The sequence below is a fragment of the Nannobrachium achirus genome (genome assembly GCF_963921795.1).
Source record: "Nannobrachium achirus genome assembly, chromosome: 23".
In the NCBI taxonomy this organism is placed as follows: domain Eukaryota; kingdom Metazoa; phylum Chordata; class Actinopteri; order Myctophiformes; family Myctophidae; genus Nannobrachium; species Nannobrachium achirus.
This window is the reverse complement of record NC_137830.1, coordinates 24,296,303-24,521,915: the sequence shown is the minus strand read 5'-3', so window position 1 is coordinate 24,521,915 and position 225,613 is coordinate 24,296,303. Positions and strand designations below refer to the sequence as shown.

Below are 225,613 nucleotides of genomic sequence, written 5' to 3'. Positions count from 1 at the left end.
CCATAGACATAAAATAGCATTTTGTCAAAAGAACATGCAATTCCCATGCAAAATACCTCCAGGTATTTAGTTTTAATGAGCAAGTTCTGCAAACAGGCACAGAACTGGAGTTGACATTCCTTCGAAGGCCTCAGTCAGACGAACTAAAGCACGTTACAATGAATGGACAAATCCGTGACGGCTTTTTGGTTGGGGGGGAAAGGTAAGGCTTCTCATGACATCATTCGAGTATAAATAGCTACCAACCAAGCCTTTTCCAACACAACCAAAAAGCCTTTAAGAGTGGGGGAATAAACAATACAAGAGGTGCCTCCACTACGGTATCCCCATTGCTACGTCGGAAATGTACGTTGTATCATTGACGCCACCTTCCAAGGATTTACTCATTTTAGCTTATATAATGGTCCATTGAGTTAACGGTTACATCCTCCCTGAATCGTTGTTTGTGCTTCCTACGTGCACTGTGATTTTTGTGTATTTTTTTTTACAGTGATTCAAAGTGTTTTTATCTCGTCTCATAATTTCTAACTAAGTTGGTGGCCATTGTGCCTTTACAATAATCACAGTAGCTGTGTGAGACGTAACCACCTCACCCCTCCCAAAATGTACATAGCCATGGATTGTCAAACAAAAACTAAACAAAAAATAAGAAATGCATTAACTACCTCATTCCATGCATCAGAGACAAGTAGAATAACATACAGTGAAAGAGTAGAACAAAAATGGAAGGCTGTTCATCATTATGCAGCTCTAGGTTATGGCTCTATCCCAGCAGTAAAGGGTCATTATGAGAGGTCTCCTGGTTTTTTCTTCTTCAATCCAGCATTTTAGACAAGAAACAAAGAGCAGAACAAAAGTATTTACAAAATATAGAATCACGTAGCACAGGGGAAAGAGCAAAGCAGAGGTTAGCACTGTAGCCTGGATGATAACAGATAAATAACAAAACAAAGAACACTCAGCTCTTCAAAGGGATGGGATGAAGGGGCCAGTACCCCAACATGATGACAGAGAAAAGGAGTTCCAGCAGCGTGTTGGGGAGAGGGGCATTCCGGGGCGAGGCTGGGGTGTGTCCATTTTCTGTTAAAGTGCCATGTTTTATAGTGTTTTGTCAGTATGTCCGTCCGCCCATGGAAGACAATACAAAACCCTGTAAAGTCAACACCATTCCTCTCTGCTAGGCTTTTCTTCTTTTGCCTCCATATCGCCTGCTTTCCCCTCTTGCTGTGGAATGTCTTCTGGCATCACCTCGGGGGACTGGGATCCACTCAGCAGCAGTGGAGGACTTTTCGGGTTCCCTCCATTGGCTTGCTGGTGCTCCCCCATCTCCTCCTCCTCTCCTTGCTGTTGCTTCCTCTGGCAGCAGGGTTTGTACAGGTGGGGGTCAATGATGACTTCTCCGTAGCGTCCCTTGTAGATGATCCCACAGCACACCTTCTGTCTGAAAAACAGCAAATCAGACACTCAGTATGTAGGCATGTGGCAAACGAAACGCCATGGAAAACATTGGCAGAACAATTTAAGTAAACTAGAAGCTTCTAGTTTAGGCCATGGCTACACGGAGCTGGATATTTCTGAAGCTAGACATTTTTGTGTGCTGTTGGGGCTTGCAGCCACATGAAGCTGGATATTTTTTAAACCGGATAAATAAGTGTAGAGATTGAAAAATATCCGATTCACTGGATCCGTGTAGACATGGAACCCGGATATCTCTGAAGACTTTACTGTGTGTGTGCTTGTTAGACCTAGATATCTTTGTCGTGTGGACCTAGATATTTTTCTATGTGGATATCTGAAAAACCTGGATATATGAAATATCCAGCTCTGTGTAGCCATGGCCTTAGTCTGGCCAACTCGGGAACGATGTAAATAGGGAATGAATGCCCCGCCCTTTAATGCAATCCCCATTATACCTGTTGTCATAGGACCCGTTTTGACCATCTGTGTCCATGTATGCCCATATATGGAGATATCTGTCTGACTGCGTCCATGTTATGCCCATATATGGAGATCTCTGTATCTGCCTGACAGTCGGCCGAGCTTCTAGTTGAGGACCGGTCAACTCAGGAACGATGTAAATAGGGAATGAATGCCCAACCCTTTAATGCAAACTCCATTATACCTGTTGTCATAACCTGTTTTGACCATCTGTTTGCCTGTGTCCATTTATGCCCATATATGGAGATATCTGTATCTGTCTGCGTCCATTAATGCCCATATGGGGATCTCTGCAGACACAGTGCCGGTTCTGGAAAACACTTACGCGCTGGGTTACGAAAAATCGCGTGTCGGGTCGAGGCCAGGCACTGCACTACCTGCTGCGGCGGGGAACACGCGTGCTGAATTTGAAGCTGGTGGGACGAACGGTTATCGAGATACGCGGATTACATACATACATACACACTCACAGAGATTTTTTGTTGACTCATGTGGCATACGTGATGTCAGAGCCTTTTATGAAGTGATGTCACAATGAGTCAGCGCTTGCTCCGGTCCCTCCGGAACGGTCCGATGTCAGACATCATCTCTGCATACGGAGATTCAGAACATTTCACACCGGTTGTGGAAAACCGCATATCGGGTCGGGTCGAGGCCTAGCTAAAAACGTAGGCAAAGATCTGAGCTATCTGCGTGTGAAATTTGGAGTCTGTAGAACCAACCATGTGCTGTCAGGGCTCTTTCATGCGATTCGGGCCAATTCGCCACAGCTTCAATTGGCTTCAATAGTAGCCAGGACTCCGCATATGGAGATTCCGAACCTTTTGCACCGGTTCCGGAAAACCGCATATCGGGCCGGGTCGAGGCCTAGCTATGAACGTAGGCAAAGATCTGAGCTATCTGCGTGCGAAATTTGGAGTCTGTAGAACCAAACATGTGCTGTCAGGGCTCAATTCGGCCTCGGCTTCAATTAGTAGTCAGGATTTTAGTCTCTTGACCGACTGCTTGACCATTGGTCTGAGCCGTTACCTTTTCCAATAGGTGAGGTCCAGGAAGGAGAAGGCCGGGGAGTGGTCCATGCTGGATGGGAGCTCGCAGTCCGACCCCTCATCAGACTGGTAGCTGTAGGTGAGTGACTGTGCAGGGGAGGCACTTGAGGTGGTGCTGTTGGCGTCCGAGTCTGTGGAAGTGACATGGCCACGATAAAATTACAGACTGACGTTGGTGATCGCCAAAACTGACCAAATAACCACCAGGATGTACATAGTCTAGCCTAGAGGATGACACACTAGCATTGTGCCCTGATTGGCTCACAGACATGTTTACCCAGCCTCATGGCAGCACATTATGTATACACCTGCATAGGATGACACATTTTTCTAAAATGGCATGTACACACTTGTATATCATTCAAATTCTCTAAACATAATGTATATACCTGCTATCATCTGTAATATATACTGTATGTAAATAGCTTTATTTGTTTTTATTTAAATCATTTCTAGCTCTTTCCCTTTTACTCGCACAATGGAAGCCACATGGAAGGAACTCCTGCTCACCAGGTCATTGGTTTCTTGAGATCCAAACAAGAGATCGTCAGATAATGGCTTTTTTTTAAACACTAACGCAGTGTGTAGTAGGGATTGGTGTAACAAGACTGTACACAGACCATAACATATCAGCCAGTATCTCTAAGCATTATTATTATATAGTTGCTGTCGGGAAGAAACCTCTTATCTAAATGAATGATTTATTTAGAATAATCGTATTAGTTATTAGACTTAAGTTTACAGATTGATTTTAAGGACACTTGTTCAGTCATAACCTCATGTGCAAAACCTTCTCGCAAGTCGCAAACATAAAATAAGTGAACACAAAGCATTCAATTCTTGTTAAATTGAACACAGAGTGTGAATTTAAGTTACTATTTCATCAAGCTGGGGTTGCCGAAGTGTGGGGAATTTCCCAAAGATTAATAAATGCATGTCAACACAACAGCAGTAACATGGCACTTTAAATATTGTGAGCCGGGTCCATTGATGTGCTGCTGGTCATTTGCCTTAACTGTATCAATATAGTCAACCAGTGGGTGTCCTCATGCCTGCCTGTGATCCCGAAACAGAAGCCAAAACATGGCACATGCACTTCTAATTTCCAATAAGGATGGAAAATACAATAAGATAAACAAACCAGCAGCATTCAATAATGTCCACAATTTCATTTTCCTCACGAGACCCAACAACGGAATAAAACAGTGTTATTGGTGTACTGTGTGTGTGCCCGCACACCGTACAACACCGATAACGGTGCATACCACAGCAAGCCTAATATACAGATGTTTCCTTACTGCTCCTTGTCAGTCCCTTCTGCACCCGACTCTTCTTCTTCTTCTTTGTCTTCAGGCTTGAACCGCCTTTTGCATCCACCACCTTGGTTAACAATGCAGGAAGAAATGTCAGTGATGTCACAATTAGACCACACACACATTACATTTGGAAATGTTTTCCGGAGACGGTTCATCACACTGTCGGAGCTTGTAAGTGAAAGTCTTCTCTTACATGATTCCAATTCTTTTTGGATCCCGCCGGAAGTTTTTTCCATCTCTTGACCAAGAGCACGCAGGCGTTACAGATCTCCCCAAAGCGCATCTCAGACAGCCTGCAGCAACAGCGGAGGAGCACAATTCCATTCAATTGACAAGATTAACACTAAATCATGAGGATGGCACACAAAGGGCCATAAAATGCCATGGATGGCACAAAAAGGGCCATAAAATGCATTTCAATATTAATGAAACATTATAATACAAAAAAAAAAAAAAAAAGATAGTATAAATAGATGATCTACAAGCTAAGAATGCATCGTGATACGACTTGTGAGATTGTAGATCTGATATTTTCAAAATGTTTGTACACCATTGTTCAAAAAAGTATAATTCGGGTTAATCATTAATTTGAGTAGATTCCTACATACAGTATATAAAAAGGAGTGGAAAAAAAAAGATTCCTCTTGATAACTCAATTAACCTTGATTCGGTTATTGATTGTAAAATATTGTTGTCTATATAGTTTCAGTTAATTGCCAAGCCCTAGTGCCAAACCACAGACAGGCAGTGTGTGTGTGTGTGTGTGTGTGTGTGTGTGTGTGTGTGTGTGTGTGTGTGTGTCGTGTCGTGTCGTGTCGTGTGTGTGTATTAATAGTTTCATCCCAGGACAGAGTATTTCTTTATTTGACCACACTCCATTTCACACCGACTGGCATCACCCGTAACCATAGCAATGAATCTTGGCAACCAAGCTGAGCCAGTAGCAGGGAGTAAACTAGAGTAACAAGGAGGCTCACTTTTTATAGTTTATGAAGTGAAGAGTTATGTGTGAATACAAATTATATAGAGCTGAGTCATAGTGATGACTGATTAACAGGACAACACTGATGTTTTTATTTTTGTTTCAATTCTGATTAGTTTTAATTCGTTTTTAGCAGATCTGCAACTCAGCTATTTTCACTATTTTTGAAGAAATATTTTGGATATTGACTAAAGACCGAAACTAAGCACACTGTCTCTATAATTTGGTCGTTTTAGTTAGTTGATAAATAATACAGTTTCAGTTCGGGGTTTCTTTAAGCCTATTTTTTGGGTTATTTTTAACAAAACTAAAATGTTTTTTTGTTGTTTGAGTGTGAGGACCGTTCAATGTCTCACCCGAAGCAGCTTTTGAAGTCCCTCTCATAGCGGTTGCTGTCAGTAAAGCGGGAGCTGGAAGACTTGGCCTTGCAGATACAGCAGCCATCTACACTCCGGTACATCTTCGGCTTATGGAAGCCAAACATCTGCAACATGACAGGGAAATATATATATATATATATATATACACACACACACACACACACACACACACACACACACACACACACACACACACACACAGTCGGACAGAACTCCATATTTCAACTTTTTAATGTTTTTTCCTTTTACATCTTTATTAATGGCTTTAGCCTACTTTGTCATAAAAGTGTGATCACACAAAAGTATTGAAATTAGCAGCAATTTTTTCTAGAGATGTTACCGATCAATCGGCAATGGATCGGATCGGGCCGATCAAAGCGTGATCGGAGATAATCGGTGGTTTAGATCAAAAGGTAAATCCACCGATCCGATCGGATCGGTGCATCCGATCAACCAGCCGTTCAGTATGCCCACTTGAGGCCATTTTGGGGTATTGATTTCCACAGTGCTGAAGGAATAATTAGTTACTGCTATGATAATAAATACATAGTAATGCTGGTAAATAACTATAAGGCAAATATATAAATGAATTCATGAGTGAATTAATGAATTAAAGTTAAAACATTAACATTTAGAAAATATAAATAACTTGATCGGATCGGTGATTGATCGGGTGATCAAACTTTTGTGATCGGTGCTCGCTGATCGGTTCCAAAAAACCTGATCGGACCATCCCTAATTTTTTCCCCAGCTATTTTCACTATATTAATTCAAAAGACTTCTTTCCACCCAACACCAACGAAAAACATATCATATGGCAAGAATTGAAACAGCACCTATTGATTGACTGAATACCTTATTAGCAGATTGCAGGGAAAAAAGTACAGCAAAGTACAGTTCAATACAAGGTCTGTTAAAAGGATTTATAATAATAATAATAGCTCATATTTATTACCAAAGAAAGCACTACGGCTTGTTTCTATAGGGGTCGTTTGTACTCAAGTGGCACAAATAGGTGATGGAATTTCAGGGTGGGTGTGTGTCACTTGTGCGTTTATGACGCATCATTTGCGTCATGTAATGGCATGCGCTCAGGCCAGGGACGTGCAGAGAATGTCTGAGAGGCAGGGGCTGAAATCTCTAAGGCGCGCCACACACATTTGCGACAGCTATCGTGTCAGAATGAGGGGGTCCAATGCATTGTCAATGGAAGGTTGTTTGGTGTTTTGTCGTTGCCGTGCCTCAAGCTAGCCTAGCTAGCTTGAGACACTGCAACGACAAAAAACCAAACAACCTTGCATTGACAATGCATTAGTACGGCGCCCCCAGTGGCCATTCTCAGACGATGTTTCACGCATATGTGTGAGTCCAGCCTAAAAGGGACTTTGGTGAAAATATTGAAAATAGCAGACCTCAAAGCTCACAACGCATTGTGAGCTTGGAGGTCGGCTATTTTCGGTTAGTTTTAATAGCAGACCTCAAAGCTCACAACGCATTGTGAGCTTGGAGGTCGGCGATTCTCGATGCTTGATACCACACTGAACTACTGTATAAGCGGGGACTGCCCATAAGTCCGAAGGTTCATTAGTCCGAATTCAGTTAGGGTTACTGAGGTTAGGGTTAGGGTTAGAGTTAGGCATAGTATTCTTAACAAATTCTGAATAATGAACTTAACCTTCGGACTAATGAACCTTCAGCCAATGCCGGCACCGTAATTATCAAGTCAATACTGGAGATTTGGCATAAGGCACGGATTTCTACACTGAGACTGAGAGGGCAATTATTTCAACATAAGATGATGCATTCAAGTTCAGGAGAGTTTGGACAAGACAATTCTCTTGAATGCTGCCTTCAGGTAGCATTCCATGGTGAAAGACATTTGCATTTCTTTCACCATGGTAAAAACTGCATTCATGGTCTGGAGAGGGCACTTTTTACAGACGGATATAAAAGGGCAGGGGCTCAAGCCCCCTTTGATGGCTATGTGTGCACATGCCCGCATGCGCTATTTGCTGAGCCCCCTAGGCTAGCTGCCGGCTGGAGCCATCATCCAGGTGTGTAAAGTAACTAAGTAAGTTACTTTGTAGATTTTGATCATTATTACAAAAAACATACATTAACAACCTCAGCCCTATGTACATTTCAGCCATTTGAAAATAGCCGATCTAAAAGCTCACAAATGTGTCGCGATGCAAGGCATTGTGAACTTGAAGATCTGCTATTTTCAAAAGGTTTTTATGCATTTGAAAACTTGAAACAGGACATTCTGCATGAGTACTTTTACTTTTGGTACTTTGAGTACATGTTGATACCAATATGTTTGTTCTTTTACTCGAGTGAACTTTGAATTCCAGACTTCTATTTGTGACAGTAGTATTTCAACCTTGCAGTAGTGATACTTTTACATAAGTAAAGAATGTGGGTACTTTTTTCCAACACAGAGCAGCCAGCCATCATCACACAGACAGTCAGGGGCGTCACAAGGGGGGGGAGTGGGACTGAGTTACTAGGGCCCAATGTGGAGGGGCCTTAACTATTTTATACTTTAGCTATTGAAAAATAACAGATATACAAGATATACAAGCTTGTAGATCTGCTATTTTTGAAAAGTCGTGAAAATGTGTGCAAATCTTTGAATATATGTATGGCTCTATTTTTTAAGTGAACATTTGTAACTCAAATGTTGCTTCTGGCCTGGGGGGTCCCTGGAACTAAATATTTTGAGATGGGGGCCCGTGGCCAAATACATAGGTCTATCATTCTGGGGGTCCTTCACATGAAAATGTTTGAGCCCCAATGACATAGAAGGATTTGAAATATTCAAAGACTTGCACACATTTTCAAGATTTTTCAAAAATATATCTGCTATATTTCAATAGTTAACGCATAAAATAACAGTGAATCCTTGTACCCAGGGCCCAGGATTTGGTGCGACACCCCTGCAGACAGCAGTGAGCCAGACGGGAACAGAACAGCACGGCCCCGGCTGTCACTGTGCGACACTGTTATGCAACCGTGGTGCTGATGCAAGTGGCGGAGCGCCATGTGCTCACCATGGCTGACAGACAGAGAGACATGCGGCAGGCAGCATCCGAGTGAAGTGATGCTCGACTCGACCATATTATATGCTAATAAACAGTCGCAAACACCTGTCACCAATGATTAATCTGGACATTTGTAACCACATAGCCCCAATAATCTACTTCGAAGAGGTGATGCTCGTTTAGCTACTATATCGACAATATATTGCATAACGGGATGCCGGGATCATGATGGCCATACTACTAGAGCACATGGCATGGGGAAGGCTGCCTACGTCTGATGGGAGACATCATTCAGTAAAGGCCGTCAGAGGCTGGGGAAGAAAAATATATCCTACGTGAATTGATTTTAAGAAAAACTCCCAGTAAGTTCCCTAAAAGCACGGACGCATGAATGAACACTACATTGGATACAAGTTGTTTCTAGCCGGACAACACCAGCACCGGGCAGTCGTCGATCAAGACCGATATCGGTCCTCCCAATAACAGCCTATTATGCATTTAAGGCCTGCTGTTCCACTGATACAACCTTGCAGTAGTAGGGTAAAACAACGCTGTCCCATCACAAGTGACATTAACACGCGTCCATTGTTTGCATGAAGTCTTTGTGTCCACAGAACGTCACTGAGAAGTGTAAACAGTCAGCACGCCGCCTGCTGCAGTAGACCCGGCCCACTCCACTTCCACACCAAAACTATTCACTAGTTCTGGTGCGTTTCATTAAGTTAAAACCAAATAAAAAAAAAAGCTGTTAGGCAGGAACTAGGAAGCCCATGCCTCTGTCAAACTCATTTTCGACGACATTTTTCATAAATAAATGTTTCAGACGCAGGAACACACACGCGTACACCAACAAACGCCCCCAAACAAAACGCGAAGCCGGTAATAAGCAACACTTTGAAGTCGCTGTATGCCAGGTTTTACTTAAAAAAAAAACACACACACATCCAACATAAATTATGTTTTCTTGACGTTTCTCGTCGCTGATGGCGTTAAGATTGAATTAAACGGTGTTTTATTTTATTATGTGTGTGATGTTTCTGGACGATCGAGGGGATGGGCTCGCAGGCAAGTGAGGCAACACCCCCAAACACAATCCACCCGTCCGTCCACATGATCCAGTTACTAGCATGGTGTTGGAACCACGTTTCATCTGAATGACTGAATCGGAATATAGGTCTATAATTTGATAAAAAACAAGTTGATGTCTGTTGTATTAATACAAGGACGTAAACGTAAAGAATGAGGCCATTGTCACTGTCAGTCAGACCCCACATGTCCACACTGTAACCAAACGGTTCCACTAACACAAGAGAACAGTCCCATCTGCACATGATGAACGCGACATATGAAACTCATGACTGGAACTACGATACAAACGCATCCTAAAACTGTCGCTGAAAAAAACCCTCGCTTGAAGGATTCGATTGTTGTTAATGTTGTATCTCGCTTACATTTGTTGCGATTATTAATTAAAGCAGACAACATCATCTTCCTCCTCCTCTGACAACTTCAGTCAGCGGTTGTTAAACCTCAACACGCCGACACAGACCGCAACACTTTGTGAGAGACACGCACAATTTCTTTGAATGCCAGATGGAAACTTACCTTTTTTATCTTTGCTTTTTCCAAAACAAAACCTTTATAAAGTCGTCCGGTGTCCCGTATGGTCAAAAAAGCTGTATTTTATTTTATTTAAGTGACTCTCATTGAAGTATTGGCTTTCACCAGCGTCCGTAGTAGAAACGTCTGCGCATGCGCGATGTGCAGCCCACCGCTCCACCATTTTCTGTTTTTTTCCCCCCCAATCAAAGACATTTGCATACATCTGTGACGTCTGTCTGCGTCAGGGCGTCAGCCCACCCCTATGCCCATGTAAGGACGGAAATTACGCGGGAAATAAGGAGGGGGGAGGGTCCGGGCCGGCGGTCCTGTTGCCGTGGAGAGGTTGCAGGACACACAAGCCACTACTAGACCGGAGGTGTACAATGTGGAGGTTTTGCTGCTACTGTTGTCAAAAAGCAGCTAGAACAAAGTCAAATGTGTACTTGAGTTAAAGTTATACCATGTAACTTTTTTTATAAAACAAATCTTAAAATTGTCCTAACTGTTAAATCGCTAAAGTTTTAGAACCCCCACTCCGTTATTTTCAGCTTCTGAAGCCTTCTCTTTATATGTTTTCTACTTAGCCGTGACAGGGGCGGGATTTCCCGGCAAAATTACGTCATCACACTACCGGCCAATCACAGCGAGGGTTATACACTGCCGGCCAATCACAGCGCATCTTGAAGTGGGGTCGCCATATTTGTAGTCGCCCGTGTGTCTCTATACTCAAAAGGTAATCTCGCCTACTAGGCAGGGTGAAGGAGTCCGTTTCTCCGGAATGCCTGAACGCACAGGAACCAGGGACCCCTCTAAAGATAGCTCTCGGCGAGGTGGAGGCAGACGCGGGGGTGTGAAGGTACGAAAAACAGCAGAAAGACGCGGACGCGACCGCGGTTTGCTATAGGGCTAATGACCACTAGTTGAGCATCTTACACAGTATAGCTTTAAAAGTACTGGAGTATTTGCATTAAACAATACAAAAAATAATAATAAAAAAAAAAAACAAGTTATGTAAAAGAAAAAGGAAGAAAATAAATAAATACATTGAGAAATGATTACTTATGACCTACTAGAAGACTATTTATACACGTGCCAGTGGATTATTTTTAAACATTTTTCAATAATGTTTCTAATAGCATACAAAAACAGAAATAAACCAAAGCGATCATTATAAATATCGGGAGACTAATTGCTAAACGTTGATTGACCTTAAATACATATCGGTTGAATTAATTACATTTGCACAATTAAGGTTATAAATATGACTATGACTCTGCACAACAGTACTGAGAATAAAATACGTGTATTTGAAGTATTAAACTGAGGTCAAGTTCACATGACCCCAAGGAATGTGTTGATACCGGCAAGACATGCATGCACCCCCCACACACACACACACACACACACACACACACACACACACACACACACACACACACACACACACACACACACACACACACACACACACACACACACACACACACACACACACACACACACACACACACACACAAAAATCAAACATGTCTGTATTGGGTGTTTTAATGAAATATGCATAATAAATATCAGAACAGAACAATAGACAAGTCTACAGAGTCAGACACATGTCAAATAGTTTGGTAGCTTATGTCTCATATAGGACTTTATATGGAAAAGCTGTTACTTTTCCCCAGATAGTTGGGACAGATCTTCTGCTTCCACTTTTTAAATTTGTCACACAGAAAAAAATATGTAACAAGGAACCAGTTGAGCACAGTGTAAAACAAGGGGCCCAGAGACGCTTTGATTTCCACAATATGTCCTCAAAGATGGAAGTGTGATGAGGAGGACTTGTCTCGTCTATCGAGATGCAAGCCACTGTAAATAGTGGACTCGTCCAGTTGATATGGTGGAACTTCAGTAGCGCTATATTTAAAGAGACTATACAGCAGAAAAGGGGAGTAAGAAAGCATGCAGGTAGCAGTTTGGCAGAACCAACACAGCTCACCACTCCTTCATACTTCAACCCCCAGACAAGTATTCATGAGTTCTAGACACAATTCTAAAACAATTAAGCCGAATTCAGACTTAAGTCGAACGTCCGCATCCCTCACAGAAAACTCGAGTGTGCGATCCATTTGTACACTCTCAGAGTTAAATCAACACCGAGGATATTACCGTGTATGTTTTAAGGACCACTTGACCCATTTTTCAACCTATCTTCATATAATTGGTCCTCACTAATGGTCATAATGCTTTATAACACCAATGTTATAAGATGGCACAATTTCTGTCTACTTGCTCTTTTTCAGAAGAGGGCTGTGGACAGTTTAGAAACATGCCTAGTGCCTGCAAGTGACATTATTTTTGCAAGAGCAATGTCTTATGCTAATGCTCTTGCATTAATACAACAAAAATAATTATACTAAAAACCTGCTTACTGATGATGTACTGCAACTGGTAGGCAGGTTTCTAAACTGCCCACAGCCCTTCTTTTGATACCCAGACCAAATAGAGTCAAAGACCCGAAACCGTGGCATCTTATAATGAGCATTAGTGAGGACCCATTAAATAAAGGCAGGCTGAAAATGGGTGAAGAGCTCCTTTTAAGTATAAATTAAGCTCAAGTCTTCAAGAGCATAGCAGCAGGACCAAAGTGGTACAATGTGATGATGTAAAGGGGAGACAGAGCGGTCATCAGGTAGAAGACATATTTCCCTGTTTATTCTACAGGTTTCTTTTTTGTAAACCCGGAATGCCAGCGATATACCGGCACAGACAACCACATTTAAGGCTCTCGGCTTACCACAGATCAAAATGAAAACATTAAATACATAAACTCATCATCGTTGTCGGGTAGACACCTTGTATGTCCAAAACCGTTTGTTTTGTATTTACCATTTTAAAAATGATTTAAACTAGTGAAAACTACCGATCTACAAGCACACGCCTCGCGGCGCGAGGCATTGTGTGCTTGTAGATCTGCTATTTTCACAAGTTGTGCGTGGCAGTCTTGTATGGTGAAGCAGGGCTTTACTTTAGGCTACGAGAAAAGAAAAAAAAAACATACAGATTTGAAACTTGAAGATACAAGGCTTCTGCCCGACAGCGCTGGTGGGCTGTATCTGTCACAGATCTAAATACTAGGGGGAAAGAACCTCTTCAATACTGCAGATTAACTACTATAGACGTTCTATACTTGGTAAAAAACGGATCCGAGTTGCTCTGTTCTTGGTGTGCTTTTCCCCCCTCCAATCAACATCAAATCTCTTTGCCGAAAATGGCCTATCTACAAGCTTATAACGTGCCACAACGCTTGTAGAGCTGCACATTTTTGGGCTCTCCAGAATATGAATGGTAGGGTTCAAATGGTTAAAACGGAGGGAAAGAAGGAAATCGCCTGTCGGGTGGAAACCTCATATGTCCAAAACGTCTAGTTTTCAGGATTCAAAGTTCAAAATAGCAAAAGTAGCAGATCTACAAGCTCAAAATGCGTTGCTTCACACCGTGTTTCGAGATTGTGGATCTGCTACTTTTGAGACGTTTGTGTGACACTGTAGTAGGGCTGACCTCAATTAGTCGAATAGTCGACTAATCGATCGAAAGGGGTCTTAGATGACTACCAATCTCTCAGTCTTGTTTTCTTTTTTTTGCATGATTCAACTGAGATTGGCCTAATTTGTTAGGGAAAAAAATAGGAAAAGATAGGATATATATCATGATTTCTATTCTATTACCCTAATACACACTTTTCGTGTAAAAGTGCTGCAACAGTAAACATGCTTTCTTGTTTAGAACCTAGGCTAGCTAAATCACACTAGTGAAGGCCAACCACTTGGCTTTGATTCTATCTTAATAGATGTTGACCTATTTGACAGTGCAGACATATAATAGCCTTCTCTGATGCATTAATGATATGTCAACGAGCAACACCTGGTCACAGTAGCGCAGACCTCCACTCTGCAGTGCTCTAAACTGGACTGGAGTCTCATTTCTCTCCAAAATGATGGAATATGATTAAGGATTACTGTGATTATGGTAAGCTCACATTTCATAGCACAAACCATAATTGTAACTTTCACTAGCCCCCAAAAAATAAAAAAATAAAGTCGACAGCAAGTCGACTATAGGCAATATTCGGCCAATCAGATTCGACTATACAGATCTTTAGTCGGGGAGAGCCCTACACTGTAGTATGATCAAGTAGGGCATTAGTTTACAAAAATTAAAAAGGTTAAAATACGAAGAGGTTTCTGCCCGACAGCAACGAAATACAGAATACAGATGAGTCTGGTTGCTCCTTTTCCCTCATTTTTTTGTCTTTCACCTCAGGAGAACGTGACAATAAATACATTTCGGTCTAAATCTGGTCATCTTTCATGGACATGCAGTACTAATCCAAATATTTACAGGGGATTGCATCAGGGATTCATTAACTGGAAAATGGCAAACATGGCAAAAAATCTCCTAGAGTAAAGGATTATATTTCAAACCAAAGCCAAAACACACACCTTTTTTTTTTCACCAAGATTCAATTCGCTTTGACAAAGAAGGATTAGAGTTTGAGGGGGACCGAATCACTCTCAAGTTACTATTGTCAGGGTGTTAGATGACAATGTACTTTGCAGCTTTAACAGTTATTCGTTTAAATCCAGTGAAAAAAAATAATACATGAAAAACATTTAATAGTTGCTATTAGACCCAAGATAGCATTGGCAAAGTGGTCCAGAATCTCTTATTGTTGAACAGCCATGCAGTTGTACCAGTGCTGAATGTATGAGGCATACACAGGTTCAAGTAAACACACAAACATACACACGTGAATGCGTGCACGCGCACGCACACACACACACACACACACACACACACACACACACACACTCCAGTAATGTACTATTTTGTGCTATTGTCCTTCTTCAGAAACCTGTGGATCATTCCAAATACTAAAAAGTTGGAACATATAAAAATAAAAGTAGAAGCATAAATGCTCACATACCTATACACCCATCCGTGAAATTACCTTTGTTCCCCCCCCCACCCCACCCACACACACACACACACACGCATACAGTTTTCAACAGCCAGGTCTACGCCTGACATTTTGGTAGGAATGGTCCATGCAGCTTCAGCTAAGCTCCCGCCCTCAGACCGCATCTCGTCCCCGTGCCTGTCCCATCAACATCGGCAAGCCAATCGTAATTCAGAGGGGAGGGAAGGGTCCAATGCGAGCCAAACATGGCAGGGGGAAAACAGAGCCGTTAGTTCATCGCCACACCGCACCGTACATGGCTCAGCTTCTTGCAGAATCTACCTTGTGGGCCATTGTCCTTCGCTATGCATTCGGCGAAGTCCACATCTTAAGTCCTTCCAGTGTGGCGACTACAGAGAATCAGCAGGGTCAAAACAAGTCTTATACTGTGGTAGATTCTGGTTTCTATGGCCCATGGGCATGCTTGCTAAATACGATCGCTAAACCGGGAGACGGCATCATTAGAGCCAGCAGTCGTAGATAGAACGCAGGCGACGCGAGAAAGAGTGTCCCTACTGTACCGTACCCAAAAGAGGCTAGGCTACACACCCGCATCACATAGTGGTTCTGAAACCACATTTAATTTCAAGGACCCCCCGTAACTCTGAGAGTGTAAAACATGTTGTACACTCTCAAGAGTTACAGACCCGTAAGGGTCCAGTTACAGTACCGCCCCAAGGAACCCTGGCGGCTTTAAGAACCACTGACATTTCTTTCATTGTTTTTTGTATAAAACGCCCTTGGTAAAAGTTAAAACGGGTCTTTTTTAATAATACTGCATCCAAACTCGTGCAGGGCGAGCCTCTTGTGTCGAGAGCTTTGGTCATCAAGGTGCTCCATTTCTGTACTTTGTCGTACGACAGACAGCCCCCATGACCCATCTTCATTATTTTTTGAGAATGTTGAAAAGTCTTAAAAATTATTAAGAAAATTGTGAACACCAGGTTGACAAGTATTTAACAGAAAGAAGAACAGCCTCTCGTCTTTCATTCCCCCACGACGCGTCTAAGATCCTGGGAGCCAGTGTGCTGATGGGTGGGTGGGGTGGAATGTAGTCCTGGGCTGGTAGTCCAGCAGAGGTTAGAGGTCTACGCCTTTGACCAGCGAGGAATCCAGTGTGACGGGGAAGTCGTGGAGCGTCTCCAGGACGCTGATGAGGGCGTTGACGGTGGTGCGGTCTCGCAGCAGAGCCGACTCCTCGTACATCCTCTGGATCACCGGGCACTCCACCAATAGGGGGAGCCACTGAGGAAGCAGACGGTCCCTGCAAAAAAAAAAGAAAAAAAGAAAGAAAAAGAGGTGGATAGAAAATAATCAGTCATACTGTACTACTGTAGTGGTTATCAACCTTTTCAGGCCGCAACCCCCAAAATAATCATATTTTAATTGGGGACCCCCCCCCCCACCCTACAAGCACCACAAGAGTTGAGACATTACATTTTGTATAACACGGTTCTATTGTGAAAATAGCTGATCTACATGCCGATCTACATAGCCAATCTACATGCTCACAACGCCTCGCAACGCCAGGCTCTAAAATTTTACAATTTGGCCAATGTTTAATTTGTCATTTTAGAGGTATTAAAACGTCCTTAAATTGTCACTTTAGAAATCCTGTGATATATTAACAAATTGAGCCCCAGTGTCCATACTCCAAATTCTGAGAACTATAGACAAAAAAGTACAGATCTACAAACTCACAACACCTCGCGCAGTGAGCTTGTAGATCGGCTATTTTCGGCAAAGAGGTGAAAAAAAGAGCACACTAAGTACAGAGTGAAAGGTGAAAGTTTATTAGGTGATGACGGCTCAAGTGGTTAAATATATGAAAACACAAATTGACATGAATCCAAAATACACTGATGATTGTGCTGTCAAACATTGAAACTACAGTATATGGAATCTATGAAAAGGTTGTGGGGGGGTCCCTGCTTCATCTCTCTCTCAACTAAGGGGCCCTTGCCTTGGCCTGAAAACCCCTGCTCAAACGTATAATACACTGTCTATCTACTGCTATTGAGCCTACCTCGCGCCCAGGCAAACCAACAGCTGGAACTTTCCGTCCTTGCCAATGCTCCTGGGGGTGGAGTTAATGGCGTTGACATAGCGGCAGAGTGATTGGCAGGTCATCCCCAGGGGCTCCGAGGTCTCCTGAAGGTCTCCCATCTGGTCTGCTGTCTCCATGTAGGCAACGGCCTTCTCTGTAGACAGAGAGAGGGGGGAGGACACAGGTTGACAGGTTTTTACCAGTGGTGGAAAGGGCAGGACCACTTTGGTAGAGGTTTCGGTTGTCTATTTACCTTGACATGATGTAACTCCAAAGTTGGGCAAGAAATCTAAAATGTCCCCATTGACTCGAAATAGATTATTCAAAATATGCTCCTCATTGATGGCATTGTACGGCAAAAGCGCTCTCATGCGGGCTCTTTTAGCCCGTAAACAAACGCAAACCCAGCTGATTCTGACAATATAGAACACTGTTTCCCTATTTGAAAATAGCTGATCTACAAGCTTGTAGATTTACTAATTGTATAAATATTGAACTTGTGAAATGGCACATTCTACATGAGTACTTTTACTTTTGGTACTTTAAGTATATTTTGAAACCAAACACGTCACCACCACAAGGTCTGCCACAAAAAGCGTTTAGATTGGATTGTTTTTTCCCTTTCCTTTGTTTATCTCTTTTCTAACTAATAGGTTTAACAACAGAAATCTAGGTGATTGTAATCTCTAGTTGAGCAAATCATTTTAAAGACTACAAATGTGCTGTTCCCAATTTAGGCCAGCAGAGGGAAATGTAGCTCCACACATAACTCACCCACAAAGTCCCAGACAAAGACGGTCTTCTGGAAGAGCCGGGCGGACTTGAAGCCGTGGTGGAAGAACTGCTCCAGAGCTCCGACCAGGCCGCTCTCTCCACACAGCAGGATGGTCAGACTCCCCCTCTGTTACCAGAAAGGAGATTATTACCATGGTTGAAACACCAAACCTCTAAAGAAAAGATTTTCAACCTTTTTCATACCAAGGTGGTCCGTTATTTATACGGGCATTTGAGCCACGGACCACCATTTGATGAGATTTAGCCTCTCAGACCCAAAACTTTGTAAATTTAGTTGTCGTTGGATGAAGATTTTGTCCACAACTTCATGCTGTATTGATGTCGTACCATAGGAGAGATGTGTGTTAATAATTTAATTCTTGAGAGTAAAATTAAACCAAATAAGGGTCCATTTGGTTTCATTTTACACTCTCAAGAGTTAAAGATCTATAAGGGTCCATTTGGTTACCAACTCTCCATCGTTTAGCTGGGGACCACTTGAAACCCCCTCAAGGACACCTGGTTGAAACACCAAATCTTTGAAGGCTGCCGAGTTGTCAAGTATTGGCGTTAACGAAAACCGTACACCGATTTAGGACAGATTAGATGGTCCCCTGCGTTCTAACAGAGTTACACAACATTCCAGAGGTCAGTTCACTGAGTGAAGTGTTCATCATGGCAACAAAGAGACATCTCCCCCTCCAGAGCAAAGTGCATTAGATTTGGAGACTGGATCAACTCCATTGTGTCTGTGCGGTTAATGGACTCCTCCTGGGCTCCGTAGCGCTCTCTGTTTGTCTCTCTTCCTCTCTCTTCCTCTCCTTTCACATCTGTCTCTTTCTACGTTCACTTTCTCCCTGACAGTTAGGCATTTAAACCATGCTGGATGGAGGCTGGCCTGGGCGGTCAATACATAATGGCGTTACCCAGGAGCGTGCAGTTATAAGACAGAAACAGATAATGGCCACACACAGCCACCGGGGAGAGAGGGGCAGACAGAAGAGATGTTGAGACAGAGAGTGAGATTCAATCTTAAGCGTCAGAGTTTACTCATAGCGGGCGATAATGATTAAAGCGGCGTCTAATAGACGGGTTTCTGGTCCACGTTACACTGATAAAACTAGATGCGTGCGCACTGCGCAGGGTCCGTACCAAAATTAGCCAATGAAACCAGCGCTCCCCAAAAACAACAGGTTTGGGGATTGGACGGAATTGATTACATGATACAGTCAGCTGTGCATTTAGTCTCAATGTTTGTAAACAAGAAACCCGTCTATATCCTGTCTCTTCATAATTCTACCAGATTCTCTCCTACAGCCAGTCACTGACTCTGGTTGTACAAATGTGTTTAACAAGACATGAATACAATTCGTACCCCCAGCCCACTAACCCAAACACTTGCTTCAACACGCATGAACGCACGCACGAACGCACACACACACACACACACACACACACACACACACACACACACACACACACACGCATGCATGCACACACACACACACACACCTCTTTCTCAGGTTTGTGGAAGTGTTTGATGATGTTGTTCACTGCCTCCCCAATGGCTTCCTGGATCTGGGCTGAGGTGGGCTCTGAAATCAGGAAAACCACCACGTGAACACACGGATTCATTTCAGATGTTGTTTTTGTACATTCACGACTCCACAGTGCACTACATTTCTACGCGGGGAAAATGAGAGAGACTACTCATTTTAGCATAAAAAGCTAAAACTGTTAATAAGTAGGCATGATGACGATTTTGGATTTTAAAGCCTGACTAGGTAACTTTTGTTTGTCTCCCTGCGCTTCTATTGAAACATTTAGATCTAGTCCAAGGTCCTATCTCGGCCTAGACACAGGATCTGACATGAATGCTGACCTGATGGTCAAGCTTCAGTTCATCCCTGAGCAAGCAGGGCTCAATGGTAAACATTTCAGCACTTGAGCAGGAAACCGGGTTCAAATCGGGGTAGAAGAGGACAGTTACATAGTGCTGCTTTAACCCATTTACTGTAGACCGAGTACACATTATTGCATATTATTATTTTATGCTTTAACTATTAAAAAATTGCAGATCTACAAGCTCACAGCACGGCACCAAGTGCACTGAGTGCCGCACTGCGAGCTTGAAGACCTGCTATTTTGGAAAAATCGTGAACACTTGAATTTTGACCAAATTCTTACCCAATTCTAAAAGTTTGCTATTTTTCAAAAGTTAAAGAATTAAAGGACAACTTTGTTTTTTTACAACAAGGGTTCATATTTTAGATAGTCTTTCGAGAAAAGAAAAGAAAAGATGAGTGTTAAAATGTTTTCATTTACTTCTATCGTTTTAGTGATTTTAACAATTTTGATTTGCATGCATGCCCCCAGGTTGGGGAATGCATGCAACTAACTAAATATCTTTCATGGGCAGATGTGACTTATGGGGGCTGTTGTAAATAGTAACAAAGAAATTGACCGCTTATTGTGTCTAAAAAGACAGATTTAGTCACTTGCACGCATGCCCGCATGAAATCAAAATACAAAAATCTCTAAAACAACAGAAAGCAGTAAATGACAACATTTTAACACTCATCTTTTCTTTTCTCTAATTACAATCTAAAATATGAACCCTTCTTGTAAGAAAACAAAGTTGTCCTTTAATCTGAACCGTTTTTTTACTGTGTATTGTTTATAGAGAACACTGACTGTATCCGCGGCCGGACATCGACGTGATGCTGGCGCGTCGGGTCTGGGACGGCGAACGCTGGAGCTCCGGCGTGCGGCAGCCCCTCCCGGAATCCTCCTCGGTGCTGGGCACCACCAGCTCACCAATCAGAACTCGCTCCAGGCTGCCGTCGTCCACCCCTTTACCCAGCCACCGCCCGCACGGGAACCTGCAGGGGACAGGCCAATGGGAGTTAGGAACGGTAAGACACACCAAGGGTTTGGTGAGGTCAGGGGTGTCGCAACAAATTCTGGGCCCTGGGTACAAGGATTCACTGCGGGCCCCCCCCCAAGAATGTTCTTCATAGGGGGAGGGGGTTTAACCCATTTAGACTGAGAACGCATTATTTTGTGCGTTAACTATTGAAAAATAGCAGATATACAAGCTTGTATATTCGAGCTTGTAGATCTGCTATTTTTGGAAAAATCGTGAAAAGTCAAACTTTTTCATGTGAAGGACCCCCAAAATGATATTTATTTGGCCACGGACCCCCATCTAAAAATATTTAGTTCCAGGGACCCCCCAGAAGCAAAATTTGAGTTACAAACAAGCTCACAGCGCAGCAATCGGTGCCGCGCTGTGAGCTTGTAGATCTGCTATTAGTACAAAATAATTAAGGCCCCTCCCTCCACCTTGGGCCCTAGTAACTCAGTCCCACTTTTCACCCCATTGTGACGCCCCTGGGTGAGGTTTTTGAGCTTCGGGAACAATCTTGAAAAGGAGGAGAAAAAGTCACACATTCTGGCACCATATGCAGTGATTTATTTGATTGATGTTTTCGGACCTTAGGCCTTACTCAGAATCAAAAAATGGGTTGATTGCTGGAAAGGCAATCACTGCCCCTGCATACAGCACCACTCTCTTGAAACCAAAACATATATAAAGGAAATGGACAAAAACATGGCACTTTGTGAGTGTGGCAGCATAGGCTATTCAGACAAAATTTGACCAACATATATTTTCAACATTTAATTCTTTTTTAAATAACTGTTTCCACACTACACTGCCAAAGGCAATCTTGGTCATCTTCTCAGATTTAATTGAAAATGCTGTCTAACACATCTTCGTAAAAGCTCCCTATGGCAGAGGGTCTGTAAAAAGCTCCAGCAGAGAACATTAAAAGAAAGCCTTTAAGATCTGGGTTCCATCTGTGTGGTATCGCCCTCGCTGGGGATTGACGTCAGTGGGCTCTACTCTCTCATAAAACGTTGAATTCAAATGTAAAAAAGTATTCACCCCAGTGTGAAGAAAGCGGTGCCTTTGTTGAGTTTATTTCATTGAGCTACATTATGAACTAGTGGTTCTCAAACCTTTTGATTTCAAGGACACCCATAACTCTGAGAGTGTTCAAATGGACATGTTTGTACACCCTCAGAGTTACAGACCTGTAAGGGTACATTTGGAACCCCCTCAACATTTGGAACCCTGAGGCGTCACTGGACCCCACTTGAAGAACCATTGAACCAGAGGAACAATGTTAAATCCCTGTTCATTCATTTCAATAGGCTTCTCACCAGCACCACTTGAAGCAAACCACAAAAACAGCAGGCTGCTGCCAGTGTGCGTCCTGCGTGCATGTTTGCTTTCTTGTGTGTGTGTGTGTGTGTGTGTGTGTGTGTGTGTGTGTGTGTGTGTGTGTGTGTGTGTGTGCGTGCGGTGTGTGTGCGTGCGTTTGGAAGTGGCCTGCATATGTTCTTTCACATAATTAATTATACAAACACACAAAGTTTGTTTGTTAGCACCGCTTAAAAAAAGACACCAAAGAAACAAACAGAGGGGGACTGAACGGGCTCACCTGTAGGTGTGTCCTGAGATCTCGTTGCGCACCATGACACAGTCCACCAGCCATTTAGCCAGGAGACCAGAGTTGTCATGACCCAGCTGGACTGTGGTCAGCTTCCCCAGGTTCTGACACTGCACAAACACACAGATGGAGCAACAACAGAATGAGACTCAAGGTGATTCTAACCCACCCCCTGAAAATAGTGCCGAGTGCTTCCCTAAGAGTCAATTTAACTCTGATAGTGTACAAATGTAACCAAATGGACCCTCACAGGTTACAGATGGATAAATCAATAATATGGCACTAAACACACACACACACACACACACACACACACACACACACACACACACACACACACACACACACACACACACACACACACACACACACACACACACACACACACACACACACACACACACACACAATAGCATTCCTAATGACCAAAAGAAATGCCACCATCAAAATACACTTAAGTGTAATCGATTCAATGATCAACTCAATGAATATCGCTGCATATATATGTTCATCATCATCATATCATATGCAAAGCCATATATACATAATGGCTTATGAAGGAATTAACCTTTTAAACCTGGCAAAGAATGATGACAATATGACACCACATACAGTAGATAAATAAATTCAAATCTTCTGTAAAAAAGTTAAATTAAAAATGTAAAACAAAATAAAAATCCATTCCGGGTGGGCAACATATTTGGGCACAAGCCCATCAAGATCACCCTTTAGATCTTTGTCTTTGGTTGTCCAGCCCCTGACTAGAACAACCTGCAGTGGTACAGCAGAACCTAATAATGTAAGACATTGGTCTACAACAACACTGGACAGTGTCCCACCAGAACCAGCCCAGTTCCAGGGCCAGAGAGAGAGAGAGAGAGAGAGAGAGAGGGAGATTTAGAACAGATGGGGGTGGGATCTGTTTGAGATATGGTGAGGATGAGAGAGAGAGAGAGAGAGAGAGGGATGGAGGGAGGACTCTAACCTTGAACACGGCGGCGATGTGCGTGTGAGGCCTGAAAGCAGACTGAGGGAGATGGAGACATATTGTTAGGACATGGTGCATGCAGTGTTAATTTTGCAGACTAAAACTATGACGAAAAATGCTGGTCGACTACCTTTTTTCACCGACGATAAAAACTCAGCTATGATGACTAAAACTAGGACAATTTCATCAACAAATAAAATCTAGACTAAAATGTTAGGGAGAGACTAGTGGAGTACAAACAGAGACATGTTTGGTTGTGCTCTGGTGTTGCGCCCTGAAAATAGCCGATCTACAAGCTCACAGCGGCTGCACAACGGCTCAGATCGTCTATTTTCGGCTTGTAAAATCAGCCATTACGATGGCATACATATTTTTTGTTCTCTCGCTTGAGTAGACTAAAATTGTACGATATTTAGTAGACTAAAACTAAAATATTACTAACTAAATTACATTTTATTCAAAAGACTATGAATAAAGTAAACTAAATCAAATTAAAACTGGGTGCATGATGGGTAGACAGCATAAAACGTGGTCTTGCGGCAGAGTTGATGAGACATTAAAAGCAACACGCGTGCCAAAAACATACATAATATGTCATCATATCATGAGACCACAAGTAGAGGACTCCCGGACATTATCAGCCGCATTGAAAGGCCCTGGCACCATTATTGCGGCACACACACAAAAACACACACGTGCGTTTTGATGAGCCCGTACACCAGACCGTGTGAGAGTGACTGCACACAGAACACCAGAACAGCCATGCATGTAACCTTCATGTATGCTTCGCCCTACGACAGTGTCACACGCAGAAAACAGAAAACAGCAGACCCACAGAGTTTGTAGGTCTGCTATTTTTGGAGCGTGGCACCATTGTACGACAGGCTAGAAATTAAGCGTTAAAAAGAAAGTAATGCGAGTTCAGGAAGGAGGTAGAGCTTTATAGCAGCTGTTGTCTTCGCTAAACTGCATTCAACTCACATTTGACCTACATTGGTGTTTCACACACCCACTGTTAACTTTTCACGCAATAGTTCACTGGCTTGTCAATACAAAAATAAAAGTGACTTAACGCTGTGAATAAGTGATAATTGTGTCTTTTTTACCTTGTATTTTTGTTACGTTCTGTGGTGGTGAGGTGGTGTTTGTTTCATTGTGTGTCAGGGACTGGGGATGAAAATGTGCATTCTTGCTAACTCCTTGTATATTTTACACTGCTATCTTAACCACACTGTATTGTGCTGTTTTTCTTCATTAGTATACATTGTCCCTCTCAAATCTACAAATAAAATACAAATAAGTGATGCTCATGCATGTCGAACTGCCCTAATCAATCGTTATGATGTTTCCTGACGGCGCCACGCTGTAGTTAACCGTTTACTGCGCTGCAATGGACGGAGTGAATGAAACAACAGAGAGAAGAGATGAACAGAGATGAGGAAGTGAAGTAAAGATCCCGACAAACTCTTTCCCCACACACAAACCACACACCTCACTCCTGTTGGCAACCAACATTTAACAACAGCCCAGAGAAACGTTTGGTGCAGTGCCCCTGCCTGCTAAAGGCCAAGGGATGTGTTAACCCTGATTCCTACTTATGTAGCGCGCCAGCAGCGAGCACAAAAATAGCCGATCTACAAGCTCACAGCGCGTCGCAATTTGACGTGTTGCGAGCCAGGAAGATCGGCTACTTTCAGTGACGTTGGCACGCAAATAGGGATGGGACGATAATCGTTATAATTGTTTATCTTGATAAAAAAACACTCACAATAATTGTAATTGTATCGTGGAGATTTAATTTATCGTGAAATTATCCTCTGTCATGCACTGGGATCAATTCACTTTTATTTGCCGAGCTGCATATCTGGTACCTGATACAGATACTTGATACAGTCTTTTTTTCACTCTCTACCAAATCTCTTTGCCAAAAAAATAGCTGAGCTACAAGCTCACAACGCGTCGCTATTTTTTGGCAAATGTTCCGCCCCAGGACAATGGATGTTGGGGATATTTTGATTATTGCTATAATATCGTAAATCGCAATTTCTTTGGTCACAAAGATCGTGACATGAAATGTCCATGTCGTCCCATCCCTACACGCAAATAAGTATAAATCAGGCTTTGGGTCAAAGGTGGAGAGAGGTCACACTCACGTCGAAGGCCATCTCCAGGACGTTCTTGGGGATCTGCATGACCCCAGAGTCTCCCAGCTCGCCGGACACACACACCCACGGGTTGGACGTGGTCATGGTGTTACTCAGCTTCTTGATGGGAATGATGACCGCGCGGTACGGGATCACTGCAGGGACAAACACAACAACGTTATAGTGTGGTATGCTATGTCCAAAATACAGCTCCTGTAGGATTTTTGTGCCAAAATTGATTTTTCTGCAGATTTTGGTTCTATAGGGTCCAAACTATCAGAAAATGACGGGGGTCAAATTTTCCGACCCCTCCCTCATTTCCTGGGGACAGGTCACTTCAGTTTTGGCCCTATTCGGCTATGTATTCCCAATTTACCATAGTATTTTTAGCTAAAATTGATTTGTTTGCTGTTTTGGCTTCTATAGGGTCCAAACTATCAGAAAATGACGGGGGTCAAATTTTCCGACCCCTCCCTCATTTCCTGGGGGCGGGTCACTTCAGTTTTGGCCGTATTCGGCTATGTATTCCCAATTTCCCATAGTATTTTTAGCTAAAATTGATTTGTTTGCTGTTTTGGCTTCTATAGGGACCAAACTATCAGAAAATTACGGGGGTCACATTTTCAGACCCCTCCCTCATTTCCTGGGGGCGGGTCACTTCAGTTTTGGCCCTATTCGGCTATGTATTCCCAATTTCCCATTGTATTTTTTGCTAAAATTGATTTGTTTGCTGTTTTGGCTTCTATAGGGACCAAACTATCAGAAAATTACGGGGGTCACATTTTCAGACCCCTCCCTCATTTCCTGGGGCCGGGTCACTTCAGTTTTGGCCCTATTCAGCTATGCATTCCCAATTTCCCATAGGATTTTTTTGCAAAAATTGTTTTGTTTGCTGTTTTGGCTTCCATAGGGAACAAACTATCAGAAAATAACAGGGTTGAAATGTTCAGACCCCGCCCTCATTTCCTGGTGGTGGGTCACAGTTTTGGCCCTATTGAGCTATGCATTCCAATTCCCCATAGGATTTTTTTTTGCTAAAATTGTTTTGTTTGCTGTTTAGGCTTCTATGGGGACCAAACTATCAGAAAATGACAGGGTTCAAATTTTCATACCCCTCCCCCATTTCCTGAGGCGGGGAGGGGGGGTTTCAGTTTTGGCCCTATTCGGCTCTATATTCCCATAGATTTATTTTTTCTTCTTTTCTGTTTTGGCTTCTTTAGGGACCAAACTGTCAGAAAATGAGGGGGTTCACATTTTGCATGCAATTGAAGATGCCAGGGCAGAGCCCCTGTAGGAAGATCTTCCATGTGTCCCATAGCATGATCTGACGGAGGACAATTATTCTATCAAAGTTCTTATTGTTGATGCCATGGGTTTGCTTCAGAACATGAGAAAGACAAAAAGCTGTCAGATCTTCAGTATGCATTCAACAAACGCATCATAACGATGATGGCTGGCTATGTTGAGGGTCAAGTTGTCTTTGATAGGTAATATTAGGTATATGGATCAGTCGAAAAACACAAAGTCTTCATCCAGAGATGAAGCTCACTATGTCCATCAAGGAACTCCTGACTGTGTGATCAACCAAGGAGAAGTTGACATGTGTTAGGCCAGGGACTGCTTGAGTATTTCTCAAGGGACAGTTCTTTCAAGCTTGTTGTCATATGATACCTTCATCAAGGGACATGATTTTGAGGAGGTGCACACATTGAAGAGGCTGCTGACACCAATCTCCAATTGCCCTGAGCCCTGAGCTTCCACCAATTGAAGAGATTTGGTGGAATTCAGAGAGTGGAGGGTATGTTCCAGTCAGGTGTCTTGCCCTCCCTGCTCCAAAGGCAATACTTGAGCTCATCACATGTGGGTGCAAAGCAGGTTGCAAGGGACAGTCAGTCTCTGCAAGTGCTATGGCACTGGACTGGAGACTTTGCCAACAGTATAAAGGCCCATTCTCACTGGGCCAGATTAACAGATAAAGAAATATCTTTCTCCATTCAAGTGGATGGTAAGACACATATAAAAAAATATCTGTGACAGATATTTTCTTTAATCTGTCCAGTGGGAATAAGCCTTAAGGGAGGACATAGATAACAGTGATCATAAATAGATCCTGTATTTGACTAGAATAATAACAGGTCAGAAGTATAAATGCTACCCCATCCTCCTCACTTGAACTGTTCCTACCTAAACTATTGAATATCCTCAGAATATACTGTGAAGTTGTGTATAAAGTACTGTAAAGTACTCCCCCCAGGATATGAGGGAGGGGTCTGAAAATTGGAACCCTGTCATTTTGTGATAGTTTGGTCCCTATAGAAGCCAAAACGGCAAAGAAATCAATTTTTAGCAAAATACTCCTATGGGAATACATAGATGAATAGGGCCAAAACTGAAGTGACCCCCCCCCCCCCCAGGAAATGAGGGAGGGGTCTGAAAATGTCTACCCCGTCATTTTCTGATCGCTTGGTCCCTATAGAAGCCAAAACAACAAAAGATAAAATATATTTTAGCAAAACAATCCTATGGGAGATTGGGAAAACATAGCCGAATAGGGCCAAAACTGAAGTGACCCGCCCCCAGGAAATGAGGGAGGGGTCTGAAAATTTGACCCCCATTATTTTCTGATAGTTTGGTCCCTATAGAAGCCAAAACAGCAAACAAATCATTTTTTTGCAGAAAACTCCTCTGGAAAATTGGGAAAACATAGCTGAATAGGGCCAAAACTGAAGTGACCCTCCTCCAGGAAATGAGGGAGGGGTCTGAAAATGTAACCTCCATCATTTTCTGATAGTTTGGTCCCTATAGAAGCCAAAACAGCAAAAAAAATCTATTTGGGCAAAAAAAATCCTATGGGAAATTGGGAAAACAAGGCCGAAAAGGGCCAAAACTGAAGTGACCCGCCCCCAGGAAATGAGGGAGGGGTCTGAAAATTTGACCCCCGTCATTTTCTGATAATTTGGTCCCTATAGAAGCCAAAACAGCAAAAAAATCAATTTTGGCAAAAAATTCCTACAGGAATACATAGCATACCGCACTATTAGGGTATTAACACTAGTTAAGTTAGAAAAAGAGGTTGCGCTTGCCTTAGACAGTGAGATTTAGGGTTGGAGTGTTTAAACCAAAATCCAGTATACAGTACACTAGTAAGACGCCTCAGGGCGACAAGCGACCTCGCCCTAAAGGTTGATGTCGCGCCATGTCTTGGCCGTCTGGCCAGTGATGTATATCGGACCAGTTACCCATATATGGAGACTCCTGGTACCCATATATGGAGATCCATGTACTGTATATGGAGATATGCTGTGAGACCCCAAACATCTTTACTCAGTTATTCGTTATGTGAAAATACTATGACGTCTATCACATCTGACATCATACTTACAATCCCTTTTATGCCCATACATGGAGATCCCTTTCTGAACCAGCCACACAGATATGACTACCGGTATTATTCAACTATTTGTTTTATAGCTTGCGGATTACTTTTGACCGATGCATTAGTCTTACTATTATTATCATTTTTTAAATTACAATAGTAAGAGTATTAAAAATGTCTCAAAAGATCTTTAATTTTCACTTTAGAAATGTGCAGATACCCCGTACACACTTATATACTATATATTGGTCCGTTTACTGTTGAGTAAGAAAACAATGTTGTACATTAAGTTTAAATTTGCCCCCCTCCCTCTCTCTATTTTTATACAAGAAGAGGATAACATAATAGTGACTCATGTATTATAATATAGAACAGTGGTTTTCAGCCTTTTTCACATCAAGGTTCATTATTTATTTGAGCCACGGACCATCATTTGATGAGATTTAGCCTCTCAGACCCATAACTTTGAATGGATACGATTCTGACCACAATTCCATAGAGACAAGCAAACGATAAATTCTTCTACCACTTTTTCGAGTCACGTGTTCAAATACTGGATTCTGGACCAAGGTCCGCTGGCCTTCGCGCCACTTGTAATGTCGTGGACAATAACTTAATGTCGTGGACAATAACTGTGACATCTAACCATAAAACGAGCGCTCCCTTCGTGTATGCCGTACTAATGCCGTTACCTTTAGATATCACGCGTCCGAGATCAATGCGCCTCAGTGTACATCCGGGGACTTCAGGAGGTAGTCGGAACACCTTTCCCCCAACCAACAAATGAAGGTCGCAGCGGTCCTATGTTTACTAACGTGCGTACTATCGTCGCCGATTTATTTGGATCCAATGCAATCCGCCAACTTTAAAGCCCCTTTTCTCTGAACCTATGCCTTTCTGGAAGCGAACAGCCTCTATTTACGGCCGGAACGGTGCTTTTAACTGACGTTAGCTTAGCTGTAAGCTAGACGCATGGATTAGTATGGAGTTGGCGCCATCTGTTGGTGAGTAGAAGATGTTGTTGGTGGAACTATCTGCTGTCTCGCGGAAGTTTTATAGGCAATAATGATTGTAACTTAAGATCCTTGCAAGTTACAACTATGTGTTTTCTTTCATGTATAAGGGAAAAAGTGGTAGAAAAGCTATTTACCACTCGGGGTCGGACATTATGCTCTGATAATGTCCTGTGTTAGGGTGTTATCGGACTCGGCTTCGCCTCGTCCGATAACACCCTAACACAGGACATTATCAGAGCATAATGTCCTCTCACTCGGGGTAAATTGCTTACTTCTACATCAGGGGTTCCCAAACTGTTTTGTCTCAGGGCACCCCATGAATATTTGTTTTAATCCGAGGCACCCATACATTATAATTTTCACTCCCAGCACCTTATATTTATAGCATATTGTCGTTGTCGGGTGGAAACCTTCTATGTCCAAAACCGTTCGTTTTGTATTTATCATCTATAAAATTAACTAAACTAGTGAAAACAGCAGATCTACACGAGGTTTCTGCCCGACAGTGACGATATTTTAGTGATTATGTTGCGAGGAAAACGTTGAGATAATAGCCATTTTGGTTAGAACTGACTGAAAATAACTTTGTACTTCAAGTTTAAAATGATACTGAATATTTTTTCAAGTGTCCAAATAGATTCCAAATATTATGAAATTATCTCGCGGCAGCCCTGGACTGCCGTCACGGCACCCCAGGGTGCCCCGTCACCCACTTTGAAAACCACTGTTCTACATTCTCTAATTGTGTAGACTTCCAGATGTTGAACAATAATCAAACTCTTTGAGAGCGTGGTTACCAACTCTCCATCATTTAGTTGGGAACAACCTGGAAACCCCTCAAGGACCACTGATGGTCCCCGGACCACTGGTTTAGAACCACCGATTATAGAAGCTCAATGCATAATGCATCACGCTTTAAATCTTTGATTAAACTGTACATGTATCCTCATGGTTTATTCATGCTAATAGCTGAGGCAGCCATTGATCCCTAATACTGCATTAAACATGCATCCTACAGCTGAGATTAAACCAGCTAAGGCAGAAACAAGAGCGGGGAAGAGGCCTTTCCCCGTCAGTATGAAGCCGTCTTCAGAGCTTTCGCTGTGGATTCTGCTGCAGTTATTGGAGGTTAATGTATAGCACTCCAAGGTTATTATATATATATATATATATATTTTTTTTTTTTTTCTTTTCTTTTTTTTGAGTTGTACCCCTTTTTCTCCACAATTTAGTCGTTATGCCAATTGATTCCTCCCCACACACATTTCTCAGTAGTTGTCACTACTGACGTATCCTATTGACTAAGCTGCCAGTGAGGAGCTCTCACCAGGAGGATGTTGTAGGGCCTTCGTCCTACTCCTCCCGCCCAACACTCCCCACTGACAGGTGCCGCCCCAGCCCGTAGGAGTACGTACAATGAATGACCAATATCAATCTCCCCACCCTTCCCTCCCCCGAGCACGGGCCAATTGTGTTTGTGTAGACCAGTGGTTCACAAAGCTTTTAGCTCAAGACCCAAAAGAGACATTAGACGTTTGCCCGGGACCTAAACTAGTGAAAACAGCAGATCTACAAGCCCACAACGAGGAGCGAAGATCGGCTATTTTCACTACTTCTTAAACATTTGTTTTCTAATTCATGGAATTTCTTAGATTTTTCTTTGATTTCTTCATGAAATTATTGAAAAAAATAATGCATGAAAATGTTAGCTTTTTGGGGAACGTTTTCTTTTTTTTGAATTATTATTATTGTTTTGAAATAATAATTAAAAACAAAACGTAGGGGGGGAAAAAAATTAAGGGACCCACAAAAATGTGTCCGCAACCCACAAATGGTTCCCGACCCAGTGTTTGGGAAACAGTGGAGGTTATCAACTTATCATAATTCTTTTTTCTTTTTCTTTTTTTTTTATTCATTAATTTGGGGATTTTTATGTCACTGCCACAGATGAGAGTAGGAAGGAATATTGGGATGCCAGGGTTAACAGCGCAGTGAGTCAGTAAGTGGAGTTGGGTGGTGCAGAAGACTCACTGATGGTGGTGAAGACACTGGTGAAGCAGAAGTAGTCCACGGCGTTGAGGGAGAGGAGGTGGAAGAGGAACTGCTCCTTCTCCTCCTCACAGCGCAGGAAGGCGTAGCGCTTGTACAGCTTCCTGCGGGATCACACACACAGCACGCCAAGGTTCACATCCGTTTATGACAGGGGTCTTCAACAGGGGATCCGGGACCCCTAGGTAGTCCTCAGAGTTACTACAGGGGGTCCTCCAAATCTTTGTGTGATAGCAACCATTTCTATATTTTTTTTATATTAACCACTTGAACCCTAGCGTCCATATTCTGAGAACTTGAGCGAAAAATAGCTCACAACGCCTCACGATGCGAGGCGTTGTGAGCTTGAAGATCTGCTATTTTCGGCAAAGAGGTTTGGTGTAGAGGGGAAAAAGAGTAAGTACAGAGTGAAAGGCCAAGTTTATTAAGTATTGACAGTTAAATATCTGAAAACACAACACTGATTGTGCTGTCAAACAATGAAATTTAACTATATGGAATCTTATGAACAGGTTGTGGGTGTCCCTGCCTCATCTCTCTCTCAACTAAGGGGTCCTTGGCCTGAAAACGTTGAAGAGCCCTGGTTTATGATTTATTTACACGCTGAGAGTTAAATCAACACTGAGGATTTTACTGTGTGGGGGGTTGGCTGTTGTGTTTGTGTTGGTACGCATATGCGTGTGTGCGTGCGTGCGTGCGTGCGTGTCTCACTTGGTTAAGGCTTGTCGAGACAGCAGCTCTTTGAGGTGCTGGGAAAGCAGCTTCTTCTCCAGTGACAGACGGATCCACGCTCTGGCCCTCCCCACCTCCGTTTTAATCTCTGACATGTTCTGGATATGTCTGTGTGTGAGAGAGAGAGACAGAGACACAGAGAGACAGAGAGAGAGAGAGTTTAGTATGCTAGACAGTTTGTGTGATGGAGAAACGAAGACAATTTAAAAACACAGCATCCCTGTTACTGGGCATGTCAACATCCGGTGAAAATAAGCAAACATTTGGCCAAAAAACTGGCAAACATTCGTTGAGAAGAGCCAATCTACAAGCTCACAACGCATCGTGGTGTGAACTTGTAGACTAGGTACCAAGGAGCTCCATCCTTCTAAATGAGACAGAGATGATACAGAGAGTATGTGCGTGCGTACGTGTGAGAGATGGCTGCTAGAGAAAGGGCCATAACCAGGGCCAACATAACAGGACATGGGGTAGCAGACACTAGTGGTTTTTAAAGATGAAAACACAGTGAATATCAAGTGTTTAATGCTTTCCAATAATTAGATAGAGGGGGAGTGGAATTATGACGGGTGTTGCAGTCATAAAGTCAGTCCCATGGTAAACTCATGGTGTGTTTGAGTTACTGTACCTCATATCCTGTACAACAGAAATACGCAGACATGGCATTCCTATTGTTGGTTCTGACTTCCTTCTCTCCGGGCCGCTCGATACTGCATGGAGGAAATGAAAAGCACTGAGAGTTCATGTGTGTGCAATGGGCAGTGATGGAAAAAGTACTCACATATTTTACTTAGGTAAAAGTATCAATACTGTAATGTAGAAAATACTATGTTAGTTTTTCAAAATTCAAAAAAGATTATAAGTACAAAAGTATTGGTAAGTAACAAAAGTAGAAAGTACTCATTATGTACAATGTCAAAAGTATAAAATGTAGAAAAATCCTTGGCAGATATACAAGCTCTATCGTTGTCTATTTTTAAATGGCCGAAATGTATATTGGGCTGAAGTAGTTAATGAATGTTTTGTAATAATAATCTAAATCTACAAAGTAACTAGTAACTAAAGTTTTCAAATAAATGTAGTGGAGTAAAAAATTAAATATTTCACTCCGACATGTAGTGGAGCAAAATTAAAAGTACTGATACTTGGAAATACGCCAATGCGTGCGTGCGTGCGTGTGTTACCTGGAGACTCTGCTTGCTGCTGCTGTAGCTTCTCCTCTCTGGCCTGGTAGTGCAGAAGGTGGGACCACAGGGCAGACTTCCCCTACAGGATCAAAGGTCAAAGGTCACAACACCTCCAACACACTCACTGCCAATTCCAATTCCAGAGAGATACAGGGAGTATTTACTATTTACTGGTCCCCACGTCAGGGGAAACAGCCTCTCCCCACGCACTCAGCTACAGCTGCCCAGTGACCATTCATCAGGCAATGACCTCTTTAGCGGTTAGCTGTGCATGTACTTTAGCTTCGTAGATGCATGTTTGTGTGAGTGTGTAGAATAGGTAATCGATTTGTTTGTTTGTATTCCAATGTGCTCTGACCGCCTGGTGCGTTGTCCTATCTGACATTAAAGAGGAAAGAAAGAGGGTCACATTCAGAAAAAAGGACCCATTTACTTGTTTTGTGAATCACCTCAATCAAGACGTTCTTTAGTTTACAGTAGGTTCTGTACCACAAAACATCTTCTCAGGTGTAAATCATCACTATTAGCATGTGATCATTTGAGCCTAAAAGCTCACAACGCGGCGGAATGTGACGCATTGTGTTGTGGATCGTCTAGTTTTGACAAAGATATCTGATGTAGAGGGAACAGGAGCTCACCAAGGCAACTCATGTCCAGTTCAGTATACCTGTAGAGGATTTAGGTGGTAGCAAAGGGCACAAACGCAGTCATTTCACACACACTGATAAAGGCTAGATGACTGAAAACATTCTCTGATTAAGAATATGTAAACAGATCCTTTTTTAAGAGAGTTCTCCTTCTCTTTCTGAGAGTGTGTGTGTGTGTGTGTGTGTGTGTGTGTGTGTGTGTGTGTGTGTGTGTGTGTGTGTGCTGACCTGTTTGACCTGCAGGCCGTGGCTCCAGATCCTCTCCAGCAGGTCACAGAGGGAGGCGATGAGCGTGTTCTCCTCCAGACCCGTGATGTTGGCCTCCCCATGGCCCAGCTCCACTGCCTCCCTACCCATCTTCTCCACCAGCATGCGCTTGGTCTGGATGGACACACACACACGCACAGACGCACGCACACGCACACGCACACGCACACACACACACACACACACACACACACACACACACACACACACACACACACACACACACACACAAGTTTGGATTACTTTACTTTTGAGGACATCATGGACCGCCCTTTAAGAACTGAGGTCGATTCTACAAACACCTTCGTAGTCCTCACACTTTCAAGATTTTTCAAAACATGTTCAATAATAGCAGATGCAGAAGCTCACAGCGCGGCACGTGATCTTGTAGATATGCTATTTTTGAACAGCCAACACAAAAATCTCAAATTACGCCTTTTTTTCTCTCGGTTTTAATGACTTAATATGGTGTGCAGCCATTTTTAGGTTCTGGATTTTAAAGTATATTATAGTACAGTACAGTGGTTTACACCTTTTCTGGATCAGGGCCCACTTGAAAATGTCATAAGGGTCCATGGCCCACCCATCTGACCACCTAGAATGACCTGTGGCTTAAAGGAATTATGACATGCTGTTTTTGAAGCGGTGAAAGCCGCTTCCAATGAGTGGCTTTGTGTGTCCCACGCCCATATATGGTCATCCCAGTCCAGAATGAACAGGTTTTATCAAAAACAAAATGTCTGTCACCTCATGTCTATATATGGTCATTCCAGTCCAGAATGAACAGGTTTTATCTGTCCCGTACGTCCAGAATATCAGTCCAGAATGAATAGGATTTTTCAAAAACAAAATGTGTGTCCCATGTCCATATATGGTCATATCAGTCCAGAATGAACAGGTTTTATCTGTCGTCCGTCCGTCCGTCCGTCCGTCCGTCCGTCCGTCCGTCCGTCCGTCCGTCCATCCGTCCGTCCATACGTATGTGTGTAGTGTCCGTCCCGGTCTGATGATTGGATACTTTGAGGATTGGTCAAGCTTCACATGACAATTCGGCCCTCCAGATAAAATCATTAATTCATTCAGAATATAAAGAATGTATAGATCACAGAGTTCATAACTCTAGAACACATAGAATAAAAGTTCACCGCTTCACTTCGAACCGAGGTTTGATTTTTACCACTGTGCACAGGAATGCTACGCACACCAGGTCCTTGTGGTGGTGCCGGCTCACGGCAGTATAATCTCAGAAAGTGTCTTAAAAAGACAGAAAAGTAGCCGCACACACCGTAGCCAAAGTGCCAAAGTTTTATTGTTGGACACAGAGATTAATTACCAACGTTTCGGCAGTACAACTGCCTTCTTCAGGTAGTGTTTTTACCAATCATAAAAGTCTTTGTCCTGGTCCTTAAAACGTGTATTAAAATGTTAAAACTGACCTTTAAATCAGCTGCCACGTTACGGTCAGATGGGCAGACCGTGTGCATTTTCTGAGCATGTTTATTTTAACGATCGATCAAACGATTGTGTTCCACCCTGGATCAATGGAACTAACGTAGTATACTTTAATTATTGGTATCACTTTTTAATATTTAATGTTATGTTATCATTAAAATCGCAGGGTTTTGACAATTATTTGGGGGCCCACAGGTTGAGGACCAATGGTATATAGCAGTGGTTCTCAACCTGTGGGTCGGGGTCCCCAAAATTATTTTGGGGGGTCCCCAGATGATTAATGATGGCCTGAAAAGGTTAAGAACCACTAGCATGTGGTCTGTGGTGTGGTTTCTCACCTTCATGCGACATTCCTTCAGCAGGCCTTCCACAAACTTCCAGTTGGTCTGTGCGATGACGGCGGGCGACAGGTCCGACAGCTTGGGCTGACGCAGGTTCTTTCCCAGGCTGCGCGCCTCCTGCATGAACCTCTGATGGGGAGCAGACGCAAAACATTATTAGCTCTGCTCTTCATTCTGGGGTGTGTGTGTGTGTGTGTGTGTGTGTGTGTGTGTGGGGGGGGGGGGGGGGGGGGCATGCGTGTATGCGTCCCAGGAAAATGGAATTTCATATTTGCACAGATGTCAGTCAATTCGCAGAGGTCCCAGGCGCTGAATGACAGCGCGGAAATGAGAAACATAAATGTGTCTCCGCGGGTCTCCCTCCCCACACAGTAAAATCCTCTGTTTGAATTCGTCCACGTGTACAACGATGTACCATGACGGGTCAATTTGCCTACACGTGTGCACTCTCTCAGAGTTAAATTAACACTCAGGAACTCCATCTTTCTGCCACACTCCACTGGCTAGTAGGTTACACCCTGGCGTTACACAGTGCTAAACTCGCGTGTAAAACATACACCCCTAGGTTCACTGTTGCTCTTTTCTTGTCTACCCTGCTGAGATCCACGCAGTGAAGTTAATACAGCGGGAAAACATCGCTTTAACCGCTTAAACGGTAGTGTAAGTGATATTTGTTTGTTAAGCGTTAAATAGCTCTAAACACAACTGTTTATAAGGAAAACTAATTTCACACACGCCTTTACTCTTCTAAACCTGTGAAGTGACAATAATAAAGCCGATTCTGTATAGTACACATTGCTATAGAGTGTTTGTTCAGTAACAGGGGTTTCCCCGTCTCCCGAAAGAAAATGCATTTTCAGGGGTACCGATTTGATCCAATCCAGAGAGAGAACAGGATACAGGATAAACCAGTGAAATTGGAAGTGATCACACAGAGATATGAGCAAGACAACATGTGAAACTGGAACAGATAAGTACTCTCACCCTGGTTGGATGGAATTGGTAACCCAGCTGAAAATGTATTTTCTGTTCATTAAAGATGATACACCATGAAATTTCACTTTTCCTATTTTAAAACCTTTTTTTGGGGTCCCACTAGCTCCTTCTATCCTCACAAAGTCCCATTTCTGACCGTTGTGTCTTTCTCTGGTTTTGAGAAGGCGAAGGTTAAAAGTATCCCACGGGTTCTCAAAACAGGCTGTCCAGATTTGCTGCCGATTGTGACATCATCTGCCGATTGTGACGTCATCACAAAAAAAAAAAAAAAAGTCTAAAACATTTTTTTTTTTCAAAAAAACTTTTTTTCAAAAAAAATTTTTTTTCAAAAGGATTTTGGGGGGGGGGGGGGGTGGCGCAGTTCAGGCCAAAGGTGGTACTGCAGCTGAAATGCTCTGAGAGCCATTCAAAAATGAGAGAGGCTCTCTATTCAGGAGTGGTAATTTAGCCTCAAACCTTTTGAAAAACGTTTTTGGGACATAAACAATATGACATAAATACTTTTTAAATTCATGGTGTATCACCTTTAAAGATCTATTAAAGTTTTATTAAAGTTACTGAACAAACCTTTCCTTATTTATTTTTTAAAATATGTTTGGGCCTTTTTCTGCCTTTATTGATAGATGTACAGTAGACTGTCAGGAAATGGGGAGGGAGATGGGGGGGGGGGGTGACACAGAGCAAAGGTCTATAATATTTGATGTAGAGCGAAATCAGAAAAGATACTAGTATAGAGCAGTGAGGGACTCAACAACATACAGGTATGTGTTTTTTAAGTGGTTACCCCATTTAGGCCTATAATTATTGAATGCTTTAACCAGTGAAAAATAGCAGATATACAAGCTCACAGTGCGGCACCGAGTGCCGCGCTGCGAGCTTGTAGATCTGCTATTTTTGAAAAAGTCGTGAAAATGTGTGCAAATCTTTGAATATATGTATTTTCAAAGCGAACGTTTGTAACTCAAATGTTGCTCCTGGGTGGTCCCTGGAACTAGATATTTTGAAATGGGGGTCCGTGGCCAAATAAATATCATTTGGGGGGTCCTTCACATGAAAAGGTTTTAGCACCACTGACATAGTAGTCTCTAAAGAACAGACTAACTGAGCTCCATTTAAGTGAAAAGGACCTTTTCTTTGACGATGGCTGGCCAGATTGCTGACATAGAAACATCGGGTTTTCAAAAAACCTTAGAAGGATTCAAAAGACACTTATAGAATCGGGTCAAAATTCTAATTTTCACGATTTAAAAAAAATAGCAGATCTACAAGCTCGCAGCGCGGCACTCGGATAGTTAAAGCATAAAATAATGAAACACAAAATGTATACCCCTTCTAAATGGGTTAAACGACAGTGATGCTGTGGCAAAAGGTCTCTCAACACAACACAAGACACAGTCACAGAACTATTGTGAACCAAGCAGGTGAAGGTGCGACACAAGGGGAGGGGTGAAAGCAGCGTGCACGCTCCGGGCAGGGTGAGTGTGTGGCAAAGGTTACTGCAGTTAACCCAGGCTGGCTAACTCCGCGCTGTGAGCTTGAAGAATGCGCTATTTTTGAAATGGGGCTTTTAAGCCGTGACATCATTTTGTAGTCAGACCTCCAAGCAGATTTATTATCAATATCTGTCCCTCGCTATTTCAACAGATCCGAGACAAAAATAACGACTAAAGTAATAATTCTACCACTTTCCTTTCAACAACAAAGAGAAGAAAAATTTGTAAATAGTAAAAATAGTCAAAAGATTCACGGGCGCTGGGGCCTTTTGGCCCCAAAAGTTCTCCTCTGCCTACAAAATGATGTCAGACTTAATAGCCCCATAGGGCGTTAAGTGGTTAACTAAAACTAAACTAAAAGCTAAAACTAGGTGTGAAAAAAGCTAAACTTTTTTATAAAACACAAAGTGCTGCGAATTATAATATCTGCAATTTTTTCATCTTAACGACACCGACATATACCTCCATTCCCCATTCTGCCAAATTGCCAATGTATTTCAATGTGAATGGAGCGGTTTCATACCAGTAAAGGATCTTTGCAAAAAAACGCTCCATTTTCATTGAAATGCATTGGCGGAATGGGGAATCCACTCTCATGGGTACTTTGGTGTGACCGCAGCCTTGAGAGGAAGCTGATCAATATCTGATCTATTTATCATTGTTTTCACAGAGGCAAGAAGCGCCTCTGTGAGCGTGGTGTTATCTTATTTCCATTGCAGTCACTTTCTTCTCTCTAGTTTGAAAGATTTCCGAACGGGGAGGCGGGGGAGCGGGGACGATCTACTAGGGATGGGACGAAATGAAAATTTCATGTCACGATTATTGTGACAAAAGAAATCGCGATTTACGATAATTTACGATATTATCGCGATAATCAAAATCCATTATCCTGGGGCAGAACATTTACCAAAAAATAGCCGATCTACAAGCTCACAACGCGTCGCAATGCGACGCGTTGTGAGCTTGTAGATCGGCTATTTTTTGACAAAGACATTTGATAGAGAGTGAAAAAAGACTATCAAGTACGTATATCAGGTACCTTTTACCAATAGAGGGTTTAAATGATACCAGATATGCAGCTCGGCAAAAAAAGGTGAATTTATCCCAGTGCATGATGGAGGACGATATCACGATATATTAAATCTCCACGATACGATTATCGTGAGTGTTTTTTATCACGATAAACGATAATATCGCTTATCGTCCCATCCCTACGATCTACTTGAAGCGACGTGTGAAAGATAGGCAAGCAGGACGGAGGGGGTGGCGGGAGGAACTGCTGGAACTGCAGGAGGGGAGGGGGTTTTGTGAGAGAGGGCACAGATCCATGACAACCACCACACTGCACCAACGTACCAGGCAGGACGTTGAGGACGATTTTTTGGGCGGTTTGAGGGGCGGGGGGGACGCTTTGTCCCACTCCCAAAATGCCATGGAGTTCTGCAGAATCAGACACCCCTCTGCCTGCTGCAAGGGGAAGTGAAGTGGCACGGCCCAAAACCAACCAACCGGCCCAGCACAGACGGGACACGAGAAGAAAAGAAACGAGAGGGGAACAAAACAGAAGAACGGGGGGCGAATAAAAGAAAGGGAGAGGGAGAAAAGAGAGCAGCATGCACAACATGACAAGAGAGACGGGTGCAGTTACAGCGAATGGCAAACTGAACGGAAAACACGAGCACAAAAGATGAACATGGCAAACTGAAGAGGACATAAAAGCATGCTTCTAAAGCACGATGAAGAAGAATATTATGTTGGAGAGCAGGTGGTCTACTCCTGTACCTCTTTGAGGTCGTTGTCCAAGGTCAGATGCTCCGTTTGCTGCCTGTGGCGGTCTTTCCTGCGCTGAGCTGTGGCCGTCCGATGGGACCATCTGCCAACACACACCACACAGTTACAATATTACACACCACACAGTTACTATAAAAGAACTGACACTGATGTTTTGTTGGCCCACATCAGGGGTCTTAAACGTAGGCCAAGGACCCCTTAGCCGAGAGAGAGAGAGATGAGGCAGGGACAGCATCATGGGGACCCCCCAGGGGTCCTTGAGGGTGTTCCAGGAGGTCCCAGTAAAAATAAAAGCATATTTTAAAACTGCCTTGAGAGCTTGCAGGTTGGCTATTTTTGAAATATTTTGAAAACTCTTAACAACAAAAATCGTCTCCTATCGAATCGTCTCCCTGGGTCCCTTGCACAACTCATTTTCTAATGGGGGTCCACGGCTAAATTACATAATGAATTTGGAAGTCCTTGACTAGAAGCAGTGCATTTGCACACTCTCTGGTCTTTCTAGCTATCGGCGAAGGCATGCGTGGGGTACAGTTGACTAACTTGTTATTGGTGGGTCCGGCGGTGAGCACGTGGGCCTGCAGCTTGGGGAAGAAGCCCTGCTGGTATTTGCCCTGGCCTATCTTCATGTCCAGCAGGTGGGGGTGGATGGCTGTGTGGTCCATCTTCATCAGGCGCTGTTCTATGGCCTGGGCTGCAGGGACACCACATGCAAACAGAGGGGGGTTAGCACCACACGCATGCATGCAGGGCAGACATACTGTATCATCGCTGTCAAGTGCAAAACTGTTACTTTTATGGAAATGGGAGAAGAAAAAACCTGTGTTCCAATGGATCCAGTGTAGTTATTATTTAGTCACTTGTTCTTGTTAATACCCACAGAAACACTTTCAAAAAGTTGCAGAAATAGCAAAAATAGCCTAAAGAAAAGAGCTATATTTTTGTGACTTTCTTGCAAAACTCTTGTATGGCAAAGTAAAGCATTACCGTAATTGACGTGAGAAAAAAAGAACATACATTGTGTGTGTGTGTATTGTGTGTATATGTGTGTGTGTGTGTGTGTGTGTGTGTGTGTGTGTGTGTGTGTGTGTGTGTGTGTAGCCGTTGACCTTATATCCATTTGTGTGTGTGTGTGTAGACGTTGACCTTATATCCATTGTAATGGATATAAGGTGACAGCTACGTTATACAAGTAATACCAGTAAGACGCCTAAGGGCGAATGTCTTGGCCATCTGGCCATGGCGCCATGTCTTGGCCATCAGGGATCACAGCGATTATATATATTGGCATTCACAGATATGGGCTTAATTGATGACATCAGGGATCTCCATATATGAGCATAAAGGGATTTGGTTCCCCTGGCATCACAGGGATCTCTATATCTCCATATATGAGCATAAAGTGGATTTGGTTCCCCTGGCATCACAGGGATCTCTATATCTCCATATATGAGCATAAAGTGGATTTGGTTCCCCTGGCATCACAGGGATCTCCATATATGGTAATACAAGGGATTTGGTTCCCATGACATCACAGTGATGCCCATACATGGAGATCCCTGTCCCAATGTCATCAATATTAAGGACATATCTGGGAATGCCAATATTTGGTAATGCCCATATATGGGCATGTTTTGACATAACATTGTTGACTATCATGCAGGGGTCTCCATATATGGGTAACTGGTCCGATATATTACATTACTGGCCAGATGGCCAAAAGGGCGAGGTCGCATGTCACCCTGAGGCGTTCTACTAGTAGTAAACTGTGACCTATGGTCGCAATCTTGCCTTTCTCTCCATCCATCTTCCCTGTTGAACCATTTCATTGCGGTTTGTCCTTCAACTCTTTTACCGTGACACACACACACAAACGCACACTCACACATGCGCGTAGCCCGACACCATCTTCTCTCCATTCTGTTTGCTAAGGTCTTTTTTCTTTTCCTTAATTAGTGCTCGTTTACGGCTCCACTTCGTTAAGTGTGGTTAATTGCTGCTGATTGTGCAGCAGGGAGAGGCAAAGCACACAGATTGACTGAGAGAGGGTCAGAGGCCAATAGAAGATCTATGGCCAGACCCCTCGCAAAATGGAATTATAAAAGGGAGCTAATGGCTGCTCACTTGTCCTCTAAAGTGTATTTACAACAGAGTGAACTTGTGTGTGTGTGTGTGTGTGTGTGTGTGTGTGTGTGTGTGTGTGTGTGTGTGTGTGTGTGTGTGTGTGTGTGCTCATGCGTGTACTTGTATTACTATAGAATTTCAGAAATAAACGTTGTGAGGACCATTTGTTTTATGCTTAAAAAAAAAAAATATATATATATATATATATATATATATATATATATATATATATATATATATATTATTTGGCGATTTTTATATAGAGAAAAATATTCAGGTTAGGGAATAGACATTTAGGTTTAGGATTTAGGGGTTAGAGTCAAACCAGATTCATCCATTGTGCACTGGTGTTGTGCACCGAAAATAATAGCAGATCTAAAAGTTCACAACCTCGTCATGCTTTTCGGCTTTAGGCTTTTAAGATGCAAAAATAAAAAATGAAAATAAAAGAAACTGGCGTCCAAAAAAATGTCAATACAAGTCCTCAGAAGAATAGTAAAACAAACACAAGCGTGTGTGTGTGTGTGTGTGTGTGTGTGTGTGTGTGTGTGTGTGTGTGTGTGCGTGCCCGCTAGTGTGCGCTCGTGCGTGACAGTCTGCCCCGTCCTGTCGACCGCCTGTGACCTGCGCTGCTCGGGCCAAGCGATGTAAAACCTTAATTGCAGAGTGTGAGCTCATTGAGGGGGCGATGGTGCTTGCAGGTACCCAATTACTCAGACAAAAGACTGTCTTTTCTACAGCGTAATAATAGCCCCCCCCCCCGACCCACCCCCATCCCCACCCCATCCAGTGCTGTCAAAGGCATCACACTCGGCCATTTTCTAAAGTTTGCCCAAAATAGGGACGTCAGCATTGTGTGTGGTTAAGCAACTGTTTAACATCAGTACAAGCACGGTTGCTTGGAGCAGCGCTGCAAGGAGAAGTGTGTGTGTGTGTGTGTGTGTGTGTGTGTGTGTGTGTGTGTGTGTGTGTGTGTGTGTGTGTATGTGTGTGTGTGTGTGTGTGTGTGTGTGTGTGTGTGTGTGTGTGTGTGTGTGTGTGTGTGTGTGTGTGTGTTCTGTCTTGTTCTTGTATTACTGTACTTGTGAGGACCAATGTCCCCCACAAGTGTAGTAGAATATGAGAAATACATTGTGATACTTTTCCTTGTGCTCATAAGAAGAAGAAGAATAAGAAAAAAAAGAATATATATATATATATATATATATATATATATATATATATATATATCCCGTTTTATACTTTTTCTATTGATTACTCAATAAAAATGAAATATTGTTGTCACATTCCTAAGCCAATACTTTTATTACAATACATTTACCCCCATTGATAACGGATGGAGACATAAATGCATTTGTGTCTTCTTCCGGAATCAATGGGGGTACATTTGTTATAATCAAATGATTGTCTAGTGCGACAAAAAATAAAATAATATTATTTAACTCAAGCCTCCATGGGGTGAGTAATAAATGAATGAATGATTTTTGAGGGTGAACTACTCCTTTAAATTGTGCGGTGATGTGAAAAAGAAAATAGGATATTTTCAATGCTGCCCTAAAACGTTGAAGTCCTCACAAGTATCATAATACAAACCCATGTTGTGTAGAATAGAGAGAGTGAGAGAGAGTGAGAGATGGAGGAGGACAGGGCAATAAAGTGCATGCCAGGTGAAAATGAAGAGAAATGGGAACTGTGGATTTCTGCGCAGACAGAGCGGAGCTCAGCTGCTTCCAGGGGATCAGCCAAAGGACCGGGGAGTAGAGGAGGGGTTAGGAAAGGAAGGAAGGAAGGAAGGAAGGGAAGGAGGAGACGAGGCGGAGAGATAAAACAGGAGACAAAGGGAGATGAACAACACGGTGCTTTAAGCTATTTAGACCGGGAACGTACAGTATATCTGTTTTGTTTTCATGGCCTAAATGGGTTAATGTGTCTGCGTCTGTGTGGTTCAACCGTCGTCGCTGTCCAGCAGAAACCTCATATCTCCATTATTTTCAACAAATCGCATACATCATACCACAAGCTCCCAACTCGTCGCATCTGCAATTTTGGCCAATTTTGAAAAACCAATGAAACGCACTAACACGATCTTTTGACTAAATACATCATAATAACATTGGATCCATAGGAACGCAGGTTATTTTTTTTCCCCTATGTGCTGAAAAGGTAACATTTTGGACATACAAGGTTTCCACCCGACAGTGACGACATCTAAAAAGGAGCACCGTCCAACCTCTGGCTAATGGATGCTCGGTACATCTCACTCACTCACTCACTCACACTCACACACACACACACACACACACACACACACACACACACACACACACACACACACACACACAGAGTTTACGTTGCAGGGACACTTTATGTTGCAGGGCTCTGGATCCTGCCCGCATTTCGAGTGGCCAATTAAACTCACCCCGCCCACCCTGCCTGTCAGACCCTCAGACGACGTCTATTCAGCCGTCAATCATAATTCTAGACCACGTCTGGCTCTCAACCTGGGGTCCGGGGACCCTGGAGGGGGCTCCAGTGGGCTCCCCAGCTAAATGATTGACAGTTAGGGACCGAAAGGGACCCTTACAGATCTGTAACTCAGAGAGTGTTACATGTATTTTATTGTATTAATTGACAGTGTTACTCGAGTGTCTCCACACTCTCAGGTCTGTAACTCTGATGCCCCATTCACACTGAAAAAGCCAAGCTATTAATCGGCTTTGTGATTCAATGTCATCTCTATGCAAACCAGCTTTTAACTCATACAGTGCCCCGGGCCACAAGTGGCCGCTAGAGTGCCAGAAATCTCTCTATAGACCTTCGCTCTAGCTTCCGTCGACACTGTCCCAAGTGCCTTGGGATTTCACTCCAGCCAATGCTATGTGGGACGAGAGGAGGAAGCTAGCTGACACGTAGCCAAAATGCTAACCCCTTTAGAAGACTGATCTAAAGCTATTTCAGTCACAAAAAACGTTCTCTTTGGGTCTGGGAACACAATCCGGAGAAAATCCTGTCTAAAGATGTGATTTATTATTGGAGTGGGCGGCGCGATGCGGCCATTAGCGCGACTACGGCCCGTGTATGGCCGAGTGTTGGCCCGGACCATGGATGGACGTTTAGACCGGGGCTTCGTTGAGGCCTCCGATTAAATAATTCATTTTATTAAATATCCCGGACTACTTCGGGATAGGCACCCCGGAATACGTCGCGCCGCCGACAGTATAGATTGAGTTTTTTTTGGGGGGCTCTAAACTTTATTTTAAAACATTTTCAATGGAATAAATCATCGGACCATCTAGCGTCTCTCGTTGGTAAGCGCTGGACGAGCAAGGACCACCCACGTTGCTCCAAGCAGCTCGGGGTAAGTAAAATAGCAAATAAAATATTGTATTGGATTGAAATAAAGCCGAACTTGTTCGGGATAGGCACAAAAAGGGTTAAAATGTTGAAGCTTGAAAAAAAGCTTGAAAATGTTAAAAGATGGTTTGCATAGAGATTACAATGAATTACAAACCTGATTAATAGCTTGGCTTTTCGGTTTGAATGGGGCATAAGAGTGTGCAAATGTACAATGTACTCTCTCAAGAGTTATGGTGGTGCTTGAAATTCAGTAGTGCAATGAAGTTCAAACATCAGCTCTGACGGGAGAGTGTTTGGTCGGACCAATTTAACATTCACCAGGTTAGCATTCACCAGCGTCAGCAAGTTAGCATTTCACCAGGTTAGCATTCACTAGCGTTAATTACTGAGGTTAGGGTTAAGGTTAGGTGTATCTCCATCCCCATGACTTTCGACACCTCTGCACAGCCAATCACAAGCCTCCACTGCCTTAACCCAGTTGCCTTTTTGATGTCACTCGGACTGAAAGACCTGCAAAAAACACTCTCCCCAGCTCTGACAGTGTGATAAAACTGATTCCCGGGATCAGTTCCAAATGTGATGGAACCGATTCAGGACCGTTTCCTGGTAACCCCCCCACCCACTTCCGCCTGGCACCCTTCCCCGGCCCTCCTGGACTCACCGGCCTCCTTGAGCACGGTGCACCTCTGGTAGTTGGAGGAGCGCAGGCTGGGCGCGCGCACGTTGTAGAGGCGCGCCTTGTCGATGCGGCCGTCGAAGACGCGCAGCAGCGGCTCCTTCTCCTCCCACTGGGACATGATCTTGTTGTCCACGAAGGTGGCGAACATCTGCGTCTCGATGAAGTGGGACAGGAAGGGCAGGTAGGGCTCCGGCTGGTCCGACAGGAATGAGGCCTGGAACAGTGGTAGTGGGGGGGGGGGGGGCAGTGGTGGAAAAAAGTTGGGGTTATTGGTGCGAACTGGACATAAGGCTGGGCGGTACGTCAATATATTGACGTCTGTAACCCTATACTATATATACTGTACACTATGCCAGGGGGGATGTGCCTTTAAGTATGCCTTGAAGTAGTTGGCGGGCTGCAGAGGGGTATTATGGGATATGCTTGGTGCGGTGTTTACTTTGTGTTCAGTGAGAGAAGAGTGGTCACGCATTCGTACAAGCAGTGATTTCTTTTTATTTGTTTACGAGTGATACAGAAGATAGAACCCTGGCTGTCACGTGTTTATTTGGAATATTTTTTTTAATTAAATCACCAGTTCTCCAGCACGGACTCCTTACTTATTTTAGCATAGAACAAGTTAAGGATTACTCTGCAACGAAGAGGAGGAGGGTGGTTATATGATATGAGGCACGTAGACATCATCTGGGATGTTGGATATCGTAATATTATAATATGCATAAGTGTTTTCAACTACTTCAATCACTTCAATATCGAAGCATTTAGGGTAAAAATATGGTAATATATATCTGATTTTGTTCATATCGCCCTGCCCTAACTTTATGAGACATGTATTGATATAACCATGCACCCTGCAGACCTCCCCCTGCTGTGTAATGGGAACACATACACATATTCACCTACCCACGATAGCAAAAACAATGCTTCATATAGTATAGATGGTATTTTGCATTGACTCACAAGGGAAATAAAGCACAGTGCCGTTTGCAAACAATGTCATTTACAATCTCTCTCCACTGTTCTGAAGGCTGGTCACACTTATTTGCTTGGTAGACAAATTACATTTCACATTGAAATGGTTTTTCGGCATTGGGGGCCACATAATGCATTGTCTTCAGACTTCCATACAACAATGCAGGTACAAATCTCAGTGGTTGATTCTAACAATGGCTTTCGAAGTGGCGTCCGGGGACCCCCAGGGGACCTTTAGGGGCTTCCAGGGGGTCGCACTCGCTAGCAAAATAAGGAACAGTTTTAAACACTTACAGTAAGCCCTGTTCTATATTTTGACTGTTCAAAAACGTGTTGTGAGCTTGTAAACTGGAAGTTTTTCAAAGCTTTTGAAAGCTCTTGAAAGGTCTTCTCTTATGTGTGGGTCACTGGCAAGAAAATCAGTTAAAATGGACGTATCAATTCATGGGGGCATCACAAGAAAACGTTTGAGAACCACAGTTTATGATAAGATCTAGAATGCAGCGAGAATCCAGGGTTACATAAGTGTACGTGTTCCCCGGGGATCGGTCTACCTTGTCAAAGTTGTGCATCTGCTCTCGGTTGGTGAGCCAGGACTCCAGGTCCGGCGAGCCCTGGATGACGAAGGCCTCGTAGTCGGCGAACATGGTGGCGAAGCGGCTGGCGAACACCTCGCGCAGCTGCACGTTGAGCTTGGCGTTCCGAAGCTCCTCCTCCTCAGCGGCCGTGCGTCCGACGGCGCCTCCTCCTCCCCCCGCCGGGCCCTCGGTGCTCCCCTGACCTTTGACCCCGGCCCGCAGCTCGTCCACGCGAGCCACCGTCACGCCGGTGCGCTTGGCCAGCGCCTGCAGTCTCTCCAGGGTGGCGTTGCCCTGCGGGTCACAGGGATGGGTTCAATTATCCTTTAGGTTCAAGGTTGTGCTTTGTTGTTACATCTCGGGAACTTATTTTGGTTTGGCTTCCTTCAGACAATGCAGCAGCATATATAATAACGTCAGCAGAATAAAAATAACGCAGATAGGTTTAAGGGAAAGAAACAGTGCAAAAAAAGAGCAAATACAACAACAACAAAATATTCAACGTTTTGGGTCTGAGAGGCTAGATCGCATCAAATGGTGGTCCATGGCTCAGACGGCGAATAAATAACAGGTTGAAAACCACTGACGTAGGGCATTAATTAAATTAACTTAATTTATGAAAAAAAAATCACAAAAAGTTCAGTTACGGGATAAGAGGTTTCTTTCCCGACTGCAACGATACCGGTCTCATCATCATCATCATCCATACCTAGTCTGGGATCACTTAACTTTTCGAGGTTTGATCCGGTCGGGAGAGGAAACCACTTTACGTCATGTTGTAGTACTCAAAGGACTACAATTTGCCGGAACTATCAAACCGGATTCAGTTTTAACCCAAAATATTCCCCTGCGCTCAAGGACATACTTTTAAGGCCTACCAGATAAACTCCATGATGCGGCGTAGTTTTGCTTTCGAAAAATTTGTTTGGTATGTGCATCTTTTAGTCCAACTCGTAGCGACTGGCAAGACTACACTAGGCTTCTCGAGCATTTTAATAGGGATTGGGGAAACAAACGGAGGGAACTAACTCAAAGCGATGCCGCTTCTTCTAGTGGTTTCCGCGCTTTAGGCGGAAACCAAACGGTCTGTTGTGAACGAACACCAGGCTTTCTCTCAGAAAGCCTGGTGGGCGAGGTTAATCCATACCTGCAGCAGCTCCAGCACGGCCAGCTCCTCCCCGGCCAGGTTTCCGTTGCGGCCGTCGTCCTCCAGCTGCCGCAGGGCCACGGCGGCCTTGCGCACCCTGCCCGGCGTGGAGGTGGCGGTGGAGGTGGTGGTGGTGGTGGGAGGAGCTCCTCCCCCTTCCCCGCCGCCGCTGGGAGCCAGGCCGAAGCTCAGCAGCACCTCGCTGATCTCCTGGATGAACTCCGTCCTGTTGGGGAGCTGAGGGAAGTCCTCGGGCAGCTCGATGCAGTGGTTGTCGATGTCCACAAAGCACAGGTTGGCCTGGCGGGGAGGGGAGATGACATTCATGATGCTTAGAATGATCATACTAAGACAGGGTTCTTCAACGTTTTCAGGCCAAGGACCCCTTAGTTGAGAGAGAGAGACGAAGCAGGGACCCCCACAACCTTATCATAGATTCAATATAGTTTCATCGCTTGACAGCACAATCATCGAGTATTTTGGATTCTTGTCAATTTGTGTTTTCAGATATTTAACCACTTGAGCCGTCATTGCCTAATACACTTGACCTTTCACTCTGTACTTGGTCTGCTCTTTTTTCCCTTTACACCAAACCTTTTTGCCAAAAAATAGCCGATCTACAAGCTCACAACGCCTCACAGCGCGAGGCGTTGTGAGCTTGTAGATCTGCAATTTTTGGCTACAGTTTTCAGAATATGGACACTAGGATTCAAGTTGTTAATATAAAAAGGATTATAAGATTTGGAGGACCCCCTGTAGTAACTCTGAGGACCCCCTAGGGGTACCGGACCCCCTGTTGAAGACCCCTGTACTAAGATATTAATTCATTTTCAGATTTGTTTCCAGTTTTCGCAAGAGAAATAAGCAACCAGATCTATGACATAAAGCTCAAAAGAAGCGACTAGGCCACATCATAGACATAGAAAGGTAGACGCCTCCTCCGGCTCTGGGGCGTCTGTATCGCGAGGCGAGAGCCATACCTCCATGGGCAGGAGGCAGGTGGTGTCGGGTCTTTCCGTACGCAGCCTCTAAGAACAGCTGAGCCGCGCAACATGAGCAACTGGATGGAACACGCCAATAAAGCTCTGTTGAATTGCATTGAGAAGTCCCGGAAAAGACACGCGGTGATTGGCCAGTAGTCACTTTGAGTGGCAGCGTACCTTTTTACAGGTCGCTCCAGTGAACTGCAGCAGCGAATGAGGTATCTAACTTTTTATATCTATCTATCTATGGGCCACATGAGCACTTTAGACTTTTGAAAATAGCCAATTTTCTTTAATCTAAAAGCTCTGTGAGCAACGCGTCGCAACAAATATACATTTGGGTGTCCTTGACATTAAAATGTTTGAGAACCACTTGGACTACAAATGTAGTCCTTGGGCTACGTGAGACCCAGCAGGGACTTCCCTGCCACCTTTTCCATCACAAGGTCCCATTTCCTCCTCTCAAGTTTTCCGCACCTCAACAGAGAGGTTATTATGTGAAAAGAGCACTCCAAAGGGCTGAAGCACTCAAATCTCAACTTGCTTGACACAGAGTTTTCTAACTCACAGATTTATTTATTTATTTGCAGCACAAGGCCACGGACAACTCAGGCGGGCTTGTACACACAGGCTGAGCCACCATAATGGCAGTTCAAAATAGGAAAGCGGCCTTTCTGCCTTCTCTTCCCAAAGCCCCCGGAGTGATCTATCAACATGACTGCTCTGCTAAGGTCCCTCCTTCCATCAGAGTCCAAGGACACAGATAATCTAACACAGTGCTTCCCGACCTGGGGACCGGGCCCCTTTGGGATGGGGGGAGGGGGGACACAAGGCCATGTCTGTTTGGTGGTGGTCCGGAATTTCAACTACTGTATGTTTCACAAACTCAAAACTTGCTTTCATCCAGTCAATGTGATATCATCAGTCCAAATTTTCATACACAAAACATTAATCTGGCCTGGGCCGCTGGCACACGGGTCCAGGCACCTAGGCTCTGTATAGACTGGCAGCCTGTCGCGGGTTCGGGCCCCGATCCCAACGGCCTTTGCTCCACGTCACGCCCCATCTCCCTCCCCCATTTCTGTCAGCCCACTATCAATAAAAGGCATAAAAGCCAATAAATAAAAACATTAAATAGCATTAATCAGATTTTCGAAAATTGATCTCATAGTTTGTAGGCCTGGTATTTTCAATATTCGTCTTACGAGAAGTATATAGGGCTTAAGTTGGGGGGGCTCAACATGTGTCCGATAGTGGGATCCACTCTCAGTGTAGATGCACCGGCGATCAGCGCCCGCTACGATACACCTGAACCCATTGCACTTGACATGGCCGTCTGCTTGGCTTTCTCAGGGCCTGGGTTTGGTTTGTGTGTGTTAATGTCTGAGAGACAGAGAGGAGTTGGTTCAGGTCAGGTCTAAATGCAGCTTGTTTAGCCAGTGCAGGCCAGGGGAGCAGTACAGGAGGCCAATCCACGGATTTAGGAGACGTAAAGCTGCCCACGGGGCGAGACTGACTGAGACCACAGGATAATACGTGCAAAAGGGGGCATCTTTGTTTCCTAGAAAAGGTTTGCTGAAAGGGATGATCAAAGTCTGGGACAAAGTTAAAATTGTGTAAGCAGGTTATTTGGATGCTGTTCATTGTTTACCTGGTATCTATAGTTTCAATGAATGCACAGGTTATTATTTTGATAGTATATTGTTGGACTGATGCTAGGTTCTTGGTTTACTCGTTATCCTAGTTTACTGAGGTACTACACTGTCTCTCTGCATTTGAAGTAGGTGATTACCTTGCTTACTGTAAGCTCTGGATAAGAGAGTCTGCTAAATTGTAGATTGATGATAAATCCTCATATATGCCTATGTTTGCTTTGCAAACATTTTATCGTGTTATTGTTTAATGCATATCTGTTGTGTTCTGAGCAGGGAAGACAGACACTAATAAACAGAAAACATACTCGGTCTGGAACTAACTCAATTAAATGCTCTGATCCTCTCTCCTCATCCTCTCATCTCCTCTCCTTATTTGCTCCCAGATAATCTTTCACTGTCGACTCAAATTCAAGGTCATTTCAAAGGAACAGAGAGATGCGCAGAAAATATTAGCAATGGAGTCAGGGACCAGTGTTGCCATGTCCGCTTATTACAAGCGACCGGGCTTGTTTTTCTGCAAAGTCGCTTGCAAATATTGGTAGTTGCGGGCCCGTTTTTGGGTTGTTGCTTAAATGGGCTTTCTTCTCAAACATTTTCATGTCAAGGACCCCCAAATGAATATGTATTTTGCTGCGGACCTCCATCTGAAAATATTTAATGTCAGGGAGTGGGACCCCCATACACGACTTGTGTTGTTAAAGGGGCCCCACCATGATTTTCAAAATATATATTTTATATAAATATTGGTCCATAATACGGTTTTATGCAGTTTTTAGCCTAAACAACCACTCAGATATTTACATTTCATGTTCTGTCTGTCTCTAATTCCAAGCCATTTCAGATGCAATACCAAAATGCCCATTGTTGGCAACGGGCGCAGTCTTTGGGCTAAAATTGGAACGATGCAGAGAAGTAGTGGTGCGCGGGCTGACCCGGTGCCCCCACCCGCCCGCCAACCCGCCCGCAAGCGGGTGGGTGGGTCAAGGTTTCAGACCTTTTCAGGCGGGCGGCGGGCGGGTGGGTTATCACCACTCTCACGTGCAAAAAATAAATAAGAATAATCACCTGTTCTTATTTGCCTTTTATTCTGAGTGCCAATCACGAGATATCTCGGGATATATCATCGCATCCCATAGTGCCAATCACGAGATATCTCGTGATTAAAAAGAAAAAAAAAAAAAAAAATTGAATTTTTTTTTTGGACCCCATCAAATCTAGTGAACATGATTTCAATCGCGATTTTGCATGTTCCACCCCCATACAACCCCATCTAACATACAGGGCGGCCATGTTTGTTTACATAACATGTAAAACATAATGGCTATTATCTCAAGAATGCCTGAACGGATTTCCAATCGGATTTTTTTGTTTGAAAGCTGTGAACAAACTGCACAAATCCACTCCAATGCAATCCAGGATTGCATTGGATTTTTTAGAGCTCATTCTTTTTTTTGCTCATTCTTTTTTTTTCCCATGCATGAGGTGTGCAAGGTTTAATCATGGCTAAGTTGACGAAAATAAGGCTTTTAAAATGCTTGGTAGCCAATAGCTAACTTCAAGCTAACTTCATCCTCTTCCTGTACATGCACAAAGAAAAGTGTTCAGGCAAGTCATGGCTGCAGGGCTTCTGCATATACCAGCATATCTCTATGGGATTGTCTATGGCACTCTGGGCACCCTCTAGTGGTGAAAGGGTGGCATTAAATGAGTTAACACATTCCCCGCCATTTAACGATACCTTTGTACTCTCCCCTGCCTCTGTCTCCATAGACTTCCATGTAATTCATATTGCACGGATCATGCACACCCATGCCTAGATAATGCACCACGTGTCTGCACATTGCTCACAGCTTTCAAACAAAAAAAATCAGAATGGAAATCCGTTCAGGCATTCATGAGATAGCAGCCATTATGTTTTCCTAAAATGTAAACAAAGATGGCTGCCATGTTTGAAAGATGGGGTTGCTATGGGGGTTAAACATGCAATTTCGCGATTGCTATCATGCCTACTAAAGTTTTTGGGGTCCAAACATTTTTTTGAAAAAAGAAAATTTTTGATTTTTTTTTTTTTTTTTTCTCAGGATTATCGGGCCTGGCGGGGAAAGACATTGAAATAATCTCGGGACTATCGGGCCTGGCATGCAATGAGTTAATAAGAGTAGGCCTATAAGAATAAGAATACAACGTTTGAATACGAGCACGAGCGAGTGAGTTTTAAAATGCGCCAGAGAGGAGCGAGGTTTCTCCTCCGCTCGGACCGTCCCAATTCCGCTCCTGTTGGGGCCGCGAACCACATCTTGCCAACATTTGACACAACGTGAGCACAGCAGAGAAGATGCACAAACAATTCAGCGCGTGTCACTGATCAGGATTTCACTTAGGTCTATATGTCTCTGACTCTCTGTCATCCACACAAGTCCGTTTATAGCTAAATACTTTGTGTCGGTTAAGTTATATAACCAGCCAGTCAACGGATACGATTTGAAACACAACTTTCGCAAGTGAGGCGGATTTTTTGACTGAATGAACCAACCAACCACGCTTACCTCGAGTCGCTCCCATCTCTCCAATCTGGTGATTAATCAATAACCAACAGGATTTAATATTGTCCGTCTTTTGCTGTCTGTTTAAAGTGCGAGGCGCTGTATAAATATGATTGACATAAAACCGCCATTCTTACCCCGACGATGCCCGGCGATTAGAGAGAATGAACGTCTTTGAATGAATGTCTTTTAGGCTAAACCCCAATTTGAACAACACGTTTGTTTATTTAGCCCATGACAATATTGTGCTACTGTAAACCTATCTGTAAAGCGACTTTGGGTACTTAGAAGAGCCGTATATAAAGATGAGCTATTGTGGAGATGATATACCATCTTTTTTTTAAATGCGGGTTGCGGGGCGGGCGGATTCGTCGATTTGTATATTGTTCTGCGGCGCGGGCGCGGGCGGGTTACGTTCCGTGCGGGCTGTGGGTCGTGCGGGTTATGAAAAAAACGTCACCCGCGCATCACTACAGAGAAGATTAGCATGGTACCACAATGAGAAGCCTGTAGAGTCAATCCAGTCCAGCCAATTTTAGTACCACTTTACCTCATGGTTCCACCTCATACAGTATATATGTCACGGTTAGATAGAGAAACGGTTAGATAGAGAAACGGAGCGCTCGCCGTGCTGCACGGGGCGGAACAAGCGGTCGCCACAACAACGTCCTCCAGGCGGAGCCGCTCGATTGTCCACGACATTGCAAGCGGCGCGAAGGCCAGCAGACCTTGGTCCTGCTCTTCGCCCCCGAGCGCCGCAGGCGCGAGTGGCCGCGAAGAGCGGGCCAGGGCCACGCGGCCGGCGGAGCGCCACGCGAGTTACGAAGCCGTGGTGAATGCAATCGTTATATTTATGCCCAGGCCGTAAGGCCTGGGCAAGCTAGGCTAGGCTAGGCTAGGCTAGGCTAGGCTAGGCTAGTAAATAAAGAAAGAGTCGCAAACGAGTGACGTCAGCGCCTTCACTAGTGAATGGCTGTCATCGCCATCTGGTGGTGATTGGTGTGTGGTGAACGACAAAACAAGCGCTCTTACCACAGTCTAACCGAGTTACCCAAACTAACCGTAACATATATACTAACTCTCAATAGAATATAGCCTCACAAAAAGTACCACCCCCTTCTCTAGGGGACCCAATAGGAAATGAGCCCCTTTGTGACATAAATAAGGGCCTGTGACATAAACAAGGGCCCGGTTTCAAAAGAGTACCGTTCAGACACACCCATTCAGAAAATCACTGAAATGAAAGGCAAGGCTTAGAGGTAATTAATGTTTTTTGGGGGGGCTGGAAGAGACACTGGGAAGACCAAAAACAAGAAAGAAATGAAAAATGTGAAATTCATGGTGGTGCCCTTTTAAAATGTTTCATAAAACATTTTTTCTCATTTTATTTTTTTATCGACTATTTTCAAATAGCCAATGTACTGTAGATATGGCCTTGTTGCTTCTCTTGGACTCGTCTTCCTGGACCTGACCGCTTGTTTCTCTTGCTGAATCTGGCAACACTGCCAGGGGGCAGAATGGGAGGAGAGGCAGCGGGAGAGAGGGAGGGATGGAGGGGCTCCTGGGAGAGCCGCGGTGTCCAGTCAGTCCCGGCAAGGATAATTACAATGGATACAGATTAGGATGCAGCCGGATTAACAGGCGCCGGGGGAACCCGGGGGATGGGAGTGAAGCTTTCTGCTATGTTAGGGTTCTGTGATGGTAGAACTCTGTTAGGTCTCTGCTTTGTTAGGGTTATTATAGTAAATCAGGGGTCTTCAACGTTTCAGGCCAGGGACCCCTTAGCTGAGAGAGAGATGAAGCAGGGACCCTACATACCTACATATTGTATAAATGTGTGATGCAGATTTTCATCGATTTCATACAGTAGATAGATTCATAGACTTGTTTGACAGCAATGTCATTAGTCTATGCTGGATTTGTGTTTTTTGTTAACTTGACCCATCACTCTGTACTTGGTCTGCTCTTCTTTACCTCTACACCAAACCTATTTGCTGAAAATAGCCGATCTACAAGCTCTCAACGCCTCGCCGTTGAGAGCTGTAGATCTGCTATTTTTGGCTAAAGTTCTCCTTAGAATAGGGATGCGAGGGTTCAAGTCGTTAATTTAATTTTAATTTAATTCAAGGCTTGGTTTTAATAGAAAATAAGTCATTTTTTGGGTGGAGTACTCTTTTAAACCCTATATGGCTGAACGGAGTCCTTCAGGGCTTTATACTACAGTATTTTCTGGACTATAAGGCGCACCTGACTATAAGGCGCACTGTCAATGAATGGTCTATTTTCAAACTGTTTTCATATATAAGGCGCACCTGACTATAAGGCGCACATAATAGACGCTACCGTTGCGTTATGCATCCAACAGATGGAGCTGTGCTAAAGGGAATGTCAATGTCAATGAATGATCCATATATAAGGCGCACTGGACTATAAGGCGCACTGTAGTTTTTTGAGAAAATTAAAGGCTTTTAAGTGCGCCTTATAGTCCGGAAAATACGGTAGTTTATTTTCTGTTGTGCCCTCCGACTACCCCATGAATAATACAACAACTGACACTAAAAGTTTAAAAACTAATGAAAACTAAACTAAAACTAAGACTTTTCATGAAATAAAAAATCTACTAAACTAGCAAACCCGCTTTATGGATACAAATTAAACATTCTAAAGTATACCAACCTTGGCAGTCACACACATGCACATTGTTGTCCACATTATTGAAGTCATATGATTTTAAAAAAAAAGGAATATTGTATACTTTTCCCATGTGAAATGTTGCAAATATAACACAAGCAGGATGCTCTAGTCTAGGAGGAGACTAGAGCATTGTTCTGTTGATATAGTGAGCAGCAAGGTCAAGACTGCTAACAACAAGCCTCAAATGAAGCGCTCAAGCCCCATTTAAAAATATTTTTTGAAAGTAGCAGATCTACAAGCTCACACCGCATCATGACGTGACACGTTGCGAGCTTGTAGATCGGCTATTTTCACAAGAGTTTCCCAAAATATGAGTTAAGAATATGCCATGTTTGCGATAAAAGACAACAATGTCATTGTTCTATGATTCTTTTGCTACTAACCAATGTAGTGGGAGACACAGGGGCTCCTTTCAGGTTTTAAGACGTGCTCTGCAGTGCTTGCACACATTAAATCAAAACCAAGAGCGATAAGTGTGTTCCCTGTTATTGATTCATCTTAACCCGTGTTCATTACAAATATTCAAAGCGTGCAGTGGAATTTCCAGTAGCACACACATCTGCTCGCGTGCGCACACACACACACGATATGGAGGACATGATTGCCTCTGACAGCTGAATTTCCCCCACAGGATCAATACAGGTCTACAGTATCTATCTATGTATGATTGTTTGGGTTGGGGGGGCCGTACAATTGGGTATGGCAGGGGTATGCAGCTGCCATACCCTGGGTCCAGGGGGGAAAATAAAAGTTACTTTTAAATATAAATCCATGAATGTCTCTTTGTCTATCTGCGCTGGTTATTATGTTGTTAAATTACAGTAAAATAACTACAAATGCAAAATTTAACATGATGGTCACTTTAACAAGGTATTATAATTATATTCTCCACATTTGTATTCTCCCCATCTTGACAAGATGGTATATTACCAGGTTCTGCAGGTCAGCTGCACAGGTGCAATGCATTATTGTTAATTGTGGCACGTTTACTAACATGCTAACTTTAGCTGCACTTGAAAAACCATTCCAGGCTGCCATATCCAGCCCAAGAAACCGTAGAAACCTGTGTAAAAAACTGACAAGTCTTTTTTTTTCAGACATTGTGAAAATAGCCGATCTACATGCTCACAACGCCTCGCAGCGCGAGGCGTTGTGAGCATGTAGATCTGCTATTTTCACAATAGAACCGTGTTATCCAAAATGTAATGCCTATTTTCCATGAGGACTCCCATCTTTGCCATACCCTAGCTTTTGCTGAACTGACGCCACTGTATGGTGTCTGAATTTGTGTGTGTGTGTGTGAGAGAGAGAGAGAGAGAGAGAGAGAGAGAGAGAGAGAGAGAGAGAGAGAGAGAGTCTATGTAAATAGAGGTTGGTGGCTTTCTGAATAGGAGCTTCACTGTCTGTCTGTGGGTGCACTGGCTCTAGCGTGGGGTTCCCCAGAGCCCCATGAAGGGCTTCCAGGGTGTCCCCACAGTTGAATGATCTAGGTCAATTTGCTTCCATTAGTACGCACTCAGAGTTAAATGAACACTGATGATTTTACAGTGTAGATCGGCGTCCCAGATAAAGAATCGTGTCAAATGAGGGTCCTTAGAAAAAAAGGAAAAGAAAATCATTTTTTTTAACAGCGATGATCTATTCTTTAGTTTGGTCCGCTGAAAAAAGCCGGTGTTGCCAAAAAAAAAAAAAAAAAAAGAATCAGATATCTCCATTTTTCTGAATTCCATAACATTGGCTCGGGCGGAAATGGGGATTTCCGGATAATTCCATTTCCAGATGCATCGTGGGAATTTAAGTCTTTGCATCACTCTGCGGCTGCGGGAGAGCGCAATCTATCGTAAAGACCCAAAACGCAATTAAAAGCCATTGGCACTCAAGCGCTGGATTCGATAAAACATACTATATATATACGTCCTCAGCGGTGACTGTGTCAATATCAAATTGGCCAAATTGTCAAATATTATATTCTCTACCAAATCTCTTTGCCAAAAAATAGCCGATCTACAATCTCACGGCGTGTTGAGAGCTTGTAGATCTGCAATTTTTTGGCAAATGTTCCACCCCAGGATAATTGATATTAGGGATATTTTGATTATCACGGTAATATCGTAAATCGCGATTTATTTTCTCACAATAATCGTGACATAACATTTTCATATGGTCCCATCCCTGCTCCATCCATATATTATCCAGGGGTTAAAAAAAAAATCCCAAGACTGAAAATTATTTTCAGACCATGTCCCAATATGTGATTTTAGAAACATGGCGCGTGCAGCGCACACCAATATTTGGGGTGTTTCGCTGAAGTTCTGACCTTCCTTCACTGAATGTGTGCCAATCCATGCTTTATATTATAGAAGTATCTTCTGAAGTTCTGTTGTATTCTATTGCTAGTCTGGCCAATTCAAACACTCATATCTTGAAATTATAACTGCTTTTTAGTTTGGAGATCACTTGACTAGCGTTTTGACGACTTTGTCAAAACGCCGCTGCAAATCGCTCCCACTTATAATTTTTTTTGGCGGATCTGCACTGATCTCAGAAATAGCCCCTATGGAATCCTCAAGACTGGAATCCGTCCCCAGGACTGAGAACTTTAACCCATTAGGCCTAGAATTATTGAATGCTTTAACTATTGAAAAATAGCAGATATACAAGCTCACAGCGCGCTGCAAGCTTGTAGATCTGCTATTTTTTTTAAAGTCGTGAAAATGTGTGCAAATCTTTGAATGTATGTATTTTTAAAGCGAACTTTTGTAACTCAAATTTTGCTTCCGGGGGGTCCCTGGAACTAAATATTTTGAGATGCGGATCCGTTTCAGCACCACTGACATAGTAGTCTCTCAAGAACAGACTAACTGAGCTTCAGTTAAGTGAAAAGGACCTTTTCTTTGACGATGGCTGGCCAGATTGCTGACATAGAAACATGGCCTTTTCAAAAAACCTTAGAAGGATTCAAAAGACACTTATAGAATCGGGTAAAAATTCGAATTTCCTCATTTAAAAAAAAAATAGCAGATCTACAAGCTTGCAGCGCGGCACAGAGTGCCACGTTCGAGCTTGTATATCTGCTATTTTTCAATAGTTAAAGCATAAAATAATACTACACAATAATATGTACCCCGTTCTGAATGGGTTTAACAGCTGCATACCTCCTGAGGGAGCTCCAGCTTGGAGCGGTCCGTGCCCTCCTTGCACTGCAGGCCCATCAGGTAGGGCACCGGGGCATCCAGGAAGTGGAGCAGGGAGGCGGGTAGGATGGGCACGTAGACGTGCTGCCACTGGAAGGGGAACAGCAGCGTGGTGACGCCCTCCGCCACCGCCATCAGCCGCTGGTAGTCTGAGAAGAACACCGCCGGAGACAGAGAGAGAGACACAGATTAGACCAGGGGGTCTGCAACAGGTTGGTCCGGGACCACCTAGGGGGTCCTGAGAGTTACTACAGGTCTGTCCTCCTCTGTCCTCTGTGGGATAGAAACTTTTTTCTCCTTTTTTTATATTAACCACTTGAATCCTAGTGTACGTATCCTGGGAACTTGAGCCAAAAATAGCAGATCTACAAGCTCTGCTATTTTCGGCAAAGACGTTTGGCGTAGAGGGGAAAAGAGCAGACTAAGTACAGAGTGAAAAGTCAAGCTAAAGGAGCTATAGTCAACTTTTTCATTGTAGGGCCGACACTTTGTTTACATCCTAGTCTATAGACTAGAAAGTGTCAGTCTGACAATGGCCAAAATGATTATTTTATCATTATTTCACGCTTTTTGTGGTCATTTTGGAATAGAAACACATATATGAAGCTTATTTCTTTATAAAATATTTTCGAATCATTATTTTTATTTTAGCATCCGTTTTTCAAGAAAAAGTTGACTATAGCTCCTTTAAGTATTGACGGTTCAAGTGGTTAAATACGTATCCGAAAACAAAAATTTACATGAAACCAAAATACAATGATGATTGTGCTGTCAGACAATGAAACTATATGGAATCTATGAAAAGGTTGTGGGGGTCCCTGCTTCGTCTCTCTCTCAACTAAGGGGTCCTTGGCCTGAAAACGTTGAAGACCCCTGGATTAGACCCATGCAGTGCTCATTTTGACAGCACATTTTGATTTAGTCTTAGTTACATATTTATCATCTGAAAAGAAGAAAAGCAGGTCTTAATGCTCCCAAGATAATTTATTCACTTTTCAGTATCTCTATTTTGAGAAATGTAGAAATGTTTGACCGCTATTTTTGTCAGCTGTTTTTAGTTTTTGTTTTAATCTAGTTTTAGTTAACTAAATCTACACTAGCCCTTACCCGTTCAAAGATATGAGCTCCAAAATGATGTGCAGTGTGTGGGTTATGGGATGTGCACTGTGCACACAGTATATGAGGGATGGAAAGTAACTCTAACTGGTGCTTGCATGATGTAGGAGCATCAATGTAAGAATCCCGTTTCGTTTAATGGCTACAGAGATACTGTTCCCCTCCCCCCCAGCCCGCCCGCCCACCCGCCTGCACACACACCCGCCTGCCTGCCTGCCTGCCTGCCTGCCTGCCTGCCTGCCTGCCTGCCTGCCTGCACACACACACACACACACACACACACACACACACACACACACACACACACACACACACACACACACACACACACACACACACACACACACACACACACACACACACACACACACACACACACACACACACACACACACACACACACAGAGCTGGTTAAACATTTTGCCTCAAGCTAGATGCAGAATAGATAATAGATACACCATAAAAATGCTAATATACAGCATACGATTTGTGAAAGTGACAAACGGGCTTCACAGTTATGTCAGGTGTGTTCATATGCTTATGGTGATGCGATTTCAGATCAATTGCTCCAGCCACCGAGGAGAAACGCTGTGACAGACACTCAGACACTCACTCAGACACTCACTCAGACACTCACTCAGACATTCGCAAAATTATAGTATAGATTTGATTTTCTTTCTTTTTTTTTACGGTTTTGCAACCCATTTTCTCACCCAGTGCCAACTACCTAACCTGTAGTCCTGGTTTCCGCTCTCCCCCTGCCACGCCAGGGGAATTGGGGAGCACCTGGCTGGCGAGGGGGAGGTAGTATAGAAACCAGGACTACTGCATGTTTTTGTGAGGGCATCTACCCTAGGAAACACGGGGAGAACATGCAAACTCCACACAGAAAGGCTCTATCGCCAACCCCACCTAGGGGAGGGAGGAACACGCCCCCAGCGCCCACAGCGTCCCCCGGCAGGAATCGAACCCAGGACCTTCTAGCTGTGAGGCGAAGCGCTAACCACTGTGCCACCGTGCCCCCCCCCCCACACTTTTTTTTGACAAAACATATTTTGGTAGGCCTTGATGGTGTCGTAATGCCTGAATTTACTCTGGGTTTCATGCTGAAAATAGACGATCTTTGTAGATCTGCCATTTTCAGAGGACAACACCCGGGCATAACCAGACATAACATTGAATATGAGAATAACATGGGGAGTGAGAAAGCCAGAGGAATTGCATTCTGTGTGTGTGCGTGTGTGCGTGCGTGCGTGCGTGCGTATGTTTGTATGTGTGCGCGCTGCCTCTCCTCTTCCCTAAAACAGATCAAGGCCAGTGGTTTTGGTACAGAGTTCAGCGGTAGTTTCATCAGACATACTGTATGATTATAATGGCATGAGAGAACAAGCCAGTGTGTCCTCCAGGAAGACCGAGAACAAGAACGAAAGAAAATCAGTTACCAATTTATCCGATATACTCTCTCTCTCTCTCTCTCTCTCTCCATTTCCCTTCTGCCTCTCTTGTCCTCCACATCCATACCTTGGAGTTCCATCTCCCCGGCCTGCTCAGGCAGACAGGGGATACAGAGCTATGGTGCACACTCATTCAAAATGCTTTTCCAAGGCCCTCATTGCACTAACCACACGGCCCCAACTGATTTATATTACACAAAAGAAACGTGGAGAGTTTCAGTAGCTTTACCCTGTGTGTGTGTGTGTGTGTGTGTGTGTGTGTGTGTGTGTGTGTGTGTGTGTGTGCGCACTCATGCACACGCAGGAGGAAAGAGAGCACAAATCTGTGTGTCCATTAAGCATCTCTGTGCGTGTGCGTCTGTCTGTGTGTGTGTGTGTGTGTGTGTGTGTGTGTGTGTGTGTGTGTGTGTGTGTGTGTGTGTGTGTGTGTGTGCACACGCGCGCATGTGTGTTCTCATCCATTAGTGGAAAAGACGCCGTCACCTACTGTATACCCCTAACTGTATGATAGTCTGCTTGTGTCTAGCGTATATATAGACAACTGATCATGATGCTGCTCATGATTTTTACTTCAATATATTTAGATTTTGACATGATTTATGTCTTAAAAATAATGTTCCAAATAAATAAATTAAAATGTGTGAATGTGTGTGTGTGTCCTCATCCATTAGTGACTAGCGGTGTTTGTGATGTTGAAGCCGAGGTACAAAGCAAGCCATTAAGCATACGAGGACTTTAGAGCAGAGAAATTAATGATCCCAATATGTGTTAGACAGGGGAGGGGATCGTTTGTTTTATTCACCGCTTGGCCCCTAATGGAGGCTGCCTGGGTTGATGACGGATAGGCCAGCTGTGACAGCAAGAGTGTGTGCATTTAGTGCACCCACTCAAATATATACAGCACATTGTCGTATGACGAATGGCCAAATCGAATGGCCGATCTCCAAGCTCATGGCGCATTGCATCGCCTCGCGCTTTGAGCTTGTAGATCGGATATATTTGCCCTTAGTCACATGCCCAAAACAGGGCACGGCGGGTTGAACGTGGATAATCACTCCATGTCTCGTTGCATGCTTCCACAGTAGCAATTTAGCAGACATCCTCTTGAACTGCTCACTGAAGTAAACGACTGACGTGTTTGATGGAGTTCTCAGGAAAACTAAAGTCCTGGGTGGGTACGTCATGTATGGAGAACAAAGCCAGGATAAAAAAAAAAGACAATCACAAAAAATAAAACAGTAAATTAGTGGTTCTCAACCTTTTCTGGCCCAGGGCCCACTTAAAAATCTCTAAAAAGCATTCAGGGCCCACCCATCTGACCACATCTCCTCTCCCTTTTGCCTTTACTGTAACTTCTGTTTTGTTTTTCGTGCCATTGTGCATTATTATTTTTAATCCTGTTATTGTGTGTCATATTTTATGTTGCTTTTATTCACAACTTTCCCTACCCAAGTTTAGATCAGGAGCTATAGTTGATATGTGGCAAGAACACTTCCCAGACAAAATACAACCCGGTTGTCGCCACTGTAAGTTTAACTGGCTACGTTCGTTGTTTACACTTGCAGTACATCATAGAGTTAAATAATATACGGTTTGCATCTGCTACTCATGAGATGAAATGACGTTGAGGTGCTGCGTTTGGGCAAGCCCAATAATCTAACCAGAATCCTGTAGTGTGTGATGCCCCATTGTTTTAAAATACTGTAGTGTGTAGTCCATGTAGAAGATAATCTGATAAAAGAAGATGTAGGTGTATGATGGTACCAGTCAGATTTCCAAAACGTTCAAGATTGTAAAAGTAGTCACTCACGCCCACACAAAATGCATCATGTCATCATGTTAGTCATCTAGTAGTGCAGTGGTTCTCATCCTTTTCTGGATCGGGGCCCACTTGAACATCTCGAAAGTGTTCAATCACAGTGCATTTTTGTTTATTTTACTGGTCAATCAAGCGATTGTGTTCCGACTTGGACCAATGGAACTAGCATAGTGTGGTTCCTATTTATTGGTATCACAATGAAACACGTTTCAAGGTTTTAAGATTGTGTTTTTCTTTTTTTGTTTTAATAACTTTTAGATATTTGATAGATTTTTTAATCTATCAATAGTGTTTTGCCAATTATTTGGGGGCCACTTAAAATACCCTCACGGCCCACAGTTTGAGAACCACTGATCTAATGGTATGGTGATTGTCCTTATTGGCGCAAGTAAAGCCAGCAGGGCACAGAGAGCAGCGGTGTAAAGTAACTAAGTACATTTACTTAAGTACTGTACTTTCTAAATTCTCCACTACACCTCGGATCCAAATATTGTACTTTTACTCCACTACATGTATTTGAAAACTTTAGTTACTAGTTACTGTACTTTGCAGATATAAATTATAATATTACCAGTAAGACTCCCTAATCGGGAGAAAAGCGACCGTCAGGTCGCATACACAAACTTCAGAAGGCAATGCATCGCAATGTATATTTTGAATTTCACATGTATATTTTGAATTCCGGACTTTTACTTGTAACAGTATTTCTATATTGCAGTATTGATACTCTTACTGAAGTCTTTTTCCACCACTGACAGAGAGCACGATCACTGCTAACGGAGAGCAGAGCAGAGAACAGAGCAGGAGGGAGAGAGAGAAGAGGATCAGAGAACACAGCAGGGAGAAATGTAGAACGAAAGCTCAAGTTAACCCAGATAGAGCACACACAATGCTGAGTAAAAACTATAGCAAAGCTGTGGAGTACAGTAGAGTGCTTGCACACGCACGCCCACCCCCACCACACACACACACACACACACACACACAAATACAAACACGTCTACTGAAGCAGAACCATCATGACACACTGTGAACAGCCTCACTGCGATTGTGCATAATGGATGAAACTTTAGAAGTAAGGCTCCGTTTCGTGACACAACGCTCAGCTAAGGGCAAAATATATCACTTTACTAAATGCAACTTGTGGAACTGGTGTGTCAGATGAGCTTCCTAAGTCACTCATGGTCTTCTGAACTCTCCTTTTTCTGCCATTATTTTGATAGTACAGTTAGCGATAATTGAGTCCGTAGGATACGGGGGTGAATACATTAGAATCCATGGCTTGTGATTGGCTGGAGCGGAGGTCGAGAGCACTCTGCGGTGTTCACTTGGACCGTGCAGTCGGGGGGATGGAGATTTACGATTCTGTCCACAACGGCACATAACTCGGTAACGGCGCTGAGTCGGCTCATGTGACCTTCGCAACGCTCGACATGGCGACTCGCACGCTACCGCTGGCTCGGCGGTGTCTGGCGTGACTCAAGGTCACCTGAGACGGCAAGCCTCCGTCGTCATCACAGAAAACATGCGCTCCTTCCGCAAGCGTCTCCTACGGATTCCAATATAGCGTACAGTTACAGTACAGTACAACTGGGAGAGAGTCGCAGAGTGACATGCCGCAAATTTGTCGCCGGGCACCGGGTTTGGAACCCCTGCAGGGACACTCTGTTGGGCATCAAAGCCTGTGCTACTCTTCTTTCTTATTTGACAGAAGACTTGCATTGTCCTGCTTGGTCTATTCATTCAAATATGGCTTTATCCAAAAATGTTGTGCTTCTTGCCAAATGATATACCTGCTCTTTACTGGTAACAACATGCTTTGAAAACCGACACTATTGTGTCAATATTGTGCTGTACGCCTTAACCACTTACTTGGCCATGAACGCTACCCTCTGTCTCCAAGCCAAGGTTTAACTCTCTACGGTCTACTCTTAAAGGAGCTATAGTCAACTTTTTCTTGAAAAACGGATGCTAAAATAAAAATAATGTTTCGAAAATATTGTATAAAAAAATAAGCTTCATATATGTGTTTCTATTCAAAAATGACCACAAATAGTGTAAAATAATGATAAAATAATTATTTTGGCCATTGTCAGACCGACACTTTGTTTACATTCTAGTCTATAGACTAGGATGTAAACAAAGTGTCGGCCCTACAATGAAAAAGTTGACTATAGCTCCTTTAATGCAACGGACCTGAGTTGCAACTGCACTTGGTCTTGCTCTTGTTTCCTTCCACGCAGGAATCTCTTCACAAGATGGTACTGTAGCTGATCTACAAGCTCACAACGTTGTGAGCGTTGTGAGCTATCTGGTGAACGTCCCCTCACCCAGAATGGGGGGCGTTGCGGTTCAAATGGTTTAATGGAAACAGGATAATCCAGTCACCTGTGTATTTATGGTGGTGAGAATATATATTAAAAAAAACAGTGTTCACCACATCTCTCAAGTCTGAACATGATCAAGGTTGGCTGTGTGGGAATCAAATGACTCCCACACACACCAAGACATTCCTGTTACTTTGTTCATATTACTGCAACTCCCATCTGCTGCGTTTGTATCACATGTCATGGTCCCCCAAACTAATAGATATTTGGCTTCCAAAGTACTGTTCCATAGCCATAACACACAACCCACGCAGAAAGTCTATTTCTATTGCAGCTCCAAAATCAGCAGTAATATCATCTGCAATCAGTGAGACACCCCCCCCGCCACACACACACACACACACACACACACACACACACACACACACACACACACACACACACACACACACACACACACACACACACACACACACACACACACACACACACACACACACACACACACACACACACACACACACACACACACACACCTTGTTGATGGGACAGTAATTATTGTTACTACACAGGAGTATTTCACTCCTCCTGAACGGGATGTTTACTGTATCTTTGCAGAGCAATGTGTGCAAACTGTGTATGAGAAACTCCTCTTAGAAATATGGAAACTACAAAGAGCATAAGACAAGTGTGGAATGACCCGTGATCATTTGTAAAAAAAAACGAAAAACAAACTCAACACTGGCCACATTGTGGCCAGCTGTGTCTCAAGGAGAAACAGCTGACTGAAAGAAGAAAAAATCAAATGCACGCAGGGAGTGCACGTCCTCCATGAGCCAAAGCAATGCAGAGCATGAGCGCATGAGTCAGTGTGAAAGTGTGACAGTACACTGGGGAACGAAGAACAGCGGAGGAAAGCACTCTCAGTCTCGGATAGGAAAAGGAACTGAAATTGGGTGCTTTCTCAGATGGGGATATTATGGTATTTGACACATAACAGTAAGACTCCCTAATCTGGAGATAAGAGACCGTCAGGTCGCATACACAAACTTTAGGAAGGCAATGGTAACCAATCAGGAGGGAATATGGGAAATGGGACAGATCCATGATGATGACATGACTTTAGAGATACTGTGTACCGCTTGTGTGATTTTAGGGCAAAATCTGTAGGAGCGGTGTCCAAAAAATTGTTTTGCAAGAATCGGCCCCATGGTGGTGAGGGCCATGTGAGAAATCAGGGGTTTGGCAGCCAAGGAGTGTGTGTGAAAAGTTTGGCATGGATCGGGGCAACGGTGGAGGAGATATGAGTAGGGGCAAAAGTGTGACGTGACGTGTGACGGACAGACTGACAGACAGCCGGTGGAGGTTTTGATAGTGGACATAATTCAATAGGGAGGGGAAGGGAGGGTTAGAGCGAGGCCATCACTTTTATATCCATATTCCGTGGGGGTACTAATATAGACAATGTACAATGAAAACGAACTTTTCAAGGTTTTAGAAAAAGAAAAAAAAAATACCATGACATTAGTGTTTTAACCTCATTTGAATTTGTTATGCTGTAGCATGCTGTATCATTCAAATCTTAGTGTCTTGCCAATTATTTGGGGGCCCACTTCTTGCAACGTCCTCCAGCCAGGCTCAAGGGTGAGAACCACTGGCCTATATATGCCCTGTATAGTGTGGTGCACAGATTTCACCAGAACCTTCACACTACTGATTGCTACTGATGTTCCATGGATATTGTGTCCCTATTGGTCCCTGTTGTATTGACAGGCATCCAGCCTCACAGGGAAGCCTGCCAGGAATACAAATCAACGGTGGGTCGGTTGTGTCGTAATTAAATTCAGGGACCTCCATCACCCCCCACTGAGCCACGTGATTGGGTAAGAAATGCGTTTGTCACTTTCTCCGCCTAACTATCGTAGCCAGTGAGTGAGTGAGTGAGTGAGTGAGTGAGTGAGTGAGTGAGTGAGTGAGTGAGTGAGTGAGTGAGTGAGTGAGTGAGTGTGAGTGTGTGTGTGTGTGTGTGTGTGTGTGTCTGTGTAAAAAAAAGGTTTAAAGAAAGGTTTACAATTACAAAGGATTCAGGTTGGGGTTACGGGTAAGATGAGGCATTTAGAGGTTAGATTTAGTGTTTTCTCTATTTTATACTTAGTTGTGTGGCGATGTCTGCCATTTTTCAGCTATTTTCAACGCTGTCCTAAAATTCTGATGTCCTCACAAGTATATCAATGCGAACCTGTGTGAGCGCGTGCGTGCGTGCAGGTTGGTGGATGCTGGTGGGGGAAGCCTCCATCTGTCATGGTTTAATTGGTTGTTGATTAGGAGAACATATGACGGGTCTCGTCTCATTAGTTTCTATGGACGGTTCGACCCAAAGTGAACCAGTCAATCATCCAGGACGCAGCAGGCCGAACAGCGCAGGCTCCCTCGTCCTCATTACAAAGAAGCAGGGGCTCCTCTCGCGCGGGTGACGCAAGATTGAACGCCGATGGTTGCATCCTCTGTGAAAAATGACGAGCGCTAAAACAAGACAGGGATGTTTTTATCGCCCGAATGAGTGGTTTTTAATTATTCCCATTCTGGATGCGATTGCTTCTAACGACGAGGGTGATGAATAAAACATAGAGGCACATCTTTCATCAAAGGATGACGGGATGAGAGTGGAGCAGGGGGGCAGCGTGGAGCTGGGTGTCTGCCGTGTCATATGGATAAAAGATCTCCCCTCCATCCACAGTCTTATCTTTAAATGATCTCCAAAAGGCACACACGTGTGTGTGTGTGTGTGTGTGTGTGTGTGTGTGTGTGTGTGTGTGTGTGTGTGTCCACAGTTAACCTCGCAAGCTACTATGCCGATCCGTGTCATATTTCTTTTAACTGGCCAAGGGACTCAATTCCCAATTTTTCTTTTTTTCAATCGGTCAACGGCGACCATGTCGTCCCTGGCAGAGATTTGCGCTCTACTCACCTTTCTAGTTTCCCCGCATAATTGTTAGTATTACCCTAATGAGATGAATATCTTAATATCAGTGCTCTCCGATTTCAGTTAGATCAGGAGCATTGCTCAATATTGCATTGCATCAAGCTCTAGCCTACAACCTGCCAGGCCAAAAATACTGCCTGACCCTTGGCTGTCAAAAATTCCAATCTCACACTTGTGGCCCGCTGGCCTGTCCAAGCAGCTCCCTCTCTCTCAGCTGGGATTCAGCACAGTGCACTAGTACTGCACTACAGTAAACCTGCGCTCTGCCACGGTCATCACTGATTACTGTCTCTCTAATCCCCAACAGCGTTTTGGCGTCACAACCAGCTGTGGACGGGGCCAGACCAGGACAGGACACAGCAAATCTCAATGTCACAGATCACAGATCCAGGACGTGTGATGATGAAGGGCGGGTGTGGGTGTGGGTGTGTGTGTGCGCGGAGGGGCAGGGCTTGGATGGCTCAAGTGTGAATGGAGGACAGAGTACGGTGTCTCTGTCTGTCTGGAAACCTCATATGTCCAAAACTGGTACTTTTCAGGATTCAAATTCAGCAAAAGTAGCAGATCTACAAGCTCGAAACTCTGCGTGAAAAGAGCTTGTAGATCTGCAACTTTTGAGTGACGCTGTAGTATGATCACGTAGGGCGTTAATTTACCAAAGTTAAAATATGGAGATAAGACGTTTCTGGCTGACAGAAACGATAAACTACCCCTCTCATCCCCCTGCTGCTCTGCCACCTGTCCACCTTATCAGCCCACGTTCCCAGCAAGGTTCTTTCAGATAGAGAAGAGCATGTTTGTGTGACGTGTGTTTATCTGATCTTGTTGAATGTTGCCCCTGACTAATCCATATTACCAAAAGAAAGAAATCCGAAATCGAAAACAAAATGCCAAAACTTGTACTTGTATGTATTTTTTTGTGTGCGCCTGTTAAACCACGCTGATTAGAATGTGTAGGAGGGATGGAGCGCTGCCGAGAAAAGGAGTAGGACGCAGAGATGTAAATGTAGGTCAAAAGGTGAAGTCAGACCACAAAGTAGAGCAACGCGCTGAGTAAAGCCGGGGGAGACTGCCTGAGTGAAGTCGTTTACTTGCATAAAGAAAGCGTATGCATGCAGCGTCATCCTTACCCAGGGGTGTCGCACCAAATTCTGGGCCCTGGGTACAAGGATTCACTGCGTTATTTTATGCTTTAACTATTGAAAAATAGCAGATACAGTATATAAGCTCACAGCGCTCACAACGAGTGCTGCGCTGCGAGCTTGCAGATCTGCTATTTTTGAAAAACCGTGACAATTTGTGCAAGTCTTTGAATATTTCAAATCCTGTTTCTATGTTTCTATGTTCCCACCTTTTCATGTGAAGGACCCCCAAAATGATATGTATTTGGCCACGGACCCCCATCCCAAAATATTTAGTTCCAGGAACCCCTCCCAGAAGCAAAATTTGAGTCAAAAGAAAAATACACATATTCAAAGATTTGCACACATTTTCACGACTTTTCAAAAAATAGCAGATCTACAAGCTCGCAGCACTATATATCTGCTATTTTTCAATAGCTAAAGTATAAAATAATTAAGGCCCCCTCCTCCACCTTGGGCCCTAGTAACTCAGTCCCACCCCCCCCAGCTTGTGATGCCCCTGTCCTTACCCTGCGAGTAGAGGAGGATCTGCATCTCCAGCAGGGTGCAGGTGAACAGCTGCACCAGGTTCTCTACGCCCAGCAGGCTGAAGGCCTCTCCCAGGGGGAAGTCGGCCAGGGGCAGCTCCCCCGGGCCGGGCCGCTGGCACACGATGGGCTCGTACACCTGTTGAACAAGACAATAATAGATCAGGGGTCTGTTTTCATGCAAAGGACCCCTTAGTTGGGAGAGATAGATTCCATATAGTTTCATTGTTTGACAGCACGATCATGAAGTGTATTTTGGATTCATGTCAATTTGTGTTTTCAGATATTTAACCACTTGAACTGTCAATACTTCTCCCCTCTACACCAAAGCTCTTTGCCAAAAATAGCAGATCTACAAGCTCACAACGCCTCGCAGAAAGTACTCAGAATAAGACTAGGGTTCAAGTGGTTAATATAAAAAAAGAACAAAAAGGATTCTATCACACAATTGAAGACCCTTGTTATAGATAACACTATATACCGTAGCTCAGTCGGTAGAGCTCTCGCCTTTGGACCACAAGGTCGTGGGTTCGATTCCGGGCACCGCCAACTCAGCGTATGAGTAGCACGGCATGGCAAGCTGTGTGGCAAGTACTGGGAGCTGATGTGGTGTGGCGCTCCACCTCAGCAGTCCATCTCCCAGGGGTCTAGCGCATTGTAACGGGGACAGACTCCCGCGTGTTACCGGCTGATACCGACAATAAGCCACTCCCGACCTACTTGTAAAGTAACTAAGTACCACTACAATTATTTGAAACCTTTAGTTACAAGTTACTTTGCAGATATAAATGATTATATTTTAAAACAATCCATTTTAGCCCTATTTTATACCTAGGCTCACCACGCGTCATAATGTGACGTGTTGTGAGCTTGTAGATCTGCTATTTTCAAACATTTTGTACTTTTACTTTTGGTACTTTAAGAACATTTTGATGCCAACACTTTCATACTTTTACTCAAGTACATTTTGAATTCCAGACTTTTACTTGTGTAAGGGTGTACACACACCAAAATACCTATAAGGGTGGATTCCCCATTCCGCCCATGCATTTCAATGAGAATGGAGTGTTTTTTGCAGAAATCCTCAACTGGCATGAAACCGCTCCTTTCTCATTGAAATGCATAGGCAGAATGGGGATTCCACTCTCATACTGTACAGGTATTTTGGCATGTGTGCAACCACTTTCCACCACTGCATTTGAGTACATTTCATATTATTTTGCCATATCACACACACCCCGTGGAACTTGAGGGAGCGTCCGGGCGGGGGCAGGGGCACCTCGTACAGGATGTTGTGCACGTAGCTCTCCAGGGGCAGCGGCGGCGGCGTGGCGCCCGTCACGGCGCGGTGCAGCTGCGACAGGAAGCGGCGGCAGGCGTGCATGAAGGGCATGGGCGTGACCAGACACAGGGCCTTGGACACGTACAGGGTGTCCCGCGACGAGTCGTAGCCGCCCAGACCCCCCGCCGCCCGGGCGGACGGCGAGTTGGGGGTCTCGGCCTCGTCCAGGCTGCTGGCCAGGGAGTCCATGCTGGAGGAGGAAGAGGGAAGAGGAGGACCAGGGTTATTATATTGGAGTTCAGTGTTCAAAATGGGCTATTTATTACTCTGAAAAAGTAAAACTCTGAGCGCCCCAGGCAGGAGCACAGGGGTTCTCAAACCTTTTTAGGCCGTGACCCCCAAAACCACTTGGAATTGTTGCGACCGTAGTTGTTGCGATCGCAGTTACTATCAAAAACTCCACCGCCTGTCAGTCCGTCCCTCCCTCCGTCACGTCACACTTTTGCCCTTCTCATATCTCCGCCACCGTTGCCCCTATCCATGCCAAACTTTGCACACACACTCCTTGCCTGCCAATCCACAGCCTCCACCCCTCCAGGGACCCCCGGAGCTACAGCGGTGCCAAAAAGTGCAAAAATTACCAAATGACCACCCCAACGGGGCTGCTCACGGGGAATTCCCAGGGACCACCGACTCCTGGTGCTCCAGAACAGATGCAAAAGTGGTCGCGCCCCTTAGTGGAGGACCCCCGCCACTGCAGCGCACATAAAATGCCGTAACTCGGGCTAGGAGCGACCGGGAGAGCACTGCGAGGCGAAATTGTCACTTAATAAATGTGCAGATACCCTGTATACACTTATACTGTGTGTTGGTTTGTTTACTGCTGGGTGAAAAAAGAAAATGACATTAAGCTAATCATCTGTGGACCCCACAAAATAATTTGGGGACCCCACCTGGGGTCCCGACCCCAAGTTTGAGAACCACTGTCCTACTGGATCTGAGCAGAGGCCAAGCCCAACGCGGAAGTGCCTCTCTCACAGTTTGGGGCTGATAAAGTATCAAGTATGATTTTTGATCGCGACGGAGGCGCGGCGTCTCAAGCGACCTTGAGCCACGAGAGGCACCACAGTTGTGAAACATTGTCAAACGTTGTGAAGGTCGCTTGAGCCGACTCAGCCCGTTTCAAGTTGCGTCCTGATAGGGACAGAATAGTAAATAATGTTTAGGCGAGAGTGTTTGGCTACTGGCCAATCACAGTACGTCCTTGCACAAGCTCCTCCCCCTACTCTCCTCAGATCTGATAGGAATAGCACACTCGCTCCAGGGCGACACCGTGCAGATTTCTCTTTTGGGGCCTCGAGCAAAACCGTTTGGGAACCACTGCAGTAGTTGAATATTAAAACTAATAAAATAAATACGACTCTAACCACTTTAATCACTTGAACCCCAGCCAGCATCCATATTCTGGGAGCAACATTAGCCCAAATTCTAAACGATCAAACTGCACGTAGATGCAAGTACAGAGCCAACTCCGTTCCAATTGACCAAGTATAGAAGATGGTTCTATAGTGGATACAAAAACAAAAGATGCTAAAGTAAAACAACCTTGAGGATGAGGAGGATGAGGAGGAAGGGTTGGCGGAGGAGGAGGAGGAGGGGTGCTCTGCGTTGTGCATCTGGTAGAGGGTCTGCATGGCGGAGCAGATCTGGGGGCTGGTCACCTCCTCGTAGAAGGTGTGCACGAAGCCGTAGGTGCGCGAGCCGTCCTCCCTGGTGATGATGAAGGAGTGGAACTGGGGCGTGCGCTGGTCCGCCTGGGTCCGGAACGACAGGCCTTTGGGCATGCACAGCTGGACAGGGAGGGAGAGAGAGAGAGAGACAACAATAGACGTTTAGAGAAGTGGTTCTCAACCAGTGGTCCTTGAGGGGGTTCCAGGTGGTCCCCAGCTAAATGATGGAGAGTTGGTCGGAGAGTTGGTAACCAAATGAACCCTTGATAGACATCAAGACATCAGAGACACATACTTCCAACAGATTACACACACCCGAAGTGAGTTTGAAAACATGAACAATGATGAAAAACTGCCATACTGTACCTACTGGGAGAAATACAACAATGTGCGAACACAGCAGCAAGATTTGTGAACTGTTGCGACGAAAGAAGGCTAGAGACTGGAACACAACCACCCTAAGGACTACAAACCACGGATTGACACCTAGACCTACTGCACATACAGTATGAAACAGAGCTGCTACCTTTAAATGCATTTTGAGAAAAAATAATGCTGCTATTTGCTTCAAAAGCTTTATACCCTGTATATATATATAAAATGTCACAATGGGACATAGCTCTGTTTACACAATGCTGTACCCCCTCCAACTCCAATGTTCCCCGTTATCAACTGTTTTTATTTTATTTGTGACACTTGCTTTGGCAATGTAAACGTATGTTTTCTCATGCCAATAAAGCTCCTTGGAATTGAATTGATGCATGTAATCCCACATGCAACAATACCTGCACAGGCACAGGCGTAGTACTGTACTATATGTACACACTTACAGTACACATCATTTGTTGCTGTCGGGCAGAAACCTCATATCTCCATATTTCAACTTCTTAATGTTTTCTTGTTTTCTTTTTTAATGTAATACCCTGCCTTGTCATACTACAGTGTGACATAGCAGATGTACAAGCTCACAATGTGTCGTAATGCGTTTCTGTCCTTCATGAATTTGAATCCTGAAAAGCAACCGTTTTTTGACATACGAGGTTTCCTTTTCCAGCTCGCTCTTGCCCAGCGGGCAGCAGGGCTCTGATTGGATTAAGCGAGGGGAAAGCGAATCACAATTTCCACTTATCATTTCTGACAAGTACTCCCTCCTCACTCCCCCCCGACCAGAAAAAATCTCATTACACGTTTACACGCAAAACAGAGTAATGAAATCACACAGTGCGGTGAGAAAAAAGCTTTCTTTCCACAGAAACGCGATGAAATCTGGCAAGCATCCTGCGAAGCTGTGTGGGACGTTCACAATTGGTGACTCTAGATCAGGGGTGTCGAACTCATCTTGGGGTGAGGGCCGCATTGGATGAAAGGCGACTGGATGAGGGCCGAACCAGTCGCGGATCGGATGGCATGCACACTCGCGCACATGTTCGCTCTGTTTTTCTTCCTGTCGTCTTAGCCACTGCTGTAGCTAGCAGTATAGCAGTATATCATTTTACAAATTGTGTTCATTATTAAGTAAAATAGCTACTTTCATTATTGGTATTACAGTTGCAGTTGCAGGTACGAGAGATGCTATTTGTTTAAAGGAGTAGTTCATCCCCAAAATGACTTTTTTTTCTTTGATTACTCACGCCATGGAGAATTGAGTTCAATAATATATTTTTATTTTATTTGTCGCATTACTAAGACAAAAATGTGATAATAGTACACTTCCCCCCATTGATTCCGGATGGGGACCCAAATGCATTTGGGTCCCCATCCGGAATCAATAGGCATGCATTTATTGTAATCAAATTTCTGTTTTAGGAATGAGTCTACATTGGCTCCATGGCAACTACTCCTTTAAGAAGTGCCAATAAGAATAAACCATTTGATAATAGAATAATTCAATTCCTGATAGTCTCCAGTACACTATAATTTGTAAATGGCTAAAAAAAATATTATTGATGCAGGACAATAATTATTTTTATTGTATTTTACAATAAAAAAAATAAAAGTAATGAACAATAATGGCATATTCAGAACATATCGGAATAATAAAACTTTTACATTTTTATTATTATTATATTTTAAGTTATTTTTTTTAACAACATTAATTTCCATGTCCAATATGTGTAATCTTTGAGTACAGTTCGAATATTGTTGGTATGTTCAGGTATTATTCATAGCCAGACCAACCACCCTATTCCTAGCAATGCTGTCATCTTCAAAGAGAGAGAGAGAGCTGGTCACTTAACATTCCAATCAATCAACTCAATCACTGCCAGGTGGGAGAAACCTAGCCTGCAGTGTACAGACATTAGTTAGGTTAATTCTTAAAACAATCATAACTCTTGACAGGAATGGGCTAGAGACTTACTTTTTTTTTCTAAATGCTCAGAAATGTATGCTCTAGCCTGGGGGCCGGATTGAATCATCTCGCGGGCCGGATTCGGCCCGCGGGCCGTATGTTTGACATCCCTGCTCTAGATAGATAGATAGATAGATACCTTTATTATCCCAAGGGGGAAATTTAGTTGTCCAGTAGTAGCACAGCAGTATACAGTTATTTACAAAGTTACAGAGACGTAAGAAAGATAGATAAGAGGGAAGAAAAAAAAAACAAAGACAAGAGCAGTACAGTACCAATAAGGAGAAGGTGCATCAATAGAGGGGGGCGAATAATATATAAGTATATATACATAAAGTGTCTTGCAAAAGAGACCATAGCAGTCAATGCTAGTTAGTGCAAACAAGTATCTCACTGTCATTGTTAAACAAAGCAAAAAAACTCAGAAACTACCAACACTAACAACCTAATAGTGCAGTGTCAAAAATCAGTGCGAAAAAACGAAGAAACTAGGAAGCGTGTCACCGCAAGGCGCACCTGAGCACTCTTCCTGGAAGGTCCTTAGAGTTCAAAGTCAATACAGCAATTGTTCCTTAGAGTCAATACAGCAATGGTTCCGAAGTCTAAGTTAGGAAGGGAGACCTTTTCAAGCGTCCGTTATGTGTCTCGTTGTACAGCTTAAGGGCAGCCGGTACAAAAGATTTTCCTAATCTCTCACATCTCCGTACTGGGTAGGTAAAGCGGTCGTTTCCTCTCTTACTCCAGTAACTGGTGATCTCTAGATGGAGGGGGTGGGAGGAGTTCTCCAAGATGGAATCTAGCTTCTTCCCAGTGCGCACCTTGGTTACTTCCTCCACCCCCTGCAGAGAGGACCCAACGACAGAGCCAGCTTTCTTCACCAGTCTGTTTAGGTTAAACGTGTCACCTGCTCTGTTGTTGCCACCCCAGCATGTTATGCCAAAAAAGAGGACACTTGCCATGACAGACTGATAGAACATCTGTAGCATCCTATTGCACACCCCAAACGATCTCAGTCTTCTCAGGAGGAACAGCCTGCTTTTCCCCTTGCTGTGAATCGCCTGCGCGTTGTCCGACCAGTCCAGTGAACTATTCAGGTGTACTCCGAGGAATTTGTAGTTATCCACGAGCTCAACCACCTCACCGTTAATGGTGCTTGGCACCGGGGGGACTCTCTTGGAGGTGCGGAAGTCCACCAACATCTCCTTAGTCTTGCTTGCGTTGAGCTTGAGATGGTTGTCCTCGCTCCACTGCACAAAGTCCCTAACCACACCATCGTGCTCAGCCGTGTTGTCACCCGAGATCTTGCTGATCACTACGGTATCATCTGAGAACTTCTGCAGATGACAGGTCTTGGAGTTGAAGCGGAAGTCCGATGTATAGAGAGTGAACAGGAAGGGTGAGAGCACAGTTCCTTGAGGGGCCCCCGTGTTGCTCACCAGCACATCGGACCGACAGCCCTGCAGTCTCACAGACTGTGGTCTTTCTGAAAGGTAGTCTGTGATCCATGCCACAAAGCCCTTGTCCACCCCCATCAGCGTAAGCTTCTCCGCAAGCAGAGACGGTTGGATAGTGTTGAAAGCACTGGAGAAGTCAAAAAACATAATTCTGACTGTGCTGCCCAGATCTTCCAGATGGGTGAGAGACTTATGGAGCATGTAGGTGATGGCGTCGTCAACCCCAATATCAGCCTGGTAGGCAAACTGAAGGGGGTCCAGGTGATCACTGACCGCCGGTCTCAGTAGGTTCAGAACCAGCCGTTCAAAGACCTTCATGACCTGTGATGTCAGGGCGACTGGTCTGTAATCATTGAGGACCGAGGGACGGGTCTTCTTAGGCACTGGGACAATGCAGGAGGACTTCCACAGCTGTGGTATCTTCCCCGTCCTCAGGGAGAGGTTGAAGAGATGCGTGAGGGGGACAGCAAGCTGCTCCGCGCAAGCCTTAAGCACCTTAGAGTTGATGTTATCAGGTCCCGCTGCTTTCCTGGTGTTGACTCTGAACTCTGAACGGTATTGAGCGGCAATGGGACATGGGACAACACACACACACACACACACACACACACACACACACACACACACACACACACACACACACACACACACACACACACACACACACACACACACACACACACACACACACACACACACACACACACACACACACACACACACACACACACACACACACACACACACACCATTTTAGGGCTGCATTGAAAATCGCTGAAAGTAGCCTAGATGAAAGAATAGCCAAACAAAAGCAGATCTAACCCTAGCCATTTCTCTTGTGGGGACCTGGAAAGGAAAATGGTCCTCACAATGTTTATTTCTGAAATTATACTATATTGTCGGAGACATTTTGGTCCTCACAAATATATGTAATACAAGTACTGTACACAAACTTGTCGCTCTCATAAGAAAGGGATGTATCACACATGTGTGTCTGTCTGCGAGGCTATTACATCCACTTTACTTGTACAATCTCAGTACAGAGTGATCTATAGTTCCATTGAATGTCTCTTATCCTTTTCCTGTACATATCAAAACAAAAGGAAGCCTGGAGGAACAGAGGGCAGCATATAGTTTGTTGTTTATAGTACAGGAAAGCTGTTAAAGATCTTATCAACTAATATGAAGCGAGCCATCATAACTGGGGGGGGGGGGCTTATTGTTTAGTTACTATTTAAGCTATCGCTATTGCTAGAGGTAAACGGGAGGTTACAAATAAATACAACCGTGGCCTGACTAAATAGAGGGCGGGGGCGTTGGCGGCACGCTCCCTGGAATTCCTGGATAATCCAGTGGAATGATCCTGTTTGTGGTGGATGGCTCATCTCCATGTCGTTATCCCCTTTTGCTTCAGCAGGGTAAGGCTCCCTGTATACTGTACCTCAGACAGAGCGAGAGAGACAAAACCACTACGGGAGACGGGAGTCAGGCTAAAGGTAAAGAAGTAATAACAACATAATAGACAAGAGAGAAAACAAGCTGAAAACAGCAGGGGAGCAGAAAACACAGAGCCGTGTGTGGATGGATGCTCACAAGACCAGAGGGGACTGAGATACAGCATGAAAGGTGATCATTACAGCCGCTTTGCTGCCAGCTGGGCAAACAGGAAGGAAGGAAGGAAGGAATGAAGGAGGTGTGATTGTGTCTCTCTCCTCCGCCAACACCCCAGAGTGGGTTTGATGCCTGGGGATTTCCATATATGGGCATAAAGGCATTATCTGGGAATGCCCATACTGTATATAGGGACATTTTATTTATTTTATCCTTTATTAATATATAATATCCATATGGACTTTTCGGGGAAGGTAGGGTGTAAATCAGAGTAAAGCAGGGCCTGGGATTAATGACATCAGAAATCTCCATATATGGGCATAAAAGGTAATTTGTTTCTGGGAATGCCCATATATGGACTTTTTATTTTATTTTTGCGACCGTCAGGGAGCAGTTTACTATGAAAACCTCCACCGGCCGTCCGTCCGTCGGTCGGTCACACGTCACACGTCACACCTTTGCCCTGCTCATATCTCCGCATCAGTATATAGGGCTTGTTTGTTTATTGTATGACATCACGCCACATCATCAGCTGTGGACTCCGCATCGTATCGCATCAGTATATAGGGCTTGTTTGTTTATTGTATGACATCACGCCACATCATCAGCTGTGGACTCTGTGATGTCATCGTATCTCCATATATGGCCATCTCCGTATATGGAGATATAAGTCGTCCATGCCCAAGTATGGGCTGGTGAGGTCAGACTTTGTGTGATGCGTAGGTTATCTCCATATATGGAGATTCAACATTCCAGGCAATGCTCTCTTCCCTGGTGAGAATTGCCCCTTTATATAGGGCTTGTTTGTGTATTGTATGACATCACGCCACATCATCAGCTGTGGACTCTGTGATGTCATCGTATCTCCATATATGGCCATCTCCGTATATGGAGATATAAGTCGTCCATGCCCAAGTATGGGCTGGTGAGGTCAGACTTTGTGTGATGCGTAGGTTATCTCCATATATGGAGATTCAACATTCCAGGTGTAACTATGGCTACCCGTATGACGTGAGAGGTGGAGGTTGTGATATTTGTGGACATAAGCGACCAACGGTCGCTTATCTCCCGATTAGGGAGTCTTACTGGTAATAATAATATGTATCCATATACATACCATATATTTTATGCCCATACATGGAGATCCCTATCTGAACCAGCCACACAGATATGGGCCATGCCTTTGCCATCTGGCCAGCGATATATATATTGATGAAATCATATATGGGCATAAAAGGGATACCCATATATGGACTTTTACATAGGTGATATCACCTGTGATGTCACAGTGACAAGGGAACCAACCCATAGACTGTAAAAATGTGTACTGACTAACTGACTGACACAGACGGAGACAAGCTGCGACATTTCTCATGGTAAATAAATGATATTGTCGTTGTCGGGTCCTTACTTCTTACGGGACCTTGTATGTCCAAAACCTTCCTTTTTTTACTTATAATTTAAAAAATGATTTACAAGTACACAACGCCAGGCGTTGTGCGCTTGTAGATCGGCTATTTTTACTACTATTGTATGATGAAGTAGTAGGGTTTTAATTTACGAAAAAACGTACACATTTGAAACTTGGAGATAGGTTTCTGCCTGACAGTGATGATATATTGTTATCATCACTGTTATTGTTATTGTTATGTTATTTCTGAAAATGATTGTAAATGTATGAACATTTTTCAACATTCAAGATTATGATGATTATGACAAAATATTTGCGATTATGTCAAATATTTGCGATTATGTCAAATATTTGCGATTAAGTCAAATAATTGCGATTAGACGATAGTGTAATAATTGTGACAGCCCTATCATAACGTGCTATGGTATGGTTTTCCCTTGCAGTTTGCAGCTAAGTGTTGAAATCAGGGAAACTGTGTTTACTGTAAGGCAGCCCAAAGAGTCTGGGAGAACTACTGTGGAGTGTGGTAGTATGGTGTGCAAAGCAAGAATGATGCAACAGAAATCAGTGGAGGCTGCATTCATTGATAGTGCCAGAGAGAGAGGTGATATTCCAATGTCTCTCTCCCATCAGACACCTCGCTCCCTTCTTGTCGACCAGGCCGGTGTTCAGTTTCAATCCAGGCAGTGCGCGCCGCACAATGGCCCGTTTCCATGCCGACGTAAGTCGAGAAGCGCGACTTGAATTATTAAGCGGCTGCTGACGCTAGAGAGTAGATGGAAAAAACACAAAGCGCTGACCTTGGATGGTCACACGAGCCAGGGACACCCAGCACCCAACTACACACCTCATCATCTCCGCCATGGAGGATCTGGCCCAGGTTATTACTTTACCTGAGGGAGGCGCACGCATGCTGCACGTGCGCACACGGAAAGAAACCTCCATGCGACGACACGTGCACATGCATACACACGCAACATACAGAGACACAAACAGAAAAGCCATAAATGTGCACTGCATATTGTTGCGTTAAAAGTATGTAAGTAAGACCAAAACCGGTGCGAGGCATTGAGAGATTGTAGATCTGCTATTTTCGCAACTTTTGTGTGGCACTCTTGTATGATGGAGTAGGACGTTAATTTACAACAAAACGTAAATATGGAGATACGACGAGGTTTCTACTAAACAGTAACAATATTAACACAAATACTTCTGCATTATCCACACACACACACACACACACACACACACACACACACACACACACACACACACACACACACACACACACACACACACACACACACACACACACACACACACACACACACACACACACACACACACACACACACACACACACAGGGGAACAATACACATGCACGTAAGAGTACACATAACTTAGGCATGCTTAAACAGACATGTGCGCGCCACACACAAGCAGGCACCCACAAGCACAACAAAACGTAAACACAAACGTTCACAGACACATACAGTATATAGGATCATAGTGCACGCTAGGGATGGGACGATATGAAAATGTCATATCACGATTGCTGTGACAAAAGAAATCGCGATTTACTATAAAAAAAAAGAAAAAAGAAAAAGATCGCGATTTACGATATTATCGCGATAATCAAAATCCCATTATCCTGGGTCGGAACATTTGCCAAAAAATAGCCGATCTACGCAACGCATTGTGAGCTTGTACATCGGCTATTTTTTGGCAAAGACATTTGATAGAGAGTGGGAAAAAAGACGCCAAGTACGTATATTATAAGTACGTTTTACCAATTATATACTAGGGTTTAAGTGGTACCGGATACGCAGCTTGGCAAATAAAAGGTGAATTGATCCCATTGTATGATGGAGAACGATATCACGATAAATTAAATCTCCTTGATACGATTATCGCCAGTGTTTTTTATCACGAAAAGCGATAATATCGCTTATTGTGCCATCCCTACTGCACGCATTGAAATGCGCACAAGGATACAATTGTGCACACAGGCACAGCAACATGCTGTCAAAGGTAACAGTAAACCATAGCACAGCCCTATCCAGAAAACCACCAGAGGAAAAAACACGATCACTAAGACAGTGATATTCAAGGTCAGTATACTGATGGGTCAGCAGCGTCAGCCCAACACCGACACACACTTCCTCTAACCGGACTGGAATGCAAGCGTGAACGGTAACTTAACCTCCGACCATTATCCATTTTTTCTTTATCACTTTGTCATGAGTGAATCGTGTCACTCTCAGAATCCTCCCCTAGCGCACACACTCATACACATTGATGGCAATCAATACACTGTTCTGATTTATGACATTTTCAAAGAAGGCATGTTCTTGTCTGAACAGATTGAGAAGCCTTCTTTATTCATTCTCCCTCCGCCTTTGGATTCATGGATTTATCTCAATTTACCGCTTTTCAGTTGACTCTTGAACACAAAACAGCGAAATCAAGAGTTGGGGGAAAAAATAAAACACAATGCCAAGCAGAGAGGAACATGGTCTGGCCAGGCCTTCATGCCGAGCTCCCTGGGTAAAATGCATAGAAAAAATCACACCTGTGTGAACTGAGCGGTGGTCGTGGAGGCTGCGCAACAGCAAAACAAATATATATATATACCTGTGTATATATATATAATAAAAAATATTAAAACAATATTAAACAAAATATTAATAATAAAATGCATGTCACTCAGGCCGCCACTGGTATCCATCCTGTGTGTGTGTGTGTGTGTGTGTGTGTGTGTGTGTGTGTGTGTGTGTGTGTGTGTGTGTGTGTGTGTGGCCTGAACAACAGCGCCCCTCCCTTAACATGTGTGGTCAAAAAAGGTACTGACAGGCTACAGACAGACAGACACGGAGACATACCCACACACACGGCCACGTATAGGAGCGTTGTGACCACCGCTCAAAAACGGAGAGGATTTACCACCGCTCTGTTAGCCAGGCTCCCACATGGGAGGGAACAAAGTGTCTTAATCCTGGTGCCTCTCGGCTGAAATTGTGTGTGGATGTTTACTAAAATCGCTCTCTCCCTCTCTGTTTCTGTGTGTGGGAGAGAAAGAGAGCTTGTATGCACGCGTGTGTGTGTGTGTGTGTGTGTGTGTGTGTGTGTGTGTGTGTGTGTGTGTGTGTGTGTGTGTGTGTGTGTGTGTGTGTGTGTGTGTGTGTGTGTGTGTGTGTGTGTCTGCCTTAGAGACAGAGAGAGTTTATAGCACACATTTCCCTGTGTGCCTCTGTGCCCTCAAACCCCAGTTTAAATAATCCCTGATGCCCTTCCTTTCCCCTGTTGGGGGAAACCTCCTGGGGGGTTTGTTGGGACTTAATAATACCACCACTTGTCCCCAGCTGCTACCCTTCCCATTTCACCCCATGAGGGGACACAATCCTTTCCCAGAATACTGATGGGATTGGGAACCATCGTTCATTTCCGTGACTCAAAGTAATTTTGTTCCAGTTCGCTAAAAAGATTAGTTCTAATGATTTGTTCACCGTTCATTGCTTCTGGTTCGGCCCTCCTCGCGTATTTCAGTCCAAAGACAAACAGTAATTGAGTCCCTCTTTCGGCCAATCAAAATGCTGCGTTTTGCCAGCTGACCGGCTGAGCCTCGTGTCACTATAGGCCTGTCACAATTATTACATAATCACCTAATCGCAATAATTTTAGATCATCTTAATTCTTTTTTGCATTGTCGTCATAATTATTTCCATGTTGAGAATTTGTATGTATATAATGTATATAATGTATACCTTTTGTTTACAAAGCCCAAAAGCCACACATAAATGACGTTTTTATTCATAATGTTCCAACGACAAAACGCAATTAAATCGGATACGTTAATCACAATTATTTGCGTGAAAATTAATTGTCAACTTAGATTGTGTGATCGTGACAGCCCTACAACCTCACGTCACCTGGCTCTCCACACGGAGGAGACCGAACGACTGTAGGCTAGCGACAACCTTTGAGGAAGCGACCGAGTTCGTTCCCGTCACACGAGAAAAGAACGCATCACTTCGGACAAATCACTGGCTAACGACCCGACGCCATTTGCCCCAGTCAAGCAGACACCTACCATGTTGACGGCATCCTGATCGAAGGGGTTCCACTCCACAGTCTCTGGGTAGTGGGCAAGGACCTTGGATTTAAAGGTCCTCTTCAGGGGGCTCTGCTCAAAGTTCTCCCCTAGAATTATGAGAAAGAGAGAGAGGGAGAGAGAGACAATATTGGTGTTATACATCAGAGAGGAAGGACAGCATGTTGAATGGTCAGTACCAGAGTGTTTCAGCAGTGCATAATGGTGTTTGATAAGCTTAAGTTATAACACACAGACATAGTAGGCGTACAACGGATAATCGGGTTCATTCATTTAATCAATCTTAAAGGACAAAAAAGGACTTTGTTTTTTTACAACAAGGGTTCATATTTTAGATTGTAATAAGAGAAAAGAAAAGATGAGTGTTAAAATGTTTCCATTTACTGCTTTCTATCATCATTTTAGTGATTTTGATTTCAGAGGGTGGGGCATGCGTAAAAGTTGCAAAATATTTATTTTTTAGACACAATAAGCCGGTGATTTCTTTATTACTATTTACAATAACACTACTAGCCCCCATATGTCGCATCTGCCCATGAAAGATTGCGGTGCATCTTGGGAATGGGCTTATAATGGGATTTTGCAATGGTTCAAATAATCTCACACACACACACGCACACGCACGTGCACGCACACGCACACACACACACACACACACACACACACACACACACACTGGATGAATGACTGTGTGCACACACAACTGCATTGGATATACAATTCACCCTTTTTCACCCTTCTGATTGGTCCCCTGACTGACCAACCAGCAGGCTCTTTCTGCCTTGTCCTGCCCTGGTTCCGCCTTTGTTATGTTGAATTAGCTAAAACATAATTTTTGGAGAAATAAAAACATTTAAAAACATGCCCAGTCACTATACTGTACCTGAGAGGCTCATTTTTACTGAAACCAAGTTTAAAACAACTGAATTTCAATGGTATGGACTTTTGTCCCACCAAGACACAGCAACCAATGGGTGCGAAGATGGGCGGGACAATGGGCGAAAGGGTGAATTGTCATTCTTCTAATCTATGGTGATGATTCCTGGGCATTTTCAGAGCATGTTTATTTTAATGACCTGAATTGATCTGTGTTCCGGAGTGGATCCATGGAACCAACGTAGTATATACTTTAAGTTCCTATTCATCCGAATTTCGCCGATTGAGTGTCTAAACAGAATTACTGGAAATTTGCGGAGGTACTGCCCGAGGAAATGTCATTGTAGAGGCTTTAAAAATCTGTTCACATTCTCTGTGAATGAAACGAGTGTTGTGATTGGTGGACAAGATCGTTTCCGGGGGGGAAAACCTTCGGACTTATGGGCAGTCCCCAAAAAAACATACGACGGACCGACTGCCCCAACTGTATCGTTACAGTTCCTTCCCTATAGACACTCTCTGCAATAGGTCGTGCTCCTCGGAGATGAGAAAAGGCTGGGAACGAGGCTAGCCTGCATACATGGAATTCCTCTCTATCAGCAGATGGGTTGGTTGGTTGATAGGCACCCCCCACCCTTATTATAAGCAACTTTGGGCTTGTTTTTCTGTCACTTGTAAAAGTAGGTGTGGCTTGCGGATGTTCACCGTTCATTGCTTCTGGTTCGACCCACCCAGCGTATTTCAGTCCAACGACGAAAGAGTTATTGAGTCCCTCTTTTTCGGCCAATCAAAATGCTGTGTTTTGCCAGCTGAGCCTCGCGTCACAATAGGCCTGTCACAATTATTACATAATCGCCTAATCGCAATAATTTGAGTGTGTTTTTTGGGGGGGCATGGGTCACCCCCTACCAGATTTGTGTTGTTAAAATGTTAACAAGAAGAATTTTCCCTATTTGAAAATAACAGCTCTACAAGCTCACATGTCGCATCACCTATGTATATAGGTTTAGTTAGTCGCTTCTTTAATTTGGGCTTGTTTTCATAGACCTGGTTGCTTATTCCTCAAGCAAAATCGGCCAACAGCAACACTGATTCTCACCCCTTTACAAACCACTGCTCTGCCCACTGCTTTGTCAGCTGAAGATACGGGAATAATCCACCCACGATCGACAGCTCATCAAACAGCCAATATTTTCATTAACCTCTCCAATCCCATTATTAAATCATAACCAATTAATGATTCACGTCCGTCCAACCGGCCTTACAGTCGTGTCAAATGATATACAGTTAAGACGTGCTTAAGGGGATTACAGTGGTGGGGATCTGATGTGACAGCTGTCAATGTGTCAGACAGTTGCACACAACGTGAGGACTGAGGAGTGACCGCGAGGGGGGTTACAAATGGCGCATCATCCCACATACCAGGGGTCTTCAGTGCATTTCAGGCCAACGACCCCTTAGGTGAGTGAAATGAAGCAGGGTCCCCCCGCTAAATATTGTAGAAAATAGTGTTGCAGATTCAAATTTTTCATAGATTTCATTAAATAGATTTGTAGACCTGTTTGACAGCACTGTCATCGGTGTTGTGTAAATATTTGTTTGCACAGTCCTACGGAAGAAGTCCCACCAACGTTTCGCTGCTTGCACTTGTTACAAGCAAGTGACAAATGAAAAGCCTTCTTTATTCTTGATCCCTGTTTAATCTACTCTGTTCGCTAGCAGTTCCGCCTGCCATCGGATATTGTGCTATCCGTTGCACTGCCTGCGATGCAGTGAAATGCAGTGTGAAATTCCAACCATGTTTTTGTTATAGGAAGGATTGCCAGCTGACATTGCCGCGACAATACTCCTCGGTTCTACGTCTCAACGACTGTGAAAGACTAGATGTCTGTATGGGCTGCTGCAGTGCTAATGGGGGATGGATGGATACAGATAGAATAGAATATCCATCATCCTTAATGGTTCTATCATTTATTCTGTGATCCACCCCCCCCCCCCCCCCCCGCCATTGTGTTTGTCTCTTTGCTTCATTGTTTTGTCATTGTGCTACACAGTTCCCTCAGTGTTTTATCAACACAAACAGAGGCTTGATGACCACAGCTTTCAGTGTGAGAGAGAGCTGCTGCTGTTGCCTGTGGGTGACCGCATCAGTCCTGAAGCTCCGTAACAGTCTCTGGAGTCTGGACTGTTAGTGCGCTGAAGCCCCTGTACACTTTAACATTCAACAAACAGCGAGAATAGACGCTCACATCACGCTGTGGGCTTTTTCTAAATTTACAATGTGTTTGAAAATGTTTGACATTGTTGGAAACCCATAATGACATGCAAAACAAAATCGAATCCATCCACCATTTTACTTCCTCTAGTCGGTCACTGTTTCCAGTGGGTCCAGATTTAATAAAAAAGGAGCAACATTTTTCGTCAATTCAAAACATGTCCACATTTTTTCAAAAGTATTGGGGGGGGGGGGGAGGAGAGAATGCTATTTTCACCAGTTTGGGTCCCGGGAAGATATCAAATTCCATTTTTGAGTCTCGAGTGACCGGCCCTCCAATACGTTCAAAAGACAAAAAAATAACGCACGTCCTCCCCCTCGACTAGTGCTGAACCAAACTACAAAAAAACGCAAAATCATGACAACAAGAAGTGGGTTCCCAACTCACTTTCATAAATAATACTATAAAAAAAAAAGAAAAAAAAAAGCAACAGAACTGTTCTGTAGCTGGTGTGAAGCATTTTAAAAGTGAGATGCGATCCCAATACAGCTCTCCAATACACCACCAACAGGGGAGGGAGGAGATAAATGCTGATTGATTTCAGATTAAGTGAATAGTGTCCATTACAGGGACTGGTGGCCCATCCACAGAGGGAGAGTGCTGTGGTCTTTTTTGATCATGCCAGCGAGGTCACAAGGTTGTGGAAGATGGGTGGACAAGGAAGCGTGGAGGGCTCTAAGAGGTCACACATTGATCATCACGGGGTCAATGAACGTTTCATGTACGGTAATGTGATTGGCCCTCATAATGAGTAATGTAATGAGCAGGGGCGGCACAAGGGGGGGAGTGGGACTGAGTTACTAAGGCCCAAGGTGGAGGGGCCTTAATCATTTTATACTTTAGCTATTGAAAAATAGCAGATGTACAAGCTCACAGCTGTGAGCTTGTAGATCTACTATTTTTGAAAAGTCGTGAAAATGTGTGCAAATCTTTGAATATATGTATTTTTTTAAGCGAACATTTGTAACTCAAATTTTGTTTCTGGGGGATCCATGGAACTAAATATTTTGAGATGGGGGTCCGTGGCCAAACGCCTATGATTTTGGGGTCCTTCACATGAAAAGTTTTGAGAACCGCTGACATAGAAACATAGGTTTTTCAAAAAAAGGAAAGAAGGATTTGAAATATTCAAAGCCTTGCAAAAATTTTCAAAAATAGCAGATCTACACGCTTGCAGTGAGGTTGTATATCTGCTATTTTTCAGTAGTTAAAGCAAAAATAATGCGTTCCCAGTCTAAATGGGTTAAACCCCCTCCCCCTGTATAGAACATTAATGGGGGGCCCGTAGTGAGTCCTTGTACCCAGGGCCCAGAATTTGGTGTGACACCCCTGTTCAGACTACATCACATGTTGACATGTACTGTCTTCGTAACAAATGTATAGTACAGGATTGTAATGTGAAATATCCTGTAACTTTTCTTTTTAAACTTTATTGTACAGTACTGTATATTGCTCTTCCTGTGTGTTAAGCAAGAGTGTATTCCTTCCAGAATCTTCTGTAAAGTTTTCTAACAATAAACGAATGAATGGAAAATCTACCGTACAACTGCTGTCTGCCCATGGTTGCAATAAGGGTTAGGATCCAGTCCACGTGAGCAGGCCATGTTTTTTCGAAAACTTTTTTCATTTATTTTAATAATCATTTTTTGTATTTAATTTTTTCCATTTTCCCAAATAATTATTAAAAATAAATGAAAAAAAGTTATCGAAAAAAACACGGCCTGCTCGCGTATTAGGAGGGTAGTATGAGTCACCAGAAAAAATAATGGGTGTTTTTAATGAATCTATCAAGGATAAAATGAAGTTTGAAGTTACAATGGGTGTGTATGGGGAGAAAAGCCCATAAGGTGTTTCCCTGTTGAAAGTGGAATATCCCATTAAGAGGTAATCCTTAATGAACCGAAATCATTACAATCCCAAATGATCAATGAGATGCGTTTAATCTGGATAAGAAAAAAGAGCACAGGGCAACACACTCAAGACACACACTGAGAATGACATGCTGTGGTGGCATGAGGCACCGAGGCCGGGTCAGCAGGGGACACGAGACTGTAGAAAGAGGGTGAAAAGAGAAGAGGCAGAGAGAGGCACGGGTGACTGACTGACTGACTGACTGTGGCTGCAGGAGACCACAACTTAAGCCTGCATGACCAGCAATGTGATAGTAGGGCAGGAGAGAGGGGTCTACCAGCACCCCAATGACATGTTTTCGAAACCTGTTTTTTTTGGACCGTTATGATGTCTAGTTATGATTTCTGCTTGTTGCCGTCGCCAACTAATACCCCATGGGGTTCATTTTTAACCTTTTCTCACAACTATTCCCGATCTGAACCATACAATGGTCATAACAGAAAATGCCATAACTCTTGATGTAAACAACCTACAGGGACAAATGAACACACTTTTCTATATGATTTTGACCCAGGGAATTCATTAAAGTGGTTATTTTTAACATTTAAGCACATCTTGACCCTATTTCAGGACAGAAACGGTGAAAAATAACCCAAAAATGTTCAAAACACGTCTATACTTCTCTTTGTACAGATGAATTAAGGTGTATTCTTTTGATACCACAGGTTTTTTAGGACCCTTATGATGTCTAGTTATGATTTCTGCTTGTTGCCGTGGTCAACTAATGTCCCATGGGGTTCATTTTTAACCTTTTCTCACATATCCCCAATTAGTGTGGGGATTTAGGGGAGCAATTTTGCTAAATTCGTGCAATTTTGACAATTTTGAAAGCGCGAAATTTTGCACAGATGTAGCCCAGGGCTTGCTCTAATGATTTAGCTAGGGCGCCCGAGTCTGCGACCTTCGGGGTCTCCACAGCGGTCAAATCAAGTTGGGCTTCCATTGACTTTCTATACAGGAGGAAAATACCCAGAAAAAGATTTTTTTTCTGGGTATTTAAGGAGGATCTGAGGGGTCTAACTAGGGGTTTGTCATGATGCTGAATCCATTGCAGGCATTTGTTTTGCACAAAAAAAATTCTGTGGGCTAGAAATGGCCTCAGAAAACAATACACGTATGGGTGAGTATTCATGTTAGTCGGAGGCCTTAGGGTTTTTTTTTCTTGTGCTAATCAGTCTAAAAGTTCAAAATTTTGCACAGATGTAGCTCAGGGCATGTTCTAATGATTTAGCTAGGGCGCCCGAGTCTGCGACCTTCGGGGTCGCCACAGCACCCACACAACTCTGAAAAGTGATGACTCATCACTTTTCATCACTAAAGTCGATGGGAGCCCAACTTGATTTGGCCGCTGTGGCAACCCCGAATGTCGCAGACTCGGGCGCCCTAGTTAAATCATTAGAGCATGCCCTGAGCTACATCTGTGCAAAATCTTGAACTTTTAGACTGATTAGCACGAGAAAAAAAAACCCTAAGGCCTCCGACTAACATGAATACTCACCCATACGTGTATTGTTTTCTAAGGCCATTTCTAGCCCACTGAAAGTTTTTTGTGCAAAACAAATGCCTGCAATGGATTCAGCATCATGACAAACCCCTAGTTAGACCCCTCAGATCCTCCTTAAATACCCAGAAAAAAAATCTTTTTCTGGGTATTTTCCTCCTGTATAGAAAGTCAATGGAAGCCCAACTTGATTTGACCGCTGTGGAGACCCCGAAGGTCGCAGACTCGGGCGCCCTAGCTAAATCATTAGAGCAAGCCCTGGGCTACATCTGTGCAAAATTTCGTGCTTTAAGTCAAAATTGCACGAATTTAGCATTTGCTCCCCTAAATCCCCACACTAATTGGGGATATGTGAGAAAAGGTTAAAAATTAACCCCATGGGACATTAGTTGACCACGGCAACAAGCAGAAATCATAACTAGACATCATAAGGGTCCTAAAAAACCTGTGGTATCAAAAGAATACACCTTAATTCATCTGTACAAAGAGAAGTATAGACGTGTTTTGAACATTTTTGGGTTATTCTTCGCCGTTTCTGTCCTGAAATAGGGTCAAGATGTGCTTAAATGTAAAAAATAACCACTTTAATGAATTCCCTGGGTCAAAATCATATAGAAAAGTGTGTTCATTTGTCCCTGTAGGTTGTTTACATCAAGAGTTATGGCATTTTCTGTTATGACCATTGTATGGTTCAGATCGGGAATAGTTGTGAGAAAAGGTTAAAAATGAACCCCATGGGGTATTAGTTGGCGACGGCAACAAGCAGAAATCATAACTAGACATCATAACGGTCCAAAAAAAACAGGTTTCGAAAACATGTCATTGGGGTGCTGGTAGACCCCTCTCTCCTGCCCTACTATGATGGCAGCTGATGATTTCATGCAGCTCTCCACATTGATTTCGCTCTATTGTGTGCATGCATGTGTGCCTGTGCGTGTGTGTGTGCGTGCGTGAATGAGTAAGAGGGGGGGGAGTGAGTACAGATCGCACTACTGATGAATAATGAAAAGGGTGGTTGACATTTTAGGAGGTTTTGGAGGGGGGGGGGGACAAAAAGAAAAGACAATATACAAGTTTTCAAGGTCACAAGGTATAAGGACTCTCTAGAGAGAGATATGTTACTGTACACACATAACAGTGCGCCGCTAAGCTGCTGTTAATTGTAATTCAAAGGGACATCCTGGCCTTGTATAGTTATCATCACTCACCCACTCTCACTCACACACACACCACACACACCCACACACACACACACACACCACACACACACGGACCCACGCGTACACTCACACAGGCACAGTTGTGCCTTGGCTGACTGCCCTGAGAATGCCAGACAGGGCCTTTGTCTCCGCAGAGTCTCTGCTGGCTTGAGGGGGACGCCTGAGATCCCCGCAGCCCTGACTCCTGAGCCGAGACAAACAGGCTGGAGAGGAGAGGAAGAGGAGTACTCCGATATTTCACTCGCACCAAATTCTGGGCCCTGGGTGCTTTAACTATTGAAAAATAGCAGATATACAAGCCCACAGCGCCGCACCGAGTGCCGCGCTGCGAACTTGTAGATCTGCTATTTTTGAAAAATCGTGAAGGTTTGTCTTTGAATATTTCAAATCCTTCTAAGTTTTTTTGAAAAACCTATGTCAGTGGTGCTCAAATCTTTTCATGTCAAGGACCCCAACATGATAAGTATTTCGACCACGGACCCCCATCTCAAAATATTTAGTACCAGGGACTAAGGGAAAGATTTGCACACATTTTCATGACTTTTCAAAAATAGCAGATCTACAAGCTTGCAGCGCTGCACTCGGTGCTGCGCTGTGAGTTGTATATCTGCTATTTTTCAATAGCTAAAGTATAAAATAATTAAGGCCCCTCCACCTTGGGCCCTAGTAACCCAATCCCACTCCTCCCCCCCCTTGTGACGCCCCTGATTTTACTTAAGTAAAAGTAACAATACTGCAACATAGAAATACTCTGTTACAAGTAAAAGTCCGGAATTCTAAATGTGTTGGCACGAATGTGTTGGCATCAAAATGCCAACACATTCGCCAGAGGGGTCCCCAAATAATTTTGGGGGGTCCCAGGTGATTAACTTAATGTGCAACATTGTTTTCCCACTCAGTAAACAAACCAAACCAACATAACGTTTAAGTGTATAGACTAATAGAGCAGGGATACTTAAACTTCTGATGAACCAGTGGGCCAGTCAAAATTGTGCCGCGGGCCGGAGTTTGAGTATCACTGCTATAGAGGGTATCTTTTGACAAGTGACAATTTAAGGACTTTTTAATACCTCTAAATTGAAAAATTAAACATTGGCCAAATTGTCAAATATTAGAGGCAGATATTGTGAAAATAGCAGATCTACATGCTCACAACGCCTCGGAACGCGAGGCGTTGTGAGCATGTAGATCTGCTATTTTCACAATAGAACTGTTTTATACAAAATGTAATGCCTCAACTATTAGTGCTCGTCAGAGTGGGGGGTCCCCACTTAAAATAATGATTATTTGGGGGTCGCGGCCTGAAAAGGTTGAGAACCACTGGCCTACAGGACTGTGTGGTGGCCTCTCTCTCTCTCTTTCGCCCTCTCAAAACAAAACAAAGGGAAGGTAGACGAGGAGGCCGTTTCACCAGAGGTACGATGAGGATAAGGAGGAGGGGGGGGGGAGTGTAGAAATAGCCCACTATATACAGTGGGAGGAGTGGAACTGATTTGGATAACAAGCTCAGAGGAACCTGACCCATATAGGCTGGATGCAACTACTGGGTGGGGAGGGGGGGGGGGGGGGGGGGGGTGCAACAGAAAACAACACCAACAAGAGATGGAAGACAGATAGTCAGAGGACCCTGAGCGCAACAGCCCCACCGTTGCACCGATGGTAGGGCTGTCACGATTATGACATTTTACCTGACGATTAATTTTCTCTCAAATAATTGCGATTAACGATTTAATTGTGTTTTTGTCGTTGACAATTACATTTCTGTTTGGCTTTTAGGCTTTGAAGTTGCACATTGTAGATATGACACATAACCTAAATATACAAAGAAATGACTGACATATTTGACAACTTTATACGCTATTTCCACTATTATTTTACTTAAAAAATATATATGAAAAATGTTCAACATGGAAACGATTATGACGATTATGAAAAATAATAGCGATTATGTAAAATAATTGCGATTAGACGATTATGTAATAATTGTGACAGCCCTAGCCGATGGGCAAGGAGGGTCGCGAGCTCCCTACATCACATCCAATAAAGGAAATCATTAAATGGAAAACATTAAATGAACTTCTGAAAAGGCTTCAGGGCCTACACTAGCCTACTAGTAAAACTAGTGGAACCGCGATCTTGCCATACATGAATAATTGAGGTTTTAAATAATAACACAGACAATATAAATCCTAGTCTAGTAGTGGGTAGAAGGGGTTATCATCATGGCCCCAAATAACTTTTAAATAACATTGCAATTGGCGACGAGTCTCTTACAAAATCGGCAAGAGTGCCTCTCATCATTTTATATCAGGGGTGGCATTTTTGCAAAATGCAAAGCCGAGTAGCATACAAAGCTATTCCGAAAATAAATGATATAGGTTTACTTCCAAATATGCTTCCTAACGTTTACTGTGCATGTTACACTATTAATCAAGTGAATCAATAATATTAGTTTACTGTCATGAAACTGTACCTTTTCCTATGGAAGGGAATACTTCTAATAAATATGTCAAGCTCGCTACCCTCCTTGCCCATCGGCCCCCACCGTTGCACTCAGGGACTCAGAGAGACAGAAGAAGGGTGGGACAGGTAGAGAGGAGGGCGAGAGAAAAAGAAAGAAAAATACAGACCCAAGATGGAGAGAGGGAGTATAGGGTCAAACCAAAATGCGTGTCAGGAGCTGAGGCTTGTTCAGAAGAGGTGAAGAGGGTGAAGGGGTTCTGAGCGGGCGGAACAGCAACAATCAAGGGTGGAAGGGGTCAATGATGGTATTTTTTAAGTTCTTTACCTGTAGCTGTGGTATCGGGCTCCCTGCCATGGAGGTCTGCTTCTAGCCATTGGTACAAAGCTATAATGGATGAGGGTGCATGCAGAAAACAGACAGCAGGAGAAACCAAAAAAAAAGGGGAGGGGAAAAAGAACAAGAACAATGCGCAATGTCAACAATGAATGCAGAACATACACACACATACGTTAAAAACTAAAAGCAAAGTAATCAATGCATGACAATGAGTAAAGCATGAATGTGACAACATCACAACAGACCATGACGTGGCAAACGCGGCCATCTCAAATGACACCTTTTATCCCTCAGGGTTCCTTGGGGGGGGGGTTATTGCGGGACCTTGAAATTAAAAATGTTTGAGAACCACTGATCTATACCAGTGTTTCTCAAACCTTTTACATTTCAAGGTCTGCCCTTAACTCTGACAGAGTACAAATGGAACCATCGGTTCCATTTGTATACTGTTATGGAGTTACAGACTTGTCCCTGGAATCCACTTTGAGAACCAGATTGAGAAAACAAACTAGATTGAGCACTTTTGGACTCGCATCTGTCCAGATATAATATTACCTTCTGTGGTCTCGAGGGAGGGAGGGAGGGAAGGTGCCATTTCAGACAGCAGATAAACAGTGAATCAGTCAGTCAGATGCATGTTAGCATTTCTGTTGCATCATGATGGGGCAGTGAGTGAGGTTGTGGCTTACGGCCTTTAATGTTAGTGAGCAGTCGGTACACAATAATGAGTACACGAATAAACGCTGTTTGAAGTCAAAGGAAGCAGCAGAGTTTACTTTGCACAGCAGCACCATACAAGCATCAAAGGTTTCAAAACATTCTCAGAGTAGCCAGCAAATTCACTTCTAACCAGATTAACCCCGGCATCCCTACTTTGGGTAATACTTTTTTATAAATAATAATGATTTAATTTCATTATATTGTACCTGAGATTAAGACACGGTTTGAGACACTCTGCAAAACTAATCTCAGACCAATATACCGGTATGTAATAATTAATGATAAAAAGAAGATCACTGCAACTAGGCATACCATCTTACCCAGTGGAAAGCACAGTTCCTTCCCTGTGTGCCATATCTTCTGTGTGCGCATGTGTCATGAACTGTCCCACCACCCACACTGTGGTCCATAACACTCCCCTCCCCTCCTCTCCTCTCCTCTCCACGTGCACCGATGCACAGCAGGGGACTCGACTGCAAGGTCATTGCGTAGAGAGAATATACCAGTTTTATGCTCAGGAGGGACTCTTAAAATAGACTAGCAAATAGAAAAGCATGGATCACGCCGTGTGTAGATGCATGCATGTGCGTGCGTGCGGCCGTGCGCATTGTGCAGGTTCTCTCATGCACTCCCACACTGTCGATCTCTGTGACAGTTTCTTGGGACAGCACAGCACACGCAGCTTTACCACTGTCTCCTGTTCAACTATTTCTCACACACACACACGCTCGCACCAGCACACCTTTGTATCGGCGTTATGTAACTGTGTATCATTTACAATGACTGCTATCGCTGCACTTTTCTCCCCTTCCTTGGCCCTTCATATCCACCTGAGCCACACTCAGCGCAGTATACTATCTATCTATCTGTACAGCGTGTACATGTACACTACAGCCATGTGTATTCAGCCATAATAAGAGGCTGTTTCGGGACAGCCACCGTGGACTGAGCAGCTTTGCCTGTCAAAGTGTTGGGAGTCGGCCTGACTTGTATTTGTTATATGTTATAACACACATGCTGGTTTGAAGACACAGAGGGCAAAAAAAAACGGTTCAAACTGAAAAACGTCATGAAGTTTACCATTATACAGTTTCAGAAGAATATGCTTTACTTGGGAGTACCCACAAGTTGGTTTTTACTGTACTGTAATGTACTAGATAACAGAAGTCAACTTCCTTCTGGCTAATTAAGGGATTGTGCCAACACCGCAAAAGTTCTATTTATTAATGTAAGGAATTACGGTGACCCACGATGCTATGAAACTCCCCATAATCTGTTAAATTTGTAATTTTGTCAAAGCAGATGCATTCAGCCGCAATGGTGCATATCTCACTTTCAAAACAAACATCAGGCGCTCGCTCTCGCTCTTGGAATATTACACAGGAGAACCACTGGCAGTGTTTTACAGACTCTTATCACTCTCTCACATCATCTATCATCCGTCTAGTGTTTCTCCAACCAGTGCCTGTCATCAATCTGTGTGTATCTGGCCTCACCAGAGAGACGGTAAAGCTCATCTCTCACTTCCTTATCTCCACGTTCACACAGTTATTCACCTCTCTCACCGTCGGACCAGAGACTGACCTTGAGCCATCAAGATATCCTGACTGCTCTCTGTGTGCAACCATCTGTCTGAGTGTCAAATGAGGAAAAACTGTGCACGAGGGCGCACGCACGCACGCACGCACACACCTGTGAGGTCCAATACAACAAGGTTAGCAAATCTGATTGCTGCCAACATTTGGAGGCTTTCAGATCAATGTGTGGAACAGTATTAAATCGACCGACTATTGGTTTTCATGAGCTACGGCTGCCCCTTATTGGGACCTGCATTCCAAGAGGCACAATGTGAAGATCAATAATATACTGGCCATATGAGATGATGGATTCTGTATTGAATGCTGCTTAAACACCTGGGAGACGAGACGACCAGCTCCGACCAATCATTTCATTTTGGAGGAATGACACAAATACAGTATATCCATCAGGAGGAAACCTTGTACTGTATGTCTAAAACTAAAACCAACCCTTTTCAGGACATTGAGTGAAAATAGCAGTTCTACAAGCTCACACCGTGTCGCATTGCAAGGCGTTGTGAGCTTGCGGATCGGCTATTTTCACTACCTTCGTGTGACACTCTTGTATATAATCTCTTGGCATTCATTTATGAAAAATAAGAAGAAATTGGAGATACAAGGTTTCTGCCCGACAGCGACGCTATGTTGATAAGCTTGCTAATAGAAATTAGAAAAGCTGGCCGTATCCATCTGTCAGATACGGGTTGAGCCATGAGCTGTGAATTGGTATTTATAACCCCAGAAAGCCAGGCCTGGGGAGACTCTGTATTGAATGGGAGGATTGATTGTTTTCCGCCTTCAGAACCTCCTCCATATTCATAACACCATATTGCAGGATAAAACACACATATACACACACACACACACACACACACACACACACACACACACACACACACACACACACAAGCTCAGCGGCATGCAGTACAGGAACACACATATCCCCACGCACATAAGACGGATTCCTATGAAGGGTAGTGTGTGTGTGTGTGTGTGTGTGTGTGTGTGTGTGTGTGTGTGTGTGTGTGTGTTATGCTTCATGTGAGGTCTGACTGGAACCATCATTACCCCCACACACACACACACACACACACACACACACACACACACACACACACACACACACACACACACACACACACACACACACACACACACACACACACACACACACACACACACACACACACACACACACACACACACACACACACACACACACACACACATAATGGATTACAGACAGTATACAGATGAATGCAGTCACTGGGTAAATATCTGACAGTCACACAACTGACTGAACCTACACACAGCTCAAAATGATGGAGAGACTGTTTGATTGGATGTCACAAACACTTCCATACATTCTGCACAGTGCGCACACACACACACACACACACACACACTAATTGAAAATAAGGAGTGGGACAAAGCCTCAAACTCTGCACCGTAATTAATCATAGACACACACGCGCACACGCACACACGCACACACACACACACACACACACAGTAACCCGCAGGGTCAGAATTAAAGCAAAAAGCTTGCCTTATTTCTGAATGAATGACTGGAACAATTATTTTGTTCCACGAAACCCCCACCTTTCCATTTCATCATCCAACAGAGACAGAGGAGCATAGGACATCCGTTCGTCCGTCCGTCCGTCCGTCCGCCCCCCCCCCCCCCCCCCCCCCCCACCCCACCACCACCACCTCCCTGTTGTCATGGGAGTAAATGTACAGTTGCCATGAGATATCAGAAAGCACCCCCTCCCCAGTGCAGCGCGCCCCCCCCCCATTAACAGTGAATGAGGTGCAGTGGAGGATGTAGTACAGTGTGAGGGCCCCTTCAATATGGCCCCTAACTAACATGCTTCAATTGCAAAGCAGTGGCGGACCAACCGCTTGGCAACAACAGATCAATAATAATAATAATAATAATAAAACTTTATTTGTATAGCACCTTTCATGACATGAAATGCAGCTCAAAGTGCTTTACAGAGCATAAAATGAAGCACACGTGCTTAACAGAGAAAAAGTAAAATAGAAATAAAAAATACATAAAAAAGAGATAAGTAAAATGATTTCAATAAAGCAAGAAAAAATAAAAGCATAGAACATTGAAGAACAATTTCAGAGCCGTGCGGACGTCAATAGCAGCATAGGGATTAAAAAATTTAGCTAAAAGCAAGAGTAAAGAAATAGGTCTTGAGCTGTGCTTTAAAGCTATCCACCGAGGCTGCCTGTCTTAGGTGTAGTGGTAGTTTATTCCAAGCTGTCGGTCCATAGAAGCAGAAAGCTGCTTCACCATATTTTTTATATGTCATTGTTGGCACCTCAAGTAGGTCTGCACTAGAGGACCTGAGTGGGCGGGTTGGAACATATCTATGCAGGCAGTTATAGAGGTACGAAGGTGCCAGACCATTTAGAGCTTTATAAACAAGTAAAAGAATTTTAAAATCAATCCTAAAAACAACCGGGAGCCAGTGTAGCGACGCTAAAACTGGAGTAATATGTTCTCTTATCTTAGTTTTTGTTAAAACTCTGGCTGCTGCATTTTGAACAAGTTGTAATCTGTCAGTTGTTTTCTTTGGCAGACCAGAGAGAAGTGCGTTGCAGTAATCAAGCCGAGAGAAAACAAAAGCGTGGATCAGCGTTTTTGCATCGTTCAGCGACAGATAGGCTCTAATTCGCGCAATATTTCTAAGGTGAAAGAAGGCAATCTTCGTGACATGATTAATGTGTGTATTAAAATTTAATTCAGCATCAATGATCACCCCCAGGTTCTTAACAGAGGTGTTATTTTCTTTAGCCAGGTTACCAAGTCTATTTATTATTGATTCTCTCTGGGCAGTAGAACCTATTATGAGAACTTCTGTCTTGTCCTCATTTAGCTTGAGAAAGTTCTCACTCATCCAGCATTTTATGCTGGACACGCACGTCAGCAATGGGTCTAGAGCACAGGGGTCGTCCGTAGCCACCGAAAGGTACAACTGGGTGTCATCAGCATAGAAATGGAAATTCACACCGTGAGCGGAAATAAGTTCTCCCAGCGGCAGTATATAGAGGGAGAATAATAAAGGACCAAGAATCGAGCCCTGTGGAATACCAGAGCAGATGTTGTGTTTGTTTGACTCGAAGTCAGCTAGATTAACAGAGTAGCTTCTGCCTGTCAGATAAGAGCAAAACCAGGACAGAGCTGTACCTGACAGTCCTACCCAGTGTTCGAGACGTTGTATTAGAATTGTATGGTCAATTGTGTCAAAAGCCGCCGATTGGTCCAGCAGTAGGAGAACGGACACATCTTTGTTATCAGCAGCCACCCTAAGATCATTAATAACTTTTAAAAGTGCAGTTTCTGTGCTGTGTCCTTTCCTGAAGCCGGATTGGAATTTGTTGTGCACCTTATTGTTCTGCAGAAACACATCCAATTGATGAAAGATAATTTTTTCTAGGACCTTGCCCAGAAAAGGCAAATTAGAGATGGGTCGATAATTATCCAGCACGGACGGGTCAAGGTTGGGTTTTTTGAGTAAGGGTTTAACTACAGCCGTTTTCAGTGAGTCTGGAAAGACACCTGATTGTATAGAGCTGTTTACTATTTTTAGGATATCTTCAATAACACAGTCTGTGTGTGTCCAGACTGTGTGTGTGTGTGTGTGTGTGTGTGTGTGTGTGTGTGTGTGTGTGTGTGTGTGTGTGTGTGTGTGTGTGTGTGTGTGTGTTTGACAGGGCCTCGTGGAGGGCAGGGAGGGGGTTTGGCCGCCTGCCAAAAACAATCCTCCCATCCCTCTCTCCATCGTTCTTTAAGTGCATTTGTCACTTTCCCTGTCCTGTCTTATTGTCCATCTCTTTCTCTCTCTCTGTTTCTGGGTTTCACTCGACCCACACGCGCCTTTAGTCACATTTCCCTTCCCCTGTGGTTTTCCTGTTTTTCCCGCAGGCCTGGAATGTTTTCTCTGTCATGTTCTGGTGGTGACTGGCCTTGTGTGACACTAGTAGGGATGGGACGATATGAAAATGTCATATCACGATTATTGTGACAAAAGAAATCGTGATTTACGATATTATCGCGATAATCAAAATCCATTATCCTGGGGCAGAACATTTGCCAAAAAATAACAGATCTACAAGCTCAAGTGCTGTGAGCTTGTAGATTGGCTATTTTTTGGCAAAGACATTTGATAGAGAGTGAAAAAAGTATGTATATTATAAGTTCCTTTTACCAAATAGAGGGTTTAAGTGGTACCGGATATGCAGCTCGGCAAATAAAACGTGAATTATTCCCATCCATTGCATGACGGAGGACGATATCACGATAAATGAAATCTCCACAATATGATTATCGTGAGTGTTTTTTATCACGATAAACAAAATGTCGCTTATCGTCCCATCCCTAGTCACTAGCTACCGATCTGGACGTCAGAAGGAGTCTCTCAGGCAGCATCCCTGAGCTGAATCCATCCAGTCACATCATGTCAGCTCTCATTGCGTCTATAGCAGTGCCGCGGTCCCCAATATGTTCTGGATCAGGGCTCCTTCTCAAAAGTGTTTGCGGCCCACTCAATCTGATCTGACCACTTAACAGCCATTGGGCTGCTGTGTTAACACATCTGGTGCCAACCCCGAGTTTCCCGAGTTTGTATTGATACCAACGCTGTGCCAACCCCAAGTTTCCCGAGTTTGGGCCGTTTTTGAAAAAAAAAAAAAAAAAAAAAAAAAAATCAAATTTTTTTTTCTCAAATTTTTTTTTTGGACCTCCAGAAATGTATTAGGCATGATCGCGATCGCGAAATTGCATGTTTAACCCCCATACCAACCCATTCTTTCAAACATGGCAGCCATGTTTGTTTACATCTGAAGAAAACATAATGGCCCATAAATCATGAATGCCTGAACGGATTTCCAAGCGGATTTTTTTGTTTGAAAGCTGTGAACAGCATCTACACACGTGGTGCATCATCTAGGCATGGGCGTGCACTTTTTACACAATTGCACAATTACATGGAAGTCTATGGTAACCATGGCAACGCGAGACATTGAAGAGAAAAAATCATTGCAACATAAGTGTTAAGTGGTCAGACGGGTGGGCCGAATGCATTTTCAGAGCATGTATATTTTAATGATCAATCAAATCCATTGTGTTCTGGCTTGGATCAATGGAAACAACATGCTATAAACGTTACGTTCTACACGTTTTATCAGTATCAGAATGAAAACACATTTTGCAACGTATTAAAGGAGTACAGTAGTTCACCGCAAAAAAATGACTATTAAGTACACATCCTATGGAGAGTTGAATTCATGGTGAATTCATGGAGATTTAAAAAAGATTTGTTGCATTCCTAAGCCAATGAATAATGTATCCAGTAGGAGCCTCCTTTGGCCATTTCTTGGGTCAAAACACAGGTGTTTCAATTAGAGCCCGACCGATACCATATTTTTCGACCGATACCGATATCCCGATGTTGGAGAGTGCTAGACACCGATACCGATACGATACCGATGTTTTGTAAAAAAAAAAAAAAAAAAAAAAGTTTGTGTTACAAAACATTAAAAAATTGTTTTTTAATGTTTTGTAATTTTTTTTTTTTTTTTTTACATACAAGGTATCCACCAGACATTATATAGCCTATATGGTTCTGTATCCGTATATCAGACAGTTTGAGCAGATTTCCTTCCAATTGGTTGTATGAATTTTACAGGCCAACCTGACCTGGCGGAGATATTCCCCCACGCAGACATTATATAGCCTATATATGGTTCTGTAACCGTATATCAGACAGTTTGAGCAGATTTCATCCAATTGATTATATGAATTTTACACGCCAACCTGACCTGGCGGAGATATTCCCCACGCAGACATTATATAGCATATAGGCCTATATGGTTCTGTATCCATATCTGTCAGTTTGCACAGATTTATTTATTATTATTATTATTATTATTATTATGCATAGTATATAAATGAAGCCAGGCAGGGCTGCGAGAAACCCTAACTAATTTGTTTTAAGGTCAAAAAGTAATGTGGAGTAGCTTAACAAAAAAAAAAGAAAAAAATAGACTACTACAAGCCCACAACGCCTTGCCGCATGACAAGCTGAGAGCTTGTACATCATGGAGACGTTCGAGGATTTTAGGACCGTCAACAAATTACAGATTGCAATTTTAAAAAATACAACATCTCCTTGACAAAAGCACATGGAAAGACCAAAAAATAAATGGTGTGCAAGGTGCATCGTGTAGCCATGGGCCAAGAACATTATGGTGTAATTTGGTAATTCCAGGTGCTTTTGGTCTAGGAGATGTAGCATTTTTTCTAAATTGCTATCTGTAATTTGTTGACGGTCCCTACTCCCACAGCAGCAACAGGCAGCAGGGAGCCTGTCTCCCCAAGTAGCTAAGCTAAGCTGCTAAGTGCTAACCCAAACTCGCTCAGCTCTGCAAAGTGCAAACATGGAGCCACAGATTAAAACCACTACCAGTACCACACCAGTCTCAAATCAAAACGTTTTGAATGTCATCTTGTTAAATGTACAGTACATCTAAGCATAAGCACTATGTACAACTCTGCTACAGCAATGGATGTCTGCTGCGTCTGCTGGGTAGAGCGACCGTATTCAATAATATATGGATTATTATCATGTTTCTTCATATGGATGGATTGGCTATGGAATCAAATGGATCATTATCATATCTTTTCCATACGGACTGGTCTGGATATCAAATGGATTTTTTTTTGCGATGCGTCCCACGGTCCCAAAGTCTCATAAACATCGATGGAGAAAACATTCTGCCAACATGACAAGAAGTAGTAAGTACATATAAGCCTATATCTGCAAAGGATATATCAACAAGGTTTAGCCACGCCATGTGTTGGCTTGGCTGACGTCAATAAACAAAAACCTCACTGATCACGGTGCAAAAATGGAACCAAATGGACCCATTTGCACCTCTTCCATTTGTACACACTGAGTTACATACCCATTAACATTTGGTTCCTAACTATCATTTAGCTGGGGACCCCCTGGAACTCCCTCGAGGACCCCCTGTCCCCTTTGTGGATTTTCACATAATATTATGTGACATAATTAATGTTACACTCGTCATCAGTTCAAGTCAGTGTGCGGCCCTTTATGGGTGTTATATTGCCCCTCTGCTGGATAGTTATAGTACTGCAGCTTGGGTTGTGCCTGGTTGACAAGGCAGAAGACGCTCTATCAATGAATATGTCACTTGTATAAAACATCGGACATCTGTGAAATAATTCACCGATGTTCGATACCCCTCCGATACCTTTAAAAACGGCCGATATATCGCCGTTACCGATATATCTGTCGGGCTCTAGTTTCAATTGTTTGATTGCATAGAACTAATGCTTTACTCCAATCAGAACACCTGTGTAAGGCTGTGTTTACCCAAGAAATGGCCGCTCTTAGAACTACATTTGGCACACCCTATACGATGGTTTCACGTGCCTGTATCATCCTCTATGTGATCGCTCCATGTGCCTGAAGCGTCTCGGGCCACCAGGCCAACAGCGAGTAATGGGCTCCATGGCCCATTTATTCTTAAATGCCAAATGAACTCATCTCTCGTCCACTCCATCGCATCATCTCCACTAACGGTCCATAAAGCAGCACAGCAGCAGTGGTGTACACTAAGTACATTTACTGAAGTACTGTACTTAACACTTATGTTGCAATGATTTTTTCTCTTCAATGTCTCGCGTTGCCATGGTTACCATAGACTTCCATGTAATTGTGCAATTGTGTAAAAAGTGCACGCCCATGCCTAGATGATGCACCACGTGTGTAGATGCTGTTCACAGCTTTCAAACAAAAAAAATCCGCTTGGAAATCCGTTCAGGCATTCATGATTTATGGGCCATTATGTTTTCTTCAGATGTAAACAAACTGCCATGTTTGAAAGAATGGGTTGGTATGGGGGTTAAACATGCAATTTCGCGATCGCGATCATGCCTAATACATTTCTGGAGGTCCAAAAAAAAATTTGAAAATTTGAATTTTTTTTTTTTTTTTTTCAAAAACGGCCCAAACTCGGGAAACTCGGGGTTGGCACAGCGTTGGTATCAATACAAACTCGGGAAACTCGGGGTTGGCACCAGATGTGTTAAGTACAATTTTGAGGTATTTTTACTTTACGCAAGTATTTCCAGTTTTCAGTACTTTTACTTCTACTCCATTACATCTCAGAGGCAAATATTGTACTTTTACTCACTATAATTATTTGAAAACTTTAGTTACATTTAGTCTACATTTGTAGATTTATTTAGATTATTATTACAAAACATATTTCGGGCATCACAAAAGCGACGCATTGTGAGCTTGTAGATCGGCTTGTATTTTCCAAAGATTATTTACACATTTGAAAACTTGAAACGGGTCATTCTACATAATGAGTACTTCTACTTTTGGTACTTTAAGTACGTTTTGATGGCAATACTTTTGTACTTTTACTCAAGCACATTTTGAATTCCGGACTTTAACTTAACGTAACAGAGTATTTCTACAATGCATTGCATTGATACTTTTACTTAAGTAAAACATTTGAGTACTTTTTCCACCACTGCACAGCAGCACTCCGGCTCAGAAGGACCGTAGAGCAGGGGTCTTCAACAGGGGGTCCGGGACCCCTAGGGGGTCCTCAGACTTACTACAGGGGGTCCTTCAAATCTTTGTGTGATAGAAACCTTTTTTATATTTAACCACTTGAACCCTAGCGTCCATATTCTGAGAACTTTAGCCAAAAATAGCAGATCTACAAGCTCACAATGCCACGCGCTGCGAGGCGTTGTGAACTTGTAGATTGGCTATTTTTCGGCAAAGAGGTCTGGTGTAGAGGGGAAAAAAGAACACACTAAGTACAGAGTGAAAGGTCAAGTTTATTAAGTATTGACGGTTCAAGTGGTTAAATATCTGATAACACAAATTGACATGAATCCAAAATACACTGATGATTGTGCTGTCAAACGATGAAACTACTGTATATGGAATCTGGGGGTCCCTGCTTCATCTCTCTCAGCTAAGGGTCCTGCTGTAGAGGAAGGGCCATAAAGAGAAGAAATGGACCTGCTGTTTGACGAGGGGCCATTCAGACCGAGGACAAAGTGTGGGGATGGGGACGGGGGGACGGGGGAACTTTTAATCAAAGAGTGTCCAGGGGCCCATCGAGGGAGACGTGCCTGACGGGCCTTTCACTGAAGGAACCCAGAAAGAGGCCATTTCTCTACTATAACGCATGGATGCACGCCATCATGTACAAGGCATGTACATACACAGACATACAGACCACCCACACAAAATGAACTTTGCACCCCGGGGGTAATAATGTTGACTTGAACATCAAATCCATTCTACCCCCCCCCCCCCCTCCCTGCCCTCCTCATACTGCTGTGCAGGTCATCTTGGGACATGAGGTTAAAAGGTTAGATTCTATCAGATAAGGCTGGAACAAATAGGCTCCAGCTCACACTTCCTGTCCAGGGACTGGTCTGGCCCTTACATGTCCATGTTTATACACTCTGACAATTAAATTAACACTCAGAATGTCTATTGTCTACCGTATGTGAGCTTTGCCCAAATCTCTGTGTGTAGAGTGTGTACACACGCGCTAGTAAAATGCTCATGTTTGCGTTCAATGAGTAGACGCTGACACACTAATGAAGTGAAATGGGAACAAAAAGGAACACAAATGGAATGAGGCTCTACGTCTATTTTTCCACAACGAATCAAATACGAATGAGGCATCAACAACCTATTATGCATACCTGTATGTATTATTCATTAGAACCGCAATGCAAATGAGCTGTTAGCGATCCAGAGGTTTGCCATATAACAGACACACACCACAGACAGATCATTTTATAGAAATACAGCCTCCTTGCAGCAAAACGTTTTTGTTTTTACAGTGCAAATGTCACATACAGAGAAAAAATGTAGTGTACTGTTACTGAATGTATACACAAACACACACTCACGACGCGGATGTATATTATTCTCTAGGTAATAGAATAAACTAATTGGAAGGGCTTATTGATTGATTATTGAAGACAACATGTAAAACACTAGAAGTGCAGGAAGGCATTATGGACACGTGAGAGAGTATAATTACAGTGCACGGCGTTGCCAGGACATTACATGTATGCTAGAATCCTGCATTGATGCTGTGCGCGCGCGTGCGTGCGTGCGTGTGTGCGTCTGTTCATTTTTTCCATGACACCAGACGAGAGTTTGACAGTTAGGATTTAGTGTGTCCTTGTAAAACCCTGCGTTCAACCTTATTGACAGCAAGTGTCTCCATTCTTCCATTTGCTGCTACAATCAATTTCATGGTTCGGGGTGCAACTGCTATTGATTTCACCCTCTGGAACAGTCCTGTCTCTTTGCCCACCATTCCCCCCCCCCTCCCCCCCCCCCCCCCCCATGTATTTCTGTCTGAACTAAGGAGACATAGAATGATTGTAATAATGAGGTCATTTCCACCAATAAGCAGCCATACGGCCATGTGCCCTGCAGGGGGTTTCCCAGGCTGGTTATCAGGGTTGTGGTATGGTATCATGTGTCACACAAAGAGCATCATTAGAAGCACATTCTGCTTAATGTAGGCCTACCTCTAATTACCTAGAATAGGCCCCAAGAGAACGCTTCTAACATCGCGCGCACACACACACACACCCCCACCCCCGTTTCCAACCCGGCTTCTATTGTAAAATATAACAAAAAATCATATTACGTCCTGCGGCAACTAAGCTTGCGCGTGCGTGTGTGCGTCGCGCACATGCACGCGCACACACGCACGCACACACGCACACACACACACACACACAGTATATTACCAGTCAGACACAGAGGAGATAATCATATGTTGGCCCCAGACGGTGATGTATAATGCATGCGGAGCCTGTTGCCTTGGCAGACTGGGTGATCAGACGTTCCGCTTTGGGAGAGTGTGAGAGAGCGTATCGACTCCACATCCACACCACGGCCAGAGAGAACATGATTGACGTGGACCTTGTTGCCAGGCTAGCTGACCACGCAGGCAGACCCCCAGACTCGCATCAGTGTGTGTGGGTGTGTGTGTGTGTGCGCGCGCGCGCAGGCGCGAACTTGGCGAGTTTCCATACAGTATCGATAAAGCAGTCCATTTCCCGAAATACCATACGTCCGTTTTGACGAGAAAGAAATCTGCATGTGAACTTCAATATCTAAAACTAAATGATCACACCCAGTGAGAGAGCTGGTGCCTTAGGATAGGGGTTCTCAACCTTTTCACTTTTCAGGCTGTGACCCCCAAATTAATCATATTTGACCCCCAAGCTGACAAGCATTTGGAATTGTAGGTAATATAGGTATTACACTTAATGTGACTCGGTTCCAAAGATAAATATTGTGAAAATAACATAACCAGTAAGACTCCCTAATCGGGAGATAAGCGACCGTAGGTCACTTATCTCCACAAATAGGGCAAAAATTTGTTTTTCCAAAAACTTCCGGATCCATGTTGATGACATGAGTGTAGACATACTGTGTAGTGATTTCCGTGATTTGAGGGCCAAAACTGTAGGAGCAGTGGCCAAAAATGTGTTTTAAAAATCGGCCTGTAGGTGGCGCTAGAAGAGGGCCATGTGAGAAATGAGGGGTGGGGTGTCCGCGTTGCCTTGGCGGACGATTAGGTACCGGCCACGGCTCTCCCGGACGCTCCTAGTCCGAGTTACGGCATTTTATGTGAGCTGCAGTGGCAGGGGGTCCTCCACTGGGGGCGCCACCACTTTTGCATCCGTTCTGGAGCACCAGGAGTGGGTGGTCCCCGGGAATTCCCCGTGAGCAGCCCCGTTGGGGTGGTCATTTGGTAATTTTTGCACATTTGGTATTTTTTTTACACCTGGGGGTCCCCCAGGGACCTGGGGGTCCCTGGAACTCTGGGGGTCCTTGGAGGTTGTAGTTTGGCAGGCAAGGAGTTTGTGTGGAAATTTTGGCATGGATCGGGCCAACGGTGGCCGAGATATGAGCAGGGCAAAAGTGTGACGTGTGAGGTGTGACGGACTGACTGACGGACGCACGGACACCTCGAGCAGCTTTCTGTAGTAAGTGCGACCTACGGTCGCAATTACACGCTCACAACGCCTTGCAGTGCGAGGCCTCTTGCTTACTTAATATTTGACACTTTGGCCAGTTTGGTATTAAAACGGTCTTGAAAGTCCTTAAATTGTCACTTTATAAACGTGCAGATACCATGTGTATACACTTACACTGTGTGTTGGTTTGGTTTACCGTTGAGTGAGAAAAATGTTTACATAAGTTAATCATCTGGGGACCCCACAAAATAATTTGGGGACCCCACGTTTGAGAACCACTGCCTTAGGCTAATCAACAGCGCCACTTGAAGGTAGGTCACCCAGTGGTATTGCAGCTGTTGAGCCCGTACATCAAATTGATGAATCTGCCGGGCTGCGCCATTCAGTCCAACCACTGACTTTATACTCAAATACTCTACAAGCACAACAATCTTGCGCTCGGAAAGAAGGACTCATCAATAATACCCCCCCCCCTCCCTCCTCCTCCAGCCCTATTGCAGAGATCACAGCGTAAACAGAGTGGCTTGGACCAAGCCGACAGACGCCGTCACCGATCATTGCTCTCATGCCGGTTTTGGATGACAGAGGAGCAGATTTTCCTCAGCAACGCGTGCAACAAAAACAAAGGTCACTACACTGCCTTCTCCTGGACTCATCCCTCGATCTGAAAGCAGCAGTGGGGACAATCCCATAGGACTAGCTTGCTGCTACGAATCGATAGAACGAAAGAAATTTGAAAAGTGTTTTCATACTAGTAGATATAAGGTATACTCTTATACTGTATATACGTAGGGGTGCAACAATGAATAGAATGGATTGATTTAAAGTTCCCCCTCTCTTGTCATTACAGCGTTTTCCTATACGGAACCACGGCTGAAAAGGGAATGCTGCACTTTGGAATGCAACAACACGTTGTCAGTAACTGTATGTATTAACGTTGACTCACATACAGTATATTATGCCACCAGCATTTGGCAGTTATGCAGCAGTTATGCACTGGGACCACATGCACAGAGGCAATATGTCTCTCCGAACCAGTGTGTGACTGACACAGATTCCTGTGGGAGTTATTGTACTTGGCAGTTGAAAGGTGATCCCCATTCTCTCACGTTATGTTAATCAGTTTGTCTGCATGTTCCTGCCTCAGGCCCTGTGTAGAGAAGAGTGGGCTAGTGTGTTTCCAGGGTTAGCAGCTTGGCTATTCTGATGGGAGTTCTGTAAGGCTGGAACTGCTCCCAAATGCTGCTTTCCATTTGGCTTGCTTGGTGCATTCCACCACCCTGCACAGTGCACAGTCTGCACACCCACCGCGAGTAGCACCTGCTCCGACTGGGCGCACGGCCTGGCACGCGCACACACGAGCGCGCGCGCACACACACACACACACACACACACACACACACACACACACACACACACACACACACACACACACACACACACACACACACACACACACACACACACACACACACACACACACACACACACACACACACACACACACACACACACACAGGATATGTGCATGAACACACGCACGCATTTTATACATTTGTATTATTATACTTATCGGGATGTAACAATTTCAGCACAGCACGGAAAATTGCCGAAAATAGCCGAAAATTGGCAAGAAATAGCAGGTCTACAAGCTCACAGCGTGTCGCTGTGCGAGCTTGTAGACTGGCCTACAACTAGGTATAAATCATGCAGAAATCCAAACCGTAAACCTAACCTATAAAGCCTAGTAATCCTAACCACCAACCTGAATTTGTCTAACCTGAAATTGGTCAAACCATAAACAAAATAAATTCTGACTACATTTTGGTCCTCACAAGTATAATTATACGCACGCACGCACACACACGCACACGCACACGCACACACACACACACACACACACACACACACACACACACAATTTTTGCTCACAAACAATGAGCATGCCGTGCTCAGCAACTAAGCTGGCAGTGCCCGGGTACAAGGGTTCTCCTTGGCAACGGGACAATAAGAGATGGGGAGGGTTCACCGCCGTCTAATCTCCTAATCATCACAAATTATCTTTACATGACGCGGGTCAGACAGCGCTAGGGCTGGGCAATTAACCCAAAATATATCCAAACTGTTTCTACACGGATACATCGGATTTGAATATGGTAGATTTATTGTTTTATATAATTGACTAAATTGATTAGCCTGATTAATCTTAAGCCTTTACATTATCCTCTGTTGTGCAATGGTGGTACAATATCGGTATATCGAAAACAGCCGATATATAAGCATTGTGATATTTCTCTATAAAAAAGTGTTCATTAATCGTGATCAAGACTAACGTTTGAAATAATCATGATTTGAAGTCACATTGCCTTGAGCTGTGGAGAGACATGCAGGATGAGACTGAGGAGACTAAACCACTTGAGCCCCATCATGTAATACGGCAGATCTGCCATTTTCTTTATAATAAATTGCGACAATTCCAAAATAGGGATGCCAGATGGAAAGTGGTTTAAGTGAATGAGAAGTGTTCAATTGAGCCTAGGCACACAAAGTGTTGAACAGGAATAATAGTGTAGAATACAGATCCAAGTACCCCTTCTTTGGTATTGTGTGCGAGCGTGGGTGCGTGTGATGAAAACAAGTGAATTGCTGTGCCTTTCTGAGCATGTGCATCCAAATGACGGTCTCTCCCCATTTTCTCTTTTTGTCAATAGCTGTGTGTGTTTGTGTGTGCGTGTGTTAAGTGTCTATGCGTGTGCCTTTTTGTGTATGACAATGGTCCAGTGTCAGAGCCCAGATTAGCCTGGCTCTGACGACCCTATTCAGTCTTTCTATTGGCCGGCTGCACGGGCTCAACGCCGGCCGCGGTGGTGATGTCATCATTCTCTCAAGCGCCGCTTTGTCCCTCTATTCACGGCGAGGAGGGAAGACACGAAAAAGAGAGGGAAAGAGAGCAGAAAGAGGAGAAGAAGAGATGCTTAAGAGGGGAGGTGGTGGTGGGCAGGGGAGATGATCATTTTCATTCAGACACATGCTCCGGTCGGCCTCGGAGTCGGGGGTCCAGCGTCCTATACGGAGGATTCTCCGTCCACTCTTGATGACTGTGTGTCACCTGAGTGGGCCGTGAGAACACCACAAGTGGGCCCCCAAATAATTGCCAAAGTATTTATTGTGAGCCGAAACTCAATCAATTGGTTCATCATTAAAATAAACATGCATGCGGCCCGACCATTCTGACCTGTGGGCAAGCAAAGAACACCCTAAACCCAGGGGTCTTCAACGTTTTCAGGCCAAGGACCCCTTAGTTGAGAGACAGATGAAGCAGGGAACCCCACAACCTGTTCAAAGATTCCATATAGTTTCATCATTTAACAGCACAATCATCAGTGTATTTTGGATTCAAGTCAATTTGTGTTTTCAGATATTTAACCACTTAAACCGTCAATACTTAATAAACCTGACCTTTCACTCTGTACTTAGTCTGCTCTTTTTCCCCTCTACACCAAACCTCTTTGCTGAAAATAGACGATCTATAAACTCATAATGCCTCGCAGCGCGAGGCGTTGTGAGCTTGTAGATCTGCTATTTTTTGGCTAAAGTTCTCAGAATATGGATGTTAGGGTTCAAGAGGTTAATATAAAAAAGGAGAAAAAAAGGACCCCCTCTAGTAAAAGGAGAAAAAAAAGACCCCCTCTAGTAACTCTGAGGACCCCCTGTTGAAGACCCCTGCCCTAACCCTAACCCTAACAACAATAGGTTGGGACTTGGGAGCTACTGGGTTAATGAATCATTTTCATTCAGGTACATGCCATACGCCTACAGAGGCTTCTCTGTCGACACGTAATGACTGTGTCACCCGAGTCTGATGTTGATCAGATTAACAGCTGCTGTTTATCTGCACCTTGTCATAAGCTTGGCTACTCACAGACAGACAGGAGGAGGACGGCACAAAACGCAGAGCGTACAAGCAGATAACAAACACAATCAGATGAAGAAAAGCAACATTGGCTATAATAAGAATCTTAGACCAAAGTGCTATTCACAGTATTATAGTAGTACTATGATCAAGTACATTTACGAAAAAAAACATAAAAAGTTAAAATATATATGGAGGGATTTTCGTTCTGGCCGACAGCAACGATATGTTCGCTGGGACCAAAGTGTTGGACAGATGGACAGTCGGACATGCATTGCCATCCTTAGAGCCCAGTTGCTTAGCGGGGCTAAAAATAAAAGGCGCATTATCACATATTTGAGCTGACAGATGTGGCAGAGAGAAAGCGAAGCCACAACAGTTCTTTTATTGCCTTTAAGCTGTGGGTTCGCCACGGTGGCACCTGTCCAACATTCCATCCTGGTGACAGAACTGTCACAGGCCTGGCCATGTGGACATGGAGAGGATGAGACAGTGGAAGAGAAGAGAGTTGCATGGCTGAAAGATAATGCACTGAATAAGAAAGAATGTTGGCACTGACTGCACTGAAAGTCAGGCATGCGAGTAACTGAACATAATGCCTATTTAGTATAGGGCATAGCAGTGGTGTCCATTTTGTGGTGCCACAGGTAGAAAACTCATTCATTCACCCACCCCCATAGAGATTTCCAAAAATATTAAAAAGTAATGTTTAGCCTGGAACCAAGCCATCCAGGTTGAATGTGTTGTGCATGTTGGACAATTTCAGTTGACAGCATCAGAATTACTGTCAGGTGTCTTCTCAATGTTTTCAGGCCAAGGACCCCTTAGTTGAGAGAGAGATGAAGCAGGGACCCCCACAACCTTATCATAGATTCCATATAGTTTAATTATTTGATAGCACGATCATCAGTATATATTGGATTCGTGTAAATGTGGGTTTTCAGATATTTAACCACTTGAACCATCAATACTTAATAAACTTGACCTATCACTGTACTTTGTCTGCTCTTCAAAAGATTATCTGAGTTGTGTGTGTGTCTCTGTATGCAAGTGATTGTGTGAGAAAGATATTGCCTGTGTTGGAAACAGTGCATGTGTTAATGCAGGTGTGAGTGTGAGTGTGTGTGTGTGTGTGTGTGTGTGTGTGTGTGTGTGTGTGTGTGTGTGTGTGTGTGTGTGTGTGTGTTCCAGTTCCCATGCCAGCTGCATTGCAGTAACAAGGTTGTGATGATGTGCCTAATGAGATCAGGGTGAGTCACTCTTCACCTCGCTACCAGGCAGCAACAGAGACAGCACACAGTCCTTGTGTTGGTTAGAGCCATCAGTTGGTCCCCTGAGACGCCAATGCACATCTGCTCTCGTTTGGCTAGCGTAGGGGTTTAAAAGGTAAATGATCACATTGCTATATATAGCACCTTTAACCAAAAACGCTTTACAACGTATGTGTGTGCTTGAAAACACAAAACTGCTTTACGGAAATCTTTTTCTGAGATTATCCCCCCATTCATTTTTGTGTAGAGCCTGGAGTTGAGCTCAATGAAAAATAAAAAACATTTGCAAATTTAAATTTAAAAAGCTCATAACACGTGATGAGCTTGTTCAGTGTGCGTCCGAAACGAGAAAACCTAAATGGATCAAAGTGGGTACTGGTACAGGTGCAAAACTAAGTCTAAATCAGCCAGTAGGGGTTAAGTGATAATATTAACTAAAGAAATATGCCTCTATTGAGGATACATTTATTGTGTCTGCTCTCCATTTAACACACACACACACACACACACACACACACACACACACACACACACACACACACACACACACACACACACACACACACACACACACACACACACACACACACACACACACACACACACAGCGGTTACGAAGACTTAAAAAAACAAAAATAAGCTGCACTGATATGGGATAAAATAAGAAAGACCCCCACAATTCAACAGCACACGAATTGAGGAAACGCATGTAAAGATGCAAGTCCATTAGCGTGTTTTCCATTGCTTGCTCAAGGGGAGGGGATGATGATGGACTACAATGCTTTTAAGTCAGGCCAGCCGACAAGCAACATAAATTATTGCATATAATCAGAGCAAGTGAAGAGAGGGCTTTAAGTCATCGGTGGCCGTTGGTGCGTGTGTGTGTGTGTGTGTGTGTGAGAGGGGGTTGGGCACGTCTGCTCATCAAAACCTTTACAGCCAAAATAATTTGTCTTCCTAAAGTGCCTGGCGGTCTCCACGGCAACACCTCGCGCATCATGCAAAGCTCTGGGAAAGACTAACGGCCGTCATTAATGGAGATTACGTCATCCCCCTTTGAACCCACAGTTGTGCACCCGTTAATCGCATTGCCCCCCCCCCCCCCCCCCCCCCCGAAACAGGCCCCGCGTCTCCTAGTGAGAAGATACCTGTGTGTGTGTGTGTGTGTGTGTGTGTGTGTGTGTGTGTGTGTGTGTGTGTGTGTGTGTGTGTGTGTGTGTGTGTGTGTGTGTGCGCGCTCGCCCGCTCAAAGCAAGGATTCCCAAACTCCTCACCTCGAGAACCAAATTTAGCGTCTCCTCGGAACCCACACTTACAAAGATGCCATAGGTCCCATCCATTTCAGAAAATAGTGAAGAAGTGAAATGCGAAGATCTATGATCTCGCGAGATTGTAGTGACTATTTTGTTTTTGATCATTTTGTTCTCCTTTTTTTTTCCTCTTCATGAAAACTCTTTGAAGAAGAACTGATTGACAAAAACATGTATAGGAAACGTTAATGAAATAAAAAGGGGATATTCACACCCGTAAAGAATAGGCCCCACGACCCCAAAACATTCTCTCAACCCATTGTTTGGGAAACACTGGGTTATAAAGGGTCAAGCATTAGATAATGGGAACAGGGTTTCATAAACGGCTTCGGGCCCTCTGGCTCTTAGGTCCCATAAAAACCCATGAGGAGGACACTGACTGGTGGCTGGGGGGCCCCTGATTTTATTGACACTCACTTAGTAAAGGAAATGAAAAAGAAACAAAACCCCAGAAAAAGGCGCCTGTCAGACGTATGAAGGTAGTATAAGGGGGGTTGGGTCAAACACTTAACCCATTAAGACCTGGGGCCCTGATTCTACAAATGTCTTCTGAGGCAGTGGTTCTCAACCTTTTCAGCGACCCCCAAAATAATCATATTTACACTGGGGAGTCGGGGACCCCCCCACCCCGACGAGCACGAAGAGTTGAGGCATTACATTTTGTAAAACACTGTTCTATTGTGAAAATAGCATGTAGATCGGCTATTTTCACAATTTCTGCTTCAAATTTTCTGCCTCAAATTGGGCTATGTTTGACCAGATGTGCTAAAAAGGTCTTAAATGTCCTTAACTCATTCCCTGCCAGGCCCGATAGTCCCGAGATTATTCCAATGTCTTTCCCCGCCAGGCCCGATAGTCCCGAGAATTAAAAAAAAAAAAAAAAAAATCTTTTTTTTCCAAAAATTTTTTTGACCCCCAAAAATGGAGTAGGCATGATAGCAATCGCGAAATTGCATGTTTAACCCCCATAGCAACCCCATCTTTCAAGCATGGCAGCCATTTTGGCAGCCATCTTTGTTAAACATAGTGGCTGTTATCTCATGAATGCCTGAACGGATTTCCATTCGGATTTTTTTGCTTGAAAGCTGTGAGCAATGTGGACACACGTGGTGCATTATCTAGGCATGGGTGTGCATGATCCGTGCACACCCAATTACATGGAAGTCTATGGAGACGAATGGCAGGTGGGAGTACGGAGGTATGTTAAAATGGCGGTCAATGTGTTAATGTGTCACTTCAGTGTCACTTCAGAAATGTGCAGAAGATACACTTCTACTGTATGTTGGTCTGTTTATACTGTTGAGTGAGAAAACATTAAGCTAAACATCTGGGGACCCCCCCCCCCCCCAAATAATTTAGGGACCCCCCTGGGGATCCCGACAGACAGGTTGAGAACGACTGTTCTAAGGCCACGTCCAAAAATGCCGGCTCCGTGTGTACCGAAAATCTAAATGATTAAAACCTTTTGCGGGTTCACCTAAAACATCTCTGTCTGGACGTGGCCTAAATACTAACAGTTTTCTGAAAAACGTATGTTGTTAAAATCAGCAGTGCTCAAAACTTTTCGTGCATTTGGCCGTAGATCCCCCATCTCCCAGACTTTTGCACACATTTTCACAGAAAGAAATATATATATAAAAAAAAATAAAGCCGATCTACAAGAATACAAAGAGTCACGATGACAGGCGCTATGAGCTTACTGATCTGCTCTATTCCAGGTTGAAAGTGGTTGAAGGGGTTGCTGAGGAGAGCATTTAGGACAGTGGAGGACAGTTGTGTAAAAAGAAGCCTCTTCAGTCCTTCGGCCCACATACTGAGGCTGTCAGCCAGGGAAACACACAATACAGACAGAGACAGACAGCTGAAAAGACATGCTCAGAGGGAAGCACATCCTTTTAGTGTGAGCTTTCAATGTGAGCAGAAGCTGACCAGGTTGTAAAATGAATGAATAGCAACATTTATAGCAAAGAAATAAACTGTGGGGGGAGAGAGAGAACAACCAGGTGCTCAATGGAGATAAAGATGAGTTAAAAAAAAGAAAAGGTAGAGGTGCTTTCAGGATCAACGAACGGGTACAAAAACGTGAAAAGGGAGAGGGCATAAAATCAAGGTACTTTAATTATGTTTATTTATTTATTATGTAAACATTAATAAAGTACCTTGATTTTACACCCTCTCCTCCCCTATAGTCTTTGAGTCCTCCCCTCTTTTTCAAGAAACTGTGGGGTTTGTTGTAAAGACAAGATAGTGAATCCGTAGAATCAGCTTTTTTACCCTCCATTCTATCTAGTGTGTGTGTGTGTGTGTGTGTGTGTGTGTGTGTGTGTGTGTGTGCGTGCGCGCTTGTGTTTGTTTGTTTCTACGCGCATGTAACCATCCATATACATCTGGCCAATGCTGCCACAGTGTGCAACACAGCTCTCCCTCAGAGCGTGGAGAACGGATTCGCTGCTTGACTTCATGCAAATGGCCAATCTGCGCATTCATCTGTTGAGCTGCCCGGCCGGAACCATCACGCATGGCGCCGCTGCAACTCCCCTGCTTTGCATTGGAGCCGCGACGGATCACACAGCTCTGCTTATAAACACACAGCTGTTGAATAGATATTCTACAAACAACCAAAATCAAACGTAATGGAAAACAAAAGCACCATTCTTCCACCTCTTCCCCCCGACTCAGATCCCCCTCTTCCACATCGTATCTCTTGCCTCTAATACATTCACTTGATTTGTGTGATGTGTGTTGTACAGTTGCACTTCTTGTTGTCCTTTACATGCATAATGCAAACGTGAGAGTGAATGTAAATCAAAGTGTAATTCAGCACAACAGTGTGATGATGCAATGCCCTCCCCCATGTCGGACAGAGTTGTAAGATAATATCTCAGGATCTCTCTGTCATAACACAGTAGACGACACCCTCCATCAATCACTATGTTGTGCAGGTCTGATTCTGGAGGGCCGTTGGGTCTCAGGAGGAGCCATCCCATCCACTGATATATTAGCCCATTAAAGACCCGAGGCCGCTTCTACAAAATGTCTCCTAAAATCTGTAGTTCTCACACTTTCAAGATTTTTGATTTTATTTTTTATTTTCAAAACGTACAAGCTCGCAGCCTTATTTTTGAATAGCCAACGCAAAAATCTAAAACAAAACATGCATTCTTATTACCCGATTTATTACACCTACTGATGCAGTTCAAATAATTTAAATGAAGTAAATGTGACATTTATTTACCCCACAGTTTTTTAACGCTGATTGAATCTGCAGCCTCAAAGGCTTTTTCATTATAAAATAAAACACTGGCTAAAATATCGTGATTATGTTGCCGATAAACATTTTACATTATACTATGATGCATGAGCATGACAAATCATCCCTACCAAGAATCAACCGACAACCCTTGAACTTCTATGCAGCTTGACAAACCAACGTGTTCATTTGCAGGCTTGTGGACTGGCAGTGCTATACAGTTAATTTTACAGCAGAGTTCTATCCCTTCAACAATATTCACCAAGCAATCTAAATCAACATCAAATAGATCAAAATTAATTAGCCAGATGTCTTAACTGGCCTGTCGGCTTTTATGTTACATTTCGGCTAGGGATGGGACGATATGAAAATGTCATATCCCGATTATTGTGACAAAAGATATCACGATTTACGATATTATCGCGATAATCAAAATCCATTGTCCTGGGGTGGAACATTTGCCAAAAAATAGCAGATCTACAAGCTCACAACGCGTCGCATTCTTGTAGATTGTGAAAAAAAGATTGTGAAAAAAAGACTATCATTATATAAATACCTTTTACCAATTATAGAGGGTTTAAGTGGTACCGGATATGCAGCTCGGCAAATAAAAGGTGAATTGATCCCAGTGCATGACAGAGCACAATATCACGATAAATTAAATCTCCACGATATGATTATCGTGAGTGTTTTTCATCGCGCTAAACGATAATATCACGTATCGTTCCATCCCTAATTACGGCAGGGCTGCAAAATGCTTTGCAGTAACCTCGGTCAACCGCAACACACAGACACCAATTGAGTTGTTTTCTTTTCCCAGTGGGAAATATTAGGCTCTCGTATAGAGTGGACTGTGACTTGTGGGATTCATTCATGCTGGCATGCTGCTGTTAAAGGTTATCTGAAACCCCTTAAGAGATTAGAGACATTCATTCATAAGGCAGTGCTAAACTTGGCATAGCTAAATCTAATTCTAGGTCACCGTCAAACATGCTAGATTATCCGTCACAATGGCTGTGGGTGGCCTACAACTCTGGCAAGTACAACGCCAACCAGTACAGAATGAACATGGCTTGAACGCACAGTAATCTGCCCTGACAACCTTCCTCACTGATTCCCCAATTACATAACCGGCTGCTGTGTCCACTGTAAAGGGAAGCCAGAAATGGGAAGGTTTGGCCAGCTAAGATAAATACTGTTTTTTTCTTCTTCTTTTTTTTTGCTTGAATGAATATGACTGCAGGAAAATCATGCTCAAAAACGTTACTAATTGATGATGTTGTTGATGATGATGATGATGATGATGATGATGTGACATGTGTATTTATTATAATTTAATTCCAGGGGAAGCCAGTCAGCTGAAGGTTTGAAATGACTGTATGATATTCAATAAAAAAAAAAAAACATGAATCTAAAAAAACATTTGCATTGGATTTGGTTGTACATAGATAAGATTTTTTTGTTCAGCTGCTTACAGATACAGAGGACTTCTATCTTTATAGACCTACAGACACTCCAACCGTTATTAGGCTTTTAAGATGGCCTGTGTTTTCTCTTAATTTGTCTGTTCAGAGCAAGCTAGCTGCATTGTGGGAAATGGAATTCCTTGCCGTCATGAGAATGAAACTGTAAATACCAGTAAGACTCCCTAATTGGGAGATAAGCGACAGTCACTCAGGTTACATAGATCCCATTGATGACATGAGTCTAGACATACTGTGTACCGCTTTGTGTGATTTTAGGGCAAATTCTGTAGGAGCAGTGTCCAAATATGTGTTTTGCAAAAATCGCCCTGAAGGTGACGCTAAATGGGACAGATCCTTGTTGATGACAGGACTCGACATACTATGTACTGCTTTGTGTGATTTTAGGGAAAAATCTGTAGGAGCAGTGTCCAAATATGTGTTTTGCAAAAATCAGCCTGAAGGTGGTGCTAAATGGGCCAGATCCATGTTGATTATAAATGCACCTTCAAAGCTAAATCCAATGGTGGAAAGGTTCACACACATGGACAACATTCATTCATTCAATGCCATATACAAGTAACAAATAAGTACAAGCCTTGCATGTGGCCCAAAGGGCAGGAGCCTATCAAGGCGGCTTGATGTGTAAGTACATTCCCCAGATTCCCAAACCCATGATGTACAAGGAAATACATGCTCATGACAATCTCCCTGGATCATTACCAACAAGACAGCAAAAAGGGGACGTCCGTCCGCCAATGCCCCGCAGCCCAATTGAGCATTATGGCTGCCAGCGTAGCGTTACTATTTATTCAGGCACTGTGTTTCCGAGGGCCACACGGGAGCCCTTAGCCTCTGCCACGGTCACTTGTGTGGGCATGGAAAGACAGCCAGGGGACTGGATGTCTGTCTACCGCAGCAGAGTGGGGTTGGAAGGGGTCAGGGCTAACACGCATCGCTGCTTTGATTTATGAGATTCTGTCTGCAAGGAGGTAGTAGTAGTATGTGCGTATGTGGTCATAAAAGATAGACAAAGTAGATAATCGTCCATAAAAATGAATGAAGGGAGGAGGAAAATGTAGCAGAAAGAAAGAGTAGGTTAGAGAGGCGAGAGATGGAATGAGAGAAGAAATTGACTGGAGAGCCAGAGAGAGAGAATATCAACTGGTTTATCTGATTGTGTCATGCATTCTGTTATTTACCTATCCTTATCACACAGCAGGGCAGAGGTCACTGGATGAGTTGGAAACTGAGTCAGTCAGAGGACAAAGTCGATATGACCTGACCAGCCAGCACTATGTCCTCATATCACATGCAGACAGAACTGCACACACACAAACAAAAGCACACTCATGCACATGCACTCAAATGTGCACAGTAGCACACTTTATTACCTGTGACGTTTCTGCCCTATGTGTTTTTTTTTTGCAATAGAGTCCAAAGGGAAGCACGCGCATCCCAACAAAAATGTACAGGTACTGAACTCAAATACAGGAAGGGAGTCTACACACTGTCTTAGCTCCCAGTAGAGAAATGTATTAAGCTGACAACATTTCAATCCAAGCGGGTCTACATCAGGTCTGAAGGGATGGGTTCAAACGTTGTCAACTTAATAAATCTTTCTACTAGGAGCTGAGACAGTGTGCAGACTTCCCTTCCTTCTCCTCCTGTGTGACTTTTGCACCCAAGTCTAATCTCATGAACATACCTGCTCCTATGTGCTCCTAACGATGTGTTACCACTTGCACCTCATGTTTAACCTCATGTACATACTGTATCCATCTGCTGGTCTTATGTAATGTAGACATCTTGTTTGTGTTCTCTTTAAAATGCTTCTTCAGTGTTGTCCGTGCTCCATCTCCCTGCCCCCCCCCCTCCTTTTTCTTCTCCTCCCTTTCTGAAAAACAACTAATGATGGAGCTTGCTCCAACAATAAAAAGAAAAATCACCCACTTCCTAAAACCTGTAAACATGTGACAATAAAGTTGACATTGATACTGAAAATGCACATGCTACACATGTACTGTTCTAAGGGCCAGTGAGTGATGACTGTCTTATACGGTCAGGCAGGCACACAACATTACGATACAGAATACCTCTCTCCGCCCTTCCTTCAACATTGTTCGTACTCATATGCTGTGGTTGTCATGGTGACTGACTGGCTACTCTGGAATGTTCTGGGTGTCTTGGAAGAGTTTGAGGGTTGGCTGCTGTTGCTGCTGTTGTTGTTGATGATGTTGCTGCTGCTGCTGGCTGTGCGGTGCGGTGCGGTGTAGTGATGAGTCGTTCATGAGTGATTCGTTCATAAGATTCGAATCTTTAGCCTGACTCGTGAACGATTCGTTCAAATCCCTGAAATGCGTCGTTCATTCGCTCATTCTTTCGTTCACCCGCCCCGCCTCCCCGCAGATCGTTTACGAGTCCCAAATCCTCCACTACAAGGAGTCAAAGGACGGCAGAGCGAAAGCAGACAGCGATTCATTTACCATTTGAATTCCAAATGAATTTCCTTTGACGGTTAGAGACCCATTAGCACGTACGCCACGTCCTTTAATCATGTGATTAAAGGACTCATGTATATGAGTCCAGCCTCATTTGGAGGTGCGAAAAACATAGACTAGGCCTACTGTTAATTACTATTTTTTTCTGTATCTTTTTTTTTTTTGCTCAATTGCGCTTGCATTTAGGCTACATAATGTTCTTATCTTGTGCTGCTCTGTATTGATTTCGTGTTTTTCACCACAATAAAAAAAAAGAAACGTGACATCATTCATTGTAGTTATTTATTGGCCGGCCTCAACATGACTTGTACCGTATTAATGATGTTTCATGTCGGTGAGATCGGCTCCACAGTCCACACACAACAGTGCTGTCTGCCAGCCAGGTGGTTTACTTCACACACAAACACACGTCACACACAGCGAACATAAAGTTCGACTCGTCAGCTGTGAAAGGACCTGCGGTAGCGATGCTTCTTTTCATGTATTTGAGCAGTCATATGACAGTTTTCCATTTCTTTACTTTGTTATTTAACTCTGCGAGATCTTTTAATAAGCTGCAGTAAGGGCACGAAGCAGTCACTGCTCAGTGCTGCTGCTGCTGCTGCTGCTAGCCTCCGCCTGGAACTTCAGCGAGTCGAGACTGCGGTCCGCTCTGAGAGACTGAGACACGCGCTTCCATGCGCATGCGCGGAAAATGAACGAATCATTTGAACGAATCTTTTGAACGGATCATTACCATGAACGTGAACGAAATGATCCGTTCACTGAAATGAACGAGATTGCCCATCACTAGTGCGGTGTAGTCTTTCCTTGTCACTCTGGACTGGACGGCTTGCAACTCAGCTTAGGAATGAACCAACAAAGTGACACTTTTTTCTGTCATGCATGGACCTTTTTTTACAGAGTACGGGTCTAAACCAGCTTTAGCATGGCTACATTGGCTCCCGGTTGTTTTTAGGATTGATTTTAAACATTATTTTAATTGTTTATAAAGCTCTACATGGTCTGGCACCTTTGTACCTCTATGACTGCCTGCCTAGATATGTTCCAAACGGGCACGTACCTTTTAGGCGAAGCCCGAACTGGCGAAGTGGGGAAATGTCCGATACCGTAGCGATCTGGCGAACGTCTTCTGGACAGGGCGTTTATCGTGCGCTTGCCCAGGCCTTACGGCCTGGGCATAAATATAACGATTGCATTCACCACGGCTTCGTAACTCGCGCGGCGCTCCGCTGGCCTTCGCGCCGCTTGCAGTGTCGTGGACAATCGATTCGCCAGATCGCTACGGTAGGAGACAAATCCCCACTTCGCCAGTTCGGGCTTCGCCAGAACAGGACTTTCCCTTCCAAACCACCCCCCTCAGGTCTTCTAGTGCAGACCTGCTTGATGCGCCTAAAATGACATAAAAAAACATGGTGAAGCAGCTTTCTGCTTCTACGGACCGACAGCTTGGAACTCCCACTAGGTAGCCTCTTTGGATATCTTTAAAGCACAGCTCAAGACCCATTTCTTTACTCTTGCTTTTAGCTGATTTTTTTAAATCCCTGTGCTGCTATTGAAGTCTGCACTGTTCTGAAAATGTTTTTTTTTTCTTTTTTATGATGAGTCCTTACTGATGTTTTAAATGTTCTTTAATGTTTTATGTGTTTATTTTTATATTCTGCTTTATCTTAATCATGTGTACTTTTTCTGTTAAGCACTTGTGCTTCATTCTCTGCCCTTTAAAGAGCATTGAGCTGCATTTCATGTCATGAAAGGTGCTATACAAATAAAGTTTATATTATTATTATTAATTTATACTTCATCGTACGGATGTGCCCGTAACCGAAATTCAGCTATGGCACCATCTCTATGAACTGCTGTGATGGCGTCTCCATGAAAAGCTAAAATGGTATTTTGTCTCTAAAGAATGTTCCGGGTTATGTTCATGCGACCAACTCCTGTGTCCAGTAATAACTATGTCAGCGGTGTGGTGAGGTGACAGCTTACCACTAGGGCGGCCCTGCGATGCCGCCATCATAATCTGTCATGAAGGGGCCTTATATTAGTCACTACAGCAATGACTACCGCGGTTATGTAAGGAGATTTATGGTGTGTCTGACATAACGCTACAGTGCACTACAGTGTTATTATGATCAGCCTTGCTTTGTGTTTCTGCCCCGTGTCAGGCAGAAAGGGACTCCCTGGTGGATATCACATTATGCCGTTGCAGCCCACAATCGATGGCAATTAAACTGTGTGCATTAATCAAAAGCTTCTCAGCAGAGGTGGAATTTTGGTTTGCCTACCAGATTTTCTCACAGCCAGGCTACCATCTCTCGTCTCTGAGCAGTGAGCAAGCAGCACGCACTTGAGATGCTTTTTCAATACTTTTTATTTTATCTGAGATTAAACCCTCCCAGAGTGCCCATACACACACATCCTCTACTTGATGCAAACACTAATTTAAGCCAGTCAGTTTGGCCGATATATCAGCGATTTGTTTTTTGCGACGTCGGTATCTGCAAATTATGCAGCCGACCGATATTTTTATAAAATAGCAAATCTACAAGCTCACAACGCAACAAGATGGGTTGTGAGCTTGTACTTCTACCATTTCTGAAAATGTGTGAATGGGGCTCAAGTAGGGGTGGGCGATACTGGATAAAAGCATTATCACGATATGCTTCATGCAGTATCACGATACACGATATTATCACGATACTGTTTTATGCGAGTTTTTAGGTTTATTATGATTATTAGACCCACACATATATTCTATAGATAATCTATTCATTTGTATGCTGCAGATAGAAAGATAGATAGCCTAATCTATGATTTTTTTAATGATAACATTCAGATTTTTGATTAAACAATTATCATTTTTCACCTCAAAATATTTACTAGTTGGTGTGATGATGGTTCAGGTCATTCAAATGGGTCCCAGAAATGTTTTATGGGTTCCCTTAAAATGTTTTTTTAGTGTTGTGAGCTTGTAGATCGGCTATATTCAAAACAATTTGGCGGGACCTCTCTGGGGGTCTCGACCCACAGGTTGACAACAACCCATGCCTTACCATTGAAACTTGAGGGAAAACAAATTACCTTATGGTTGGTTTATTAGACCCACACAGATATTCTATAGATAATCTATTCATTTTTATGCTGCAGATAGAAAGATAGATAGCCTAATCTATGTTTTTTTTTTTTATGATAACATTCAGATTTTTGATTAAACAATTATCATTTTTTACCTCAAAATATTTACTAGTTGGTGTGATGATGGTTCAGGTCATTCAAATGGGTCCCAGAAATGTTTTATGGGTTCCCTTGAAATGTTTTTTGAGTGTTGTGAGCTTGTAGATCGGCTATATTCAAAACAATTTGGCGGGACCTCTCTGGGGGTCTCGACCCACAGGTTGACAACAACCCATGCCTTACCATTGAAACTTGAGGGAAAACAAATTACCTTATGACCAACCAAAGTCAGGAGGTTTGTTATGATACAAGCTTTATTTTTAGAGAATTACTCACTCATTATCATCCTAGCTTTTCGCTTTTCTACTAACAATAATGGCATGGTTTTTATAACTAAGCCAATGATGTAATAGACGCAAAACAGACGCGACGATTTCACCGCGATTCGCGACGACACACGCATGGATCAATGGTGAAAACATAAGCACTTTACAAATAGCAGCAAATAGCTACTTGTTTATAGTTAATAAAAACAGAAGCATGGATTTACAAGGTGATCTAAATCATCTCATCAATACTGCCAGAACACACAGCTATGGATGAGACTCCAGCACAGTTCAGCTTTGCAAGCAGTGAGATGGCTGATAGCGATAGCAGGACGGATAAAGTAGTTTGCGTCCTGTTAGTTTAATGCATCCATTGTGAAAAATATGCTTCAAAGAATGCAGGCCAAGCTGCATCACTGCTTTAAGTCCCGTGAAAGTGAAACTAAATCGTGGACCACTGTGCCGTGCTCCTGCACAATCACAACTCAGTCAGTGCTGTAGACACTCTGTAGCCTGTCTGCGTGCTGCACGGGGGAGGGGCCGTGAAAGCAGGGGATAGATCCTCAAACTATATGACACGTTGAGCCGCGACACGTTATAGCTTGTAGATCTGTTCTTTTTGGCGAATTACACCACCGTACTATAGAAGTATAAATTAAGCAATAGAGCTGCGACTCATGGAACGTGCACTCGCTTTATATCCAGAGCCTTTTCTAAATGACTGTTTGTATCACGAGAGAAACGATATTCTGAAATGGCCTATCGTGGCAAAGCTGTATCGCCGAGACGATAATTATCGCCATATCGCCCACCCCTAGGCTCAAGTGGTTAAATAAAATGTTGTTCAAGTACAAGTTTATTGTGTAAAGTGAAATATTCTATTATCAAGTTGTATCGGTAGTATAAAACATCGGTAATCAGTGGTCTAGGACTACCGATAAATCTGACATCGGTCGGGCTCTACACACACACACACACACACACACACACACACACACACACACACACACACACACACACACACACACACACACACACACACACACACACACACACACACACACACACACACACACACACACACACACACACACACACACACACACACACACACACACACACACACCTCTGCTCTTCCCAGTGTTTGCATTGCCAAGCTGGTCACCCTGTGCCTTGAAGGAGCTCAGACCAGATTCACGCAGAAAACTGGGTGAACCTTTTACCACTGAATATTATCACTGCTATTGATTTCCCCAGAGTAAACACAGCAACTGAAACAAACACGGAGAGGGCCACCATTAACCACATAAACCCTCTAGTAGACTCTGCAGTAAACTGTTCCCGAGTTAGCTCTCGTATTAAACCTGGAGAGCTTTTTCCCCTATAAACCACATCCCTTTGTCAAAGATACTGGAGACAGGGTAAAAATGAACCTGTACAGCTGAATTGCACAAAACAAGAGAAGGCACATGACATATTCATGTCAAGAAATGTCTTCGTACTAGCATGACTTTGGTCAACCATTATGCATCATGTGCGCGCTACACTTCTTTCATTATGGTTACCAGATAGAAGAGATAACGTGTGAATGAATCCTTGGAATAGGAGTGTTGAGAGATCATTTGATTCATAGATTATATACAGTAATATGTACGCTCTTGTGTTGAGGAGGGGGAAATATAACAGAAAGACTAGGACTGGTCTTTGTTCCATAAAATGTCTTTAAACAACCGTTTTCCAGATAAGGAAATGTCACTGACATTTCCATATGCATCCCGTGGGTGCCTGGATGAAATTATGTGACATTCAGACGCATCTCCCTGAGGAGAATTATGTGCGTTACAAGCACAAAGGACTGGTTTACAGAACACTGTGGCTTATTTTACTGATTCTATTCTGTCATTTGAAACCAACGCCTGGCGGACTCTGTTGAATGTGCAGGTGTGAAGATTAGATGGCACCGAATACTGAACATCTCTTTCTTTCATTCAGACATCGGAGCGCTCAAATACACTGTGTGTCACGCCATTCTATGCTACGCTACAACTGCAGCGAATGCTGAGATTAGCCCAACGAAGGATGACGAAATCACAGAAAGAGACATACCACTGTCAAGCACAGACACGGCTATTATCAGTCACTGTTCGGCTCAAAACGGCATCTCCCCTCTGCCTTTGTCCCCCGCTCTCTCCCTGGGACCGCTGTGCTCCGCGGAGGGAGAACATATGGGGTACGGGGTCAGAGGTCAGCCAGAGAGAGGGGGTGTGTAATGTCTGCTAACGCCTCCTGGGATCAACTGCTCACTTTGGTAAGAGAGAATGGGAGGCGATGGGGTGGTGGGGGGGCACACAGAGGACTTGGTACTATGGGCTGCGACAACGGCGAACAGCGGCTAACGTCTAACAGTATTCTCTGGGGTTCCCCGGGGTCTGCCGACTCCCACAAATGGACAATCCATCATCACCAGGCCGCCGCTGTTCGACGTCTCACCTCCGAACCCTGAACTTTGACAGGGAGCTTGTGTGAGCGATAACACACGGCCGACTGTCGTGAGCGGTATGGTCTTGGACATGACAGTGCTTCATACTGACATTGAACATCTTGTCGGGACCCGCAACTTGGGCACTCGGCTGGGGGTATTCAACTATGATCCACCATATCCGTTTAGCATTCAGAGGGAGACGTTTTGTGTGTGTGTGTGTGTGTGTGTGTGTGTGTGTGTGTGTGTGTGTGTGTGTGTGTGTGTGTGTGTGTGTGTGTGTGTGTGTGTGTACAGGACAGTAAACAGTGCTGGGGACTGGCCGTGTGTTATAGATGTGTTCAGCCTAGCCTGGAGGAGCTGTCTGAATGGATTACTCTAACAGGCTTAATAGGGCCCTCTCTCACAGAACACGAGCCAGGACAAAACACAGACATGGAGGGGATCACTAGGAGGGCAGGAGTCATGCATGAGACACAGAGAGAGAGAGAGAGAGAGAGAGAGAGAGAGAGAGAGAGAGAGAGAGAGAGAGAGAGAGAGAGAGAGAGAGAGACTGTAAATGCAGCAGTCGCAAGAGAGATAATTCAATTCACCCTCTACAATGAATGAAACTGACAAAAAACAAACAATAAACAGAAGGACATTATAGGCTTTTAACTGTCTGATAATACTGTGCATACACAGGTTTTCACCGTCTCCTTTAATGAGCCATTAGGATCCACGCGACACCATCCCACCATTACGTGCCATTAGCATAAGTCAACAGGGGCAAGGTGTCAGTTGTTGTTAGCCTGCGTCATCATTAGCATACGTCAGCAGCAAGCACTGCCCTTTAAAGCCATTGTGCAGACTTGACTTTCCAGGCTGGCCCCTGTGTGGACAGATGGCCTGAGCCGGGCCCCAGGACAGAGCCTCAGCTCCTCAAAATCCCTTTGTGCTGTCCCTCAGTCTGTGCACGGTGACGGTCCCACCTCAGCAGCCTGCTACTGCTACTGCTACACTACACACAGTATATATAGATCACAATATGACACGGTCACTCTTAAACACTCCTTGCCATAAGCACTTAAACCAGTACACACTCATGACCACTTGACCAGGGTCCCCTTAATGGTCCATCTTTGTCCCCCGTCCCCGCACTTTGTCCTAGACCAAAATCTCTTATCTGGAAGTTGCAAGCTCACATGTCACAGATTTGCAGCTCATTGTGAGCTTCTAGATTTTCCATTTCTGCAGAATGTTCATATATTGTTAGAGTAGGACATGCCCAGAATAGGGAGGCTAGGGTTCAAGTTGTTAAGGCTATTTTATACTCCAAAAAGTCCAAAAAACGATTGATCTCTTGATTTCTACTCCATCACTCACGTGGTGGGACACGCTTCGTCTGCAGATGCGCACCAATATAGCCACTGCAATGGTATAGCAGCCCTGTTCTTTATTGTGTGCCATCTGACAGCTGTACCATGTTTTTATATGTATGTATACACACACACACACATTCCTTATCGTCACTGTACACACACATTCCTTATTGTCACCGTAAGGCTGTGCTCTCTCTGCTGAGTAAGACGGCAGACCAAGCTTTGTCTGCAGACAATCCAAAAGGTTCAATCGACCACCACCTGACTAGCAGGTCGAATGTGGTCATATATACCCTTGGCTTTGCTTTCTGAGCAGCCCGGGCACATCGAACTCCCTGAGGTGCAATTATGTACACATTCAGTCCAGTGGGCTGCAGCAGTGGCTAACCCCCTGGCAGTCATGATAGCACAATGAGGGTCTAGCATGCCTGATTCAGTGTCACTACTGTGACTGCAGCGCAGAATGATGTGTGGAGGGCGGGGGTTTGGGGTGGGGGGCGGAAGCTTGCTTTCGTGTGGCGTCTGAGGTGTGAAGAAGGGAGACACAGAACGCAGACAGAGACATGATGAAAGGATAAGGGGGGAGGAAGGGGAGGAGGAGGTCTGGCATTGCTGGAGCTGGGGAACGACGGGCATGCGTTCTCACACTCGTCTTGTGGAAACTACACAAATTATCAAGAAAGACTAGAGATGAGCACCTGGCTGATTGGAGGCAGCAGGGCGGAGAATTGACGCTGGGCATCTGTTGATCATCTGTTGTTTACAGGAGGGCGTCTCCAGAAACGAGGCAGTGTGTATGTCCGTGTGTATACGTGCATACTGTATGCGAGTCTGTGTGGGTGGTGTGTATTTCAGTGAGAGTGGCTGTGCTACATCGGGCTCCCATGCTGGGCAAACCACTTGTCATACCGGTATATACAGTATCTAGTAGAGTCAGAAGAGGGTGAAGGGTGTGCGACCCGTGACTGAGGAAGTAACACTGGCCTAATATTTCCATCTACAAATAACTTGTCAGCTTCATCACCATCCCAAGAATAGATCCCCCCTCTCACCTTTCGACTCTGCAATGCCACCAACCCATAATGCATTTGGTGTTAGAATGCAGAGCGTAAACGACGCAGGGCACTTCTTCTCTCTCTCTCTGGTGACAACTATTTCCAGTGCCCTGCTCAACCAGCTAGCGTGTATTTATAAAGCTTAGAATCACGGACGTCCTGAGAGGGAAGCGGTCTGGATTGAGACAGGGCTGTTATTTTTTGGGTGGAACTAAAGCCACTAATTGTGACTCCGGCATGGATCAAAACGTTTAGTCTGGAAGGACGTTGCAAACATGCGCTCACATTCCGACACAGGGAGACCGGCACAGATAGTGCTGGCCTCCATCAAAGCCACCCGCTGCTCCCATCACACAAGCCCGAGACCATCAACCACGCAGGAGTCCCAGGCAGCGAGTTTAGAACTCTCACTCTATGGTCCCAGGCAGCCTAGGCAGCTCCACAGGAAGTCTGGCCCTCTAGCTAGAACAATGGGCCTGGGGAAATAGGGCTGCTGCCACACAAAAGGGATGGGAGGAGGGGAATCACAGGCTAAAATAAGCAAGGGCATCCACGACTACGGGCTAATGTGGGTCACAACAACCACGGCCACGCGGTACACATGAATACGCGGGGGTTGGTGCCTGGTGGGAGTAGGTGGGCTGAGACGCTGTCGCTGAGGCTAAAGGTAATAATAAAAAGGACCTTTATGGAGTGTCATTGCAATATCAATCATGTCGGCATTGGCGTCGTCCGAGAATGGGGGGCGACCTAATACAGGACTGATCTGAGTTGTAAATCCCCCCAACGGAAGGATGGGATGATGGGGTGATGAGCTAAAGAAGGGGCGGACACAATGTCATAGGGATGGATAGACTGCTTCTGTTCTGATATCAACAGGAGATGGAGGCCAGTGTGTAGTGTAGTGTTGAGATTCCAGTATGACACCAGTCTAGGTCACCACCACTCTGGTCAAGGACAGAATCCCAGAATCATTCTCTCGCCTATGTTTTCTTTCGCTTAGCTTTCCTCCTTTGACTAGCCACGCAACTTTTTTGGGGGGCTTTTTATGCCTTTATTTGATAGGATACAGTAGACTAAAATGGGGAGAGAAATGGGGAGAGAGATGACATGTGGCAAAGGTCCTCCGGATCAGGAATCGAACCGGCGATGCCAGCAGGCATCATAGCCTAGTATGTGGTATGCGCCTAGACCACCAGGCCAGCGGGCGCCCCCTAGCCACGCTACTTTTACATTTATATGACATGGATGTATCACTTCTCCAAGTTACAACAGTACAGCAGTAAGAACGAAAGCCAAATGGTTCGTCAAAAAAAGAAAAACGTTTACACTGACTGTGGTCCATAAACATTCAAACAACCAGGTCAAGCATCAGTACAACAAACAACGACATAAAAAATTACAACAATTCCATGTCATAAATGTAATGTTCACCGGCAGCCACGGTTCCATCTCAACCTGACCCATATAATCAGCTAATCATATCAAGGGGACGACAGACTGACCCAATCCCCCAGAGATTGGGTCAGTCTGACACACAGATGTGTCACTGACACCGTTCAAGCTCCATGCGTCCCAAACTCCAATGACCTCACAATGGCACCAGTAATGACATCACCCACTGAGCCATCCATTGCCTTTATATATGATCAGATTACAACAAGTGTAATTATAGCACAATATGTAGCAGCACGTTGCCAACTAGAGGTTCAGCTCCCCAGAAGAGCTCATGAAAATCAAGGAATAATATTATTTATTGATTAATAATAGTAATTTAGTGGTGGTGTTTTTTTTTCTTCTGTTTTTCAAATTGCCCACACTTTGAAAACCACTATCCTATACTATACAGGACATAACAAGTGGGAGCTGAGTAGACATCATCAGGATATATGGCATCATCAGCAAAGAGGATACTCATCAACAGTATCATATCTCCGGTACTCACTACAGGCTTGAGGCAACACACACACACACACACACACACACACACACACACACACACACACACACACACACACACACACACACACACACACACACACACACACACACACACACACACACACACACACACACACACACACACACACACACACACAGTATGTTTGAATCAACACAAATCAACAGATTTTACATGAAAGGACTCCCATCGACCTCCCCCAAACACTTCCAGTGCCCTGTCTGTCTGCTCACTCTGCTGCAAGGACATTTATTTTTGAGCAAAGAGCTCACTTGTTAAATCAATAAACGCAATCGAGCTGACAATGAGCAGTCATCATGGCTCACATTGGTCCAACAGGTTCATCAATTTAATCGACTATAAAAAATAATTTGATTTTAATCAAACAATCGGGGGTGAGTTGGAGACATCATCAAGTATTAAAAAGGTCTTTGATTTAGTCGATTATAACAATTTAATTCAAAAATAAATCAGCGATTCATTGATTATAATAAATTTAAAAATAAATTAATAAATGTGCTTTTTCTTATTAAAATAATGGATATAATCATCGCTAAGAAGAGAATCAATAAGCTAGTTGCAGCCCTAATGTGAGCCTTTCGTTGGTGTACTTATCATGCAGACGTTCAACAAACAATTGTAAAATAAATAACCTTTGACTCCTGGTTCCCCAACATCCCAAGGAACAATGTTACGCACACGCACACGCACGCACACACACACACACACAGTTTGAACTTCGAGCCAGAGATTGACTAGAGCCACAGAGTCTGACATGTGGTACCAGTCAGTGTGATGCAATAATTCAGTAACACAGTGTGCTGTCCTGAAGAAAAACATCCCAAAATGCAAGGTGTCCGGCTCTGAAGCAAATGGCAAACATGCTGCTAATAACCAGAACCAGAGCTGTGTATATCCAGTAGGTTCCCCTGCCTGGCCCTCAGAACATACTACCTCAGTCCAAGGTTCTGTGGTGGGGGAGGAGGGGGTATATTTCAATGCATCTGCTTTGTATGGAAAGTACTGTGTCCTTTGCTGAAACAACAATGTGACAGATAACTGGGCACCTTAATAATGCCTAATCTATAATACCCAAATGTCATCACCTTGGACCCAATAGACAATATTTGACATATCTAACCTCATGTACATAAAGTGCCAGCTGGTTTATGCTATGTAATGTAGATATATTTTCTTTACCGTTAGAGTTTTTACCCGTCTCTCTCCGTCTCCCCATTATTTTTCTTTTCTCTCCCTGAAATCAACTAAAAGGATGGAGCATGCACAAAAACAAATGTCACCCACTTCTTTTTACACCTGTAAACCTGAGATGTGACATTAGAGAGTAGAGTTTGATTGCGTTCTCATTCTCAAAAAAAAAAAAAAAAAAAAAGTCAGACAAGTCTGAATATTGACTATATTACCAATCTTACCATTATTTAGAAAAGATGTACATAGTTCTCTTTCACCCTGGCACTGTTTTCCAAACAAGCAACTTGATTACATCAGCAACTTCCTATCAACAACAATGATAAGACATTGCACTGCTGACTATACAAAAGATTCATATATGCTGCTACCCTCATGCATAAGAACATAATACTGCACAATTCAAATGATCCATGACAACTTGTGCTTTTTAATTGCCCACATACACTGTATAAATATAATAACAATAATAATATAGGCTCAAAGAGCCTTCTCTGGACGTGCTGATGCTGAGACTCACCAAGAATGTAAACAAGTCTAATGTTACTGTCACCGACCTGCATGGCATGCTGTATCCTTTGTTCTGGTGTTCATATATATTATATAGAACAGTTGTAACAAAGAATATATTGAGAAAGATACATTTAACTGTTCCTTAAGAAAATACATATTTGAGCTTTGTTTTACATCATTGCCATCATGTAATGTTACATGCATGGGTAATTGAATTCGAGCCAATGAATTGCCCAATGGATAAAAACCACTTGGATAAGTTGTGTTGTTGTGACATGTTCTCAAGACAATCATAGATGTGTTTTATCAATTTGGACATTGTGCATATCAAAGACCAGTGGTTCTCAAAGTGGGGTCCGGGGACACCCCAGTGGTCCTTGAGTGAGTTCTAGGGGGTCCCCACTCCCCAGCTAAATGATATTTAGGAACAAAATGGACCTGGATCAAGAGTTAAATTAACATTGATTTTACAATATAGGCTGGGGTCTCAGAGGTAGAAACGCCATTAAATGGGGGTCCTTGAAATTACAATGAAATATGGGGGGTCCAGGTCCCTGACATATCTTTTCAAATGGGGGGGTCGGCGGGCTAATAAGTGTCAATTTTGGGGGTCCTTGAGATGAAAAAGTTTGAGAACCACTGAGATATAACAGTAAATAATGAACATACCGGCTAATTCGTCCGGTTCCAGCCCAGTCTCGGTGTCTATCCCGCAGATGCAGAAGTAGTGAGCGAAGCGGCAGGGCGCCGCGCCGCACGCCGCGCTGGGAGCACTCATCCCCGGCGAGCTGTTCCACCGCGTCCCGCTCCGGTCCTTTAGTTCGGCGAACAACAACGACACATTCCCGAAGAAGGAAAGGAATAGACAGTAACTGCGTCAGTTCCCAAGCCGTGAAAAAAACCCTCAAGTGGTTCTGTGCTGGCGCCTGGCGCTCAAGAAGAGTCACATTAAATGTGTTTTTCTCTTTTCCCTAAAATAATGAGTGCGTTTCGCGGGGAAGCTTTCGTGTGGATTCTGTGGAGCGACACGGACTGGCTTCTTGTAGTCAGCGGCTTGTAGCAGGGTTAGTGTAGTGTGGAGAGAGCAGCAGCAGAGCATCAGTGTTGCCAGGCAGATTTTCTGAGAGAGAAATAAGCGACCACGGTCTATGAAAACAAGCCACCCTTTAAACTTAAAGGACGACTTCACCACTTTTCAATCTGTCTTCAATCATGTATTCATGATACAATAACATTCTTTTTCCTACTCGGTTTGTCTGTGTTTTAGGAGGGCTGTGTGCCTGTGTCACTGTGGGCTGTTCAGAAACCAATTTACCAGTGACATTAATTGATTGATTACTTTTTTTTGCATAGGAAAAGGTACATCATCGTAAGGCAGATTTTTTTAAGCGAGAATTATTTATTTTTATTATCGCATTTCTGTTATAGCATGGTAACCTTTCAGGAATAGAAAGCCTGTGGTTTCTATTAGCTTAGCTTGGATTCCCCATTTATGTCACTGGTAGGCGGGTTTCTGAACTGCTCAGAGCCCTGTCCTAGCTCAGACACAGACCGACCCAAGTAAAAGAAATTGTGCTATTTTATCATGGATGTTATAGAGAGGACCAATTATATTGATAGATTATATGATTAGATAGGTTGACAAGTGGTGGTTGTCCTTTAATATTGGAATATTTGAATATTTGAAAATAGACAATAGCCTACCATTGCGCTGTGAGCTTGTAGATCGGCTATTAAAAATATATAATCTTATAGAAAATGTGAAAACTTTTGTATTCACACCGGCATTCAAATGTTTTCAGTTGGGGATCTGCAGACAAATACATAAATATTATGAATTTGGGGTGTCCTTGACTTGAAAATGTTTGCAACCATGGGGTTTAACCAACATTAGGAAACAAGCCCAAAATAAGCACTTTAGAAGCGTATGAATACAAAGGACCCCAATGGAAAACAGACCACTAAATCTCTGAAAAAAATAAAAATAATATAATACAAATTTAAAAAAGAAATCTATCTAATACAATACTCAATCAATCAATCCAGGGGCGGTGACGTTTCAATATTCAAATGGGTGCTCGTTTTTGACCCCGCCCCCCCCCCCCCTCCCCCCCCGCCCCCGCCCGCCTGCCTGCCTGCTCGGCCAGCCGCTTAGACAAAATGATAATAATGACCATTGCTATGTTTGGCCACTAGAGGGCACTGAAAACCCACAACACTAATATGTTCCCCATTTTCAGCAGTTTTGTGACACTTTGGTATCATGCCAATAAAGCTCCTTTGAATTTAATTGAAAACCAATGAAACAGAGCAGCCTGAATTAAAAATGCAGACAGGCCTATACTTGAGTAACTGTAAATGTACAAACGTATTGGTATCAAAATATCCCATTTCATGTCAGCAAAAGAAAAGGCATTTTTTTTTCCATCATTGAGTACTTTATTTACAGTTTGCCAATAGTACAGTGGTACGATAACGATGTCATAAAATGAATGCACTGTAGGAATTTTTTATGACACACGAGCAATCATGACTTTTCAGCAATCAGTGTGTTTCAACATCTTAACACAGTAATTAATGCATGATATTGCACCTACATTAACATGCTACAAGCAGAAACAGACCTTTTTTTCCCAAGATCTTTGTCTATTTTAATTGTGGAGGAACATGTTTTTTTTTTTTATGTAATATTTTCTGTGTAAAAAGAAAAAGAGAAAAAAAAACCTAATAAATATTGTCAAAAAAAATGTGGATGAAACATCTCTCCCTCCCTGATCGCGGTCTGTCACCTTCACTGTGCCTGCTGCAGTGCTGCTTGGCCATCATGGATCTCTATAAATGAAAAGGGGGAGAGGGGAATAAAAAAAAAAGTATTACAACCATGACATTGACAACAATATTGCTACAGTAAATTACAATTAGCCTATTATAGTAAACCTTGCATCATGCAGTACAGTATTTTTTAGTTTTTTAGTACCTACCATTTATTTATCAGGAACGTGTTTCTCCTCTGGGCTCCTCTTGAGATGAAGTCATTGGCTATGACATCCAGGTCAATCTTCCTTGCCAAATCACTGTAACAGTCTAACAGAGCAAGGTGATTGAGTCTTCCTTGCCCCATTGTGGATCGCAGATAGGTTTTCAGTCTCCGTAGGCCAGAAAATGACCTTTCTGAGCTGCATGATGTCACAGGGATAGTCAGTGCTTGTTTCACCAGTCTTGTGAGTTCTTCACAAACACCTCTCCTGGTGCCTCCCTGGTCACCCTTCAAAAAGTTGACGACATCATTGAAGGTAGACAGGCGATGTCCTTGGGTCTTTGCCATCTGCAGGCAAACGTCACGATGCAGTGTCAGCCTGGCTTCATCAAAGTCGTCTCCATAGAATTGCATCATGCGTTTGCAGTCGCGTATGATATACTTTAATGGTTTCCTGTTGAAATAAGCTTAGTCTTTTCAGGATCTCATTTTAGTAGACCTTGTACCAGTGAACTGTACCGTCATGAAACTGTACATTTTCCTATGCAAACTTCTAATAAAGCCTTCAATCAATCAAATAGGCTTTAGGCTACATCAATTATATGTAATTCAAAGGAGCTTTACTGGCATGATAAAATACTATAATGCCTCATTCACATAGGGAGCAGCAAAGCTAAAGTTTTGCTTGCTTGGTCAATGTTATCTCAATGGAAACCAGCTTTAAAGATACAGGAGATACACAGAACAAAGCTTTGAAAGCATAAGAACAGTTCAGTTGAGATTTTTTTTTAATTATTTTGGAGGTGGGGGTAGAATACTGTAGAGCTACATGGCTACATCACACAGAGTAGACATACAGCCAGGATGTGGAGGCGGGCTATGACGCTGGGTGACGCCCTCGAAAGGGACAAAGCCGACGTGTGATATCGGCCGAGTGCCAGGAATGCAGTTTGGCCAGTTTGGGGCGAACGACTGAGTGCTATGAATTGTCGGCGAAAAATCAATGGGCTCTCATAACAGTACGCTCAAGCACTCACGCGCCCCCTATGTTCCCGCCGCTGAATCAATCAATATATATAAACAATTAAGCCCTGTACTCATGCTGTTTTATTTCTGTTTAACATAATAACCAATCAATCAATAGAAACAAGCACCCTGCAAAAAACGCAACCTGCAACTACCAATATTCCAAAAGCCCAAAGTCGCTTATAATAAGCGGACATGGCAACGCTTGCAGCAGCGGCAGCAGCGCCTGTGTTTTCTCCTCATATGATTCTGGAGGAGTTCCCCTGGGCGGGACATTCAAATTTGCTCCTTTCATTCAACAACAGTTTGTGCTGATCAGTGGTGGAGAGCAGTGGCTGGTTCTCAATCCTTTTCATGCCAAGGACCCCTAAATTAATATGCTACGACAACAAATTATCAATTCACCTGGGAAAAACGGAGTCCATCCTCTTTGGATCAAATCATAACCTCAAAAAAGTCGAAAACTTCACAATCAAAGTGGGTGACAAGGTCATAACACGAAAAAACGAAATCTCTTACTTAGGATGCATCCTTGAAGCTAATCTTTCCAGTGAAAAGATGACTTCTAAAGTAATAAATAAAATCAACCAACGTACTCGTTTCCTACAGAGGATCGCCCCGATGGTCAATTTCAACACACTGAAGACCATAGCTGGTGCTATAATCCAGCCCCTCTTTGACTACGGAGTCCACGTATGGTATCGTGACGCACCACAAGCCCTGAAAACTAAACTCCAAACAGCCCAAAATAAACTAATTAGGGTCCTGCTTATCCTTCCCTATCAGACTCACCTCACCGCTACTCACCAATTAAGAGTGGGGTGGCTCAGAGTAGATGACAGAGTACAGCAACTTGCAATGGGCCTGGGCGGGGTTGCACCACCTCACACTAAGTTCAAACGTAGCCTAGTTGTAACGTAAATGGCTTCTAAGTTAAGACTTGCGCATTACTAAAATGTCAGGTGTTGCACCACTCTAACGTATCTGTAAGTAACTACTAAATAGTTACACCAGCCGTTGGGCAGCACTAAAGCTGGTTGCACACTGCTGCGTTTTTCGGGCCGAATATCGGAGTGAATTTCGGAGCACGCAAATAAAAAAATCTACCTCACGTTGTGTCAGTCACGTTTGCACACTGCCGCCCGATTCGCGCACCACTCAGTCCCTTGCTCTCTCTATCTCCCTCTCTCTCCTTGTCCTGAAAAACGCATTTCGCAACGAAAAACGCAGCAGTGTGCAACCACCTTAAGTCCTTACTAAGTAACCTATCTCTATGGGAGTAGAGCAACTACACTACTAACGTGGCAGACAGCATTATATCGGCTATTTAATTAATTCAACAATGAAACGACTCACCCATCTGTTTAAAACATACATTAAGCCCTATACATTTCGGACATTTGAAAATAGCCGATCTACAAGCTCACGATGTGTCCATAATTAATAGAGTATTTCTTTATTGCAGGATTGATACTTTTTTAATTAATTTGAGTACTTTTCAACCACTGCATATACAGCACAACAGCGACGGTGCGCTCTCTTCCCCTGTGTCTCCAAATATGCGTTGCCCTGCGTTACTTCACAACGGGGGAAAATGTCCAATATAATTTGTGATACAATCCATTTGCAGGGCAGTGCGCTGCGCAGGGATGCGCTCGCCCTGTGCACGCATATCAGTAACTTGTGGGGTAACCGGTCTTCTCGCCAAAAATCCAACTCGCCAAATTGTCCACACTCATTGGGCAGGCTTGTCAATGCTCCTGGATTTGCCAGGATGATTGGCAATTACATCTACTATGTTAAATATTTTCTGGGGGAGGACCCCCAGATGAGAAGTCATTATTAAGGATGTCTTACTTTGCTTCAGTCATCAAATCTGTACGCCTACATTTGGCATTTTAAGGCTGAAATTGTAGCCATGCTAGTAAAGCAAGCCTGATAAAAGTATCAAACATGCACAAAATTCAACAGAACACAGGAAAATATATCTGTTAAGAAGTTTTGGGGGAAGGACCACCAGACCCCTGTTGGGGAGTTCCGTGCACCCCCTAAAAAATAAATCTCCTGGATTCTCCTGGACTGACAGTCCAATGTTGACAACCCTGCTCATTGGCGAGGTGTCCTAGCAAGTTGATTTGGCGAGTTGGAAATTTGGCGAGTGGACCTGTATTCGCCAGTGGAGAGACGGAGCTCTGTCTGTTGACAAAAGACGATACAAGCAGCAACAGTTCGTTTTCATTGGATTCGGGAGCTATGACGTCATTTTATGCGACTATACATTACTTTAGGAACAGTCTACACATTACTAGTTACGTTATGCCTTAAGAAGTCGTGGTGCAACACCTGTTAGTAACTCACTTAGTTACAAACTAACTAGTAGTTACTAAGCCTCTAGTAAGGACTTTACTCCCTAACTTAGGGCAGAACTTACGCTCTGGTGGTGCAACTGGCCCCTGGTGTACAAGATACACTACACCACTATGATACCCAAGTTCCTTTCAAAATACTTTATAAACATTAAGGATGTCCATAATTACAACACAGAGGCAGCGCCACAGATCACTTTCAACCCAGAGTCAAAACCAACAAAGGGTCAAACTCTTTTTTCTGCTATACCACCAAAATGTGGAAAGCTTTACCGAAGGCCATAAAGGAGTGTGGATCACTAGCATCCTTTAAAATTGCCCTGAAAAACCACTTACAGGCAGCAGCCGTTCGCAACTGGTAAAAAATGAACCTAGCCCAACCCTCCCCTCCCCTGCCCCTTCTATAGCCTACTGTTTGTTTTAGACTTACTGTCTTTTTTTGTTTTTCTTTACATATCTACTGCATAGTACTGTGTTCTATTTGTCTGTCATTCAATGTTATATGAGATACTTCAATGGTTTCCAGTGGAAATAAGCTTAGTCTTTTCATGGATCTCCTTTTAGTAGACCTTGTACCAGTGAACTGTACCGTCATGAAACTGTACCTTTTCCTATGCAAACTTCTAATAAAGTCTTCAATCAATCAATCAATTTGGGCACGGACCTCATCTGCCACACCCGGCACTGCATAGCAAGATTTGTGTTGTTAAAATGTTTACAAAATATTCCAGATTTTTTCACATAAAAAAAAAGAAATAGCAGATCTACTAGCTCACAACGTTGTAAATCGATTAATTTCAAATAGTCAATGTACATACCGGTAGACATAGTGTATTTGAAAGGTTGTTTACAATATGAGAGGGGTGGAGGGTGAGAGAGAGACAGTCTCAAATATTATATTTATATTATTATTATTTCATATATTTCAGATTTGTATGCATAATCTCACTTTGTGATTTCTGTATTCCTGCATCATAAACGAAACCTAGGCTAGTTTTGATGACTTTCTGAATGTGTCCATTAGTAACAAGAGGCAAGTATAGGCCTGAAGGTCAAGGTCAAGATTCAATTTATCCCTGAGCAAGGAGGCAGGCTGGTTTCATTAAACATTTCAGCAACTGGTTTCAAATTCAGGGGTAGAAGAGAAAAGTTACATAGTGCAGCTTTAAGTAGTTTATATGCTGATCTTATACCATCATAACTAGTGGATCTAAACATGTGTTTTTATAACACATAGGGCTGTATTTTGATTGTCTCATAAGTATCAGCTCTTATGCCTTAACTTAAAGGCCTGTCCATGTCTCCGACCACCAAACTTTTCGTCTGAGAGTCTGACTTTCTGATTTGCAGCTTTCCGAACTCTAATTCTGGGTAATGCTTTTCAGAAGATGCATGCGAGTGATGTCATTTTGTAGTTGAATCGGACCTTTCAGACAAAAGGTTCGGTGGTCGGACCGTCGGAGGCAGTAGGTCTATATGGACAGGCATCTAAGTTAAAGCATAAGAGCTGTTACTTAAGACAATCAAAATAGAGCCCATAATGTTGTCCTGCTCGAGTGCTTGGCTGCCGTTAGTCATTTCCATTGCCTTTGTTTAATTTATTGTCCCAATAACATCTTGCATTAACCATTACTTAAAAACCACAACCATTAGTGTGGTGTAAGGTTCGATACTTTTTCGATACAAAAAAATAAACAGAAATGTCCTTGATTTATAAATGTATTTTTATATGTATTTTTTTGTTTTAACTTTGAACAATACTGTACCCAAACTATAGGGTAGTGGTTCTGCGGACCCCTAGGGGTCCTTGAGGGGGTTCCAGGGGAATGGAGATGTGGAGTATTGTATGGTACAGGGTCATTAGGTTTGGTACACCCTCGTATTGAACGGTTATTGTTGCACCCCTATTGTTGGTGTTTATGCTTTAGGACAGCAGACTTCATAATCCCAGGCTTGAGTAATGCATCACATGCTGCATTATAAGCCTGGTCTCATAATGAGTTTGGATACATTGTCCAACGTCTCCCTCTAGTGTTGAAACAGTAAATGAATGGAATGGATCATTTCTATTATGGGAAGATAACTGTTCTTGAACCACTTGGAACCCTGGCTCTCGCCAACTATTCTGGGGGGGGGGGGGGGGGGGGGGGGGGGGACATTTCCCGGAAATAGCAGATCTACAAGCTCATGATGTGTTGCGATCCGATGCAATGTGAGCTTGAATATCAGCTATTTAAGAGATTTGGTGTAGAAGGAAACAAGAACAGATCAAGTATGAGATCAAGGTCTGTTTTACCAAGTATAGATAGAGGGCAAGTGGTTAATAGAACTATTAATGCCAAGGAACAACAAACAGCAGTGTTAAAAAACGACAAGAGGACATTTATAATAGAAAGATACTGATTTGAAACATTCAGTTAACTTAGTAGGTTCTACTTATGATGCACATACCGGTACATTGCAAAATTGAAAACACACCACAGACCACAGCTTTCAGGGATGACCAGGCTCCAAGACAGACAGACAGACAGACAGACATGTACCTACTTGGTGGAGATTAAAAAAGAAAACACACATACAATTTCTACTTTCATATTATTATTTTTTTGTTTTATTTTCTGCTTTACTACAAAAGAAAACAGTCCCAGCAATAGTTCTGTAATATGACCCGATTAAAAAAACCCAAAACAAATTCTACTACAGTTAAATATAAAATGAAATATACCAAAACCATTCAATGCTACCCAGAAAATAATAAGGTCTACTATAAAATGAATGTCATGAAGTCTACAGGTAAATTGTATGAAATGAAAGATTGAAAAGGTTATTTAAAAAGAAGGCAATCAATAGAATCCACCCAAAAATGTGCCACATTTAACACAATCAATACTCACATCTTTCTGTGAATGTAAAGTAAAATATTTTACAATAAGTTAACACAGGCACATCTCCCAAGAACTAAAGCCACACCCTCAAGTTAACAGTCAAATAATGTTAGAAAATAAACGTTTACATGATTTTTTTTATTTTCTTTGCAATCATTTTGTACGTCACACAAATGAATCTGTGAAAAACATAAAAAAATAATAAGAAATCTGGGCAGCAACATTTATTTTGGTTTTCTTGAGAGGAACACCTTTTTGTTTTCCACATTAGACTTCCGGTATGAGCAATCGAGACTTACATATAGATTTAATAATATAAATATGTGAACAAAAATATACTAAAACTATCCCCCCTCATCAACCCTCCCACCCAAGTAAAAAAACAAACAAACAAAAAAGATCAATGCCAAATGGAACTTCAATAACTTATAAAACAATAGAAAAATGAGAAGGGAATACTTTCTGAAACATGTTTTAGCCCTATTCTTTCACACTAAGAGCTATGAGCCGTTTAGTTTTATCTTCTTAAATCAGACAGCACCACACCTTAGTGCTGCTAACAAATCATAGTATAAATACTAAGAAAAGTCTTGTACAGTACCCTTTTTTCTCTTGTCAAAACTACAAAATAAGTTAGTGTCAGGCAATTATACAGATTATTTACAAAGGTAATTTAAATATAAACAAAAGGTCCTCTTTTATGTGGATTCGACTTGAAGTGAATGTGACCTTGGCAAGAAAATAAGCTTTGGCTTACAGTATGCTGTACTTGTTTCCTAATCTGACAACTCACAGAAACGCACTCAAATGCAGGGTGAGAAATTAACTTTTTTTTTTCATGGAGCATACCAAGTCATCCGTGGACATACTGTACAACTCCAATAGGGACAGTGAATTGTTCAAATTCAAGCTGTTGTGTAAAATGTTTATTTCCCTAGAAGCACCAACAATCGCCAACACCTTGCACCAAGTTTTAATATTTCTTTCTCTGTACCAATTCAGAGATATTGTTAGTGCTCGTCTTGAGCCTGGTGGCAGCAGCTGAAGATACTATTAATTGAGCGCAGTGGTGTCGCACCAAATTCTGGGCCCTGGGTATTATAACTATTGAAAAATAGCAGATATACAAGCTCACAGTGCTGCAACGAGTGCCACGCTGTGAGCTTGTAGATCTGCTATTTTTGAAAAATCTTGAAGATTTGTGCAAGTCTTTGAATTTTTCAAATCCTTCTAAGTTTTTTTTTTTTTAATGTTAGTGGTGCTCAAATTCTTTCATGTGAAGGACCCCCAAAATGATATGTATTTGGCCACGGACCCCCATTTCAAATTATTTAGTTCCAGGGACCCCCCAGAAGCAAACTTTAAGTTACAAATATTCGCTTAAAAAATACATATATTCAAAGATTTGCACACATTTTAACGACTTTTCAAAAATAGCAGATCTACAAGTTCACAGCGCGGGACTCTGTGCCTAGCTAAAGTATGAAATAATTAAGGCCCCTCCAACTTGGGCCCTAGTAACTCAGTCCCACTTTGAGCTGCTGCGGGATTCAATGTATTCCTGCTTCTCATCTATTGGCTTTAATGACAAATGTTTGAAGATGATCTAGGATTAAGGCTGGGCAAATAAATACTAGTCAACATATAGTCACACTCATGTCATACTACGGTGACCAGCTGGCGCAAAGTAATATCTCCCCTGTCCTAGGGGGAATTCCCCTCTGGACTAGTGGATAAGATGTTAGCTTATCACGCGCGAGCCCCGGGTTCAAATCCTGGAACCGTAAGTCCTCGTCAACATTCAATGCGGTAGGAGAACCCACCGCATCTGACATAGGGGATTTCCTTGTCAGCTCACAACGTGCCGCGACGTGTGTTGTGCACTTGTAGATCTGCTGTATTTCTGGCAACTGTGCAACTAAAAATAGGGGGTGTTGGGGTTCAAAAGTGGTTAAGACGCTCAGAGAAAACGTGACACTAAGGAGATGAACACATTTGTGTTTAAATACTGTGATATTCAAGTTATAGTATCTAGCTCTAGCTACACTGCAAAATCTGTTATTTTTATGCTCCCTGTTCATTTTCTAAGGAGCGGACAAAATTGCAGCATAAAGGTTCAAGGGATTGGGAGCAGCACAGAGCAAGAGGGAGAAACATCAACATAGTTCTGCTCAACTTAATACAAATAAGTCTTTAGCTGAGCGGCAGACAATCGCCACGTATTGTAGCACTTGAGATGAGTCAGAATGCTAAATGAAAAGTATTAAAGTTTTAATCTAGCAGTGAAATTAATCAAGATTAAGTCCTTGGAACCATAGGGCTTTCTCGAAATAAGGTAAAAACACTGAAAAAACACTGCAGAATCTACCAAATTAATTATTTATATACCCTGCAATAGATGTGTTAAAAGCAGGACTTTCATACTCCTTTACAGCTTTGCATGATTCAGAGAAGACAATTTTAAAAAAAGTATCCCAATATAAAACGAGGAAACCTCTGTTCTCAGACAATATCCTCAGTGGGTTGACCAATTGATCTGAACTTTCATATGGTCAATGGCCATTGGCATTTGAATTGATCGATTGATTGATTGAATACTTTATTAGTAGGTTTGTTAACAGTACAGGTAGTAGAGTCAAAGGTTATGCTAAAAGGATAACACAAAAAGCCCCACAGGGCTTGTTGCCATTGTGGTCCATAAGATTTGTTTTCGTTGGCCAAACCCGGGTCAAATGCTTGGAAGGCAGCTATGCCACTATACCATCAACGCAGGGAGGGAGGGAGTGAGGGAGCCAATTTCCCCAAATTTAAGCTGTTTATAAAAAAGAATGAACTCCCAATTCATTACTTGTGGCTGTGCTTCTCATGCATTTTATTCCTCAGTAAATTGGCATCTTCAAATGTGAAGCAGATTTTTAACTTTTCAGTATTGTAAGCTGTCTATTAGCACTACTGCAATGGGCCAAGTCTCAAGTCTGCACATAGTTTGGGTGCACACATCCTGGGTATATGGACTAGTCTTAGGCTGGTTGCACACTGCTGCGTTTTTGAAATCCGAAATCTGCAAAAAAACGTTTTTCAGGCAAAGGAGAGAGAGAGAGGAGAGAGAGAGAGAGATTGAGCAAGTGACCCAGTGGCGACTATTGCGAAAAATCAACCCTGGTCGAAAACTGGCGGCAGTGTGCAAACATGATTGACATAATGTGAGGTTGATTTTTTTATTTACGAGCTCAGAGATTTGCGCCGATATTTGGCCTAAAAAACGCAGCAGTGAGCAAATACCTATATACTTTATGCAGCACCTGAGTTCAACCTCCCCTGACAGTGACGCTGTGGAAATAAACCTGCCAGCCGGCCACAGCCAAAAACATAGCGGCATCAGACCTCAACGGTCAATGTTAATTTCCCACCCTGCTCCAAAGCTTTGCACATCGCACGGCCTGACAGACTCAATCAAGCTCCACTTAAAAGGATAACCGAACACACATAATGGATACGCAGCGGGTCGCCTTGACGGGATGAGTTGAAATGATGGTGGAGGTGGTGGTGCGTGAAGGCGTGAGGGCGGAGTGGTTAGGAAGGAACACAGCGGTGTTCGGCACAGCTGTGAAGACACATGGCAGCAGTCTCTCGGCACAGTCAGGAGATAGAAGGACAGACTGGAACATTCATTTTAAGCAGCAACCGGGACAATGTCCGGCCAGTTTGAGAGGAGTGTATGTAAGGGAACGGACACCAGTGGGGCTGTCCAGTAAACACGTTCTTTTAAGAGTCCTCTGCAGAGACAGAGTCAGAGGAATAAGGTAGCTGATATCGGAGAGGTACAGGCAAGGCCTGAGAGCATAACGGTTGAGGAGTAAGAAGTGTTTGTGTGCTTGCATTACTATACTTGTGAGGGGCAAATGTCCCCGCAAGTATACTGGAACAGACAGTGTGAGGACAATTTCCCTGGTCCATACATGGTTAAAGAGTTAGGCTAACAGTATAGGAAAAGAATCATGTTGGGGTTAGTGTTAGGATTAGGCGTTTAGAGTTCTGGGATTCAATTTATGCCTGATTTGGGAATTAGGTGTGTTGCAGACCAAAAATAGCAGATCTACAAGCTCACAGCAACTCACAGTGCTGGCTGGATGTGTTGCGAGCTTACAGAACGGCTATTTCAAGCTTCAAAACCGTTACAATGGCATTCATAAGACCGCCATCCTAAAATACAGTATATGTCCTCACAAGTAAAGTAATACAAACGTGTGTGTGTGTGTGTGTGTCTTTCAGTCCACATCACTCAGGTCGCTGATAGGCTCATCCTGCACTATGCTCAGGTGGTTCATGGCACGGTTGAAGGCTATCTGGACAGCCTTGCGGATGCTGGACGTGCGTCCCTCCATCATCTTGATCTTGTCTATGGTCTTGTCCATCCCCAGAGGAACCACCTTGGATCTAGGTAGCCATTGCCTGCGAGGAGGGGGACAGCGTCCATAAAACAAGAACAAATGACATACGTCAGGGGTCTTCAAGGACCCCTTAGTTGAGAGAGAGATGAAGCAGGGACACCCACAACCGGTTCATAGATTCCATATAGTTTCATCATTTGACAGCACAATCGGTGTATTTTGGATTCATGTCATTTTGTATTTTCAGATATTTAACCACTTGAAAGAGAAGATAAAAGAACAATGTGCACATGCTATTGTAATAGCCTAAAACATAGGGGTATATTTACAGACTACATTCTATTTGGCATGTAATATACATTTTTCTCAATTCCTAGATGTAATGTTTTTGTTTTGTTTAGTTTAGTTTTTCAACAGTGATGATGTTGATGTTAAATTGCTTTTGTATTGTACTACTCGACGACACTGTAAATGAGTTTAACGACTCAGTATAATTTCGAGAATAAATAAATCTTGAATTTGGCATCTAAAAGGCTTGTGAGGAATGGAATGCGATCTGTACCTCTTAGTAGCAACAGTATAACTAGCAATGTTAATAGTATAAGTCGTGTTAGTAGTAGAGTTTGTAACAGTAGAAGAAGTGTTAGAGTTAGTAATAGTAGAAGTAGTTATAGTGGCAGCAGTAATAGCGGCAGCAGCAGTAGTCATAGCATTACTATTAGTAGTAGTATTAGTAATGTTAGTGGTAATAGTAGTCGTAATAGGAACCCATTAGCTTAGTAGAGTGCCATGTAGTTGTTTGGTTGCCTTTTCTGTTGTGTGCCAATGTTTTTAAACCTTGTAGCACTTTCAGGTTCGCAAAAATGTAAAGTGCATTGTTAAAAAAAATATATATATATATATATTATTATTATTATTATTTACAGTGGGATTTCTAAGTAGAGTACTAAACCCCAAATCCATTTAACGCATCAAAAACACTCAAAAGGGTAGCACACCGCAAACTTCCAAGTCAATAGTGTACAAAGTACGCACACACGCTTACACGTGTCAGCCAAGAGCCTTCATCAGAGCGGTTCGGCATAGTAGTAATACTAATAGTAAGTGTTAGCAGCAGTAGTAGTAATAATAAAAAATGGCAGGAGAGGCGTCAATGGAGGTTTACCCATGCAAAAAACGACCGCCTTTTACACTCACCAGCTGCGTTTGTTGTCGAAGAAGAGGACGAGGTAGAGCTGCTCTTCGGCCTTGATCTGCATCTGCTCTCCGACTCGAAGCACGTCCATGGGAGGCATGGGGATGGACACCCCGTTGTGCTGACAGCCCACCCGGGGCATGTGGGGGTCTATGATCTATGGAAAGGGGGGTGGTGGGTAGAGGTCCAGAGGTTACTAAAACATGATGAAAAATGTTTGTCAACTACTTTCTTCACTGAAAAATAAACAAAAACAAAATAAAAACTAAGCTATCATGATTAAAACTAAGACTAAATATATTGACAAGATATAAAGTAATTTTATGTTTGTTGCGCTCGCACACAGTCACAGCACGTACGATGGCATTACTCGCCATGTGAATGCTTACAAATGTGGTGGTTTCAAAACGATGACACCTCGTGCATCAATTCCTGTCTGAGCAACTGCATCAGTTTCTAGACATATTCAGACGTATATGCATTCAGTCCGCCTTGCCAATACTGGCAATACAAGGTGTGTTGCCAGTTTATAATGTTTATAATGAAAGGCTGCCACCTATTGGAGAAGCTAGTTAAATGTTTTCAAACCAACCCAAGACACGTTTAGGATTAGGAGTATGACAACCACAGATATAAAAAGCTAGACACCTCCTCCGGTGGGGGGGGCGTTGGTCAAAGAGGACTGGCAAGCCTCCCAATAACTCTATGCAAGCCTCCGGAATTCTGAGACGGGGCTCTTGGGAATTCTGAAGGACGCTTCCTTGTGCGTCACAGAATGGGATGCTCGGTAGGCCAATCAGATGCAGGACTGGCGGGACGCCCTCGTTCCCATTGGAGGGGGCAGAGTGCCTTCCGCAGTTCAACAGTTACGCACTTCCGCCAGTCCTGTTTGACCAGTCGCGCCAATAAACTGCTGCGGCGGGGGAGGTATCTAGCTCATCTGTGATGACAACTGTCACAAGTCTTTTGCGTCAACTGTCTTCTTTGCATGTACAGCCAACTAGATTGTAAGGTTTTTGTTATCTGACATGCCCTCATTATTACAGTCACACACTCACCAAGGCAGGGTAGGAGGGGTATCCACTACATTTGGCCCAAACAAGTTTTAGGGGCTCCAGTGCAATCGTCGCAGCGCTAGCGGGCATCCAGATGTTGCTGTTGCCCACCTCTATAGAAGCAGAGACAGCAGCAGAAGAACGTTACCATTGAGCACACGCAGAAATACCATCAAACATATTGGTGCACTCATGACCGCAAGCCTAAAAGGCTCTTAAAATGCTGCAAAAATACCAAACTCTTAATACGGACAAACTCTCCTGGTGATGTACTACACATTCCACTGTCTAAAATACACCGGCGTCTGGTACTCCTAACTCACCGGCAGCGATCCGAGCGGCTTTCGCAAAGTTCCCGTTTTCGATGCAAGCGATGAGTTCGCTTTTGTCATCCACAGTGCTCCTCCGGACCAGGGCGGGTTTCCCCTTCCCACATTTTGGAAGACTAAGGGTGGTGCTGGGAGAAATGTAGAACAAACAGGCGAAAATCAGACACTTGACCAACATCTTAATGAGTATACGATGGAGTATAAACTACACATTAGTGAAGGTGTGTCCTGCTGTGTCGGTCAGTCCCATAGACAGAGATGTACCGATACAAATTTTCCCTTCCTGATACCAATTCTGATTCCCATGACTTGCATATCGGTCTATACCAAGTACCGATCCGATACCAGTGTGTAATTAAAAATAAATCTAGGACAGTGGCTCTCAAAGTGGGGTCCAGAGACCCTCAGGGTTCATTGAGGGGGTTCCAAAGGGACGCTTACGGATCATCTGTAACTCTGAGAGTGTACAAATGGTCCATTTGGTCTCAGAGCTATGGGGGTCCTTGAAATTAAAAGAGTTGAGAACCACTCACCTAATTAATAATTGTTGCAGTTACAAGCTACAGCTGCTACAAGTTAGTAAAATTATTTTGAAAATAGTAGAGTAAGAGTATAAATCAGTAGTGCAACATCAACCGAAGAATTCAAAATAATTGAGGAATGTAAATGAAAATGACATGGTATCAGAATGGCGTAGACTGGCATACTCGCCGATACCAGCATTTTGGGAAGTATCGGCAGCTTTTCCGATAAAGGTATTGGTATCTGAACAACTCTACGTAAACATAAATACGTACAATTTTGAGGTATTGTACTTTACTGGAGTATTTCCAATACTTTTACTTCTACTCTACTATATCTCAGAGGGAAAACAATACTTTTACTCCATTATAATTGTTTAAAAAACTAGTTACTTTGTGTTGTTTGTTATTACAAAACATCATTACCCACTCCTACAGTATATACATTTTGGCCATTTGAAAATACCCATAGATCTGCTATTTTCAAAGATTTGTATACATTTGAAAACTTGAAATGGGACATTTTGCACAATGAGTACTTTCTACTTTTGCTGCTTTAAGTACATCTTGATACTAAGAATGTAGTACTTCCATTCAAGTAAATGTTGAATTCTGGACATTTACTTGTAACAGAGTACATCTACATAGGGGTGGGTGATATGGAGAAATACAATATCACAATATTCTTCCAAGCTGTATCACAATACACGATCTTATCACGATTATTTTTCATGCTGGGTTTTATGGTTATTTTTCAAGTTACTAAACAGTACAACGACCCACAAGAAGGTAACAAAAACTAAAAGAAAAAGTAACAGTCCATTTAGACCAGTGGTCCTCAAAGTGGGGTCCAGGGACTCTCTGGGTTCCCTTTGGGAGTTCTAAATTGACCCTTACAAGTATGTAACTGACAGTATACAAATGAAAGCAAATGAACCCTGGTTTTATTTGTATACTGTCAAGGGGAGACCTTGACATTTTAAAGTTTGAGAACTACTGATTAGATGAAAGACAAAAATGCAGGTTTAAATGAATTCTGCAATGAATCGCTGTACTAACAATTCAACAAAGGCTCCCTCATTGTATCACGATATAAACGATATCTCTGAAAAGGCATATCGTGGAGACATTGTATCGTCTCAACGATATTTATCACCACATCACCCACCCCTACATCTACATTGCAGTAAGTAAAACATTCAAGTACTTTTTTTCCACCACTGGTCCTACCTGGTGCTGCCTGGCAGGCTGCTGCCGGACGACATGGAAGACTCGGACGCACAGCGTCTCCTGGGCTCCAGGGCTCTGGTGGCCTGCAGCTCCTTGTGCTCCTCCTCCAGGAAGCCATTAGACAGGCCTGAAGAGACCAAGCAGCAGGAGTCAAGAGGAGCCAGCAACGACCCCAAACTAACGCACACAAAGTGTAGGAAACCAACAGTTCAATTAAAGGACAACTTTACAACAAGGGTTCGTATTTTTTATTGTAATAAGAGAAAAGAAAAGATGAGGGTTGAGGGTTAAAATGTTTTCATTTACTGCTTTCTATCGTTTTAGCCATTTTAACGATGTTGATTTCAGTGGTTGGGGGCATGCGTACAAATAGCATATAAATAATGTCTTTTTAGACACAATAAGCTGGCGATTTCTTTATTAGTATTTACAGTAGTCTCGCGTGGCCAGACTGTTGACTCCGCGATTTGGAAATGCTCCCGTCATACAGTCTGGTGCATCGAAAGAAGAACGATGAGTACCGGTTAAAGCGGAAGTGAACCCTCCTCGTCACTTCCGTTTCCGTCTCACATCGCACACATTTATCATTATATAAATAAAAATCATATAAGCATGTTTAGCTTGCTGCTTAGCAGAAATGACATTTTAAAATATATTTTCTTGAACGGTAATGCCCGTTTCCATTACTCGCCGTTCGGGAGCTGCTGTTCCAGACTCTGAAGATTGTGGAATAGTTGTCTGGCTACGCAAGACTATATTTACAGTAACGCTACTAGCCCCTATAAGTCACATCTGCCCTTGTCATGTCTAAAAAGACATATTTAGCCATTTGTACGCATGCCCCCAACCACTGAAATCAACATAGTTAAAATGGCTAAAACGATAGAAAGCAGTAAATGGAAAGATTTTAACACTCATCTTTTCTTTTCTTTAATTACAATCTAAAATATGAACCCTTGTTGAAAAAAACAAAGTTGTCCTTTAAGCTAAGTAAAAGTTAAGCCTGATTTTGGGCAGAAGTGAAAGCGCTTTTGGGGGTACTACTGCGCGGCCTACAGGGGCCCTTCAAAATGCGATTCCAATTTGGTGGATGGTTGGATTTCCTTTTTTTTTTGACAACGAGAACACTACCCGACCAATTTGCTTACATTTCACGGCCCAAACCCGTTAGGCCGGGTCAAGTTCCATCGGGCTCGGGGTGAACTTGACCATGGTCAGTAGTAGTAAGGGTCTATACTCATGACCCATTCACAGAAATAACACGCTTAAATCGAGGAATGAAATCTCACCAGCGCAATAGCCTAATGACATTAGATTCAAGTAAAATACAGACTTTGCTTATCCTGTGCAAATGCAGAACACAGACATTGGGATTATTTCTAAATGACATGTAGTACCGGTGCTGTGCGAATAGGGCTCAACGCCTCGTGTGACCGCTTGCTCACCCGTATCGAGACGCTTCACCGGGGACTCCCCCTCCGCGTGGCCCTCCCTCTCAGCTCCGTCCCCCTCACCGTCTCCTCCGCTGCCGCTGCGTCTCCTCTTGCGGCCGTGGAGCAGGTTCTCCAGCCGCGGTATGACCACGGACAGGAAGGTCTTGGCCTCCTCCGCGTCCGCCTCTGCTTTGGCCCCCTTCCCCTCAGCGCCAGCTCCACCCGTACTCGCCCCTCTCCCTCCACTACTGTCCCCCCGGCAGCCTTTGCGGGCCGCGTGGGGGATGGGAGCAGATGGGGTGGCCGTCTTGGACTTGCGGAAGAGCACGGCCGTCCGCCGGCCGACCGTTCTGGCGGGCTCGGCCAGCGTGGACATGGCGACCACGCTCACGTCGCCCTCCAGCAAGGCATTCTTCTTGGAGTGGGAGTGTCCATTGAGGCGTTGGGGCGGGAGAGGGGCCGCGGGGGGAGCGGGAAGCGCAGGAGGAGGAGGAGGAGGAGGAAGAGGAGGAGAGGAGGAGGAGACGGGCTCTGGTGACTCCTTCCCTCCGTCAAACTTGACCTGCTTGTCGGGGGTCTTGCGGTGGCAGTCGGGGGCTGAGTCGATGGGCCTGAGTGTGGGGGGTTCGGGGTCTCCATCTGGGTGGACGAGGGGAGGTATGGAGTCCGACGGCTCCAGCTTGGGGGGCAGAGATTTGTCCCCTGTTGGGGCGAAACACACAGACATACAGATATAGTCTTTAAACCATTAAACTAGAAACACTGTATGTCAACGTGGTTTTATGTCTCCACCAAGCAGTTGTGGTTCACACTTGAGAAAAGAAGAAAAAAATGCAGTTGTGATACAGACCTTCATCGTCTGGGCCGTGTCCGTTGGTCTTTATGCTCTCCTCGTTGGCTGACACTGGAGCCGGGCGGGAAGAAACGGAAAGAGAGGAGGAAGAGGTTGAGTTGGAGGAGGAAGAGGAGTGATGGTGGTTATGGTGGCGGTGGTGGGAGGGCAGGCTTCGCTTCAAGCTCATCTCGTTGCGGACGTCGTTGATGGTCTTCTTGAGCAGCTTTAGGCGCTTGCTGCGCGATGGGCTGGACTTCATGGAGCAGGTCAGGTCGAACTTCTCCAGCAGCTGATCTAGCTGTTTGTCCAAGGACAGGTGCTGCCGGTTGGCTGGCTTCAAAAGACGATCCACTGGGAGGGTTCACAGAGGAAGAGACACTGGATTAGGGCTGGTCAATTAACTGGACAATATTTTGAAACTGATAGTTAGAACCAATAACTTACTTAAAACCGAATAATCGAGAAGCAATGATCGTAGCACGTCATGCTTTTGAGCGGTACTAAACGCTACTACATCTGGCTTTGTGTATAGGTCCCTATGTTCCTATGTCTGTATGAGCAACGTCATAGAACGTCATAGAAAGTTCGCACTATGCAGAGACCGACATCACCACAGCTGATGCAATATTAGAGGCAGAAATTGTGAAAATAGCCGATCTACAGGTACATGCTAGATCTATTTTCACAATAGAACTGTGTTATACAAAATGTAATTCCTCAACTCTTGGTGCTCGTCAGGGTGGGCGGTCCCCAGTTGAAATATGATTCTTTTGGGGGTCGTGGCCTGAAAAGGTTGAGGACCACTGCTTCTTACCGTCCTCCCAGGAGAAGGCGGGTTGCGCCTCCACCTTGGGCGCCTCGGGGAGGTGCACGCCGCTCTCCGCGTCAAAGCCGATGCGCTCCACGTCGCGCCGCGCCTTCCTGAACAGCGCCCCGCCCTGGTCGCGTAGCCGCACGGCCGCCCGGTGGAAGTACGTGTCCTTGGAGTTGTACTTCATGCAGTTGCTCACGATGAGGTTGAAGTCGCCCTCGAACTGGTCCAGGCTGCTGTAGACCTGGGCGTCGATGCGCTGCCGCATGCTGGAGAAGTCCATGGGCTGCTTGATGTGGTCCAGGTAGTCTGGAACCTTTTAGCGGGAGATGGACAGAGACATTATCACCCTCGTAGGGTCTTCGGGTCACTTTGACCCGGTTTTCAATTTTCAACATCAAGAAAAAGTATGTTAAAATATGATTTTTTCCATGAAACTTCTTCTGCTTGGCTTATTTACTGTACTAAACATGTGATATGAAAATGGTACATGTCATGCATTTGCAACACCCCCCTGTATCAACATATAACACCCAGGGTCTTCGGGTCACTTTGACCCGGCCATTCAAAGTGTATGCAAAATGGCTAATATTTAGACCGTTTCTTTCTGAAAAAACATTGGACATATGGATTTTTTAGTACATAATTTGCTCACCATTACAAACTACATTGATAACAATTCATTCTATATTATCTCCGCCAGGCCGGGATGGCCAAAGGTGAGATATTATGTTTTCGTTGCTTCTGTCTGTGAACAGCTAATCTCAGTCACCGCTGGACCAGTCAGCGTGAAACTTTACATGTACTCCCCCGGGAGGCCTAGGAAGATATTCAACCCCAAATCGTTCTGTTATTGCGCCACCATGAGAAAGAATTGAGCAAAACAAGTTTTGGGGGACATTTATAAAACCGATTTTCTTTGGTCATTTGATCAATGTTATCATGGCCTACAGTATGCGTCACATTTTCTATTCAGATTGGCCACGATTCCAAAGATGTTTACGATTTTTGCAGGAGTGGCACATTTTGCTACCAAATGGGAACTTCAACCCTATGCATTCCGTGCATTCCGACGTGATTTGTAGCATTTTTCTTTTATTTTGAGTAGCCAATTATGGTTTACCCTCTTTTTCTCCCCAATCCAGTCCTTATGCCAATTGATTCCTCCCCTATGTTGTCACTGCTGTTGTATCCTACCGAATCACCTGACAGTGAGGAGCCCCACCGAGAGGACGTAGGGCCTTCGCCCTTCGTCCTACTCCTCCCTCCGAAAACTAACTGCCGCCCAGCCTGGCTGTAGGAATACATGTAGTGACAATTATCAACCTCTCCGCCCAGCTTCCCTTCCCTCAAAAAACAATTGTGTTTACATAGATGCCCCACGATTGATTCAAATCCACAACCTCTGTGGTGGCGGCAGGGACACTGTGCCATCCGAGCACCTGTAGCACTTTGTGCAAATCAGAATCAGAATGGGACAAGAAATATTTGACATATAGTTCTTGATCAAATGACAATAGGGATAATATGTACCAATTGGTGTGAGATTTTGTTGGTAATACCAACAAGATATTTTGCAAAGATCAGTCTCATGGTGGTGCTATAAAAGACAGATGGGAAAGATTTCTAGTGGAGTTTCTTTCTAGGCCTCCTGGGCGTATGTGTGCCAAGTTTGATACTGATGTGGTGCCTGAGATTAGCTGTTCACACAACGGCCTGATGGTGGCGCTATAAGAGGCCAATGTGAAGAATTTGGGGAGGAGGTTCTTCCTAGGCCTCCCGGGAGTGTGTGTGTGTGTAGTTTCACACTAATTGGTCCAACTTGCCTGAGATAAGCTGTCCACAGACAGAGGAGTGAAAACATAATCCCTCACCTTTGGCCATCCCGGCCTGGCGGGGATAATGAAAAATATTGTTTGAATTCTTAGTAAAGTAGTTAGTAATGACAATCAAATTGTGTTTAATATGATTTTGGGGGATTTCTAACTACTTTAGAATGGTTTAATATGAGCCGGGTCAAAGTGACCCGAAGGCCCTGGGTGTGACTAAAACACGAGGATCCTACGAGGGTTAAGAGGCAGTGCCATGATTCTTTCCCCCCCTAAAACATAATGATCAGGTATTATTATTTTTTGCAAAAGAAGTGTACAGAAAGAGTTGAAATTATGTTTTATGTGGCCACACCCACCAGTTCATAAGTATGCCTGGTTGTCAGGTGGTTGGTGACCCAGCTGAGGTTAGGCACACCCACAGTGTTGGGTGAATGGTAAAAGGGGAGGGGATTATTTTATGATTATTTTATCATTAAATCAGTGTTTTTTGATCAGGCCTTTTGACTCAGAGGCTTTCAGCTTTCAGGAAGAACCGGGTGGTCTATTAGAGTAATGTTAACTCCATAGACACATACAAAACAGAAAAAGTACAAAACTATTGGACCACCTCTTTAACACCAGCGCCCCTAACATGTCAAAAGGAGACAGAGTAGATTTTCTCATTTTGTTATTTGTCGTACAACAAAGTACAAGGACTTACAGGGGGATAAAATCCATGGCTGATTTGGTAGTTTGTATTACAGTTTACGTTCAAAAGAGCAGATTAAAAAGTCAATACAATGGGAAAGCAAGACTTCTTCCATTCCAATGGAAGAAGTGAATGTGAACACAGATTATCTAGGTCTTGTTTTAACTAAATGTTGGTCCCATTCTTCACAAGCCAATAATATGTTCAGAACATTTTGAAATAAAAAAGGAATTTTTCAAACAGACAAATCAGGAGGTAGTCATGGATGTGGCGGGTAAGTTCACCTCAGTGATGTCGACAGGCTGGGAGAAGATCTTAGCTTGGTCTTTCTCCTGGAGTTGATCCAGTAGAGTCCTGAGAACAATGCTGAATGGAGACAACTGCAGCTCCAGCAGGGTCTGCTGTAGCTTCATCTGACAGACAAACAGACAGAATGAAAGAGAGACTATAACCAGAGTCTCTTCTCCATCTTTCTCACCGGTAGTTTTCCAATATTTGTTGAACATTATACGTTTCATTCACTAGTGATGCAAATTAATTGTCTTCTATATTGTGATCCTAGTCTCACTGTACTTTCTTACTGCATACATCTCTTTCATATTGTACGATAACCATACATGGTTAACGTATATACCATACATGCATATTATATTATTTTGCCCCCACCCCACAAGTCTCATACACTGCACTATGTATAATTGTACGTTTATTACATTTTGTACATATTGTGTGAATTTGTGTCACATTTCCCCAGTCATTTTTGTTAACTTGTATTAATCCCCATTTAGAAATTCATTATCTGCATTTGACACCTCCTGACTATTAGTAGCAGTGTGCTGCCACCTGGGGGCGCTTGGAGAGCAGTTTCAGTTTCTTACTCAAGGACAAAGGCCAGGGGGTTTCCCTATTTTACAATTTCCAATGCTGTGAGATGTTATACGCTTGTAAGTCTGCTATTTCTGCTATTTGTGATATGAAAAAGTATATATCATACATTTCCAAACAGCCGCCGGGCACCAAATACACGCAGGGGGTCTGACTCCGTTTTGCGCATTGACCACCATTCAAATGGAGGCAAATAAGTGTTGCAAATAGCCGCCTGGTTCTTTTAAGCGCCGGGGGTTCAAATCGATTTTGGAATTAAACACCTGGGCTACTATTTGGAAATATATGGTAATTACATAAATGACAACTAAAAATGTGTGTATAAACTTTTGGGTCTTGTGTGTCTGTCCTGTTCCAGAACATTGGAGAAAGAATGTAGCTGTCAATTTATGCCAAATGTATACATAAAAAAAAGAAAGTTGTGTGACAAGTGTTTGCCAAAGTAAAAATATGGTTTTAGGCATTGCAGCAATCAAACCAGAGATCCTTTAGTCATAAGCGCCACTTGCTGTAATGCCCTCTTCTCCGTACCTCTTCTCTTTTGAGTTTCTCTCGCTTGCGGATGAGCTCCAGCAGAAGCCTTGCTCTCTCCAGGTCGTGACGGAGACGATGCCACTGCTTCAGCTGCTCCTTCAGAGCCATGCTCTCCTCCTCGTTCTGCTTCTGGACACCCTGACAGAGGAACAGCCAAAAGAACCAGACCAAATAGTTGAATATTAACAACTTTCAACCTGGCGTCCCTATTTTGGCTATGTCATTATAGGAGCTAGCATAAAATAGGGCTTAAGAGGTTAAGCCCGTAGCCAGTGAATCGTCTTTCTTTGGCTCTCTTTCGAAAGACATAATGCTCTTCCACCTCCATTTGGCATCAAGTTTGTTTGTTGGAGTTTACTTTATTTCTTGGATGTTCAAACCTAGTGAAAGGAATCACTATTTTGGTTCCTCGCTCTTGGAGCACAGAAGCGACAGAATCACGCCCAAGTAACTATCAGACTCACACTTCAACATGGCTTTAATATCGTGTGTGTGTGTGTGTGTGTGTTCATTGGACTGACCGTCTGTGCAGTCTTCTGGGACTGCTGGCTGGTCTGCAGACGTCTGATCAGAGGTAGGCCGTTCCTCGACTGTCTCTTCAGCGTCCAGTAGTTCAACACCAGCTCCACAAACGCCTTCTTCTTCTGAACAGACACCTGATTGAGAATGGTGTTCAACCTGGAGGACAAAGACAGATGTGAGCAAGACATGCCTCTGTGTCTGAGAAATCCCAATGTGAACCGTTTTCGGAGGTAGAATGGGACAACTTTTAGCCCCACAGGATAGAGAGACACAAGGGGGTTCAAGTAGTTAAGTAACATTTTGCTTAAAATGTGTTAACCTCTCTGTCAGACAATTCAACAGTGGAGAGAGACATGCACTTAAATGTGCCGGTAATAGATTTGTCTGTAAACTTCACTTAACTCCTGCCTGCCTACCTTTTTTTTTTAAATGTCTTGTGAGTAGTATGTTGTAACAGTAACACACTGTACATCTCCTTGCTGATTCTTTCTATGTGTGGTTTACTAGACGGCAGTGGCTAAGGAGGAAGTGTCCTTGAGCAAGACACTGAACCCTAAACTGCTCCTGATGACCAGGTTGGTGCCTTGCCTTTGGTGAATGTGATGAACATTGCACACTGTAAAGCACTTTGGATAATGAGATAAAAATGCAAGTTCAGAACAGTGGGTAGCACATAGCCTAGCGCAGCTAGACTCTATCTGCCATTGCTAACATAAGCCCCGCTCAGCTACCTGTATGTACATTTTTCTCGGCACCCAAGTCGTGAGGAACCAACCAGGACCCAGTATACAATTGTAGGGCAGGCGTATCAACTTTGCGCTATTCTGATTAGTTGTAGGGGAGTTGTATCACCTTTGGTGTTACGTTCTACTGTGTTCGTATCGTTCCAAAGTGTGTTTCTGAGGCCACTCTGATTGGTTTTAGGTCTAACCAATAGTCCATTTCAATCGTTTTTGTAACCGCCCTCCGGACATTTATTTTTGAATGGCTGAGCACCAGACTATATCCATGCAGTGTGATATTGTCTGGCTACGCGAGGCTAGGTTGCACATATCCAGTTCATCGCTGGTGTGGGACACAGTGACAGTTCAAAATAATCAATGTCTGTTGTCTGCATAACAGCATTGCTCCTAAGTGGCCACATTTGGCATTCATCAGGTGACATTATTTGTGATCCATCCCCCTTATATAGGTAGTAACCACAGTGACTTACAGAGCAGAAGTAGGTAACTTTCTTTTTAAAGATATTTTGGGTCTTTTTGCCTTTATTGATAGTAGAGTAAGAAATGGGGGAGAGAGATGGGGAGTGCAGCAAAGGCTGTCGGGATCGGGACTCGAACCCGAGACGCGCTGTCTTTGAAATACAGTTTCAAGAAACTTAGCAATATGCTCGAGGGACGAGGGGCACAAAGTATATTGTACAATAATAGTTATACAATGCATAAGTTCAGCTATTCAAGTCCAGGCATAAAGTGACCCTTAAGTGTCACGTTATAGCTGAACTTTGCTCGTCTTCCTTTTACAATGACTTCTAAAAGGTACCTTTATTTGATTTCTTCATCACCATATTATAGTACAATGTACTCTTTGAGCATATTGCTAATTGCTAACTTTAAGCACTGTAGTAATAAACAGTTTTTTTTAAATACATACTTTTTGGGCTTTTATGCCTTTATTGGCTTTTATGCCTTTATTGATAGGACAGTAGACAGACAGGAAATGGGGAGAGAGATGGGGAGTGACACGCAGCAAAGGCAGTCGGGATCGGGACTTGAACCAGCGACACGCTGTCGCTGGCTACACTGAGCCTAAGTGCTATGCGCCTGGACCGGTAGGCCAACAGGCAACCCATAAACAGTTTTTTAAGGTGGGATACCCATAATAGTAATCATTCACTGATTGTTGTTAAAAGTATCCTACTTCTGCCCTAGTCACCATGGTCACTTGTTATGGGAGACCCCCAGCTATATAAGGGGGATGGGTCACAAATTATGTCACCTGATGAAGGCCAACTGTGGCCGAAACGTGGTACCATCTGTAATATATTTACTTAAATGCTTAAACTACAATGTCTTCTGCAGACTTTTATTCTTTTGAGCTATAAAAACGTAAACCATTTTACTAGGCTTTGCAACCACATGTAATTTCAAGTTCATGAATCAGTTGCATGAAGTAGACCAATGAGACACCTAGTAATAAGGGTAAAAAAAACATTTTGCCAACTAATTTCACAGTGCATGCATATATTTAAAAAAGTAGCTAAATTAATATACTAATTGCATAAATGCCACATAATGCACCATATTTCATGTTATCAGTGCTCTTACCTGTGAGGGGGGAAATTAGGCACAACAGCGGGCACCACGTCCTCCTCAGGCTCTGGCTTGCTCTTTCTCTTCAACCTCCCCCGGCCCCCTCCCCCCTTGCAAGCCTTCTTACACAGTCCATTTTTAGGCTTGGCGTCATCGTAGATGGCGAGGGGCCTCTGGACGCAGTTGGCGGGCGTGTGCGTGCCGCAGTACGCTGTCTTCTTCACCGAGAAGGTGGGCTCTCCCGACTCCGTGACCTCCTTGATGGGCTCCATCTTCATGAAGAGGCCGGCTTTCTGGGCGCAGCTGACATGGAAGGCGGTGTAGCAGTTGGCCTTGTGACACTGGATGCAGGCCCCCACGCCGCGCTCCTTGCAGATGCAGCAGGTGAGCTTCCACCGGGCGGCGGGGATGAGGTGGACGCCGTCGATGGGCTCGATGAAGGTGGTGTTGGAGAAGCCCACCTCGGGCACCCACAAGGCGCACACCACATGACCCCAGCGGCCATCGTCCGTCTTCTTGACAGCGCCGCCCTTGTTGGGGCAGAGGATGCAGTCGGCGGGCTGGGCAGGCGACTGCAGGCAGTGACGGCACAGCCACTGGCCCTCTGGGATGTAAGGCACGCCGTAGCACTCCTGGTGCACCGCCACGTTGCACATGTCGCAGAACAGGATGGCGTTGCTGTTGTGGCACTCACCGTCTGTGCAGATGCAGCAGACGGCGTCCTCGTCGATGGGTGAGTGCGGCTCGCTGCCGGCCCGGTCCAGCCCCTCCAGGTGCGACTCCTTCTCGAAGCGATCTACCAGGAACTCGAACACGTTGTGGGACACCTGGCTGACGCCCTCGCTCCGCCGCTTCTCGTTCACCAGGTCCAGCCAGGCGTAATCCTCCTCATCCATGTCGTACTCCGTCTCCTCATCCAGCTCCTCCTCCGTCTTCTCCTCGTACTTGTAGAAGGCGGACGGCCGCTTAGGGACGGCTGGGAGGTTGTACTCTACGGTGCGGAATTTGGGCTCCAGCAGCTTTGGGCCCGGGGGGCCTTGTGCCGGCACTCCACGGCTGTTGCCGCTGGCGCCGGTGATGCCCAGCGCGGCGTTCCTCTTCTCCTGGTTGTTCTTCAGCCGGACGGACCTCAGCAGGACCTGCTGCTGAGGCTTCTCGGCGTTCTCCTTGTTGCTGGTGCACTCCAGCATCTCCTGGGCCATGGGATCATCGTCCGAGATCACGCCCAGCTGGTCGTAGACGCTCACCCGGTGGATGCGCCCATCGATCTCCATCTCCACCATCCGCTTGGCCTCGGCGTGCGTCAGGATCTGCCTGTTGGGCGACGGCATGATGGGCGACGGCGACCTCTGTGGCGCCGGGGCCCGGTGATGCCGAGCTTTCTTCCTCATCTTCAAGAGCCGTGGTGTCGCTGTGGAGAGACATGCGTAAACAGGCGGTAAGAAAACAACTGAATATTGTACAACATCAGCCGAGGTGTCACGTTAATCACATTACATGTTTTTGTTTACATGGCGACTTCCATCTTTGAAAATGGAAAAGGCTGTTGCTGGTCTTTAAGGCTGTTCCTTTATCCTCTTAAGCCCCATTCATACTTTGTCATGTGATGGTGTCATGCTGCGAAAATAAACGATCTACAAGCCTGAAGATCTGCTATTTTTGCCTATTATGACATGCCCAAAATATGGACATCTGGTTGAAAGTGGTTAATACAACCATGACCACCACGACCTCACAAACAAAATGAAAGCCTACATTCACAAAGCACCAATGCATCGAGCCAGTGCAGACAGGCCATCATAGATATTACGGCGCAGGTTTGCGGACACTAAACACACACACTGCTTGCATAGCGCTAAATTTGTCACAAAACAAACACGTCAGGGGGGTAATTAGAGGGCTGAGAGCTTAACTTGTGTTCAGAAGATAAGAACAGGTTGCCCACGGTGACAGCAAGATAAGACCAGCCACGATGCATGAAGTGCATGCTGCTGTCGACTTAACAAAGGAATGACCTTTTTCTGCATGAGAATTTACGCTTCGTTGTAAATCATCATGACCCGCCATTGCATTTGTTTATCATTGAGTCTGAACAATAGAACATTACTTGTTTATCTTTTCCTGGCATAGATTACAAGCTGGCCTCAGCTCACACCAGACATTCTTCATCAACAAATGAAAAGTTGCATGCAACTCTTGCCTGTGTTTAGAAAGTAAGTCTTTTTAAAGATATCAATAATGTCTGCTGTGATCTTATCAGTTGTAAACATTATAACAACTTTATTTCATAAATGTAGAGCATCCACATCCATTCTGGTGATCATGTACAGACAAACATAAGGTCCGCGTAAAACAGTAATAACACAACTGTTTTCTGCTTTAACAAATGTTGACTGCATTATTATTTTTGATACAGAATGATAAAATTCACACTTGGCACAAGGAAAATTCCGGTGGATTTTTGACAGCAGTTTAAAAAAAGTCTGACTATACAATTAAACACAGACCCCATTGTTTTTTCATGTTCCAAATCATCCATGTATTTTGTCAGATTCTTACAGCACGCGGGCGGTGAAATGTGTTAGACTCATTAGTCAGGCGCTTTGGCCGGGGGCCAAAAAAAAGTTGTGTTTCCTGTAACTGTAACCGTCAGCGGCAGCTTGGTTAGTAGTATTTTATCAATGGGTTGCTGAGGCATTTAAACATTAGAGGGGAGGAAGGAGGAGGCCACCCACAATAGTACTACTAGAGCAGTGGTTCTCAACCTTTTCAGGCCGCGACCCCCAAAATAATCATGTTTTAACTGGGGACCCCGGGCCCGCCCCCACCCTAACAAGCACTAAGAGTTGAGGCATTCCATTTTGTATAACACGGTTCTATTGTGAAAATAGCAGATCTACAGATACCCTCTATACACTTACACTTTATGTTGGTTTGTTTACTGTTGAGTGAGAAAACAATGTTGCACATTAAGTTGATCATCTGGGGACCCCCCAAAATAATTTGGGGATCCCCCTGGGGTCCCGACCCACAGGTTGAGAACCACTGTACTAGAGTAGCAATGGTTGGTACTACATTTGGTAGGGAGGCTGCACAGGCTGGCTGCTGTTATAAAACAATTATAACCAGTATGCACTATGCAGTGGTTTAAAGTAACTAAGTACATTTACTTACGTACTGCACTTAAGTACCATTTTGAGGTACTTACTTCAACTCCACTAGATCTCATAGGAAAATATTGTACTTTTACTCCACTACAATTATTTGAAAACGTATAGTTACTAGTTACTTATTAGATTTTTATTAATATTACAAAACACACATTAACCACTTCAGCTCTGTATACATTTTGGCCAATTGAAAATCGCTGTGACGCATCGCATTGTGAGCTTGTAGATCTGCTATTTTCACAGTGAGTACAATGAGTACTTTTGGTACTTTCAGTAGGCCTACATTTTGATGCCAATACTTTCACACTTTTACTCAAGTACAGTTTCAATTCCGGACTGTCACTTGTAACAAACTATTACTATAATGCAGTATTGATACTTTTACTAAAGTAAAACATTTGAGTACTTTTTCCACCACTGGTAGGGAGGCTACACAGGCTGTTGTTATAAAACAATTATAACGAATATGACAGACTGGTGGTGGCCCAGACCACTAGCTAAAGCTTAATTACGGGCCAAAAACTACAGACCTACGCCTTGCAGAGCTGAGCTTTGAAAGCTTGTATATCCGTTATTTTTTGTTTTGTTTAAACAGGCAACACCATCGTACAAAAAGCAGTGGTTCTCAAAGGGGGTCATTGAGGGAGTTCCAGGGGGTCCCCAGCAAAATGACAGTTAGGAGCCAAATGGACCCTTATGAATCTGTAACACAGAGAGTAGCCTACAAATAGAACCATTTGTACATTGTCAGAGTTAAATTAACATTGATTTTACGATATAAATTGTGCTCCACAGAGATAGAAATGCAATTAAATGGGGTGGTTGAGAATCACTGCTAGAGCTGTAAAAATCTTCGCTTATGGGGGTCCCTGGCATATCTTTTCAAATGGGGGTCCGCGGGCTAATAAGTGTCAATTTGGGGGCCCTTGACATGAAAAAGTTTGAGAACCACTGTAGTAGAGTGTAACTGTTGGTACTACTGGGCCATTTGGAGGACAGAGGCTGCACAGGCTGTTGTTATAAAACAATTATAACCAATATGACAGACTGGTGGTGGCCCAGACCAGTAGCTAAAGCTTAATTACGGGCCGAAAAGTGCAGACCTACGCGTCGCAGAGCTGAGCTTTGAAAGCTTGTAGATCCGTTCGTTTTGTTTTAACAAGCGACACACCATTGCACTAAAGAGTATAACTGGGGCTTTAACAATAACATTAGCGGAGCGGCTAGTAGCCTCCCCTTGTCCTTCGCCAACAGAGCAAATGGCGTCAAACAAAAACAAATTAAAACAATTCAACCAGCTCGCTTCCTTCCATGTTTGGTTTGTTTGCAGAACGCGCTCCTCCACTCCAGAACCCCCAGAATCAATGCAACAGACAGACAGGAGCCGACAAGTCAGCCAAAAGAACCCAGCAGAACTCCTCCATGATCGACCGAAAAAAGAAACCCGGACCGACCTGGGCTGTGGTTCTTCGCAGCAATGGAGGCTGTGCAGAGCGGCAGCAGCAGAGCGGCCTCCTCGGCCTCGGCAGTGGCGGCGGCTCCGTACACCGTGTTCTCATCCAACCAACGGGGCTCTTTTTCTCTCCGCCGCGGACACAACGAACGGAGACCGGGGGAACAAGAGGCGGGCCTCGGGGTAGACTTGCAGTGTTGCCCGTTAGAACGGCGCTCTCTTTGCAGGCGGGAGCACGGAGAGAGTGGAGAGACTGAGAGCAGAGCAGCAGCGACGGACAGACAGGGGCTTCTTGTTGTTGTTCTTCCCTCTCCTCTCCCCCCCGCCCGACAACAATCGGCTGAAGAGCAGCAGCAGCAGCACGGTGGAGCCACAGAGCTCCAGTAGTGGTGGTGGTGGTAGGTACGTTATGTTTGTTCTGACTCCTGCTGCTCATCCCCCAACCGACCCCACCAACACAACAATGCGTCCCACCCGACGCAACGTAACGTAACCAACGTAACGTAACGCATCGCACGACTTGACGTCTAGCCAGTAGCCACCGCTTGCCTCCTTTTTCCATACCGCTCCACCTAGCCCCCACCCCCGCTAACCCCCGCCTCCCCATTCTCCCTAGAAGGAAATGGAACGAAGAAAAAGTCCTGCTGCTGACAACATGATGCTTTATTTACTATAGTTAGACTACTTTTTAGATTTTGATTATTATTATGACAAAACACTTCTGTCATAATCAATTTCGGCCGCGATGCGACGCATGTTGCACTCGGAACAAAATGAAATGAAGCAAAACACGGCGCTCACTAACAAGGGGAAAGAGAGGCGCTTCTCTGTGAAAACAATAACAAATAGAACATAATTAAGCGGCGATAAAGATAACTATATCGATAATTAACAACAACTGCCGTCCTGTTGTCCTGCTGTTGACAACATGACGCTTTATTTACTAGTTACTTTTTAGATTTTGATTATTAGTCTATTATAAAACACTAAAGTCATAAGCTAATCAATTTCGGCCGCGATGCGCACTGCATGATGCCATCACCCTCTTTAGTTGAGAATTTGTTTTTAAAACGCTATTTTTACCCGGTGGGAATGACGCTATAAAATAGCCATGTTGTCATTTTATTGCTATTACAGCACACATTTGTTATTTTCTATTGTGCTGTGATCAATTGCATGTCTATAATGTAAAACTCACACGTGTGCGCTGTGGACTGGGACGGTGGGACAGAGGAGGGAGAGCGGGGAGGCGGGGGTGGGGGCTAGCGGGGGTGGGGGCTAGGTGGAGCGGTTTGGAAAAAGGAGGCACGCGTAGCCACCACCCAGAGTAGGGCTCTGCCACCACCATACTCTATGGTAGCCACTACCCCCCATATGGAGCCAGAACAGTCTCATAATTCACAAATGCGTACCTCCAGTTTTGTAATTTTTGAAATTTTGTGTTTCCACATTTTGAACTCACATGCCCAGATTTGAAACTCACAAGGTCAGATTCTTGTGTATTTTGTATCTGTGATTTGTATCTGTGTTTTGTATTTGTGTTTTGTATCTGTGATTTGTATTTGTGATTTGTATCTGTGATTTGTATCTGTGATTTGTATTATTATTTGTTATTTGCATCTCTGATTTTTATCTGTGATTCAAATCCACAAAATACAAATCCACAAAACACAAATCACAGATACAAATCACAGATACAAATCACAAATACAAAACACAAACACAAAACACAGATACAAATCACAGATACAAATTACAAATACAAAACACAAATACAAATCACAAATACAAATCACAGATACAAAACACAAATACAAATCACAAATACAAAACACAGACACAAAACACAGATACAAATCACAAATACAAAACACAAACACAAAACACAAATACAAATCACAAATACACATCATATAAATCCACAGATCATGCACGTCTGCTGTGAGGATTTTTTTCCCGCCACTAGGGGGAGCTGTTTTGCAGTGGATCTGTTTTACAGTGGATCTGTTTTGCAGTGACTTTATGAGACTCAGTCTGACGGTTGAGTGACAGGCCTCCCAGACCCAGTTGTTGCCATGTCTGCTTATTATAAGCGACTTTATTATTACCATTATTATTATTAATATTAATAGTAATTCTTCATCTCCAGAGGCGAGGGGCCGGCGGCCGACCGAGGGGCCTCTGGAGTCGGGGTCTGACCACCCGGGGACCCCCTGGAGCCCTGGGGACCCCCAGCGGACCCCCTGCTATCTAGTCCCATGTATTTCAAAAATGTTCGGCTCTACAATGGTTTCAATGGGAGGGCCGACATTTTTTTGGGGAAATCCGGGACTTAACCCGCACGGACACCCTCCAGGGGGCCCAGGGACCCCCGCAAAATTATAGCGCCGCTTAGCGGCGGCGCGCCGCCACTGCAGCGCACATAAACTTCCATAACTCGGGCTAGGAGCGACCGTTCGAGACGGGACCGGGACCCACACGTCCGGCTCGGGTCCCCGGAGCCGGCCGTGCCACTGCGCCGCCTGGCGGCCGACGCCAAACAGGAAGTGCCTCTATATCTCATGAACCGTTTGTCGTACAGACGCGTGGGTGGCATCATATGACTTGATTAAGAGTCCTTGACCTTAATTGGTGCAACAGGAAGTGCCCTTCGCCAAACAGGAAGTGCCTCTATATCTCATGAACCGTTTGCCGTACAGACGCGTGGGTTGCGTCATATGAATTGATTAGGAGTCCTTGACCTTAATTGGTGCAACAGGAAGTGCCCTTCGCCAAACAGGAAGTGCCTCTATATCTCATGAACCGTTTGTCGTACAGACGCGTGGGTGGCCTCATATTACTGTTGCACCAATTAAGGTCAAGGACTCCTAATCAAGTAATATGAGGCCACCCACGCGTCTGTACGACAAACGGTTCATGAGATACAGAGGCACTTCCTGTTTGGCGAAGGGCACTTCCTGTTGCACCAATTAAGGTCAAGGACTCCTAATCAAGTAATATGAGGCCACCCACGCGTCTGTACGACAAACGGTTCATGAGATACAGAGGCACTTCCTGTTTGGCGAAGGGCACTTCCTGTTGCACCAATTAAGGTCAAGGACTCCTAATCAAGTAATATGAGGCCACCCACGCGTCTGTACGACAAACGGTTCATGAGATATAGAGGCACTTCCTGTTTGGCGTCGGCCGCCAGGCGGCGCAGTGGCACGGCCGGCTCCGGGGACCCGAGCCGGACGTGTGGGTACCGGTCCCGTCTCGAACGGTCGCTCCTAGCCCGAGTTATGGAAGTTTATGTGTGCTGCAGTGGCGGCGCGCCGCCGCAAGGCGGCGCTATAATTTTGCGGGGGTCCCTGGGCCCCCTGGAGGGTGTCCGTGCGGGTTAAGTCCCGGATTTCCCCAAAAAAATGTCAGCCCTCCCATTGAAACCATTGTAGAGCCGAACATTTTTTAAATACATGGGACTAGATAGCAGGGGGTCCGCTGGGGGTCCCCAGGGCTCCAGGGGGTCCCCGGGTGGTCAGACCCCGACTCCAGAGGCCCCTCGGTCGGCCGCCGGCCCCTCGCCTCTGGAGATGAAGAATTACTATTAATATTAATAATAATAATGGTAATAATAAAGTCGCTTATAATAAGCAGACATGGCAACAACTGGGTCTGGGAGGCCTGTCACTCAACCGTCAGACTGAGTCTCATAAAGTCACTGCAAAACAGATCCACTGTAAAACAGATCCACTGCAAAACAGCTCCCCCTAGTGGCGGAAAAAAAATCCTCACAGCAGACGTGCATGATCTGTGGATTTATATGATGTGTATTTGTGATTTGTATTTGTGTTTTGTGTTTGTGTTTTGTATTTGTGATTTGTATCTGTGTTTTGTGTCTGTGTTTTGTGTCTGTGTTTTGTATTTGTGATTTGTATTTGTGTTTTGTATCTGTGATTTGTATTTGTGATTTGTATTTGTGTTTTGTATTTGTAATTTGTATCTGTGATTTGTATCTGTGTTTTGTGTTTGTGTTTTGTATTTGTGATTTGTATCTGTGATTTGTATCTGTGATTTGTGTTTTGTGGATTTGTATTTTGTGGATTTGAAAATCAGAGATGCAAATAACAAATAATAATACAAATCACAGATACAAATCACAGATACAAATCACAAATACAAAACACAAATACAAATCACAAATACAAATCACAGATACAAAACACAAATACAAAACACAGATACAAATCACAGATACAAAATACACAAGAATCTGACCTTGTGAGTTTCAAATCTGGGCATGTGAGTTCAAAATGTGGAAACACAAAATTTCAAAAATTACAAAACTGGAGGTACGCATTTGTGAATTATGAGACTGTTCTGGCTCCATACCCCCACGCCCCCAGCCCATGCATGCATGACCGTGGGGGCTCGCAGCTCGGCTAGGACCGCTAGGTGCTCTACTTACTATGGGGCTGTGTGGCTTGCAGATGCTATATTTGTTTCAAAAAGCTTTATACCATCTACAGTAGCTCTGGTCCAGAGCGTCAGCAGCACTCTGGACGCTCATGTAACATGTATCAATGTGACTCTGTTTGCACAATGCTGTACCATAACTCTATATGCTGTACCCCCTCCAACTGTAGCCTAGCTTATGTCCCCCTTACAACTGTTTTTGGAGCGGTGAAAGCGCTCCCAATAGACAGGTATGTCCGTGGGTATGTCCCTGGGTGGGTGGGTGGGTGGCTGGGTGGCTGGCTGGCCGTGTCCGTAGCCTGGCAATACCTTGAGTGGCCACACACAACACACTAGTTAAAGGAGGGGCGCTGTTTTGTGCAGGCCAGGCACACTCACCACTCACTCACAGGCACAGTTTACAGTTTACAGTTTAGGCATTTAGCAACACACAAAGGGTATAGCTGCTCCACTTCGAACCGAGGTTTGATTTTTATTATATTTTGTCACTTGCTTTTGGCAATTTAATTTCTCATACCAGTAAACGTATGTTTTTTTGCCTCACAGGCTACACTACCCTTATAATAACAATAATATAATAATAACAATAATATAACCAATATGAATAAGTCAACACATTAGCCTACCCCCCATTTACCTGGAAAATAGGAAGTAAGTATATGGGCTTTACAACAAAAGGCGAAAGGGCATAATCTGAGAAGGTTCTGTCCTGGTTGCAGGTTGGGTGGGGGGTCAGTCATCAAAATGTGGATAAACAGCACCGGTCATAGGGCCCAGTAAACATCAATTACTAGTATAAATATATTTATAAACTGACGGCCAGATCAAATATTTAAATAGAAACGTGTTTGTACAGTGATAAAGTGAACAATTAAGGACAATACAAGGTTGTTTTTTTACACACACCCTTGACCACCAGAGGGCCCCTGTATGAGAGGATCCTTCCTTCGTGTCAAGAAACCCCTGTCGTTTTATTTTAAAAATAACATTTATGTTTTAATTAAAACCTAGCCACAAGCGTAGCCTACTCATCACGCAGCACGCTATCGCCAACGAAAATAGGCGGACACAGTAGTGCAACAGCAGCGCGGTAACCGAGAAGGAATGATTACTTTCATGTGTGTTTATTGTTTTGTTTTTCTTTTGATTGCCCTGTTCCTTTCGCCATGTTGAAGACCCTACACCCCGGTGACGTCATAGATAAAATAGAAGTTCCTTCCGTCCGACGCTGTTCACCAAATTGCGTCAAGTCAGCCATAGCTAGACCACAACACCACCGGAAAACGAGGTTCACTTCAAAATAGGATAAATAAAAAAATCATAATTCAAATCATTTTCATGTTGGTTTCAAGGCTTATGCATCGCCCTCATTCACACTACAGATATATAGTTGAACGTTTAGCTTGGTAATTCAATGTAATCTCAATGGAAACCAGCTTTAAAGCTTTCAAAGCTTCGTTCTGTGTGTGTCCTGCATCTTTAATGCTGGTTTCCATTGAGATTACATTGAATTACCAAGCAAAACGTTCAACTATATATCTGTAGTGTGAATGAGGCATTAGAGCAGATAAGTCAAATTCAAGTAAGTTGGAGTGTAGCCTACATAATCATTACAGGTCTACTGGTAGAAAGCAGCTGTTTGCCCTGCATGTCATTATTACGAGTTCATCACTGATACTGATCCAAGTCCAAATAGTTTCTGTTCCAGTTACTTGAAGAATTCTGGTCTGATTCTGATTTAACCCTTCATATTAGCTGTATCAAAAGGATTGTTCTCTATTCTTTATTGTTTGAATTAAAAAAAAGTAAGATACATAGGTTGTTTGTTTTGATCTTATTTTGGTGGATAGTGGCCATATTGGTACTAATACACACGTTAAAAGTGCTCTAGATAGATTTAATCATAACACTTTCCAACATTCCAATGTAATGCAAAAAACAAAACAAACAAACAAACATAGAATAGGTAGACACTAAGGCTTAACCTAGGGCCTTTATGGGGGTTGGGTTCTATGGTTCTGCACAACTTGTTTTATTTTTGAGGAGCCATTTCCGGTGTGGCGGCGTTTGTGCAGCGTGCAACTCGACGCACACGGTCTCCGACAACGTCAGAACGTGAATCTCCAGCAGCAGGCAGCCTAGTGTAGTGAGAGCTCACTGCTCACACACAGAGACAAAGCAACAAAGTGAAACCCCCCTCCTCCCTCCTCCACCACCTCCTCGCTGGATCAATCAAATGGGTCATATTTTAACCGTTTAGGAGCCAAACCCCCGGTGGTCCGACTGGATCACATCACGGTACGTATGTGTGAACGTACACATCTACGGTTTTGGGCTCCGAACGGCACCGGGAGGTCGTCGCGCCCGTTGTGTTAGCAGCAGTATCTACTGGTCTGGTCCAGATCTGTGCTGTGTGTGTGTGTGTGTGGTTCAGTGGGGTTCTGCTGCCTCGCCAGGTTAGCTTCTGTATGTCCGGTGTGTGTGTGGCCTTGTGTTCCGACCTGGACCAGACCAGACCAGACCCAGAAGAACCCCGAACCCCAGTCTGTTATTGAACATAGGACGGGCATCGCTGGCCTCTTTTCTTTGGTGTGATTTACATTATTAAGTAAGGTTCTGGCTCGTCTGTTTGTTTCGTGATTTTGACAGATTAACGGGTTAACCCCCGGGTCTTGTTTTGTGTGTAAGGGTACTTTAGTTAGCATTAGGCTAAGCTAGTTAGCTCTGTGAGGATAGCCACCCTAATATCCAGCCTACCTCTGACCGTGGTGGAGCTCTATTAACCCCGGCTAATAGAAATTATTGTTTGGGTTGTGTTTTTTTTAATAGGTCTGTCTGATACCGAGGTGTGTTTTTTTTAAACCGTGCGCGTGTGTTCAGGCACCGTGTGCGTGTGTATAGACAGTGTATGTGAGTTGGTTTAGCAGCAGTTATGGATATCTGCTGTTGTCCTCTCTTCTTCAGCCAGGCACACAAACCCGGAACACAACAGCCACTGTAAATTATAATAATTAACCACTTTCACCCAGAACATTTTAGACGTTTGTAACAGTTAGTTTGTTTTACATTGTTTTCTATTTTTCTTTAAAATAAATAAACAGAACAACTGATTTATAATATAGGGCTTGTGTGGTTATAACAGACCGACCAGATCTGCCTGTCTTTAATAATAATAATGGGTCTATAATTTAATTAACACCACATCATATCTGCTAGATGATCTACACTAGATATATATTAAGTCACTGAGATGCAACACAAATATTGGTTGGGAACAGAAAACCGATCAAATAAAATGTTAGTCAAAATCAAATTAAATCAAACTTTAATATAGCACATTTCATGCAACTCAATGCACCCAACAGCAAATAATAATATATATACATATAACAAACTGTTACTAATCGAATAGGCTATTGGTGTTTAGTTATGTATCACATATATAATGTACCATTATAATGCTGGACTGTTCCATAATAACATTCAAAATGTAGTTTTTGATTGCTAGGTGGATACTAAAGCACTAAACATAATTTTGCACTTTATTAACTTAACTGTAGTTTATGGTCTAATTTGATGATTGCATAGTAAGTGTGGGTGTGTTTGCGTTGTAAAGCAATTTTAACCAAAATAACCTCTGATGAAGAGTTGCTATTACACAAGATATTACATTATCTTGTGTTTGTATTAGGGCTGCACGGTAGAGGTCTTCGGACCTGCCCGAGATCCGAAATTACCCGCGATCCGAACCGAACCGAGCCGGGTAACGGGGCCGTTTTCTAGCTTTTACCGCGGGGCGGGCCGGGGCCGGGGCCGTCTGCCCCGGTTCCCCGGGTATCTCCTGTTACCCGAGTGGAGCCGAGACAGGCCGAGATTGAAGTGAAAGTGAACGCAACAACTGCACCAAATAGATAACGCCACACGATGGCACTAAAGATGCAGCATGTAATCTGTTGCATTGGTTGTGAGAACTGAGAAGTAGAACTCACTCAGTCACAACAACACTGACTGTATCAGTTGGATTGTTATTATTATCAAAGATATTAACGTAACGTTTTGGTTAACGGTTTACAATGGAGTTGTCATTGCGTGTTGTCATGCTCTGCAGAGCAAAATGGACACTCAAAGCAGAAAGATATAATGAACAACACATGCGACAGAAAACGATAGCATTAGCATTGGCTAGCCAAGGAAGAAGGAATAAAAACATGGATTTATTTGTATTTACAAACTGTCCGCATTGACTTACTGGTCTGGGAAAAGATCATCTTTTGGCGAGAGGCACAGCGCCGCTGACAGCAACAGCAGCACCGTGGCGACGTTAGGTAAGAAATATGTCTGATACAACTCTTAATATAATAACGTTGGCATTCTTTCATTTCGGGGCGACAGGTTCGGGTCTCGGATCTCTCGTTCTGCTCGGGTATCGGATCCAATTTTTCTAATAACAGGCGGGGCCGTTCGGATCGGATCCATCACGTCTCGGGGCTGATCGGGTAACGGTTCTCAAATTCCAAATGATAGACGGGGCCATATGGGTCCGGGTCCGTTTCCCCCGGGTCCTTTTGGGTTCGGGTAGTTCAAATTGGACCCGTGAAGACCTCTACTGCACGGTTATGGCTAAAATGATAATCCCCATTATTATGATTATTATTTATGATGTTTGGTGTTATCAATGCCATCTGGTCAAATGGCATGTATCTGATGTTACTGTTCTGATCTGATGGATGGACATTGGACAGATGGGTTGTACAATGTTATGTTTATACTACATGAATCCTAGTTTCCTTATTCTGGGCAGGCATGTTATAATAGATAAACCTTTGGAGAACATGGCAGATCTACAAGCTCTTTTGGGTTATTCTTAATCTTTTGTCACTGCACAGTGCACAGAAGCGTAAAATCATGATTTTTGCAAGGATTTGTTTGATTAATCGTGTGGCCCTAGTTTGTACTGAAGCCAACAGATCTCATCAGCGTTTAGGAAATGGTTTGCGGTGCTTGTGGTCAGGTTGCTGTTTTGTTGTACGTTGTCATTTTACTATTTGATGCGATTGAAGTAGGTTACACTACATGTTAGATGTTTTATGTTTGATGTTCATTCATGATCATGAACACTGATTTCATTGATTTGGGGGGTGGGTGGGTAATTTGCTTCAGTTCAAAATTAAGAGTTACCGTAGTTTGTTTTAATGGTGGCGCTTATCATATGACATATAGAGACAGTGTATTAATGTACAATTTTAGATTCCACAAAGATTTAAAGGAGCTATAGTCAACTTTTTCATTGTAGGGCCGACACTTTGTTTACATCCTAGTCTATAGACTAGAATGTAAACAAAGTGTCGTTCTGACAATGGCCAAAATTATTATTTTATCATTATTTTACGCATTTTGTGGTCATTTTTTAATAGAAACACATATATGAAGCTTATTTTTTTATAAAATATCTTCGAAACATTTTTATTTTAGCATCCGTTTTTCAAGAAAAAGTTGACTATAGCTCCTTTAAATTGGCTTTCTTCCTTCGCCATGCATATAGTTTCCCATGACAATTTTAGCTTGAAGTAGGACATTTGAGGGCAGGAGTCAAAAATGACCTTTGTATGTTTCTGATTTCTGTCAGTGTTAGGGATGGGACGATATGAAAATGTCATATCACGATGATTGTGACAAAAGAAATCACGATTTACGATATTATCGCGATAATTCAAATCCATTATCCTGTTGTGACGCTGTGAGCTTGTAGACCGGCTATCTTTTGGCAAAGAGATTTGGTAGAGTAAAAAAAATACTGTATCGAGTACGTAGTACCTTTTACCAATTATAGAGGGTTTAAGTGGTACCGGATATGCAGCTGGGCAAATAAAAGGTATCGTCCTCCAGTGCATGACGGAGGACGATATCACGATAAATTAAATCTCCACAATACGATTATCGTGAGTGTTTTATATCACGATAAACGATAATATCGCTTATCGTCCCATCCCTAGTCAGTGTACAGTAGGTGTGGTCAGGTGTATGTTCAGATGCACCATATCAAGCTATTCTACAAAATTGTCGACTCTACCTCACTGCCTGTATAAAAAGGTTTAGCCTGTAGCTTTTTTTATTTTGACAAAAATAGTTGGATGTCTTGAATGTACCCCCTCTGAAACCTGTTATTTTGGTCCATTCAGACTACACCGTCTGCACAAGGGGGTTCCACCGCACCTCAAGCCAAATTCAGGCTGGTCTGGTGCATCTCAGGAGAAGAACTGGTATGTGCAGAAGGAAGGCACTGGAGCAAACTCTGACAATTACAGCCTTTTTATTCACAGGTTGCACAACAGTGACAAGTGTTTCGATGTCAATACATCAAAACATAAATCATGACCTGACGAAGATGTATTAATTTATTATATTTTCTGAGTTTGCGCAAGTGCCTTCCTTCTACATAGACTACACATGTCTGATTTGTTCATCAAGATGACTTAACTGTGAGGCCACTGACATGTTATTACACTTTTGAACACATCTTGAAAGCAGGGGCTGCTGTGAATGCAATTTCTGGAGGAATATGGATTAGACATTGCAAACAATAATGAGACAGACAACAACTCACATTCTTGAAGTATAATTGACATTAAAAATATCTGGATATAGTGAAATCAGCGTGTGCCACAATGGGGCAAACATCAGACTGGCTCCCCGACTGATTGCAAATACAGTATTTATACATCATCCTCCAATAGAACACCCACCCACAACATAAGAAGACAGAGAGAACAATACATTACAGACACTCCGAGTCCGAATGCAAAAGTTGTTGGTGTTTTACATATAGCTTGATCAACTGAGTTCAACACAAAAGAGGTGTCGTCCCCCCTAGCCAGGTACAGGGGTATTTTGTGGGGTGTGGCTAACAGTGGATGCTGAACAAAATAATGCCAACTTGTTTTATGCACTTGAGGTACAATCTTGAGGTCAATATATTAAAGTCCAATATTTTCCACATACAGCAACTGTGGTTAACACTCAGGACTATAACAGTATAATACATTTGAGTTCATTTTAATATTCACATCTTAACATTTCCTTGACACTGCTTAACGGCCCCTTAACTGGTTAGAGATGACAGCATCCTTGTTGTTTATCTTCTAAACAATCCAAAACATTGTAGGGTGGAAACTTAACAATTATTTCCCCAATCCCTTCATGGATTATTTGTTTGGTTCTGTATGAATGATCTATTGTAGACCATAACATGTAATAAATTAAAAACTATGCTCATCACAAGTCATCAGAACCCAATTCCTGAAATTGCGTTTACAATTAGAAGAAACAAATATATTTTATATTAAAGGGGAAGACCACCCATTTTCAATATTGAAATATGTCATTAATATACCTTAGAGGAGTTGTGTGGAAATAGAAAAAAGTTCCCCCCCTTCTGTGTTGCCTAGAACTGGAGGATTGATTTTGGGGTTTGTATTGTAAAGTACAATGTGTGATGTCATCAAGTTGTAATTTACAATACCAAAATCAATCCTCCAGTTCTAGGCAACACAGAAGAGGGGAAACTTTTTTCCTATGTCCACACAACTCCTCTAAGGTATATTCATGTCATAGTTCAATATTGAAAATGGGTGGTCTTCCTCTTTAAGTTGATTGGGGCCCCCCTCGGGCCTATACTTACCCTACCAGTCAAAAGTTTGGACACAGCTTCCTTCTCACTCAATGCGTGTGAGAAGCTGTGTCCAAACCTTTGACTGGTAGGGTAGTCCTCTTCATTCTTCCCATCTTTCTTCACCGAAAATAGTCAATCTGCTATTTTTTGTCTATTTTCATCAAATGATCACCTATTATGACATGCCCAGAATAGGTACATTACGGCTTAATGTGCAACCAGAGATTAATACATTGCTTGGATATTTCTGAATAATTAGAGTGCAGCTCTCTATTTTCATTTGATGATTTAACTTCTGTCCCTCAGGCAGCATTTAACAAAGTTACTGGGTGTCCCACATCAAAGTAATATTAAAGAAAAAACAGTATTCATGTTGTTATGGCACAGAATAGAATATTTTACAACATATTACTAAAATATCATGAACCCTGGCATCCCCTACATTTAAGGCATCACAATCACATATGGCAAAAATAGGCGAATATTTGGTGAACGTGTTTTGAGCATTTAGATTGTCTTTTTTATTTTATTTTTATCTCACTTCCGGCTGAAACAGTGACTTTTTATAGTTTATAATGGCATATATATATATATATATATATATATATATATATATATATATATATAATCTATATCTCTATCTCTCTCTTTCACAAGAGGTAGTACTTGTTGATAATAGAATGCTGAAAGGCTGAAAATGCTCTCTAACAACTCTTTACTTTACATTCAAGTCTTACTGTTTTAGCTGGAAGTGAGAGTCCCTATTCTATTGAATGAGTCAGCCTAGAGGGCAGGCCAAAGAGTACACCTTCCTTATGTGACTGATCACATGACCCAAACAATCAATTCTCCAGTTCTAGGCCTTTTTCATATTTCCACACAACAGCTCTAAGGTATCATAAATTACATAGTTGAATTTTGAAAATGAGTGGTATACCCCTTTAAGTAAATGGACCTCAAGTGATTAAGACATTTAGTTTACTTTGAAAAATCATCAATGCTACAGTAATAAACTAGCTTGTTTAACTGATGGTTGTATATATTCCAGAATATACAACAGGTCCTGTTTGCAGGTGGTGACTCTCAGGCGGGGGGGTCATGTAGGGTGACTGCCTTTCTTCACTTGGGTGTCATGAAGTTCCTCCACAGTCTTAACGCTCTGTAGTTACAGCCAACACGCTTGAGCATGTCCTTGGGACATGAGTTTGCAAACATGGTTGTCGAAGAGCAGGCTCTACTATTGATTCCAGAGTTTATAACCCGTCTCTCCTTCTCCCTCTCCCTTCTCTCAACTCTCTCTCTCTCTGTCGATTTCCCTGCAGGTCCTGTGAGGAGAGGAGGAACCATTCTCATCCTAAATGGAGGAGAAGGACAGACGGGCTTCCTGTGTTCTGGACAGCCACGTATGCACAACAACGACAACGACAGCCGCTTGAGAGCTGCAACATCCATGACTACTCCTGGACGGATCTCAGACGACGTTTGACAGAGCAAACTTGATTACCCTGCGGAAGGAAATCCTCAGGCTGCCACCATGGACAGCGAGGAAGAGGTGTCCCGTGCGAGCGAGGACATGGTCACTGAACCCGGTGGCTCCGTAGAAAGCAAGAAGAGGGAAGCGAAAGGGACGTGTCTGAAAATCGACGGCCAGGACGGCTACGTGTTCAAGTCCTACACTGTTGCCCCTCACGACACTGCAGGCGAGACTTCCTCTCCCCCTCCCTCGGTAACACTGGTGAACGACACCTGCCCTTCAATTGAGGGGGCAGCACACGATCTATCTTCTCAGGTTGACAGACAGTTGGAGTCGGAAAAGGCAAAAGATGCACATCCGGCTTCTCCGGCTCTTTCAAACAAAAGCATACACACTGACACGGAGATGAGCATGGAGAATGAACAGTCCGAAAATGGCAACCAAGCAACAGTACATATCAAACAGGAGGAGGAGGAGGAGGAGTTGGAGACAAACGGAATGGAGGCGGAAGCCCCGGAGGACGAGCGGTTAGGCCTGCCACTTGAGAGGTTGCCGTTTGAAAGCTCCCTGGGCCCGTTTGTCACCCGCGACAGCGACGACTACAGCAACCTACTGAGCGGATACACGAGCACCCTGTACGACGTGGCCATGGATGCCGTCACGCAGAGTCTGCTGTCGTCCATGAGGAGCCACGCCACCCCCAGGAAGAAGTCCCCTGCCTGGAACCACTTCTGCATATCCCCCCGAGATAGTACCAAAGCAATCTGTTTATACTGCATGAAAGAGTTCAGCCGCGGCAAGAACGAGAAAGACCTGAGCACGAGCTGTCTGATGAGGCATGTGCGACGGGCTCACCCCACTGTGCTGTTGCAGGACGCGGGAGACGCCTCCTCACACAACTTGACAGGTCTCCCCCCTTTGTCACTAATACCTCCCTGCCCAAGCTCACCAAAAAACGGAGACCTCACAAACAGTGTCGTCGCTCTTGCCTCAAAGAACACTTTGCCGTCCACCTCAGCAGCTGAAATCACAGACCCATCATCCAAAGAAACGGTACCCAAAGTCGAGCCAAATCTCGATCTGTGTGAAAACGTCGACGACAGTCCCGGCGGCGCACTCACAACCTCACATTCCAATGAAATCAACAGCGAAGAGGCAGCAGATGGGGGGCCTGAGCGCCTGCCTGGGACTCCGAAAGGTTCGAGTTCACGTCGGAGATCCGCCGTGTGGAAACACTTCTACCTATCGCCCGCTGACAGCTCCAAAGCGGTATGCATACACTGCATGAATGAATTCAGCCGGGGTAAGAACGGGAAAGACCTGGGTACGAGCTGTCTCATTCGTCACATGTGGCGGGCCCACAAGGAGGTGGTCATCGAGGAAAATGGACAGGGCAACCACATTCCGCCACCTTACACAAACCCACCCTCACTCCTCTCCCGCTCAATGCTGCAAGACTCTCTGCTGGAAATAAAAAAAGAGTTCCCCCTCCCCTCTTCCTCACCAGAATCCATATCGGATGAACTGCCCCCGAGCATAGAGGAGAGCATGGAGGTGAAAGAGTTGTCCGACACTGCCCTGAACCTCTCAGGACAGGACTCCTCCCCCAATCTCTCCTTTCTCATTCAGGGGGATGATCACACGCCTTCCTCGCCATGTGATCTATCAGAGGGCCCCAGCCTCAGTCAGGAGCATTCTGTTTTCCAGCAAAACAAGAAAATCATGAAACGGGTGAAATCCGAAGTGTGGCACCATTTCATCGTCTCGCCGGTTGATCAGCTCAAAGCACTGTGTCGCTACTGCCCCTGTGTCATCAGCCGGGGGAAGCGGGGTGACTTCGGAACAAGCTGCCTTATGAGGCACCTCATGAGGCGCCACCCAGACGTCCTCAGAAACCAAAAAAGCGCAGATGATAAGGAGCCCTCCCCTCACCTCTACACTGCTCTCACTGCAACCGATGCGGTTTCAGCCAAAGAAACTGACGTCCCCGCCAGTGAGAAAAAGCCACACCCGTTGCCTGTGTTCAGTAAAAAGACATCAAAGCTGTGGAACCATTTTTCCATTTCCCCCACTGACCCCACAAAGGTGATCTGTTTGCACTGTAGCCGCACAATAAGTCGAGGCAAAAAGACTACAAACCTCGGCACCAGCTGCCTCTTCAGGCACATGCAGAGGTTCCATGGACATATTCTTGAAAGTAACAATAGTAACAATAGTATCTCAGGTGTTGCGCCGTCTGCTGAAGTTCACGTCAAACAAGAACTCATGGAAACCTCTGCGTTCGAAGAGAACAGCGAGAGGTTTGAGGAACACCACCCGGTTGCCAAAAAAATTACCAAACTCATCGCAGAAATGCTTGCACTGGATCTTCAGCCATCAGCCATGGTGGAGAATACGGGCCTGAACAGACTTCTAGAGTACCTCCAGCCTCAGTATTCTCTGCCCCCCTCTTCTTATTTCACCAGCACTGCCATACCGGACATGTACGAACGGGTGAAGGAGGCTGTCCTCACACATCTCAAGGAGGCCGAGGGAGGCATGGTCCACTTCACGACCAGTGTTTGGGTCAGCAGCCAGACAAGGGAATACCTAACCCTCACCGCCCACTGGGCCTCGTACGAGTCGATCGCCAGACATCAGGGCCAGGAGTCGGACTTCCACTGTTCGGCTCTGCTCAGCATCATGCAGATCGACTGCGACCATGACATGCTGAGCATCCAGAAGCAGCTGGAGTACCTGTGGGACTCGTGGGTCGCCTCATCGGGCCTGCGGAAGGGCTTCACGGTCACCGATAGCAACGCCATCCGGCTGGCCCTGGAGGACAGCGAGCATGTCGTCGTGCAGTGTTTCGGACACACCATAGACCTCATTGTGAGCGAAGCCATAAAGAGCCAGCGGATGGTGCAGAACCTGCTGAGCATCGCGCGGAAGATCTGCGAACGCGTGCACCGCTCGGCGCGGGCCAAGGAGAAGCTCGCCGAGCTCCAGCTGCTCCACCAGCTCCCCGAGAACCAGCTGGTCCAGGACGTGCCGTCCAAGTGGAGGACATCCTTCTTCATGCTCGAGCGGCTGGTGGAGCAGCAGAAAGCCATCGACGAGATGTCGATCGAATGCAACTTCAGGGAAATGATCAGCTGCGACCAGTGGGAGGTGATGCTGTCTGTCTGCAACGCACTGAAGCCCTTCGAGGTGGCGTGCAGGGAGATGAGCACCCGCACGGCCAGCCTGGGACAGGTCATACCTCTCATCCACATCCTCAACAGGAAGATCGACCTGCTGTTCGACGAGACGGTGGGCATAGACAACATGCTCAAGTCTCTGAAGGAGGCGCTGGTGAGCAGGATGTCCTCCACGCTGCATGACCCGCGGTACACCTGGGCCACCATGCTGGACCCGCGGTACAAGACTTCACTGTTCACGGAGGAGGAGGCCGAGCGGTGCAAGCAGGACCTTGTCCGTGAACTGGATCTGTCCCTAGCTACCTCAGTCCCAACCAGGCCCCCCCTGCCGCCGCCGTTGCCCAACGGGTGCGGCGAGGTCACCGCCGCCCCGTCAAACAGCGGCCACTCAAACAAGGACAACCTCTGGTCCCTCATGGCCGACATCCGACACAAGATAAAGCAGGAAGACAAGCCAAAATCCTCCGAGCTGACGGTGCTGGAGTACCTGGAGGAAGACATTCTGGATCAAAGCTGTGACCCCCTCGACTATTGGAACATGAAAAAGTTCATGTGGCCGGAACTCGCCAAAGTGGCTGCCCGCTACATGGGCTGCCCTCCCAGCATCGTCCAACCGGAGACTCTGTTCAGCACGGCCGGCATGAACTGTGCCCCGAATCAGCCCAGGCCTTTACTCGAAAACATGGAGGGCCTGCTTTTCCTCAAGGTCAACCTCCCCATGATTTATTTTCAGTACTGAGTGAGGGGCCATGGAGCATTAATTTGCAAACCCATTATTGAGGACTGGAGCTTGATTTATACTTAAGATCTGTACACACCAGAGAGTGTTTATTTTGTACGATAAATTGGCATTAATCTGAACCGTTTCTTATTTTTTGTGTGATGTGAGTACATCCACACAGATCGCAAATATTTTTCTGATAAGTTGATGTATCCGTTTTCTTTTTTCCGAAACGAGGTTTTACCATTGCGAATAAAAGCATCAACCTGATTGAATGAAGCATCAAACTAAATTAATTGAATTGTTTTGATGCAAAACAATCAGCAATTCATTGTCCGATACTTTTTACTCGCACCCGGTGTGTAAAGACCTTAAGTCGTACAACCGCGTCCCGTGCCGAAAATATCAGATCTATAACCTTATAGATCTACTATTTTCAGTGCGGTACTCATGTACGTCATATGATGAGTATAAATTTAGCATGAGTTGTATAGCTGTGAAATTGTTTTTTTTCCTATTGGACAAACTACGATAGATAAACATTATACACCATTGTGTGTATTCTTTCTCAATGCAAACCTTGGAGCTTTTTTGGAGTTCAGTGTGTACTACTGTTAAAACACTTTGGAGCTGATAATGGTTCACAAAGAAGTGTATCAGGGAGGGAGGGTTTCTCTAGCTGTAGGGGTTAATTGTTTTGCTGTAAATGTGTTATTTTCTTTTGTTTTTTCGTGTGTCTGCTCTCTCCTTGTGCCTTATCCAATACTACTTCAGGTCAAAACGCTGTATATATTTTTTAAGTTGCGCAAATCAGTTCAGGAGTATTTTTTCTTCTTTTGATGATTTAAAAAAAAAAAAGTTGATGCTGTTTGTTTTCTGAATGATGAAAACATGGCCCAAAAAGAAATGCTGTGACTGAAAGATGTTAAGTTTATGTTATTTAATAATGCTTACATTGTGAAATTGTGGTTCATGGTACCGTCAGTTAGAAATAGATTTTTTTCCCCCACCCCTTTTTTTTTACTGGCAGAGATGTTTTTGAGGTTGTGTAAAATATTGCTGTATTTTCAGATTAAGCCGTTTGTTTGGAATGTTCAATTTGTCTCTTAAGCACAATTTTTAAGTTTATTTCCAAGGGATTAAATTATGGGTTTATTGTTGAGTAAAAAAAATTGTACTGTACATTTTTATATAAATGACTTCTGAACCTAATTTGATAAATGTTTTAGCTCTGAGACTGGAACCATGGAACTTTTGTGGTCATTTGTAAATAAAGGTTTTCCTTTATGTAACACGTTTCTTTATTGTCCATACAGTAAATAACACAAATAGATCATAGAAACAATGTTTTATTGAACAGTAATGAATGCATACTATGAAAACCAAATACTCCCTAATTTCAAAAAGGTATCTATACAATCTACAAAAAAATAAACCTGCCACAAAAAGTTCAGAAATCTAACTTTGGTCGATTATATCTCCCCTTTAATAAACCCAAATAGTGTTGTGTTTTATATCATTTTCTTTGTTGATTTGTGACCTTTACGAGGTACAGCTTGTAAGCATCGGGCATTCGAGGCATGAGCTACACAGCCAAATGTGTGGGTAGCGCCGACCCAAAATTTGCCAACATTCGGTCCATTATATCCCCCCTTTAATTATGGCAAATGGTATTGTGTTTGATATCATTGTTATCGTTGATTCGTCACCTTTACGAGGTACAGCTTGTAAGGATCTGGCATTCGTGGAATGAGCAACACAGCCAAATGTGTGGGTAGGGCCCCTCCAAAAATGGTCAAAAGGGCCTGGCAGGCCTGCAATACTGTTCTTTTGGTGTTCACCTTTGTTACTTGGGGCATTGAATGATTGCACTCTCTCAAAGTAATAAAGAAAAGAAAAAACAACACATATTGGCCATTTTTACACTTTGTTAATGTTAAGCTCAGTGTCAGGGAAGCCCAAAACGAGAGTAAATGCCAGCAGAACAGTATATTGCAAGCCATTTTGGCAAAATTCTGGTCGGCGCTACCCACACGTTTGGCTGTGTAGCTCATGCCTCCAATGCCCGATGCTTACAAGCTGTACTTTGTTGTAAAGGTGACAAATCAACGATAAAAATGATATAACACACAACACCATTTGGGTTTATTAAAGGGGAGATATAATCGACTCAAGTTAGATTTCCGAACTTTGTGGCAAGTTTATATTGTTTTGTGAATGCCAGCCATGTTCCCGGAAGAATCATTTTATATGGTTTAATAAATAAAAATCTATCTCCCTGGCTAAGCACGCGTAATAACATTGCAGTGAATAATTGGCCTTTTAAAGCACACATTCCTTTAAACATGAAGGAACCAGTAGAACCACTTTACGGGAACATTATGTCACTCCATTGGATTTACACTCATCTTTCAGAACCGGTTCTCAACACCGGTCCTTAATGGGGTTCCCCAGCTAAAAGAATCCTAGTGAATAAGAACCAAATGTACCTTTACGGGTTTGTAAATCCTGAGTTTAAGGGGGTGTACATTAAGTGATGTTTTTCTTTGTTGATACAATGTGTCTTCACTGATTGTTATACAGTAGTTGATTGTATTTTTTTATTGTACCTATTGGTGTATAGGCTTTGTCCATTAACAGTCTCTCCAGCTTTTAGTAAACAGGAAATACATTTTTTGAAGTCGGGACACTAATTTTATCCAATCAGTAGAGAACTCGCACACGATAAAGACAAAAAAAGGAACAGAAACACATCAAATTGAGGCTGATAAATTATCTTTTTGCTGGTCTCTTTTCTGATTGGATGACATTTTGTGTAACCCACCTGAAATCTTCTGTTTACCAAAGAGTTGGAAAGACAGGGAGACCCCTGTTGCAAAATATTCAGCTATAACCTTTTAACAAAAACTCACACCGCCTTTAAATGAACACTGTTTACAGTGTAGATGCAAATCATACCAAAAGGGAGTCTGTGTCCTAATGCAGTGGTTCTCAACCTTTTCAGGCTGTGACCCCCAAAATAATCATATTTGAACTGGGGACCCCCCACCCTGGCAAGCAGCTAGGGTTCGGTGTTGTTATGAGGGTAACCGGAAGAGTGGGCAGTGGGCACCTAAACCTCAATGTTAAATTGGCTATCCAAAATGACAAAAAAAGAATTTGGAAAATGGTCTGAAGTATTGTTAAGGTATACATGATTTGAACATTTGGCATTTATTTCCACAATTGCTACAAAATCTGTGACATAAGTTGATTGGTAAATGTAGGTCTGATAATGATGTACCGTGCATGTTAAGATCATGTCTACTTTACATGACCATTTTCCATGAAGTTAAATAGAAAGAAATAGCCAATTTAACACTGAGGTGACCACAATATTTAGGTGCCCGCTAGTCCTGTATCCCTTATAAGGGTTGGTGGTAATCACTGTCATTTGCACATCAGCTTCTCATGGCAGAGGCTGTGCAGTTTAATCTGTGCGTTCCACCGTCTCTAAGGTCATACTTACAGTATAGAGCAAGCACTGTTTAGAACACAAACACGCCGCCCTCTGACAACACTGACATTACATAGCAACATCAGCGTTTGGTCTGTTACTTTTGGTAACTGGAAGAGGAAAATACCAGATATTAAAGACGCTGAACAGCAGCAGCTGTAGGATGTGTTCAGTCTTTCTCCTCTTGGCTGGGGTGCTTCTTACGTTCCATCAGCAGGGCTTTGTTCTCCAGTCTCACGGTGAAGGGGGGGAACTGCAGCGTGTTCAACACTATGTTGCTGTAACCTTCAACGAAGGCCAGGGGCTGGTGCGTGCCTCGCAGGAGCTCCATCTTGGTGACGTTGGCCTCCATCAGAAGGTGCGTGTAGGTCTTCATGTCTGGATGCCCGGGGCTTAGGTCTTCTCGCTTGTCGTATCTGGGTAGGGGGTGTTTCAACACACAAAAAAGGTTGAGTCCTTGGAAGTAGACCTTTACAGTTAAAGGGCCAGATATATCGCTATTTCAGTTAATTAAAACAAATTTAAAAACTAAAGCCAGAAAAAGTTAAAATAAGCAATGAAAAACTAACTGAAAGGAATTGCACCCACCAGTTCATTAGGTATGCCTGGTTGTCATGGTGGGTGGTGACCCAGCTGAAGTTAGCCACACCCACAGTGTTGGGTAAAAGGGGAGGGGGTGATTATATGATGTCATTTTATCTGTGTTTTGGATTGCCACTTTTGACCCACAAGGTGTCAGCCTCCAGGAAGAAAGCCCAAATACAAAGGGAATACATAATTGCTCATAACCATACCAGGGGGTCTAATGAAGTACTGTCAACATCCTAGACACATGAAAACCAGAAAAAGTACACAAAACTATGGCACAGCCTCTTTAAAAAATGGCAGATCTAAAACTTGTATATCGAATAGGAAGTGTAGTTTGTGTTTATTACTTATCCATCAAAAGGTTATTATGAGTTCATTTTCTTGTTTGAGTAAAAAAGGTTTTTCAAATTCATTATAAGATTTTGCACTTTTGGACAAGCGAATGGGTCAAAACATCAGCGATCTCGATCTGTGGTCTACATTAGGTCTCTCCAGAATCTGGACCGGCATCAGACCCAGAAACGTGGTATCGGTCAGGCTGTGTCCAGAAGGCAGATGAACCCTCCGCTCACCTCCAGTTCCTGTTCTGTTCCAAGAAGCGAGACACTCCCGTTTCAGCAGTGTAGGTATCGATGTGGACAAATACATCTGAGGGGATAAAACACATTATGCATCAGTATGATTATGGGCAGTGGGCTGCCTGTAAATCAGTGGTACTCAAACTTACATTTCAAGGATCCCCCAGTTTGGTGTCCATTAGGCCACAGACTCCCATAACTCTGTAAGGGTCCATGTGGTTCCATTTGTACACTTTCAGAGTTACATACCGGACCGGTATGGGTCCATTTGGTTCCTAGCTATGAATCATGTAGCTAGGGACCCCCTGGAACCTCCTTAAGGACTCCTGGGGTCCTCAGACCCCTTGAGAACCACTGCTGTAATTGTATGGAATTATAGCTGTTTTCCAGACAAATATGTGTGAAATTCTTGAAAAGGCTGGAAGTTTTGCTCATAGTAATACGTACAAAATATTGTGCAAAACATGTCAAATAATACATTAATTTACCAGTAAGACTCCCTAAACGGGAGATAAGCGACCGTAGGTGGCTTATCTCCACAAATAGGGCAAAAATGTGTTTTTCCAAAATCTTCCTGATCCATGTTGATGACATGAGTGTAGACATGCTGTGTAGTGATATTCGTGATTTTAGGGCAAAAACTGTAGGAGCAGTGTCCAAAAATGTGTTTTAAAAATCGGCCTGAAGGTGGCGCTAGGATAGGGCCATGTGAGAAATGAGGGGTGGGGTCTCCGCGTTGCCTTGCCGGACGAATAGGTACCGGCCCCGGCTCTCCCGGACGCTCCTAGCCCGAGTTACTGCATTTTATGTGCGCTGCAGTGGCAGGGGGTCCTCCACTGGGGGCGCCACCACTTTTGCATCCGTTCTGGAGCACCAGGAGTCGGTGGTCCCCGGGAATTCCCCGTGAGCAGCCCCGTTGGGGTGGTCATTTGGTCATTTTTGCACATTTGGTCATTTTTTACATCTGGGGGTCGCCCAGGGACCTGGGGGTCCCTGGGGCTCTGGGGGTCCTTGGAGGTTGTAGTTTGGCAGGCAAGGAGTGTGTGTGTAAAATCTGGCATGGATCGGGTCAACGGGTGCGGAGATATAAGCAGGGAAAAAGTGTGACGTGTGAGCACATTTGGTCATTTTTTACATCTGGGGGTCCCTGGGGCTCCGGGGGTCCTTGGAGGTTGTAGTTTGGCAGTCAAGGAGTGTGTGTGCAAAATTTGGCATGGATGGGGCAACGGTTGTGGAGATATGAGCAGGGCAAAAGTGTGACGGACTGACTGACCCACAGACAGAAGAAAAGAAACTCATACATAGTCCAAAGGCGCACTCTAGTGTTCATTGTGAGAACTGCCTGAATGTCAGCTTACAATCTGAGAAACATTTCTCATTCAAGAAAAGGACTGCATGCATGGTATTACTGCAATTAGTGAAGTGATATAATGGTTTAATTGTTTCTAGGTCGACGTTGTACAAACATTAACCCAGTAGACTGGAAAGATATTTGAGATACATGTAGCTCAAACACATAAAAAACCTGGATCTCTCAAAGATTTGAACTAAATCTACTGCCGGACATAAAACATTCAAGTGTCACTGCCAGTACTTTGAGATCCTCACTGTGATCAAAAGGTACAAGTACAAGTGTGGAATTCCTTGACTATTTCCAATAAAACATGTAACTCGCTGGCCTCCTTCAAAATGGCCCTGAAAATTCACCTTTCAGGAGGCCACAGTCGAAGGTAGTCAATAGTCATCACTTCTCCCATAAGACAGGCGAGAAGTGAGCCCCCCCTTTACCTTACACCCACCCCCACATTTCCCCTGCGCTGAACAGATTAGTGTTTTTTTTTTTGTAAATGCAACGAATGTTATTTTGTTATTGTTGCTATCTATGTCTGTAAATGGAGTGCCAAGGACTTCCGACGCAAACAAGACCGTAAAAGGCCTTATTCGGGATGTTCCTGTTGGGCAGGATGTTCTAACTGTACCTCTGCCGTGTTGATGTTGTTCATTGTGACTAATACAATATTCAAAATCAAACTTGAGGACACTGATTTAGCACAATTAGAACATATAAGTAGAATTAGAAGTACGCCAGAAAATAGTACAGTTGCCTCCTGCATTGGTAAAAACCTGTGTGTACCCAACTATACCATGTCAATATGTCTGCCATGAAAAATGTAATGTCTCAGTCTTGATTGGTGTGGAGGAGCGAGCACTGCAGTGACAAATACATTTTAAAGTGATCTGAAAGCGATACCAACCCTCTGTGGCTGGCACCAGCCTGTGCAGCTCTTGCATCGCTCGGCCTCCTGGGTAATTGTGGTGGGAGACGTAGAGAGAGATGCCAGAGTACGCCGCGTTGGTCAGCAGCTGTCCCACAACCACCAGAGAACCCAACTTATACATCCACGACTTCTGGTAGTTGTTCAGGCTACGGCACACAGAGAAACAGTTTGCAACTTAACTGAAGCCTGACGATGTGCAGTTCATCCTACAATGTGTTAAAATAGGCAGTCTACAAGCTTACGTGTTCTTTTCAGCTTGTGATAAACAATGTCAATATTGAAACACACTGAATTTAGCATGGCTGAGATGTCTGATAGTATCACAGGAACCCAAACTGTACATAATGTAATATATACACAATTCAGTTTATGGGTAATCATGATATACCAGTAAGACTCCCTAATCGGGAGATAAGCGACCGTCAGGTCGCAGCATGATTTTAGGGCAAAATGTGTAGGATTGGCAGGCAAGTATTGTGTGTGCAAAGTTTGGCATGGATTGGGGCAACGGTGGCAGAGATATGAGTTGGGGAAAAGTGTGACGTGACGGACAGACTGACAGACAGCCGGTGGAGGTTTTGGTAGTAACTGCGACCTGACGGTCGCAATAAAATAAACGGCTGGGCAATATGAAGTATCCAAAATATTTTGTTCTTTCAACATTGTTATTCACAAAAATCAGTGTCAAGCTGGTTGCACACTGCAGCGTTTTTTCCGCCAAATATAGGAGCGAATTTCGGAGCACGTAAATTAAGAAATCAACCTCACGTTATGTCAATCACGTTTGCACACTGCCACCCGTTTCGTATTTATTTTTGGACCACTGTGTCCCTTGCTCTCTCTATCTCCCTCTCTCCTTGCACTGAGAAATGCATTTCGCAACGAAAAAACGCAGCAGTGCGCAACCAGCTTTACTGTGGTTTCTCTATCAACCTGTCAAGTCTGATTTGAGCGAATAGTAGACTTAGGGAGGTATGTTGCCATTACGAGCCATGATGATGTGGCCCATAGGGGCATAGACACACCTAAATCTAACAAACCCATTATTAATTAGATTAGCCAGTACACTGCGAAGAAAGCAACACAACTGCAGGGAGCTAATCTAATTAATCAGCCTAATGCAGCCTGACATGTTTTTAATCTGCTGTAGTTTTTAATCTGAAGTGGCAAACAACCACCTAGGGTAGGGGTCTTCAACGTTTTTCAGGCTAAAGATCCCTTAGCTGAGAGAGAGATGAAGCAGAGACCCCCACTACATATTAGATTCATGTTAAATGTGTATTTTCAGACATTTAACAACTTAAACCTTCAGTGCTTTGCAAACTTGACCTTTCGGCTAATTTCAGCAAAGAGTATTGGTGTTGTAGAGGGAAAAACGAGCACACCCCAAGTATATTGGGGTCTGCTCTTTTTTCGCTCTACAACACCAAACCGCAGAAAATAGCTGATCTACTTGTAGCTCTGCTATTCTCAACTAATGTTCCCCCTCACAACAAGGATGCGAGGGTTCAAGTGGTTAATGTAAAAATAAAAACACAACGTTTTGGCATCTCTGAGGACCCCTTAGGGGTCCCGGACCCCCTGTTGAAGACCTCTGACCTACACCGCCCTTTATTCATGGTCTTACATGAAAGAGCAGCCGCGGGCGGCCACCAGGTTGAGCACGGGGAAGGTGTAGATGATGAAACGCAGCTCTTTGTGGGGCAGCAGCGAGTAGAGGAGGATGAAGCCTGCGGCGGGCAGCAGCAGGACCCTCATCCTCCTGTCCAGGAGCCCCAGGGGAACCAGGAGCAGCGTGCAGCCCAGGGCCCGCGGCACCGCCGAGTAGAAATACCACAGGAAGGGAGAGGTTTACTGGACGGACCAGAGTCAAGGAGAGCTGGGGGATGGCAGCAGGTGGAAGGTTGTACCGACTAGAGTAAGACACATTTTTGCGTCCAATTTATCGGTTATTTTAGCAGTCTGACAGCTCTGGCACCAAAATTATCGTTTTTTGATTATTACACTGAATCAGGACACATTGGCTGTATAACTGCCACTACCGATGCCATCAGAAAAGTCAAAGAATGTTGATGAATTGGCCAAAACGATTTAGTTGACTCTAATCTACAACGAATAAAGCCTTACGCTTAGTTGCGTGGCATTGTTGTGCGTGAAAATATCTGACGAACCAGCTCAATAGAATGAGTGTGGATCATAAATAAGGTATAGAAAAAAAGGAAATGATGGACACAATGAACATAATCTGAAAAAAGCTAATCCATAACAGCAGAAGTACTGTGACTTGCATAATCACATGTTCCTCTGCACACCTAGAGACAAACCCTCAGCAGAGGCTGAGCGGACACAGTTGTATTAGTCTAAAGTCAAGGTCTTGAGAGTTACAGACCCTAAATACTTCTCATCATACGGATTGTGATGGCGCAGGCATGTGTTCATTTCTACAGAAGGATATTCCCCAGTTGGAGCTTTTGTTGAGGATGGTGTTGTACCACAGAACCTGGCCTTCGGGCCACAGCCACTTCCTCCAGAAGAAGGAGTCCACGGTGACAGTCAGAGCTGCAGGACGTGATCGTGAGTGAGAAGAGTGGATTTGTATTAGAATGTCAGTGCACCGTGTGTTTGTGTCATGGTGTCATCAACGATTTTCATGTGCATACTTTGACGTGTTCGCTGCTCACCTAGACACAAAACCCCTGCCGGCACGGCGTACGAAAACAGCCCCCTCAGCACCAGCCTCCTGCTCAGCAGTGAAATCATCAACATGAGACCCAGGAAGATGCATAGTTCAGAGCGGAACACGATGATGACCAACGCGGAGAGGCTGATGAAGGAGCCGTTCTTCTGAGCCATCCAGGATGTGAAAGCCAAGAGCACTGTGGAGATAAATGGAGAGGCAGTCATCGTGCTTGTTTTATACTTTAGGGCTTGTTTACTCAGGAGCAGCTTGAAATCAAATAGACATGGAAATCAGCTGCCTTTGAAGGAATTTCTTTGAACATATTCAGTCTCCAACATTGCTGCTAACTACTCTGTGGTAGTTAACACTAGCCAAATGTCAATACATTTTGACTGGCTGGTAAGTTTGTCAGGTAACAACCAGACATCATCACTGAGAGACATACCGGTAACCTATTTTCATAGCATTTGGCTAGTAAATCCATGTCAGATGTTATGGTATAGGAGAGTTATAACTTGCCATTTGTCATTGTTGCCAAGTGCTTGCCCATGGGGGAATTGTTGGGTCTCTGTTAGTCTAGTCACAAGACTATGGTCTTAACCTGCTCTAAATGTTAAGTGTCTAGAGGCAGCTTGTTGTGAGTTGGCACTGTATAAATAAAATGTATTGATTGAGTGAGCAAAACAATCCCAATAGGTTACTTCAGTCTATGTACCATACCTATGGGCAGTGCAAATACATTGGGGAGTGTCCTGGTGCTGTAGAACATGAGGTGAAATTGGGAGGCGCAGGTGAGACAGAACAAGCCAGCGACCAGAGAACCAAACTGCTTCCGCACCTCTCTCTGCATGTGCCACAGCGCTCCGATGACGCATGCACCCAGACAGCCTCGCACTGCACAGGACACAGAAACAGGTCAGTCTCGTGCATCGGAAGGTTGCAGATAATTGTTACTACAAGGTTTATCACAGAGTGTATTTGTGGTAATGCATGCGAGTATCACAGAGGAGATTGTGTGCACATCTTATGTCTGTATTTATTTAGGCCAGATGCTGGACATCAAGGCAAGAATCAACGAGAAGATAAAAAAATCTGCACATGGTTTGAAGCTCCAAAAACATACTTTATTACTGGCGCATAGTGCCTGATGAAGACCTAAAAGGTTGAAACATGGCGCCAGTAATAATTAATAAAGTATGTTTTTGGAGCTTGAAACAGTGTGTGTATGTTTTATCTTCTTGCTGCGTTCAAGTATCACAGGGTGTAAAGACAATAAGATACATTACTAGAACTGCAACAATTAATTGATTCATCAATTCACCCTTTGTCAAGTCCCGTCCATTGTCCCGCCCGTGTCTTGGTGGGACACTCGGTGGGACACTCCATCCACTACCATTTTAATTCAGTTGCTTGTTATTCTGGGTGTTCAATTCTAATTTAAAACTCGGTTTCAGTAAAATGGAGCTGCTCAGTGGCAGTATAGTGACTCAGCATGTTTTCTTTTTTGTTTTTATTTCTCCAAAAATTATGTTTTAGCAAATTCAACATAAAAAAGGCGGAACCAGGGCAGGACAAGGCAGATAGAGCTTGCTGGTTGGTCAGTCAGGGACCAACCAGAAGGCTAACAAAGGGTGAAGTTGTAAAATATTAAGCACTGTTTCATACTTTGTCACACGGTGGTGTTGTACAGCAAAAATAGAAAATCTACAAGTTCATAACTCGTCGCATTATATCTGCCTTTTCTAGCAATTTAAAATAAATATTTATATTGTTGTATATGTTCGCCTATAACCCTAAGTAGTCAGTGTTAATGTGGTTACGTTAATCAATTATTTTAAAAATCAATTCTTACTTTGAGCAACAAGAATAAAGTCAAACTCTGATTCCAGTTTCAGAGATTATTATTTTTTTCTTTTTATATATATTTTAAATATTTACAGAAATATCACTCCGCTATGACAGGAGTAAACTGACAATCTTTCGGGCGTGGACAAAACAAAACCTCTGAGGAAGTCCTTAACATTTTATAGACCAAATGACTAATCGATTAATCAAGAAAATAATTGACAAGAAAATAATCTTTAATTACGGGCATAAAGATTAACATGGATTTAAGAAGAGGTTTCACAGTACACTGAGTAATCCAGTGACAACAGTGCTGTATGAAAGGCGTGGATCAGATGGATAGATACCGATCAGCTGAGTGTAGAACTTGGGGACGTCCAGGAGGGCTGACAGACACACGGCGGGGGAGGAGAGCGCTGCCAGGACCAGGGGTCCCAGGAAGGTCCGTGGAACAACACCAGGGAACTCATGATGGTCATACTGAAGACAAACACACCAGTAATAATAATTAGACCTATTAAACCCCAGTTAGGGATTAAAACCGGGAAAGCATCTGGAAAGCATCTGTTTGCATCTCTCTCTGGGGCCTTTTCCACCAAAAGAACCTTGGTTCCAGAACCAGTGCCGGTTCAACTTTTTGGGAACCTTGGTTCGTTCTTGGAACCTTGGTTCGTTCTTGAGAACCGGCTTGCGTTTCGACCAGAGTGAACCAGAGCCATTGTCCCCCAGTTCAGATGGTGGTTCACTGGAAAAACCAAGGATTTTGTGGTTCCGGTTCCGAACGAACTTTTACGGTTCGGAATCAACTCCCGTTCTCGGTGGAAAAGCTCACCTCTGGTTCATCCCATAGGCGGGAGAAAGAACCGGAACCGGTTCTTTGCCGGTGGAAAAGGCCCCTCTCTCTCTCTAAGGAGAACTACTGATTTAGAAGGCATTCGTAGAATCGGCCTCAGGTCTTAATGGGTTAAGAAGAGTCTTGCTCAAGGACACCTCGACACACTGACAGGGCCCGGAATAGGCTCTATGCGCATCAGCCATATTGTAAATAAATTTGGGCCCCTTCCATACTTCCTTCACAGGTATTACTAAATGATACCAATGGAGGTTCTGTTCCATTTAGTGTAGCACAGGGTTATCAAACATTTTACTTTCAAGGACCACCATAACTCTGAGAGTTAACCAAATGGGCCATTTGTTAGCAGAGAGTTTCCAGTGAGCCAACATGTACAATATCAGCACCCTGACTCTGTTTAACCAGAACAGGACAGAGCCTTAATCGGTATCATGGTAATACCTGTGAAGGAAGTGAGGAAGGGGCCCAATTTATTTACAACATGGCTGCTGTGCATAGAGCCTATTGAATCTGGGAGCGTTCCCTGGCGGCCCCTCGAACCCATTCAGCTATGGCAGGGGTTCGCAAACCTTTTTAGGCTGTGACCCCCAAAAATAAACATATTTGAACTGGGGACCCCCACCCTGACAAGCACTTGGAAATGTAGGTATTACATTTAATGTGACTTGGTTCCACAGATAAATATTGTTAAACTGTCACTTTATAAATGTGCAGATACCATGTATACACTTATGTAGGTTTGTTTACCGTTGAGTGAGATTTATTTTTTTACATTAAGCTAATCATCTGGGAACCCCACAAAATAATTTGGGGACTAAAGCCTCTATCAGAGTCCAGGGTGAAGAGCTATTCACTTCACCGCGGTGTAGTTTTCTAGCTAACACCTAAAATACATAACAAAGCCTCTGTGATAGAAAACTACAACGCGGTGAAGTCAATAGCTCTTCACCCTGGACTCTGTTAGAGCCTTAATTTGGGGACCCCACTTGGGGTCCCGACCCCAAGTTTGAGAACCACTGAGCTATATTGGCCACCTACTAGTCAACATCGACAACAACACTTGGACAACATCCGCTTTGCTATCTGATATCTTTAGTCATTGTGGTCCTCAGACTCATACTCTGTGGATCTAGCACATAAACTAAGGTTTGCTACAACAGTGTCTTCAGTCTTGTTCAGTTAGACTTTAAAATGTGTATTTATTGTAATGCATTGTTTTATCTTATGTCTTTTTACTATTACTAAATCCACAAATGTTAATAATGTGTTCTTGACACATATGAGCATTGCCTATTATTTTATTTTTTTAAATGTATTTTGAAGCATATGGAGGAGTCCTGTCACATGATGAAATGTCATTTTATATACAAAACAGAACAAACTTGACCATGTCTGTCTGTCTGTCTGTCTGTCTGTCTGTCTGTCTGTCTGTCTGTGTGTAGCACGTTAGCTTAGCACAACAACAAATGAATGAAGTCCTCTCTAAAAGTCTCGTCCTACCTTTTCAAAGTGTACCCTGTGCAGCAGGATATCGTGGGTGGCCTGGAGGTTGAAGCTCTCCTCTACCTTGGTGAAGGGACAGATCAGCAGGTGGGACAGACTGACGCTGATCAACAGCAGCAGCAGAGGAACATCAGAGATGATCCTCTTTTCAGCCATGACACCTGTCCTGCTGCAGCCAGCCAGGATGTTGACGTCTGTGACACTTCCGGCTCGGCTGGCTCGAACACGTGACACATAATTTTAATGTTTTACAAATGTTAAAAGATGTTTAATTGATACTGTTAGATCGAAATCGCATTTTAAAGGTTTTTGGAATTATTTGCAATTTCAAGCTTTAAAGTTAAGATGATACGTATACAAAAGTTGAATTCATACATACAGTGACTTTTTACAAATATTTTATTACAAGTTATTTCAAAACTCAAAACATATTCTGATTTCCAGTGCAATTCCAATGAAATAGAAATTGCTCTTGTTCTTAAACAAAATACTAAAATACTGATTTATTTGTCTTTATCACAGACTGTAAAATATGTCTTCATTCATTTCATTATGCATGAACACAATTGTTCTAATTAGAAGAATCGTGTTTTATTATGATAGGCGGCCTATATAACCTTATAGGCTAATACGTGTAATAAATGATGTACAACAGCAAGCAGCAGAAAGGTAAACCATGAAATGTCTATTTTGACACTACATGTTTATATTAAACGCAACGTCATTATAATTCAGTATTCTATGATAATTCCACGTCTCGACGTGATATTGCCCGTTGTCCCGCGCGTGGCGGACTCGGATTGGTCAAGGTTTGATTGACGGGCGCCCTGGCCAACCGCAGCGAGCCACAATATTCCTACGATCATGACCAAGGAAGTGTAAAAACCACACGCTCTGTCCTCCCGATTTAAACCGGCCGGCTCCAGCTCCAGCATCATCATGTAAATATCACTTTATGATCTAATGACTGGATGCGACAGCGAGCCGTCCACGTGTGCGGACCGCGATCACTTCCACAGTAGTTGTAAACTCACTGGCGCGCGGCTAACGTGCGTGTGCGTGTGTTATGTATGTGTGTGCTGCTGTGTGTGCGCGCGTGTGTGTATTGATATGAAACTTCGTATATGAATGAATCGACCCGCTGTCATAACGACGACGATGATGATGATGGAGAGGAAGATGTGGCGGCTGGTGTTGTGTTGTGTTTTTGTCATTGTGCTCTTACAACAGTGCACTGGCGCTAAGCAGAAGAAGAGAGATGCCAAGAGCTTGTGTGTGACGTGCGAGAAGATCACTGAGAACTTCAACAAGGTGAGACTCAGTGTTTATTGTCATTGGATGAAGGAGGAGGTCATGGTCATGCATGGAGCTTTAAAACAAACACAAAAAACACCTGCAAAAACACCTTGTTTACAACCACTCTGTGTGTGTGTGTGTGTGTGTGTGTGTGTGTGTGTGTGTGTCCCTCTAATGTCTGTCTGTCTCTCTCTTTCTCTCTGTTTTTCTCTCTCTGTATCCCCCTGACACCCCCCTCTCTCTGACTCTTACTTGAGAGTGACCTCAAACAATGTTGTTGTTTTAATAGCAGAGGACCTTGCAAGGTGCCACCACTTATCCATTGAACTCAATGTATGACCAGTGGTGTAATGATGATATTTCTTTCTTAGTGGGAACGGTAATGGTAATGCACCTGCATGTTTTGGGACGCTCACCGGTAAACCTGTTATACAAAGTAGCCAATAAGTGTATTTAAAAATACTGTGTGAAGTTCTGTGAACGCTGTGGTGTCCCGTGTAACGACCAAAACCTGTGTACGCGGGGCATCTTGTGAGGTTAACCCCTCTAGTATAGCTTGACAGACTTAGTTGTGCAAGGTGAATACCAAAAATAGCGGACCTACGAGTTCACGTGTTGTGATGTTTGTATCTCTCTCAGACTATCCAACCTCCCCCCATCAGTCTCTCTCTGTCTCTTCACCTGAGCACACTCTCTGTACGTCTCTCCCCTGACATCCCCCTCCTCAACATTCCGATTCCGAGACTCACTTTTCTCGTATACGTATGTTTGGTGTGTGTGTGTCAGGAGTTCGAGAGGACAGCCAAGCAGAACTTTGGTGGAGGGAACACAGCCTGGGAGGAGAGGGCACTGTCCAAATACGAGACAAGGTGGGAGACGCGTGCGTCCCTGTAGAGCAGTGGTTCTCAACCTTTTCAGGCCGCGACCCCCAAAATAATCATATTTTAACTGTGGACCCCCCACCCTGACGAACACTAAGAGTTGAGGCATTACATTTTGTATAACACAGTTCTATTGTGGAAATAGCATTTGCGAGGCGTTATGAGCATGTAGATTGGCTATTTTCACAATTTCTGCCTCTAATATATTGACCAATGTTTAATTTGTCATTTTAGAAGTATTAAAAAGTCCTTAAATTGTCACTTTAGAAATGTGCAGATACCCTCTATACCAGAGGTGGGCAATTATTTTTTCCATGGGGCCACATGAACAACATTGTGGAGGGCCGGGCCAAAAGGCAGTGCTCCCCGCAAGATGTGCTCCCCGTAAACTAAACACGCGGCTTTACCTCCGACTTCAGTAAATAAATACTTAGCAGTCCAATCTTTGTTGAAAACCCGGCATTTGGGGTTTTTCTTTTTGGGCATGACCACCTGCTTGTTATTGAGACAACATCCAATGATCACGCACACATTCTGATGTACGCATTGCGCCCATATGTAATAAAGTGTAAAGTTGTGAATAAAAAAACGTCAAAATAAAAGCAATACAGCTTTAGTCCATGCATGAGGTAAAATTAGAAAATATGTTTATTTTGTAATTTGCCATTAACCCTACAAGGGCCGGTCAGAGTGAACCAAAGGGCCGCATACGGCCCCCGGGCCGCACAATGCCCAGGTATGCTCTATACACTTAAACTTTGTTGGTTTGTTTTCTGTTGAGTGAGAAAACAATGTTGCACATTAAGTTAATCATCTGGAGACCCCCCAAAATAATTTGGGGACCCCCCTGGGGTCCTGACCCACAGGTTGAGAACCACTGCTGTAGAGCCAATCAGGTCACCCTGACACACAAACGCTCCTTTTCAGTCTGTTTGCTTTTTGTCAGCAATAGAGGACACTCGCTGTGTTGTCTGTACAGCCGGACAAGACTGAGCTGAACTGCGTGATTCAAAACAGCGGCGCAGTTCGGCCAGTGGAGACGCCCCTATACTCTATAGAGACGCCCCTCTTAACAACACACACGCATATATATACAAAAAAAAATGTTAAAGCCTGCACTTGACACTTTTGTGCTGTGCTCAAAATAAACTTGACACTTGTACTGTGAAAGGCCTCTCATTTTATTTATCTTCTGTGCTGGGTGTTTTTTAATGGGCTGGCATGGTACAAAAAAGATAATTAGTGAAAACGGCTCACAACACACTTTGAAAAGATATTGATAAAAATATACTGTCTTGTTTTGTTCACTACTAGAAAATGCAGACATAACTTAGAAAATGCAGACATAACTGTTTATTTACAACAGCCAAAAATGTAATACATTTGTAAAACATGGGCTGTAGGAAACAATTTAGGAAACCATAAAATGTGAATTAACGTTCATACTCAGCATTTCCTTAAAGCTTATTCGAATTCGCCTTTACTTTAAGATTAAACCCGAACTACTGTCATACTCAAGATAACTTGTAACGTGTCGGGTTATTGTTAAAGTAAATCGCTACACGCCTGACAGAGATGACAGCGTCCCCACCCGGGTGCCGCCACGGGCTTAGGCCAATCAGAGGCAAGCGGAACGAGAGGGGCGTCTCCACTGGCCGAACTGCGCCGCTGTTTTGAATCACGCAGCTGAACTACATTATGCGCAGTAAAATCATGAGCTTTCATTTAAAGCTACTATGTGGAACTATATTTTAACTGGGGACCCCCTCCACCCTGACGAGCACTAAGAGTTGAGGAATGACATTTTGTATAACACGGTTCTATTGTGATGCTCAGCATGTAGATCGGCTATTTTCACAATTTCTGCCTCTAAAGGTCTTTGCACACTGCTGCGTTTTTCGTTGCGAAATGCGTTTTTCAGGGCAAGGAGAGAGAGAGAGATAGAGAGAGCAAGGGACCGAGTGGTGGCGAAACGGGCGGCAGTGTGCAAACGTGACTGACATAACGTGAGGTTGATTTTTTTATTTGCGTGCTCCGACATTCACTCCGATATTCGGCCCGAAAAACGCAGCAGTGTGCAAAGACCTTTATATTTGACAATTTGGCCAATGTTTAATTTGTCATTTTAGAGGAATTAAAAAGTCCTTAAATTGTCACTTTAGAAATGTGTAGATAGCCTCTATACACTTAAACTGTATGTTGGTTTGTTTACTGTTGAGTGAGAAAACAATGTTGCACATTAGGTTAATCATCTGGGGACCCCACAGGTTGAGAACCACTGTACTAAACAATCCTCTCGTTGGTTTCCTCTGCGTGTCACACAGTGAGATCCGTCTGGTGGAGATCCTGGAGGGGCTGTGTGACAGCAGCAGCTTTGAATGCAACCGCATGGTGGAGGAGAACGAGGAGCTGTTTGAGACCTGGTGGTTTAAGAGGTACGTGCGTGTTTGTGTTCATTACACAGGTCATTACACAGGAGTGTGAGATCAGAGGTGTGACATTTGTGTGTGTTGTCATTGGAGCTTGCTGGCCCGAATGGTATCTTTGTTGTTGTCGCAAAATACTACTGCTGGTGTGAATCCAGCTTGAATGAGAATTGCAGTGCCCATTCTTCTTCTCCCCACATTTGTCGTTATGCCAATTAATCCCTCCCACTGCTTGCCGCTGTAACCTACTGGCTCGCCTGCCAGTGAGGAGCCCCCCCGGGAGCACCTAGAGCCTTCATCCTAGTCCTCCCGCTCAACATTCCCCGCTGACAGGTGCCGCCCCCAGCCCGTAGGGGGACGTGCAATGACAAATATCGTTCTCCCCGTCAGACTTCCCTCCTTCAGTCCAAACACGGGCCAATTGTGTCTGTATACTATAGCTGCTCAGCTAAGCTGGGTGCACCACAGGGAATTCAAACCCCTAGTCTCGGCTGTTGGTAGGCACACAGACAGATAGACATGCATACAGAGATGCCTGATTCAGAGATAGATGTGGTGCACAATTTCAAGCCCTGCTTAGACTGCTATTTTAGAGTCCATCACGTGTACAGTCATTACTTGCGCCAGCAGAGTGCAAGTTCTGCGTATGTAGGTAGGTAGCTGTGTGTGTTTAAGCCCGTAGCCCGATCAGGGACCAGCATTTCTGACAACGTCATCATTAACAGCCAATGAGGGACCAGCATTCCTGGTGATGTCACTGGCATCGCCAGTGGTGATGCCAGTGGTGAGCGCACCTCATGGCACACTAGGCACAAGTTGGCACCTCGATAGAGTGCAGTTCTAGTTTCACTCATGCGTCTGTCTTCTTTTCCTTCCTGTTGCAGGAAAACGAAGCACCCAGACCTGCATAAATGGTTCTGTATTGAAAGCGTCAAAGTCTGCTGTCCAAAGGGAACGTTTGGACCAGACTGCAACGGTGAGGATCCAACGGGATGTTGAGGCAAACACAGTCTCTGACAATTTGTATTTCTAAGATCCTATGTAGAAGTTCATTATATGAGCTCACGGGACAAGAACATTAGACATGCAGGTCGGTGGTCAAGGTAGTTCTCTGCAGAAAGCAGGGATCAGAACATAATTGCGACCGTAGGTCGCACTTACTATCAAAACCTCCACAAACTGTCAGTCTGTCCGTCTGTCTGTCACACCTCACACGTCACACTATTGCCCTGCTCATATCTCCGCAACCGTTGCCCCGATCCATGCCAAATTTTGCACACACGCTCCTTGGCTGCCAAACTACAACCTCCAAGGACCCCCGGAGCTCCAGGGACCCCCAGGTCCCTGGGGGACCCCCACATGTGCAAAAATGACCAAATGACCACCCCAACGCGGCTGCTCACGGGGAATTCCCGGGGACCACCGACTCCTGGTGCTCCAGAACGGATGCAAAAGTGGTGGCGCCCCCAGTGGAGGACCCCCTCCACTGCAGCTCACATAAAATGCCGTAACTTGGGCTAGGAGGGTCCGGGAGAGCCGGGGCCGGTACCTATTCGTCCGCCAAGGCAACGCGGACACCCCACCCCTCATTTCTCACATGGCCCTCTTCTAGCGCCACCATGAGGCCGATTTTTAAAACACATTTTTGGACACTGCTCCTACAGTTTTTGCCCTAAAATCACGCAAATCGCTACACAGTATGTCTACACTCATCCCATCACCATGAATCTGTCCCATATAGCGCCACCTTCAGGCCGATTTTTAAAAACACATTTTTGGACACTGCTCCTACAGATTTTGCCCTAAAATCACGAAAATCACTACACAGCATGTCTACACTCATGTCATCAACATCGATCAGGAAGATTTTGGAAAAACAAATTTTTGCCCTATGGGAGATAAGCGACCGTAGGTCGCTTATCTCCCGATTAGGGAGTCTTACTGGTACTGTTGTTCTATCCAAAGATAAGAGTGGAGCCAATGTCATGCCAGCATGAAGTGTTGTCTTTATTCTATAATGTATGTACAAGGCCAAGGATGAATGACCCCATCGTGTCAGTATTTGTCACAAGACACTTCCTTTAGAGGTCTAGTATGAAAAACGAATGCAAAGTTGGAGCAGGCAGTTATTTTTACCTAATTCTTTACCTCACGATTTAGCCGCTATATTAATCCTTCCCACGCATTTCTGTGTTGCCACCGCTGTCGTGCCCTCACCCGATGGAAACAAGTCGCCAGGACCTTATCCTTTTAACCCAAGTGTTTTATACTGTATGTTGCTTTCTGTCAATTATTTTTGAGTGCCTTTTCTTTCCATTTTTCCTGAAGCCTGCATAGGGGGGTCCGAGAGGCCTTGCCACGGCAACGGAGTCTGCGATGGCGACGGGTCCCGCGGCGGGAACGGCAAATGCAGCTGTAACTACGGTTACACCGGGGACTTCTGCCTGGACTGTAAAGACGGACACTTCAACGAAGTCCGCAACGACACCTACTCACTCTGCACAGGTGAGTCCACAACGACACCTACCAGTGTTGATTTCGTCGACTAAAACTATGACGAAAAATGTTTGTCGACTGTGTTTTTTGCACTGACTAAATAAAAACTAAGCTGTGATGACTAAAACTAAGACAAATATATTGACAATTTGTCAACAAAATGAAAACTAGACCGATCTACAAGCTCACAGTCATTACGATGCCATCAAGGCCTGCCAAAATAACATTTCAGTTGACTAAATCAGCTGTAGATTTCATGCCTAAAATCTTATGATATTTAGTCGACTAAAATTTGACTAAAACTAATACTTTTCAGGTGACTAAATTATGACTAAAACTAAATTACATTTTATTCAAAAGACTATGACTAAAACTAAATCAAAATTTGCTGTCAAAAACAACACTGACTCCTAATCCGAGCGCCAACGCACACCTGAAGCTCAGTGCTCCTCAAATGCTTTTGTGTCAAGGACCCCCCCCCCCCCCCCCCCACACACACACACACACACGCACAACAAAAAGAATGGATATGTATTTTGGCCACGGACCACCAATCTGAAAATGTTTTTGTTCCAGGGACCCCAAGAAGAGAAGATTCAAGAAGATATTTCTAAATTGTTAAACATTTTTCAAACTTAAGATTATTTTATTCATTTATTTTCAAAAATAGCGGATGTACAAGCTCGCAAGTGCGGCACTAAGTGACGTGCTGCAAGCTTGTATATCGGCTATTTTTGATAAACCCCCCACCAAAAAAGAAACCACGCTTGATTATTCAATTAATCCAAATAGTAATCGATTAGGGGTGTCGGCGGTTAGTAACCGACCGTTAAGAAATGACCGGTTATGCTTAACGGTTAAACGGTTAATTTTCATAATAATATGATCTCATTGTCCTGGTCCTGGAAAGTGTTGTTTGACTATGGGGATGTGATTTTGTTAAACAGACTGCTGCTTTGTTTTCTTTCCCTCCTCCTTCTCCTCCTTGCCTTGAGCTCGCTTGGAAATCAAAAGGCAGCGCCGTCGCGTGGGTTGATTTTGTCAAGATTGACGATAAAACAACACAAATTATGCGCATCACTCGTTGTCAACATCAGTGTTGTCAAATCAAATTAATGCGAGACACCCGGTCCCGGTCAGAGAGCAGTGGCAGACTTTACTGTGAAACAAGCTCTGGTCTAACGCTATGGACCAGAGCTAACCCAGAAACGAAACTTTGCCGAACTTGTGCTGCATGTCCAATGAGTTGGTTGGTGAAAGCTTGCCACCATTGGTGTGTGAATGTGGGAAGTGAGGACGCTGGCGTCGAATGTTCGCCGCTTCACTTCCCAATGTATGAATGAATGAACCATTGTAAAGCGCTTTGAGCACTTGGAAAAGCGCTATAAAAATGCAATTCATTTGCCGAACTTGTGCTGCATGTGCAGAAAAGATGATTTGACAGCCAACTCCAAGATAATAGCCAAAGATATTATTATGCCAAGGTACTATATTAGTGTTGTCATGGTGAAAGTTTTCCGTGAGGTGTTTCTCCAACCAGAATACACTGTGCCCTGTCGCGAAACGACAGCGCGACAAGGAGAGAGAGAGGGCAGCTGAGGTACCCGGAACGATCGCCGCAAAACAGACTCGCCCCCAGTGTTTTATGTGTAGGAATACATGAAGGATTTGATCCCGGAAAGATTTGTGGGCTCGCTGAAAGCGTATGTTCTCCCAGGCCAGTATGTTCTCCCAAATCTTTATATACGACTAAGGTTATTATTCTCCTCAAAAAACTGGCCAACAGTACAAAGGCACGGCCTTTAGCCAGTGAGGGAGCAGCGAGCCCACACTGTTTCGTACAATTCGTAGGAACAGTATTTCTAGTTAAATAAGATATAGCTGCATTTTCTGTGTACAAAATGCAAAGTGTGATGAAACCATGGCAACGGAGATGTTTAGTGACGGGGAGCTGACCTGTGTGACCCTCTGTCTCTCCTCCAGAATGTCACACGTCCTGCAAGACGTGCACCGGGGCCACCAATCAGGACTGTGACGAGTGCAAGGCAGGCTGGGAGGAGGACGAGCAGGAGGCTTGTGTCGGTAAGAGAGGAGACGGTCCCCAACCGTTTCTTATATCGTTGCTGTTGGAGAAGAAAGCTCTTATTTTCATATATATATGGAATATATATTTTTGGCAAATCAACGCCCTACTTGATCATGCTTCCCATGTCTCACAAAAGCATCAAAAAGTAGCAGATCTGCAAGCTCGAAATCTGCGACTTTTGATCTGACTTTTTTGTGTGTTGACAGATGTTGATGAGTGCTCCACGGATCCTCCGCCGTGTAAAGAAGACCAGTACTGCCTCAACACAGATGGATCATACTCATGTAAAGGTGAGACCACAAGCTCCCAAACTGCTTCGCTGTACAGTATGCATCGTTGTAATGCAGTGGTTCTTAACCTGTTTGCAAGTGGGCCCTCAAAATAACTGGGAAAACAAAGATTTTAATGATAATCAAAAATGTATGTCATGGTATTTTTCTTCTTTAAAACCTATGTCGGGACACAATTGATTGTACCTTGTTCTGAAAATACATGAGGTCAACCTGTTTAAGTGTTAAGTGGTCAGATGGGTGGGCCCTGATCCAGAAAAGTTTGAGAACCACTGTATGAAATGAGTGATTATGTCCTGTTGCATACATGTAGGCCTAAAGTTGTAGTCTGGGGATTTCTTAAAGATGGGGTGCCGTGATCCCCACCCCCCCAAAACAACATGATCAGGTGTTATGATTATACTTGGAGAAAGATTTCAAAAAAAGTGTACAGAAAATGTTTATGTGGCCACACCCACCTGCTCATTAAGTGTGCCTGGCGGTGGGTGGTGACCCAGCTGAAGGTTGCTACACCCACAGATGTTGTTGGAGGGTAAAAAGGGGAGGGGATGATATTATAATGTCATTATATCTGTGTATTTCAATTTGGCTTTCACGAAGTAAGTTAAGTAACCATAAATACACAGTGAAGACATACTTGCATATTATAACCACACCTGGTGGTATTATTATTATTAACTCCATAGACACATACAAAACAGAAAGTAAAAAACTACGACACCACCTCTTTAAATAACCATTAAAATATACGAAAAAGTCCAGTTCAATACAGACTACATATTCACTGTAGATTTCATGTAATGGTATATTTGTGATATTTTAATTGTGAATGTTTGCTTCAGAAAGAATACCTAATATTTCTCTCTCACACATGCACTCACATCTTTCCTTTTTAATGTAACATGATTGGTGAATGAGCTTGTGTTTGTGTGCTCTACCAGTGTGTGACAAGGTGTGCTCTGGCTGTACGGGGGCGGGTCCTGATAAGTGCCAGTCCTGTGCCAGCGGGTACCACCATGTAGAGGGCACCTGCACTGGTGAGATATCCCACAATGCTACTGCCTCCAAGTAATGCTACAGCTGCCTCCAAGTGATGCTATAGCTTTGATGGATTCATAGATTAGTTTGACAGCATCATCATCGTTGTGTAAATGACAAAGGGCCAGGGCAGGAATTTCAGGGAGGCCACGGACGTTGTTGCCCCTCAGTTTGGCCCTGTGCCCCTCAAAAAACTGTATCACTTTCTCCTCTGTCTCTTCCTCGTTAATATTTAGATACCAGTGTCTCTTTCTTGTCAATATGTAGACACCAATGTATCTTTCTTGTCATGTAGAAACCAGTGTCTTGTTGAGATTCTGAATTCTTAACTTCCGAGTCCCCATCTTTAAACCAATCCAGTGATTTGATTGGTGCAGGGCTGAGCATGGATCCGATTTATTTCACTACAGATAGTCTACATATTCAATTTCATCCTTGACACTTAAATTAAGTTCTATAAAATTAATTCTTTCAATTCCCTAAAATCTTGTTCTAGTTGATGGCCTTCCTGCCCTGGCATTTGGCCTTTGCGCCCTCAAAATGTGGACAACATCAAAGGCCAAGTGGCCACGCCCCTAAAATGACGAAATTCCAGGCCTCCTTAGGACACAAAAATGTGGTGGCCCCTACCTATAGCAGATCTACCATCTCACAGTCACACCATGTCGTGCCGTGACTCACGACTGCAGACTTGCATAACAGTGACTTCGTCTCAGCTGTGTAGTTACTGTACGTGTTCTGTTCTCTGAGTGGAGGTATACATAAGTGGTTGTTTTTTTGTCACCAGACATTGACGAGTGCTCCCAGGAGGAACCTGTGTGCACCAAGGAGCACCAGGAGTGCATCAACACTAGAGGGAGCCACCTTTGTGTCTGCGCCAGCGGCTACGAGGAGGAAGACGACCAGTGCGTCCCGACACCACAACCAGGTCAGCACCGCTTGTAGCCGATCTACAAGCTCACAACATGCCATGTTGTAAGCTTGTAGATCTGCTATTAGCCTGGTTCTACATTATTTTCCATACTTGCTTTTGTGAAAAAGAAATCAAAATTGCATTTGATCATTTCATCATGCAAACTCTAAACCAAGTTTAGACAACGAATTGCTAATGAGTCACATTATGCAACATGTACGTGCCTCAACCCCGAGTTTACAATCAATCAATTGGACGCACCAAGGATGGAAGGTTGACATCAATGATGTGGCTAATTACATACAGTAGAACCTTTTGGCAGCTGCGTTCTAGAAAGCTCTGCTGGGTGGTGGATCTTTTTTCTTGCGCAAGGCACATCATTTTCTTTGTTTTAATGGATGGGGTCTACAACACTGAAATGTCTGCTGTAGTGTACCGTGGATTTATTGAGAGAAACGTAACCTACACATCTGCAAAAAAACTACTCGACTAGTCTGGTTATGGCAAAATAAGCAACTTCTTCAGTCACAGTATACGATAGGTCAGCTGCATAACAACGTATAAAATGTCTTTATTGGAAATAATGACGACTTTTTCTTTATTTTACCATCAGAAGAGGAAGAAAAAGAAGAAACGCCAGATACCCACAATCTACAGGAGCACGACGACCTCTGACCTCAGCACTGAGCCAATAGAACTATTTAAATTCCCATTGGATGCGTGTCTTAGCGCTCCATCTGAGACCACTCCCGTTTTAAAAAAACACCTTTTTAAGTACACGTCCCTTGTAGGGGTGGGCGATATGGTGATAATTATCGTGGAGACGATACAATGACTCCACGATATGCCTTTTCAGAGATATCGTATATATCGTGATACAATTGAGGGAGCCTTGTAAAAAAATCCTGTTTAATCGTTAATACAGAGATTCATTGCAGAATTCAATTTAAACCTGCATTTTGGTCTAAATCAGTAGTTCCCAAACTTTAAAATGTCAAGGTCTCCCCTTAACTCTGACAGTATACAAATGAAACCAAATGGACCCGTAAGGGTCCATTTGGTTTCATTTGTATGCTGTCAGAGTTACATACTTGTAAAGTTCAATTTAGACCCCCCAAAAGGAACCCAGAGAGTCTAGTTTTTGTCAAGTAACTTAAAAAATAACCATCAAAACCAACGTGAAAAAGAATCGTGATAAAATCGTGTATCGTGATACAGCTTGGGAAAATATCGTGATATTGTATTTTTCCATATCGCCCACCCCTAGTCCCTTGTAGAGAAACCCATAGCAGTGCTGTCACAGCAGATGACTCTTGTCATCGGCGCCGGGATCAAAGACACACCTAAAGACGTTTTGCAGAGTAGAGTCTTGTTTGTCATTGTTGCTTCTCTGTTGTGCTCAAATAATGTTGTCTTTGTTCTTTGCCTTTGTTTAAAATAAATTCTGACTGAAATACAGTTCAATAAAGATGATATATTAAATTAAATCACTCGTGTCAGTGTCAGTGAAGCTACTGTATATAATGGTGTAGATGAAATTGTTGTGATGTGCAGTGGTGGACGGTCACAAAGTACATTTACTTGAGTAAGCAGTTTGCATGGGAGAGTAGAGTTCAACACAAGGTCAGCTAAGAGGACTTAAACCCAAGAAGCACTATGGCTTGTTTCCATTGGGGTCCTTTTTTTCAGACAAAGGACCCCTTTAGCTGAGAGAGAGATGAAGCAGGGACCCCCACCCCCCACTATATATTTATTGTATAAAATTGTGTTGCAGATCAAACTTTGTCCTACATTATATAGCTTCATAGGCCTATAGCCTACCTATTTGACAACACTGCCATGTGTCTTTATACTTTAAACCCTTAATACTTAGTAAACTTGACATTTGGTTATATTTTGTCTGCCCTTTTTACAATAAGCAACCGAATACATGTTTAGCCTTTAACTTCTTTAACTTTTAGACTGTATGTAGAACTGCGGGAACATACATTTAGAGTAGACTGATGTTAATACGTAAAGTAAACATCACAATTTTAGTTAAGGAGGAGGAATCCTTTCATGCTGTTTCACAAATAAGATTGGGACTTGGTCTGTCAAAATATGTTTCAGTTTTTCTTTTTCTTTTTTTTTCATTGATTGAAGAGTGTATTAGCAGTTTGCAATAGAAAGAAGTACAGTTTCATGACAGCACAAACCACTGGTACAAGGTCAACTAAAAGGAGATCCTAGAAGGCCTTACAGCTTATTTACACAGGAACCACACTTTATGTATCTCATATAACATTGAAAGACAGTCATGGCAATCAGCAATACACAAAATACAATATTTGTCTGTCATTCATGTTATATGAGTTTAAACCTTGTACCAGTGAACTGTATTGTCATGAAACTGTACCTTTTTCCTATGCAAACTTCTAACAAAGTCTTCAATCAATCAATTGCTGTGAGTAATTGCTGATTTCTGGAATCCCCACCCACAGGAATACACAGCATGGGCAACAGTGAAACCAGTGGATTAAACACGACTGCATTTGAAACAGAATAGTGACCTGTTGTTAGAGATGGCTGGTGAATGACTGAGGCCGTTCTTGAGAAGTGTGACACGAAACTAAACGCCATGAAACAGCAGGCGGCAGCAGAGGACCATCTAACACATTTTGAAAGTGTTGTTGCAGTGTCAGGTTATAGCCACAAGGTGTCACTGTAGCCTTATGGAATAATATAGGTCAATCTCAGTGTACAGGTACAGTAAGGCCATGATTGGCCTGATGACATAGTTTCCCAGTCTACAAGTGAAGAGTGACCAAAACTGTGTGATTGTCTTCGTTAACTTAGTTTTTACCAAATTTAATCATGCTAAGTTTTATAGCGGTCAGTCATTAACCAATTTGTATGAATTGAGAAAAAAGGGACCCCAATTTAAACAAGCCCAAAAGCTTTCCTATGTTCTTTATCCTTTTAGTTGATGAGCTGTACTGTCCTTTACCTTTTCCTATGCAAACTTCTAATAAAGTATTCAATCAATCAATCAAAACCACAGAGAGTAGCCTATACATTTTACTCGCTTGCATTTACTACTTGCATGGGTAAAGTACTGTAAGTAAGTACAATTCTGAGGTACATTAACTTAACTTTTCTACTTAACTTAACTCCTGTTTTCTTTAATATGCATGCCTGCATCTCTACATTGCAGTAGGCCTATAGATACTTTTACTCAAGTAAAACATTATTTGGGTACTTTTTCCACCACTGCATGCAGCACATCCGCCGCTGGGTTCGGGAATCGAACCTGCAGCACACTGTCGGGCATCAAAGCCTATAGGGCAGGGGTCAGCAAGTAAGTCTGGCCTCAAGCCAATTTCTTTCTAAGTCATGAGTGGCCAGAACACAATCAAAGACTAATTTAAGAGCTGGGACTTTGACAGTTCTATGCAATAATCCATAATACAGTATATGAATTGCTATTTATTGCTATAACAGTTACCAAAGAAGGATGTGTGTGTTGTAACTGTGTGTGTGTGTGTGTGTGTGTGTGTGTGTGTGTGTGTGTGCGTGTGCGTGTGCGTGTGCGCGTGTGGGCGTGCGCGTGTCAGTGTGTGTATAATAAAATGTCACAGGTGCAGAGATAGATATTGGGGTATATTCATTTTGTGAAGGCCACATCCTTGAACGAGGAGATTTAATTAAAAAGTAATACAAAATACTCCCTTTCGAAGAGAGATAAACAAGACTTTATAGATTAGAAGCTCAGACAGTTTCTCTTCTAGATATGGAGAGAAACATGGATGTTTACATGGTGGGGGTACATGGATTCTCTATTTTGACAATGAGTTGAGTACTTCTCAGTCTTTTTAATTTAAAGGATCGCAGTTGCTTTAGGTGATGGACCCCATAACTCCTATAGTGTTCAAATGGAACCAAGTGAAGTGGCCCCCGTAAGGATCCGTTTGTATACTCTCAGAGTTACAGACCTTTTAAGGGTCCATTTACTTCCAAACTACAATTTAGCTAGGGACCCCCTCGAAGCCCCTCAAGGACCCCTGGGGGTCTCTGTAAGGGACCTCACTTTGAGATTCACTAGCCTACTATAACTGTATATGAATGTGAATTTTGAGGGCACACATTTTTCCTATGAAAGAAATGGGCAGTATATTATAGTTTTGGTTTACTATAAACCAGATAGCCTACATTGTTTTGACCATTGACCTAAGCCTTAGGTCCTAAACTCTATCACACCTAATATACAGTAGCCTATTCTGTACCATTGTATTCTCAATGGAGGTGTAGAAGAGAGTATTGTATTACTGTAACTTATTCTACCACAAAGATGCACTGGTTATATTGTATTAACATACTACTGTATATATAATAGGCCTACTATGCAGCTGTACCAGTTATATTCTATTAATATACGGCTTCGTTGAATGCTTGATTCAGATCAATCTGGTCAATCGCTAGGCCCAAAAGCCATACCGTACGGCAGTGGTTCCCAAACATTTCAGGTCGGGACCCAAAAGAGAGATTAGACGTTTGACCGGGACCCAAACTTGTGAAAATAGCAGATCTACAAGCTCGGCTATTTAATATAGGCCTACACTGTGACACTGTGACTATGATACTGTGTGTATGTATGTGTGTGTATATATATATATATATATATATATATATATATATATATATATATATATATATATATATATATATATTAGGGGTGTAACGATACATTTTAATAGCGATTCGATACATATCACGATACAAGGTTGACGATACGATACATGGACGATATTGGTTCATTCATGGCGATACGATACGATTCGATTCAATGATTTAAAATCGATATACCGTATTTTCCGGACTATAAGGCGCACTTAAAAGCCTTTAATTTTCTCAAAAAACTACAGTGCGCCTTATAGTCCAATGCGCCTTATATATGGATCATTCATTGACATTGACATTCCCTTTAGCACAGCTCCATCTGTTTGATGCATAACGCAACGGTAGCGTCTATTATGTGCGCCTTATAGTCAGGTGCGCCTTATATATGAAAACAGTTTGAAAATAGACCATTCATTGACAGTGCGCCTTATAGTCAGGTGCGCCTTATAGTCCAGAAAATACTGTAATAACTATTTAGCAAAGACATTTAATCTGTGTGAAAGGTGTGGATAGTGCAGGTTTTTAAGGGAAACATGTATTATTATGGATATAAATAAGTAAACAGTGATTATCTGCCAAATACATGGACATTGTATATGGACAAACCTGCACCTTGACATGAACCCAGAGATTACACACATTTATCGATAGACCAGTGTAGCTATATGGAAAGGAAAAGTAATTAAACCCCTCCTTTTCATTTTTTCTTCTTAAAAATGCTAAATACAATGCACAAGTAGGTAGTATCGATACAATCGATTCTTTGCACTGCTGATTCGATAAGATACAAAATAAAATGATACGATTTGATTTTAGCTGTTTTCATTTCGATCTACTTCGATTTTTTAAGTTAAAAACGATATTTCGATACAGTTACTATATCGTTACACCCCTAATATATATATAAATATATATATATATATATATATATGTACTTTTTTTTTTAAATGTAGTAAAAGAAAATTGGATTTTTACTCGAGTGTTTGGGAACCAGTGCTGTACGGTATGTTGCTCTAACCTGTGTCTCACCTTGTAATCAGCTTCCTCTGGGGTGATGTCAGCCGCTTGGACTTTCACACACGCTCTCTAAAGGCGCTTGGAAACCAGGCCAGTACAGGCCTGTCTGTGCCGGAGAGGAGAGGAGAGGAGGCAAACCACAGATGTAATCGCACGCACGCACGCACGCACGCACGCACGCACGCACGCACGCACGCACGCACGCACACACACTACAGTGATCTCTGTCTATGCGTGTCTCGCTATCTGTTTCTCTTTGTCTGTCTGTCGAAATTACATAATCTATGTAACTTAGATAGCATTTTTTATATAGACCGATTTCAGGCAATTCTTCGACTTGGCATCCTATCGTACATTGAAGCTATAGTGTTTAGGCCTATATTCGATGTACAGATTATAGATGTTTTGATTGTTTTGATTTTTATTGATGTCTTGGTCTATACCTTTAGATTACTATTATGTATAATGTATATGTTGGTTACCTTGTGTCCTTGCTTATTGTAAATCGCTCTTGATGAAGAGCGTCTGCTAAATGCCTAAATTGTAAATTGTCTCTCTCTGTCTGTCTCTATCTTTCTCTGTCTCTGTTCCTCTCGTTGTCCCTCTCTATCAGTCTCTCTATGTCTGTCTCTGTCTCTCTTTTTCTGTCTGTGTGTGTGTCTCTCTCTCTCTCTCTGCATCTCACAGACATGAATGTGCGCACGCACACACATCCACGCACACTTCCAACCCCAACACTACACTTTTCAAACCTGGATGTTAAAGCCATTCTTAAGTCATACACTGAGAGAGTAAATGTATACAGTAGGAGAGAGTATCAAAAATCTTTTTGCTGTGCAACAGCTTGGAGGCAAATTGTGAGCTAAAGTTCATCAATCATCTGAAAAAAGAGCTGTCAAATAATACAAAACATACATTTTACTACGGAGCTGTCAATCATTATGGAATGGCACCTGCACAGTTTTGATTGATTGGTTGAAGACTTTATTAGAAGTTTGCATAGGAAAAGGTACAGTTTCATGACAGTACAGTTCACTGGTACAACTGAAAGGAGATCCAAGAAAGCCTTACGGCTTATTTACATAGGAAAGCTTTTTTTAACTTGTATAACATTGAATGACAGACAGATAGAGCACAGTACTATGCAGAGGATACCATAAAAAACAAAAGCTAAGAAAACAAAACAAAAGCTAAGGAAAAAAAAGATAAAAGGTTTTTACTGTAGAAAGGGGGAGGTAAGTCTTTGTCTTTTACCAGTTTCTAGTAGCAGCCGCCTGTAAGTGTCTTTACAGACCGATTTTTGGCGTGGTGAAAGCGCTCCCAATAGACAGGTATGTCCGTGGGTATGTCTGTGGGTGGGTGGCTGGGTGGCTGGCTGGCCGTGTCCGTAGCCTGGCAATACCTTGAGTGGCCACACACAACACACTAGTTAAAGGAGGGGCGCTGTTTTGTGCAGGCCAGGCACACTCAACACTCAACACACACACACACACACACACACACACACACACACACACACACACACACACACACACACACACACACAGGGTATAGCTGCTCAGATTCACCGCTCCACTTCGAACCGAGGTTTGATTTTTTAAAGGAAGTTAGGGATTTACACTCCTTTCAGGCTTTCAGTAGGGCGTTCCACATATTAGTGGTATAGAAGGAGAACCAATTTGATCCTTTTATTTGAGCCAAATCTGGGTTGAACGTGATCTGTGGAGCTGCCTCTGTAACAGCTGCCTGTTGTAATTGTGAACATCTTTGACGTTTTGGAAGTATTTTGACAGGTACATGGGTATCTGAGTGGTGTAGTGTATCTTGTACACCAGGCCCATTGCAAGATGCTGTACTCTGTCAGCTACCGTGAGCCACCCCACGCTTAAAGATGATTAGCGATAAGGTGAGCCTGAGAAGGAAGGTTAAGCAGGACCCTAATTAGTTTGTTTTGGGCTGTTTGGAGCCTTGGCATTTGGGACGTCACGATACCATACGTGGATTCCATACTCATAGAGGGGCTGAATGAGTGCACCTCCTAGAGTCTTCGTGTATTGTTATTGACCAGCAGGGCAATCCTCTGTAAGAAGCAAATTCATTGGTTGAATTTGCTTCTTACATTACCTTAGAAGTAATTTTTTAACTGGAAAGGTTTGCCTCTAAGATGCAACCCAGATAGGTGCTTTCGTCTTTTCTTGTTATTACAGTATCATGCAGCCACTTTGAATGTGAAGTTATCAACTTGGCTGAGGTTATGATTTGACCCAAAGAGGATGGATTCGGTTTTACCCAGGTGTATTTTGTTGTCATTGAGCCAGGTGCAGATCTTATTTAGTTCATAGCCGAGGGCCTTTTCAACCTGCAATTTGCCCCTGCCCGTGTCAAGGCAAGCTGAGTTATCGGCAAACAGGAACAGGTTGCAGTCACAAGCAGATGACATGTCGTTTACATATATTAGGAATAATAGAGGCCATAGTATGCTTCCTCCACACTCCACAGCTTACTGGGGGGGGGGGCAGGGTTCCGTTCACCTCCATCATCTGTTCTCTCCCCACCAAGTAAGATTGCATCCATCTCACTGCTGCGCTATCAAGACCGATAGCTTTTAATTTGTCAATCAGAATAGAGTGATCTATACTGTGTCAAATGCCTTCTGGAGGTCCACCAAGTCCACCCCACGTTTGATGCAGTCGTTCAAATAGAGAAGGCATGTGTCAGTGGAATGGGATTATCTGAAGCCGGATTGGAACTTATAAATCAATTTCATATTGAAGAGTGTCAGTCTAATAGAAATTACATATTATTTACCATACAACAACCCCTCATTTTAGTCTATTTTGGCCGTTCTTTCTAGGTGTATCCACGATTCCCACAATGCATTTCATGGGCAAGAGTTGGCCTGGAAAACCATAGACATAGAAAGGTAGACGCCTCCTTCCGCTAGGGGGCGTATGCATTTAGCAACCAAGGGAATCTTCATCACTTCCGTGTTCATTGCTTCCGCTTGCTTCACACATAGGGAAGTTGCCAGGCCAATCAGAGGCAGGTGGGGGCGGGTCTTAACGTACGCAGCCTGTGAGAACAGCTGAGCCGCGCAACATCGGAACTGGCTCTGTTGAATTGAATTGTGGTCCTTGGATAAGTCCCGGAAAAGTCACGCTGTGATTGGCCAGTAGTCACTTTGACTGACAGCGTTCCCTTGGTTTTTCCAGGAAGTCCGGACTAGAACTTTTGCACATCGCTTCAATTAACTGCAGAGGCGAACGAGGCATCTTGCTCTTTATATCTGTGTGGAAAACCCTACAACAGGCATGCCCTAAAGTGTTGAAGTCCTCACAAGTATTTAATATAACACGGGTGTGTGTGTGTGTGTGTGTGTGTGTGTGTGTGTGTGTGTGTGTGTGTGTGTGTGTGTGTGTGTGTGTGTGTGTGTGCAAGTGTGTGTGTGTGTGTGTGTGTGTGTGTGTGTGTGTGTGTGTGTGTGTGTGTGTGTGTGTGTGTGTGCGTGTGTGTGTGCGTGTGTGTGCGTGTGTGCGTGTGTGTGCGTGTGCGCACGGCGCGTGCATTTGTTTGTGCGTGTGTGCATGTGTGTGTGAGAGAGAGTGAGGGGCGGCTTATTAGAGAAAGCATTGTGGAAGTGCCCCATGGTGATAGATGTACAGTGTTGCCATGTCCGCTTATTAAGCGTCTTTGGCCTTTTTCTTTTGGTCAAGTTGCTTGCAAATATTGGTAGTTACAGGTTTGCACTGACGTTAAATCCTACCCCCTCTAGTCAAACTGAAATCCGAGTAATAGAAGCTGGCATTTCCGTTCAGAAAATATATTTTAAAATATCATTTCTGCTAAGCAGCAAGCTAAAATGAAACGGAGTGGGGAGGAGGCTTCACTTCAGAATCAGAACTTCCGTCTCCCAGATTGTATGACAGAAGCAACAGTCTACCAACGCAAGACTAGTGACGCGAACATACCCCCGGTCAAAGCTAACTCACTAGAAATGTACTTTTTAATTTTTCGGCTCTACCACTGGTGGATGAAATAACATTGGATTACCGTAAGAAAATCACATCGCCTATAATTCTCCTTTAAGTGCTCATGCTGTGGCCTTGTCGCTTCTTTTGGGCTTGTTTTCCCAGACCCGTTTTTTTGCTGAGAGTTATTTCTCTGACCAAAATCTGGCAACGCATGCAGATGTAGCCTACCTCCTGCATTCTATACGGTCTGTCCGTCGCGGCGGCAGCCTGCTGTGACATGATCACATAGTTTCCAGGCTGCGATGCGCCTCACCTCACCTCGCCGCGGTGTCACGGAGAGGTGCTGAAAGTGGAGCGTCCGTCCTGTTTCCAAGCAGCCATGCACGGGGCATCAAAGCAACTATTTCTCATGCAGCCGTCATCTTTCTATAAAAAGACGGGTGAGCTACATTCACCTAGATGCTGATGCGGGCTTCGAGAGCTTGACCGCATTTTGTGTGTGTATGTGTGTGTGTGTAAGGGGAGTGGGGGCACGAATGGTTTCAAATGCCCGAAATATGTGTCTTTCTTGTGAGTCCAGGTACTTTGCCAGCAGTGCCGTGTTAAAAGGGAAAACCATTACAAGCGTTCTATTTGTGTCCGAGACACTGACTGAGCTGCCGTCACCCATGTTGTCAATAGGAATTCGTATTGACCCTGGTTACATCACTGACCGACTGAGATACAAACTGGCACAGTTATGCCAACTGTCCCTTGATATATATGAAGTTGTCCCTCATTTGGAAACTTAAAGACGTGTCCCTTATTGAACAGATAAGGGACACACTTGAATTGTTATTTTTGGGAATCAATCAATGACACAAATCTTACAAGTCCAAACATCTCATGACCAGTAGAATACTCTAGACCTGTTTAACCTCTATAGTAAACTCGACCTGAATTTTCTACTCGGACCGCTTTTTTTCCGACACCAAATCTCTTAAAAAAACCAATACAAATCTTTCATAACCACAAAACAACCATCTCTCTTGTGAGACACAGGGAAATTGTCCTCACAATGTCCATTTCTCACATCCTTCTATACCTTTTGGCCCCATAAAGTATAGTTACAAGTCCGCCGCACACATGCACGCACGCACAGACGCACGCACGCACACACATACGTAGTGCAACAAGAGTCTGTTGATTTCCTTTTTTTTCCCTCTCACACGTAAGCGGTCTTTTACATTTGGCTTTCCCAGACCACCTAAAGCTCTTTGTTTCCCCCGAGTCCTTAAAAAGGGAACATCTCAACCCAAAAATCCGAGTATTCCTTTTAGCCTGTGTGCCAGTTTGGCCCTTTCCCCCCCTTTTGTGTAAGTGAAAGTGCCTGTTTGGATTCTCAAAAGGCCACAAAAGTGCACGTCAAGGCCTGGTCGGTGCTCGTGTGTGAACACTCACAAAAGTGCCTCCCCCCCCCTCCCCTCGCGTGTGTGTGCAAGTTTGAGCGTGCGCGCACAGCTGGGTGCGCGCGAGTGGTGCGCGAAGTGCTTTGCGGTCGGCCGGGTCGCTGTCAATCTTTTTTTCCTCCCAGCTTTGTAGTGGTTTCCCCCTGCCAGTAAAGCTCAGCTGTGGAACACATGGCCCGGCTGTGGCCAGGGGGTGACCATGAGGACACTCTCAGGGTTAGCCAGTGCACACAGAGAGAGAGAGAGAGAGAGAGAGAGAGAGAGAGAGAGAGAGAGAGAGAGAGAGAGTGAGTGAGTTGTGTCCCTGGTTCGATCCCCAGCTCCCCCTTTGTTACTGTCGAAGTGTCCTTGAGCAAGGTGCTGAACCCGTATACTGCTCCTGATCAGCAGGTTTGGTGCCTTGCATGAATGTAATCCACATTGACTGATTGATCTTCAGCTGCTGAAGAACACACCGACTGTCCAGGATGCCAGGACCTTACCCATCACTCCTTAAAACCCGCAACCCTCTGTGTTGTGTCCCCCCCGCCCCCCTCGGCTCCCCCTTCCCCTTTTTACCCAGCCGGGTGCCCAGCCGACAGCGATCAAGCCGGACAAATTGAGGGCCCCCTGGAGCAGTTCATATCAAAAGCTGATATGGCAACACTGACCAATTCCACCAAGCTCTGCTGAATCCTGACTCTTGCGTAAAAGCCTTCAGACGGAGCGCTGACTTTAACCGACGAATCCACGTTCACCCCCACGGCTCCCGGACTAGTAGGGGCCCTGGGTGGAGAGTGTCTGATAAAATTAATATCAAATATCAAAATATTGAATCAACTTAAAATCTGTCCAGGGTGTTCACAACAGCCTGAGTAGACGATGAAATGACCAAAAGTTCTTTTGAAAGTGGAATATCCCTTTAAGCAAAACAATGTAGTACTTTCGCCACTACTGACCGGCGCTGTGCACGTGGCTCCGTGGCAGGCCGCCCCAGGTTACCGAAAGGAAATTGGGAAATTTGTGTCTTGAGGGAGGAAAGAGAGATAAAACGACTGCAACTGGCAGTTTGTGTGACCTCTGAAAGTACAGAGAGATGAACGGGGCCGGCCACACCGCAGAAATCCCTTTGATGTTCGCTTGTTTTCATAATCTGGTTGGCATTTGACGTAACAGAAAGGAAGAGAAATATGCAATTTCATAACTGAGTGTAGGCCAGAGGATGAGAATGGAAGTACACGGTATACAATCAGAATACTACTATCAGTATACTATTATGCATTGCGATTAGTTAAACTAATCAATGTAGTCTTTTATAGTCTACCTATCTCTCTAAATCTACATATCTACATGAAATATATCAAACATGAGTCATGACACACATGCATATCCCCTTGTATGGGCCATTCTGTCCTCGACATCAGCTGTGGTGATGTCGGTCTCTGCGTACCTTCTATGACGTTAGTCTCGTGTGACGTTAGTCTTGTGTGACGTTAGTCTCGTGCTCATACGGACATTGGGACCTACACACAAAGCCAGACGTAGGAGCAGTTAGCACTGAAAAAAAAGTTCATTTGTGGGTCTTTGCCGTGAAAATGTTTGAGAACCACTGCTTTGGACGAAGGCCCTATTGCTGCCCTTGCCGGCTTATTGCATGTCCCTGTGAGCAGTGCTGTTCGATGGTGGGGTTTGATGGCCCCGTCAAATGAAACGGGACCCTGCATGTGCAGAGTTGCGGAGGGCCAATGTAATGTGGAACTTGAATTATTTAGTTCATGAGTCATGACACTGTTAAAGCCAGCGAACGAACGAACGAACAAACGAACAGTGGCCAGGCTGCAGGGCTTTCACGGCAGCGCTGGAATAATGGCTTCACTAAACAGTCAATAGCGTCGGAGCATTCTCCTTCCAGACTGCAACAAGCTGCTAAAGACTGGTGTTGTTCAATAAGAACTAATTCAAACCTTCTCAATTATTCATCGCACCGGGATCCGCGATAGCCCTGTGGTCCGTTGCGTGGAAAGAAAAGAGCTGGAGCGAATCGACGCATCACAGCAGAAACCTCCTATCTCCGTATTTTAACTTTGTTGTCAATTGAGTTTTCTTTTTTCTTTTTTCCGTAAATGAATGAATGCCCTTCTTTGTCGTACAATGGTGCCAAAAGTGCCAAAATATTGCTGATCTACAAGCTTGTTTT

General features: G+C 43.7%; 6 protein-coding genes across 9 annotated transcripts; 2 read left to right on the top strand and 4 right to left on the bottom strand.

Moving 5' to 3' along the window:
* Nucleotides 1-1,158: 1,158 nt before the first annotated feature.
* sinhcaf (SIN3-HDAC complex associated factor) lies at nucleotides 1,159-5,769 on the bottom strand (the record flags this gene model as incomplete). Its single annotated transcript, XM_080754271.1, has 5 exons — nucleotides 1,159-1,441; nucleotides 2,968-3,118; nucleotides 4,286-4,367; nucleotides 4,497-4,596; nucleotides 5,642-5,769. 5 exons carry the CDS (start codon nucleotides 5,767-5,769, stop codon nucleotides 1,159-1,161), a joined length of 744 nt encoding a protein of 247 aa, XP_080610397.1.
* A 6,089-nt stretch (nucleotides 5,770-11,858) lies between these two features.
* On the bottom strand, nucleotides 11,859-138,175 carry dennd5b (DENN/MADD domain containing 5B). Of its 4 annotated transcripts, XM_080754768.1 has the most exons (27): nucleotides 137,819-138,175; nucleotides 96,956-97,015; nucleotides 86,363-86,472; nucleotides 75,321-75,565; nucleotides 73,671-73,965; nucleotides 72,416-72,572; nucleotides 61,027-61,214; nucleotides 49,997-50,296; nucleotides 48,826-49,143; nucleotides 47,282-47,513; nucleotides 41,683-41,833; nucleotides 41,131-41,221; nucleotides 40,705-40,815; nucleotides 36,857-36,988; nucleotides 35,028-35,180; nucleotides 34,150-34,231; nucleotides 33,594-33,675; nucleotides 32,945-33,073; nucleotides 32,216-32,337; nucleotides 25,802-25,947; nucleotides 23,646-23,687; nucleotides 22,652-22,770; nucleotides 20,838-21,025; nucleotides 19,656-19,738; nucleotides 18,144-18,270; nucleotides 17,349-17,523; nucleotides 11,859-16,586 (listed from the first exon to the last, which is right to left on the bottom strand). In XM_080754768.1, exons 1-27 carry the CDS (start codon nucleotides 137,925-137,927, stop codon nucleotides 16,403-16,405), a joined length of 4,131 nt encoding a protein of 1,376 aa, XP_080610894.1. In that variant the 5' UTR covers nucleotides 137,928-138,175; the 3' UTR covers nucleotides 11,859-16,402. The 4 variants fall into 4 exon arrangements, with proteins under 4 accessions (XP_080610894.1, XP_080610895.1, XP_080610896.1 ...); XM_080754769.1 differs by lacking the exon at nucleotides 23,646-23,687; XM_080754770.1 differs by lacking the exon at nucleotides 40,705-40,815.
* An 8,692-nt stretch (nucleotides 138,176-146,867) lies between these two features.
* Nucleotides 146,868-169,924, bottom strand: brd1a (bromodomain containing 1a). Its single transcript, XM_080754794.1, has 13 exons — nucleotides 169,601-169,924; nucleotides 164,992-166,387; nucleotides 162,664-162,820; nucleotides 162,140-162,280; nucleotides 161,008-161,136; nucleotides 158,207-158,519; nucleotides 157,408-157,743; nucleotides 156,570-157,259; nucleotides 155,125-155,251; nucleotides 153,368-153,501; nucleotides 153,048-153,157; nucleotides 151,992-152,146; nucleotides 146,868-150,855 (listed from the first exon to the last, which is right to left on the bottom strand). Exons 2-13 carry the CDS (start codon nucleotides 166,365-166,367, stop codon nucleotides 150,672-150,674), a joined length of 3,852 nt encoding a protein of 1,283 aa, XP_080610920.1. The 5' UTR covers nucleotides 166,368-166,387; nucleotides 169,601-169,924; the 3' UTR covers nucleotides 146,868-150,671.
* A 13,333-nt stretch (nucleotides 169,925-183,257) lies between these two features.
* Nucleotides 183,258-187,115, top strand: zbed4 (zinc finger, BED-type containing 4; the record flags this gene model as incomplete). The annotated part of the gene is made up of 1 exon (XM_080754270.1): nucleotides 183,258-187,115. One exon carries the CDS (start codon nucleotides 183,258-183,260, stop codon nucleotides 187,113-187,115), a length of 3,858 nt encoding a protein of 1,285 aa, XP_080610396.1.
* A 1,323-nt stretch (nucleotides 187,116-188,438) lies between these two features.
* Nucleotides 188,439-201,075, bottom strand: alg12 (ALG12 alpha-1,6-mannosyltransferase; the record flags this gene model as incomplete). Its single annotated transcript, XM_080754078.1, has 9 exons — nucleotides 188,439-191,009; nucleotides 191,754-191,829; nucleotides 194,015-194,184; nucleotides 195,666-195,890; nucleotides 196,495-196,597; nucleotides 196,720-196,914; nucleotides 197,439-197,612; nucleotides 198,911-199,043; nucleotides 200,917-201,075. The coding sequence occupies 9 exons, from the start codon at nucleotides 201,073-201,075 to the stop codon at nucleotides 190,763-190,765; spliced, it is 1,482 nt and encodes a 493-aa protein (XP_080610204.1). The 3' UTR covers nucleotides 188,439-190,762.
* A 755-nt stretch (nucleotides 201,076-201,830) lies between these two features.
* creld2 (cysteine-rich with EGF-like domains 2) lies at nucleotides 201,831-213,345 on the top strand. Its single transcript, XM_080754713.1, has 10 exons — nucleotides 201,831-202,230; nucleotides 203,002-203,084; nucleotides 205,421-205,531; nucleotides 206,407-206,498; nucleotides 207,851-208,027; nucleotides 210,002-210,100; nucleotides 210,311-210,394; nucleotides 211,336-211,431; nucleotides 212,220-212,360; nucleotides 212,959-213,345. Exons 1-10 carry the CDS (start codon nucleotides 202,048-202,050, stop codon nucleotides 213,018-213,020), a joined length of 1,128 nt encoding a protein of 375 aa, XP_080610839.1. The 5' UTR covers nucleotides 201,831-202,047; the 3' UTR covers nucleotides 213,021-213,345.
* The last annotated feature ends 12,268 nt before the right edge of the window (nucleotides 213,346-225,613 follow it).

Coding starts and splice junctions, on each gene's coding strand:
- dennd5b (XM_080754768.1), bottom strand. CDS start 137,927: ATGAGTGCTCCCAGCGCGGCGTGCGGCGCGGCGCCCTGCCGCTTCGCT. Junction 33,074..33,593: donor TCTGTTGTACAGGATATGAG/GTACAGTAACTC, acceptor TCTCACACACAG/ACATATCCAGAACATGTCAG. Junction 16,587..17,348: donor TTGGTTTGCCTGGGCGCGAG/GTAGGCTCAATA, acceptor TTTTTTTTGCAG/GGACCGTCTGCTTCCTCAGT.
- brd1a (XM_080754794.1), bottom strand. CDS start 166,367: ATGAGGAAGAAAGCTCGGCATCACCGGGCCCCGGCGCCACAGAGGTCG. Junction 158,520..161,007: donor AGCCTGTCGACATCACTGAG/GTGAACTTACCC, acceptor TCCCGCTAAAAG/GTTCCAGACTACCTGGACCA. Junction 153,158..153,367: donor AGCCGCTCGGATCGCTGCCG/GTGAGTTAGGAG, acceptor CTGCTTCTATAG/AGGTGGGCAACAGCAACATC.
- creld2 (XM_080754713.1), top strand. CDS start 202,048: ATGAATCGACCCGCTGTCATAACGACGACGATGATGATGATGGAGAGG. Junction 203,085..205,420: donor CTGTCCAAATACGAGACAAG/GTGGGAGACGCG, acceptor CGTGTCACACAG/TGAGATCCGTCTGGTGGAGA. Junction 205,532..206,406: donor GAGACCTGGTGGTTTAAGAG/GTACGTGCGTGT, acceptor TTCCTGTTGCAG/GAAAACGAAGCACCCAGACC.